At 34.6% G+C, this 288,358-nt stretch overlaps 18 protein-coding genes across 43 annotated transcripts in view; 10 read left to right on the top strand and 8 right to left on the bottom strand.

Moving 5' to 3' along the window:
* Window positions 1–1,128, bottom strand: part of LOC106064982 (peroxisomal biogenesis factor 3-like) — a 12,959-nt gene extending 11,831 nt beyond the window's left edge. Inside the window, exon 1 of the mRNA XM_056029258.1 lies at window positions 1,109–1,128. The gene's annotated coding sequence lies outside the window, so the exon portion shown is untranslated. The remainder of the gene's footprint in view (window positions 1–1,108) is intronic.
* LOC106059244 (regucalcin-like) overlaps window positions 1–9,005 on the top strand; it is a 10,524-nt gene extending 1,519 nt beyond the window's left edge. For 2 of the 4 annotated variants that reach the window (XM_056029270.1, XM_056029271.1), the window contains exons 2-7: window positions 3,171–3,350; window positions 3,513–3,705; window positions 6,253–6,432; window positions 6,696–6,911; window positions 7,285–7,428; window positions 7,609–9,005. In XM_056029270.1, coding sequence (XP_055885245.1) covers window positions 3,540–3,705; window positions 6,253–6,432; window positions 6,696–6,911; window positions 7,285–7,428; window positions 7,609–7,814 — 912 coding nt within the window. In that variant the 5' untranslated portion in view covers window positions 3,171–3,350; window positions 3,513–3,539 and the 3' untranslated portion in view covers window positions 7,815–9,005. Of the gene's footprint in view, window positions 12–3,170; window positions 3,351–3,512; window positions 3,706–6,252; window positions 6,433–6,695; window positions 6,912–7,284; window positions 7,429–7,608 lie in introns of all 4 variants that reach the window. The other 2 variants (XM_056029272.1, XM_056029269.1) reach the window with 2 other exon arrangements.
* On the bottom strand, window positions 8,243–18,679 carry LOC129926272 (uncharacterized). The gene is made up of 2 exons (XM_056029241.1): window positions 18,317–18,679; window positions 8,243–15,158 (listed from the first exon to the last, which is right to left on the bottom strand). The coding sequence occupies exons 1-2, from the start codon at window positions 18,320–18,322 to the stop codon at window positions 10,914–10,916; spliced, it is 4,251 nt and encodes a 1,416-aa protein (XP_055885216.1). The 5' UTR covers window positions 18,323–18,679; the 3' UTR covers window positions 8,243–10,913.
* On the top strand, window positions 17,763–35,984 carry LOC106064990 (uncharacterized). Of its 3 annotated transcripts, none has more exons than XM_013223702.2 (5): window positions 29,782–30,110; window positions 32,378–32,539; window positions 33,774–33,844; window positions 34,837–34,985; window positions 35,771–35,984. In XM_013223702.2, exons 1-5 carry the CDS (start codon window positions 30,056–30,058, stop codon window positions 35,787–35,789), a joined length of 456 nt encoding a protein of 151 aa, XP_013079156.2. In that variant the 5' UTR covers window positions 29,782–30,055; the 3' UTR covers window positions 35,790–35,984. The 3 variants fall into 3 exon arrangements, with proteins under 3 accessions (XP_055885256.1, XP_013079156.2, XP_013079155.2); XM_013223701.2 differs by having other exon boundaries at window positions 29,783–30,073; XM_056029281.1 differs by lacking the exons at window positions 29,782–30,110; window positions 32,378–32,539 and adding an exon at window positions 17,763–17,860.
* A 422-nt stretch (window positions 35,985–36,406) lies between these two features.
* LOC106064978 (uncharacterized) lies at window positions 36,407–49,028 on the top strand. Of its 3 annotated transcripts, none has more exons than XM_013223675.2 (7): window positions 36,407–36,654; window positions 37,900–38,128; window positions 38,573–38,734; window positions 44,131–44,207; window positions 46,327–46,464; window positions 46,548–46,690; window positions 48,400–49,028. In XM_013223675.2, exons 2-7 carry the CDS (start codon window positions 37,900–37,902, stop codon window positions 48,968–48,970), a joined length of 1,320 nt encoding a protein of 439 aa, XP_013079129.2. In that variant the 5' UTR covers window positions 36,407–36,654; the 3' UTR covers window positions 48,971–49,028. The 3 variants fall into 3 exon arrangements, with proteins under 3 accessions (XP_013079129.2, XP_013079128.2, XP_055887086.1); XM_013223674.2 differs by having other exon boundaries at window positions 37,886–38,128; XM_056031111.1 differs by lacking the exon at window positions 36,407–36,654 and having other exon boundaries at window positions 37,990–38,128; window positions 38,476–38,734.
* A 1,077-nt stretch (window positions 49,029–50,105) lies between these two features.
* LOC106064977 (glutaryl-CoA dehydrogenase, mitochondrial-like) lies at window positions 50,106–59,579 on the bottom strand. 2 transcript variants are annotated; one of them, XM_013223672.2, is made up of 12 exons: window positions 59,471–59,579; window positions 56,325–56,361; window positions 55,533–55,562; window positions 55,242–55,376; window positions 54,595–54,718; window positions 54,347–54,456; window positions 53,878–54,007; window positions 53,348–53,570; window positions 52,897–53,000; window positions 52,657–52,782; window positions 52,103–52,263; window positions 50,106–51,642 (listed from the first exon to the last, which is right to left on the bottom strand). In XM_013223672.2, exons 4-12 carry the CDS (start codon window positions 55,273–55,275, stop codon window positions 51,572–51,574), a joined length of 1,083 nt encoding a protein of 360 aa, XP_013079126.2. In that variant the 5' UTR covers window positions 55,276–55,376; window positions 55,533–55,562; window positions 56,325–56,361; window positions 59,471–59,579; the 3' UTR covers window positions 50,106–51,571. The 2 variants fall into 2 exon arrangements, with proteins under 2 accessions (XP_013079126.2, XP_013079127.2); XM_013223673.2 differs by lacking the exon at window positions 59,471–59,579 and having other exon boundaries at window positions 56,325–56,521.
* LOC106077445 (uncharacterized oxidoreductase YjmC-like) lies at window positions 59,291–72,329 on the top strand. Of its 2 annotated transcripts, none has more exons than XM_056029033.1 (13): window positions 59,291–59,449; window positions 65,489–65,701; window positions 66,514–66,621; window positions 66,736–66,816; window positions 67,046–67,107; window positions 67,500–67,553; window positions 68,354–68,452; window positions 68,786–68,851; window positions 69,003–69,063; window positions 69,489–69,607; window positions 71,534–71,629; window positions 71,746–71,856; window positions 71,934–72,329. In XM_056029033.1, exons 2-13 carry the CDS (start codon window positions 65,539–65,541, stop codon window positions 71,982–71,984), a joined length of 1,071 nt encoding a protein of 356 aa, XP_055885008.1. In that variant the 5' UTR covers window positions 59,291–59,449; window positions 65,489–65,538; the 3' UTR covers window positions 71,985–72,329. The 2 variants fall into 2 exon arrangements, with proteins under 2 accessions (XP_055885008.1, XP_055885007.1); XM_056029032.1 differs by lacking the exon at window positions 59,291–59,449 and adding an exon at window positions 64,448–64,640.
* Window positions 72,330–72,578: 249 nt separating this feature from the next.
* LOC106077444 (uncharacterized) lies at window positions 72,579–81,997 on the bottom strand. The gene is made up of 5 exons (XM_013238196.2): window positions 80,764–81,997; window positions 78,877–78,949; window positions 77,815–77,890; window positions 77,439–77,697; window positions 72,579–75,335 (listed from the first exon to the last, which is right to left on the bottom strand). The coding sequence occupies exons 1-5, from the start codon at window positions 81,862–81,864 to the stop codon at window positions 75,144–75,146; spliced, it is 1,701 nt and encodes a 566-aa protein (XP_013093650.2). The 5' UTR covers window positions 81,865–81,997; the 3' UTR covers window positions 72,579–75,143.
* A 7,271-nt stretch (window positions 81,998–89,268) lies between these two features.
* LOC106064983 (small glutamine-rich tetratricopeptide repeat-containing protein alpha-like) lies at window positions 89,269–102,270 on the top strand. 3 transcript variants are annotated; one of them, XM_013223685.2, is made up of 13 exons: window positions 89,269–89,397; window positions 90,705–90,812; window positions 91,598–91,713; window positions 92,548–92,629; window positions 92,758–92,857; window positions 94,815–94,919; window positions 95,073–95,211; window positions 97,672–97,770; window positions 98,092–98,129; window positions 98,405–98,434; window positions 99,928–99,993; window positions 100,587–100,708; window positions 101,595–102,270. In XM_013223685.2, the coding sequence occupies exons 2-13, from the start codon at window positions 90,713–90,715 to the stop codon at window positions 101,597–101,599; spliced, it is 1,002 nt and encodes a 333-aa protein (XP_013079139.1). In that variant the 5' UTR covers window positions 89,269–89,397; window positions 90,705–90,712; the 3' UTR covers window positions 101,600–102,270. The 3 variants fall into 3 exon arrangements, with proteins under 3 accessions (XP_013079139.1, XP_013079140.1, XP_055885282.1); XM_056029307.1 differs by lacking the exon at window positions 89,269–89,397 and adding an exon at window positions 89,429–89,447; XM_013223686.2 differs by lacking the exon at window positions 98,405–98,434.
* Window positions 102,271–106,743: 4,473 nt separating this feature from the next.
* Window positions 106,744–120,919, bottom strand: LOC106064984 (eukaryotic translation initiation factor 3 subunit H-like). The gene is made up of 6 exons (XM_013223687.2): window positions 120,787–120,919; window positions 110,680–110,836; window positions 110,394–110,567; window positions 109,944–110,193; window positions 109,372–109,507; window positions 106,744–107,111 (listed from the first exon to the last, which is right to left on the bottom strand). The coding sequence occupies exons 1-6, from the start codon at window positions 120,841–120,843 to the stop codon at window positions 106,893–106,895; spliced, it is 993 nt and encodes a 330-aa protein (XP_013079141.1). The 5' UTR covers window positions 120,844–120,919; the 3' UTR covers window positions 106,744–106,892.
* A 3,603-nt stretch (window positions 120,920–124,522) lies between these two features.
* LOC106064967 (patched domain-containing protein 3-like) lies at window positions 124,523–157,647 on the top strand. 5 transcript variants are annotated; one of them, XM_056028911.1, is made up of 18 exons: window positions 124,523–124,855; window positions 127,577–127,733; window positions 141,255–141,422; window positions 142,553–142,743; window positions 142,925–143,061; window positions 143,780–144,020; window positions 144,159–144,279; window positions 145,219–145,365; window positions 145,937–146,068; window positions 146,318–146,392; window positions 147,017–147,260; window positions 148,063–148,210; window positions 148,684–148,773; window positions 150,441–150,677; window positions 150,867–151,029; window positions 151,264–151,441; window positions 152,248–152,716; window positions 153,389–157,647. In XM_056028911.1, exons 2-18 carry the CDS (start codon window positions 127,586–127,588, stop codon window positions 153,401–153,403), a joined length of 2,904 nt encoding a protein of 967 aa, XP_055884886.1. In that variant the 5' UTR covers window positions 124,523–124,855; window positions 127,577–127,585; the 3' UTR covers window positions 153,404–157,647. The 5 variants fall into 5 exon arrangements, with proteins under 5 accessions (XP_055884886.1, XP_055884887.1, XP_055884884.1 ...); XM_056028912.1 differs by having other exon boundaries at window positions 153,077–157,647; XM_056028913.1 differs by adding an exon at window positions 131,289–131,662 and having other exon boundaries at window positions 124,525–124,855; window positions 152,248–157,647.
* A 2,153-nt stretch (window positions 157,648–159,800) lies between these two features.
* On the top strand, window positions 159,801–197,686 carry LOC106064991 (patched domain-containing protein 3-like). Of its 2 annotated transcripts, none has more exons than XM_056030602.1 (16): window positions 159,801–159,932; window positions 166,756–166,923; window positions 170,356–170,546; window positions 171,464–171,606; window positions 176,930–177,173; window positions 177,501–177,621; window positions 178,440–178,586; window positions 184,229–184,360; window positions 184,500–184,574; window positions 185,748–185,994; window positions 187,185–187,332; window positions 187,601–187,690; window positions 191,023–191,259; window positions 192,046–192,208; window positions 194,426–194,603; window positions 196,751–197,686. In XM_056030602.1, exons 2-16 carry the CDS (start codon window positions 166,764–166,766, stop codon window positions 197,196–197,198), a joined length of 2,724 nt encoding a protein of 907 aa, XP_055886577.1. In that variant the 5' UTR covers window positions 159,801–159,932; window positions 166,756–166,763; the 3' UTR covers window positions 197,199–197,686. The 2 variants fall into 2 exon arrangements, with proteins under 2 accessions (XP_055886577.1, XP_055886576.1); XM_056030601.1 differs by lacking the exon at window positions 159,801–159,932 and adding an exon at window positions 165,898–165,973.
* A 6,148-nt stretch (window positions 197,687–203,834) lies between these two features.
* On the top strand, window positions 203,835–229,426 carry LOC106064961 (phenolphthiocerol/phthiocerol polyketide synthase subunit C-like). The gene is made up of 7 exons (XM_056030761.1): window positions 203,835–203,970; window positions 205,731–205,995; window positions 217,044–217,204; window positions 218,951–219,154; window positions 219,586–219,767; window positions 220,866–221,040; window positions 221,419–229,426. The coding sequence occupies exons 2-7, from the start codon at window positions 205,784–205,786 to the stop codon at window positions 228,234–228,236; spliced, it is 7,752 nt and encodes a 2,583-aa protein (XP_055886736.1). The 5' UTR covers window positions 203,835–203,970; window positions 205,731–205,783; the 3' UTR covers window positions 228,237–229,426.
* A 257-nt stretch (window positions 229,427–229,683) lies between these two features.
* Window positions 229,684–237,669, bottom strand: LOC106064998 (poly(U)-specific endoribonuclease-A-like). Its single transcript, XM_013223708.2, has 6 exons — window positions 237,510–237,669; window positions 235,085–235,185; window positions 234,108–234,209; window positions 233,493–233,724; window positions 232,795–232,939; window positions 229,684–232,015 (listed from the first exon to the last, which is right to left on the bottom strand). Exons 1-6 carry the CDS (start codon window positions 237,518–237,520, stop codon window positions 231,734–231,736), a joined length of 873 nt encoding a protein of 290 aa, XP_013079162.1. The 5' UTR covers window positions 237,521–237,669; the 3' UTR covers window positions 229,684–231,733.
* Window positions 237,670–237,933: 264 nt separating this feature from the next.
* LOC106064999 (CXXC motif containing zinc binding protein-like) lies at window positions 237,934–247,585 on the top strand. Of its 3 annotated transcripts, XM_056030772.1 has the most exons (8): window positions 237,934–238,105; window positions 238,333–238,449; window positions 238,924–239,007; window positions 239,424–239,480; window positions 240,893–240,974; window positions 246,176–246,285; window positions 246,640–246,705; window positions 247,323–247,585. In XM_056030772.1, the coding sequence occupies exons 2-8, from the start codon at window positions 238,447–238,449 to the stop codon at window positions 247,401–247,403; spliced, it is 483 nt and encodes a 160-aa protein (XP_055886747.1). In that variant the 5' UTR covers window positions 237,934–238,105; window positions 238,333–238,446; the 3' UTR covers window positions 247,404–247,585. The 3 variants fall into 3 exon arrangements, with proteins under 3 accessions (XP_055886747.1, XP_055886749.1, XP_013079163.1); XM_056030774.1 differs by lacking the exon at window positions 237,934–238,105 and having other exon boundaries at window positions 238,141–238,449; window positions 247,307–247,585; XM_013223709.2 differs by lacking the exon at window positions 237,934–238,105 and having other exon boundaries at window positions 238,147–238,449.
* Window positions 247,586–248,220: 635 nt separating this feature from the next.
* Window positions 248,221–258,605, bottom strand: LOC106064997 (metalloendopeptidase OMA1, mitochondrial-like). Of its 5 annotated transcripts, none has more exons than XM_056030768.1 (9): window positions 258,456–258,605; window positions 255,948–256,332; window positions 255,431–255,659; window positions 253,462–253,629; window positions 252,984–253,091; window positions 252,690–252,818; window positions 251,686–251,760; window positions 249,898–250,056; window positions 248,221–249,439 (listed from the first exon to the last, which is right to left on the bottom strand). In XM_056030768.1, exons 2-9 carry the CDS (start codon window positions 256,259–256,261, stop codon window positions 249,275–249,277), a joined length of 1,347 nt encoding a protein of 448 aa, XP_055886743.1. In that variant the 5' UTR covers window positions 256,262–256,332; window positions 258,456–258,605; the 3' UTR covers window positions 248,221–249,274. The 5 variants fall into 5 exon arrangements, with proteins under 5 accessions (XP_055886743.1, XP_055886745.1, XP_055886742.1 ...); XM_056030770.1 differs by having other exon boundaries at window positions 253,462–253,622; window positions 255,427–255,659; window positions 258,436–258,572; XM_056030767.1 differs by having other exon boundaries at window positions 258,436–258,572.
* A 3,120-nt stretch (window positions 258,606–261,725) lies between these two features.
* LOC106065000 (metalloendopeptidase OMA1, mitochondrial-like) lies at window positions 261,726–272,528 on the bottom strand. 4 transcript variants are annotated; one of them, XM_056030763.1, is made up of 8 exons: window positions 272,037–272,524; window positions 268,936–269,170; window positions 267,017–267,193; window positions 264,893–265,000; window positions 263,923–264,042; window positions 263,703–263,759; window positions 262,591–262,743; window positions 261,726–262,002 (listed from the first exon to the last, which is right to left on the bottom strand). In XM_056030763.1, the coding sequence occupies exons 1-8, from the start codon at window positions 272,342–272,344 to the stop codon at window positions 261,811–261,813; spliced, it is 1,350 nt and encodes a 449-aa protein (XP_055886738.1). In that variant the 5' UTR covers window positions 272,345–272,524; the 3' UTR covers window positions 261,726–261,810. The 4 variants fall into 4 exon arrangements, with proteins under 4 accessions (XP_055886738.1, XP_055886737.1, XP_055886740.1 ...); XM_056030762.1 differs by having other exon boundaries at window positions 263,685–263,759; window positions 272,037–272,523; XM_056030765.1 differs by lacking the exon at window positions 262,591–262,743 and having other exon boundaries at window positions 272,037–272,528.
* Window positions 272,529–277,714: 5,186 nt separating this feature from the next.
* LOC106065001 (protein KRI1 homolog) overlaps window positions 277,715–288,358 on the top strand; it is a 14,464-nt gene continuing 3,820 nt past the window's right edge. Inside the window, exons 1-14 of the mRNA XM_013223713.2 lie at window positions 277,715–277,873; window positions 279,588–279,643; window positions 279,885–279,984; window positions 280,136–280,220; window positions 280,337–280,417; window positions 281,051–281,129; window positions 281,460–281,540; window positions 281,674–281,774; window positions 283,553–283,685; window positions 283,846–283,941; window positions 284,152–284,313; window positions 284,919–285,009; window positions 287,671–287,789; window positions 288,026–288,125. Coding sequence (XP_013079167.2) covers window positions 277,762–277,873; window positions 279,588–279,643; window positions 279,885–279,984; window positions 280,136–280,220; window positions 280,337–280,417; window positions 281,051–281,129; window positions 281,460–281,540; window positions 281,674–281,774; window positions 283,553–283,685; window positions 283,846–283,941; window positions 284,152–284,313; window positions 284,919–285,009; window positions 287,671–287,789; window positions 288,026–288,125 — 1,396 coding nt within the window. The 5' untranslated portion in view covers window positions 277,715–277,761. The remainder of the gene's footprint in view (window positions 277,874–279,587; window positions 279,644–279,884; window positions 279,985–280,135; window positions 280,221–280,336; window positions 280,418–281,050; window positions 281,130–281,459; window positions 281,541–281,673; window positions 281,775–283,552; window positions 283,686–283,845; window positions 283,942–284,151; window positions 284,314–284,918; window positions 285,010–287,670; window positions 287,790–288,025; window positions 288,126–288,358) is intronic.

Here is a 288,358-nt window from a genome sequence, read left to right as displayed (position 1 = left end):
CAAGAAATTAGGTCTGTTCTTTGCAGACTTATTAACAATTTAATAGCTATTGGACTGAAACAAAGGGCATGAAAGCACAGATATATTTGAGTTATGGAAGAAAAAAAATAAATCCACACAAATATCAGAGAACCCACTCAGTTTCAAAAACATTAATTAATTAAATATTTTTTTCAAACTTGTACTATCTCAACATCCCTCAAATGAGTTGGATTTAAAGCACCTAAATTTATCATAGAATAATGCTAATCCATATATCCACCATTAATGAAAAAAAAAATTAATTGTTTGGATCACAAGAGTTTTAAACCTCCACCATTTAATTGTATGCATGCAGGCGAATACAAAAATCAAAATCTCTAAGAAATAAATATATTCACTATGATGATGCATTTTTTTTTTACTATTCCACAATCCCTCTTAGAAGTTAAATTTAATGAACCTAAATTTTTCATAGAATAATGCAAATCCAAACATCCATCAGAGGGACGGTGGCTTTAGTGGTAAAGTGGTTCGAATCCTGGTGAAGGCTGGGATTTTAAATTTTGTAATCTTTAGGGCGCCTTTGAGTCCATCCAGGTCTAATGGGTACCTGACATTAGATGGGTGAAAAAAAGGCACTTTGTCGTTGTGCCCTTCTTAACTGTGGGACACAAAAAACAGATGACCTTTACATCATCTGCCCTATAGTCTGAAAGTTTTACTTTTTTTTCAATAGATATATATATATCCATCATTTAAGAAACAAATAAAATTAATTGTTTGGATCACAAGGGATTTAAACCTCCACCATTTACTTGAATGCATGCAGAATAGATAAAATCAAAATTATCAAATGGAATAAAAGCTGGTTCAGTATGAAAGTAAAGAGAATTTTTCGGGGAAAACATTATTATTAATAAATTACCAGAGATCAAAGCATGCAGTGAGAGGGCACAAAATGCATCTGAAGATAAAACTTTGTTCTCAAATGATCTAGCGTGAGTAAGTTTAGAGTCGACCCAGCTGGCAATAAAATCTAATGAAATATAGGAAAAAATACACAAAATGTCCATGAAGGGAAAAGAAAAGCATAACTCAGTAGAGAAATAAACTTATAAATACTTACTATCATCAATCTCAGGTTGACCATTCACAAACTTCAAAGTGGCTCTCTGACCATTTATATGAGCTTCACATTATTATTTTGATGAACTTGAGGTGGAAAGAGTCTTGTGTTATGGGTATTGATTTTCAATTCAGATAAAATATTTGAAACGTATCAAACATCATCTCAGGTTTTTAATTAATCAGACACATCATGCCATACTTGTTACAGTCAAACTATTTATACATGAATAATAGCCAGGCAGAAGGAAGGATGTAAACCAAACCTCCCACAGGATGACATGGGATGGCAGCATTCAGGGTATGAACCTGGGGCCATTGAGATGACCTAATGACAATTCAGCAGGCATACTGCACAACCAGGCAGCCAGCCAGTGTTGTCATACGCCAACCTGTATTTCATACTACATTTTGCCAATGACTCAGAGTTATACATTCTAAAAGTCCCTTGAGCCTACATTGTGTTTACTAATGGTCACATAATATGTGAACATTTTAAAACTAAAGTTAAAATTATTAATCAGTTTTTTTTATTTTATAAATAGACTTGCTTTTAAAAGGGAGATTTTTACATTTTGTACCTATCTTTGTTTTATTTTACTTAGAGAACAAAAAATGTGGCTTTATCTTTGTGTCTTGAGTATTATATTAGGTTAGGTTAATGTCTTCCAAGTCACGGTTTATTGTTTTATCTATACATATATAATTCTCTTCATGGCCCAACCATGCTGGACACCACGATGAAAAAGTCATGGAAAGATAACTCTTTTATTTCTGCAAGTCGGACTAACCCACGTAGCTTTCGCGGTGACAGAGAGCGAGACTCAGAGAAAAATAAGATGGGGGGGGGGCCTATGCTATGCCCGGGTCGGCTCATATTATATATTATAGCTACTTTATATTTAAATCCTCTGTTTTTGAATTCTTTAAAGGTGTCACTATAGTTAAATGTGAGCATTTATTTGTGATAAGCCTCATGCTGGTGTGTTTTAATTGTTTTTTTTTCTTGAGATAAAGATGCTAATATAGAGTAGGGTCTAACTTAAGTTAACTAGCACTATAGGTTGCTTAAAAAACTAACATATTTCAGCTTTAATGGTCCATTGCATCAGTGGATTAAAGATTTTCTGATAGGGAGAGAACAAACTGTAATAATAAATGGCTCTAAATCAACACCAATAACAGTAAACTCAGGTGTACCACAAGAAACAGTCTTATAGATCCATTACTATCTTTAATTTACATAAATGATTAACCAAATTGCATTAGTTCAGGAACAAAAGTCAGATTATTTGCAGACGATTGCATAATATATAGAACAATAAAAACAACACAAGACACAAAAATTTTACAAAGAGAATTAGATGAATTACAGAAATGGAATCAAATTGGAGCATGTCTTTCCACCCAGAAAAATGTCAGTTATTAAGAGTAACGAAAAAACTAAAACAAATTAATTCCACTTATCTTATTCATGGTAAACCAGTAACACAGACTAAAAACGCAAAATACCTAGGTGTTATAATAAATGAAAAACTGTCATAGAATCCCCATATTGATGAAACTATAAAAAAAATCAAACAAAGCATAAGGTTTATTAGAAGAAATTTCTATATAACATAATCATCTTCTTTTTTGAAGTAACGTCTGTATCATATAAGATAAGATATAGCTTAATTTGTTCTAATTGGATTTGAAAAAAAATATTTAAGTTAACCTCTACGTCTGGTTGAATTTATTAATTGATTTATTTTAGGCATTTTGAGTTTTTACTCTTGGTATGCATTTTAATAATACCATTCAATAGAAATGTAAATTTAATTTTTAGTTAGTTTTTTTTTCTTGGTGGAAAGGCATGCTCCAATATTAAATTATTACCATCTACAAGATATGTCAACTTTATATTTTTAAATGTAAAACAAAACATAATGACATTTGTTTCCTAGGCTATAGATTTATTTAAATATCTGTCATGTTAACAATTGTGTAGACTAACACTGATATAATTTTGATCAGCAAGTAAATGTACAAAAATCTCATAGTCCATTTTATTTTACTTTCAGATGATAAAGTCAGTCATTATCTCTACCAGGTAAACTTTATACCATTTCGTAGGCTAATGAGAGTCAAGTAAAGAAGTTGCCTTGACCTCATTGATAAAGATAACAATGTCTACAAAGACAGTAAAAGTTGTTCAACTTAGTTCATTCTAGGCTTGTGTTTCTGTAAAGGTTAAAAACTAGGTAGGTAGTCTGGAGTAATCATAAAATATATGTATTAAATTATTGTGTTTTTTGTTTTTGTTTGTTTGTTTTGTTGCTACTTCAGTTTCATTCATAAGAAAATATATTTACTTTTTATTTTTAAATATTTGTTATATTGTTGGTGTATTTTAATATTTACAGGGCCCTTTGAAAAAAGAAAAAAACAGTATGAGTTCGCCTAAGGTAGAGGTTGCTATAAAAAACTGCTGCCCAACAATTGGCGAAGGGCCTCATTGGGACGAGGTCACACAATCTCTACTCTATGTGGACATAGTCACAGGAGGCATACACAAATGGGACTCAAATACAGGGGTTGAGGAAAAGATAAATCTTGGTAGGCACAACATAACTTGAATGGTAAAATACATTTGTTATCATTAACAATTAGTAATACTTGAACTCATGTAGGAAACATTTATTGAAGACAAAAATGTTGTTGTTTTATAAAGTAGATTGAATAGTTAAATAATAAAATATTCACTCAGAATTCTACTGACTAGGAAGGACAAATGTTTTTTTTTAAAAGTCATGTTGAGCTTTCATCTTCAACTATGATAAGCCTGTAACAGTTCCACATGTTTTAAAAGGATTTATCTCGGAGATCTATTCAGCATTTATTATAAGCAATTTATATTTTGTAATATTTTTAGTCATCATGTCTGAAATTCTAAAATTAAAAATAGCTACAAACAATAATAATAATATGGCTTGTCTTCGAGTCTGAAGATTAGTGAGGAATGCAAAGTATTTCCTGTGGCTGCGCAGCCCCAGCTGTGACCTACATATTTTGCCACACCCAGGGCAAGCATAACCATTGTCCGCAGGTGGTTGATTTGGATTTTCTTTTTGCCGTCTGCGTTTTACCTCCACAGCAGATTTTCTCTTTAGGTCTCAAATGTATTCCTTGGCCTTCGTGACTGACATCCAGCTGTCTCGTTCTGAGGCCGCATGCAACCAGGTGCATACATGAAAACAATGAAGCCACTTCAAAATCACTGTATTAATAATTTCCGAATGTGCAAATATACTGATGTGCCTAATTTAGGGTAAAATGCAGCACAGCTTAAAAATAACATTTGAATTGTAGTCAATTTTCATAGATATTTCCATTCTCTCCCCACCCCCCTGTGTTTCTCTTGTGTTTATATGCATGTTTTAACATGAACAATTCTGAAAGTTCATAATGAAAATAGGAGCTGATGAGCCAATCTCCAACTGAGAAGCAAAGTAGATCTAGGCTTACCACAGTTTAACAGGCTATCAATACTGTTATGACTTGGAAGTGGACTAAAGAAAGTAACTCACTGATTCTCAGGTCACAATATCTTTCTGATTGCAGAAGCACAATCCAACTATGATCAGGCAATACTCCCAGTAAAAAGAAATAATTTCACAGTACTCCTAATGAAATTTACATATCCCGATTTACAAACACAAATCAAAGAAAAGCAATACTCCATTGAAAAATCAACAATCATAATTCCCGTTGCTTAACACATCAACACACTCGCTCAGGTCATTTTCGCCCCACAGTATAAATAAAATTCAAAATAGTTCTCACTTGGAAAAATGACTAGTCAGGGGAAACAGGTTTACAACAATACTTTCTTTGATTCACACTCTGGGAATAAGTATTTCATTAAGAATATATTTCCAGTTTAAATGACACACACACCAATAGTTCAAGTGATGAGGTTAATTCTGAACTGTGTAGATCTATGGTAGTTTAATAGTAAGTTCACATGTCCTCAAACAGTGGAAAATTAAATTATAGGCAGTGAAGAAGGTTGGATATGCAATATAGTATCACCGCAATATAGTACACCAAATACAGATCTGATTTACCCAGAGCATGGTGAAGGTCCATTGAACATTCCTGGATACGTCACAGAGGAGAGGAAACCTGCAACTTGTTTGTGCATAAAAGACATCAGTTCACTGGCACTCACCCTCAAAAAGAACCCTTCCCTTTATGGATCACCTCAGGCAATCATTTTCTTCTAGAGATTCCACTTGGGACATCATCTAATCCTCTGTGTCATGTGCATAGAAAGTGCTCAATGTACAATAAGCAAAATTACTTTAGAGGGACAAATCATATCAGAAGATGAAAAGCAACATTTGGTGCTGATTTCTCTGTGTGAAACTAGACTCTTCCAATGTTCAATTTTATTCTGACCACTTGTGATTTTCATTTTTCAAATAATGTTTTGTTCAAAGTTTATGTCAACTCACTCTGTCTGTCTGATAAAAAGTTTATACACATTATTTCTCCCACACACAATCTCAGATCAAGCTGAAATTCTGCACAATTATTTTTTTTGACTTGACAACACAAGAAGCAATTTAAAAAATTAAACAATTATTTAATTGATTATTGGTACTTAATTATTTTCTTTAGTATCTTGAACAAGGAAAAGAAATCATACTTGATGGTGGTATTAGTTGAATTAGTCCCCTTGGGGACTCTTGAGTGAAAATTTTTTTTATGCATTTAAAAAATGGTCATGTAAACATATACCCTTCTTCCCCCCCCCCCCCTTTCACAACTGGTCCAGACAAGTGAAAGGATAATAGCGCATTTAGAAAACTAAACAAAAACAATTAATAAAAATATTTCGAATCACACAGATTTATTATGTCTAGGCCAATCCTACATATAATTCCATGACTGATCCAAACTAATTGATACTATTACACTTACTATAAGTTTTGTTTGTTTTTTTAAGTATTTTTTATGTTTTTCTTGTTTACCGACTTATATTACAATAAGAAAGAAAGAAAAAGACTGTAGACTGTTTGTTTGTTAAAAATTATACTTTCCAAGAATGACTTTCCAAAAACAAGCATGCCTTATTTTTTAAGATAAAAATATTTTCAGATGGCTCTGTTGGATTCGCAGTTCCTTGTGACCGAGGTGGTTATGTTGTTGGCCTGAATCAAACTATTTCTCATGTTGATTGGACCACTAAAGCTGTCACAACTTTGGCAGAAGTTGAACAAGGAACTAAAAATAGATTCAATGATGCTAAATGTGATGCCTTGGGTCGTTTATGGGCAGGTAAAATTTAGCTTTGCTAAATTACTGCTTAGTAAGATGCCAAAACTTATATATCATATTAATAGAAAGCATATTTCTATATTCTATTGTCATTTAATAGTTTACACTCATTTTTTTTTCACGGAGATCTCCCCTTCACATCTGATGTCATTGAAATTCAATTTCATTTTAGAGATATATAAATTGTATATGTGCATATATATATATATATATATATATATATATATATATATATATAGTAAAGCTAAATTATATTTTTTTAGGTACAATGGGATTTGAATCAATACCAGGAATAGTCAGCGGTGGAGAGGGAAATCTGTATAGCCTTTCAGCCGACCATAAGATCACCAAGCATGTTGGATCCATTGATATTAGCAATGGCATGGACTGGACTGATGATAATTCTGTGATGTATTACATTGATTCTGTTCCAAGAAAAGTTTTTGCGTTTGATTTCAATTTACAAGAGGGAACTGTCAGTAAGTTTTAGTAATGTTTATTTGTTCATGTTATACATCTTTAGAAAGACCACTAAGGAAGAAAGTGGGAAATGTTGTAATGGAAAGGAAAGCATTACTCTCTGATTTTGATTACTAGATTTTTTTCACTTTACAGAAATGTATCTTTATATGATCTGCTAGGCTTTTATATGATCACCACATTTTATCTTTTTTTTTTCCAGTTCTGACAATAGACTACTTGTCATGTAAAAACATATCTTTGTTAATATTATTGCTTATCTAAAATTAAGCTATTGATAGTTGAAACTTGACATTTATTATGGGGAATTTTTTTGTCAGGTATCATCATCTACTCTTTAACTTTGAGTATAAATTGTTCTTGCCTTTAAAGGTAATCAAAGAACTGTTGTCGAGTTTCCAATTGGCACTGAGTCAACATATGGACTACCAGATGGTATGTGTATAGATGCAGAAGGCAAAATTTGGGTAGCATGCTTCAGTGCAAGCCGTGTTTATAGATTTGATCCAGAAACTGGTAAGATTGGCTTCTAAGTATTGTAAAGCTTATTTCTAATATGGTTGTGCTTTGATTTCAAAATAATTTTGCTAAGGTACAAATGGTAATGTACTGTACAATATAGAATGTCCCTTTAAAATATGTAACATTTTTAGTGGAAACAAAACGTCTGCTATTTCAATTCCTCTTTCTGTACAGGTAAAACTCTGCAGTCCATAGAATTTCCTGCTACCAATATAACTTCCGTCTGTTTTGGTGGAAAAAATTTGGATGAACTCTATGTGACAAGTAGCAGTTGGAAGCTTCCAGAAGACAGTAAAGATAAGCAGCCACTAGCAGGCTCTGTTTTTAGAGTGACAAATTTGACAGTAAAAGGGAGGGCACCCAATAATTTCAAAGGGTAAATGTTTACTAGGAAAACTTTTAGCCATTAATTACCTTCGTACTAGGAAAACTTTTAGCCATTAATTACCTTCCATGCTTTTCAGACTGTATCATTTCTAAACTATGACCACCTGGTCAACAAGGTAAAAATAACTATATATAGAAAAATGTTTTGAATATTCGTTTACCTTCTTTTAAAAATTTTAGAAAAAAGGAAATTCCAATTTGATAAGGGAAGGACAACTGATTAGTTTTGATTTTCTACCTTAACTATGTAACAGCTTTCAAAAGTTATCATTTTATAATGTTGGCCAAGAGAAGTCCCATTTAGTTTTCTTTGAAACAAGTCTTATGATAGAAACTAGCTAAAAGAAACTTTGGCGACCAATTCTTAAAATATTGTTTATTTAATAGGATACATTTTTCTTACAAAAATAGTTTTAAAAAAAAATCTCAGGGACAATAGCATTGAGTATTACACATTAATATCAGAATGCTAGAATGAATATATTTTTCCTATTTGTTTGTTGTTGTTTTTTTAATGGCCTGTTCATTGCTGTGTCACAGTATAGGTTATAGTAATATTCATAAGTTTTTCAGTTTTGTTAACATATTGTTTCAATATTGGTACAATGTGGAATTTGCATAAAAATTTTTATTTATTATATAATTTCTTTGTTTTATCAAAGAGCTCCAGTCTTTTCTCTTTGTTTCAAACAGTGATTGAATGCATGTTATATGTTATTTCTATGTAAAACTAATAATTGCCATGTGGAGATTCAGAATTTTACACTTGTGACCTATATATTTATTATTGATGATAAAGATTATTATTATAACATTAACTGAAAAACCTTTTGTGCATAATATTGTTTATTTAACAAAGTATATGTGTATATAGAGAAATAATTAGATAAATAAAATGTTTTTGTAAGCAATCTACCTTAAAATTATGTTAGCAAAGTGTATAAGTGAAATTCATACACAATATCACTATAGTCAGGGTTTGGTTCGGGTTTAATATGTGTGCATGTGTTGTTCATAAGAATGGCTGGCTAGGTTCTTTTATTTCTATTGCATAATTATTGACACAGTGGGGCCTAGAATATGTATTTAAGATATTGGTAGATAATAATCTAAATAATTTTTAAAAAATAAAAATGAACATTTTGACAACTAGAAGTTCTTTTTAATAAAGCTATTTTCTTAATTATCTTTCTTCAAAGGTGTCTTAATTAAATCTGACTTAATCACTCTACTACATAACTGCCTAGAATAATGCATATGAACTTGTAGCCAGTCAACTATCAAATTGACATTTGGTACTTTGGAAGTTTTGTTAACTTCACTCAAGTGTATAAATTATTGATGTAATGTGGAATATTACCAGGTTAATTAAAATTCCTAACCCAACAATTTTTTTCATGTAAAATATTGAGACACTTAATAAAGTGAATGGCTAGTACCTCCTTAGCACAACTAATTATTGTGTAGTTTTTTTTACAAAAAAAAAAAAAAAAAAAAAAATGAAATAAGCATCTTTAAATTTTATCAAAAGTTAAGTTTATTCAATCCGTCCATTTGAAACTGAAAAAATACTTTTTAAAAAAAATGGTTTAAACAAACACTTTTATTAGTATTTATTGCTTTTAAACTATATAATATATAATTTTCAATATTTAAGTTTTATTCTTAACAAAGACTAATAAATCAACAAAAAAAAATCAAAGATATACCAAGTATAAACGAAGACAGAAGGGGAAACATTTTTATTTTATACAATAACACTATAGGTTATTTACTAAATGTACAATCTAAAAGTAAAACTCACAACCTAAAAATGGTGAAAATACTTTCCTAACTACCAATTTGGTACTGCTTGCTACACATATAACACATAAAGATAGCTGGCTAGTTCATTTGCAATTGTATGAGAAAAAAAGAAGTTTCTTCATCACAAGGCAAAAAGGTGATGCTTTAGACCTCTAAACACCTACTCTTTGCTAAATATGAACACATCCATAAAGAGGAGGAGAACAAATATTTTCTTTTCTGGGAGGGGGAAGCTAAGTGACCAGACTTTTGAAGAATCAGGCAAAAGTAGAAAAGGGTTGAGGAGATAAACATGTATCTGATTTGTTTGAAGAGTTGTTTCAAAGGGGGGATAATACAAATGATAAGAAAAATGTGTTGAACAAATAATTTTGTTTTAAACAGACAACAAACAAATCACATTAAAGTACAATGCATTTTGTTTAAATACAGATTGTATTCTGAATGTACACTATATACTGGTGGATTTATATACACATATATAAATATTTTGTAAAGGATATACAAAAAAAATTTATGCACAATTAATTATCCATTTTGTTTGAGGTGCTCAAATCATGAGGCAGAAAAACAACTTTTTGAGCTGTACCAAACAAACCTCCTTTTTTTTTTAAATAACAGATACAACTGATAAATTACATTAATCTGTTAAAATATAAAGTACAATTTTTGAACCTTCAAAAAAATTTAAAAATATCACAAGCTCATTGAGGGCCATGTATCAATTGTTTTTGTTACTTATAAAATAAAAATTGAAAAACAACTTACCTCAAATAATATTGTATCAACAACAAGGTACAATACTAAGAAAACATTTGAAATACATGAGTTGCCATTTAAAATATTGAATGAGAAACTGGTTTAGTCTAGTTATGTGGTGCTCAGAACACACAGACAAATCAAAGAATGCCAAGCCAATAAAAATATAAATTAGTTCACAACTAAATTCACAATAAATGCAAATGAACATGCCAGTAAAATTATCCATTAAGGTTTTATCATGTATACAATAACATTACAACAATACCACGAAAGATCAATAACTTATGTAAGTTATCTTGTTAGATAATTATGAAATATAAAGCAAAGCAACAACCACCTTCACCAATACCATCAACTACAATAAAAATTACTCTGGCACATTGAACAAAAAAACATGTTTCCAATGTATACTACCCATACAGGATCTATTTACTTTCAGAGACAAAGAAGTGTTTTCTGTCATCATGTGAGTAGAGCAAATGTAGAATTGACTACAGCTTGTTGATGAATACTTCTTTAATTTTTTAAAAATCTGGATCATTCTGTGAGTTTGATGGTTTGGGATTGACTTTGCACAATAGTCCACGCAACAGATTTGAGTAAGGTGCATGAGAACTTTGGTTCTTGTCACACTGTGAGGGGGACAGAGGTGGAATCAATGGTAGTAGAGGAGGCCGTGAGATGATTGTGGGGGAAATCTGAGCAGCATCAATACGTAAATCCTGAGTGTGATCATTTAGAGCAAGCTGGTGTGTAGCAGCTCGCAGATTGGACACAATTTGCATGTCCGATTTTAATGACTGCATTTGTTTTGCTTTATGTAATGCATCAACATGCCTAGTATCACTATTTACCAGTGGTTGGGTATTTTTCTTCAGGTCATTAGTGTTTATAAACAATTGTGTGCTAGTTTGATGATTAGAATGAGAAGCTTGACGGGATAATGTTTCTAGCATGGAGGAGAACTTGGAATGAGCCGGTAAGGCAGGGCTTGAGTTCACAAAAGGTTTTGAAGTAGCTAAAGATGAAGTGGGCTGCTCTTTGATCATGTGTGGTGACTTTAGGAGATTTTGTAACAAACTGGTATTTTTTGGCATCACCTCTGCTTCAGTTGGAGCAGACAATAAATTCTGGAGAACTAAAGAGTGATTCAATTCTTTAGTCTCTTTGGTAGAGGGTTCAGTGAAAAACATTTCCTTTACTTTATTATTGTCATCTGTTTTGAAACTATTATGACCCCTACTGTTATCTGTTTCATAATCATTATTGAAATAAACTGGAACGTCATTGCTATCTTCCACATCTACCACTTCTTGCTTGACTATTAGTTCATCATTATGTCCCTTAACACAACCATTTAGATCACACTGGCCATTATTCATCTTTGGAGCTTTAGTGGTTGAATCAGAAAAGATTTTCCCTTTTCTCCCCGCACTGTGTTGCACAATCTCTCCTTTCTCTGCAGCCATCAACTCACATAACAAGCTGACTCTCCCTTGTTCACTGCCCGCCTGGTGAGCAGAGGAATCTTTTAATGCAGTAACAGATGAAGTCTGGATATTGTCATTACAACAAAGAGAACCAAACTTCCTACAAGGGTGTGTTTCCCACTGCTTGACTGGGACATGTGAAATGCATACAAGACATACCATCAGCACTCTTGTTTCTGGCTGCATTCTGTTTATAAACATGACACCAGCAACCTTGTCAGGATGATTCATTTTAGCATGATAGGCTAGGCTCTGCAAGTTACAGTTGGAGAAGCTGCACCTTAAACAGTAGAATACAGTCTGTGATGAATCTAACTTTTTAGCAGCCACTGCTAGAGAACGAAGTACCTGTGCATAATTATTTCTTTGATCATCTTTATTGTCTAAAAAGTTATCTAGATGGCCAGAGTAGCACAGCTTGATATGTTGAAATATTTCTGCTCCTTCTATAGAAAAAAAATTGCATGATGCATTAGGGCCGCAACAAAAATACATCAGAGATTCCTTCTGGTTTTGAAACGTGGCTTTGCAGAATGGCACATTGTTAGAATGCTTGGAAATCAAATGCTGTCTCATTTCTGTTTTGTTTCCCGTGGAATAAGTGCAATGTAAACAGGTTAAGAAAAAATGTGGCTGTTTTGCAACTGCAAGCTTGCACACCCTTCTAGGCATCTCTCGCTTTCTCTTACATCTGTCTTTTCCCAACTCTTTATTTCTCAGACCTTTGTTTGAGCTCATTTTATAATCTGAATCTGAAGAATGATCAGACTCTATATTTTGATCTGATTCATAAACATAATCAGCGTCATCATCATCATCATCATGTCTACGTTTTTGTGGAATTGATGTGGATGTATCTTTCTTCAAATTGACACCCTCATCATTTGGCAATAAACTTTGGATAGTTCTATAAAGGTTTGGACGTAAATTAGCATTAGTCATAGAGGGGCTCATCTCAAAACCAGTGAGAGCGCCAAACTTTTTTCCACATGGAAACTCCTCTGCTTTGTTTGAGTGATTGTCATAGAAAGGGGAACTAAGGGAATCAGTGTCACTACTGAGAAAATCTGTATCATGTCTTGCTGTTTTAAGATTCAACTCTAAGCACTGATCTTTCAGACTTTTAAGTAAACCTGATGCTGTAAGCTCTGCTGATGATACACTCTTTGATGTTCCAGTAAAGCAATGGTCAACTTCTTCTTGTTCTTGCTTTATTGCTCTGTCACATTCAACATATAAAGCCATGCTATTGTTATTTCTTTTATTGATTTTCTGCTTTTCTTTCTGGGTTTTTTCAAGTTTCTTACAAGTTTCCAAATGTTTATCAAAAAGGCCTTTGTTATGAAATTCATAATTGCATATTCCACATACAAGGTAGATGGGCATAGCTGGTGCACACACATCCTTATTAACCACAATGGCAGAGCCATTATTTGAATGAGGAACACTTCCAGTGAGAAGTTCTTTGAGAGTCATATCAGATGCTCTTGGCCAACATGTACTAGAGCTATTCAAATCCACTCTAGAAGGCTTAGAAGAATCATTTGGAACACAGTGAATGTCGTTTTTATCATTTTTAAATTTTAATTGGGACTCATTTCTGTTGCTACCAGATTGTATCCCTGCACCTGCAGTTTCTTTGGGTTTCTGAACTAATAAATTTCTCAGAAGTTCATAGTTATCGCTCTTCATTTTCAGCTTAGCTGATGACAGAGTTTGACCAATTCCAGTGTTACTTTTAGCAGTGGTGAAAGGTAAAACATCTTCATTTTCAAGACACCTTTGATCTTCATGATCTAGTAAAAAATTGTCCACTTTGCTTCCTGGTGGTGAGCTTACTGAGTCAGGACTTTTGGTTTTGAAAGTTAAATATTTTTCAGGAGCACATTTGTCTGTACTTATACTTTGGAGTGGCTCTGATAAATGTTCAGATGTGCCTGAGAAATCATTTTTAGTTTCTTTAAAGATAAAGCCTGCTGAATTAGAAACTGCCTCTTCCAATTGTTTTTGCAATCTTTCCACAGGAATTGAAGAAAGATTAGGACTCAAGCTTGCTTCTCTATCTTCAGGTTCTTTTTTCTCTGAAGCAGAAGTCAAACTTTGTGTACCAATGGAGGACAATGCACTTGGTAATGGAGATCTTTTGTCAGGAATAAAATCTTCAGCTGGTATTTCTTGAACATTTTTTGTTTCCTCTTTCCATTGTGATATTCTCTGAGTCATATTAGAGGATTTAACATTTTGACCCTCAGTTTTGACTAACTGCAGATCAGTTTTCTTAGATGATGAAGGCTCTGTCAAAAAAGATGGCATAAGTGCACAATCACCACTTAGATTTTTAGCTGAATATCTGATAGAATCTTGGGTCTGTTTGTAGGTGGATGAAGGTGACATACTAAACCTGCGATTGCTGGATGATGTCACAGATGAATCTGAATCATTTAAGAAGTGAGGCATGTCATGGGACTGCTTGAGAAGATTTCTAACATTACCCAATGTAGTTTTTGCTACAGTTTCATTGTTTTCATTTCTGGACTCCTCAAAAATGTTTTCAACTACAACTTTGTCAAACCCACTATCTTTTTCACTGCTTTTACACACTGTGATGGATGATGTATCTGGGTCTTTACTTTCCAAAGAGTTGATGTCATTGCTCGAAACAATGCTAGTCAAAAAATTAGTTGCTGAATGGATATTGAGATGTGTCTCTTTTGTTGAACTGTTCATTAAGGATGAATTGACTGAATCACTTGCCAGGCTGCTGAGTGACACAGAAAACTGATTTAAAAATTTTATATTTCTTAACAGTTCAGATGTACTTAGCTGAACAGTTTTGGCAGACAGAATAGGTTGCATCGCCTCTGCATCAACATGTTTCTGAAGCTGATGCTGTATGAGGCCACAGCGAGTGAAAGAGATGAAGTCATCGCATAAGTGACACTTAAAGACATGTTTCCCAGCAATGTGTTTTAGGAGATTAAGCTTGCTTGGGGTGTTGTGGTCACAAAAGTTACAGAAATAATAAGGCAGACTTACAGATGAATGAGACAAGCCATCACTGGATAACACTACGCTAGCCTGGGACAACAGAGCACACAGTGATGTTGAGTGAATTATTTTAGATCCTTCAATAGAAGACTCTGTAAAGAGAGCATCTAAACATGATGGTGGTAAACTCTGCCAGTTATCTAAGGCAACATTGTCCATTGGCATCTTTGGTGGACAAACTTTGCCAGTGACTAAATAGCTTTCATCTTTAGAAGCCATAGTTTTTTCCATCTGAAAAAGAAAGTTTATTTTCTCATTAATGTTGCATGGTTACTCAATGGTAAAGCATTCAGTTTTCAAACTGGAATTTTAACCTAGAAGAAGCTGAGTTTCAGGATTATTTTAGCCGCCCTGATACAACATGGCATTATAAGAATTAGGTTGGATGCTATCTGATTATATGGTAATGTGCTTTAGACTGTTATTAAATGGTCCAAGGTTTGAACCCTGCCCATTGGTATTCCCTGTTGTCCAGCTGGTGGTTTGAGCTTGGATGTAATTATCTTAAAATCTGAAGGAACATCCGAAACATGTAAAACATTTTAGTTTGTAAAAAGTTATAAAGTATTTCATCTTATGCTGATCTGATGATAAATTTTAGCCAAACAAATAGACTTTATCTCACTTACACACACCCCTCCAAAGGCCACTGTGTCTTCTAAATATAACTAAAAATGAACTCCATTCAAAAAGTAAATACACTACTTAATAGTTTTAAAATATAAAAATAAAATTGAAGCTTTGGGCTAAGGCAACTTTAAATAGTAGTAGTGTAAACTGTATTATTAGCTATGGTTTCAGCAGTTACATTTTTTTTTTATTTCCTTCTATTTTTTCTATTAAAGTTTGTTACTTTTTAAACAATGATATCATCTTCTTATGTAGCATCAATTAATGAAACAGAAAAACTCAAAAATGAAATTTAGAAAATGATAAAATCTACCACCTTTTTTCCACTGGCAGGTGTGAAATACACTTCTCTGTTACTAAGCTTTAGATTTATTCTGAGACATGGCTTAAGTTTAGTAGTGTTTTTAAAATAAAATGTGCTTATTTACAGCATCAAGCCTAGAATACTACCTTGATTCTACCAAGTGTTAAAATACTATTTTAAAATCAAAATAAGCCTATAATTTGCAAGAGAGAAAACGAAAAAAAAAAAATAATTTGCAAGAGAGCTATGATATAATTTTATGAATTAAAAAACAAGTAAAATATTTTTTAAAAAAAACTTTTTTAAAAAAGATAATTCCTCCTTTATACAGCTGACCAACCTTTGTTAAAGCAATTTGATAGGACTATGAATCCAGACATAAAGAGGGTGAGCAAAATATTCTTAAAGGTCTATTTATTTATAATTAAACTTTAATGAGTAGAGCCTACATGCGGAAAAACCTGCTGACGTGTCAGTTCAATTTCAGGACCAAATTTAATTTTAGAAGAAAATATTTCCCAAAATTATTTAAATCAAACTTGAGTTTTCCCTGTGTGGTCAATTAGCTGGTAATTCTTTTTCCCAAAGATATACTGGCCACATGATACCATTGTTTACCGTGGGCCACAGAAACAGATGATCTTTACATCATCTTCACCATAGATTGCAAGGTCTGAAAGGGGTACTTTACTTTTTTTTTTAAAGATATACATCAACCACCAGAAAATTATTAGAGCCATTTTCAGGAACTCTTTCCACCCAGATTCCAGGTTCCACCCATGATTTGGAAGCTGATTTTAAAAGAGAAATTTGTATATATATATATATATATAAAAGGGGGGGGGGAGATTAATTAAATGTATTAAAAGTGTAATGAAGCTTAACACATGCCTGGTGCCTGGCTTAGCACTGAAATAGCAATAACAAACATTTTTTTTAAAGCCTACTTAGGAAATTAAACCTGGACTCCAGAGTGCAAACAAATAGCATTTGATTTGATTAATTTAATTTTAAATCTATATTTAGTCAAATTTTAATGCAAATATAAGATGTACATAGTATCTATAAATAAAATATATATTTTTTTACAATTTTTATGAGAGTAGGCTAGTAGATTTAGTACTAATAATAGGAATATGTATTAGTATAGTAACCAATGCACCCCCTCCTCCCAAGATCTAGACTACATCTAGACTCTAGATCTAGGTTGCCACAATTCCAAATCATGCAAATGGGACTAGAGTGGTCTAAGAGTCTAGATCTAGACTCCGTCTCTAGGTAAGCCTAAGTCACTACACTGACTAGACCTACTAAGTCGTCTAAGTCACCAAGACCAAGTGCTGATTGGAAAAGTCTTTAAAAAGTCAAAGGCAAGAGTGAAGAGGGGGCCTACATGGCTGTCATGAGCCGAGTCTGTGACCTATTTCGACCAGTTTCTAGAAGCTCGAGGTCATGCCAGTGCTGTCCAGCGTTAACAAGTTAATTTTAGGTATCCAATCAAAGAAAGAGTTTAAGGGAAAAAATAGCATACGTCAGCTTCTAGAAGGTCAAAGTTACTAAAATAATTAGGGGAGAAGTTTCCATGATTCTGGAATGTACGATTAAGAAAGGTATAAATTAGGGGAAAGTCAGACGGGGTCCTCGCATAGTAGTGGTTTTTGTAGAGCGATGGTCCTCGCTTAGTAATGGTTTGATAGAGTTATAAGTTTTGTGATATTAGCGGTCCATTAATTAGAGTTTTATTAGTTGAAGTGATATTTGTTGAAGTGATATAAGTTGAAGTTACCTTAATTGAAGTTACAGTAGTTGAAGTATTACTATTATAAGTGAAGTTTTGTGTATCTTTAAGATTTGAATTGAGAAGTTATTTGTAAGAAAGTTGGAGAAGTATTATTAAAGAAGTTTTTGGAGAAAATACTGAGATGTTTCTTCATTTCATTTGAATTAAGAAGTTTGATAATATAATCCCCTGCAAGTGTGATCATCACAATGGCAACAAGTAAGTAAGTTACACAGCTTCAGTTATATTTAATAATAATTTATTTCCCACTAATACTTAGCACTACTAGTGACTATCATGTTAGTATGTAAAGTATGTATCCAATCAGTAGACGAAACATTAAAACAATCATATGATTTGAATGATTGACAAGATGTGACAAGTCGATTTGATGACCAAAAAAATAATAGATCTAGATTATTATAGATATCAAGAATCTATTCTAATTTTAAATTCTAATCTATCAATGAATAATGATAATCAACACAACACCTTACACCGTGATGATCGTTTGATAATGACAATAATAATTAATTATGATTTGATTATAGATTTTAGAATTAGATCTCTAGCAGTAGCAAATCTAGTTAAACAGTGAGTTATCTACTTCTACTTCTAGCTAATCATAATCTGTCATCTAGATTCTAGATCTAGATATAAAAAAAAATAACTTACATTCATGCCCAATTGAGAAAAAGTTCTAACATGTTATCTTAAAAAGTTGGGAGTTGAGTAACGGTAATTTCAGTAGAAATTAATGTCGTCAGAGCTGCAACACTAATATGTAAAATATGTTCGTTATACCAGATCTTAATTCTAGAATCTGAAAAATTGTAATAATGGCGGAGAATATCAAAATTATTGTAGTAACGTCCCTTGGGAAATTTCCAAATTTTTTCTTTTTTTCTTTTATTTGGCAATCAGTGACCCGTAACATTAAGATTTAGCTCAAATTTCATAATAGCTAAGCAAGTAGACCGAAGATTTTTTTTTCTCCTTTTCTTCACCGCAGAGCTGCATAACCCTACCAGCTCCCCAAGTGGCATTTTGACCTTTAAAAAGAAAACGAGGTCAAGTAGATTTGTAGGCTACAGCTTGTTTATCAGGGAATGACCCGCTCTGTGACCTTTCCAAGTTCATAGCATCTCGTTCTGTGCACGCACTTTTTATTTTTGCACTACACTGTTACAGCTTTTTATGCAAAAATTATAATGCATTGTTAGATACAATAGAGCTAATATATATATATATATATATATATATATATATATATATATATATATATATATTATATTATAACATCCTGAATAACTTCGTTTAACTAGTCAAACACACAGGCAGTGTGAAATGATAAAATAGGCCGACGAGAGTTGTGTATTCTGTTAAAATTAGACGATATGCTCATATAGGCCTATTAATAAAGAAATATCGGAATTGATGTTTTGTTTGAATATATCTAGATTTATATCATAATGTTTATGCTTTATTTCAAAAGTGCCCTCATTTTAGAGTCGTCTATTTGCTTCGAAGTTCGCCAGAGAAACTCAACGAAGCGTCAAAGGGAATCACCACTTTCGGTTTCGGCATAGTAGCCTAATACTCTCCAATATTTTACCCATCTTTTTGTGAACGGTTTTAGTGGGTCAATGTTAGATGCTTTTGAAAACCTAAGTTAAATTCACATTAATACCCAGGGAAACTAGATCTGTCTAGATTTAATTGGTCTGATCACAAAGAAAAAAACACAAAAATCCATAATAAATATGACGCGCGTTTCTATGACGACCACATGTGAATGATGGGCGTATTGGTTGATTGGGTTTATTGTACTGACCAGGAGCTAGTCAGCAAATCGAGTACCTCGGGGGGGGGGGGGAGGGGGAAGAGGACAATATGTATAAATGTGTGTGTGTGGTGATGACACGCTATGCAACGAACTGACACTATTTTCAAACAATAATAAATCAATAATAAAACAATAATAAATCACATAAAGGTCACTTTTAAAATTGATGGAATAAAAAGTACATATAAAAATGTCTCATTAAAAATGTATATTTTGTAAATGTTTACATTGCAGACTATTTTGAATATGAAAATTTTATAACCTGCAAAATAAAAAATAAATATGGGAGAAGAAAGGTCTAATAGGCCTATATATTTGTCGTCTTTTATGATGTTCGCCCCTCCCCCCGCCACACACACCTACTCCCATTTTTTCCTGTAAGACATCTAATACATTTTTTTTTTTTTTTTTTTTTTTGCGGTGCAGTGCAAAAAGAAAGGTGTCGGTCGTCTAGGGAAGAAACTAAAATCGATACCACCCACCCACCCTTGTTTTGATGATCCCTTTCTCTCTTGGATAGTGTTATCAGACGTCCAGCAAAAGAATATGGCTTGGCCACCCTTTGAAGACGTGTCCTCTGTCCGACAGACATGTGCCTGAAGTGTGGGAATGTCCGACTTTTGCTTTTTTTTTTTTTTTTTATTGTAAATTTTTCATCAATCAATCTTCTGGTTTAAATGTACAACAAACTTTTTTTTTCTTAGCAGAAAGATGACAAAAGAAAAATATAAAAAATACTTTAAAAAAAAAACAAAGCTTATACTAAGCGTATTTGTAGCAATTAGTCATGTAGGCTAATTAAATTTGTAAAAGACTAACAACAATAAATCAATAAATCTAGAAATATTTTTACCAATTGTTTTTGTTTAGCGCAATTTCAAACTTTTAGCTTTCTCAATACGCTATGATTTGAGGTTAAACCCCCCCCCCGGTCACTTGGCTCCATTAATAAATTATCTCAATTAATAAGGTGCAGTGAATAGCAGATTTTGTTTTGCCTAAAAAAATTAATAGAAGAGTAGCAGAATAGTGCACTGTAGATGCCCCAGAATATTTATCTTTTCTTTTAGGTTTCAATACCGGAAATAATGCTTGGCGCCGGGGCTCCACATAAGACCCCGCTGAGGAAGCTTACAGCGCAAGGTCGTTCATATAATCAAAGCTGTTCGAAAAAAATCTTTTGCATCTCTAACAGAGAACTCAATTCTCAATGGTCTCAGTGAGAAGCTTTTCAGAAAGAATAATGTAAAGAAAATGTGCATAGAATCCCACATGTTTATTTGCGCTACTGATGAGCTACTACTTAAAGTTAATTCATCTGAGAAATGTGATATAGAAGCTGGACAGCCTTGTTCTATCAATTACATTGCTAGCTTTTTTTTTTTTTTTTTTTTTTACCTTTTCTGTCAGGCTTTGTCCACCTCTAGGTGCGAATGTGTCTGGTAACCCTACCCTTGAAGGCCTGATCCACTTCGCTCAATTTTGGAAAAGAGATGGAAGCATACACATATCAATAATTAGTTTATTTATAACACAAATTATTTGTTTTTCACATTATGTAATTTCTTCGAAAAAGTACGTCCGCCCTCCCCCCTCCCTAGAGTCGAAGATGGTGGTATCGAATTGGGTTGGAAGATCGCCTTTACCGCAAGCAGATTTCCATTTTAAAGTGGTATGAGGATTTATTTGGCCTAAGCCTGTATATAATTCAAGCACTTTGACAAATACAAAGCTCTTCTTCAATTTCCAACTAAACAGATAAATAGATCTATGTAGATCTGGTTCTTAATGCTACAGCTGATGTCGCTCAGAATCATCCATCAATTTGTTGATTTTTTTTTAAAAGCTGAATCTTTACCACAACTCTAAAAATGCCATGTTTTTTTTTTTAGGTCAAGGTTACTTTTTTTTCTCGACAGATGACGTCAGCAAAACCATTTTGCATTCATAAAAATTCCAACTTAGAATTTAATGACGCAGGTTAACTCATGCTTTAAATACACCACCCTGAGACATGTACCCAGCTATAGGCCAAGCCTACTAGAGGCTATTCTAATAATATATGTATTATCATAGAGCTCATTTGTCCATTAGACTACACATAAAAAAAACAACAACATTATAACTAGAGCAAATAAATTAAAATATTTCGGCATTAATGGTCCACTGCATCAGTGGATTAAAGACTTTCTGATAGGGAGAGAACAAACTGTAATAATAAATGGCTCTAAATCAACACCGATAACAGTAAACTCAGGTGTACCTCAAGGTACAGTCTTGGGTCCACTACTATTTTTAATTTACATAAATGATTTACCAAATTGCATTAGTTCAGGAACAAAAGTCAGATTATTTGCAGACGATTGCATAATATATAGAACAATAAAAACAACACAAGACACAGATATTTTACAAAGAGAATTAGATGAATTACAGAAATGGGAATCAAATTGGAGCATGTCTTTCCACCCAGAAAAATGTCAGTTGTTAAGAGTAACAAAAAAACTAAAACAAATTAATTCCACTTATCTTATTCATGGCAAACCAGTATCACAGACTAAAAACGCAAAATACCTAGGTGTTATAATAAATGAAAAACTATCATGGAATCCACATATTGATGAAACTACAAAAAATCAAACAAAGCATTAGGATTTATTAAAAGAAATTTCTATAAATCAAATAAGAACATAAAACTAAAATGTTACTTAACCTTGGTTAGGCCAATAATAGAATATGCATCCTCCGTTTGGGACCCCTCAACTCAAGAAAACATTAAGAAACTGGAACAGACACAAAATAGAGCAGTGAGATTCATAACAAACGAATATTCACATTTGACTAGAGTAACACCTTTAGTAAAATCACTAAATTTAGAAAGCCTTCAGGACAGAAGGCTCAAAAGTAAAGTAGCAATCATACATAAAACACTGAACCATAATCTTCAAATACAAAAACAAAATTTAATAAAATACTCTGAAAGACACAAAGATAAAGGCACATTCCTCGTCCCATATGCTAGGACAAATTTGTACAAATACTCCTTCTTCCCTAGTGCTATTAGAGCATGGAATGGGTTGCCTGAGCTAGCCAGGAAAACCAGTGACTTGGCAGAATTTAAGTCATTGGTTAATATGCATGACTAAATGCATGACGCGTAGGACGTAATCATCTTCTTTTTTGAAGTAACGTCTGTATTATATAAGATAAGATAAATAAAATCTACGTTCACACTACTTTCACTCGAACATTACACGTGAAAGGCTTATATCAGAAAGTTGGATTATCTATTGAAAGATTTGTTTGCCATAAAACCAGGGGAGCAAAGGAGCTCTCCTGTCTGTTTTTGTTATCGGTGTCTTGTATCTTTTCTGTGATGGTAAAATGCTAAAATCGTGATCTAAAGGGTGTTTTTACAAAGCTTATATCAATTCACTCTGTCTAGTACAAAGTTTGAACATGTTATTTTTCTATATTATTGGGCCTATATATTATGTTATATTATTATTAGGCCCACTGGCGGATCCAGGGGGGTGGGCGGTAGGGGCGATCGCCCCCCCCCCCCCCCCCACTCGGCCGACCCGTATAGAATTCACACAACTTGTATACGAATTTATTACTTATGCTAGTAATATATACTAATTATTTATATTTCAACCTATTTTTAGATTATTTCACTCCCCCCTCTAGTATGTTGACCGATTTGGTGGGGTCGGGAGGGGGCGATGGTATCAACCCCCCCCCCCATACACTTTCGAGTGGGGGTGGCGGTCCTATTTATTTGTAGAAATCACAGCTTGCTAACAGCAGCAATTAAATATCTATATAATTAAAAATTGTTATTGATATTTTAACCGATCTTTATATTATGTCGTTCCTACTTTTATGAAGAAATCATAGTTTGTGAACAAAATTAATTCAATTAATATATTAATTTTATATTATGTCAATCCCCTTCTGGTATCTTGGCCGATTTGGTGGGGTTGGTTGGAGGGTGATCATAGTTTGTGAACAAAATTAGTTGAGTCGCCCCACCCCTATTCTTTAATGCCAAATGCAATCTTTTAGCAGAAATTATTAAAGGAGCGAGGACTAATCGTTTTCTCTCTACCACCCCTCTCATTTCCAGACATAGTTTATGTAATTTCACATGAATTTATCATAATTATTTTAAGAAAGTTAGAATTCAAACGAAATTTTTCAGTATAAGAGTCATGATTGAGATGAGTTCTAAATCCAAATAATCCCTTCATAGTCGCCTTTTTCCAACCTTTACTCAATCTGAAATTTTTCTAGTTAAATAAATTTGGGACTATAACTCACAATTTATACTTTAATTTTATTGAATATTATTTATCGAATAATTCTTTTTTCAAAAAATATTTTTTTTTACATTTGTATTGTTAAATTAGGTAAGTTCTGTTATATTAAGTACTACATTTACACACAAGAAATGTTTCCTATGTTTTGTAAAGAGAAAAAATCTATTTTGTATGTATATAAGTTAGACATAATTTAAAACAACAATTAATAAGTAGTTTTTCATATTATTGTGTGAAATTGTAGTGCAATGTGTATACAATTGAACACTAAACCAAAGGGGGAAAAAATGTTTTTATTTTTTGTTTTGAGGAATAAGAGATTGACCATTTACAAAAGAATTAGATCAATTAAATATTCATTATAAGTCATCAGTAAGGCCAGGTTCATGTCTAACTTCACATTCACTTTCACTTTCTTTGGTCAGCTGGACCACTGAAGCCCTACACAAGATCTGTTAACCTTTAGTCTCCATTCTTCTTGTCATTTGTCTTTAATAGAATTTCATTCTGATAATATTGAAACCTGCCTTTTTACCTGCCTGGGTGGACCACTTTGTGGGCCGATTTTGAGTTTGTGTTTCCACACAAACTGTCTTTGTAAACTTGTTTTTTTTTTTCATATTTTTTAAATCGTTAAATATTTTTTTTTTTAGATTTCTAATAAATGTTCTTCCAGAATAATTGTCCAAATAGGATTTGTTTGTTACCAATGACTTCACTGGAAACTGCTGTTTTTATTACGTTTTAAACTTTCATTTCTATTCAAAGTTTATATCAACGCACTTTGTCTATCTGTCGGATCAAGTGGACAATTTTGAACAAAAAAAATCTTGCACGGGACAAAAAAAAATAATCAATTAACTCATGATTAACTTTAACTTAATTAACTATTGGTAATTAACTATTTTGTTTGGTATCGAACAAGGGAACGAAATAGCCCTTGACAGTTGTGGTGGTATAAGTTGAATTAATCCCCTTTATACTTTGTGTAGAGCAGTGATGCCCAAAGTACGGCCCGCGGGCCAGAACCGGCCCGCATCGTGGTTGCATCCGGCCCGCCGAAAAGTCGGCACATAAAGTAATAAATTCTCTCCCCTTCAAAAAAAAGTTTAAAATATATCTTTACCTTTGTTAGGGCCCTCACTTGTTTCTCTGATGGATTGGCACCATGACCTTTAACGAGTATGAGTTTGTGCAATGGAACTCTGAATGTAGAATCTACCCGGATAAGTGAATGGATCTTTTTTGTGGAACATGATAATAAGCCAACATAGTTTGTTTTGAAAAGAAAGTCTGGATGTTTAAAAAAAACAACATATACAGTGGCATTATAAAACAAATATGAAGGCCTTCTTGGTTTGAGCTGCGTATAAAAGATTGGTTAAACTACGCCTAGAGATTTGACCAAAAAGAGACAAGAAAATAGTTGGTGGTAAAAGTAGCTACAATGCTGCTCTCATTTTAAGTAGAAATGAAGCAACATTTTTTAGACGCGTAAAAAATGATAGACTTTAACTATCCCATTAATTAATGTAAGAACTAGATCCAATAGTTTCAAATGGTTTCAAGTGAATTTTGATTTCATATTTTACCATTATGTTGATGTGGCCCGCAACACGCGTGTCGAAAGTTAAAATGGCCCGCAGGTCAAATTAGGTTGAGCATCACTGGTGTAGAGAATTAGGTCGTCATTTAACAATAGATAACTATAAAACCTTCTATTTTCATACCACACGCTGGCATAGTGATTAGAGTGTATTGGCTTCAGGCCCCCCCCCCCCCCCCCCCCCCCCGAGTTGGAATTGAAGTCGTACAACTTTTTTTTTTTATTTACCGATCACGGTAACCTTCACAGACAGCCCTTTCATTCCCCCAACCCCTTTCTTTCCCCCAACCCCTTTCTTTCCCCCAACCCCTTTCTTTCCCCCAACCCCTTTCTTTCCCCCAACCCCTTTCTTTCCCCCAACCCCTTTCTTTCCCCCAACCCCTTTCTTTCCCCCAACCCCTTTCTTTCCCCCAACCCCTTTCTTTCCCCCAACCCCTTTCTTTCCCCCAACCCCTTTCTTTCCCCCAACCCCTTTCTTTCCCCCAACCCCTTTCTTTCCCCCAACCCCTTTCTTTCCCCCAACCCCTTTCTTTCCCCCAACCCCTTTCTTTCCCCCAACCCCTTTCTTTCCCCCAACCCCTTTCTTTCCCCCAACCCCTTTCTTTCCCCCAACCCCTTTCTTTCCCCCAACCCCTTTCTTTCCCCCAACCCCTTTCTTTCCCCCAACCCCTTTCTTTCCCCCAACCCCTTTCTTTCCCCCAACCCCTTTCTTTCCCCCAACCCCTTTCTTTCCCCCAACCCCTTTCTTTCCCCCAACCCCTTTCTTTCCCCCAACCCCTTTCTTTCCCCCAACCCCTTTCTTTCCCCCAACCCCTTTCTTTCCCCCAACCCCTTTCTTTCCCCCAACCCCTTTCTTTCCCCCAACCCCTTTCTTTCCCCCAACCCCTTTCTTTCCCCCAACCCCTTTCTTTCCCCCAACCCCTTTCTTTCCCCCAACCCCTTTCTTTCCCCCAACCCCTTTCTTTCCCCCAACCCCTTTCTTTCCCCCAACCCCTTTCTTTCCCCCAACCCCTTTCTTTCCCCCAACCCCTTTCTTTCCCCCAACCCCTTTCTTTCCCCCAACCCCTTTCTTTCCCCCAACCCCTTTCTTTCCCCCAACCCCTTTCTTTCCCCCAACCCCTTTCTTTCCCCCAACCCCTTTCTTTCCCCCAACCCCTTTCTTTCCCCCAACCCCTTTCTTTCCCCCAACCCCTTTCTTCCCCCCAACCCCTTTCTTTCCCCCAACCCCTTTCTTTCCCCCAACCCCTTTCTTTCCCCCAACCCCTTTCTTTCCCCCAACCCCTTTCTTTCCCCCAACCCCTTTCTTTCCCCCAACCCCTTTCTTTCCCCCAACCCCTTTCTTTCCCCCAACCCCTTTCTTTCCCCCAACCCCTTTCTTTCCCCCAACCCCTTTCTTTCCCCCAACCCCTTTCTTTCCCCCAACCCCTTTCTTTCCCCCAACCCCTTTCTTTCCCCCAACCCCTTTCTTTCCCCCAACCCCTTTCTTTCCCCCAACCCCTTTCTTTCCCCCAACCCCTTTCTTTCCCCCAACCCCTTTCTTTCCCCCAACCCCTTTCTTTCCCCCAACCCCTTTCTTTCCCCCAACCCCTTTCTTTCCCCCAACCCCTTTCTTTCCCCCAACCCCTTTCTTTCCCCCAACCCCTTTCTTTCCCCCAACCCCTTTCTTTCCCCCAACCCCTTTCTTTCCCCCAACCCCTTTCTTTCCCCCAACCCCTTTCTTTCCCCCAACCCCTTTCTTTCCCCCAACCCCTTTCTTTCCCCCAACCCCTTTCTTTCCCCCAACCCCTTTCTTTCCCCCAACCCCTTTCTTTCCCCCAACCCCTTTCTTTCCCCCAACCCCTTTCTTTCCCCCAACCCCTTTCTTTCCCCCAACCCCTTTCTTTCCCCCAACCCCTTTCTTTCCCCCAACCCCTTTCTTTCCCCCAACCCCTTTCTTTCCCCCAACCCCTTTCTTTCCCCCAACCCCTTTCTTCCCCCCAACCCCTTTCTTTCCCCCAACCCCTTTCTTCCCCCCAACCCCTTTCTTTCCCCCAACCCCTTTCTTTCCCCCAACCCCTTTCTTCCCCCCAACCCCTTTCTTTCCCCCAACCCCTTTCTTTCCCCCAACCCCTTTCTTCCCCCCAACCCCTTTCTTTCCCCCAACCCCTTTCTTTCCCCCAACCCCTTTCTTCCCCCCAACCCCTTTCTTCCCCCCAACCCCTTTCTTTCCCCCAACCCCTTTTTTTCAAACTGGTCCAGACAAGTGATAGGATCATAATGCACAGAGAAGACTAAAAGCCAGAGATTTCGATAAACAAATCTTCAAATACAAAAACAAAATTTAATAAAAATACTCTGAAAGACACAAAGATAAAGGCACATTCCTCGTCCCATATGCTAGGACAAATTTGTACAAATACTCCTTCTTCCCTAGCGCTATTAGAGCATGGAATGGGTTGCCTGAGCTAGCCAGGAAAACCAGTGACTTGGCAGAATTTAAGTCATTGGTTAATATGCATGACTAAATGCATGACGCGTAGGACGTAATCATCTTCTTTTTTGAAGTAACGTCTGTATTATATAAGATAACAAAAACAATTGGTAAAAATATTTCTAATTGCACAGATTTATTATTGTTAAACCATATCTATTACAAATTTAATTACATGACTGATCCAAACTCACAGGTATAAGATAGGCTTATACACTTAATATAAGCTTTTGGTTTTTTTTTTAAGTATTTTATATTTTTCTTAATTAGTTATAATTTTTATTATGATTACAATTTTGATTTTTTTTTTATAGTTTTAGCTTCGGTGTCTGGCCGGTAAAGTGCTTGGCTTCCGAATCGGGGGTTCCAGGTTCGAATCCTGGTGAAGAGTTGGATTTTTAATTTCGAGATCTTTGGACGCTACGCAGCTCAATCGTTAGGGAAAAGTAAAGGCGGGTTGGTCGTTGTGTTGGCCACGTGACATCCTCGTTAAACGTGGGCCACAGAAACAGATGAACTTTATATCATCTGCCCTATATATCAAGGTCTGAAAGGAACTTAACTTTAGCTTCGTCAGTAATCATATTTGCACAAATATTCAAGTTACATCCAGTTGACGTCTACAAAATAGAATCATGAGTTACACATTTTTGATTCCTCCAATTCAGGGGTTCTCAACCTGTGGGTCGCGACCCCCTTGGGGGTCGATTGACGATTTGCCAGGGGTCGCCTAAGACCATCGAAACTATGGATTGTTATCGTCTATTCTTCTATTGCCGTATCTGTGTGTGGGAGGGGTGTCGCGTCAGAGTGGGGGATTGTAAAAAGGGGTCGACGAGCTTAAAAGGTTGAGAACCGCTGCTCCAATTTAATTATGGATTCAGTGGAAGATTTGTTTTTTAATTAATGCTTAAAATGTTCGCTTTTAATGAAGCATTGATGACAAGAGAACAGAGAAACCAATAACAATGCACTACTGTGACATTACGTGGTATTTTGGTTGTAGTTGTTACATCTTTTTGTTCTTGGAATTAAGGAATGATCATGAACTGCACATCTATGCAAAGAGAATAACCTATTTTGTCAACAGTTCCGAGGTCTCTGTAGCCAGTGCGTTGAATCGATTCGAAATGTCTAATTCATTACCGATTTCTTTTACGAAATAAGCGCCATTTATTGCTTCCTATTGAACTTCCGACAAAGGATTTTAGGAAACACTTCATCCTTATCATCAGTGTCGTAGCTAGGGTTGGGGGGAGGGGGATCCAAATTCGAAAATCCCCCCGGGCCCCCACTTGAAAAGGGGGGGGGGGCAAAATGAGTTTCCGTAATTTGTTTTTACATTAAATATTACACCAATTTCTCATGTCGAATGTCAAAATGCAGGGGCCCCTAAAGAGGTCAAGTCCCCCCACGGGCCCCCTCCCAAATCTCTAGCTAAGCCACTGCTTATCATATTAGGCTAAGTCATGTGATTATATGCTATGGCCTATATCCAAATTTAATAGTGTTTAGATTTTTTAGCATGGTTCATGTACTTGAAACCCGAGAGAATAGGCGCAGATGATGAAAACAGAACAGCAGATATGATAGATCTAGTTCCAGTTAGTTCTACCCATTGGTGTGATCTCGTAGTCTCGTCCGGATATTATTTCAAAAGTGACCACTCCAAATGCCAGGAAATCGTTCAGGATATGACTGACAAGAAGAAAAATGATTTCCTGAAGGCAAAATTATTATTAAAATTCTTTTTTTTTCTTTCTTTCTTTTAGCAGCTTAGCTTGTCACTATAATATGGAGCTTTTTTTAATATCACAACTAGATCTACATTTGCATTCCATTCACTAGTTCTAAAAATAATGAGGAAATATATTGAAAGCACACACTCTTTGAGATGATGAACAGGCTTTTCTTTATGAAAAAAGCATCTGATTGCAAACAAATAAATAGAAAACTCTAGATTCCTAGTTTATACAAATTAATTGTAAAAAATCATTCATGCAAAACTATGAAGGATCGAAATCTCTAGCCTTCATTTCAGACGACTATTGGTGCTACATTAATGTCACAGTTTCCACAGTTCTAAGTGTTTTGGCTGACATTTTACAACAATATATTGAGTGTACTAGCAGCTACCATGAGAGAGAACATTGGCATATAAATATTCACTATGACATTCATAGTCTTGGTTTGTTTTATACATCTTTCTATTTGTCAATCTCTAAGTACGCCCATCTCTAAGTACACCTTTCTATTTCTCATTTGTCCATCTCTAAGAACATCTTTCTCTTTGTTCATCTCTAACTCTAAGTAGTACACCCTTTTCTTTGTCCATCTCTAAGTACATCTTTCTATTTGTCCATCTCTAAGTACCTCTTTCTCTTTGTCCATCTCTAAGTAGTACACCCTTTTCTTTGTCCAATGTACATCTTTCTATTTGTCCATCTCTAAGTACCTCTTTCTCTTTGTCCATCTCTAAGTAGTACACCCTTTTCTTTGTCCAATGTACATCTTTCTATTTGTCCATCTCTAAGTACATCTTTCTCTTTGTCCATCTCTAAGTAGTACACCCTTCTCTTTGTTCATTTCTAAGTACACCCTTCTCTTCGTCCATCTCTAAGTAGTACACCCTTCTCTTCGTCCATCTCTAAGTACACCCTTCTCTTTGTCCATCTCTAAGTAGTACACCCTTCTCTTTGTCCATCTTATAGCATAATCTAATAGATTGTAAGATCTGAATGAAGTACCTTATACAAGCATTGAAACTAGATTCCTACACGCCAAATACAATTAGACGAAATCTCGCTACCACACATACGTAGAACAAACTTATATCTACTTCAAACATTGTTCAAGAGGGTGTCTTAAGCCATTTGTTGTATTACTAAGAATAGACCCCGAACGACATTGAAACAAAACCTGCTATCGAAGCTATCCCTACCTAGTATTGAAACTGATTCACTTCAGAAGCTAGGTTTCAGCGAAATCTTGCGAAGTTCCATTCGTTAACGCTGTAAGGACCATAAGACCACTAGACCAGTGAGCACATTTATCCTGTTATGCACTTACTTGGATCTTTCCGCGCCGTTCGGTGCATAGAGCAGCAAGATGTCTCCATATAAGTCGGTCTACAGCATTGTCTGTAGCCTCTTTTCAGCTGGTGTCAATGTCTCCAGGTGCTTCATGAAAGTGCAGCGCTTGTTGTTACAAGGAAGGCTCTTTTTTGCGTTGTCCTCGTATCGGCCTCCATACTTTGGCTACTTGTGGTACGTGTAATCCTCTCTGTTGGAGGACATGTCCTGAAAAAGTCATTTGATTGCAGCGACGCTTATTCACTCATGAAGTGGTTGAGTGCTAGTTCGACATAGGATTTCTTTGTGATCCAATCTCTGTCAAGCCTGAAACCCGTCATAGCCACTTCTGCTGAGCCACATTTAGCCTTCTCTTTTTGCAGCTGATGACTTTTTTGTCAGTAGAGTAATCTAATTGTTAAGCCATTGCCTCGCAACATGTAAAGTTAAAAAAAATGAATAAAATTAATTTAGTTAAAATAAAAATCAGTTATTTAAATTGTTGAAAACTCATGACAGAGTATTTTCTCAAACGTGTCTTGATCAACTTTATTCGGAGTAAAAAAAAAAAAGCCTTGTAGCAAAGTTCCATAAAATGAGAGAGATGTCATTTATTAGGCCTACATGTTTTTAAAGTTGGTCAAGAGAGCATAAAAGTATTGAGTTAAACTTATGAGCCTGTCATGTGGTACTCATTAGAAATGCCATTTTTGTAGTTGATGCCTTTAAAAATATATCTTCTTAATGGCATTTACATTTTTCTTCCAATCTCTTTATTGTAGGACTGTGTGAGATGAGCCTATGTATGAGTAGGTAGGTGTTGTGGACGGTTGTTGACCTGTAACACCAAACTGCTGGTAGACACTTAACCGCTGTAGGCTAATATATCTTAACTAGTAAAACTTGAAATAACTTTGATAACTTCCTGCGAACAACGCTAAATATAACTTTTATTATTAACTTTTATTATATTAAAGTCGAAATAAAGTTGATATGTGATAAAATAATGTAGCTTACTACATATTGTTTTTAAACAAAATCTAACTCACTACAATAACACAACCTTTCAGTTTCACGTTCTGGTGTCGTCTGTTATAACTAAGGCCGCTGACGACAATGCCACCTATCTTCTATCATTCACAGCCACTTCCTAACCTCTTCCCACCGTCACTATAGAAACACAAACACACACTCCAAAACAGTAGGCCTATTTGAGTAAGATAAGCGTGTGTGTGTGTAGGCCTAACTGAGTATGGGTGAGGGGACTGTTTCTATGAGTGTGTAGTTCAGTGTGAGTGAGATGAGCGTGTGTGAGTGTGTAGAGGCCAGTGTGAGAGAAGTGATCTTTATGCGTGTTTCTGTCAAATATATATGTCGAATATGTGACATCCCAATTAACTCGCACTAGATTTCTTCTCCAGTCAACGCATTCATTGTCGGCAACTTACTGGGTGTTCTACGACACTGGTGGTTTCAACAGTTGGACTACGTCATCTACGACACGAACATCACCAGCATTTTAATGAAAACAGCCTTAGAGCTTAGAGTGGCCGCCTATGTTTCAAGATATGTCCAATATGCTGGTAGAACACGTTGTTTGTTTGGGTTTGTTTGTTGTTTGTAGGAAAACAAAACTTGTAAAATAAAAAAATAAAAAAAACTTCAAACAAAAAAATTATATTGAGTGAAATTTCACGTTATTTTAAATCAATCATGTAATTAATTTTAGTAGATCTATTCTAGACTAACAGAAATAAATTTGTGCGATTGGGAATATTTGTATTCAATGTTTTTGTTGAGTGCAACTTTCATGCTTACAGAATGCTAAGTGCGCAATAGTCCAATCACTTATGTGGACCAGTTTGAAGAGAGAGAAGAGGGGGGGGGGTATCTGGGAGAAAGTTTCCGCGCTACTTTTTCAAAACCTTTTTTTTTTTTTTAAATGTTGCTGAGACTTCATTCGAACTTGGGGTCTCGAGCCTCAATGACGCATTAGCCACTGAGCTATACAAATACTTATGAAAGTAGAAGGTTTTATAGTCTTTAAAAAAAGACTATAATTTAAAATTTTTAGCGAACGACCTAATTCTTAAGTCTTATCTCCCATTAGCCATTACTATATTTCTATATGAAACAAAATGAATAAATTACGACTTATCGATTAACTAATTGGTTAATTTATTGATTCATGTGTTGTCGTTGACGATGAATAATTGTGCAGTTTCAACATTGTACCGAGTGTCAAAAATAACGCAAACAAGATTCCACTCAGACCCAGAAAGAATGAGTTGATAAAAGTTTTGAAATAAAAATCTACTTTCTACATAACCATAATTTGAATAAATGACAAAATTATCAATAGCAAAACTAGTTTGTAGCAGAGATCGCTACGACAATAAAATAATGTTCACATTTTGTACCTTTGATTTTGTGATATTCAATTAAATAGCCTTTATATAATTTCTTTTATTGTATCTAATCTATATTATGTTAAAACTATTATAATAAATTAAGTTATGCTTATAGGCTCTCTCAGAACTAATCCCTTATTCTTCAGTTAATATGCTACTTAATTCTAGGATGTATAAATATTTTTAGTAGGCCTAACTATAAACAATGCTTATACTTTTAACAACTTTAAACTATGTATAAAAAATAGCTGAAGTAAATGGTCTTTTCGACTCTTTTTTTATTTATTTGAAGCAATTAAATGCAGGAACTTCCTTCTTTTTTTTTTTTTTTATTGCAAGCCAATTTAAAGATGTTATATAAATTCTATAGCCTCATCTCTTTAAACCTTTTTGTTTTACTTTGCAGTGACCAGATTATTGGAAAGTTTGTCATTTGAGACAGTCTACATGGATTGGGAACCCAGAAGCCTACGAACGGCAAGTCAACTCAGTTTATACAGTCTCTCTCTCTCTCTCTGAATATATTGTTATGACATGATTACTAAGTTGGCGCGAAAAGTTATTTGTTTCGTAAAAAAGGGAAAGTTTTGCGTAGAGTTAGTGACGTGATTAGTCAAAACAAGACTAGGATTTAAAGCGTAAAAAGAAAACGGAAGATAATTGACAGCTTTAGTTTCTAAAGAAGATAATTGAGATAATACAACATTCGACGGTTCCTTTCATTACACATTAAACTTCTTGTTCGACCTAGTTTATCAGCGTAGAGCACCTTTATAGTGTTGGCCTTTCGCCTGTGTTATTTCGTTATTTGAGTGTTACCTTTGTTTAGACTTGTCTACATAAGACACAGCACCCGGGGGGGGGGGGCAAACAAAATTATATATATACAGTTTTCAGAATTTTTCAGACAACTAATGCGAAAAGAAGTTCTTGCTAACAGTGATAGAGAAAAATGTGAATTTGAAGACTTCAGTTAAAGTCGTCTGCCTTTCACAGCTACAACACGAGTCGAAAATAGGAGGAAGAATTTCTTTTCAAAACTAAGAGAAAAACAGGACGTTTAGGTGGCACGAGTGTCGGGCATTTGTTTGGCACCACAGAATAGGGTTGGGCATTACTGGTTGAAATAACATTGTGCAAAGCAGCCAACATACCCGTAAACGGACAATGGATTAGAGTATTCCGAGAAAGAGACATTTGGGTCGTATGTAAAACTTGTATTTGACTAACATGGATCTCACTGAAGTGAGCTTCCATACAAGTCCTATTCCCCGAGTTCACTGTGCCATTGTCAGCACAAAGGGAGCCGTCGTCCAAACCTCATGCGCTATGGCATGGGAACGGGAGGGGTCTAAGCTGACACCGGGGGTTGAACCCATATGATCACAAATTACATAAGCATTGCTTAAATTAGGCGGGGGTGTCATTGCTTCCAAATAAACAAACGTGGTCTGTATTTCTGCTTCTAGCCGGATCCGCCTCTGATGTATGTGGTCATCTTCCTTTTGTTTAACTATGTGCCAGAGGAGTGGCATGCATTTTTGGCGACCATCTTCGAATTTTTGCAAAAAGTTACTTACTCTTGTGCACCTTCAGAAATGTACAGTTACTCTACCAGGTAGGTTCAAGATTGTGGTAGCTCCAAACGTAACTGCATTCATTTCGATCTATAAGTAAACTAGAGTCACCAGTAAAGACAAAGAATGCAGGGCCTTATGTGGGGCTATTTGGATTATTGAGTTTACATTACTTGGCTTACTAATTACGACTATTAAAAAGCTCAAAGTCCTGCATCTTACTAGGACAGGCCCAGAACAATGTATCATAGTGTTAAATTATCTTCTATCACTTACAAGATAACAACACTAAATCTTCCATCCATTGCATGATGAAGTTGCATGATAACTACACTAAATGTTCCATCCCTTGCATGATAACTGCACTAAATCTTCCATCCCTTGCATGATAACTACACTAAATCTTCCATCCCTACACTATCTCCTCTTTTATGTCCAAAAGAACATTGTTTTGGTCCAATATTGACACACACACATTTTATTTCTCTGTATTTCTATTGACGCTGTCCTTAATCCGTAGTATAGCAGGCAAGCAGGGACTTACAGTGACCTCTCTCTTGCAGGAATAGACCACGAGAATCTCCACGAGATTGAAGCTTTAGGTTTAAAACTTAGATTTAATTTTTCACCTGTTAGACGTCGTTTCCCGCCCGGACTTAAAGGGAGAGTAGCGAAGACAAAGAGCTTAATCTCGAATATCTATTAGCGACAGCGGCTACTTGAGACACGCGATATAAAAAAGTAATATACAGTAGCGGATACAAGAAAACACATATTTAGGGACCTTAATATATAATGGATTTATTAAAAGAACATTTTATTTCAGCATGTACACACCCAGTTGAGATTGCGTCAAAAGGGAGATTACTGGTCTCTGGCGAAACATGTAATTGGGATCGAAAGGAAGCTACATCAAGAGATGCACTTTATTTTTTCATATTTTAATTTTTTTTTCTTTACATGCGCTTTCCAAATATAATCCTGGCTAACTTAGAAAACTGGTATTAATTACTTTGATGTCAATAAATTATTACATCGAATTTAAAGTGTCTTTTTTTTCTTTTTTTTTTTTTTTAAGCGTTTTCCGAAAGGGACAAATCGCTATAATTTGTACCGTCTGTCGCTCGATCAGACTGTTTCTTTTAGATAATAATAATAATATTAAAAACACTATTAACAGTGTCACTATCATTGTACAAATGCCAATTTGTGTTTTCTGATAACGAAATCTTTGTTTTAAAAGTAAAATGTGCAATATCTTTTTCAGACACAATCTTGGACACACTCCATTTAAATAACAAAATATGAAAATATCTTGTACTGTATATAGCAACAAAAATGCAGTTGATATTTAATCAACCCCCCTTCACGAAAAAAAAATCCTAGTATACATGATAAAATGAAAATTTAAGAAAATGTTGGTTGATGCGCATAGCAAAATAGATTTTCCCGATAAGGCACTGTGTGTGGTGATGTCAAAAAAACAAAACAGCTATAAGCATTGAATCTTCCATCGATTTACACTAATTTTTAAAAATCATTTGATCTTTTGACTAAAGAGAGCAATAATGAATTAAAATGCTTGGAAACATTTATAATCTCTAGATCAATTAGTTTGAGTGTTTCACTTCTAGATCTATATGAAACGGATTTATATCGCAATCTAATTGTAAATTCTATCTTAAGAATTTAGCTCAAACTTGTCTTGAGGTAGTGTAGTCTAGCAGTCTAGCAGTTTTACCAATGTATGATTAAGCTTCATGTTTTATCTTATCTTATATAATACAGACGTTTCTTCAAAAAAGAAGATGATTACGTCCTACGCATCATGCATCTAGTCATGCATGTTAACCAATGATTTAAATTATGGTTCTCCTGGCTAGCGCAGGCAGCCTATTCCATGCTCTAATAGCACTAGATTTAAATCTAAATCGTCTAACCACTAATCCAGAGTTAAAAAATAGGTCCTACATATATCACAAACAACTATGAATCTGTCGTGTGATGTAAGTAATATACAATATCTCGGTCTAGCAATGGATTCATACTATAATGAAAAAAAAAATAGAAATAATAATAAGATCATTCTGTGTAACAAAGTAACGTGCCAACAGTAGGCCTACTGGGTTAGGGTCAGAGCACCAATAGTGGTCAACAGACTACAATCTAGTCATGCGATACCGCCCTTGATTGTTGATTCGACGCCATTTTTTTTAAAATTATTTTTAGAACAGTGTGACTTCCATTTTGTTTTGTTTCAATCCTAAATTGTAAGTGACAGAAATCTCTGACAGATTCGAAACACATTTATATACAAATGTAATGCTCTATCTGGCCTATTGTTTGTAACCCCCACATCGAAAGAAATAAAATGCATTTAATCAACTCCTGCCTGGCCGTGTGATATATGCGCTGGACTCTCGTTCGTTTGTCTTGATGGTCCAGGGTTCATACTGCTGCCATCCCCAGGCGTCCTGCCAGAGATTTGGACTAGGATGTAGATTGTCTTCAACTCTGAAGGAGCATCCGAAACATGTAGAACATCTTACAAAACATTTGTGCTAATTGTCGCATAGTAAAGCGCCTCTATCTATCTATCTATCTATCTATCTATCTATCTATCTATCTATCTATCTATCTATCTATCTATCTATCTATCTATCTATCTATCTATCTCTATCTATCTATCTATCTATCTATCTATCTATCTATCTATCCATCTATCTATCTATCTATCTATCTATCTATCTATCTATCTATCTCTATCTCTCTCTATATATATATATATTTGTGTTACTTTTTTTTTTTGGGGGGGGGGGGAAATGAAGTGAATTTAATTTCCGCTATCACTCGTTACAATAAAAAGTGAGTCGAAATATGTGTCCTATCTGTCATTCACAATTTTCGAAACATTTCAATGTTCATGACTTTTATCACTAAGCACGGGTACACTAGATGAAGGATCACGAAAGTACAGAAGAACACATCGCGGCAACGAAACTCCTGCACTTCGTGGGTTTAGCCGGCACCTGGTTTGACTGGTTCTTTGATGAGCACCTTCTCCTGGCCAACGTTCTCAGCGCTGGGCTTCTGCTGGGGCTGGGCGACCTGACTGTGCAGACTATCGAGCAGACGATGGCTGGTCAACAAAGTCGTAGTCGGGGGTTTGACATGGTTAGAAATCGTAAGTATATTCAGTGTAATTTAACGTCTCTGTCATCTTTGATTGCTAAAAATACGTAAATAAATGAATTGATAATTTTGTTGGCTATTGATGAGTCTCATTAGCAATAATTTTCTTGAAAGAAAAAGCACTAGCGCTTTATGAAACTATATGCCCCTCCCCCCCCCCCCCCCAACCAAACAAAAATAAAGTTTTTTCCAAACAATAATGTTTTGTTTCTTTCTTCTTCTAAGATATTAATTCTTAAAGTAAACTATGTATAGGAATAACAATCTTAAATTAGTTTAAAAGTTGTCATGTATCATGAAGCTTGTTCATATGGTTAAATTATTTCTAAATTTAATTAGGTGACTTGCTAGAAAAGAAGCAATTTAACCAGTTTTAGTCCAATTCAACATAGACATATGCATTACAACTTGAAGAACTTTGAAAACTTTACACTAGGTCGCACTATGATCATTGGTGTTATACTTGGATTGTGTGACCACCTCTGGTACGAAGGTCTAGACCACTATCTGCGAGGAAACTCTTTGGATATCATTCTGAAGAAGGTTTTGCTAGACCAAATCATCGCCGGACCTTTTTTCTGCTCAGCATTTATAGTTGGTAAGTAATTCGATTTGGATGTTTACTTCTATTCAATTAGCCCCAAGGGTAGGTCTTGTAAGAAAAAAATATTGATATCGTCATCTGCCACTTGCAAATAGATGTGGGAATGCTGTAGTGAATTTCTTCTTTTTTTTTCTTGTCTGCCTGACTTGACTTTAGGTTGGCTAGTTAGAATGAACTCTTCCAACTATCAAGGCTTAAAGTTTTAATAATTTTTAAAAGTAATTAAAGGGGGCATGGTGGCCAAGTGGTAAAGTTTCTTTACAGAGAGGTCAGGGGTTTGAATCTCGGTGAAGGCTAGGATTCGAACTTCGTATCCAATTCAATAATGGCTACCTGAAATGCGCTGAAAGTAAAGACGAAAGTTCGCTGGCCACATGCAGTGGCGTAGCTACCAATGTGCGGGTGGTGCGGGCCGCACAGGGCACCAAGTGGAGAGGGGCACCGAAATTTCCCCAGTGTGTATTAATTTCCTATTTCTCTGAGCTTTTCAGTAAAAACGACTAATTGTATGGACACGAACAAACATAAACTACTGTATTTTAAACATGAACTAACGATTTATAAACTAATCATGTCGCTATTTTGTTTCATCTCCTTGACTATTTTTTTAATACAATGTAACTATAGAACAGTTTGAATCTAATTTACTAGATTTATTTCGGACACACGGTACATGTTGTTACTACACTGATCAATGCTCTGTAATATAAAAAGGAAGAAGAAGATAGGCCAACCTTTTTTTTACTTCATTGTTTAGTCCATTGGTTTAATCTAGATATTGAGTTTCTAAATATATTTCTAAACTCTAGCTCTAAACAATTGTCTTAGTTTATTCATTTCTTTATGATTTTTATAGTTTAATTTTGGAAATAATTCTATTGTAATGTCAATATTTTTTAAATAAGCTAACCTTTGTTTTCTACGAGTTTTTTTTTTTTAACTAACTAGTTAATTGTAATACTGTAACGTAAGCAAAATGATGAACAGTGCTCAAGACTGACTAGTCTGGCTGGCGCCTCAAAACCCTTTTAAGCTCAGACGGAGAAATCGGCATCTCTGGTTCTGTCCGGTCTGGGTAGACTATAAGGGCCCTATACCCAGATCTATCGGGTTCCCTCATTACCGACCCATCGGTATAGCAGAAAATGGCATCTGATGGGTAGGACTTTAGTGTAGCTGATGCCAAGTTTTGGAGTATGACAGGTGTTAATCGCCTCTTGGTGGCTCCCTCTTGCCCTATAAGGGACATGTTTATTTGTGGGTCCGGCAATCTCCTCCACGGCTTCTCTCTCTCTACTGTTGCACTAAGATTGAGGTGGGTAGCCTAGAGTCGCCCCTTTTGTAGCGCTCGTAGGCCGTAAGTACCGCCCTCTCCCTCCTTAAATGTAAATGGGCCACGTTTGTTAAGATTTTAGCAGCGTTTGTAGGGCTTTGGGCTTCTCCTAACCTTAGTGCCTGTGATTGTACTCGGTCGAGTGATTCGAGGACAGTTTTACTAGCATATACTTGAACCCTTGATGTACTCAATTAGTGATCTGACTGCCCCTAAGTACAATAATAATAATAATAATAATAATAATAATCTTTATTATCCGTAAGGAAATTTGTCTTACAATTTGTGCATTACACCAAACAAAAAACATTATAACTATAAGAAACCAAAGTGTACATTCACACCAGACTCACTCATAATTTACATGTGACAAAGTTTATACCAGATTGTTCTTATTTAATGATTTGATTGCCAGGGGAACAAAAGAGTGTTTGTGTCTGTTTGTCTTTGCTATCGGTGTCTTGTATCTCTTTTGTGATGGTAAAATCACAAAATCCTGACACAAAGGGTGATTCTTTATTTCGAGGATCTTGTTAGCTTTTTTATAGATGTTTGTCTCAAACAACTGCCCAAATGGGGTTTGTTTTTTGCCAATGATTTTGCCAGCAGCATTTAGGATTCTGTTAAGTTTATTTTTATTTTTAATGCTCAGATTGCCATACCAGGCAATGTGCGTAGCAGGTAAGCTTTGGCACCCCACTTTGTGCTGGCCAGCTTTCTTAGTAACGCTAACTTCTCCGAGGCTTCTCTTTCAACTTCCTGGACGTGCTGGAGCATTGACAGTTTTCTATCCAGGGTCACCCCTAGATATTTTGGCGTGTTTTCACGTTGGAGTCACAGCCCACCGAGTTGAAGCTCGAATGGAGCCTTAAGAATGTCGATCCCTAGGCTGAATAGGGATCAGGTCGTTTTGGCGACGTTTATCTGAATCTGTCATTTGTCGCAATACGAGGAGATGGTTTGGAGGTCTGCTATTACTGCCGCCTGTATTTGGTCGGCTTTCTTGCCGGTTGACCAGAGGACAATGTCATCCGCATAAAGCAGTTTCTTTGACTGCAGTGAGGTGCGTTTCTTAAATTTTTTTAAAGTCTAAAGAAGCATCTAGACAATTTCAAGTCACATCATTGCCAGAGTCCACCGACTATAGGCGAGCTGTTATTAGGTATGAATTAACTGAACAATTAAAAGCAACAAAGCAAGATAAGACGGTTATCATTGAATCCAGAAAAAAATGATGAGGCCGAAATCCTGAATGATGAAAAAGAAGAAAATACTTCAATACCGCAGGTTCTAGAGACTAAAGGACAGCACACAAGCATGTCTTTAGTACACTCCTCAAAAATGTATACCGAAGAAGCTGAACCATCAGACAGTGTAAACAATACAGAAAGCAGGATAATAAACTCTAGACTGAACAACATTGGAGATTGGCCTGATGTCATCACAGATTATATTCGTATACACCTTGTCACTCGAGGATCTGAAACAGTTCAGCGTATGGACAGTCAATTCAGAGAGGCGTATAGACATTAAGAATTAGCAAAAGGAAAGGCTAGAAAGCTTTCAAAGGCATGTTTTTTTTGTTTTGTTTTTTTTTTTGCAAATGTCAAACGGCGAGAAAGTTCTTAGAAAGTGGATGTGTTATTCGCCAAAAAAAAAAAAAGAATCCTTATTTTGCTTCCCCTGCATACTCATCTCAACAAGATCAAGTACCAAATCTTCATTTATATCCAAAGACGGATTCAATTAGTGGTTGAGGTTATCCGCGAAAATAGAAAAACATCAGACCAGCAGAGTTCACATTCAGTCATCGCTTGCTTGGAGGGAACTTGAAGTTCGCCTGAGAGTAGGGAACAATATTGACAACAAGGCCCAAGATTTGATTATACAAGAGACGAAAACCTGGAGAGTTAGTAAAATTACTATCAAAGTACGATCCACTCTGGGGGAGCATGTGCTTCGAACTAAGCTTTGTTTCTGACTGAATACATACATGTCTCCACAAATACAAAATGAATTTATTACAATATTGGTGGATCACGCTAAAAAACAAATCATACAGCAAGTAAAACAAGCCAAATATTTCTCTATTTTTTTTTACAGTACACCTGACATCTCAAAGCTGGGTCAAACGTCCCAAATTTTACGGTACGTTGTCATGGATAATGACGGGGTGCAGGTTCGTGAGTCTTTTGTTGACTTCATCGACACAAAGGACAAGCATGCTGCTGGAATCACTGAGATGATTCTAGAGAAACTGCGTTCGGATGGCTTAGACATAATGGACTGCAGGGGGTCAAGACTATGATAATGCTGCGGTCATGAAAGGTCAAAACTACGGTGTCCAAAAAACGTATTCTAGAAGTCACTATTCATTGCCTGCTCAAACCATTCTCTTAATTTAGCAGAAATTCGAGCTGCTGAAGCTGAAGTCAATTCGGTAACATTTTTTGGTACACTAGACCGTTTACACGCCTTTTTCTCAACTTCAACACACCGCTGGGATATCCTCATCAAAATAACCGGAACTAGTCTTAAACGTTTAGATGAGACCCGCTGGAGCGCCACAGGAGAAGCTGTCAAGGTGGTTAGGGATAAATTTTCTAAAATTATAGAAACTCTGGAGACAGGTGGATTATTAGTTGCTATTCAATCTTTTAATTTTCTCACCTATTTTGGATTTTGGGCTCCTGTATTAACTGAAATTAATGATGCGCAATTCTACCTTCAAAAACAAGGATTGTCTATTCGAGACTGCTCACTCAAACTAAAAACATTAGAGACATTTTTAAGTAGTAATCGAGAGGACATCGTTGAAGCCAGCATTACCTTTGCCAAAAGCGTGTGTTCAGATCTGAGAATCAGTACAGAACCTCAAAAACGTATTGGCCATAAGAAAAAGATGCCTGGTGAGAAAAGAAGAGCTTCGAAGGGAAATTTATTTTACCTTGGACAGGATTGTTCAAGAAATAATCACCCGATTCGAGCAACTTCATAATGTAGCAGATAGATATGAATTTTTGTCGCCTTCCCAGCTATTAAATCCTCAGGTCGAAATCAATCTCGATAGTACTCCTAGCGAAATTCTGCTGGAGCGAAAGAGGCTTCAACGGTTGGTCACAGTTTAATCAGAAGCCTCCGCATTTCCAAAACAAGGACCTGTTGAGCTCTTGAATTTCTGAAATATCAGCTAGATGATTTAGTCCAGAATATCGTCATCATGATTCGCATATTTTTGACTATTGTGGTAAGCGTCGCTACATGCGAGAGAAGTTTTTTTCAAACTTAAACTGATCAAAAATTACTTGCGATCAACGATGACAAATTTACGACTCACTAATTTTTATGTCCATTGAACAAGAGCTGGTGGAAAAAATTGATTTCGATAAAATTATTGATACTTTTGCCAGCAAGAAAGCGCGTAAAATTCATTTGTAGTATGTTTATGTAAAAGTGATTTTTTTGAATTAACAATATTTGATTAATGAATACATATTATTTTGAACAAAAAAGTAAGGTTTCGCTATGTTATTAATTAGTTAGTCTTTTTTTTGGGGGGGGGGCATCAAGATGAGGTACCGCACCAGGCATCATATAGTCTAGCTACGCCACTGGCCATATGACACCCTCGTTAACCGTAAACCATAGAAGCAGACTCTAGTAATTACCATTACATCTTTTACGTTGTAGATCGCAAGGTCTGATGGGATACTTTACGTCACTTCCGACAAAACTCAAAAACTCTCAATGGACAGCGCTACGATAAAGCAAAAGGTGAAGTGGACAAAGTAAAATAAGCTTTTTGAAAAAGAATTCGTCTTGGAGGCTAATAGGCCTACTGCAGAGAGACATCAACCCAAATGTGTGAAAGTGACTCAAACAGAATTAACTAAATAAACTGTAAAAGGTGTTTTTATGACTAAACGCGCCTCTAATAAAGTCCTATAACTCTTTTAGTATGTTTAAAACATAAAGGGTATATGATAATATATGAAAGATGTAGGTCTTTGCATTTATGATAGTACTTTGAAATGATGACTATTTTATTACTCACTAGGTATGTGTGTACTCGAAGGACTTTCCGGTTCTCTTGTGTACAAAGAATGGAAAGAAACATTTCCAATTATATACAAAGTAAGTTACCATGGCTACATAATTAAATAAATACTTGAATGAACCACTATTGATGCATGTAACTAATATAATGATAATGTGATAGTTTATGAAAAGAAACAAATAATTATACAGTCCCTAATGATGTGTTCATATCTTAAAGAGTAAAAGAATATATACAAAGGGTACATATTAAAAGAGAAGACTACGGTTACAAGACAGCTACACGCTCAGAGGAGGACAAAGAATTGGGCACAGCCTTAAGACGAGGACTAAAAGAGACAAGTAAATTAAAAGACAACAACTAGGCTCTGTTTGAGAAAGCAGTAGCTGAAGTGCGACATTCCAGATGCATTTTCTTCACCTTCTGCAAGAATGCCTCTCACTGGGCGTCCAACAGCGGAGACTTTCAACGTATGCATTCTGAGTAACAATTATCTATGTATCTATTTATATTTTGGCATTAGCCATACATGTACCAGCAGCTGTCACCTGGGAAATGTTCATTGGTGAGGTTGACAAACATTTGTCATCTTTCCGCTACTTATGAGCGAGTTTGTGTATTTGAACATGAAGACAACAAACTTCGATTGATTGGATAAAATGCAATTAGAAAAAAATAAACAGTAAAAGCCGGACATTTGTACACTTTAGACCAACGGCTGCTGGCCTGCTCTTTCAACGTTAGCACTCTGAGTAAGCGTGATTTTGTTTTTTTAACTTTGTCATAGCCATGAATGTAAAAAGTAAAACCAGCTGGGACCTGTGACGTGTTCATTGGGGAGGTGGACAAAAATGTGTCAGCTTTCAGTCGAGTCCTCCTTTCGCGGAACTTCTGGAAACCCTAAAAGAGAAAGAAATAATATAGGCTAGGCCTAAAAAATAATAATACATTCGTTCTGTGTATTGACGTCAGGCGTATTTTATTTATTTATGTTTTTAGTTCTAAACCTTAGGCTAAACACTGTTCTATAATAGGCCTAAATACACATTTATAATCATGTCATTTTTAGCGGCCCACGAAAGGGGAAAAGACGCTATTAGTTTTGTGTGAAATGTCTGTCTACCGTCTGTCCCGTTTGGATCTCGTAAACTAAAAAAAAATATTGGAAATCCGACTTCATAATATTTTAGTCCTTTCAAAGTTCTGATGCAACGGCTAAATTTTTCTTTTCTAAAAGCGAAATATCTCATTTTTTAAATCACTTATGCAAGTAGTTTTTTCATAAAAATACACCACTTTTACAAATATTCAATATTAATGGTAACAAACACGGGAAGCTCTTTAGTAGGAGAGATGATAATTTACCATATTTTTAACACATTTATGCAAATTGTTTGAGATTTTTGTCCATTTTTTTTTTTTTTACATTTGTATTGCTACGCTATGTAAGTTCTGTCCTACTAATTACTACATTACCCAAAATAATGTTTACTTTTTTTTAAATAGAAAAAATCTATTTAGTATGCATATAAGTTGGACATAATTTAAAACAGCAATTAATAAGTAGTTTTTCATATTATCGCATTTGAAGATATAAGCCACAGTACAGACCTTTACAAAACAATTAGATCAATTAGATATTCATTATAAGACATCAGTTAGGCAAGATTCACATTTAACTTTACAGTCACTTTCACCTATCCTTTGGTCTGCTGGACCGCTGGGGCCCCACACAACTTTTTTTCTCCATTCTTCTCTTTCATTTGTCTTTGCTAGAATTTAATTCTGATGCTCTTTCTGAAAATATTGATACCTGCCTTTTTACCCGCCTGGGTGGACCACTTCGGGGGCCGATTTTGAGTTTGTGTTTCCACACAAACTATCTTTGTAACCTTTTTTTTTTTTTTTTTTTTTTTTTTTAAATAAATAGACTTAATGTTTCGAATGTCCCTGTTGAAGACAATAAAATATAGAAAAGGCCAAACTGAAACTCAGTAGAGTCGTGATGAATGGAAGAACTCCCGCCAAAGTAATTCATTACTTGGGGATGGTAAATAGGCCTATTATAGAGAGTATGTCAACTAATGTCTAGCTTAGGCCTTGAAGACATTTAGAAAGCCACTGACCTTGACAGAACCTAAGTTTTGTGAACCAGTGCTTACTGTACGGATAATTTCATGTTATTTTCTCTCTAAGGCTGACTGGATGTTCTGGCCAGCGGCTCAAATGGTCAACTTTTATCTAGTGCCTCCTAAGTATAGAGTGTTCTATGTCAATGCCCTGACCTTTGTGTGGAACTCTTTTTTATCCTATAAGAAACACAACAATGTGCTGGTAAGTTGAGATTGTGTCTTTATGACTCGAACCTGTTTGTTTGTGTGCGCGATTTTAAACTTTCGTGTTTTTTCTTTGCCTAGAATGGTGCTAATACCTCAGTGAACAGCATATTAGGCTTTCGGACAGAAATAAAAAATGGGTTTATCTTCAACACTTCCAAGAAACCAAAGTGTTCACCACATGCTTCGTATTTCTCGGAACGTCAAAGAATCTTTAAAAACAGGTGAGACTTACACATCACTGAAAACAGGTGAGACTTACATACCTCTAAAAACAGGTGACTTACAACCTCTGAAAACAGGCGAGACTTACAAACCTCTGAAAACAGGTGAGACTTACAAACCTCTGAAAACAGGTGACTTACAACCTCTGAAAACAGGTGAGACTTACAAACCTCTGAAAACAGGTGACTTACAAACCTCTGAAAACAGGTGACTTACATACCTCTGAAAACAAGTGACGTACATAAGAAACAGGTGAATGACAAACCTCTGAAAATAATTGGGATATAGGCTTACTTCTAAAAACAGGCGAGATATAACTTTAAAAAAAAAAATTACATTCTATAAAAATTTATAGCAGGTGAGATCATTGCTATATAGGCCTATACCATTAAAAACGTGTATAGGCCTACCTCTAAGAACAGGTGAGACTTAGAAACTAAATACTTCCTATTAAAAACAGAAGGTCTGAAGGGAGATGTGAGGGTGGAAGTAGAAACTCGTGTGTGATGCAGAAGTGGTGGACAAAGTGAGGGGAGATGTGAGGGTGGAAGTAGAAACTCGTGTGTGCTGCAGAAGTGGTGGACAAAGTGAAGGGAGATGTGAGGGTGGAAGTAGAAACTCGTGTGTGATGCAGAAGTGGTGGACAAAGTGAGGGGAGATGTGAGGGTGGAAGTAGAAACTCGTGTGTGCTGCAGAAGTGGTGGACAAAGTGAAAGGAGATGTGAGGGTGGAAGTAGAAACTCGTGTGTGATGCAGAAGTGGTGGACAAAGTGAGGGGAGATGTGAGGGTGGAAGTAGAAACTCGTGTGTGATGCAGAAGTGGTGGACAAAGTGAGGGGAGATGTGAGGGTGGAAGTAGAAACTCGTGTGTGATGCAGAAGTGGTGGACAAAGTGAGGGGAGACGTGAGGGTGGAAGTAGAAACTCGTGTGTGATGCAGAAGTGGTGGACAAAGTGAGGGGAGATGTGAGGGTGGAAGTAGAAACTCGTGTGTGATGCAGAAGTGGTGGACAAAGTGAGGAGAGACGTGAGGGTGGAAGTAGAAACTCGTGTGTGATGCAGAAGTGGTGGACAAAGTGAGGAGAGACGTGAGGGTGGAAGTAGAAACTCGTGTGTGATGCAGAAGTGGTGGACAAAGTGAGGAGAGACGTGAGGGTGAAAGTAGAAACTCGTGTGTGATGCAGAAGTGGTGGACAAAATGAGGAGAGACGTGAGGGTGGAAGTAGAAACTCGTGTGTGATGCAGAAGTGGTGGACAAAGTGAGGAGAGACGTGAGGGTGGAAGTAGAAACTCGTGTGTGATGCAGAAGTGGTGGACAAAGTGAGGAGAGACGTGAGGGTGGAAGTAGAAACTCGTGTGTGATGCAGAAGTGGTGGACAAAGTGAGGAGAGACGTGAGGGTGAAAGTAGAAACTCGTGTGTGATGCAGAAGTGGTGGACAAAGTGAGGAGAGACGTGAGGGTGGAAGTAGAAACTCGTGTGTGATGCAGAAGTGGTGGACAAAGTGAGGGGAGATGTTTTAGGAAAGGCCCAAAACATTAGGATTTCTTATTGGCTGTAAACTTCATCTCCTTCTAATCATATTCAGTGTTTAATTTTTAGAAAAAAGGGTGGGGGCATGGCTTCCGTCCGGTTAGATCATTTCTTGGTTGCAAGAAATAAAACTGTGTTGCACACTATGAATTGTTTAAACATAAAATATTTCCCCAGAAGCCCTCAAAGTGTAACGAGAAAAGTCAGCAAAGATTCACCGACCAAAGCCTCTGTCAAATTTGCTACTCCCAAAACTATGAAGAAGAAAAAAGTGTCGATTCGTAAAAAACTTGGAAGCAATGCAAAGAAACAAACTCTAGGGCCAACACTTGTGCAAAACAATAGCAACAGCGATTTGAGATACTCAGCATTAGAAGACCAGCTGATGGAGTTGCACGAGCGGATCAATTACTTGACCGATGTGACCACTGACTCTCTGCAGTCATTGGACAGAGCAGTGGTAGAGACCAGAAACGATCTGAACAGGGTCGGCCTCATGATGGCTGATGCTCTTGTCGCCTTGGAGGAAACCAAGCTGGGTCTGGTCAACATCGCCAAACAGATCATCTCTGTTGTACATCTTGAAGGGAAAAAGGAATCAGAGACTATTGCCACATTAGTTCACAATATAATTGAAAAGTTTGAGACAAAGCTGCAGAGTATTCAATATTCAGTCGACAGTGGCGCACCTGAAACTGTTGGCAAAACCCAGGAGAGGGATACATCGAAACAATTCACTTATTTGTAGACAAAAAAAAAGTGAAAGAAAATTGAAATAAAAAACAATAAAAAAAAACAGAAATAGATCTACGGGTTTTTTTAAATACAAAATATTGTTAATTTAACAATGTGTGTGTGTGTGTTTGAAAAGAAAGATATTGGTTACATATCTTGAGACCAAAAAGAAGAATGCTGATTCAAACTAATAGAAACCAAAGAGAGAGATGAAAGTTTAATTAACCCAATAGAAAAATTACACTGACTGAGAATGCCTTTTAAAACCAGAGAAACAAAGATATAAATTAAATGCAATTAGAACCAGAGAGAAAGAGAGAGAGAGAATGAATTAAATGTATTAAAAATGAATAGAGAGAGAGAGAGAAGAGTTGAATTAATTATATTTAAAAGAGAAAAAGAGGCAAACGAATTCAAGCCGGGCAGTATTTACCTACAGGCAACATAAGATAGAGCAAGAAATATTTAGCACCGGCCCATATCTTAAGTCTAATTACGGCACTGAAGGGTAGCTTAAAAGGAGAGAAAGAGAAGAATTAAATGTTCAAAACGAAGAGACCTTAGATGATGCAAACATAAAATTTCTTTCTAAAGTATAATTTTACCGTGACCTTGACTGAGGTAGCAGACTTGACCTTGAATAACATTAATTATACCGCCGTTCGTGGTGTCAAGAGTAGCCAAGACTGTCTTTAAAAAGGCATGACATCATTTGCAGGCAGTGTACATTTAAACTCAACAGAGCGATGTAGTGTCAGAATTCTGGCACACGTGATAAGTTGCCGCGCCTTTTAAAAGTAGCACATTTGCAATAACCCAGCAGTACCCTATCATGAATACGTTGTTTTTTTTTTTAATGAATGCGGTATATATTTAAATTCTATTGGTAACAAAATCTGTGTGCGTATGTGTGTGTGTGGGGGGGTATAAATCTAATGTCGGCCAGTTAGTTGACTTTGTTACAAGCAAATCTCCTCCTTGACATTCTGTAAATGATGCCAACGATGTCAAGCCGTGGGAAGATGACAGGTCTGTGCAACGTGCCCTTTGACTTGATAAAAAAAAATCACCATCAAGCTCAAGGTCTCATTGTTGCTATGTACAGTTAAAATCATTTTTTTCGTGACAAATCCATAAAGACACAAAAAGAAGGTACAATAAGATTTATTATCACCGAGTTAGTGCTCAAAAAGTATTTCATGAACATTTCAATATATGTTTTCAAGCCCAAAACTGGCTGTTTATTAATAAGGTATTGTTTCCAATGGGTGCTGTACACTATAGATTACCTCAAACCAATGTCAATTCAACTAAATTCAGATATTTTTTTTACAAAGTTCTCAAATTGAAAATTTTGACCACAAGACCACAATATATCTCAAAATATTTGAACCAAAGTGTTACATTGATATAACGTACTAATAATAAACTGATAATAATAGCAAGAGAATGTGACTACAGATATTTTATGGTAACTACTTCACTGAAGTCCCAAGCCACAAAGGGGAGAAACAAACCTATAGAATTACAATGACATGAACATATTTTTTACAAACATAATAACAACTGTTTTTTTATGCACTCACAAACCATGATTGTACAATGGGACTAGAAGGCACATGTTAATTTCAGTTCCAGTAAACAAAATTTTACTTTTTTACAAAGCTTATGTGGATTCACTCTGTCTGGTAAAAAGTTTGTACATGTTATTTCTCACATACCCAATCTCAGATCAAGTTAAGATTTTGCACCATTATTTCTTGAACCTGACAAAACAAGATCAATGTTAACAAAAAAATAGTTAATTAACAATTGGTAATTAATTATGTTTTTATATCAAACAAGGGAAAGAAATCATACTTGACAGATGTGGTGGTAAGCTTGAGCCCTGAGTGAACAAGTTTTTTTTTATGTTTTTAAAAAGCGATCACAGTAAAATTCACCTAGATTACCCCCCCCCCCCCCCCTTTTTTTTCCTAACTGGTTGAGACAAGTGTCAGGATCATGAGCAGTGAGAAAGCTAAATGCTTGAAATTGTGCTAAACAATAACAATTGGAAAAAATATTTCTAATAGCACATATTTATTATTGTTAGCCTACATCTATTACAAATTTAATCATGTGACTGATTTAAACTAATTGATACAATTACCCTTAATATAAGGTAGTTTTTTGGTTGTTTTGCAAGTATTTTGTATGTTTTCTTGTTAATGTTTACTTTAATAAGTAAAAAAATGTGCCAAAGTTTTTTGGTTTGTAACTTTAATATGTGGATTACCAAATCCCAACACAGGACACATAATAACAGCTATACAATACTGCATGCCATTAGCCATTAACAAATAATAATAATAATAATTTGAATTACAGAATCAACTTATGCATAGCATAGTGACATTAGAACATAAACTACATGAAATATGACAAATTATACAAGTACATGGAATCAATTCAACTGATCCACCAACTTGAATAGTTCTCTAGTTTCTTCTGGAATAATGTACATTTCTATAAATTATTGAGTGTCATACAAGCTAACTGGATATTTTCAGATAGCAGGTGTTTCAATTTAAATTATTTCCAGAAATAAGCTCAATAAATCGTTGAAGCCCAACTAATCACTGGTAAATGCCTGAAGGCCTGTGATAGCTCGTCCCAAAATGAGAGCATGAATATCATGAGTTCCTGAAAATAACAAAAATTTAGAGCTATATGTTTATTGAAACATGATTTTCTGACTTAATTTAAAACAACTAACATAAAAAATAATTAATATCTACTTTTATGTTCAAATAATAAAGCAAACTGAACATTCATATTTTATTTTTCATTGAAATAATAAGAGATATAAAAAAAAATTGGCTCATCTGAGAATCAAACCCCTGCTATTCATGTTACTGGCACAATGCTCTATCAACTGAAATATCTATCCCCACTATGACTGAAATTTTAGCTTGAACTAGATTAATCCATTTAATTTTTACTTAAGTTTCTGACCAACTTCCTACATTTTTTTTGGTTACATTTCCATCCATGAAGAAAGTGTAGGCCGATAATAGGAATTCAACAAATAGATCAATTCTAACCAAAGTGTTGAGTTTTTAGTTCAACTTTGATATTGCCTAAAACTGGACAAGTCACTAACCTTCATAAGTGTTGACTGCCTCAAGGTTCATCACATGTCTAATGATGTGATACTCATCTGAGATTCCATTGCCACCTAACATGTCACGAGCTGTCCTGGCAATGTCCAAAGACTTACCACAATTGTTACGTTTAAGAAGTGAAATCATTTCTGGTGTGGCACTTAAAGAAAATGAAGAACAGAAAATTTTAAAATGGTGTTAAGAGTATACATTATTAACATATCACCAACTAGCCATTCTGAAAACTTTTAACAAATTCAAAACACAGAGCATGTTTTCTTTACAAAACTTATATCAACTCACTGTCTGTCAGTCTAGTAAAAACTGTAAACATAAAGTGCACACTATAAACTAATTTGATATTTGCACAATTTAAAACATATAGATATCTTCAAGTTCATCTTTTGGAAATGATTTTTCCTTTTAAGTGGTAATAATAATTCAGCTGTTACACACATTTTCTAAGAAAAGAAATTGCAGATTGAACATTTTCACATCTCTCTGTTCCCAGTTTAAAACTAAGACTTGAAAATCTCAAATCTCATTTACTTACAGATCTTGGTCTTTCAACCTGCCTACTTGTAAACATCCAAAGAGTCCAAGGGAAATCTCTGTTAGCATATCAGCAAGTTTTTTTTGTATTAACTGGTTCTTGGCTAATGGTTTACCAAACTGTATTCTGAAAGATTTTCATTTCATATTTAATCAATAATTTAATTTCCTTAGTTTATTACCAGAAATTAAAATATCTGAGAATTGGACTAATCCTTTTAAAATTAAGTGACCTGATTACCTGTCTAATGTATATTGTCGAGCAGTCTCCAAGCAAAATTCAGCTGCTCCCAGAGTACCCCAAGCAATTCCAAACCTGGCACTATTTAAGCAACCAAATGGTCCCTATAATCATTTAATAAAATATAAATGTATAGTTGAAAACCTAAAACTCAATTTATCAATACTCAACTCATAAAAAATCATTTATTAACAAGCACAGTTAAACATATGAAAGTAGAAAAATTAAGCTGGTTTTAAAACTAATTTAATCACCAAGGAAGCAATGGAGTTTTTGTTTTTGTAAATAGTCACTTGCAAATATTTTCAGAATAAGTTTAAAATGGACAACTTATAAAAATGTACCTCTGATATTGACTAATTCAATACATTTTGAAAAACTATTTTGAAAATGATATAAAACTTAAATTTCTTTAAAAAGTTCAAACCTAAGTCAGGAAAAAAAAACCTACAGCCAATCCTGAAGCATTTGGTAGTAAATTTGCTTCTGGCACTTCCACATCGTCCATGACAATCTGACCAGTGACACTTGCCCTGAGTGAGAATTTCCCTTGTATCTTGGGAGCACTCAAACCTTTCATGCCTTTCTCAAGGATAAATCCTCTGATCTGTTTGTTATGAACATCAGACTTTGCCCACACGATAAATACATCAGCAATAGGTGAGTTTGTGATCCTTTTAGAACAGAACATATTTGCATTCAATGAAATGGACAGTTTTCTCTTTTATTATCTTTTTATTAACATTTTTTTGTTTTGTTTTATTATAAAATAATTGTAACTAAAGTATTGCAATAAAAAATAATTGGTAAAACACATAAATCTGATGGTTAAAAATAATAATATATTATTTTTTTTATTTATCTCATTTTGTTATATTAATTGTATTTAAATTAAATGATAAAATCAATATTTTATTGATAAACATAACAAAAAAAAGAATGTTTAATTTTGTTTTTTAGACAAGGATATCAGAGTTATACCAAGTTTTTGATCCAGTGAGTTTGAATGCTTTTTTTTGTGAGTCGTATTTAGCATTTGTCTCCATGCCCCCAGGATTACTTCCATGATTAGGTTCTGTTAGTCCAAAACAACCAATCAATTCACCACGAGCTGTTGAAATATAAAAATATTCATCTTTTAAAGATCAACAAAATTAAATTCTATTTATTTATTTATAATTTAAAGCTAATTTCCTGTGTTACCCAACAGAAAGCTCACAATCCTATTTTTTTACATTCTTATAACAGGATCACAGTGCATAGAGACAACCTAACTATTGCCGAGAACAAAAAGTTAACAATCTGGCCATGCTGAAAGATTTTTAGGTCAGGCATATATTTTACAAGTGGTGTCAGTGGACACTTGTGTTGTCAGAAAAGTCAAGTAGTGGAAAGGAATGGGTTAATAATGTAGGTTCAATAACATGTTAATCTGTTTTAAATATTGTACCTAATTTTGGTAAGTATTTTTGTTTCTGTTCTTCTGTTCCATATGCATATATAGGCCACATCACAAGACTAGACTGAACGCTCATGGCTGATCTATAGCTACTGTCGACTCTGAAATCAAGACAGATACCACTTAATTGAGCTAATGCATTATACCACATACTTGCCAAATAATATTACACCCATCAGCATAATTGGATCATTGTAAAGACAAACAGAGCTGTTCATTACTCACTATCCACTGATTACCTTTCTAGTTCTCTGGCAAGCAGACCATAACCAACTGATGAAATACCAGCACAACCGTAACCTGAAATCATTGGACCCAGTACACCAAGTTCTCCCATTTCACGCATGATTGCTGGGTCAAAAACTGAAAATATTGGTTATAGAAATTTAAACAACAGCATAACTTTAAAGGTTAAGAAATAAATTTTTCAAAATTCTACAAAAAAAAAAAAAAAAAAAGTGAATAACACAAAACCAAGCTATTGTACCATGATATTATTGTAAATTTAGTAATGGTAGACTAGTAGATGGCAGCCTGGTCGTGCGGTTTGCACGCTGGACTGTCGTACAGATTTATCGATGGTCCCGGGTTCAAACCCTGCCCGCTCCCATCCCCCGTCGTCCTGCGGGAGGTTTGGACTAGGAAGTAATTATCTTCAACTCTGAAGGAACATCCGAAACATGTAAAACATTTTTATTTTTTTACATTAACAAACACGTTCTTGTCTGTGTAAATGCTCTTAAATTCATGTTAGATCATCCCTATATATAGGCCTTAAAGAAATTTAATTATGCCCCCTCTCTGTTAATTAACGCATTCTTTCAACATGGGTTACAATAATGAGACGGGCCCAACAAAACAATAACATTTGCTATCACAAACTTACTTTCATTTCTGTTAGCTTCTGTGATTCGGGGCATAAGTTTTTCCTGACAATATGCTCTGAACTGGTCTCTCACTATAATTTCTTCTTCGGTGAGATGACTTTCAAGATTCAGTGCATCTCTCCAGTTAAACTCAACTGAAAAATACAAATCATAATTTTCTAATTACAATTGTTAATACATAGAGCTACTAAAATACAAGCATTAGAATATGTTTATACAATACCACAATGAAATACAGGCATAATATTGTTATGTTTGCATTCTTTTGAAAGCAGAATAAATGGCAGTACCTTTTTCATGTTTTCCCTTTTTTGTCTGTGCTGTGTTAAAACTGGTCAAGGTATAACAACAACAACAATCTAATAATTAAACATTTAATATTTTCTAGTAAAGGACTAAATACGTCTCACTACCTTGGTCCCCTTAAAAACATTATAGAAGCCTATTTCCTTATTCACAAAATTTGTATTCTATCACAATTATTGTCCATTGAGGTTATCAAGAGGAACAATATAAATAAATCTAGATCTAGTTCGGAGTTTTTCAAAATTTTACAGTTAGTATCCTCCTAAATGAGAAAATTTTGTTTTGTCACTCCCCCCCCCCTCCTTTTTAGCAGCTGGGTCCTAGAGTAGCACTGTCAGAAGATCAAGGAAAGTTTTAAGAATGTTCAATGTACTGAAAAACAAAAGAAACCTTAAGACATACACAATTTAGAACTAAAGTTTTGGTTATGAGCTTTCACTTCAGTTATTACATTTTTTTCTCCCTACTAAATAGTGTTTCATACATAACTTTATTTTATTGCTTTATTTGTATACTAGAAAAAGTTCTTCCTGGAGATGCAGCAAATTTCCTCTCCTACTATTATATATAATTTTATATACATTATATAATAATAACTAAGTCTTAGAGTCAATAAGTTTTTACAAGAACTATAAAATTATTAAAATGATTGCTAATAAATTTAAAAGTAAAATAAAATAGAAAATGATTATCTTATAAAAAATAATTATTATATTGTAAGCTAGACAGAGTATTTTAGAGTCTATATTCAAATGCATAATTTGGAAAAAGGATACAGCCAACTGCCGCTGCAGTTGAAGTGTTTCTAAGTTGCTTTTGAACAAAATTAGGGTTATATTTAATAAAACGAAATAATGAGCTTCTGATAGATGCCATGTTTATGTTTCGTAAGGGTCAACTTCATATGTCAAGAACGTTCACTCTTAAATTTACGTATTTTCTAGTATGACTTGATTACCTCCCTGTCTGGTTGTGTGGTATGAGCTTGGGACTGTCGTTTCAATGGCCCTCAGTTCGAACCGAGACCAAGCGTTCGATCCCTGCCCATCTTCTGTTACAAAGGAACGTTTGTCAATTATAAAATATAAGGAAAAAAAAACATTAAACCACATAATTGGTTTTTGATGTATTGATAACAATCATGAGGTTTCAGGTTTTAAAAAAATCTAACCTGATCACTTATCTGTTGTGTTGTTTTTATATGAGAAAAGAGTCCTTGAAATCACAACAAATTTACATAAGGATCTTATCTTATCTTATATAATACAGACGTTACGTTAAAAAAAGAAGATTATTACGTCCTACGCGTCATGCATTCAGTCATGCATATTAACCAATGCTCAGGCACCCATTAATAGCACTAATAGGGAAGAAAGAGCATTTGTACAAATTAGTCCTAGCATATGGGACGAGGAATATGCCTTTATCTTTGTGTCTTTCTGAGTATTTTATTAAATTTTGTTTTTGTATTTGAAGAATATGGTTCAGTGTTTTATGTATAATTGCTACTTTACTTTTGCGTCTTCTGTCCTGAAGGCTTTCTAAATTTAGTGATTTAACTAATGGTGTTACTCTAGTCAAATGGGAATATTCGTTTGTTATGAATCTCACTGCTCTATTTTGTGTCAATAAAGCAGTCTTAGTCTTAGACTCTATGGGCACCATTTTAAATAGTTCAACTCCCCTGCCACCCCTAACCAAAAAAAAAAACAACGAAAGTTACCAGATTCCATGAGCTTAGCCATGTGAAGTTTTGAGTTCAACCCCTAGTCCCCCAATAAAATATTGTACTCATTGATCTGTTTTTCCTACCAGTGACTTGGCTCTTTAGTAAAATGCAGTGAATAGCAAATTTGAAATCTGACCTGCACTTTTTGTTTGAAGAATAGTAGGATATTGCGTTGTAGACACCTCAGAGAATGTATTTTTGAAGATCAGAAAACAAGAGAAAAAAATGCTTGACGAAGCTAAAAAGGTGAAATAACAGTGTTCCCCCATACACCCTTAGCTAGCAAGGGGAGAGTAGACCAGTAGACCTAACTATTCTACTGTCACTTCACTAACTCAAGAAAGAACATATTATCCTATTCTAGAGTAGGGCCTACTAATGAATTAGATCCGTAAAAATCTTAATGGACTAGCTGTAATAAACATAAATAAGACAACAAAAATGTAAACACCTCCCCCCCCCCCGCCTCCCGAAATAAATTCTTTCTACACCTATGATTAACAGACTTTGTTAAATAACAATTAGGAAATTTCTAGACACTCGTGGAAATCATACAGTTGTGGAAAATATTGATCCAGCAAAATTTTCAGAGACAATATTACGGGAACGCTTTGAAGGGAAAAAAAGTGTTTGTGGACTCACGTTCTTTTCTGCAAGAAAACGTTTAATGCCTTTCGCGAAAATTTATAGAAATCTCTTTATTTTATTATGTTTTCAAACTTTGGTAATAATTCTAATGTCGTTTTTTACTTGATACACATGAAAACGTAATGATAATAAGGTTCTTCTTCGAGTCCGAAGATTATTGAGGAGTAAAGTATTTCACTTGGCTACACAATCACAGCTGCATCCTATATATTTTTCCACATCCAGCGCAGACATAACTGTTGTTCTGCGGTGGTCGATTTAGGTTCTGTTTTCGCCGTCTAGGTCTGCCATCGGCAGTGAACTTTCTTTTGGTCTCAAATGGGTATCCTGCAACCAGGTGCCCTCTATAATGTCGACCATCGTAATTTTCATCTCTCCAAAATTAGACTGTCTTTGGCATACGGTCGTCCCTTATACGTTATAAGTGTCCTGCCTAGCGTAGCTGTCAAACTATACTGTCCATACTGGAATGCGCAAGAACATCGCTAGCCTATTTGTGATGCGGTCTTGCCATCGTCTGCTCATGATGGAGCGCAGACAATGGGGGAAAAAAGGCCGCCTCCCCACTTCCTTTTCCAGCACATAAAAGATTGCCCCACGTATTGGAAAACGGTGACATACAAGAAAAGACCTGTCATCAAACGAAACTTAAAGCTGAAGAAGCCCTGAAATGAGTCCACAAACGACAGCCTACCATTTTCAGGTGTGTTGGATATGGTAAAATGTGAAGGGCACAGCTTACATACCCCAATCTTTCTTGGTCTTGGTGATCCAAGATATTCGCCTTATTATTACAATATCTAAAATATAAATATGCTAGCTATTTGGATTAGGCAAGTTTATTCTATTTCAAGTCAAAATTGTATATGGGTAGACCTATATCCAACACGCTTTAAATGTAATTAAGCCCTGTTGTATAGTAGAACGTAACAATAATCCAAGACTCAATCGGCAGACTTGTTTTGCACATAACTCGCATTCCTAAGCGCTAGGACTTTAAGTTTTAATTCATCTTATACCACATTTTCGTTCCTTTCCCCTCCTGACAAAACTCTTTAAAACACGAGAGACATTCATTGCCCCGTAATTTTTAACCGTCACACCATTACGAAGTTGTATGTTATGTATACTTTAGTTTAATTTTTAACAATAGGCAATATTCGTTTTTAAATATACAATTAATAGATGTTTCCTCCCCCCCCCCTCCAACAGATAGCAAACTGCAAAGTAGAAAATCTATTATCATCATGCAAACCAAAGTGAATTTGAAATGTTGTAGATAAAAAAAAAGGACTATCTCTCACTCAACCGGTCAAACCCCTCTGTACTTTGTTGTGATAAGGGCACAGCTCTAGTTTTTCCCACTGAGATCACACACATTTCTCACTTGTCCAACACAGAGGAAATAGCTTGATCTAGCATTTGTAAGCGAGCCCAAGGTTACCGTGGTGGTCAGCCGACATAAAGATTGCATGAAAACTGTACTGCACACGATCTAAGTGAGATTCCTAAAATAACATCGAGGTGAGTAGAAATTACATTTACTTTAAAATGTGTTTGCTCCTTTTAAAAAAAAAAGTATTCTTTTGTACTAAATGAAAACGTTTCGATTCGATCTCGGGGTCAAATGGCATCAGTGCACAATAACACAAGCTTATCCGCCAAGTCAACCAAAAATGTCAAGTAGCAGTCTTAAACAGTGGAATGTGGTATAGTGAGTGTGTAGGCATAACCTAATTCTAGAGCAAACTGTGCGTGTGTTGTAATGATAGTTAATAGCTATTAAACATTGTTAAGAATATATTATCTTTCGCAAATCGATTTTTTTTACAAACTTCTATATCAAACGTTATGTAATTAAATCAATTGGTTTGATATAGCCAAGTTTTTTTTTAAAGTGTAGGTCATCTTGACTATTTACGAGATATAAATAGTGAATGTTGGTGAGCGTATATACTCTAGCAGCCTACGTGAATATTTTATACTGGTACATTCGATGATTCACAACTCTTTGTAGCATACATAACTACATGATACATACCTATCAAAGCCACGGTGAATGCAAGCCAAATCTCTACTGTAAACGTAAAATACCACTGAATGATTGATTGAGTCAAAACTGTATCAAGAGATCTCATCCATTGATTCGCATGAAATTGTGTACACAGGTTCCTTTTACCTCTTATGTGTTTTGCTAAGAATCGTATTCGACAGATTCGCAGCCTAAAGGAAGCAATTTAACCCGCTTTCTTTTAGACATGGTCGAAATAAAGAACAACCTTAGCATAATGGCATCAAAAAGATATTATTTTTTTGTTCGAGAGAACAAGGACTATAATGATTTCGCACGCGTGCGTGTGTAGATAAGATTACGTACTATACTTTGTTTTTTCTCTACATCATCATCTACAGTTCCTCTTATCTAGATCTAGAATTTAGAGACCACATAATTGCCAGTGTGAATGTGAAAGACTATATATATACAGACCTGTTTACTTATCAAATTGGTTTTCGGGGATGGTGTTTAAGTTGATGTTCTCTTAGGCATATATAACTCTATGTGTTATATAATTCAAATGTTAAAGTAAATGTGGTGCTGGAAAAGGAGGGGGGACTCAAAACGGGACAAATAAACGATTAGTATTAATAAAATTAAATTGATTTTTCTTTTTTTTTCTATAAAACAATGCCACAAAAATATAATAATAAGTGTGGTGAAAGGGTGGCATTTATTTGAGGCCTGAAACCATTGAAGGATTTACCTTGAGGCAACATAAGCTATTACTTAGGGTCTAGGGCCCCCATTAGCTCGGAGCCCCCCCCCCCCCCCAACAAGTAAAAGTAGCCTAAAGTTTCCCTTTAAGATCAATAGGGGGCAGATGATCTGTGACCCACGGTTACCGACCAACCACCTTTACTTTTCCCCAACTAATGTCAGGTAGGCCTACCCATTAGAGTTGGGAGCGGCGCCCTAAAGATCCCGAAATTGAAAATTCCATTCTTCAGCAGGATTCGATCCAGGACTCCTCGGTTCGGAAGCCAAGTGCTTCCTCCTAAACGTGGATCCAATGATATTTTCAATCATTTCAAGAAAGAGCAAAGAAAAAATTGCCTTATGTTGACTGAAAAGTGTAACAAGTGGCCCCATATCTTAAATAGCTTCGAGCCTTATCAAGGCTAAATCCGGCCCTGCCTGAAACTGATGGTCTAAAGAAAAGTGTGCGGTGTCATAGAGGTCTCCGTATAGTGCTTGCCATATGATTGAAAGATGAAAAAAAAAAAGTCAAACTAAACAAAAAGTGCTACATCTTGAATTCAGGAATTGAAAAGTGTGTGGGAGGGTCGATCCATTTGGAGGATGCCAAAAAAAAAAGTTAGTGGGTGTCATTATAGTAAAAGAAATTGTAAAAGCGGGGATGAGGAAAAGTTCTGTCGAAAGGCAAAATAGAGTAGGGCCTATAATAAAAAATGTCGATTTTAAATTGAGAAGCCGAACACTATACCATAATAAACTATTACAAACTTAAAACAAAAATACACCGCTTATTCTCACCCTTCACTAGTGGTCCAAACTTTCCAAAATTGTATTTATTTATTTTTTAATTTTATTTTTTGAAATTAAATATGCACAAGATAGGCTATTTGAATTTTTAATAGGCGCATACTCGAGTCCAACGATAAAGGAAGAATAAAGCATAATTGTTACAGTCTACATGAAAAATGGATAACTATGTTAATGCTAATTAAGGTAGGCCTACATAATTTGCCATCGTCATGTATCTAGACCAGTGGTTCTCAAACTGTGGATGCGGACCCATAGGGTCCACGAGACAATACCGTAGGGGTCCGCAGAAAGATGAAAATTTTATACAATTAATATAACTTCTTTACTAAAAGCCAATTTATCCTATCTGTAAATGTTAATAATAATCATTAACTCGCCCCTAACTACTGTTTAATATGTCTATTACGTACAATGTTGACATGAAGGTTTTGTGCCACAGGATCTGCGGGATGCAAAGATCATCACCCTGTACAAGAACAAAGGCGACAGAAGCGACTGCAACAACTACAGTTGAATCTCTCTCCTAAGCATTGTAGGCGAAGTCTTTGCTCAAGTGATACTCCCCAGGCTACAAAAACTTGCTGATCGAGTCTATCCAGAATCACTGTGCGGCTTTCGCTCAGGGAGATCCACAATTGACATGATTTTCTCCATCCGTCAACTTCAGGAAAGTGCAGAGAGCAAAGAATGCCTTTGTACATCGCATTCATTGACCTGACAAAGGCCTTTGATCTAGTCAGCAGAGAAGGCCTCTTTAAAATCTTACAGTTAATAGGCTGTCCACCTAAGCTACTAAACATTATTGTCTCTTTCCACCAAAATATGATGGGTACAGTGCAGTTCAATGGTGCCTGCTCCGAAAGTTTCAATGTAAACAGCGGAGTCAAACAAGGATGTGTCCTGACCCCAACCCTCTTTGGAATACTCCTCTCAATGCTAATCCACGACGTATTTGACAAATCCACCGAAGGCATATATCTACATTCCAGATTCGACGGCAAACTTCTAAATGTTACTAGACTGAGGGCCAAAACTAAAACCAGAACAACCCTCATAAGAGATATGCTCTTCGCAGGCGACGCAGCAGAGGAACTTCAGTTAGTAATGTCCCGCTTCTCTCAGGCCTGTAAGGAGTATGGCTTAACTATTAGCGGGACCACCTGCTACAGTACCACCCTCGATCCTCATAGACGATAACAAGCTGGATGCCGTGAATGAATTCTGCTATCTGGGATCCACAATTCAAGATGACCTGTCTCTAGAAGAGGAGATTAAAAAAACGCATAGGGAAGGCTGCTTCGACCTTCGCTAGACTCAGGTCAAGAGTTTGGGAAAACCAGAAGCTCACTACAGTGACCAAAATGGAAGTCTACAAGGCATGCGTTATGAGTACACTACTGTATGGTAGTGAATCATGGACCACCTACGCAAAGCAAGAGAGAAAACTTACATTCCTTTTGCGATGTCTCCGTAGGATCTTGAAAATCACTTGGAAAGAAAAAGTGTGCAATACTGAGATCCTTGCAGGAACAGGTATTCCCAGCATCTTTACAGCCCTCAGACAACGCCATTTGCGCTGGCTTGGACATGTTTGCCGGTTGGAGGACAAACGCATCCCGAAAGTCATCCTCTACGGACAACTCGCGTTACATAGATGTAATAAAACGGGACCTCAAATCAGTGAACATCAATACTGACCATTGAGAGGACATAGCTCTAGACCGCACCAGATGGAGAGAGACAGTGATCAAGAAAGCTATAGATAGCGAAAGAACATGGGCCTCAGCCCTGGAAGAAAAACGGACAGTGCGAAAAATGGCCAGCTACTCTACCACCGAAGCAAAAGCCACCTTTAACCTGCTATATTTGTGGACGGGAGTGTCTTTCCAAAATAGGGCTCCACAGCCACAAGAGGAAGTGTGCGAGATGAACCATAGTCGTTCTACGACTGAAGGAGGCCAATACTACGTACAATTCTATGGCGACCTAAACCAAATATTTGAAAACATTCCCGAGTGGGTATTGAACCTTTTTTGCGCGTGGACCAACTCAAATCCCAAGCACAGTCCATAATAATAGAGTAAGACCTTACTGAAATATCCACGATTGAGGAACTTAAAACAAAGTTTAAACAATAATAAACACAAATTTCGGTAACAAAAACAGATCCTATATAATTTTATGTTCTACATTATGAATTATTGTGCAGAAGTTGTAGAGTGTTTTCCTATCTACAAATATAATACAACCCTGATTAATTGCCGTAATGATCGAGCCTCAACAAATAAAAGAAACCGACTAGAAATTTGTGTTCGTTGAGATTAGCGGTTGCTACTTAACATCTCACTGATCACATCAGCATCACCCAAGTCATTAATGTTTTACAATTTTATTTTCAGCCGAAGTTAAGACTCTCAATAAACCATAGTCCTTCAATATAATGCTTTTTTTTTTATTTACGTTTGTAACTTATAGGCTACATATGCACTTAGGGGATCCGTTATTTTGACAAGTTTTGACTAAATAAAGGGGACCCTGGTCGGAAAAGTTGTTTTAACCACTGATTTAGACAACAGACGTCTTATTGTTGCTATTAACAAGGGATGGCAAGTAGCCTATAGAATTATAGTTTTTTTTTTTATAACCTACAATATAGGCCTAGGTACAGTGGTGTTCGTATATTCAATGTCGTTACTCAGAGCGTATCAAGATCCACGACTTGTTGTTTTCAAAAGCTTTTTCGTTGATTTAATGCACGGTGTCGCAATTCTAAACCTCGTTTTTTTGTTGTTGTTTTTTTTTAATTTACTATTTCTACATTGTCCTTCTTTATTGGGCGTGCAGGTGTCATGAAATGAGAATCACCGACTTGTTCATTAAATTGGTGAGAAAATGGCACAAAGGTCATCGCACATATATTGACCTTTCACTAAAGCACAACACAGCACAACCTTTCCTTTTTTAAAACTCTTATTTTAATTTAGACCTAGTCTAGGTCTAGTTCACCTAACTTTTTATCTCAAACCTAATAAACTCTATTAGTTTACATTATTTTGACTTTGAATAGACTAGTTTAACTTAAGGCACTTAAGGTTGATTAAATATCTATGTATCTGAAGCATTTCTGCAGCGTTTTATTTTCTCAAAATGGTATGTTAGCAAACTTTACAATGTAAATCTGTAAAACTGTACGCATATAAATCATTAAATGGTAGCCTATAGTATATATAATATATATATATATAGATCTATCGATCTAATTCTAGACCTAGATCTAGCTTGTAGTACTATACTAATAGAGTACATATATCTAGATCTCGACATTAAATTGGCTTCTAACTACGGCAGGAGTAGGGAGCCTTGATCATAAGACCTTGCACAATGGATGTAAATAAATTATCATATAATTGATGGGTTGAGGGAGACATTCGACTGTATGATACAGTGTATGTAGTGGTTGGTTTTCTGCAAATTAATAGATTTAGCAAGTAGGCCTATACCCCAAAACATATACCCCAAGCCAAGTTCAAGCCTACTATTAGCCTCTTGACTTGACCATGCTTCCCACCAACATATATAGACAACAGAAACATATATAGGCCTACACATAAATCCAAAAGACACAGTGCACATCCATTTAAACATTGGAGTAATAACAAATCATAAATAGATTTCAGGATCCAATATATATATAAATAATGTAACAAAAAAGAAAATTGAAATAGATATACAAAGCTAAAACAAAGCTTCTTTATAAACAGGAAAGGTTATTAATAGTTTTAATCAAGTGTATCATATATAATGGTGTTCCCTTATAAAAAAAAATGATAAGAAGAGTAGGACTGCCATGATTGTAACTTTTAACAAATTTCTCAAATTTTTAAAGGAACCCTTAAAATGTCATACATTATATATACACATATAAACAAATCTGAATCTTTTAAAATAATTTTTTTTATCTGTACTAAGCATTTTGTCTTTTTTTTTTTTACTTCCAGTTAGACAACATTGTTATCGTAAAGATACTCTTCGGCTTCTGTGCACCACAATGGCATCAGAGAGCTCTGTTGTCACTAGAGATGAAATGCATGATTTCATTATTAGGTGTATGGAGAAAGTGGGCACTAAGAGAGAGCATGCTCAAGCCCTAGCTGATCTTCTTGTTGCTGCTGACTATAGAGGTCACTATAGTCATGGGCTTAACCGGCTTGGTAATATTTCTGTTTTTTTAAAACATTGTTAGTTTCTTATCAACTTATCAAATAAAAATGGTTAACCTTTAACAAAGCATCCAGAATTAAGCTCTTGAGGCTAAACAATGAACCTTTAATAGGAGAAACCCTTATCATGTTTATTCAATTTCTTATATTCTCTATTTAATTTTTTTTCCCTCGACTCTTAGTATAAGGGGGCAAGGTGGCTGAGTGGTAACACCCTTAGCTTCTGAACTGAGGGGGGCAAGTTTACTTTTTACTTTACTTTGTATAATATAGTATTAGCTCATTTCTTTGCTAACCAAAGCAGAAATGAAAAAAAAATTGTTTAAATTTAATAAATTTTCAAGTTGTTTTTTGTTTTCATAGTCAACTTAAAAAAAAATCTTCTTCATTTATAACTTCTCAGAAAATTGTTTCAAATTGTTCATAAGAGCTTTGTAAGAATGTTCAGATATGTCCTCAAAAACCAACTGTAGAAAATGGTCTTTTTTATGCCAGATGTGTCAAATATGTTGGTGACAACTGGAGCTACATATCCACTTAGAAAAATGCAATCTTCCTTAATTTTCAAATTCAAAGTTTTATTTTTTATTATCATTATACATATATATAATAAAATTAGCCAACTAATTATTTGACTGCATGTCTATGTTATTTGCTTCCAGCTATTGACAAGATAATTTTTAAATTAGATTTCTGCTTGCTGTCATTCTCTGTAAGCCTAAAATTAGATTGTAATCATTTTCAGAAAAGCGAAGTCTGAATTTTATGCAAAACAATTCCCCGCCCCCTTCTTTTTTCCCCAGATATGTATGTGAAAGACATCAAGGCTAAAATGTGCGTGAGTGATAAGGAGCCAGAGATAGTTAAAGAAACTGCAGCCACTGCATTGGTAAATGGCAACAATCTCTTGGGTTTGTGTACTTTTCTATATCTCATGAATACCTTTGAATTACATTGTTTGTTGAATACATGTGTAGTGTCCTAGGCATGAGCATAGTTTAAAAGAAACATTCATTTTAATTCAGGTCCTGTTGTGGGTAAATTTTGCATTGATGTTGCAATAAAGAAAGCTAAAGAAGCTGGTATTGGATGGGTTTCTGCCTATGGTATGTTCTGAATTAAAAAGAAATAAACAGATCAACATGTATGTGTTTGATTTTTTGTGTGATTGTTAACAATTATGAACTCTTTTAGTATTGAATTTCATAAAAAGACTTTCAAGCAAATATTTATAGGGTTAAACTTTTTATTTCTTTTGTTTGTTTTTTTTAGTTTCATTATTTTCTTATTAAAAAAAATATTTACTAAAAAGACCTTTTTTTTTGGTTATTACAGGTTCTAACCATTTTGGTATTGCTGGTTGGTATGCCATTAGGGCTATGGAGCAAGGCTTAATTGTAAGTAGTCAGGATTTAGTAAAAAAAAAAATGTAAATTATCAAAACCTCTAATAGGAAACAAGTTTAACAAATTGTAATAATTGAATACAGAAAATGCATGACACGATTTTTTTTTTTTTTTTTTTTTTGGAAAGGCATAACATTATTATATTAAATAGGATTGAAGTTGTCTATAAGGAACTATGAACTATAGTTACATTATTTAATATTCATTGTGTTTTTGCTTTATCATTATTTCATTCTCCATAGACAAAACTTATGTCTTGATTCTTCTTTCCATTTTATCTACCTTTGTCTTGTAAGGAGAAACAGGTTAAGAATGAGAGATTTTATGCTTAGTAGATGTAGCGATTTTCATTTTATCTTTACTTTCATTTTATCTTACCTTAGGGAATGGCATTTACAAATACTTCGCCTTTGATGGTACCAACAAGAGCAAGAAAAGTATGTAATTATTTGAGAAATGATAATGCAAATTTTACTTGTGACATACAGTAGATAGTACATTATATTGTTTTATTTCTTTCTTAATTTTAATTGCAAACATTTCTACGGTTACTATTAAAAATAATAATATAAAATATTTTTTAGTTATGAAAATACCCAAAATTCTTCTTATGCACATCAATACTATAAAGAAATAAACTCAGAAAAACATATCACACTTACATATAAGGAGTAAAAATAAACCATTTTTTTGTAGGTTATGTACATGATAATGAAATAAATTCTGAGAAATCAATTTGAAACTTTTATAGATCTAAGTATAGTTAAGGTTTATGGGTTTCCCTAATGTTGAAGAAAAGTGAGACTCAATGACAAACTATAGCATCATTTGTTTTTTTTTTTTAGTTTTTTTTTTTCCTCCACTTGTGTCTTCAGGAAAGTGGAGAGTCAAGTTATAGATATGAGAAGGCTGAAAGAAGGAGCAAAGAGAAATTATCATTTAGAATTTTTCCTGCATTAGACCAAGATCAGTCATTATAGTAGGCCTTAACACTGACCTGTGACATCGCTACCTAAGGGCAGTGGAAACCAATAGCTCGTTGCCATATCACAAGTCTGTACAACGTGGCAACAATTCAAGCTGTTGGTCTTCACTGCCCACAGGTTGTGATGTTGCAGGTCAGTATTCAGGCCTTCTATGACAGTTGGTCTCGATTTGACTTTGTTTGTACTTGTATCAAAGATAAGGGAAAAAAGTAGTTTGAATTTGTTCTAAAATATTTGTCATATTTTCTTAGCCTATTCTAGGCACCAACCCGATTTCATGTGCAGCTCCTGCCAATAATGGGGATAGCTTTGTTCTTGACATGGCCACAACTGCTGTCGCTTTGGGAAAAGTAAGACATGGATTTGAATTAATATTCATTGCAAGCTAATTGTATTTTTCTTAAATGTTTTCAAAAGCACCATAAGCTCACAATATATTTCATAGCAGATCTAAGTAAATTAGATTATCATTATTATTATTTTAACTGATATATAAGTAGTTCCAAAAAAACCTTATGGAGTATTTAATGTTTTATTTGATAAGTGTACTCTACAAAAGAGAGCTAGAAATATTGCTTTTGTACAATACCTAGGCTAGTCCTACATATGGCTTAGCTACTAATGATGGCCAAGTAAATAATAAAATAAAAATTCGTTTATGTTTAGTTAAGTTTTATTCACAGCTGGAAATTAATGAAAGAAAAGGACTTGAAATACCTTTAGGCTGGGGTTGTGATGTCAATGGGAAGGTAAATTCTTGTGTTAATTTATGCCTTTGAATTTTAATAATAGTAGCATTAATTATGTCAGATCTAAATGATTGATACATTATAATTTGCTTTTTAAAAATATTTTTAATGCAAAAAAATGTATGACATATACAACTTTACATAAAAACAGGCTACAAAAAATCCTTCTGAAGCAACTGGATTGATGCCTCTGGGTGGTACAGAAGAATGTAGTATGTATCATTCTAGTTTTTTTATATATCTAATTGATAATTTAATGTCTGAAGCTTTAAGTTTTGATAAAATTACTAATATTTCTTTAAAAACCTGAGATTTCAGGCATATCTTTTTGAAATGTTGATATAAACCTATATGTGTTTCTGAATTTTAAAAATGTTTACAGTTATCACATTTTAATAAAACAAAGAAAATGTACTTGAATGATCTTGGAAAAAAAAAAAAAAAGCCAACAGCAGACAAAAAAAAATGATTTGTGTGATGTTGCAGTACCGGTACGGTAGTTAAATCTTTTGAAAAGCAAAAATTAGTCTTTGAAAATGTACATGCTTTAAATCAGATTTGAAAATATATTCACTTGGTCTTCTATTCCAATCAGTGCAGTTAAAGATTGTTTAATTATTGTATAAATTTATTTAAGGTGGCTACAAGGGTTATGGCTTATCTATGATGGTGGAAGTCTTTTGCGGAATCCTAGCTGGTGCTCAGTTTGGTAGTAACATTAGAAAATGGAAGACCACAGATAGGATAGCTGACCTGGTTGGTATATTTTGCTTTTGTAATTTACAGATTTAAATATACATATTTTGGAAGGAGTAAGAGTGAGTCAACTTTCCAATTGCGTATGAAAATGGCAAAGTAAATTTCCAATGTGTGGAATTTCATTTTTAATTTAAGAATAAAAAAAATATTTGAGATAAAAGCTGTGATAAAAATTTTGAAAAACTGTTGAATACTTTAGGAATACAGTATTACCAGAAATATTTTTTTGTTTTTTATATGAAGTTTGGTTTATATATTATCCTGTGTGTATGGTTAAATCTGCTAATTTTTAATTTTTTTCAAAAACTGCAAGCTGAATTAGAAGGTAATTTTTAGAAACAAATGTAACTCATCTAATCCAGATGTACAATAATTGGTATATGTCTGGTGCAGCCTACCAAATAGTGTATAGCAAAAACTCTTTCTTTCACTAACTGTTTTTATTCTTCTTCATTGTAAATTAAACTTATATCATATGAACCCTATATGAAAATTTCATCGCAGGACCCTTTGAGCTAACAGTTCAGATAAACCAAAATTGAAAACTCCGACCTAGTGAGACCTAATCAGACAACTGCAGATTAGCACAAGCTGCCTCTAAAAAGCTTGTTTAAAAAAAACTTCATATGTATGTGCATACATTATGCATTAAAAATGATTTATTTTTAAATTTTAAATGCTTATAGCATGCTCAGTGCGCTATGGTTCAATCTCTTTTGTGGGTCTGTTGGGAGGGAAAGTATCTGGAAGAAGGTTTCCATGCTGCATTAGGCTCTCAGCAAACATAGCTCAGCTTTAGTCTGGATTCAACCTCAAGCCCCTTTGTTAGATAGCTGAGCCTTAGACAAGCAGTTTTGTCCTCTCAGCCACATATACTTAGAAGTCCTCAAAGAAAAGACAGTTATTCTATATTCATTACATTTTTAGTAATTAAATTCTGTTAGGTTGTTTTTATCTCTAATTTTGGCAATTAAATTTATTTGATTTAATTGATAATAATATTTCCCATGTTAGCTAATAAATTCTATTTGGTTAATTATTTAGCTTAAAATAGATATGCTAGATGCAGTTAAACCCTGTGCCCATAATGCATTATTCAGGCCAGTTGCAAGGCATATGAGTGCACTGGCAAAATACCTTTATCCCTAATTAAATAGTGCACTGGCAAAGTAGCTTTATCCCTAATTAAATAGTTTTTCTCATTCATTTTGTAATGTTGCTGTTAAGGCTTTGACTTGAAGCACTAATTTCAACAAATAAATAAATATGCTTATTTATAAATAAATAAATATGCTTCTTTATAATGCTTGTTGATATTTTTTGACATGATCTTTTAGTATTTATAATATTCCCCTCTTCATTCTTGTTGAGATATCCAATAATATATCAAAATAAGCAGATATTTTATAAAGCTGGGTGTGTATTTAGTTTTATTGCATGTATTTGATGGTCCCTGGTCACTTCATCCCCTGACATTAATCCTTGACATTAAATTTTATTTCTTATTAGTTGTGTTACACTATTTGTCATGTAAAAATATATTTACAAATATTGCTGATTTCATCACTTTTACAATTATAATTTGTTGGATAAAAAGATCGGGGGATGAAATGACCAGGGACCATCTTTTTAATCCAAACCTATTGGACACACATCACAAAACTATAAGCAGCTTTTCCTTGTGTGAATGAATTAACTATATAATTACCAGTAATTTGACCTTGTTTGGTCTCATTGAAAGTATATATTTTGGCCTAAACAATGAAGAAATTTTCACTCAATGCATTGTGGAATGACATTGGTGAAATGAACTGCTGAATAGATTAAAGCAATGACGTAGGTGAAATGACATCAAAGCATTGTTTTTTCTTTGAATGCACTATTTAACACTGGGATTCAAATTTTTTCTATCCCTGTGTGCAGGGTCAATGTTTTGTAGCAATAGATCCAAATGCATTTGCCCCAGGATTTACAGACAGGATATCAGAGTTAAATGCCACTCTAAGAAATCAAGAACCAGTAAGAATTTTAAAAGCTTCATTTTTCTAAACTGTTAAATAAAGAAGATAATTAGAAATTTGATTCTAGGCAGTATAGAATATAGTATAAGCTATAAATAGTTTTTTTCTCTGTAGGCAGCAGGTGAAGAGGAAGTTCTAGTACCAGGTGATCCAGAGAGAAAACATATGGACAAGTGCAATGCATTGGGGGGAATACCTTATCATACAAACCAGATTACTTATGCTGTAAGTACATAGGTTCGAAATGATTTAATATTGAAAATTTAATTTCAGTTTATTAATTAGATTTTATTTTTCAACAGAATAATCTTGCATCTGAACTAGGCATCCAACCTTTGAAAACATTGAATTAGTCGAGCAGCTGCATTTAATTCAGTGAAAAGAATGTTTTCTATCACCCTTGTTTTGTGATGTAATCATCTTAACCAGTATAAACATGAGTTTATTTCAAGTTTATGTTATTAATGCTAAACACTTTTTGTAATTTTATTTGCAATATATACCTTTACATTGGATATGAATTTGCGAAAGCCATGAAATTGCCATGATTCCCTTATGTATATAAACAAAAAAATGTTTATCATGAACATTTTTTTAAGCTGTGATGTGAAGCATAAGGCATATTATAAATATATTTTGCTTTTACTTTGAGATTTACATTAAATGCAATATACAATAAAGATTATTTAGAACTATAAGCATGTCTCAGTAACAATGTACTTTAAGATTTACTTAACAAGTGGTTAATACTAATGTAGAATTCCAGGAGTCTTTACAAATGCATCATTTGAGATGACTTACAATTATCTTACAAGTGAGTTTCAAATATTAAGAACAAAGTTGATGGTATATATGGTATAAGAGGACAGTGAAATTAATAAAAGTCTTATTGATTAGTGATATTCTTAAAAGCAATTACAAGACCAAACAAACAAACCTCATTGCAATGTAGTTGTCTTCATTTTATTTCATGAAGTCTATTCAAACTAATGCAGTTAAAACATAACAAATCACATTTTCAAACAATTTAGCTGTTAATAGGTTAAACACTTTTAATAAGAGGTTGCAGACAGACAAATGAATGACAAGTTAAGTCAAAGACTAGAGTTTACAAACAATATGGAAGCCCAAAGTGGCACACATACACAAATTTTGATTTCAATTTTTTTTTAAATTGTAAAAGCATGTTCTGTGAAGAAGACAAAATTAGGAAGATAACATTCTAGGACTGATCACCTCCAAAAACTTCACTTCATTAACATCAAAAATATTTTTGTTAAAATCTAAAAACTTTAGATTATAATAAGAAAATAGTTGCAATAAAAATCTATATGACATCTATGCTACACATATGTCTAAATGTATGCAATGTAGATAAAAAATGCAAAGAAAGTATGGTAATACAATTTTTATAAGGTCTCTACCATAGTTTTTTTTTTCTTTACTATTAATTTGTAAAATATAAAGAATTTCACATTTGGAAACAAGTTCTCAGATCAATTTCCTAAACTGTTTAGTGGGCCATAATCGCTTGCAAATGTCTCGAATACAATTCACGTGTATATATATTGTGTAAAATGAGTTACAGAATATATTACCTAAACTGTTATCTAAAGTGTGAAATCATTATGACCGTTTTGAATTTTTTAATTCATGGAATGATTACATTAGTAAAAAGTTTGTTCATTGTAATAAGAAAAACAAATCTATATTTAATGACTATTTTAAAAGAAATAATATCAGCAAGATCAGAGCTTTTTTGCCAAAATGTTTTTCCTCCAGTCATGCCACATATAAAATATTAATTTTTTTACAAAAATTTAAAAAAAAATAATTCTTCAACCTGAAGAGAACTCACAATTTGTAAAAGCTTTCAGAAAAGTAACTGATCCTGTCTTAAACTGACTTCTTCAATAACATGTACCTTAGGTAACAGAAAAACATAATGCCAGCATGTAGTGATGGATATAGTTACCTTGTCTTTATGCATTTTAATGTGATTTGGTGGCTATGTGGCGCAATCTCAAATTCTTTCAAAAGTCATGATTTTTCTTTAATATAAATACATATATATAGGGCAACAGAAAGTGACAATAATATTACCCCTTTCTGTAACAAAATGCATCTTTCTAATCTATTTTACTTTAAGGGATTAACCCAACCAAAAAACAAAAAAAAAACTATAAGCATTCAAACACAAAAATAAAATTAAAAAACTTACACACAAAAAAAAAAGTTAATTAACAATGCAAAACTGGCCTTCATGTTGTGGTCAAGACACACATTCACACTTAAAAACTTATTGATCACAACCAATGCTTCTTAGAAGCTCTTTTTCTATATATGGGGCTGATGCAACGATGATTCAAAACCACATGATTCAAAAACAAAATTTAAAGTATGAAAATGTTTAACTTAAGATGCTAAAAAATGGCCTGAATATCAAAAGATGAAAAATAAAAGGTCATTTTGTTTAATTATACCAAAATTGATAATATATCAATTTTAATCAGCATGAAGTATTGAATATTCCTACGTTTTCTGAAATTCAATCAGAAATATTGTCATTCAAGCAGTAATATTTCTAGCAAGAAATTTACAATATAAAACATATTTATTGAATGGTCAATGTTAGCTTAGTCAAATATGTACAAAAATAAATGTAACATACTCCAAGCACACTATGATCACATTTGTGAACTAGTTTGGAGGGTGGGAAGTATCTAGAAAAAACTTTCTGTGCTGCTTTTTCAAAAGGTATTTTTTTTTTAAGTTGCTTGAGTCTGTATTTGAACTCAGGGTTCAAGCCTCCATGGTGGAAGACCAACATATTAGCCGCTGAGCTATACAGTATTTATAAAAATAGAAGGTTTATAATCTTTAAAAAAAAAGTTTATATTTTGAACATTTTTAGCAAATGACCTAATCCTCTAAACAAGGATACATAATTTATTCAATAAATAGTTAATTGATTGACTGATTAGTGTGTTCTCACAGACAATGAATAATTGTGCAAATTTTCAACTTGATCGGCAAATGACAAGTCAAAGTGAGAGAAATAACATGTACAAGATTCAACCCAAACAGACGGGGAAAGTTGATAAAGCTTTGTAAAAAAAAATAATTAACCCTTATGCTTTGATTTCTTAATTATTTCCTTAATATAGGGATTCTTGAATAGGTATTTTGAACTAATAATGTTTTTCAAATAGACAAATTACCAAGGGCACCAAACCTAGCACTGACAATCAAACTATAAAATATCAAACATGTATACAAACAAAAGCCTTTTGTATCAACTGGCAAGGAATGATGAAACATGAGAAAATGCACATTGAGCATTGGAACTTCAAACATGATCATAAAAAGATGGTGTTACAAAGTGACAGATCTTATCTTGGACACTAAAATAATTAAAATCTCTCAAATGATATTCAACAGCCATACAAAATAAATTAAGTACCGGTACCTGAGGACACTTTCAGTGCGATTGCTAAAACATTGTATTGTCATCAAGATCTCAGAAATGGCTTTTCTTCATATGGATCCAAATAGTTGTCAACATTACCTTGATATAAAAGGTTTCTGATATCCCGAAACAGCTTCAATGCCACTCCTAGTTTTTTAATTTTCAGTATACCACCTAAAGGAGGGCCCACAATATCTGATCGTCGTAACAAGCCCAGAGCTGTGCCATCCAAGTCCTGCAAACAAGCAATTTCTATATTTAACATTTCAACAATCAGTGTAAGACCAATTTTACTTGAATTTAAATGCATATTAAAGATATTTCAGGAAAAAGGGAGAAATTGGCCAATGAGCCTAAAGATTATATTATGTAAAGAAGTTTAGAGACACATGGCACTATTGATCCACCATAGAAAGAGATGAGATTTACATCATCTGCCGCATAAACCACAAGGTCTGCAAAGGGAAATTAGCTTACTTTTACTTAACTTTAACTTTATTTGATAAATAAGTGAAAATAATACAGAAAAAGAGGTGGAAGAGTTCTAGATGGGAGAAGGTGTGCCTAAATTGTTCAGCAGAAACCATTTAGGACAGTTAAAGAAATTGATAACAAATAAGCATCACCTAAAATGAGAAATACATAAGCTAAATAAACAAAATAAAGTTTACAAAAGATTCAACTGTACTGATAGACTAATTAAACATAAACATTGGAAAAAGAAAATCAAAGTAATAACTTAAATTAGCATTGGAAAAAAATGCAAACTACAGCCCCATGAAAACCTAGTTGTATTGAAGCCAAAATAAAATCATTGGAAGGCAAGAAGATGAATGTAAACATGTTATTGAAGAAAACAAAATGCTAGAATGACAAAGCAGCAGAGAGACCAAAAACGTGTGACAGCAATATAAGAGAAACATCCATATATATATTGTAAGAGAGAAAAACTGGAATGAAATAAGACCCAACTCAAAGTGGACCTATTGAGGGGAGGAAGGTGTACATGACAGTTACATATGAAAAGAAAGTATTTAAAGCTATTTCACTGAATATTTTAAGCATATTCTAAATGCATGGAAATGGATTATGACTAGCTGTTAGGGCACTCTTTCATCCCCACCAGTGCAATGAACTTAATTACATTTGGCAAGCTCAGGGGGGTTTTGTTTTGCTTCTCTATTGGCCTATTTGTCTCCTCTAGTATGAAGAACCCTTAAAATTTTATCAATACACTATTTCATTCTATCTATGTGGACTACAACTATATACCAACTATATCAGTGATGCTCAACCTAATTCAACCTGCGGGCCATTTTAACTTTCGAAACGCGTGTCGCGGGCCACATCAACAAAAAAGATACGAAAAATGAAATCAAAATTCACCTGAAACTATTTGAAACTATTGGATCTAGTACTTACATTAATTAATGGGATAGTTCAAGTCTATCATTTTTTACGCGTCTTAAAATGGTTTCATTTCTCTACTTAAAATGTGAGCAACATTTTAGCTAACTTTACTACCAACTTATTTTCATATTTTCGGTCCTCCAATCTCCAGGCGTAGTTTAACCAATCTTTTAGACTCCGCTCAAACCAAGAAGGCCTTCATATTTGTTTTACAATGTCGCTATAGCCTACATGTTGTTTTTTTTTTGTTGTTTTTTTTTTGAAACAGCCAGACTCTCTTTACAAAACAAATATGTTGGCTTATTATCATGTTCCACACAAAAAAAAGATCCATTCCCTTTTCCTGGTAGATTCTACAATCAGAGTTCCACTTCATAAACTCATAATCGCACACTCGTTAAAGGTCATGTATCAATCCATCACAGAAAAAGTGAGGGCCCTAGCGAAGGTAAAAATACATTTACAACTATTTTAAAGGGGGAGGATTATCTACTTTTGTGCTGATGCTTCGGCGGGCCGGATGGAACCACATCGTGGGCCGGTTATGGCCCGCGGGCCGTACTTTGGGCATCACTGAACTTTATGAACACCATTTTATCAAAAGTAATCTGCTTAACATAAGTACCCTCTTATTTATTCAATTTTTATATTTCTCCAGCTGGATGAATAATTGTGAATTCACTTTAAAATATAAATAAAATGAAACTTTTGATGTTTTAATTGACAAGTTTGCTGTATTGTTTTAGTAAGCCTTATGGATAAACACAAAGGTTATGTGTAGCCAGTGTGATTCATTTATAACATGACTAATATTATCTTAAGGTGGTCAGCAATGTATAAAACGGAGGTTTATCAACCTAAAAAAAAAGTCCAGCTTCATATCATGCATAAGAATTTAAATATTGTATTTATTAGTCTCTAGACTTACATGTTCCAGCATACTCTGTGCTTCTTCTTCATAACCTTTACTCAAGAAATATGAAGCCACTTGCTCAGCTGTCCAATGACTAATATCAGGGTGTGGAGAAGTTGAACATGCTCTCTCTCCATTATCAACACTTGAGCCATCACAAAGAGAAGCATGTTGGGAATCTTCTTCCAGTTGATCAACAACACTAGTGTTGCAGCTTGTTGATGGTGAAGGATATTTCTTTGGTCGACCTCTTCTCTTTTTGTCAAACTGAAAACTGTCCAATAGTTAGCAAAATTAATTTTATTTTTAAACTTAAAGAAGGTTCAAGCTTATGACAATGATTTCATTAACTTTGCAACCAAAAACAAAATATTTTTCAATGTTAATGTACCTGTGGTAAACATTAGTCTCAGATTTTTCAGAAGCTGGTGAATTTGTTGGAGTTGGATAAATAGACTCTTTAATATCTGAAATATAATACCAAAAGTGAAAAGCAGAAAAAAAAATATTGGGCAAGCATTCTGCACAGCACTGGCCACTGACTGACCAATGTGTTATTTTACACATTGATATTAACTTTGCTAGCACTGGGGAGTGTGGTTTTACTCTCAGGGAATAACTTGGTATATAAAATTTATTTCAGTAATTTTTAATGTTTAATTTTTTTTTATTTTTTTTTTTAAATTTAGGTATTTGAGAGTGATTGTTCTTTGTTTTGATTTTAAATTGTATACAGGACCAACACATTCTTTTTAAAAGACAACATTGTGTTAGTGGTTCTTCTTTTTCAGTTTATTTCACGGAATGCAATATAATGTAAATAATTAATACAATTTCAGAGTGTATTTGATAATTTTTAAAATGAAATTTGAATGGTAAGATGTGTTGTGCTTTTTTTTTTAATTTTCAATATTTATGGATTAAATGTATAATTATATTTTTATATATTATAAGTGTAAATCTTTCAGGATATCACTTATTTAAAATGAATTTTTAATAAATTTTCTTTTTCTCTAGAAGGTTTAAACTTTATAAAAAATATTTTCTTTATTTATTACACTTTTGTAGCCTATTCATTTTTATTTAAAATGAAATCAAATATATATGTTAGATTATATAATAATAATATAAAAAAAAATAGTTTTAGTAACCCTATCCCCATGCACATTTTTATTCCTCACAGAAAACAACATGTATGTAAAAAAACAGAATTAATGACAACAACATAATTTTTTTTTCCAAGATTTTCATCATTTTAGTAACAAAACACACAAAAAATAATTTGACTTTAAAATAATAACATTTTATTTATAAAACACTTAATATACATTATCTCCAACCACCCCCACTGATCCACAAAAAGCATACTGAGCCTGCTAAAAGCATGAAAGCTGGGCTATATAAAAGCAATCATAATAATTTTAATAGATAAAAATGTTAAATAAAAGTTTACCTGTTGTGATCTTGTTTTTAACTTTAGTGGGTAACTCTATTTCAAAATCTGGACCGTGATCTTTAATGATTCGCTGTGAAAAGTGGGATTTTGTTAGAATTTAAATAGTTTATTAAAAAATAAATATATTACTTTTTCAAGAAGGCCTCTAGAAAATTACTAATGTTATGGACCATAGATCGTTCACTTGGTTGATTAGCAAACAGTAATTTTATGTGGATAATTAGAATGCAAGACTTTTTTTGGTGGTTAATTGAAAGATCAAACAATTTAAAAACAACAACTAAGTCCTCTTGTGTGACTTTTTTACCAGTGAGTTGATATAAAAGCTTTGTAGAAAAGGAAATCTTAGAATCAGAGTTATTATAGATCATCTACGATCATCTACGAATGAAGTATTTTGTACAATTTAACTTTTGAAAATTCAACTTAATGAAAAGTGGTAAAAGTGTTATGTTGTTCTCTGTACATAGTAAAATAGTTTAATTTGAACTAATTTAATTTTCAATCACCCGTAGTGGAAATAGAGACATGGCAATCAAGCGACTATGGCTTTTTCTTAAATTATATCTCTTTGTAAAACCATTGCCTTAAAAATAAAATAAAGTCCAAAATCTACCTAATGGGACATCTTTTTAAAATGAACATGTTTCTGTGAATTCCCCTACTTTTAATGTGGTGGATCATTTTACACATCAAGCCAGCATAATTTCCAATCACTTTTTAATGGAGAAATCATCCTCTGGCTAAAGCTAGCAGTGCTTTTGGTCATCTTCAAACAAGAGTTAGGAAGAACAATTAATATTAGTCTCCAACTGCAGATCAATGTCTACAAAGTGATGATTATCACAACCATTCTGTAAATATGGCTCTGAGGCATGTGCTTTACAGAAAGGATAAAGCAGGTTAAGTCGATACAAATAATGATGTTCTGGTGAATGCCAATGTTGAAAGTAGCCATACAGGGATTACAGTTCATCAATTACACTAGGTGTAATATGATGATTATGAAGGTGTCCCTTAATTACATCAGTTTACTCTTACTGGCATAGAGAACACATAGCTGCAATATATAGTTTCTGAAACAGCTGGAGAACTCTTGTTACAGAGACTACTGCACACATACATTTTATACCCAAAGAAAATAGATCTACCATTTAAGAGAGGTTCAGATGATGAAAAAGAAGAGAATATTTATTTAATATAATTGCATCTTCCAATCTTTAAGCAAATGAATATGTCTATAAAAAGGGTCTATTCAAAGAAAAATGTCTAAATTACGCCCAAAAAAATGAATCAGCTTTGAGTGCAGACTTTTGTATCAGCTGTCTCACAATACTAGCAGTGTTGTATTTAGACTTGAAAAAGGTTAGGGTTAGACTTGAAAAACCCTTTAGAGGCTATGAGAGATATATGCCTATGATGGGGCTCTGTATAATTACAGATAGATATAAATGTCAGCACAAAAATTTGGGGGCCTTAAACTATATACATCTTGATTTGCCCTAACTACTACACTAAAGACCTGCAGGCTGAGACACCTTTAATTTTAATAAGGCCAGGTCTGGAAAGTTGTATTGAATCCCTATTGATGAGAAATCAGTCGAAGATTTATGGTTGGATAAGACAGACTTATTTAAAATTCTCATCATCTGAGAGACACTGAATTGTGTGTTTAAACAAAGATGTCAAAGACACTACTGCATGGCAATGGCGAATAAAGGACGAAACAAAAATAACTGAAAGGACAATGATGAGTGGACCTAAAATCTGGTGGGAGGCTGTATAGTATAGCATGAATTGTACAGAAAATGATTGCAGTTATACATTAAACAGCTAAAACAGCATTCATCTAAATTAGATCTCAAGTATCCTATTTTTAAATACCTTTCGTTTTGAAGGTGGTCGCAAAGGAGCATTTTGTGTTTGCATATCCCCAACAAGATTTTCTTTTTCCATTTTTACTTTCTTGACTTTTTCTACATGAGTAGATCTAATTCCTGTATTGATGTTAGTTTCCGAATGAAAAACACCTATATTAGATTTAGATCTACTACTATTTGCTTTTCCTTTGGGCTTTTTAATTTCAAATGTTTCAGTAGGTTCATTTACAATGTCTTCAGTCTTGCTGGAGTCATCTAGATCTAGATCTAATATTTGAACACAGTTCATATTAACAGAATAAAAGTATTTTGTGTCTTGTACACTCTTACTCAAATTACCTCTGGTCACTTCATTTTCTAAGAACTCATACAAAAATGCATCATCAGAAAAGTTAAAACCTTTTATTATTAGGAAGTCTTTTATGTCTCCCAAAGTGGAACCAACATCTTCTGACTTTTGTGTTTCATTTATAGCTTTGATTACATTCGATAATAAATATAAAATATCCGAGGAAGAGTTACAATCAAAGCTATGATCTGAAGACATCGTTGTCTGATCTAGATCTAATTCTGTTTTAACATCATTAATATCATCCTCACTTAACACATTGTCAGATGTGTCCTTGTTAACTGAATAGTGAACAAGTAATCCGTTACAGTGTTTCTTCAAATAACCATTTGTTATCTCATTTTCCAAGGCATCTCTTAAAGCAGCTCCAGACAGAAAACACTTTTCCTCTCCATGACTTTCTTTAAAATAATCTTCAATGTCCTGAGCCGTAACACCCGTGTCTTTTGTTTTTTCTATTGCTTCTATTGCACGAATAAAACGTTTCAGCATTCTGTTCGAATTCATAATCTGACCTCCTAATCGTCCTTTTTTCCACTTCGAAACATCCCTGTAACTTGTATTGTTTTTGTACACTGCTTTCACAACAATTCCACTTTCAATAAGTGATTCAAGAAGACTTTTGGTTTGCGCAAAACTCATGAAATATCTTTTTTTCATTCGTAGACTTATGCGTGATAAATCAGGCCGAGCTTTCCTGTGTTTCAAATGATTGATAGTTTCTAGAATCCATTCTTTTTCGTTTTCCTCGAACATCTTTTAATTTTCAGTAACAACGAATTGTAAAATGCATCACACAATCTAATTATTTAAACTAATACACATTTTATTATTTTTCATGAAAGCGACGGTAGGTCAACACACGCTCGTCTAGATCCAATTTCTTCCAGTGACGCATGCGCAATTTTAGTTTCAAAGTGACTTATGGGTAAAAAAAAAAAAAAGATCTAGATCTATATATTATATGTAATTATCTTCTCTTTTAAAAGTAATGGCTGTAATGTAAAAGATACATATATAAACAACAAAATCTATAATATATATATCGGTATTAAGGTTCCTAATGCATCTTGATGTATTATATAACTGAAACTCTAAGACAAAATAGATAAATCTAGATATCTTTTTTATTATCTTATTTATTACAGACTTTACTTCAAAAAAGAAGATAATCAGGCCTACGCTCGTACGTCCTAAGCATTTCATGTGTCAATCTAGAATCTAGATAATCTAGACATGCATGTTCAAAATAATTTTTTAAATATCTGAATAATTATATTTTTTTAAAATATAAATAGGGCCTATATATTATTTATAGGCATATGTAGATCAAATAATAAAAATAATAATAATTGGACAGGATATGGTTGTTGTTTTTTTTTTGGGGGGGGGGGGGGATCCGAGTGTGTGTAATTATTTTCACATAATGTATTTATATGTATATAACACTCTAAATTTACGTAATTTTCATTAAATTTAAAGGTAGTCCGTTTATTTTTTTTTTTCAGAGGTAGTCTTTTGTACTATATAGAATTTAGAATATTAATTTTCTTTCTGGAGCACAGACATATTATAGATACAAATATCATACAATTATAATACTGCTATTCACTTTCATTATGAAAAAAAAAGGAAAATTGTGATATAGAATCTAATTAAAGGCATATCATCCTGTGTCTCTTTTCTTATATATATATATATATATATATATATATATATATATATATATATATATATATATATATATATATATATATATATATATATTATAATTAACCCTCACCCTACTGTGCTAAAACTAAAAGCGATCCACTGACCCACTAGCTTTGTAATGTGGGCGAGAACGAATTATATATATATATATACTAGCCTGACATTACTGCGGGTTTTAGTTTGTGTTTACTAATCTAGTGGATTGGATTTAGATGTATTATGTTAAACTTATAAGTTATAAGTATAGCTAATGATTCTTTCAAGTTTTTCTCTTTCGATACGAAAATAAAATTGTCTTGCGAAAATGGGTTTACCCAAAGTCAATTTACCCAAAATTCATATCTATTAAAAACGTAATAAGAGATAGATGAATAGGATCTAAAGTACAATTAAAACGGGTTTACCCGATTTGTTAAATGAATGGTAATATAAGTAAGTCAGGATATTTTTAATTCTGAATTCGCAGATATATGGCACGAATTTATGTAAAAATGCTTTTGAAACACAAATTTGAAGGTTAATTTTATTAAATAATGAAATTAATAGACTATATTTTGTATTTTCATGTGTCAAAGTAAAAAAACTATATGTGCAAAGTGTAGTTCTTAAAATTAGATCTAGATTTAAATCCTTTCGATCTTTTCTCATGTCAACATTGTAAACAAAGTCTAAATCCATATGATACTATAGCTTTAATAGTGTCGGTCAACTTTTTTTTTAAGGGTCTTTATTTTAGGGCTACACATACACTACGGTCTAAGTTAGTACCCAAGGAACATTTCTGCCAAGTTTTTATCAAGATTGGTCAAGCGGTTTTTATTTATATTCCTAACATATATCACTGGCGGATCCAGAACTTTGGAGTGGGGGGGGGGGCGATTTTTTTTCAAACCCTAACCCTAACGCCCAGTAAACCCTAACCCTATGCATAAACGTGCGTAATTCATATATATATATATATGAGAATAAAATAACACTGTTTCTCAATGTTCGGCGAAAAAAAAAACAGAACAAAAACAGTCATGTTGAGGCCTTTCTCTTGCAAACTTGGGGGTCTGGGAGAGCGCTGTAAGCCCCGACGCCAAAAGCGTTTTCTTGCATTTTTCACGGCTGAAACGCATATTATTCCGACATCTACAGATCATTATTTATTAGTGGGGTTCGGGGCGAAGCCTCGACACAAAAGCGTTTTCTTGCATTTTTCACGGCTGAAACGCATTCTCCTGACATCTACAGCTCATTACTTATCAGTGGGATTCGGGGTGAAGCCCCGACTCTAAAAGCGTTTTCTTGCATTTTTCACGGCTGAAACGCATTCTCCTGACATCTACAGCTCATTATTTATTTAAATTTATTAGTTGGGTTCGGGGCGAAGCCTCGACGCAAAAAGCGTTTTCTTGCATTTGTCACGGCTGAAACGCATTCTCCTGACATCTATAGATCATTATTTATTAGTGGGGTTTGCAAAAAGCGTTGTCTTGCATTCTTCAATGCAGAAACGCATTCTCCGACATCTACAGCTTATTATTCATTAGTGAGGTTCGGGGCGAAGCCTCGACTCTAAAAGCGTTTTCTTGCATTTTTCACGGCTGAAAGGCATTCTCCTGACATCTACAGCTCATTATTTATTAGTGGGGTTCGGGGCGAAGCCTCGATGCTAAAAGCGTTTTCTGGCATTCTTCACTGCAGTAACGCATTCTCCTGACCTACAGCTCATTATTCATTCTATTATAAAAGACTTTTTGAATAATGTGGAAAAATATTTATATATGAATTTATAGTCCCTTATTACATTGCAAATACAAGCGTTTTGTTCTTTGAAAAGATAAGATACCCCACATATTTAGATTAAGGCTTTAAGGATCGCCGCCGAAAAAAAATTTCGATTATTAATATCCAATAAAATTCAGATATTAATTGTGAGTTATAGTCCTAAATTTATTTAACTAGAAAAATATGAGATAGAATAAAGGTTGGAAAAAGTCGACTAAGAAAAGATTATCTGGCTTTTGAACTCATCTCAATCGTGACTGTTATATTGAAACATTTCGTTTGAATTATAACTTTTCCAAAGCAAAGTCTTTCTTAAAATAATTATGATCAATTCATGTGAAATTACACAAACGATCTGGAAAGGGGAATGGCGGTAAAATGAAAACGATTAATCCTCGCTCCTTTTTATAATTTCTCCTAATGATTGCATTTTGCATTCAAGAATAGGGGTTGGGCGACTCAATATAAGAATTTACTTTATAGCATATATAAATTATATTAGTGTAATTTCTTACTATAATACAAAAAGAAAAAGTATTGGTTTGTCCGATGGAGGGAAGGTGATTGCATGTATCACACCTGTTTATATTATATAGATATTCGACTAATTTTGTTCACATACTATGATTTCTTCATAAAAGTAGGACCGCCCCCCCCCCACTCAAAGGGCTTAGATGGGAAGGGCAGTAGAGGTATTCTCTCCTCCCCTTCCAATTGGCCAACAGGTGAACGACATAATATAAAGACCGGTTAAAATACCAATAACAAGTTTTAATCATATAGATATTTAATTGATTCTGTTAGCAATATGTGATTTCTGTAAATAAATAGGACCGCCCCCCCACTCTAAAGTTTGTGGTGGGGGGGGGGCGGATTGATGCCATCGCCCCCTCCCGACCCTACCAAATCGGCCAAAATACTAGAAAGGGGGGGGGGGCGAAATAATCTAAAAATAGGTTGAAATATAAATAATTAGTATATATTATTAACATTAGTAATAAATTCGTATACAAATTGTGTAAATTCTATACTAAAATTCGTAGGGGGGGGGGGTCGGCCGCGTGGGGGGGGGGGCGATCGCCCCCACCGCCCCCCCCCCCCGGATCCGCCAGTGGGCATATCTCACTATCTTTTTTTTCTTTGCAACTTCTCATTTGACTAAAGCGGCCAATCTTTGATATAGGCTGCGTCCGTGGTCACAGGTAGTGTCAAACTGCTAAGGGCTTCCCGCCACCCTGATGCCGGAACGTTTGGTATCAAAACATCCAGAAAAATAAAATGTCAGTTATTAAGAGTAACAAAAAAGCTAAAACAAATTAATTCCACTTATCTTAGGCCCTATCCACGGTAAACCAGTAACACAAACTAAAAACGCAAAATACCTAGGTGTTATAATAAATGAAAAACTGTCATGGAATCCCCATATTGATGAAACTATAAAAAAAAAAAATCAAACAAAGCATTAGGGTTTATTAAAAGAAATTTCTATGAATCAAATAAGAACATAAAACTAAAATGTTATTTAACCTTGGTTAGGCCAATAATAGAATAAAATATGCATCCTCTGTTTGGGACCCCTCAACTCAAGAAAACATTAAGAAACTAAAACAGGCACAAAATAGATCAGTGAGATTCATAACAAACGAATATTCACATTTGACTAGAGTAACACCTTCAGTAAAATCACTAAATTTAGAAAGCCTTCAGGACAGAAGACGCAAAAGTAAAGTAGCAATTATACATAAAACACAACCATAATCTTCAAATACAAAAACAAGATTTAATAAAATACTCAGAAAGACACAAAGATAAAGGCACACTCCTCATCCCATATGCTAGGACAAATTTGTACAAATACCCATTCTTCCTTAGTGCTATTAGAGCATGGAATGGGTTGCCTGAGCTAGCCAGGAAAACCAGTGACTTGGCAGAATTTAAGTCATCGGTTAATATGCATGACTGAATGTATGACGCGTACATAGGACGTAATCATCTTCTTTTTTGAAGTAACGTCTGTATTATATTAGATAAGATAACACTTCATTCAATATTATCTAAATCTTATTTTAACTTGCATATTTACATATTAAATTTAAAGATTTTTTTTAATGAGATAGGATCGTTTGTCTGACTTTAGAAATTCTAAGCAAAGAGAAGGAGCCGGTCGAAACAATGAACTTTGACAACCTATCGAGTGCAAATCATGAAAAAGTAGGCCTACTTCTGTAAAGAGGTGCGACTGTCAGTGTCAATGTTGATTCGATAATTTCGTTTACATTATACGTCGGCTAAGTTTTGTTTACTGGTGACTGTTCTTATGCAAATATGGATTCTATACGTGGCCTACGTACCTAATGGTTAGTGGGGATGGGGTGGGGCTCCGACAAGCCTTAATTGTTTCCCCGGACGCCTTGTGCCCTCGATATAGGCTATACCACTGGTCATTTATAATCTTTTTCTTTGAAGGAACCTCATTTATGTTTAAAAAGAATATGTTGTAGATCATGCACTGAACAGTTCTTTGTCCTGGGAACCATCATCGAGCAAAGCCTGGTGATAAGTTTAGTAGACTTTTAAAAAGCTTTTGATAGCGCACAATCGCGATTCCCTGTAAAATAGCTAGAGAATATGTTATCCCGTAACAATTTGTCCAAAGTCTGAAAATCTCTACAGAAAATCAAATGTTAGAAGAGACGATGGAATAACGGAATTCTTCAACTTCAAGACGGTTGTGAGACTAGGGTGTATCTTACTTTAACTTACTTATCCCCCTTTCTGTCTGATTGTCATAGACTATGTTTTGAAAAAAACAAAACATGAATCAGACTGCATTTGGTATCCCATGGCATGAACCAAACCGACTTACGGACCTGGACTTTGCAGAAAATATAACATATTACTATGAAATAGAATTAAAAGTATAGCCTACTAGAAATGTCAGAGAGACTCGATAATGACGCACTCAAAATTAGCCCCCTGATAAATCTTGATAAAACCAAAGTAGAGCGTATATTGGCTACAGGTCAACTAGTACTCCTATCAACTGTGATGTTGCTTGTTCAGGCTGTCTTGAGGTCAACTATGGATGACTGATGAATTTCAACCAATTACTCTGCAAGCGTTTGGGTATTATTGTTCGGGTGTATTCCGTGTAGTTGATCAACAATCCAGACAAAACAAACACATCGGTTTTAACTAGTAAAGAGATGTAGTCAACGCTGAAGAACAATGTAACATGTATTTATTCCAAAAAAAGGCCACAGTAAAAGTCTCTGTCACTAAACACGTCGTTACCCTAGAGGATTATATCGCTAACTCATTTTCCGGTCCCTAACCCAACATATCCCAAACGTCACTAGTCCCGTTCAATATGCGTCTTCTATGGTGCGTCGCTAAATAACTAAACTATAAATAAGGTGTCTAACAGAACATTGGTCATACAGATCTTGAACAGATAGAACAGTTCAGCCTTATCACAAGCGATGAAGCAGCATATCACGATTTTGCATGTCGGGTAGGGAAAGCAGGAGCCGTCTTCCAAAAATCGCGGCTTATCTGGGCAAACAAATCAATCAGCCTGGAGTCCAAGATCCATCGCCTCATTACAATCATCGTCTTAACTGCCACGAGAGGTGGAAGTCATCCATAAAAATTCATAAACGTGGTTTAACAATGGTGGCTGAAAAGGATCTATAGTAATAACATTAGGCCTTAACAAATAACAAAAGTCCTTCCTCGAATGGGCACTCATCCCTTCGGTCAAATGGTGACCAAACGTCGTCTAAGATTCGCGGGACTTATCCTTAGGCAAGACAAAGCACGCTTACCAAAGTGGAACATGGAAGCCGTCAACGTATAACATTAGTCTCTTAGAAAAACCTAAAAATCCGTGGGAAGAGACTAGTGTGAAGAAAGCTTGCCGTTCAATGCAACGAACGCCGCGGGAAGACATATTATGGGCCTTAAGTCTAGGTAAGTCTTAATTTGTGGAAAAAAAGACCCCTTCCTTTAAGCTTGCCCTACTTGTAGGCTTGTTCTGTTGTTGTTTTTTTTTCTCTCTCGCAGCTTTTGGTCTCGATCTTGAAATGTAGGCCTAAATGGTCTATTTAAAAGTGCCAATAATATAAAATAGGCCTATATAATCGTATTTTATAAAAAAAAAAGATGATTGAATCATACACGTGTTCCTACGTCAATATATTCATGCATGTTAATCAATTACTTAATTCCTGCCAATTTAAGTCATTAGTTTTCCTGGCTGATTCAGGCAACCCATCCCATGCTCCAATAGCACAATGGACGGGAAGAAGGAGCAATTGTACACATTTTTCCTAGGATATGGAACAAGGAATGTGCCTTTATCTTTGTGCCTTTCAGAGTATTTTAAGTTTTCTATCCTGAAGGGTTTCTAAATTTAGAGATTTTACTAAAGGTGTTAGGCTACTTAATCACCATGCTCTAATCAAATGTGAATATAGGCATAATATCGAGATCTGTTTAATAATTTTCTTTTCATTGATATCTACCCTAAAGTTAGAGCTAACCGATTTTCTTTATCTTGAAATGCAAATGCTCTTTTAGAGGTGCCAAGAATATAGACAAAATATTAATATCTATTTAATAATTTTCTTTTTATTGGCAACTACCTTAATGAACTAACCGATACCGAAAAGTCGGAAGTATCTGTCATTTCCTCCAGAAAAGGGAAGCTACTAGCTAAGCAAACGGCAGTGCTGTGTTTATTAGATAAAGATTATTTGAAGATACAGTTCTAGATCTAGTGATCTACAGTCTAGATCTAAAGTAAATGGAATCTACAATTATTTCTTCAAATTAAAATATCTCGTCTCTAGGTTTATAACGATATGCAATAAATAATACACATGTAGACTAGATTACGTAGGAATTGGATCTAGAATAGATCTAAAAATCTAAATCTATCAAAATCTATGAAAAATTGAAATTATGAAATAATCATATTCATATCTATTTATAATTTTATAAATTAAATAAATATAGAATGATAAGAATCTAATGATTCTATTACATACAAATTACAATCAATGAATCATCATTCTGATTCTTATGATTCAATCATCTAATTAGACTATGATAATGTCAATAATGATCTATCATAATCTATGACAGTCTATGAATATGATTACTATGAACTGGATTTTTAAATTTTATTATTTTAATACTTAGGTCCTAAGTTAGGACTTTGACTTAAAAGCTAGATATGTGACAATATGTCTTATTCAACCTATTATTAATAATTATATTATTATTATTTATATAATAGAGTCTACCTCTAAGACCCGTCTAAGTCCTCTAACTAGAATGAGAAAAAACTAAGGTCCACTACTACTCTACTACTGTCTAAAGGCCTGGTTGTGGCTTGAGTTTTAAGTAGAGAAAGGAGCAATTTAGAATGGGGAAAAGTACCACTGACCTATCTGTCTTGAGTCGGTGTTATAAGAAATTGATATAAAAAAAAAGAAAATTGAAAGATGATTACATTTTTTAAATACAGTAATTATAAAGTCTTCCTTAGTGCACTGAGAGTGTTCTCTAACTTGCAAAGCGGGTAATGGTGACAGTGTTCATGAATGTCAGCGCTAGACCTTATTGACATGACCCTCTTTGACATCTTATTTTATTGTAACTAAGTGTAGTGAATTATAAAAACATATCTCTATTTTTATAGACAAATGGATGACAAGAATATTTATTAAATGTTTGCAATTTTTTTCCTAACCATTGTGGTGCTATAAAAATCAAACATAAAAATTGCAGTGGCAGGGCTTAACCTTTTCGTTACACGAAAATGACTATAATTGTCATATATTTTCATTCAGGGTACTTTCTAATTAATTTCACATGCATGAAGTGATTGAGTTGTGGATTGTTTTGAGCGTTACATTATTTTCAACATTTTTGGTGGACAAAAAAAACACATAATTTTTTTACCATAAAAGTACAGCTTCTTTTTTTTTCCATTTAATCACTTTAATATATATATATGTATCATTCTAGATATATATCTTTTAATGTTGAATTAGAATACAAAGATGTATCATTTTTATTGAACACCTCTTTCCTTATTTCAGCCACAAGAATGGCTGATGTTCACCAGTTGGTTTTCTCAATACTGAAGTTTTTGGAAGATCAGAAAAAATCAGGACAACTAGATGATGAAGCTTCAGAAAGTTTAGAAGGTAATATTTTCACCCATTAACTAATTGCTTAAGAAACATTTTTTTAAAAGTCCTGTATATTCATAACCACCTTCCCCTGCTGATCATAAAAATTGGTAGTGAGTAATCAGTCAGCATTTTAATTTTGTGATTTCCAGTGTCTCGTTGTTGTTTCCTGAAGCTTCTGTGTTCACCTAATCTCATCAGACACAACATTAGTACTATAATAATAAAGGCAATGTCTTTGATTCCGAGATTATGTATGAGTGCAGTATTTCACATGACTAAGTAAACCCAGTACTAGATGAGTTAAAAGATAGAACAAGAAGGAACTGTTACTTGAGTCAAAATGGGTGAACAACTTTCAGCACAATATACAGAGCTTTTCCTAATTAAAAACATCTTCTACATTTATTTGCAATTATATGTCCTTAGTGTAGTGAGAAAATTCTAGATAAAAATAATCTTATTTTAAAATAGTGTTCAATTCCCTTAAAGTCCTGATATATTTATATTATATGCTTTATTTAGACATCCAGAACTTAGGTTGTAGTATAATTTATTTTTCACTATGTTACTCTATGTCTGTAGCCATATTTGTTACAAAGTTGATTAGGGGCAACTTGGCTTTGGTATTAACCAATGATGATTTTAGGTGTATTTGCTTAAGTTGTTAGTTGAGTGGTTTTATCTAAAAGCAATTGTTTAGCTGTAAAATACTGCTGTTTTTATTATGTCATTTGTGAAATGTGAAATTCATTCTGTTGTATCACTCTTTGAATAACAAAACATTTTTTTCTCTACAGTTGCTGTTCAGTGTTTAGAACAAGTTTATAAGATTAACACTAGTGATGAAGAGCATGCTAGAAAATATGCAGTGCGGCAAAACTTGTTGGACATTTTTAATGCCCACTTAAATGAGGTTGGTCTATTGTAGTGGAAATGTTAGAAATATTTCTGATCTATCTCCAACTATTTTTTTTTTTTGCTGCACCTTTGGGCATTTCTTTATTTAAACTGTAGCTGGCCTCCTCCAATTTTAGGATGACTGTGGTTCCTCTTGTCATTATTAGAGCACTTTTTTCATCTGTCAGTAGAGCTCTATTCTGGAGATACTTTCTCATCCACATTTTAAGGTAGTATTGGTGATGAAGGACCCAGCTATTTTTCATTTTGCAAACTTTTCTTCAAGAGCTGTGGCCAATGCTTTTTACTGTCCATAGCTTTCTTAGTCACCATCTCTCTCCACTTTTATAATAGTGAATATATTATATGATTGACATCTTTAAATGTTCACACTGTCTTCTTTCTAATTACTAAGCTTTCTTTATCTAGCCCTAGCAATTCTACAGTGAAATTCCTTTCAAGGGAGCAATGAAAATGGTGAAAAACATTTCTTTATCATCTTTATTTCTGGCTTCAGTATATGTTTGAGTGAATTGCCATCTCAATAAAATAAATCCCACACAACTCCCCCTTTGTAAACACTGCACCCACCCTTTAAAACTGTAAACCATATCCTTTTTTAATGCCCCTTCCTAATCCACCTTAGGCAGACCCTACTACCACTCCAGCCCAACATAACCAAGATCCTGTACGGCAGTGCTGAACAATTGAAGAAAACAGCACACTATTTTTCTTTGGCACAGTCTGCATTAAAAAGCTGGCTAGAAGAAGAGTAAATTGTTATTATTCCTTTGCATTAGAAGTACCATACACAATAACATATTTATATAAGCAATGTTTATCATTCCAGACTGAATCAGATCTTGCATCACTATCATTACATGAAGCTACTCCAGAGCAGAAGGAGGAAGCTGAAAAGCTCAAGAATAAAGGTTGCACATACTTATCATTATGTTATATTATTTAGCCAGAATTGTGTATATTATTTAAAGTGTAGTTTTCTAATGGACTAAAAATCCCTCTACATGACATTCTTAAAACATTTTTTTTTCTTTTACAGGGAATGAATTTATGAAATCAGAAAAATATTCTGATGCATTGGAAAGTTACTCACAAGCTATCAGATTAGATGCAAGAAATGCTGTGTATTTTTGTAACAGGTTATTTTCTGTCTACCCATATTAGAATATAAAACGTAACACTGACTTGTATTGCTGTGTGTTTATGTAAAAGACAAACATTGATCTAGTAACGCCTAGGCTACACTATAGTTTTAATAGTATAATTATAATAGATCTAGTCCTATCCAGACATGCCTACAGTCCCGCATTATGCGGAACCGTCCCGCAAAAGCATCAAAAAAGCTCACATGTTCCGCCGTTCCGCATTCACGATTTTTTGTTCCGCCAAGACTGAATTCCGACACAAAAAAAAAAATCGCCGATTTTTCATTATTTATTAATAATGCGAAATGAAAATACTGAATGCAAAATAAAATATATCTAGGTCTGTGTTTATTGTTTACATTTCATCTCCTCCCGGACCCGGTGTGTCCTGCCTAAATGTACGAAGATATGGTTGAACTACTCTAGGTCTAGATACTAGATCTATTCTTAGAATCTATTAATGCTAATAAGCCTAATTTTCCATTCAAATCCCTTTCTTTTCCCGACAAAGGCGCTATTCTGAATTCTAACACTAACGTGACTAACATGACTAACTCAACTGGTTTCTAGATCTAAGACTAAGTTCTTAACTTCTTAGCCTTAAGTTTAGGTTTCTAAGTAATCTAAGAAAAGGATTTTTTTTTCAAATACTTGAAATAGGTTATTAGAGATCTAGATCTAGACCTAAATGTAATTAATTAACTTAGACACAGTAAGGCTAAGGCCTAGATCTAAATAAGGCTATAGTCTATATTTCTATATCTACTTATTACATACTAGATCTACATTAACTACATACATTGTTGATACATAGTATAAATTAGTATCTAGAGAGTCTAGATCTAGCACTAGATTACTAGAAACTAGATTTAACTATTTTAACTAGAGTCTAGATGATAATAAATCTAGATCTATCTTACTTAGTATCTAGAGAAATAGAATTAGAAGGTGATAGATCTCTAGATTTCTATGTATCATTATCATATGTAAAAAATTTAGTTCTCAATAAGTCCATAGATCTAGACATAAATATTTAGATTCGATCTATAATTAATATAATTATTATAATCTGTGTTCTTAGACTTAAAGGACTTATTACATGTAGGTCTAGTCCTAGACTAGTACTACTAGTAGACAGACTCTTAAATTATTTTAGATCTAGCACTAGAGACAACTTCTAGAGTGACTAGAGTAGAGCTCTAGAAAAGGATAGATAATCAAGTAGATCTAGAATAATCACATAGGAGTTAGAACTATTGATTTCAAACAAAGGACATAATTATGAATTAAAGGTTTTCTTACTTTTAATTATATTAAACTATTTACATCTAATTTATAGGAAGCAAACTAGTATTGTTATTAAAGTAATATCATTGAAGTTTTATTTATATTGCAAACAATATGGCTGACAAACATAAACGCGTTTATGTTCCACATTGGGGCCCAAAATTCCACATTTTCAATTTGAGTGTTCCACATTCTGGGTCTTGGGGGTAGGCATGTCTGCCTATCTATTAATCTATCTATAATTATATTAATTAAATAGTCTGCTCTATAATATATTTTGAAAAAGTAGAAGAGTTATCTTCAGGGTCATTTTGGTCCATCCCATCATAAGTATCATTTAAAATTGTTTGACAGCTAGATCTAGATATGTATATCATCTGAATCGCTATCAATAATGTATCCAGCCATGTCTATTTTTATTTACATATTCTCAGTCCATTACACTACGTCACTTCCGCTTTTGGCCATTGAAGCTGATTTTCAAATCTCATTATCTTTTACACTTTCAATATACTTTTTCTAATATAAATACGCTTTTCTAAAATCTCAACTTTTTAGGAATTAACTTTAATGCTATCTAATATCAAAATCAATCTCTATCTCAATTTAGAAAAAAACCTCTTCAGTTGGTCTTTAAATTATTTTTTTATCTACATCATCTCAGAGCTGCTGCTTATAGCAAGCTGAACAAACATCAACAAGCAATAGAGGACTGCAATAGAGCTCTAGCAATTGATCCTAGTTATAGTAAAGCTTATGGTAGAATGGGGTAAGTCACAACATCAAACATCGGCTGTTCTCTTTAAATGTCAACATTGATTTAACATTACAAAAAAAAAAGATTCATTTAAAAAAACATTAGACAAAAACTTGTCTTTATTAAAAACTATATATTATTGTATTTTTGTTTCCTTTCCAACAGTATTGCTTTCACTGCACTAGAAGATCATGAGAGTGCATTTGAATGTTATAGAAAAGCTCTAGAATTAGATCCAGACAATCAAAGTTATCAGAATAATTTAGAAATAGCAGAACAGAAATTAAAGGAATCTGCTGTTCAGGTAAGAACCAACAAACATTTTTAAGAAATTACTTATTTGTAAAAGTCAGGGGGACGACGACAATATGAGCCTAGGGCTTCACTTGCATCTTTGATTTAAATTTTATTTTTCTGTTTATTTGTTATTGTCCTATGTTATAATATACAAATTTAAAAAAAAGTGTCATAGGCACAATCCTGTGTTTATCGCAGATTTGTATTAGTAAGTTAGGCTTTTGAAAAGAAAGTTTTCACTTAACTTTATCTTAGCATATGAAGCAAAAAAATTATTTTTATATTTTTGATTTATCTATTCAACTTCCAAATTCATGGGAACTGGGTGGAAAAACCTAAACACTGATCTCAAAAATGACTCTAGCAATTTTCTTAGGAATTCAAAAGAATTACTAGCTAATTGACCACACAAGAGGGGGGGAGGAGAAATAGGGGCAGGGTAAAAAAAAAAGTTCCATTTTATACAAATCTTATCATTCATTAGTTATTAAGAGCAAAATTAAAGTGTCTCAAAAATCTGTTTAGTCTAACTACGTTGTTAGTTTCATTTCAGGAATATTTAATTTTGATAATCTTACTGCACTAATTTAGAAGTTAATAATCTGACTGCTCTTATTTAGAAGTTAATAGCCTGGCTTTTTATGTTGAAATTAATACTCACATTTGACTAGAGTTGCAACATTAGTAAAATCACTAAACTGACTTTTTAGGACAGAAGACTAAACAGTAGAGTATCAACATAGGTGTAGCTAGCAATGTGCGGGTGTTGTGGGCATCAAGTGGTGATCAAACGTCCCCCAGGATGTATTAAGTTCCTATTCCCTGAGCTTCTCAGTAAAAACTGAACATAGTACATACATGAACACATACAAACTACTGTATTTGAAATGTAAATAAAAAATTAATTTACTTTGCTACTTTGTTAGACTCCTATATTCTTTCTTAAGTTAAATGTATAATGTCTTAGGAACAAAAATGTTTTGCTCTTTTAATTATGAGCTACCACACCAGGCATCCTATAAGCTAGCTATGCCACTGAGTATCAATATTAATACTAAACCACAACTTAAAAATACAAAAACACAACCTAATAAAATACTCAGACAAAGATGAAGGCTCATTTCTTATACTAATTGTTACAAATTCATACAAGTGCTCCTTTTTATTTAGTGCCATTAGAGAATAGAATGGGTTGCCTAAATCAGCCAGAAAAACTAATGACAGATTTTAAGTCACTAATTAACATGCCTGACTAGATTAACATGTAGGATTTAATTAATACATAATGCAGTACTAACATTCTTTACCCTGTCCTTAGTTTTCTATTCCCCTTGGCTCCTGAGGAAAAAATTAGACTTTACACAAACATGCATAAAAACAAAGTACTGGTATTAAAACTTTTAAATGAACTATTTTATTTTGAGAGAAATACATTAGTATCTTTATCTCCTAAATTCTTTCTTGGTATGCCAGTCTTCTCAGCATGTAGACCCCTCATTCCTTCGATGGACCTGGTGCTGATACAGATGTAGATCTAGTATCTTCATTTACTGTCACTGTACCGATTTCGTCTAGATCTAGATGATCGTCGAGTCAATCTCCATTTCACTATCATTAGTATCATTGCTATCATTTTCTAGATCTAGTTTGTTTCTTAGAACATTGAGGATATAGTTCACTGCTTCATGCAAAGTTTATTTTTTGGATTAGCCTACGATCACCTGAATCAATAGAGTGTCTTTTCAATCAATTTACCATTTAAAAAAAAATATAAAACTCATGGGCTTGCTATTATTGTCTTTACCATAAGTCGAATATTTTTACGTGACATTTTTTTTCTTTTGTTAAAGCCTCCGCGCGGTGTTGATTCTTGACAATATGTAGATCTGACTGGAAGTAACGCTGAACTCAACTAATTCAGTAACACCGGCGAAAGGCCGAAACAATCAAATATGTAGTCAACGCTGATGTTGTTCTATAAAGATATTTAATAATCAAGAAGGGAATCGTCCGATGTCAGCTATGTCCGTAAATCCGTATCTATTCTATTGTACTCAAGTCTACTACTCTACAAGAAGCGTCTTCCTTTTTGCGTCGCCTAGAGCGTTCTTATTTTTTAAAGATCTGTCACGTCACTTGTCGCTAATTAAAACTTTCCCCTTATTCCCGAAACAAATAACTAATTCCTAATCATGTCATAATGCTTTACATTTTTAATTACGATCATTAGGTTTAAGGTAAGGTGCGCGAGACTGATATATCGGTCTGGCGGGGCATGGATTTTTTTTTTAAACAGACCGATAAATTGGGCTGGTGGGTTCAAAAGGTTAAAATTAGACAATTAACATTTGTTTATTAAATTAAAATTGTCACTTATAGTCTAGTTTGAAATCTTTTAAAGATAACTTTTTATACTGGATATACAATTTTTGTGACCAATAATCTCTATCATAATTTCATTTTACAGGCTGGTTTTAATTCTGGAAATTTAGGAAATATGTTACGTGGTGGTTTAGGAAATATGGATTTTGGTACATTGTTCAGCGATCCTAACATTATGAATATGGTGAGTTTTGTCATTTGCCTGCGATTCCACCATTATGTTTGTGTTAATGTACTTGTATTTTAAAAAAAGGGGTAATCCAGCTTAGAAATCAATAATATTTCACTTCTGATGATCATGATTTAACTGATTAAATCAGTCTTTTCTCCATGCCATGAAGCCATTTTCTTCTTTGTACCATAAGTAAAAAACAATGACATGCTGATACTTACTAAGATGAGAGTAAAGAAATTCTAGTGCTGTATCTCTGATTAGACTGCTGTTTCTAAAAAAAAATATTTTCTTTCCTGCATTTATTATAATTTAGTTTCATTCTTTTTTAAGGCTACAACAATGATGTCAAATCCTCAGGTTCAACAAATGTAAGTTCTTTCTCACTATTTAGTTTAATGATTTTTTTTTTTAAACAAACAAGCCTTTGGCATTTCATCTCATCATCTGTAATAATTGACGAAGCATTAAAAAAATGTCATTATTCAAAATTATTTAAATACCGGTAATAGCATTTTTGACTTTTTGAAAACCAAAAGCTAAAATATATTCTATAGAACAAAACTTTAATGAATCTGAAAATGTCTCCAGTGTTTTGGGAGTATTTAGAGCTGTATTTCACAAAGTACATATTTACTTTTTTCAGTCAGGAAAATTTATTTTTAAACTCTGACAGGTGTGTAGTATTGTCTTTTTTTTTTTTTTCGTTGAATGTTTTAATTTTTTTTTCATAAAGAAGATTGCTATTTCATAAGTCCTTGAGGCTAGACAAAAAATTGCTGATTACTGTTTAAGTAAAACACATTTCTTAGATATCTGTCAAACCCATTCTTTTTTTGTTTGTTTTTTAGAACAAGGTGCTATATATATATATTTATAGCACAAAAGTATACTTATTAGCTTGCCCTTTCCCTCAAAAAAAGCTTTGAAATTATTTCGCCATGTAAAAATTACATTTGCCTAATTTTGTTTTTACAAAACTGACAGCATATAAAATTTGGCTTTAAAAATAAATACATTTTCTTTTAAAAAACTGAAAAGTAGATCTGTTAGATAATTTGTTCACTCAGATTGTTGAGAAGAAAGTATGAATTGAAGAAAACTAATGGTAGAGCATAAAAATGCTATGGAGAAATACACTATTTTGAATCTTTCATTGATGAATGGTGGACATTGACATGGGTTTCTTAAGGAGTTACATTTTTTTATGTAGATATTCGTTGTAATTTTATAGTCAGGTGCTGGTTTTTCAAATTATTGAACAACTGTTTAGTTATTATAGTTTAGAGAATTGTTGATTTTTTTTTTATTATTATTTTCAAATATTTGAAGCATACTTTTTGTTTGAGCAGTGGTTTTTAAACTTTTTAGAACCACAAATATAACAAAGAAATTCAAATAATTTTTCTAGAAGTTATCAAGACATTAGTACAAAAAACTTTATAATCTTTTTATTTTGTTTGTTTTTTGTTTTAAATTGAGGAATTGTTTTTACATCCTGATGTTTATGCAACATGTAATAATTTCAGTCTAACCCTAATAAATTTAAACGCTTATTTAGAAGAGCATCTTTAGCCTATTTACTCTCAAGGGTCTACAGAAAATTATGGAACTGTAGTAGTACTTAACACCTCAAATTTTGTAGTAATATACTGCAAAAAGAATTCTGTTACATGTACTCTAAAGATAAGAGCTATAAATATTTAACCATAAATTTGTGATCATCACTGCCTTCAGAGCTCAAAGTTTCATTTGGTTTCTGTCATACTTAATAAAAGTTAAGAGGTTGTAGTTTTCATTACACATTTCTTTGCTACATTTTAAAAAAAAAAAAAAAAATCCATCATAGTTTTGGAACCACTGACATTTTAAGGATTTTTTTTTAACATGTTAAATTTTGAAATTATATTCAACAAAAAAAAAATATCAGAATATCTGCAGAATAAATACATCTATATTTGTATTTCTACATTTTTGAAAAGTTTTTAAAATATAGGCTGGTAATTATAAACTATTAAAAGATTTTCATACTTTTTACAATTTTAGCTTAATTAAAATAATCAACTATAGTAAAAAGATTTTGTAATAGCAGATTTGGAATTATCATTAGTTATAATTAGTTATTCATTTGTATAAATGATATATCAAGCAATGGCACTTCTCCTTCAGGTTGGCAAGTCTAGTAAGTGGGACTAACCCAGCAGAAGGAGGTGGCTTTTCCAGTTTATTGCAAGCGTAAGTTCTAACTTTGTCTGTCTAGGTTGCATTGTGCCATTAATATTTTGACCACATATACTCGCACAATCATCCAGAGAGGCCATGCATCTGTCTAGGCAAATTTTGTGTCAAAGAATAGATATACTGTGTTTTTTCCCTGATCTGAAGCACAAATTGTTTTTTTTATAGAATATTTGAAAAAGGGAGTATTTATCCTTCTTCTTAATCCTTTTAAAATCTAGTGGAACACAGAGCATCAAATTCTGTTCTGGGCAATGCCCCTCATTAGAAACCCTGTCCATCCTGCTGTCTTTGCTTCTTGTTCTACTGCTAGTCAGGGAAAGTCAACATCGATAGAACAACAGACTGTAGCCATGTTGGTTATTACAAGAAAAATAAGTTAGAAGTTGAAAAAAAACAACAGTGTCATCTTTTCTCTTCTTTCTCTTTTTGAGCATCCTTCCATTATTATTTTAATATGCAAATTCATGTAACTATAAGATGCTCATTGTATTATGATTCAATCTCTTCATGGACATTTTTGCTTTGGTAATTTTTATACTTTCAAAGCCTGTGAATATTCATAATTACAAAATATACTTTCTGTTTAGCTCACAGCAAATGGCAGCTCAGATGCAGCAAGCGAACCCTGAATTAGTCCAACATTTACGAGAACAAATGAGAACTCAGGGTGAGGGTCCAGATATTAACAAGGAACAGACAGATGGAAAAGGTATTATTTATACTTTATAAAATCTTTTGGCTTATATTTAATAGTAAATAAATTTGAAACATTCAGGGAAGTAACATTAATGTTGTTGTCTACACACATTTTAATTTTTGGTTTAGATTTTTAAATTTTGAATATTATTATGTACCCGGTACACTATTAAAAATAATTATTTAGTTTATGCATTGCTGTCAATAAACAATGTGGGATCATAAAATATAAAGTATGTAGATTTAATTATGAAAGTTTAGCTAATTCTAAAATAAGCTAGCGGTTTTATTGATTTTTTTTACTAAATCATATCAAGCATCCAGAGCAAAGCTTGGTTTGATTCACAAGGGTTATGCATATTACATCCAGAGCAAAGCTTGGTTTGATCCACAAGGGCTATGTAGATTACATCCAGAGCAAAGCTTGGTCTGATCCACAACGGCTATGTAGATTACATCCAGAGCAAAGCTTGGTCTGATCCACAACGGCTATGTAGATTACATCCAGAGCAAAGCTTGGTCTGATCCACAAGGGCTATGTAGATTACATCCAGAGCAAAGCTTGGTCTGATCCACAAGGGTTATGTAGATTACATCCACAGCAAAGCTTGGTTTGATCCACAAGGGCTATGTAGATTACATCCAGAGCAAAGCTTGGTCTGATCCACAAGGGCTATGTAGATTACATCCAGAGCAAAGCTTGGTCTGATCCACAAGGGTTATGTAGATTACATCCACAGCAAAGCTAGGTTTGATCCACAAGGGTTATGTAGAGTTACTAACAATGGCTGAGACACTTGTATGTTGGATATTAGATATCTACATTGTAAATAGACATTTTCTTGGTAAGATATTGAAAAGTCTCTTTAACTTTTCTAGTACTCTTTGTTTCTCCACAGATTGACCTAACTACTGAATTGTTATTCCAAGAGTCATCTGTTTATCAAACTTGAGAAGAAAAAAAATGCCCTGTTTTTGTTATCTTGAAATTGGATTATGCTTTTATATCATAACTGACTTGCCCATGCATGTTTCTGATGGAATATGAACTTATTGATACCATAAATTAACTGCTCATTTTATAAAATTATTATTGACCAGCGAAAACCTTTTCTTCACGAAATTATTAGAATAATAAGGTGAAGATTTTTATATTAAAAAGTATAATTGTATTGTATGTTGAAGCTAGGGAGTTACCAAATAGATTTAACTTGGACATTGAAATATGTCTTTCTACAAAAGTATTATATACCGTAAGGATGAGGATTCACAAGCTGTTTTTTTTTTTTAACACTTAAAATTTTTATTTGGTGGAAGCATTTTTTTAAAGAGCTTTTTCTTCATTTTCTCATCTAAAATAATTAAATTAAATTTCTGGTTAGTTGTATATTGAATATTGTGTTTCTGTCATTTTTTTTTTATCTCAACTTATTACCACATTTGTTTATTGTATTAAAAATCAATTTATGGTGCAACAAATTTTTTTCCTATGGAGCGTATTACATGTGAATTTTCATTAATTTTTTTTTTTACTAAAAATAAATAAATAAATAAACAAAAATTCAATACTACTTACTATTTCTTTGCTTTACTTTTGTTTAATGTTGCACTAAAATGTTAACATGTAAGTATATCTAAACAGTAAAAAATCAATTTTTCTAAACTTATCGTAATGGCCATTTTTTAATGTCATCAAATCAAAATCTTGGCATAATATTAGAAATCTTTGAAGATTTGAAAAACTTGATGATGCAATCAATATTTTATTACAAGCCAGATAGGGTAATTTTTTTATTCTGTGGTTGAGACTTTTTGTTTTCCTTCAGAGATGAAACGTAGTTGCTACATAGCTTCGGACTTGAAATTCTTTGCAACTTGGCCAAAATATTATGAATCAGTTATTACTTTTTTTAAAATATATATTATAAGAGAAAAGCTGATATTCATTCATTTATTCAATTTAGCTACTAAACACTAGAATTGTATTTCCATTTTGTATGAACTCTTGTAAAAAAGCTCAGCACTTTAAGGGTTAAGTTGCATTATCAACATTCAGTGATTAGTTCTGAGCTTTAGTGTGCTATTTCAAATCTTACAAGGTACTAAGAATCGTAAAATATACGTTTCAAATCATGTCATAAAATGATGTATCATGTTAGACTAAAGATGACCACTAGTTTATATAATCTTAGAACTTATGCACCTTGATTACCTGAATACCGGTACATATTTTTAAAAACATTTTTGGCTTGAATAACCAGAAAATACATTGCAGGGTTGCCACACTTAAGGCTTAAATATATTCCAAGGTAGGGTCTGAAATTCCTTGTTACTTGTGTGTACCAAAAATAATCTTTTACCAAGGTTTATAAATAGAATAACTTTAAAGCACACATTTTAGATTAAAATAAAAAACCCTAACAAAGCAATATTACTTGGTTTTGTAAACTTAAATTTTAAAAATATTTTCTTTACAGGTTATAAAACATTTGATTTCTTTATTTTTGTTACTTTGTTTTATGTTCAAAAGGAAAATAATATATCTTAATTTGATACATTTTATAATTCTTAATTTTTTTCCTGTATGATTTTCGCCACACTTTGAACTACATTTTTGTCTGCCTTTCTTCTTGGGACAATGTCCTTAGAAAACAGGTGTTACATTTTTCTTGACTAAAGCAGCAATAATGCTCTTTGACAGTTTCTCTTCTGTTTAACGACTGATTATTTCATCTTAGTAGATGTTTTTTTTTAGTACCTTCTTATTTAGAAAGTTTTTGTTTATTTCAAGACTCTAAAACCTCAGTCTTGTTTGTTGAGCTTCACTTAGAAGTTCTTTACCAATTATAAAATTATCCTAACCACTAATAGATTCTAAGTGGTTTAAGATCATTCTCTAGGCTACATATTTTTTTCTAAGTTAGTGACAGCACTCTTTGTTGGTGGAGGAACCTCTGTCTACAGTTGCTTGTCCTTGTCAAAGTAAAAGAATCTCTGTAAGAACTTTGCAAAGCCCCTTACATTCCACTTGTCACAACAGACTGTAAAAAATTGTATCCAACCTCTCCACTGTCATGCCAAAATGTTATCACATCAATAAGTTGAATGTCATTGCAGGTATGAAATTGAGCCAAAACTTGTTAAAAATCATAAATTGTTTTGTCAGTGTCTCTATTGACAATTTCAGATTGATCAAAGCAAGTAGTTTTCTAAACCAACTTGCATGTGATTGTCAATTCTTCTACCAATACTGAACAAGCACCTAAAGACATTTTTTGCATTCCATTTTTACTTGCAGAAGTTGCTATCTGCTGACAGGTTTTTCTGCCCTTAAAAAAATCAAAACTTTTCTTCATTTGATTTTGTAATCCAGGGCAGCATTCTCTTCAAAGTTGTAGCACTATGTATAACACTTCTTTTATGAACAACTTAATCTCTGTGGCATTTTATGTCTCCATAGACCATATTTTCCCTTTGCAACTTCTTGTGTGACTAAAGAGGCCAATACTTGATACACAGCTGTGGTCACAGGTTGGGCATATGTAATCACCAGGCACCGTTGCATTTTCACCCTTCTTTCTATTACCGTTGTATATGGCATCTGCAATCCGGGGCTCTTCCTTTATGCCCGCTCTCCATGTGGAACTATCCATTGCCACTTTTTCCCAGCTGCTAGTGTAGATTTTGAAGAGCTTCATGTCACGTTTGAATACATCAGTATGCCGTAAAAAGTGAGCGCCATACAGAATGTCTTGTGGAAGTCCACGTAATGGCATTCTTAATCAGCTGCAGATATTCTGGTAAACAAACTATAGACCAAACACAAGAATACAAATTCTTAAGCACAACTATATATTAGAAGCTGACAGAAAATGAACACTGAGAAAGTGTACAGCTAACAGCTATTGAATAACTGTTTCATGGAAACTGCATTTCCACAACAAGTCCTAAAAGACATTTTGTGTCACAGATCTGGACGAATTGGTCAGATCCTCACCATTAAGGCTAGAACAGAGAAATTTGAAAACTTAATTCAACTGTCAGTCAAAGTATTTCATGGTAATTAATCATCACATAGGAGCCCAGTTCGAGCTCTGGTTGTTATGTGTGTGTTTGCAAATATATTGTTCTTGTTATTTTAGCAATGCTGACGTTGACTAGCTTGAACCAATAAAATAATCTTATCTAAATCATTAACTAGGTTAGAAGTTCATCATCTATTATTTATTGAACACATTCCTTGACCTATCATAGGCAATCTAGAATTCATATTAGCTGGTCTATTTGAAAGGACTTCCTCCTACCTAAATCCAGTGCTTTTTTTTTGTGACGGGACGCACCGGTATGGCGTACTGGCACCTTTTTCAATGTGGGGAAAAAATTATTACTTTTCTTGTATTTTAACGTTTATTATTAATTTATTAGTAGTTAAAAGTTCAGCAATTCACCGAGTACCGGCACCTAATTTAAAAAATAAAAAAAAAGCACTACCTAAATCTATAGATATCACTATGTGCATTATATCTTATCTTTATCTCCTTGTTCTTTCTAAAGCGCATTAACTTCGTGCTTAGAAAATGATTATGTATTCACCTCTATTACCATATTCTTAACACAATGTTAAATGGGTCTACATTTATTATGTTTAGCTTTTATTCTATTGTTTAGGCCTACAGCCAATGGCCACATGTAAGCAATGGCGTTGTAGTAACTTAATTGGACACTGTTTTATGTCACCCGCTGTATTATTGTCATTCCCTTAGTAGTCTATATTATCAAGTGCACTGATCTATCACATTGACTTGCACTATTTGTATTTTAAAACAGTATGTGATTTTCTGTAAAGTCTGATTGACGACAAGGCTTAAAAGAAAACAGATTGTATTATTATTGTATTAAATGTGGTGTCTGATCGCAGTTACAGTGTCTGAGTTATAACCTCTACACCTGGAATCGATTCTTAGCACCCATTGCTGTTTCTCAACATTGCATCTCAATTTTACCCCCCCCCCCCCAAACCTCGAGGGTTCAGTTGGCCTACATTAGGCGGGCAATCTTCATCTCAACTAGAGATATCAGCCTACAACACTCACCTCTGAGAGGACAACTAGACATTGGTACACTAGAGCAAAGACAAAAAAATAGGTCACTGGTATCAACATACCAAGCAGTTCAAGTGATAATCTAAACTCTCTTAACTACATACATACTTCAATTGTATTATTTCTGTCCACCATCATTATCCTTTAACCAAATGCATTTTATTCATTAAATATTTGACCTTTATGTCATGTGTCCTAATAGCGCCATTACTAATTACCTAAAATTGAACTAAATTGCACCAGCTACACATGGACCATTGAATTCCTTTTTAATACTTTTCTGTTGGTACTATTTATTTTAGCTACAGGTTCAAGATTATACATAAAAAAAAAAAAATGAAATTATTTCATGTGGGGAGAAATAACATTTTTATTCTTTTATGTAAGTTATTGAGGATATTACAGCTTTTCTTACTTAAATTTACTTTAAAAAATATTTAATCTCTCTTATAATTTTGTATTTAAAATGGAACTTGTAGGAACTTAAGAATGTCTGCACACTTGTTATGGAGGTAGGGGGGAAACAAATTTAAGAATATCAGGAAAGTAATACAGAGAAAGCAAGGAGGGGTGAGATGGGGGAACACAGCCTGGTGAAGAAATGACGAGGGACTGATTCATTAAATGGTGATGTAGACTTTAAGAGAAAAAAATGCTTATAAAACCTCCATATAAATAAATAAATTTGGATACACGTCATTCAGACGATAGCTAATGCCCAGGCATTCATCTCATTTCTATGAGATAATCACTTCATGACTGAAGGAAGCCATAGAGATTTATTTTGTGTATTTCATCAATGATAGAATATTTTTTCCTTGGGTATCCTGGACGTTTTCAACCAGAACAAAATTGTTTGACCTTTCCCAGTCATAAATTAAACAGGAAAAAAAAAATGACCATTGTTGAATCATTTAAAAACAATATGAAGTGAACAGGAGACGAGTGATTTTTTCCCCTTCCCTTTACTTTTTATTGAACCACCAAAAATGTATTGAAACAAACTGCTTTCACATATATTGACTTTTCAATAACAATGACTAAATACCAATACCAGAAGGGAGTACAACCTAACACAATAGTCTAGAATAATTGTTAACTGCTTTGTCCAGTATGTAAAGTTTCTGCCATGAAAAGTTTGCCAATACTCTGAGATGCAAATTCACAGACTTGCTTGCAGTAGCTGTCCATCTGTCCTGCTACAAGTGTACAGTCAAGACGTTGGGGTGGTGGAAGGGGCTTGAAGAGTTTGTTGAGATCCTCTTCAGGCAGAGGTGGCTCACCTCTCTGTTTTCTTTGAAGATTTTCTTGATCCTAGTTAAATTGAAAAAAAAAAAAAAAGCATGTGTTACTTAGAGAAAGGTAGTACACCACAATATTGTTACGAATCTCACTATCCAGGCTCTCTGCAAACTGCACCATACACCACCAACTTAAAGAACTTGACAACTCAGGGCTCCAAAGTAACGTAACACTTTAATAGTTGAATAAATGACAGCCAATACTGTACAATTGGCAACACGTACACTGTACAAATATCTCTCCGATAACACCGTACTGCCATATCAACTCTTGCACTGGCCTCTCCATCTCGTTCTGGGCTTGCACTGGGTTCAACAGTTCAGGACTGACTTCACACACAAGGCTCGTTGTGTCGGACTTGATCGCAGACCAAGATCAAGACGCCAGTCGTCTCAACTGTGCTTAACAGTACTCCGCACTGAACCGTCGTAATGTTCCGTACAGAGCCACACCGTTGAACTGTGATGTGGTTGACAGTGTTCTGAGCCCCTGTCGTGAAGCGTCGGTCGTGGACTGTCTTGACTGCGACACCTCCGCTCTTTATATAGGGTCCCTGCTGGCCTTCTAGAACCGGACGGAACATCGCTCGATGCTTCTAGCTTCGTCATATGACTACATCCCTCGTGACGCTCCTGAGCTCTGTTCACGACGGCGATCCTTCCCGAACCGTCATGTTGACACTCGTCTCGGCCGACCAACATAGCTCGTCACGGTTGATCGCTCGTCTAGCGCTGGCCTGGGGCGATTTGCGTCGGCTGACTACACACACACCACTACCCCCATCTGTGCCACCACCAGGTTTATAACAATATTAAAGTATTGTTATAACTCTGGTGGTGGGGTGGATAGGGGGAGAAGTGTGTGAGTAGCGAGTCAACATGAATCGCCCAAGGCTAGTGGCTAGCACTAGATGAGCAGTCAACCGTGACGAGTTGTGACAGTTAGTTAGTCGGATGTGGCCACGAGATCAACCAGAATGATTGAATGATGTTCTGTCGGTTTCTGGAAGGTAAGCGGGGACACTATATAAGAAGCGATGGTATCACAGTCAAGACGATTCACTGCAGACGACTTCAGCGGTGTGGTTCTGTATGGTGCATTACGACGGTTTGGTGCAGAGTACTGTCAAGACACCTTGGGAGTATGAGACGTCTTGATCTGTGATTAAGTCTGATATGAGCTCAGTGCAAGTCCAAGACGAGGAAGAGAGGCCTGTGCAAGAGTGGATACAGTGGTATGGTTGTTAACAGAGAAATATTTGTACTGTCTGTGTTACCTGTTGTCAGTTATACAGCATTGACTGTGATTTATTGGACAGTAAAGTGTTATGTTATTTTGGATCCCTGAGGTCAAGTTCTTTGAATTGGTAGTGTCGTGTGGAGCAGTTGGCAAAGAGCCTGGATAGTGAGAGTCGTTACAGTACCACGCAACATACACCTCAAGGTCTCACAAGATATGTGAATAAGATGTTTACTTACACATTGATATAAAAAAAAAAAAAGGACCAGTATTAAAAATTGCCTGGAAAATTTAAAACTGAGCTCCAATTTTTTCGTCTATGTTTGACAAGGGAAGTTAAGAAGCGGATTCATTCAATAAGTTCAAGCTATTTTTGAGAATTTCTATCTGAAATTGAGGTTATGTGACAGAGCTACTAAAAATACCAAGACATAATAACCACACAATTCTACTGTGACATTAAGTTTACACCCAAATACAACAAGCATAAAGTAATCTGACCACACCAGGCACTAAAATTGCTTCAAAAGTGTAAATGTATATATATATATATAGGACGCATAGGTTAAGAGTTCAAATTTTAGAGCTGATTACCATTCTAGTTTTAGTAATTGATACTTGCTGATGTGGTTAGCGAACAAATATTTAAATGTATTTTTTTTTCCTCAGAAATATTTCTATAAATACTACACTAATTAATACTACACTACTACTACTAATGGACAGCAAAAATTAAAAGCTTCAAAATCGTTATTCTAGCCCACATATTTTTATGCTTAGCTCAAAGCAGGCTAAAGTGCATACATCAATAATGAATTTATATTATAGAAAACTACACTTGTTATGAATACTTTAACAAAGGGAATTTTTTAATAACATACAATCAAATTACAAAATTTGCAAATACCTTCTGGTATGGAACAATACTTAGGAGTTACAACAGAGAGCACATTCAAACAAGATTTTAGAGAAGAATGAAAAAAATTGAGTATCTTCTTGATCCAGGGAGAGAGCCATTCAAAAAACCACTCACCCTTTTCATAATATGCTGTTGCTTGGCTTGCTGCTGTCTAAAATTGTTACGCTGGTAATTAAGATATTTATTTGTATCCATGGCCACATCATCCACACATTCCATCAACTGACGTAAATTCTTTTCAAGCATAGAGCTGAAAATTGTAACATATAATTTTTTTAATCTAGGAAAAGGAGCAGCACTTTAAATAATTGCATTTTTAGTGATATTGTCTGCATATTGGTTTTAATTATTAAAATTGTCTAGATTTCTTGCAGCAGTACTTAAAGAGGAGAGACATTTTGAAAAAAAAATAAATTTTAAACTGTTTTACCATAAAAAATTTTTTTTACCAGTTTTAGTTACTATTTTATTGTTGTTGTTTTTTTAGTGTTCTGTCATTTTGTAAAATTATCAAGATAGTCTACTGGGCAAGTGTAACTGCAAAATATAATGCAGGAGAAACATTTCCCATGGGCCATGTTCAGAGAAATGCATTTTCTCAAAAAGATTAGCAAAGTGTATTATGGCATTGGCTTAGGGAGAATGGATTAAGTATATTAATACAATTCTTCTAAGCTTATTGTTACCTTGTTCCAAGATCAAGAGAAGCAAATTTCTGCTCTTTGCGAGTTTTATCAGAAAGTTCACAAAGTAAAGCATTGACAAGGTGAGAGTTTCTCAGTACAATGGGAATTTCCTCAAACATAGTTTCAAAGTTTATGTTATGCTTTGCCATATTCTCAGGGGTGAAGTCATTTTCTTTATAAAACTTCATCATTGCTGGTGTCAAACGATAAGCTTTTAGTGACAAAAAACCTTGTGCTGTACGCAGTGGGTCTGATGAAGTACAGATACAGATTACATTATTTTCTAATTTACAACAGATCAATTATCTGAAATCAATAATATTAGATTTATATAAATATAAAGAGGCTGATAAAGAAACACATTTACAAACTAGTAAAAACATTTTTTCCTAAACCTGATACCCAATGTGGGTGGAAAAGGTTTAGATGCCCAGCCTACACTATATTTACCATAGATCAACACAACTGATTCATCTATAGAATGCTGATAGTTAAACTGTGAATCCAGCAGAGCGCGATTAATGAAGGAGCCAAAGTAGGTGCTCTGATACCACCCCACATGCAGATGGTCAACATTCACATGGCGCAAGTTCCTCATCATTTCCATCTGATATTGTACAGACACTGTAAGATAATGACATAGTTTGAATCATCAAGACATTATGAATTGCAGGTATTATTTAAATCAGTTTAAGTAAAAGATTTCAAAATATTTACTAAATTAGTATTATCTTACCGGTATCAAAATCTTCATCCTCATTATGTTTAGGAAATGGAAAGCAATTAGTAATTTCAAGTCTGTTATCTACAACTAGTCCTAACAAAACACCCTGCACAAGGTCTGTGCCACCAGCTCCTTCTTCATGACTGTGTTTGATTAACTTGAGAACTACCTGCAATACAATAAAACTTTATTAAAATTACTAACATCCTCAATTTAATAGATTAATCAAAGATGTTACCCTAAAGATTATAACTGTATACAAAAATAAAATTTGGAAATCAATTCATAGAAGCCTATTCCTAACAAAGTTTCTTTGGGAAACTGCACTAACTACTTTAAGCTTTTCAAAGATAGGCATTGATTTTTATCTAGACATTTTTTTTAATCCTACAGACAATCTGTTCTACTTTTGCATCTATAGGTCTAAAACCAGTGTATTTTACAAAATAGTATTCCTTCCATGAAATGAGTAATTACAATACAAGTGTGTTAGCTTGTTTTATACTGAAATTAAATCATATGGATCTGTGCATTTTTGTGATTGTGAACTTTTTAATTTAGAACCAATACAAGCTATTACATTATGAGAATGATAAATAATAATTAAAGATAATGCATTAATAAAACCTCTATTGTTAAAAGAAAACTGAATAAGATTTCAAATCTTTTTTAAAATGTATACATACAAGTAAGACAACTAAAAGCGGAGATATTTAATTTTCTAATGTTGAAAAATTTACTATTGAAAAAAAAAAGAAATATATATACCAGTGTATATATATTTATGTGACCAAAAATAAAATCTTATCAGCTGAGCCCACAAGCTCATTTTAATGAGTTTATTTTTATTTGAAGTCACCACATATATGATCCCATGGGTCATATCAGTAATATGCCATCAACAAGACCAATATCAGTGTTTTTAATCAAAGAAACTTCCTTTCAGAATTAGATCTGGACTCAAGGCAGCACATGAGTAGATCATAGTAGATGTATTACATAAACCACTTGAGTGACACAGAACAGTTTGAAAACATTGGGCCACTTTAATTTAGGGATATTAGAGATCTAGGTGACACATGTATGTAGATCCAGGTCTAGATACATAAAGACGAAAATGACTAGATTCAGATCTAGCCCTAGAGATGATGATGATCTAGTCACACTAGTAATCTAGGCTAGTCATCTATTCTATAACGTACTATATTATCTTATATCATACAGACGTTACTTCAAAAAAAAAGAAGATGATTACGTCATAGGCCACTGGTTTTCCTGGCTAGCTCAGGCAACCCATTCCATGCACTAATAGCGCTAGGGAAGAAAGAGCATTTGTACAAATTTGTCCTAGCATATGGAATTATTATGGATCGAGGAATGTACCTTCATCTTTGTGTCTTTCTGAGTATTTTATTAATTTTTGTTTTTTTGTATTTTTGAAGATTATGGTTCAGTGTTTTATGTATAATTGCTACTTTACTTTTAAGTCTTCTATCCCGAAAGCTTTCTAAATTTAGTGATTTTACAAAAGACCTAGATTTATATAAAAGCAAATAAAAATAAAAAGTATGTATCCCTGTCACTACTGTCAGTTAAGTCAGTACTATCATCAGTCACCTGAGTCACTCAGTATTAAAATTGAGTCATTATAAATTAGAATTTAGATCTATAATAATAATAAAAATAATATTATTATTTATTATAATTATTAAATTAATAATTTAATATTTATAAAATAATAATTAATTTTAGATTATTTAGAATTAGATCTAGATCTAGAACTCAATAGACTCTAGTAGTGATGTTAACATTTTTTTCAGAAAAATTATTTTAAAGAGAAACTATGATGATTTTGTCAATTTTTTATATAATTATATGTTTTGATTTACAGATATAATGAATATATTATTATTATTATTTTTTTTATTTGCAATAATAACTTAGTAATTGATATTTTTCCAACATAATTTTCCTGCGCACCCAAAACAATCAGACTTTCACTGGGTTTCTATGTGACATAACAAATATGTTTAATTTAATCTACTGACTTCTGTATAACGGGAGACCATACAGCAAAGTTTACATTTTCGTAAAAGAAATATATCTTTGTCTATGTATTTAGATCTAGGATCTTGTATGCTAAGAAAAAAATGCGTATTAAAAGTAGATTTACAAGCTTGACTAACCACGGCAGTGTTTATTTTCTCGCCAGACCACTCAACACAAAACAAACACCATCGCTTGGTTGTCTTGTCATGACCAACTACACATAGTCTCGACTAGCCGTACACTGACCAGTTTGTTCGAATCAGTCAGACACACGATCTATTTTACTTCTTGGACAGGGAAAGGCTTCTAAAGATGAAAATGTTACTTTTTTTCTCGAGTTGTTTATCCAATGCTTTTAGATCTATTTAATTTTTATACAAGTATATATATATACATAAATTATACATAACTGTATCATAGATCTGGACTATGCCATCACTAAGCCTAACAGCTACTGTAAGAATGAAGCAATACGATTGGTTAAATGTAGTTTATCTTTCAGTATTGTTGAGGGAAGTGACATTTGAAATCTATATATCTTTTAAAAAACAAAATCTCAAAAGAGATGTCAAGAATTTAATGACCAATTTATTAAATATAAATGTTTCTAAGTATTCAAATACAAAATGGTAAAATATTTACTATTACAACTTTTCACGCAGAATTTAAATATATATATATGTCAATAACTCAAATTTGAAAAATCTTCGGAGTTTCCCTTTCCCTTTAAGAATCTTGTTCTTGTTTAATATGTTGACAATGTTGTAGATTTGAAAGAGCCTTCTAGATCTAGTAATCTAAGTTCTAGATTAATCTAGATTAAGATTTATTAAATTTTATATGAATTATCATTGTCATTATGATTATGTATTGTTATTGTATTTTTTGTATGATTCCTGGTTGAAAGAATATAATTTTTTTTATGTGTGCTTGTCCTTATCTGTGGAAGTGTGGTAGTTTGTCACCAGCTTCATGAGTTGAGTTAGATCATTGATGGTTTGTCACAGTTTGTGATTGTGCACTGGTCCTGGTAGATTCAGGTAGATCTAGTCTTGTTACTATATATGTAACTAAATCTAGTAAAGTAGTAAGTAAATTTGAAAAATCTTCGGAGTTTCCCTTTCCCTTTAAGAATCTTGTTCTTGTTTAATATGTTGACAATGTTGTAGATTTGAAAGAGCCTTCTAGATCTAGTAATCTAAGTTCTAGATTAATCTAGATTAAGATTTATTAAATTTTATATGAATTATCATTGTCATTATGATTATGTATTGTTATTGTATTTTTTGTATGATTCCTGGTTGAAAGAATATAATTTTTTTTATATGTGTGCTTGTCCTTATCTGTGGAAGTGTGGTAGTTTGTCACCAGCTTCATGAGTTGAGTTAGATCATTGATGGTTTGTCACAGTTTGTGATTGTGCACTGGTCCTGGTAGATTCAGGTAGATCTAGTCTTGTTACTATATATGTAACTAAATCTAGTAAAGTAGTAAGTATGTAATGTTACTCATAGATACATCTAATGAGGTAGTTTCGTATTCCCCCCAAGTCACGTGGTTGTGTGTATACAACGCGCACCATGCTTATGTTTTAGTTAGTTTGTAGTGGGAATCTGAAGCGTTTTAAGTCAATATTTAGTGGTTTCAATTTACTCATTAGCGCTAAACTATAATTTGTTAATAATAGGAGAATCTTGAGATAGATATTTTTAATAGTTTCAACTAAAACAAATAGTTATACCTTTGATAGAAGGTACCGAAGCGTTGGCCTATAATCTGCCATACTGAGATCAAGATTTCTTGATCTACAATGAATGACTACACTTACAGTTCTTAGCATTCGGGTAACCAGTCCTAGAAAAAAAAGTAACACTTTCACCCCCCCCCTCCCCTTTTCCTCTCTGCCCAAAAGTAAACAAGCTTGAACTTAAGTAGAACACTAAAAGTTGGACAGCAGACCAGTGTGTATTGGTCAGATAGCTCTAGGGCTAGTGTGTAGTCAATATGTCGACTAGTTGTTATAAAAGATAAAAAGACTGCCATGTGTTTTCCTTGTGCGTAATAGGCTTCAGTTGTTTAGCGAACAAATAACACATCTGATAGTCAAGGATAAATCTAGATCTACTCTTACAGTTACACAAGCCAAATGTGTCTTACCCCGCCCTATCATTGTTAAATTTGGTTTCTAAGTAATAAAATGGATCTAGATCTATTTCGTCGACGCATTTTTGAAACTTTAATGTAACATTTTGTGAATTTCTTAAAAATGATAGAACTTTTAACAACATAATAATACATCATGTATCCAACACAAAAAATAATTCTTAATTTAATCGATGTGCATGATGTATTCCAAATTAGCGGAATATGAAATACATAACGTTAAAAATAGCTGAAGTTTATGAAAATAACAATGTTTCAACTAATATGCATATTATCCCATATATAGGCCTATAAATAAATAAATGTATATATGTATATATATATATATATATATATATATATATATATATATATATATATATATATATATATATATATATATATATATATATATATATATATATATATATGTGTGTTTTGTGTAGTTTATACCAAGCTTTTTTTTTTAATCTTACAAGAATGTTTGTAAAAACGTCTTCTTCTGTATGTGAATGTAGATCTATCATCGGCAAAGTGTTGACGCTTGTCATGACTATAAAGGAAATATCATTGATAATTTAAACCTATCCTTACACAGTTCTTGGCCCTTTATGAAAACATTCGTATAATTATTTAAAAATGTTTGTAAATGTAAAATTTCGTAAAAATAGAGGAGCAACAGCAACGGAAATATATAATATAGGAAGAAAAGGTCATTTTTCTCTTTGTTGTCCAACAATCACGTGACTTTGGTTAAAGTAGGTCAGAAATAAGGAACTACCTCATTGTTAGATCTAGAATCTACTAAAAAAATAATCTAGAATAATAAGAATAAAAATAAGAATTCTTAAATTCTAGATTGACTAGAGGAGAGGAGAGTCTAGAGTAGATCATCATCTTCATCTTGGCACTTAAAAAGTACAGCAATTTAGGTATGATCATGTTTTGGCTGGCGGATTTACATACGGCCGCCATGTTTGAATGATGATAGCAACAGCTCCTAGGCAGCCAATTGTTGCCAGATGGATTTTGTTGGTTAAAATAAATATAATGAGTTATAATATGCTGCCAACTATTACATAAATAAAATCTTAATATATTAAGATAGAGTTAGGGAATGTAGACCTATTTAAATAGGAAATAGATGTACATTTCACTAGTGTGAATCTATATTATTTCTCAATATACTATTATATTTTATTTTTTGTGTGTGTTGGTGTAGATTGAGTTTGTTAAGGATTCATGTTTTTGTGTTCTATTGGATGTGACAAATTTTATTAAAATATTAAAAATCTGTTCTAGTGTTGTTGTTTTTCTTTTATATATATATATATGTGTGTGTGTGTGCGTGCGTGCTTGCGCGTGTGTTTTATATGAAATTATTGAGAGTTAAAAAATACTTAGCTTACCAGGTATCTTATTAATGGCAAAACAATTAATGAGACATATTAATTCCACCACCCCCTACTTTCTCATTCCAGACAGGTGACTAAACTAAGGTAGATTTACCAGTACCAGCATTTTAGTACATTTTAGTTTTGAAAACGATTTTAAGGCGGTAGAGGAGACAAGTGCACGCTGACACAGTACCGCTAAAGCTTAAAATCCATCAATGTGCACATTACTTAGCTAGTCTTTGGTTTGGGTTGGACATAGTTGGCGCATAAGCAAACATTAGAGTTGCATTAGAGAATAATCCATTTGGTTTATTGGCTTGACCACATAACAGACGTTGAACTCCTTGAGTTGTTACAGATAAACAGCAACAATTGCGTGGGAGGGTCAACACAAACGTTACAAAGACACCCTTAAGAGTTCTCTCAAGGAGTGTGAGGGAAACGCTATAGCTCTGGGTACTTTCTTATTGCCTGAGGCCGTGAGTGTCGTGTTTCATGATATAACGCAATGAGATTGGTAATCAACAAAGAACGTAGATCTAAGATTTAAAAAAAAGGAAGGTGAGAAAAGAAGCAGGCATATCTGCAGCAACCCATGCCATCTATGTGTTCGGCTTTTTAAAAGAAAAAATGGACTTTAAAGCCATCTTCAAAGTCATAGAAAATGGGAAATAATCTCATCTTCAGCTACGAAGGAGGAGCTATATATTTAAGCTAGCTAATCTGCTCATTAATTGATTATCTACCGGTTACGTTAATGTGCAAAATCGACATTTTCCCTCTAGATATAGGCCTAATGTTCATATTAACTGTTTAGGTACCGTTAAGGTTAGGGTTAGGATAGAGTTTGGTTTATCTAGGTATGCAAGCTCCTGCAAATAACTATAAAATAATAATTTAATTTATTAAGCGCTGTTAACACGCTTTAACACATTTCCCCTGGAGAGCCAACGAACGTTGGTGTGATACATGAGACATTTGTAGTCTGAATCCATTGCTTCACAAAGCTCTGAGAAAAGTCGGGATGCAAGCGGTCGAGATTTGATGAAGTTTACAACTTGAATAAGTCTGCGCGAGGTAGTATCATTGGACAAAGGAAATTTCTTTACTTTTTCGGCAGTATCGGGTCCAAGGATAGTTTCAACAACTATTGCTAAAGCTGGTGCAATGACAGATGCAGCCTCTTGCGTTTCGCTAATAACTGAGCAACCTTATGACTTGCAATCAGTCCCTTTTCTGTCAGCGTTAGGTAATTCATAAGTTTCTTAGCTTGTTTATTTTGTTGAGCCCTGATGTTTTCGAAGTATTCCTTCGGTTGCGCTTTTACAGCTGGATGTTTTGTTTCCAAGTGTCTCTTCAATTTGCTTGGAACAAGCGGCTCATTCGACAGGGTTGCATTGCAGATCAGACAGAATAGCAATGGAGCATCTTCAGGTCCCGAAGATATAAAACTATATCCGATGTAATCTTCTTCGTACCTTCGTTTGGTTCCTTGCTTTTCATTTAATGCTTTCGCAGTTTCATTTTTGCTAACGTATTTCTCCATGGGTAACTTTTTTTTTGTTTTGTTATTATTAGCTTACACCTAAACAATTTACACGAAACACATCGCTTATTATTATCGTTACCAATTCAAGAACTGCTTTGCGTCTGCTAAGGCGGCCTACATTTGAGTCATTATAATTATGTATAGTGGAAAATTTCATAACCTAAAGAGCTAACACCCCTTTCCGTCAATATGGAGCGACCCACTACTATTACTGGTCGTTGCAAGTGGGGATGTCATCGCAACGTAAAATAAAAATTTAATAGTAGGCAGAGCTGCGTAACGCTGCACGTGTGGCGTTCTGAAAACTCCCGCGGCACACCTGCAAATCTTCGGCGGCACACTAGTGTGCCGCGGCACACAGTTTGAGAAACACTGCCGCTAGCGGCTCATGGGTGTCCCTTTTTGCTTTAACAGTGATAAGGGGAGGGAAGCTAAACGACCTCTGTGACCCGAGGCTGAGTCTGCCTTGGTCCTATGAATGGAAAACGGTGTGTGTGTATGTACAGTAGATGGACTGGGTGACAAACTCAGTTCTGCTATTAACATAGGATTTTATTCTTCCTGACTCACAATCGACTGGTGTCTGGAAATATTTAAGCTCCCAGTAATTTAAGTACCCGGGACCGGGAAATCTGGCACTTTTTAACAAGGCAGAAAATTAGGCACTCTTCAATAGAGACTTAATTTAGAAGATAATTGATTTTTTTAGCGCATGTTTTATTCCGAAAATACCAACAATAACTAATTTTCAACAGAATGTTCATGAACCAAAAGAAAAGCTGACAAACGGAAAAAAAAAGTACAATCACAAGAATGCGGGGGAAAATTACATTATATAATTTAGGCCTGCACATCAAAGGATTCTGTGGAGGGGAGGTAGAGATGATTCCCCGCTTAATGCTTCACATCCACCACCAACCCTTTAGATTGATTGTTAATATTATTTCTTTAAATATATATTATGTCGCTACCTCTCTCTAATGTAAAATTCAGCAAATTCAGATAAATCTAACAAAAAAATTACTAACCCTAACCCTGAAGACATTAAACGTCGTATAAATCTAGCGCGTCAGACATTTACTGATTTACACAGCTAAAACCAACCTGACTGTAAATCTCCTCACATCTCAAACAATACTAAACTAATAATCTTTAACGCTATTGTCAAGGCTGTCCTATTGAATGGCTCGGAAACATGGAGAACAACTGAATCGAAGCGACAACAAAAATAGTACAGACCTTCATCAACAGATGCCTGAGAAATATCCTAAAAATACACTGGTACGACAAAGTAGAAAACACCAAACTGTCGGAGATGAGTGGGCAGAAAAATATAGAGGTGTAGATCTTAGAGAGGAAGTGGAGATGGATTGGTCACAAGAGAAAATGCCGATAGAGATCTAAAGACTGTTTTTGACAGTAGAAGTTCCCTGTAAGCAAGCACTGATAGTTACTTTCATTGGCCTACAACTACAGGATTGCGCAATGCATCTGGCCCTATTCGGCACCTTCGACACGCCCTATTACAGTAAGACCTGGACTTCATCATTCTCTGGTCAATCTGTTGTTTCCCGATCAAAGGATCCAGCTATACACACCTACCCCTCCCCTACCAGCCTTATGCCGCAGTTTCACTCCTCCCTGCCCGCTCCCGCATTTTCACCCCACCCCCTGACCACCCTCCCAGTCCGCTCCCGCTGTTTAACCCCACCCCTGACCCCTCCCAGCCCGCTCCCAAAGTTTCAAAATTTCTTGAGCCAGTCAGTCAGTTTCAGTGACCTTGGTTACCTAGCCACATTCCTTGACTCTTGAGGCTAGATTAGAGAAGACAGTCATTTTACCTGGGATATTTCTATTAAATGAATAAATATTTATATATGAAATTCTTTTCTATAAGGACATCAGTTGTTTATTGCATGTATCCTCAAGCACATTCTAGATACAATGCAACAAGTCTCATAACACACAACATTACACTAGACTAGTCCACTAGATTTAGGCTTAGATCTATTTAAATTCAACATTCATTTCAGCTTTATTGAAAAATGTTACAAGCTGTCAGCACCTTAAATCTTCATCAAATCATTTAAAATATAACTTCATAGATCTATACAATAATCCCATCATATATAGGGCAATATAGGCCTAAATCTATTTAAATTCAATTTCTATGAAAAAAAAAATAGGTACCTAAATTTACGCTTTATTAATGTCATTCCAATTTTAAATAATAATATTTTACTCCCCCCCCCCCTTAATTCCTTTTTTTGAAGTACTACTTCTACTGCAATAGTAAATATTCCTATTATTTCTGTTTGTTTTATTTTCTCTCTCTTGCAATCCGCTATAAGCTGGTGATATTTATATAGGTCTGTGAGACTGCTCTACATCGCTATTAATTCTATTATTTCTATATGTTTTTATTTCCTCTCTCTTCGAGTATGGTTTCAGCTGGCGATATTAAAAATCAACTAGGTTATCTCCCCCTGGAAATAAATTTTTTAGCATTGATTCAGCGCTGAGGCATCGCAAAAATCTGGCCAGTGGTTGCCAGGTGCTGCCTAGAGACGTAAATACGCCAGCTAAAAGCGGAAATTACCGCAATTTAAATGTATAACTATAAGCTCCTCCTTTCGGTCACAATTTTTTTTTTTATTTTAATAGGCTAATTTTCCGACACTAAAATGGTCATAACTTATGTTCTAATTAACCTAGAAGCATAAATGAGGTATCAATGAACTCCATTCAAAAAGATCTATCTAACTATACTTGTTTCATTTAGATTCATTAAAGTTGAAATTTTTATCAAAGTCAAAGTACCTAATCCGGCTAATCTTGGTCCTGACACATAAAAGTGACATATTGATAAGAATATAGATCTGGTAGCTCATAGATCTAAAAAAATAAAATTAAGTTAGCCGAACTTTAATTATAGCTAGATCTATTAAGTTATAAATTTATTAGAATTATTCTACTATTTACCAAGCCGTCAATTTGTACTAGTTGCACTTGTGTATCTATTCCACGTTTCGACGCCATTTTGTTACTTAGACCATGGATCTATACTTAGACCAAAGCCGTATGTAAAATTAAAAACTATAATCTTATTTTTATAATAAAACGAAACATGGGAAAGCATTCCATGGTAAAAGAACTTGATTTGTTATCTACACAAAGCTAGAGGTCTACGGGATAAACAAAAGTCGTTTACGACTGAAGATCGCCAATGATGAGAGATGATATATTTAAATCTATACGTTTCAAACGTCCCTCAGGAAATGAAGATTATTAGCCAAAACCTCCTGATTTGATCAAGACTTCAGGGGCAGGCAAGAGAAAAGGGTTCGCGCTCACGACCATCTCGATGACAGTCCGAAGAGCATTATACCACCATTTAGATTAGATTATAATTAAATTAGAACTGTAATATATAAGATAAGATACTGGTCATTTCATTTTTAGCCCGCATGCAATCCCATACACACCAGTGAGGTGTAAATCTAGCTAGCATTTTTTAGGGGTCGTACGGTCGGGGGGGGGGGGGGGGGCGATTGGCATATTCCGTTTTTTTTTTTTTTGCTCAACATGGACCAGGATCATATTTAGGTTTTAATGATGTGGGGGTCCTTAATTCGCAATTTTAAAATGCTGATTATATAATGGACGGCAAGCATCGCAAAATAATAAATAAAATCTTACTCATGTAGGCAACACTGACTAAAAACTCAAAATATCTAGGTCACCATCATGGGCGTAGTCAGGATTTTTTTCGAGGGGGTGGAGGTGGGTTCAGTGGGGGAGAGGCGGTCAGTCCCTCCCAAACCGCAAAATATATGTGTGTGCGTGTGTGTGTACATAATTAATCTTTATTACATCCTGACCCTTCATTCTTTCGGACGACGTTTATTGTACCCTAGAAGAGGTTCTTCCTGGAGATAGTGGAAAAATTATAGACTCCTCTCCATTGCCAGCAAGGGGGTCTGGGGCTCACAGCGCGGAGCGGAGCCCCGCCGCCAAGCACTATTTCGGTAGTGAAAGCCAACAAAATGCATATTCTGTTGTATCTACAGTGCATTATCCTGCTATTAAAAAGTTTTATTTCAAAAACCTTATGTATTATTCTTACTGACTTAGATCCTCCGCATCGTTCGGCGCATTGGTCGTCAAGCTGCTTCCACAAAATTCTGTCACTGGCAATGTTTGAAGCCTCTTCCCATCTGTTCTGAAGACCTCCATGAAAGTGTGGCGCCAAGTTGTACTAGGATGTCCCTGTTGTTCGGCAAGCTTCTTCCACAAAAATCTGTCACTGGCAATGTTTGAAGCCTCTTCCCACCTGTTCTGAAGACCTCCATGAAAGTGTGGCGCCAAGTTGTACTAGGATGTCCCTGTTTGCGCTTTTCTCGTAATGGCCTCCATGTCATCGCAACTCTTATTATGCGTAATTCATTTTGTCGGAGAACATGTCCCACAAACTTCATGCGACGCTCTGTCACAACCTTACTAAGGGGTCGACTCCCAGTTCGGCATAGGATTTCCTTGATTGAGACCCGATCTCTATAACTGACTTAGCCATCTTTGTTGAGCCACATTTAGACTTTTTCAATTTCGGCAGATGACTATTCACTGCAATTTATTAATGGGGCCCAGTCACTGGTAGAAATTTGTAACCTCTCTTGGCTACGCTCATAGAATTGGGTGACTGTAGTTTGCTTTAGAATGAAATTGAAGAGAGAAGTTTTCAACCTCAAAATTCTCTGTGTGGGTGTATTTAAACTCAAAACCATCAGGAATGGTTTTGAACTTTAAAAAAAAAGCTCTAAACCCCGCTGGAAGGGTGGGAGATTAAACAAAAAAAAACCTCTTGGCTACGCTCATAGAATCTGGTGACTGATGTATGGATAGTCTTATATAGAAGGGGGGAGGGTATCGTAAATTTCGGAGGGGGTTTTGAAATAAAAATTTTCCTTAGCTATGCTCTTGGAATTTGGGGATTGTCGTTTTTTTTTTTTTTTTTTTTTAATAGAAGAGGGGGATTTGACTGCAAAACCCCCTGGTAGGGCAGCGCTGGGGCAAGTGATGGTTTAGTATTAAAATGTCACCTAAAAAAAAATAAAAGCAAAAAATCAGTCACTAAATTCCGATCCGGGGGGGGGGAGATTTCTTTTCGGGCGTGGGGTGGGGGAGGGGGTTGAACCACACATCCCCTGGCTACGCCCATGGTCACCATATAGTCTTGAATGGAGTATATAATACTAGATGTTATAATCGAATAGATTTTTTCTTGCGTTTTTACTCTTTGTTCCTTGAATTTCTGATCCACGTTCAGCTGCAATCATAGTATCGGAGAATCTGCTTTCCCCGTACTTTCTCAAAAATAAAACACGGTATTTGTTTAGCCACATTGAGTTGAGTGTGAGCAGATTTCAGAGTTCTGCTGACAGTATTCACAAAAAAAAACAAACAATTAAAATGTCTTACAATATGACAAAGCTAGATTAAACTCGACGCGTCCTAGTTCATAAGACATTCAGCTTCACTTTTCACTTGTGGTTCATTTGCGGTATCAGCGACACCCCTAAGGCCTCGTCACGGTGTAACAGCTTTAAAGACCAACTCATGCACCATTTTTACCTCACTGACTTGACTTCACTTGTCTTTTTGACTCTCATTGGAGTGTAGGGCCGCAACAGCACTTCGCTATCGGTCTCTTGTTTTTTTTTTTTTGGTGTTTTTATTTTTTGCGTTTTGGGCAATTCCTACAGCTGAGTCAATGCCAGCTTCCCATGGGCTTTCACAAATGTGCGTCATGAACTCTTGTTGAAAATAGTCATCACGACCAAGGTCTTTTTGTCGAATTGTCGGTTAAACGAGTTATCGTGAATGATACGGTTGTTTGTGAACGATTTGTCGATCGAATCGTGTTCTCCCGGCTGTTGTGGTTTTAAGCGTTGGAGGCCTATTTTAAAGGGTGAGGTTGCTGCAATGGGCACACGCCTAACACCTCCTCCTTTTCCCGAGCTTAGTATTCGTCAGGTTGCTTCCCGAATGTTGATGAGATGTAAATAATTATTTAATGGAGATCTGTCACGAAATCTCTCTTAATCTTAATATATTTTTTATTACTTTTTTTTTTTTTTAAGTTTCGTTATCCCGCATTTACTCGTTTCTTCTAGATGGTTGCTGTATTTTTTAAAATTAGAAATTGAAATGCAAACAAAGAGGAAACCACAGTGTATTTTATTTATTGTGAAAATCCTTTAGTATATAAAATGCATTTCTTTTAAAATCCTTTTTTTTAAAGTGCGTCAATCATTAAAACACGTAGGCCTTACGTGTTATCTTCATTCCTCTCTAGGCCTTTATAAAATTAATAAATACGTTTAAAAAGTTTAGTTAAAAAAATAATGCCCTTGTTTTGGAGCTCCCTAGCTTGTGGCTACTCTAATTGCTGTACGAGCTTAGCTTAATTAAATCAAATATTTATAAATTATGCATTAAACGCGATCCAGAATAGATCTTTTAAATCTGTAGATTTTATTTTCTTTGTATCGTTGTTTTCGCATCCAAGGATGCAGGTCTTTTATTAGTCAGGTACGAATTCCCAATACTTAAAATAACTTTTTCTCCCTAAGAAAACTGAATCTCGGAGAAATTACTTAAACTTGGGAATTTCCGTTTAAAATGGGCCAATATTATCTCTAAAACGAAAGAGTGCTATAATATATCTAAATATTAAGCATAGACTATAATATATACCTAAGTTAATTAAGCCTATTAATATTAAGAATTAAGGAAAAAATGCTCGATCTCAAATCAGTTATCAAATATTAAATATAATCTAGATCTAATTTCTAAGACTATGGAATAATTTAAATTTTAACTTAGTGGCCAATTGTTAAAAGCTGGCTTTAAATTATTTTCTAGAATTCTAGATTGACTAGATTACTAGATATATCTAGATCTATATTTATAGTAATTTAAAGTAAAGTATTAAATCTAGAATGTATTAGTACTATTAGATAGATCTATTATTATAATTAGAACTAAAAAGGTAATTAAATAGTTAATTAATATAATTATTATAATATAATAATTAGATCTATAAAAATATATCATCATTAGTTTAAATCATTACTAGATCTATATGTTGATATTATTAATAAGTTATAAGATCCGAAAGATGTGAAGATGCTAGACCCGTCTCAATTATAAATTATTCCAAATTTAAATTATTATTATACTAAATTAAACTCTATAGCCCTATGATTTAGACTAAAGATATGCATCATATAATATTTACTATGATTTAATAAAAAATGATATTGATATATTTTCTATCATTATAATTATAGTTTATTATTGTTAGATGATTAGATCTATAAATCAATAGGCTCAATAGCCTACTCACTATTATGACTATACTGTCTATACTATACTGACTATAGTGACTTTACTGTCTTGTCTATTATTATCAAATCTACACTAATTAGGCCTATTATATATATTAATTAATGCTACTTTCTATAAAACTAGTAGCTTTGACTCCCTAACATTAGTATCAGTAGGCCTATAGTATAGTATGCCCAGTAGTCATTAGTGATTAGTGTGGCATTATTTGCTTGTATGGCTGTATCATACTGTATGATACTGTATCAGTGACCAGTGGCGTAACTATGGGGGGGGGGAATTTTAAAATCCCCCGGGCCCCCACCTGGGGGGGGGGCCCAAATGGGTGTCCGAAATTTATTTGTAAATACATAAATTAATATATTTGATTGACAAATAGTGTCAACGGGTATATTTTTTTTTCAACATTTATGGATTAAATTTATCACAAAGACTAAAACCTAGATCTAGGTCTATCAGTACGTTGACTTTGTTGACATTTTAAAAATATTTTTTACCACAGAGATCAAAGTTGTTTTTTTAAAGTTGGTTTTACATTTTAAACTTTGTTGCCACGAATAAAACTGCATGATATGCAGCCAATTCCAGGTATCTTGTTACCTTTACTAATAATAGATCTAAATGGCGAGTATTTTATGGCTACACTAATTAACCTTGAAGCAAAATTTACAGAATCTAGTATAACAGATCTAAAAGTTATTCTTTATAATGCTAGAATAGTCCATTATTCGGGTATGGCGTCTATAATTTCAGAATTAAACTTCACACTCGAGTTATTACCCCTCTATTCATCTTTCCTCAATCCAATGGAAACTCTCTTTTTATTTCCATCTAATCCTTTTGCTTTCGCACAAAACATAAACAAAAAAAAAAAAAAACAATGACGTAATATCATATAATATTAGCACATCCTTCCTTTTGAAGTTATTATCACACCCTTCCTTTTAAAGCTCTTAAGAGTAATATCTACTATCTATCTTTAGGTAGTCTTGCTTTTGCATCGTATTTCACTTTCCTTTTCATCTGTCGTTCGTTGAGTAATGTCTCTGCATTTTCAGCTACCGATGGTTTCAATAGTTTGGGATCAGTTGAAATGATTCCCTGAGTCTTCTACTCGTCAGCAGTTGTGATGGTGAATACGGCAGTCCACTTATCGGAGTATTTCTATACTCGAGCATAACGAGATATGGATCTTTCCCACTTTTGTATGCCCTGAATCCTTTTGCTTTCGCACAAAACATAAACAACCAACAATGACGTAATACCATTATAATATTAGCACAGAATCTTCTTCATGCAGTGGAAAATTAAGAATGTTTTGCCTATCTGGAATTCTGGTCAAAGCTCTTGCGCCCAATTAATATAGTTCAGAAGAAACTACAAAAGTCTGGACTGCATATACGGGAAGCTGCTAAAGAAATTAGTAGGCCTACCCTTTCATGCTTTCTGCAAAATGATGAGAAACTGACAAAAACCCAATCCATCGAAAAAGCAAAAGAAGGTAGTGAATACTATGGATTCCCTGTAATCAAAACAACTAGAAGAAAGAAAAGACTTGATGGGAAGTTGAGTTCTAATGTAGGACTGTCAATAAAACTGCCATTCAAACGTGTTGCGACAGAAGTGCTGGACAGATTTCATATGGAGATGAAGGGTAGATTCCAAAGGCTGGAAAGAAAATGGATACCTTTGGGTTTCTTCTTGAACCTGTTAGATGAAGACACGCTTATGATAAACTGTGCTATTTTTCCTGTTTGTATGATGAAATAAATGGAAAATCGCTTTTTCAATGATGTCATTGATGCACAAGCACTTTTCATCAACAAACTAGTAATACAATCACCAATAGACATATTGAGGAAACAGGCTTCATATGGAAATTACGTGTGCTCAAAGTATCGATGTAGTTAATGTTATAGATGTCTTTGCTGCACAGAATGCACGACGTGAAGCGATATCAATTGAGATTTGTCACTTGTGAATTATTTAACTAATAAACAACGGTATTATTCATTAAAAGAGTCTTGATGATTACCTTTTGTTAAGTTTACTGATATACTGAACCAATTTGATTTGGGGCTTATATATTTTTTGCGTACATTATCTCATGTCATGTCGAATGTCAAAATGCAAGGGGCCCCCAAAGAGGTCAATCCCCCCGGGCCCCCAAATCCCTAGTTACGCCCCTGTCAGTGACTGTATCAGTGACACAGATGGCCTTGAAATAATGTATAGTATGATCCTTATATATGTTTTCCTTAGTTGTTTAATTTACTATTGAAAGATGCAAATTAGAAATAAAGTGATAGTCACTGCATGCTGTAATAGAAAAGAACTAGAATGTTACAGTGTTTGTTGTTTTCAGGGAACAACAATGCCAATGACAATAAATAATGTAGAAATTTTGTCATATAAAGACTTAAATGACAAAGAAGCGGAAATGACTTACAGCCAGGAACCAGTACCCCTTCTGACAAAAGATGTTCCATTAGTTCAGTATAAATGTGAAGAAAGACGTGATGGTAAGTTTATACAAAATGGTTTATTCATATTTTTTTTAATCCTATAGGCTTTAGACAAATTAATTCATTCATTAAAATCTTTCATTGCTGATCTCTTTGCACATTCCATTGATTCATTCATCACTCCTTCATGTCATCCATTTCATTCATTCAATGGCACATTTTATCTACGCATCAATGATATTAATAATTGTATCGAGTATCACTACTAGTAATACTGTGACGAAATACGTCCTCCTCAATACTAAACTGACCAGTGTAGAATACCCCCTCCCTTTTTTTTTAACCACTAATTAGCATGGTACAAATGCCCTATTACACCAATGTTAGACCCGACACCAAATTATAGGCCATAAACACACATCCCAAGTTACGCCCCAAACGCCAAAACAAACGCACACAGCCATTAAGTACAGGGACATTAAAATTTTGTGTCCACATACTTCACTTTGGGTTGACACTCCTAACGCCCACTACCATTCAAATCGTTCCTGTCCACCATGGCATCGGACGATGGTCAAGCCTGATAATTGTTACGTGGTTCCACTTTCCTCCTCCTTTGTCCCCCCAAGGTCGGGAAATAACGAAGATCAGGTGGGCAAGTTTTAAGGAAACCATTGGTCCAAGTTAACCATCCTAATTCGGAAAACTTGATGCCCATTGGATCGGCACGACTCTAACACACCGCTTGTGTCTCGGGTACCTATAAAGGCTGGAGACGAAAGTCTATGGTTAATGCCACTCTACATCAGATTCACTGAGAAGTCAGAAGACTCTCAAGTCAACGACTTTGTTTGGGAACTTGTGTAAGGCAAAGCGGGTGAGTTGGAAAAACTTTATCATCATTATTTAGTGTGTCTTCAACTAGAACATTTACTTGTATATATCATTACCATGTTAGCACTTAGTTGCATCTAAGTATAACATTTGTAAATGTCTATAAGTATGTACTCCTCATTTATTTGTTAATGTTAACTGTACTCCCAACAGTGGACAGTCATCCTATAATTTAGTTAATTCTATTGTCTATTTATGTGTTTATTATTTATACATTTCCATATTCACTTGGACCTACAAGCGTCTAGATTATTTTCTTACCCGTGCATATATAGGCCTACCTATATGTGCACATAAGCACACATATTTATATATATATATATATATATATATATATATATAGTTGATGTTTGTTTAGCTATGCACATATTGTACTGTTAACATGCACCCTTAGGCCCGAGGATCAGTCTCGCGTGCCTACCCTATTATTTTCGGCCTGCATTGGTTATGTTCCCCATTCTACCCCCCCTTTTTTTTTCTCGTTGCGGTCCACTGGTCACAAGCGACCGTGGATTTGTTTACCTGTCGGTCAGTAAGGTCAAAGGGGCTACAACCCTGTAATATGGTTCCCCCCCTCCCTGTTTACCTCCTTGTTTCTGCCCCTGCCTTTTACATTTATTTATGTATATGTATTATGTTCCCATAAAGCAGTTATTAGATTTAGAAAAAGGTTGTTAACACGTATCTTAGTTAGTACGAGGGAGACGCTCCTATCAAGGATGCGCCCCTTGCCAACCAGCCTGTATGGTTTAATACTTCAGGCTTCTTTCACATCTCATCTCTTAGCCTCCTACACCCCAGGGCTGGCGTGTTTTGTTGCCTGAAGGGAGATCTCAGCAGCCCTCCACACACTCCCATTGAGGGTGAGTCACTCATCACCCTCGACTAGAACTGAAGGCATTCCAGGCTGAAGCCCCAGGACTGGTCTGCACCTACTACAGGAATAAGCCCACCGCGTGGCATGCTCATCCTCATCACACTAGTACCTGCCCACCCGCAGGACATCAACTGACTGGCTACCAGCACAGCCGAGCCCCAACTCGCCCGACCCCGAAGGAGAACCTTGTATACAGATAAGTGAAAGACAGCCGAATAAGCAAACCACATGTGAGCACTTGAGTACCATCCCAGTGATGATATTGTCCCATAAATCATCCTGAATTTATATGTACATCCCCCTCCCCACTTATTGATTGTATATCTTTTAATCATTTCTATTAAATATTTTTTCACAAAATCAATAAGATTTGGTTCTTGCTGATGTCCACGTGTCTATACAACTTTTACATAGTATTTATCGCGTTGTGGCCCTAAGACTTTACCCCTAGGTGTCACAGGCCCACCATCCCCATCGGGAAGTGCAAACTGACCTATCGGCGGACATATTTCACCACAAATACAAAGACTTACACTAATACATACGTTTTGATCTGGGCTATATCAAAGATCATGCATAAATAGTTATGAAAAAAAAATGAGTGCATAATGTAGAATTTTAATATCGTTGGATGTTCCTGAAAATTGTTTAAAAAGATATCCCATGATCTCGTCTTTCCAAACATTGCGGTGTGTCTTGGGCAATAATTTCTTGGTGGTTCTCAGATTTCTCAAAGCTTTCTTTACTTCAGTGAGTGCAGTTAGAGTCTTATTAAAATCAAAATTAAGAAATTGAAATCTCAGACTGGGATAGGAAGTTGTTTGTGAAGTCTAATGCTTCACCACATCCTCAGAATCGAAGCAGGACGTTTTGGCGCGAAGGTCGTTTTTGGCGCATGGGACTTTTTTGGCGCATGGGACGTTTTGGAGCGAAATGTTTTGGTCACATTATTTACGTTCATTGTATTATTTCTTTAAAAAGAATGAGACATATCTATGTTTTGTATGAGTGTTTGTGTTAAGACTTATTTATCATGTACAAAACAAGAGATATTTTTGGTATTTAAGTTTGTTATTTAATTATTGTTAGATCACTAATATTACACAAGACCAGACAGCAATCCATACTTCACAGTTAGTGTGCATGAAATAATCAAAGTTATTGAAACTTTTTTCGTGTGTGTCGCGGGGGGGGATATTGCAGTAGTACATAGAGGACAGGCAGTACATATAGGACAGGCAGTACATAGAGGACAGGCAGTACATAGAGGACAGGCAGTACAAAACCTCTTTCTCTTTCTTTTCAACCCTTACACCCAAGCAGTGGACTTGCTTTTCCCTACTCTGGATATTCCCCCTCCACCCGGCGTGTTTCTGTTTAATCTACTAAACTTACTAAATTAATTTCTTACTGCTGGATGCACTGGGCTTTTCCTCGTCCGCTTTTTTTTTCATTTTAAATCCTCGAACTCTGTCATGCCATTGGATGTGTGTATAACATGGCAAACATGCAACCTAGTGTAGTTCTTTATAAGCCTAGCTCACAATTATGTGTTGGCTCTATTAGTACATAAATCATTGTCTTTGTTGGACGCACAAAAAATACACACATTATTACTTCCTTTTCCAAGAAACTGAATTAAAGAGAGAGAGAGCCTAACATAAATAAAAAAATAACAACACTTCATCTTTTTTCAGAGTTGTCTTTCTAGGGTCGGCTTAGTCTACCTAAATAAAACATTACCAACCAACTTATTGAATGTATTTTTAATCATTTACTATCCAATGTCACGTCCATGGCGAAGTGTAACATATGTATTGTTGCTTATAATGAATTAACAGATATAAACTACTGCAGACAATATATACAGTAGGAATAGTAGGAAACAGGATGTAAACAGACAACAACCAATGGAACCTTGAAGGTGAAAGCGTTGTTAAGTCCTGTTATTCAAATCTCAACGTGTTGATACATAATGTATTACTAACATGTGCTTAGTTGTCGGGGCTTCCCCTCAAGGTGCTTTTTCTGAAGACTGATCAGCTAACCAGAAGACGTTTTATCTCCCAAGAGGGTAAAAAGAAAACGATTTTTAGATAGAAAAACAGCTGTGTGCGTGGTATCATTTTGTTTGAACTTCTCTGTCGATCGAGCAACTAGACCAGGTCTAGGCTACTCACGATTGTGTCGTGTAATTGATCTCATTAATTAGCACGTGAGTACACGTTGTTATAATTGACTTTGACGTTTTAAATAGCGCAACTTTTAGTGCTTAATAAAATCTTAATGAACTCATTTACACAAATGTAGAAATCAACATAAGTCTATCAGGTTTAAATTTAATAATCGTTTTATTAGAAAAGAAAATCAAATTAGTAACAACTAATATTGAAGATTGAAGTGACAATATATATATGTAAAATTTATATATTTAATTTTAATTCTACAACTTTTAGGTCCAAACAATAGTAGCCTTACCCAGTAGAGTATAGGTATTGTAATTTTGTTTCACTTTTTTTTTTATTAATGACAATAAAATGACACTAAAGACACGTAATACAATAATAATAAGGCTTGTTTTCGAGTCCGAAGATTAATGAGGAATGCATAATTGTGACCTACATAATTTGCTACATCCAGGGCAAGCATAACCATTGTCCGCCGGTGGTCGATTAAGATTTTCTTTTCGCCGTCTGCGTCTATCCTCGGTAGCGAATTTTCTTTTGGTCTCAAATGTGTATCCCGCGGCCTTCGTGAGTGACCTCCAGCTGTCTCGTTCTGAAGCCGCACGCAACTAGGTGCTCTGTTCTATGCCATTAAAACATTCAAAAGAAGATTCCATAGAAATTGAAATGTAGACTTAGGTCTAAGAGTAACGTCCATACACAGTTCGCTAGAATATTTTTTCCGCAAAGAATCAACTTCTAAGTAAGTACAAGTAGTATAAGAAATAACAAGGTTACAAAAACAGTTTGTGTGGAGACACAAACTCAAAATCGGCCCCCGAAGTGGTCCGCCCAGGCAGGTAAAAAGGCAGATTTCAATATTTTCAGAAAGAACATCAGAATGAAATTCTATCAAAGACAAATGACAGAGAAGACGCAGGTGGTCGAGACAGCTGGAGGTCACTCACGAAGGCCGCGGGATACACATTTGAGACCAAAAGAATATCTGCTGCCTTTCATTTCGCTAAAAATGAAATAAAATACTAAGAAAGACACAAAGATAGAGGCACATTTCTTATTCCATACGTTAGAACAAATTCGTTTAAGTGCTCCTTCTTCCCTAGTGTCATTAGAGAATGGAATGGGTTGCCTGAATCAGCCAGAAAAACCAACGTCTTAGCAGAGTTTAAGTAATTGATTAACATGTATGATTAGATAGACACATAAAATGTCAAGGATGTAATTATCTTCTTTATTGAAGTAACGTCTATTATATATAAGATGAAATAATGTTTATACCGGTAACAAAATATTTAGAAAAAAAAATAAGTAAAATAAATCTCCTAGAATTTTGAAATACTGTAATTATAAATTAATTAAAAATATAAAATTAGTGATGTCCGGGTCTAATAAACCCATCACTGAATACAAAATATTTAAAAAAAAAAAATGTTTACTGTAGTTACTCTTGTGATGTCCCTTATTTAATTTCTGGAGGCCAGGTGGCTGACTGACCCGCTTGACATCCGAAACAGCCGGTCCCTGGTGAAGTCTGGGATTTCTTTTTTTCGGGATCTTTAGGACGCCTCTGAGTTAACCCAACTCTAATGGATACCTGACATAAGTTAACGTGGGCCATAGAAACAGATGACCTTGACATCTTTTGTCCTATAGATTGCAAGCTCTAAAAGGGCAACTTTACAATTATTTAATTTCTATTTCTTCTGTTTGCCGCACAGATCGAGTGCCAATATTTCCTTGATGCAACCCTACGTATAAATATCTTTACTAATGAATGCCAAAGTGGTGTGCATAGAAGCAAAGGTGAAAGCTCTACAGCTGCAAGGGCCTGGCACCTTCTTCTTTGTAATTGTCTTAAGAGTTGAGTCGAAGAATCTTGGAACTCTAGGCCCATGGAAGCTCTCATCGTCGGCCTGTCTGAACTATATTTCTGTCTGGGAGGGATCTAAGCAGATGTAAATTTGTTACATCCCTCATACCGTATCCTAAAATACTCGGTATTGGTGTCATTGGGTAATACAGCTAAACGCCAACTGGCAACCCCGGCTTAAGAGGCCTGAAATGTAAAGCCTGCTATCGATGTGGTGATGATACAAGAAGCTGGTACATCCAAATGCAGTGCTCCCTTGCTCTTGCGACAAATTCCTAGTGTTAGGAATCCGACTCACTAACAATCGATGTTTAAAAAAATGGTTTAAAGTTTGTCTACACGAAAGTTTATAATCCTCTGAGGACGGAACTTCTGTTCGACCCAGAAGGCAATTCCTTTGTCGTGGCGGTAGCGCTCAATCTGGACGACTAACTTAGCATGTCTCGTCAGACAGAGAAGGGCTGCCCGAAGTGAAAATAGCCGAAATGTCGACCAACCGGTGGCTTTTGAGGCTCTCGGGTGATACCTACGTTCAGGCAGGGAAGAAATGCAATCGATCAAGCGATGGTGTTTATTTAGTCAAGCGATGGTGTTTATTTAGTCAAGTGATGGTGTTTATTTAGTCAAGCGATGGTGTTTATTTAGTCAAGCGATGGTGTTTATTTAGTCAAGTGATGGTGTTTATTTAGTCAAGCGATGGTGTTTATTTAGTCAAGCGATGGTGTTTATTTAGTCAAGTGATGGTGTTTATTTAGTGATGGTGTTTATTTAGTCAAGTGATGGTGTTTATTTAGTCAAGTGATGGTGTTTATTTAGTCAAGCGATGGTGTTTATTTAGTCAAGCGATGGTGTTTATTTAGTCAAGTGATGGTGTTTATTTAGTCAAGCGATGGTGTTTATTTAGTCAAGCGATGGTGTTTATTTAGTCAAGTGATGGTGTTTATTTAGTGATGGTGTTTATTTAGTCAAGTGATGGTGTTTATTTAGTCAAGTGATGGTGTTTATTTAGTCAAGCGATGGTGTTTATTTAGTCAAGCGATGGTGTTTATTTAGTCAAGTGATGGTGTTTATTTAGTCAAGCGATGGTGTTTATTTAGTCAAGCGATGGTGTTTATTTAGTCAAGTGATGGTGTTTATTTAGTGATGGTGTTTATTTAGTCAAGTGATGGTGTTTATTTAGTCAAGTGATGGTGTTTATTTAGTCAAGCGATGGTGTTTATTTAGTCAAGCGATGGTGTTTATTTAGTCAAGTGATGGTGTTTATTTAGTCAAGCGATGGTGTTTATTTAGTCAAGCGATGGTGTTTATTTAGTCAAGTGATGGTGTTTATTTAGTCAAGCGATGGTGTTTATTTAGTCAAGCGATGGTGTTTATTTAGTCAAGCGATGGTGTTTATTTAGTCAAGCGATGGTGTTTATTTAGTCAAGTGATGGTGTTTATTTAGTCAAGTGATGGTGTTTATTTAGTCAAGCGATGGTGTTTATTTAGTCAAGTGATGGTGTTTATTTAGTGATGGTGTTTATTTAGTCAAGTGATGGTGTTTATTTAGTCAAGCGATGGTGTTTATTTAGTCAAGCGATGGTGCTTATTCAGTCAGTAGTTGACGGTTTTCGAAGAGGAACGGTAAGACTCAAGGGCGAATCGACACTGGCAGTGTCTGGAGACAAGGATTGTTGAAACTCTCTAACCAGGAGTTTGCGCACCAGACGTCTACACAGTTGTTACTAAAATCGCTAATTGCATGGTTTGTGCACACACCTATTTATCTTCCTAGTCCAATGCCCTGTCTCAAAGACTATCCTTCGTAGTACACTTGTAAAATATTTCACAAATCACAAGCATTTTGAATTGAATGTTGTTTTCCTAGGTTAACGTTGATTTAGAACACCATCTTAGCTTGAACACAAAGATTATCATTTGACTATTGATTTGTATTAATGCATATGATTCCCATTCTTGTAAGTAGATTTATGTCTAGATTCTAGATTCTTATCTTATCTTATATAATACAGACGTTACTTCAAAAAAGAAGATGATTACGTCCTACGCGTCATGCATTTAGTCATGCATATTAACCAATGACTTAAATTCTGCCAAGTCACTGGTTTTCCTGGCTAGCTCAGGCAACCCATTCCATGCTCTAATAGCACTAGGGAAGAAGGAGTATTTGTACAAATTTGTCCTAGCATATGGGACGAGGAATGTGCCTTTATCTTTGTGTCTTTCAGAGTATTTTATTAAATTTTGTTTTTGTATTTGAAGATTATGGTTCAGTGTTTTATGTATGATTGCTACTTTACTTTTGAGCCTTCTGTCCTGAAGGCTTTCTAAATTTAGTGATTTTACTAAAGGTGTTACTCTAGTCAAATGTGAATATTCGTTTGTTATGAATCTCACTGCTCTATTTTGTGTCTGTTCCAGTTTCTTAATGTTTTCTTGAGTTGAGGGGTCCCAAACGGAGGATGCATATTCTATTATTGGCCTAACCAAGGTTAAGTAACATTTTAGTTTTATGTTCTTATTTGATTTATAGAAATTTCTTTTAATAAATCCTAATGCTTTGTTTGATTTTTTTGTAGTTTCATCAATATGTGGATTCCATGATAGTTTTTCATTTATTATAACACCTAGGTATTTTGCGTTTTTAGTCTGTGATACTGGTTTGCCATGAATAAGATAAGTGGAATTAATTTGTTTTAGTTTTTTTGTTACTCTTAACAACTGACATTTTTCTGGGTGGAAAGACATGCTCCAATTTGATTCCCATTTCTGTAATTCATCTAATTCTCTTTGTAAAATATCTGTGTCTTGTGTTGTTTTTATTGTTCTATATATTATGCAATCGTCTGCAAATAATCTGACTTTTGTTCCTGAACTAATGCAATTTGGTAAATCATTTATGTAAATTAAAAATAGTAGTGGACCCAAGACTGTACCTTGAGGTACACCTGAGTTTACTGTTATCGGTGTTGATTTAGAGCCATTTATTATTACAGTTTGTTCTCTCCCTATCAGAAAGTCTTTAATCCACTGATGCAGTGGACCATTAATGCCGAAATATTTTAATTTTTTAAGCAAACTATGGTGGTGAACTTTGTCAAAAGCCTTAGAAAAATCTAGTAAGATAGCATCTATTTGTTCACTATTATCTAAACCTTTTGAAAAATCATCAATTAGTCCTATTAGTTGTGTTTCACATGATCTATATTTCCTAAAGCCATGTTGGTATGGTGTGAGGACATTATGTTTGTCTAAGTGGTTTATGATGTTGCTACATATTATGTGTTCTAGGATTTTACATGTGATGCTGGTAAGTGATACTGGTCTGTAGTTCCCTGGGTCAGATTTTTCTCCTTTTTTAAATAGGGGGGTGACATTAGCTTCTTTCCAGTCCTTTGGTACTCTGCCCTGGTTAAGTGAAGCCTGAAAGAGTATTTTGAACACTGGGGCTAGCTCATTACTTAGTTCTTTGAGTAATCTAGCTGGAATACCATCAGGTCCAGAAGCTTTATTTGGTTTGGTGTTGGCTAATAGTTTTTGAATTCCATTTTCTTGTACTACTATATCTTCTATGTTGTCTACTTGGTTCAAATTCAGTAATATGTCTTTGTCTCCTGGGGCTGAGAATGCTGATGCAAAGTATTTGTTTAGAATGTTTGCTTTAGTTTCATTATCATTATGTATTATGTTATGTTCATCTTTTAATGGCGCTACGCCTGTTGTTTCCATTTTCTTAGACTTAATGTATGACCATAGGTTTTTGTTGTTATCTTTAGATATTACATTGTTTATGTATTCACTCTGCAGCTGTCTGCTTACTTTTTGTGTTAAGTGTTTAATTTTTATATACTTTTTGTAAACTCTTTCTGCATTAGTTTCTTTAAATTTTCTATATAGGTTTTCCTTCTGTTTACAAAGCTTCTTTAGTCTATTATTAAACCAGCATTTTAGCCTTTAATACATGAAATACAAAAATTATACATGTATTGTAATTGTTTAACTATAGTATTTCCTTGCATTTAAGTCCATCTTAGATCTATAAAGTCTGTGTGACTACGAGTAGGCTTCAAAACGTGAGATGTAGTATAACAAACGAATGTTGACATTTAAATAGAGCAGGGCTGGGCAACCCTTTTTTCATAGAGGGCCGAATTAAAAAAAAATTGTGAATGGGGTGCCGCATATATGTATATAAAATATGTAATAACAAATCAGAAAAATACGCTAGCTAACTGTGTATAATATCTTTTAATTCACATGTATACTGTTTTATACATTTACATTTAATTATTTTTACACTCCCAATTGAATTTAAACAAAAGCCATTTCTGAAACTAATTTTACGAAAGAAAATAATTTTGCTATAGTTTTCTTACATCGTAACATTTCACCACAAATGTGAAGTTGTACTTAATGGGAAGTATTGAACTGTTTAAACTCATGCATAATGTTCCGGAACTGTGGAACTAGCTTACTAGTTGTTATCCTCGTGACTGCTGTCAAATTACACTCAGTCTGCATCGGCCTGTGATTACACTGTTTATTTTCAAACAAGAAAAAAAGTATTTGTTCACAGATGTATGTGGACTCAAATAATGTGAAAGTTTAGCAGCAAAGTTTTTTTAAAATGTGGAAATGCAGCTTCTGGTACCCATAAAACTATCGCGTAAGAACTGACTGAAACTTCTCTATTAGGTCATATTTTGCTTGGAGGTATGTCCTTTGGAGCTGAATCAACTTCTGCACCAAAAGGTGAGCTGAGGGTATTGAAAACTGGTTCCAAGCTCTTGACGTCTTAAAATTTGCTTTCAAATTCCACAATCAAGGAATCCTTATGAATATTTCAGTTTTCAACATTATGTTTGATAGTCTATGCAGCTTTGTGCAAACTTTCCCGTTAAGAGTTTATGGTTGGGATATTATTTTTTTTCTCAGTCAAAGCACGGGCTCCATCAGTTGTTACACTTGCCATCTTGTTCCAAGCCAACCCAACACTTTCAACACATTTCTTCATAATATTAAATAAATACTGGCCTGAGTTTGTATCTTTGACTGTTTTGAAATATTGCCAATAAAAATAATCTTCGTTTAATTTAAACTTTTTAGAATGACATGCAGAGACAAAGTTTCTTTAGCCTCTTCCTCATAAGTGATAAGAATCATAACTTTCTAAAATTTATACAGATATTTAGAATTATTTATTTTTAAATATATTTGCATTTTTATATGTATAACTTGTAGGCCCACCTGATTTCTTTAGGTGACCGCGGGCTGCTTAAAATACTCTGGCGAGTCGCATGTGGCCCGCGTTACGTAATTTGCCCACCCCTGGACTAGAGCAATACCATTAGTAAAACCACTAAATTTAAATTTAGAGACCTTTCAGGACATAAGACTAAATAGTAAAAAAGCACTATTACATAAAATACTGAACCATAATTACAAAAAAAAAAATACAACCTAATAAAATACCAAGTAAGACAGAGGAAGTCACATTTCTTATTCCATATTCTAGGACAAATTTGTAATTCAAACAAGTACTCCTTCTTCCCTCGACCCTTAGTGTCTTTACAGCATGGAATGGGTTGCACGAGTCAGCCAGGAAAACCTATGACTTAGAAGAGTATAAGTCTCTATTTAACTTGCACGACCTCCTAACACATTGATACGTCTGGGACGTAATTAACTTCTCTTTTAATGAAACATCTGTAATTATAAGATAAGACGTTAAGAAACCCTCATTTGCTCATAAATCTAGATAACTTCTTTACAAACTAACTCTTTGATTTTATTAAGAAAGCTACACTTGTTACTAGAGAAACCCGAATCGCATGAATGCGTTAATGAAAGCTAATCACATAGTGCTTTACGTATACTAGGCAGATCTGTTTGTTTTTATAAAGGCTCATCCTAAATACACGATTCTAGTTAGATGTAATAAAAAATGTAACGATTACCTGTATACCAAATAAAAACAAGTCTTCTACAAATTAGTGTAATAGAATTCTACTATCAGCTAGTAGTGACGGGCCTTGGTGGGCAACACTTTTAGAAGCCTGCTTCAACAGATCCTTCTATTCAAATCTATTCAGATCTCAAGCTTTTCGTTTCCATCACAAACGATTCGATCCCCCCCCCCTCTCCAATAGTTTCCAGGTAAACATAATTAGCTAGGTCATCAGAGTTTGATGGATTCAAGATAGTCTCGAGCTCGGGACGCTCTCCTAGGTAGCCAAACGCTCTACTCAGCCTTGTTTTCCGCTATTCTGTATCTGCACTATGTTTACTTGAGTGACGTACAAAGTTTCTGTTACAATATCTGCCTCTTTGATGTTCTTCAAGATTAGAAAACATTAAAGGATAATGACAATGTCTTCGATTCCAAAGACTCTGCGCCCGTCTTCAACAAGGGCTTATCTGTGAGTCTCAAATGTGTGCCCGCGGCCTTTGTGAGAGCTCTTCAACCTGTCTCTGATACCCCGTGGTTTTTCAGAATTTTTAAAATCGATTATTCTAAAATTCCATCATGAATACATTGAATACATACGATTTAAAGCGAGTTGAAGTCTCTTATAGAATTTAAACAAGCATAACGAGAATAGGCCTATATAAGACATTTCAAGTCATGCAATAAGAAATTATTTCTATGGGAAAATGTTTGTTAGTTAAAATATTTTTTTTAAAACTCTAACATTTCTAGACAATCATATTGTTTGTTTGTTTTTTCGCCTCTTCGAGGGTGGCGCCTTGCCCTCCATCACTACGCCTTTGCATCCTCTAAGTTCTAGCCAACAGTTTTCTACTATAGCAATGAAATGTACTGTTAGGTCACGTGATAGTATCGATCGCCTACACCACGTCTGCTTAAAAAACATAAACATACTTCGTTTTGAATTTAGAAGTTTTCTAAGAATAGAAACGATTCTCTTTCAAGGACAAGAAGAAAATGTTGCTGTTAACGTCTGCTGAAGTTTAACCTCGCGCATTGAAAACTAATTAATGTAGCCTAATTGTTGGCACTAAAAATCTATAGAAGACAATTATAGTTTGAAATGTAGTTTGTGTGGGAAAACGAAGGTGATTGACATCACTGGTTTAATTCCTTGATTTTAAGTACGTTTCTTTTTAAATCATAGCATACACTTCTTTTATACCACAGCCTATACCTTTATTTTCAAAGATTTATCATGACATTAAAAAATAAGATTTTTTTTTCAAAGCTAGAGCTTTATATCTACGATGTAAATATCTTTTAAATATGGGAAAAAGAAACTTCATTCGCCCTGTGGTTGACTTTGTGTGAAAAGGAATGTGACTTAGTCTCCTTCTAGGACCATAACTAATACTTTCTTCACTGACATAGACTTGCGCCTTGACTTGGATTTGGCAGCTTCCTACAGCGGAGTGAGACGCAGACGACTTAATTGTTAATGAAGGCAGACGATCAAGTATTTGAAGAAGGCAGACGATTACATTTCATTCGAAATATAGGGCGTCAACAATTTCTGAAGACAGAGTAGGCGCCCCTACTTGTGCATGAAATGTCACTGAGAACTTCCTATTAAATCATATTTAGACGGCGGATAAAAATAAAACCCGATTTTTAAAAATTGTTGCTCATTAGGAGTTTTTTATTTTCAGATTCTGTTCTCGTTTTAACTTTGTGTTCTAGCATCACATAATCGAGACTTATTGACTAGATACTTCTTGGTGACATTAACTAAGTTGTATGTTTACTTATTATTGTCCAGAATTCACCATGAAATGTCTCTGGAATTGTCACCGGTTCTTCCTGAGGTGCTTCTACCACTATGGCTACTTCCTTGCCAGCCATCCAGCTTGGTTTTTGATCTTGCCAATCGTCATGTGCACCGTCCTAGCCGTGGGGTTTATAAAGTATAGCCCAGAACGAGATGTAGGTGAGTAGGAACAAGTCCAATCACTGCTAAATGGTTAGAAATGAGAGACAAAGTAGATGTTCTAGTTTTGTTTCATCTCTTGTTGTCTTGGAGGGCAACTCCACATCAAATAGTTTTGACATAAAAACACGTACAATTATGTGGAACTTTAATTGAAACACCATGCTATTTCTGTAGTCTCTGGAACTATCGAATCTGACAGTGTATAGTTGAAACAACACACAGCACAAAATCCTAAAACAAAGTTGGCACTCAGCCATAGCGCCTCCATATATATATAGTCTCTCTCTCTCTCTCTCTATATATATATATATATAATGGAGGCACCATGCTTGCATGAGTGGTAAAGTGCTTGCCTTTTGAACCGCTTTTTTCCATGTTCAAATCCTGACGAAGACTGGGATTTTTACTTTTGGGATATTCAGGGCGCCTGTGAGTATACCCAGCTCTAGTGGGTACCTTACAATAGTTGGGGAAAAGTAAAGGTGGTTGGTTGTTGTGCTGGCCACATGACACCCTCATTGACCGTGGGCCATAGAAACAGATGACCTCTATATCATTTGCCCCATAGATCACTAGGCCTGAAAGAGGAACTTTCCTATGCAGTTTACATTATTTAAACTATAAAATACAGTGATATAGAAAAAGAAGAGTAAGTGATATGGAAAAATGGGGGAGCCTATAAAGAAAAATGTAATAAACTAAAAATAGAAGAATGGGAGAGAATTTGAAATAACTAGATGTAAACAATGAGAAAGGAACTATGGAAATATCAGTGTAGCAAACTAAATGATACAAATTACTCTATGTTTGGAGCCAAAGGTCCTAGAGATTTGCTTAGGTGTTAAATAGTGCACACAACTTGTCATAGAGAACTACCCTTGAAACTACATAGTTCATCAACACTTCCTCTATTCATAGTTATCTGCAATACAAGCAATTCTTTACTATAAAATCCCTTTTATAACAAATAAAAAACTTTGAAGTGGGAATTGCAACATGATTTTGGTATTTTGTACAGTAGACAATATATATCTAAGTGTGCTATGTGAAAGAATTTTATATTTGTAATATGAGTTTAATGTGCAGCAAGTCACTTGAAACTCACATGTGTATATATTTTCACACAGAAGTTTTGTACGCACCAATCAACTCAAGGGCTGTACAAGATCGGCAAAAAGTAATGGACACATTCCCTGACCTCTCGGCTACCAACTATCAGGCATTCAGTCTTAACAAACTTTTGTCTCAAGGTGTCGTCATATTTAAAAGTAGAAATGATATGTCTATACTGACTCCAGAAGTACTGCAAGAACTTGAAGTAAGCTCATGCTGCTCACCTCCTTGATTTCTTGTCCTAATAATAGAGTAATAATAAAAATTATAAAAATAGAAAAATTAAAAACCTATGTGTAGACTTAACACAACTTAGATCATTAATTTTTATAACTTCTTTTTATTTCATGTGGCTAATTTCTTGCTCCAATTGTTATTTATTCCAGGCTTTCCGAGATGATGTCATGGCACTCAGAGTGCTCAATGATAAATATAATTTTACATTTGAAGAAGTTTGTTTACGCAGAGCCAATCAGGCAAACTGTGTGTTTGAAGGAGACATTTTGTTAGCTCCATATTTCAAGTAAGTGAATTTTATCAAGGATGACTGCCTGCGGTCATGTGGTATGTGTGCTGGAATTTGGTTCAAACTTCTCAATGGTTCCGGGTTAATACCCTGCCCACTGCCATCCCCTGTCATCCTGCAGGAGGTTTGAACTAGGAAGTAAATTATCTTCAACTCTGAAGGAACATCCAAAACATTTTACAAACATTTTTACAAATATCTCATGCAATCATGTTTTTACTCTGAGATGGAGAATCTTCTTTTTTCTTTATATCTCATTATTTAACAATTCTGTTTTTCTTTCTTATATTTGTTGTTTGTTTAAAATGTTTGTCATGTTCATTTTGCATAACATTCTTGCCCAAATCTCTCACACGATGACAGGGCATGGTGGTGGGTATGTTTTGAACCCATAATCATTAAGGGACAGTCCAGAGCTCATAACATACTAGAATGAGCTATGTAGGAGTAATATTAATTGTTATTTCCCCCATAATTAAATTAGTCTAAGACATAATTTGTTTAGCCTCTCCCTCTAAATATAAATTGGACATTAAAAAAAAATTTGAGTCTTTGATCTTTGACCCTCTACCATCTACATTCTACAGAAAGGATTTTAAAAAAAGTTTAAAATGTTTTAACAACTTTTAAAATCTGAATATACATAATTAAAGTCCTAATCCCTTAGTCTTTTTTTTCTTAATAATAACTTAAATAATTATATCTAAAACAACAGATTGTCATTGAGGGATGGCAATGTGACGTATCCATTGTGGAGGTTTGGCAATCAGGGCTTGGACTTAAGTTTGTACATCAGCAATGTCAACCTAACCCACAATGTTTTCCTGAAATCTGCTGGCAGTGTAAAGCTTACATTTCCCCTGAGGCAGGACACGCCAGAGATGAAAGCCATGTCATCAGCCTGGGAGGCCAAATTTTTAGAGTTCATGAAAGAGGCTAATTATTCCAGTCTAGAGGTAAAACTAAATAGCTTTTATTTAAATGATACTTTTTGTACATCTCTAGCTCATATACATTTGGAAATTGAGATTTATTTTTAATTCCTTCATTACCTAATTCATTGATCTCAATTTGCTTTTTGCTTTCCTTTGTAGGCTGCCTTCTCCACATCTCAATCTCTCAATATAGAGTTAGACAAAGGAACTAAAGGAGACATTTTATACTTTTCCTTGACCTTCACCTTGATGATAACTTATGCCTGTTTAGTCAGTGCAGGTCAGTGATATTTCATATTCAAATGGCCACAGAATTAAATGTGTTATGCATAAATGCTAATCTTCCTTGATAGGTTGTTAGGAAACAGTCATATGAAAATGAAACTTGTTAGCCTCTTTGCCTATAGTGGCAGTTGGTGTGAGATATTTTGCATAAAATGCATTGTGCACTAAATTTCTTAGTGAAATGTAATAAATGCAAATGACAGCAGCATCAAGAAACACCCTTATCTCATGTTATTTTGTTAATTAAAAGCTAATAGCAGCACTGAAGAATTATAATTATAAACCCTATAATACATTCAAATATATTATTGTTTGTAAATGTCAGCAATGAATATTGTGTCTCACAAATAAATGGCTTATTTCCATGATAAAAACATTTCTGATTTCATTCACATTAAGACTAAGTGCACCTTTATAAAATGTTATGAATAAAAGCTTAAATGTAATGTTCTCTGTGTTAAAACAAAACTTCTTTTTTCTTTTGGTTATAGAACTTTGCACAAATTTAACCTAGAACTTAGCATAAGCAAAATAAGAAAGATGCACACAGTTTATTTTCAAATATAATGGTTACATCGCTATGTGTTTTCCATTTTGAACTTTCTCTCACATTAAGCCTCAATCACTATCATCCAATAATAGCTTGCAGAATGTTTGGGGTTAAAACATCTGCTTTCTATTTAGCGGTTCCAGCTGATGTGTGGGTATTGTGAGGATTGAATCTTTGATTTGTATTGAAATTAAAAACATCAGTTATTCACCCTTGGGCAAGTAAATGACCCTTTAAGATATAGCAGTCAACTTGGCAGTTTATGTATGTCTTACATTTTACTTTGGTTAATGGTTGGGTGGTAAGGGTGTTGTAGCAGGCCGTAATAACTGTTGGTCTTAGTTTTGTCATTCTTTGTTTAGGTGGTTACTTTATTTTGTTTAGGTGGTGACTGTATTTCTACCAGAGCTTTTCTCGCTAGTGCAGGAGTTTTTGCTGCTGGTGTTGGAATTATGGGAGCTTTTGGTTTGATAACATACGCTGGTGTTAGTTTTGTCAATATAGTTGGAGTGATGCCATTTTTAACACTTGGTGAGTCTGCTTTTTGTTTTATTTTTAGTAACTATTTAAAAATCTTTCTATTTTTATGTGCAACTCTTTTAATGTTGTTCTGTTTATAAATTACAGATGTTACTCCTAAAGAAAAGAAAATCTCATCCTATGCATATCCATGTGTCAATCTAGTCATGCATGTTAATCAGAGAATTAAACTCTGCTAAGTTGGTTTTGCTGGCTGACTCAGGCAACCTATTCCATGCTCTAATGGCACTAGAGTAGAAGTAACACTTGTGTGAATCTCTCCTAGCATATAAAATAAGAAATGTGCCTGTATCTTTGTGTGTTCTGAGTATTTTATTGGGTTTTGTTTTTACATTATGGTAAATTATGGTTCATTGTTTTAATGTATTATTGCTACGTTACTTTTTAGTCCTCAAATGGTGTTAATCAAATGTGAATATTCCTTGGCTAGAGATCTAATAGCTCTATTTTGTGTCTGTTCCAGTTTCTTTTAAGTCTAATTCTGTTCAATATTTTATTTCATTTATTAAATTATAAGTTCAAGAATTAAAAAAACAAACAAATATCTCCATACATCTCCCAGGCATAGGTGTGGATGATATGTTTCTGTTAATGGGGACATGGAGTGAAACTACAGCAGTCAAAGGCTTAACAATCCCAGAGAGAATTGGACTTGTTTTCAAAAAGGCTGGTGTTGGAATTACCATAACATCATGTAGGTAGCATGTAGTTGACTTGCAGGATTGATGTTCTATGACTTCTCAAAGTTAAAATGATGGCCAAATTCTTAACCCCAATTAAGCCTTTACTTAAAACTTAGTACTCATCATTATGAACACAAAAAGACATTATGAAAATGATACAAGAAATGTTTTCAATGATAATTTTTGAATTAAATCAATACCAATGTTTACTGTATCTGTTTCGTAAAATGAAAAAAATCAAAGACAAATTATCATTTCAGTGACTGACTGTCTGGCATTTGCCGTTGGCTCCATGAGTGTCTTCAAGAGTGTGCAGAACTTTTGTATCTACACAGGTAGCTTTTTAAAGGCATTTTATAGATTTTGATTTTAATGCAAAGTCTATATGAAAAGAATTAATAATTACTTAATTTATCATTAATAAATAATTCTTGAGTATGAGAGAAAAAATTTCTATATAACAGTAGATTATATATATATGAATTATATATATATATATATATATATATATATATATATGCATATATATATATATAATTAAAAGCTTTATTTATTGATCAATAATTCTAAAACTAATTATTTTCATGTCCATTATTCATTTCAAAATTATTACATTTAATTTCATTTATGAATTTTAAAATCAACTTGAAAGTGTATACATAAACTACTTGTTTATTTTGAGAAGTCTAATTCAATGAAAGAAAAACTTTAAACAAAAAACAAAGTAGATCTTTTTTTTTTAAATCTTGAAAGAATAGTAAATTCTGAAAGAATTAATATACATATTCTAAAAATGTTTACATTGAGTAATTATAAGTCAAACACACCAAAGTCGTAGTAGCTTTGAATTGACCATTGAATCTAAGCAGAGACAAGTTTTTTATCTTTCTTAAATCAGCATTTGAAAAATTGTTACAAACATTTATTTGATGAGTTACACTTTTTATTCACTTCTGCAGGTGCTGGTGTGCTTCTTTGTTACATTTGTAATGCCACCTTTTTTGCTGCATGTCTGACATATCATGGGCGACGGGTCTATTCTGGCCTGCACACTGTAACCTGTAAGAAAGTGGAGTCAAGGGCTACGCTGAAAAATGAAGGTAATGGATGTGTCTATGCCTACATGTGTGGAGGGTCCATACCTGAGGGACCTAATGATGACCAAAGTGTATGTGAAAAAGCGCCAAAGTTTTTACTTACCAAGTAAGATTTTCTATTTAATTCTTCTGTTTTCAAGTATGTCAAGCTTTCAAATCAAAATCTTAACTCTTTAAAAACATCACAACAAGGTTATGGGAGTTGAGTTCAGGAGTTGAAGCATTTCTTTGAATCTGTACATGTTTCTTCTGTTGATATTTTTTTACTCCTACCAATGCTCTGCTAAAGCCCACAGAAGACTGATTGGAATAGAGCTATAATTTTTTTTTCTGATAGATCTTATTTGAAGTCTATCAGATTTGTTATAAAAATAACACTAATGATAATGTTTAAAAAACTGTATCATTAGTTTCTATTTATGCTTATTTCTTTGTATGGAATTCCAACATTTTTTTGATGTGGCATATTTTCACTTGAATGATTTTTCCAAGCTTTGTCATAAACTTTGCCTTAGTTCATGTATTTCAAATTTTTTTTTCTAAATATTCTAGATGCCTTACCTTAAACTATTTAATTAAATTCCATAGACTATTCAGTTTACTACTCAAAGTGTCCTGGCATTCTTTTTATGTTTTGCAAGTGAAAATATTGACTTTTTAAATTGCTTTTGTATAGTAAATCTTTCCTGCTGATAGCATGCCCAGTATGCTATGGTTCAATCTCTTTTCAGGACATGTGGGAGTTAGAGGGTATCTGTGCTGCCTTTATGTGCTCAGCAAACATAATGCAGTGCAAATCAGAATCAGGTTTTGAACTCAAGCCCCTTTGATTTTATGTCAGACTGTACTTAGTAGTGTACAAACAATAATGTTTAATAAACATTTCTGTTATTTATTTTTGTCAATAGTTTTGTCTTGTTCAAGCCAATTCGAATTATTATCCTGATTTTCTTTGCTATATACTTGGGTGTGTCAATTTGGGGCTGCACTAAGCTAGAGCAGGGCCTGGAACTCAAGCACCTTGTTTTGGAATCTTCCTATTTTCATAAGTTCCAGGTAGGATTTAGAATGCCAAGCATTAGTCATTCTGGTTTTTCAGTCTTACTTAAGTAATTTAATAGCAGTATTGTAAGCATATACAGTTAGTGACAATGTCAGTCAGTTGAAAAGGAATGAGAAGCATTATCTTGCCTGTTTTTTGACAACTACTTATACTTTTTGATGAGACTTGATTCTTTTAGTACATTTGTTCTCATTTTTATTGTAAACATTTTAACAATTTAAAATAAAAGGAAATATAGAATAAAATATTATCTTGTTTAAAAATAATTCAAGGTGTAAGATGAAGCAAATGTAGACTTTTTTGACCTAGCAGTGTTGAGTCTCTAATTGACATTCACAACTAGATTAACTTATGGATAAGCGTAAAACATAATTATCTTCTTTTATTTGAAGAAATATCTGTAAAATAAGATAATATATAATATCTATAATATAATATATAAATGATGTGTCTGGTAATATTGTAGGTATGGGATACAGAAGAATTTGGTTCAAAACTTCCCATTGCTTTTGTCACTATTGGAGAGAAAGATTACAAGGATCCTAGAACTCTAGAGGCAAGTACACTGCAGGGACATATATACATAACTTAAATCTCTAAATAAATATTTGTTACTGTATTAAAAGTAGGCCCATGCCTACATTCCTAGTAGTGGTAATTAGAAAAAAGGCTTAATTACTTTATTTTACATACTTACTTAGACATTCATCCTTACAGAGATTGGTAAATAAATTAGCTCTATTTTTGATGTTTACTGTTTCTGTAGCAATTGAGGTTTCACAGGGTGGGCTAGCTATCTCCACACTAAACCCTCCTCCTTTCTCATCTGGGCAAGGGACCGTCCACAGCAAAGTTGTCAAAGATCCTTCATGATATTATAATTATAATATTTTATAGAGCCCAATATTCTAACTTTAAGTCTATCAGCAACAATATCCATTGCAATTTATCTGAGATAATGATTTAAATACAGCCCACAGCAGAGCAATAGAGACTTTTAAAAGATAAATAAATCTAAGTTTATGCTCAAATTTACTATACTGAAGCATTATGTTAAACAGGCTGGCAAATAAAAATGGGAACTTATTAAAATCTAGTAAATTAGGACCTGCCCTGTCTGTTGCTTTTTGAGCAGATCTAATTTCTTCAAAGTTTCTCATTCACATTGATTTGAAGAATGTATATGTACAGCTTAAATATTAGTCAAAGCAAGACTAAGATACTAGTTCAGAACACAAATACTGCACCTCAAGTAAATATTAATTGCCAACCACAAGAAATTGTTGATCACTTTTGCTATCTTGGCTTCATCATCTCCAACAATGCTCTACTGGATAAAGACATCAACAATAGGATAGCCAAAGCAATGGGCATCATGTCACGGTTGCAGAAAAGAGTGTGGGACAACATATTGCTGACTAACAATACTAAAGCCTTAGTCTACCGGACCTGTGAGATGAGCTCTTTGCTGTACAGATGTGAAACATGGTCAACCTACTCATGGCAGGAAAAAAAGCTGAATGTCTTCCACCTCCGATGCATAAGGTAGATCTTTAAAATAAGGTGGCAAGATAAATAACCAATGAGGAAGTGCTACGAAGAGCAGGGTGCCTGGACATCCGCTCTGTTATCAGCAACAGACGCCTTGGCTGGCTTGGCCACATTCGTAGAATGCCAGTAGGTCAACTTCCACAAGACATTCTGTATGGCAATCTAATAGAAGGCAGAAGAGTCGCTGGTCGCCCACTTTTATGGTATACGGATGTATGCAAACGTGACATGAAGCTCTACAAAATTTGACACTAGCAGCTGGGAAAAAGTGGCACTGGATAGATCCACATGGAGAGAGAGCATAAAGGAAGGTTCTCGGATTGCAGATGCCATACACAACAGAAGCAGAAAGAAGAGTGAAAATGCAACAGCGCCTGGTGATTACATATGCCCAACCTGCGACCGCAGCTGTGTATCAAGGATTGGCCTCTTTTCAGAAAAAAGTTGCAAAGGGAAAAGATTATCTCTTGAGACGTCAAATGCCACAGTAAATATGTACATATGTAAGTTTAAAAAATTTATCATTAGATTTATTGTCTCTTCAAAGTGGAAGGCTTATTATTTGACATCGGAGTTCTTTTTTTATTGGATTTTTCAAAAGTTTAAATTTGTCTAGCAACCTGAAGATACCTAGTGTTTGCTATTCTTTTTTTCTATTTTGTCACAAATCAGAATATTGTGAACCTGCTTACTGAAACCAAGAAGGACAAGTTCATTGATAAATACATTGACAACTGTTGGTTGCAAGCATTGAAACAGACTCCATTTTACAACAATACTGATGATGATGTTTTCTTTGATGGCCTGAACCGATTTCTTTTCTATCGACCTGGTTTCAGAAATGACATTGTTTTTGGGGAGGACAATAAGTCTATTATAGCCTCACGCTGTCATGCTTATTCATTGAAGGTAATAATTGATGATGTAAACATAGAATATGGAGTTCGGCATGTTTTATTATCAGACCCTCTGCCTCACAATTTTAATTCTAGAAGAAACATCTGTTATACAATAGATAATACAATAGATAACAATATTTAAGTAGACAAATTATTTACATTTTTGATAGTGTAATCATTTTTTATTTACCCAAAAAAGATCACTGACTCCAATGATCAGGCCAGTTTGATGACTAGAATGAGAGATCTGGCTGATTCTTCCTCAGCAAATGTATTTGCCTATCACCCAGCCTTTGTCTACTTTGAGCAGTATCTGTCCATCATGTCCAGCACATTACAAACTGTTGGGGTGACTCTAGCAGGTTTAGTGGATTTATATATATTTATATTAGCTACAATTGGCCATCTACCTATTTCAAAAGCTTGCATAATAAGGAATGTCCCATTGATTTAAAACAAAATCTTACAAACAAAATACTTACTTTTATTAATTGTTATTCTATTTCTAAAAAAAGTATTGTTAGGTAGTTAGAAAATTGATCCACTTTTATCTTATCACAGTAAAAATACATTTAGATATGTTGTCTCCCCTACAGTGATGTTCGTGGTGACCTGCGTCTTCATTCCGCAACCAATGATTGTGGTCATTGTTATGGTCCAGGTGGTCATGATAGTCACTGGAATATTTGGCTTCATGGCCCACTGGGGTCTGACCCTCAGCTCTGTCACCATGATCCACCTCATCATGAGTGTTGGCTTCTCAGTGGACTTTTGGTTAGTGAAAATATAAATAAAGCATAAACAATAAAATGCAGGTACAAATATAAAATGAAAAGCAAATTCTTATTGTAATCAATTGACAAATAACATTAATTGTAGATTTGTTAGAGTGTAACTCAAAGAAATACAACTAAGCAGAAGTTGAGGTGATAACTGTTGTTGTTTTCTATGCAAGCTATAAACGTAAAAAAAAAAACAACTTCACTGTTGTAAAAAATAATGTTTTGATGTTCAGACCTCTAGCACACAGGTTTAATAAAAACTTAAAAAAAAAAAGTTTTAGTCTTGTTTATCAAATTAATTTTTCTGCTGGTATAAAAAAAAGTTAATAGTTGACACAACTGAAACCCTGGTCTCTAACTTTGCTGGTAATAGTGGATATTAGCTCAGAAGTGAGTATCTCATATGTTAACCATGGGCAGAAAGAGTGCTAAGCAGCCAATTACTGAAGAAAAAAAAATCTATGCACTTTTTCTCAATTGATGAATTGTAAAATAGAAATAAAATGAACAAACAATGAAGATATTAAGTTAAGTTCCAAAGTCCTACTGTAATAATCAGTATGGATTATGTGAAATCTGCAAGGCAGAGAGTTGTTCACTTACATGAAATTTCTAAAAGCATTTTCAGTATAATATATAAAAAAGAAAAAAACAACAACTTTGAATTGAAAAACAAGAATAACTACATTTTGTTTGACAATAGATTAAGTGATCAAAAAACAAAGAAAATAATATTTTTAGTGCCTATTACATTTTTGTTGTCTTTTAATGTTTTACTTTTATTATGTGTGTCTTCAGTGCTCACGTCTGCACAGCTTATATTGTATCAGAAGAGAAATCTCGAGAAGATCGTGCCAGGGATGCCATAGTTCATGCATCAGGCCCAATCTTCAATGGAGGTGTCTCATCCATACTTGGAGTTGTCATGCTCTACTTCACCGAGTCCTACATTTTCCAGTCTTTCTTTAAAATCATGGTGCTAGTCATTGGTTTTGGAGTCCTCCATGCTGTGTTCCTCATCCCTGTGGTCCTGGCCTACTTTGGGCCCAGCACTTATGTAGACCTTGAAGACAGAATGTCACAGTCACCTACCAGTAATTCAGTCAATCCACAGGATGCTCTTAATGATCACAATCAAGCATCAATTAAAGGAAGCGCTGCATCATCAGTAGTTTCTAATAAGAAAAAAAAAAATTCAACAGCTTCAAGTAAACTGAGTAATAAAGAAATTAATTTACAAGATTTCCTGCCTGATAATCACTCTGAGGTATCTTCATTTCATAGTAAATCACAAGATTAATATATTAAAGTTATATTCATGTTCTTGTATCAGTAATCTTTTCAATGCCCTTGAATTTGGAAGATAATCTATGTATAAATACATACCTAGGTTTTCAACTATAATTTTTTCCCGAATTTAGGTAGAGAACTTATTTGTTCAAATATTGAAACATAGGAAATAATATAAAAATGATTTAATTGGTTTTTATGGACCAGATACAGTGTAGATATGTATTTACATTTCATACTGGTTTGAAACACAAATACTGTATTCATATTTAGCCATTATTTCCTTTTTTTTATTCAATAGTTATTCTTCTGTTCACCTATGACTTTTTGTCGACAGATGATTTAAGATTAAAACTGATATATTAACAAGACAAAAATCAAAGTTAAGCCCAATGCACAAGATTCGAGTCTTTCTTCAATAACAGGCTGAATCATTGATGCTGTGATATCAGTGTGCACACTCAACAGGTGTTGGCACACTTGTCCAATGTGTTTGCATTCTAAAAATCTGTTCAGACATTTTGGACTCTCTCTCTCTCTATATATATATATTGGTCTAACACCAAATTTTGAGTTCAGAGTCATTCAAATACCAAGGAAGCACTGTATAAACTTTATTTTATTTTGTAAATATTCTTTTTTTTCAAAGAAATCTGGCTTATGAAATGTGCTGTACAGTTTGACAAGTAAGAGATCAATAAAGAATTATCTGTAAAAACTTAACTCCACAATTTGATACTGGATTTTTTTTTACATAAATACTTGATTACTTTCAAGAACAAGAAATGTGATTATTGTCAACTACATACAAGACATGTATATGCTACCACAACTATTGTTTTGTTTTTTTAGCACTTTTATTTGTATGCTTCAAATGAATCAAAATCTTTGTTTATTGTTTATGTTTTATTCTTGAAAGATCTGAGAATTTATAAATATATTTATATGAATAAAACATGTGACTGTAATGTAACAATGTAATTTATTTGATATTGTTACATATTAAAGCCTTTATGTTTTTTCATGTGGATTACAGAGCCACATAAAACTGATTTAAACTGTTTTTACTTATTTTAGATGGGCTTGAATACATTTGCATTTGAAACAATCCTTTATATATGTAAAAGTAACAAAAAACCGTTAGATTGAATAGAAATAAAACAAAAACACTTTGGTTTATTAGAGTAACTGCAAATACTGGTCACTGGTTCATTGTTCATATTGAACCAAAACACAAGGGATTGTAGGCTACCCTTATAATTTGCTGTACAATACCCAAATACATAATACAGTATTATATCATAAGGTACAATACCTATTAGCATAAACAATGTTGTGACCTACACTTAATATTTCCAATTTTTTTGGGCCACACAAAGTTTACTTTGTTATAAGCAACACATTTTTTTCAACATTATAGAAATGTTATGAGTTTGTCATGAAGAGAAATCATTGTGTCTGGACACAGTTTGAAAGCCTCAGACACATTGTATGTCACATATTATTTTTGCTCTGATATTATCTTTTGAAATTTTAGTATTTTATTTCATTATCCATGTCATGAAAGCTCAAAACTGATTTGATGTTTTGACAACACTTAACCAGCTAGAAAGGTTCAGAACCTGATAGCAACACCTTATTTAAATAACCTTTTGTAATGTTTTTGTAAAATTTAGTATAGCGTGCTATTTATTTTGTGTATGCAGACCTAAGAAGGTTTGTGATTATTTCTTATCTAACACTGAACTATAAATGACTAAATGTAAAGTGTTATGGCACAATTAGGATTTGTTTCATAGAAAGGGGAAGTTTTGACTTAGAGACAATGATGCAATTAGTAAAAACAAGGCTTGGTTTTGATAAAGAATAGCAAAATGTAAACAGACTACTTTTGACGGCTGTATGAATGTAGGTTGTAGATTTTGGTTGATGAAATGTTATGGTTCCCTTCGTTAGTATTAAACTTTTTGTTTGAAATTCGCTATCAGCGTCGACTAACTTCTAGTGTTGGCCTTTTGCCTGTGTTACGTTAATTATACGATTTCATTATTTGAGAGTTACCTCTCTTTGAATTATCTGCATAAGACAGCTTGGAAGCGCCTAAAAGTAGACAACTGTTTTATCAAAAATTGATTCAAGATTGTCATCACTGTTTGACATACATCTAGTAGCTACTTGGCTGGGTTCTACTGTAGACTATTTGATGACAGCTACCTGGCTGGGTTATACTTTAGACTATTTGATGACAATGTACTTCAGATGGGAATTATTGTTGATGTCTAGTCATTTTGACCTATTTTATAAATAACTAACCAGATGCTATACAATGAGTTGGGTAAATCTGTCTTTTTGCTTTCAAGGTGTCACATTGTTATTAAATTCTAATGACTAATATTCCTTCAGTTTAGCATGTTTTGATGGAGCCTATTACTTAGAATATGGATTTGAAAATCAGGTTTTTAAGCTGACAACATTCTAGATATACTATTTTTAAAAAATCAAGATCGATTACCCACCTTTTTTTGATCTAAATATTACTCAGTAACATATTCTGAACTAAAATAATAATTAATTGTTAGGTTTAAAATTCTTATTTTTAATTTTGAGTGGTGGTGGTGTAGGAATAAAAAATAAATGTGGACATTCATTTACTTCCCCAGTCTGTGCTTAATTAGTTCTACAAATACATAGTCAATGTATGGCTTGGGTTATTTTTTCATGTTTTAGATGTTTTGTAGTCACATGACTTGATGCTGTGATGTTTAGTAACTTGTTGAAGAGTTTTCAATATTAATGACTCTTAAAAACAAAACACTGAAAAAGAGAGAGAGAGAGAGAGCACTAGATAAAGATGAAGTGAGAAAGAATAAGTATGTATTTGTTTATTTGGAAACCAGCTTATATTTTAAGCTTGAAGCCATTTATGAAATGTTTCAATATACTGGTAAACAACTTCAAGAGATTTAGAACTGCAATAATTGTACATTGTCAATGGGCTTTAGTCTCGATGTTAACTGTGTCATGAACTGAGCATTTATTGTAGAGTACACTTGCACTTCTTCTACCAGCTGATCCTTAGAGTATAGATACAGTGTTAGCAATTAGAGTATAGATACAGTGTTAGCAATTAGAGTATAGATACAGTGTTAGCAATTAGAGTATAGATACAGTGTTAGCAATTAGAGTATAGATACAGTGTTAGCAATTAGAGTATAGATACAGTGTTAGCAATTAGAGTATAGATACAGTGTTAGCAATTAGAGTATAGATACAGTGTTAGCAATAATCTGTGGAGATGTTTGTAAATATTAAATGATCTTGTCAGTTTGGATCCTCCCTGAATGAATGTGCACATCCACTTTTTGTAGGTTGTTTGAAAGTTGCATGTTGTATGCTCAGATTTTACATGACAGACATCCAAGCCTTAGAGCGTCAAAGATGTTGAATGTTAAATGCTGAGATTTCTTAAGACCAATGCAAGCTTCTGAGATTCAAAGCTTTCAAATATGTTGAATGCAAGCCTCTGAGATTCAGAGCTTTAAGAGTTGGTTAAGTCTTCAGTATAGGAAAACAAACAAGCCTGTCTTGTTACAAATCTAAAGGAACAAAAAGCTCCTCAATACTGTGTAGCTAAACAAAAATGTATAAAGTTTGGAAAATAAGCACCAAATAAGCACTAGGTTAAGACAATCTTTCAGGAATAGAGGATTAGAAATAGCTCAGAAGTAGAGTGTTATATTTTTTACTTACAAGATTCTTTCACTCTGAACTTAGTTTTATTTAGCAGGTGTTCTTTAGAAAGTTGTTTTCATTGACAACTTAGTGAAATGAAGAAACTAAAGGGAAGGTCAAACTACTGACATGAGATGTACCAATGAATATATGACATAGTAATTGATTTATTCTGAAGCTTTTTCTAAAAACGAAACTCATTGTTAACATCAGATTTAGAGTAATTTGAGGTCAAAGTTAAGTTCCCCTTTCAGATCTATAGGGCAGATGATGTAAAGGTCATCTGTTTCTGTGACCTGTTAACGATGGTGTCATGTGGCCAGCACAACGACCAACCGCCTTTACATTTCCCCAAACAAATGTCAGGTACCCATTAGAGCTGGGTAGACTAGAGGCGCCCATGGATCCCGAAATAAAAAATCCCAGACTTCACCGGGATTCGAACCCGGGACCCCGGTTCAGCCACCGTGCCTCAATTTGAGGTCATGCATATTCATATTTATTCACTGAAGGAAAACATCCAGTAAATTAAATATTTAAAAAAGTGTCAAGGTTTTTGAAAATATCGCTAACAAAAGTACTGTAAAACATTTTATTTTTTATTGCAGATTGTGAAATCCATTAAAAATGCATAGAAAAGCAAGAATCTTGGTATAGACATCACTGCATTGTAAAAACTAAAACCAATTTAGCGATGTGTTGCGTATAAAGTAAAAAATTAGACTGAGCGTTCTATTTCTTCCATTAGTTAATATTTTTTAATGCTCTCTCCTCAGTGTATTCCGATTGTCTGAAGCTCAACCATGTCACATTCATAATGGTGGTATATTGTATATCTCTAATTAGGTCCATGGTGCATAAATTGTGTTATATCTGTAATTATGTTGCTCATATGGTGGTATATCTCTAACCACAGTGCTTGTATGATATTTGTTTGATGAAATTGCATATAGGCCTATACCTATTTTCCAATGTGTTTAATTATGTTGCTTGTTTATATGATGACATGGTGTCTTTAAGTATGTTCTTTGTAGGCCTGTAATGCTTTCAATATGCCTACTGATGTGTCTAATTAGGTTTAATTGAGTCGGGTATAGTCCTACTAGAGTGTGTCTAGTCCAGTGCACATACAGCTTAACGCAATAATTTCAGAAATAAAAGTAAAAAAAAATCACATTCAATACTGTATTATTTTTGTCATGTTTGTAATTAGTGAAATAAATGTCTTTTTACAAAACACGAGGAAAGTTGGCATGGAAAAGCAATTGAAGCGCTTCAGAAAGAAAACTCTTTACTACAACATCCATGAGAGGAGATAGCCTACCAGTTGATCCAACAAGGACACACTAAAGTGTCTCGACAGACAGATATAGCCTACCAGTTGATCCAACAAGGACACACTAAAGTGTCTCGACAGACAGATATAGCCTACCAGTTGATCCAACAAGGACACACTAAAGTGTCTCGAGATAGCCTACCAGTTGATCCAACAAGGACACACTAAAGTGTCTCGAGATAGCCTACCAGTTGATCCAACAAGGACACACTAAAGTGTCTCGACAGACAGATATAGCCTACCAGTTGATCCAACAAGGACACACTAAAGTGTCTCGACAGACAGATATAGCCTACCAGTTGATCCAACAAGGACACACTAAAGTGTCTCGAGATAGCCTACCAGTTGATCCAACAAGGACACACTAAAGTGTCTCGAGATAGCCTACCAGTTGATCCAACAAGGACACACTAAAGTGTCTCGACAGACAGATATAGCCTACCAGTTGATCCAACAAGGACACACTAAAGTGTCTCGAGATAGCCTACCAGTTGATCCAACAAGGACACACTAAAGTGTCTCGACAGACAGATATAGCCTACCAGTTGATCCAACAAGGACACACTAAAGTGCCTCGACAGACAGATATAGCCTACCAGCTGATCCAACAAGGCCATAAGAGGAAATAGCCTACCAGTTGATCCAACAAGGACACACTAAAGTGCCTCGACAGACAGATATAGCCTACCAGCTGATCCAACAAGGCCATAAGAGGAAATAGCCTACCAGTTGATCCAACAAGGACACACTAAAGTGTTTCGACAGACAGATATAGCCTACCAGCTGATCCAACAAGGACACACTAAAGGGTCTCGACAGACAGATATAGCCTACCAGCTGATCCAACAAGGCCATGAGAGGAGATAGTCTACCAGTTGATCCAACAAGGACACACTAAAGTGTCTCGACAGACAGAGATTCTAAAAATAAACACAAGATCATAAAGGGAGTTTTGTGTCCTACAAAAATTCTAATTCCGTCACAGTACGTTGTGACCTCTTCATTGCTGGAGGAAAGCCTGGGTGGTAAATTTGAGAGTGCTGGGCTGCCTACACGTCAACAATCGCCTCTCTTCCATACTGACCTGATTCAAAGGGATTGAGAGCCACCGCAATTTATGGTCAAGTTGATGAAGAGCTTACCGGAGAGCAGTGATCTTTCTACTGCACCCTGCCTTCGGGGCTCCGAAACCGGATTTTCTATTAGGGTTGTGAAGAAGACTCTCAGCACTGTGCACGATAAGCGTTCATCGCCAGCTTGTCCATCGCGACGAGAAGTTAAGTTATTCACATTTCGATAGCCAGAGTCAAAGTTTGCAGTTTATTTTTTTTGTTGTTTTTTTACCGTATGGAGGCACGGGCCGCATGGATAAATCAAAAACGTGTACAGTAAATAGTTTGTTCGGTGCTTTAGTTTTTTTTATCTTTTATTTCATGAAACATTTACAGTACTCTTAATATTAACCTTCATAGGGCAAAAAAAAAAAGACAAGGGGAGGGAGGCGCACTAGTTTTTTTTTTTAATAATCTGCGTAACTAGAAAGTAATAAGAAAGTTAAAGCAATGACTAAAGCCATAGGTCGCAACTTGCACCCCCTGCAAAAAATCCTGCGGGCGCCCCATGCATGTCATCTCACAGGACATCTCACAGGCCTCCGGCCTTCCATCAGTTAGGCCTAAAACGTCTACATTCCTGTTTCTGAAATGTTCCATTAATAACTTCAGTTACCATGGTGACACTTCCTTCTGCTTGACGCACTTCGGTCCGACCTTGCCGCTTGAACTTGAAGTCCAGCAAATAAACCATTCATCATCATCTTGATCTGTTTTGTAACAGAGCATTTATCACACACACACACATCTATTTCGCTTTTTTTCCACTTCTTGGTGCTCACAACATTCTTCCCTGCAGTCGACACCCTGATGATCCCGCCCACTCGTCCTTCTGTCGGTCACGCCCCCTTTTCCAAGAGGGACAGCCCACTGTCCAGCCCAACAAGTACAACCAGATCCACGTGCGGTGGGGGAAAAGAGTTCCAATCATAAAGAGAAAATTTCCCGCTGACTTTAAAAAAAACAACAACAAAACTTTTGTGACGATTTGTTTCTGTGTGCACAAGACAAAAGTAAGTGAACGAGTTTTTGTGTTTGTTTGCCATGTATCGCCTTTATCTCATCCCTATATATCAAAACAACGTTTATAGTTCACACTGGTATGTTGTCTGGACTGCCGTTCGATGGTCTCAGGCTCGAGCTCTGCCCGCTGTCATTCTCGGCCGGCCGTTAGGGCTAGGATGTAATTCTCTTCAAATCTGAAGAAACATCCGAAACATGTCAAACAAAACCAAAAAAAAAAAAAAAAATATGGGAAGTAGGCTTAATTGATATTAAATAAATTCATTGTTTTCTTTCATGGTCTAGTTTTCTACTATACTTATAATGTTTATTTTATTAAATATTTTTTTCACTGTATGGTGTAAGGACATTCACGCCATTCGCAATCCCCCCCCCCACACACACACACACTATTCAAAAATTCTTCGCCAATGTCAGATCGTGTTTGCTTGCATCGCCACATTTGTACCAAGCTTCTATCAACTCACTGTCTGTCTTGTACAATATTTGTACCAAGCTTCTATCAACTCTCTCTGTCTAGTACAACATTTGTACCAAGCTTCTATCAACTCACTGTCTGTCTTGTACAATATTTGTACCAAGCTTCTATCAACTCTCTCTGTCTAGTACAACATTTGTACCAAGCTTCTATCAACTCTCTCTGTCTTGTACAATATTTGTACCAAGCTTCTATCAACTCACTGTCTGTCGTGTACAATATTTGTACCAAGCTTCTATCAACTAACTGTCTGTCTTGTACAATATTTGTACCAAGCTTCTATCAACTCACTCTGTCTAGTACAACATTTGTACCAAGCTTCTATCAACTCACTCTGTCTTGTACAATATTTGTACCAAGTTTCTATCAACTCACTCTGTCTAGTACAACATTTGTATCAAGCTTCTATCAACTCACTCTGTCTAGTACAACATTTGTACCAAGCTTCTATCAACTCACTCTGTCTAGTACTACATTTGTACCAAGATTCTATCAACTCACTCTGTCTAGTACAACATTTGTACCAAGCTTCTATCAACTCACTCTGTCTTGTACAACATTTGTACCAAGCTTCTATCAACTCACTCTGTCTAGTACAACATTTGTACCAAGCTTCTATCAACTCACTCTGTCTTGTACAACATTTGTACCAAGCTTCTATCAACTCACTCTGTCTAGTACAACATTTGTACCAAGCTTCTATCAACTCACTCTGTCTAGTACAACATTTGTACCAAGTTTCTATCAACTCACTCTGTCTAGTACAACATTTGTACCAAGTTTCTATCAACTCACTCTGTCTAGTACAACATTTGTACCAAGCTTCTATCAACTCACTCTGTCTTGTACAATATTTGTACCAAGTTTCTATCAACTCACTCTGTCTAGTACAACATTTGTATCAAGCTTCTATCAACTCACTCTGTCTAGTACAACATTTGTATCAAGTTTCTATCAACTCACTCTGTCTAGTACAACATTTGTACCAAGCTTCTATCAACTCACTCTGTCTTGTACAACTTTGGAACACGTTATTTCTCCCACTCTTGAATCAATTTGAATCTTTGTACAATTATTAATTTACTCCTAGCAAAACACGAATCAATAAAAAAAAAATCAGTTAATTAATTGATTTTGGTTAATATCGAGAATAGAAATAAAACTTACAATATTGAGAGATGTGGCTGTAAATGTGGCATTCTTACCTTTAGGTAAACTTAAAAAAAAATATTTTTAATATAATGCTTTTTCTTTATTTGGTAATGAATGAGTGACCAAACAGTTTTTACAGAAGATCCAAGAGATTTGATCTATTTGTAGAGCTAATATTTTCCATAGTGTCAGTAGGCCTTCAGAGGTCTCTCTTCATTTATTAGATGTGCTATGGTGTGAATAAAAGTTGTGAGTTTACTCCAAATGCGTAGTGTCTCTAACCAAAATTAACTTAACTGTCCCTTTGATCAAACCGAATGTCCACAATCTTATAGTCCGTTGTATTCAGGTCTTGAAGGTTTAAAATGTTCCTATAAAGATAATAAAAGGAAGAATGCGCAGGAAGAAAACAAGATAAAGACGTTTCTATGGATGAAATGTATACAACAAATGAGAAAAAAATTCTAATATAAAGTTTGAAACATGTCAGAAGAAATGAAATCGGAGAGTGGAAGAGACAGCTCCCGTCTCAAGAAATAGAAATAGATCATAAAGTTTGAGAATAACATGTTGAAACAGCGTTATGTAAATATTTTGTAACTTGGCGCTACACTTTCATGGAGGACTTCAGAGCAGTGGACATCAGGTGGGAATAGGCTTCAGACATTTCCAGTGACAGATCTTTATGGAGACAGCTTGCCGCCCAATGCGTCGAAGGATCTAAGTAGTTCGAATTGTTTTCCAAGTAAAAATAGCATATTATATAACATTAAAAAATGTTAAAAAGTCACTAATTAGAGAAAGATTGAATGGTCTGTTAGCTTTATTATTATTATTATTATTATTATTATTTGTCGATTGAGCCAGTCAAAGCGCGCTATATAACATTGAAATATGATTATTTTAAAAAGTTAACAAACAAGTATCGGAGACTATGACATGGGTTTTATAAACTCTCCAATTAGTTTAATTAAGTGACCAAATTATGTTTATATAGTATAAACAGGTCAATCATTTAAAAACACAGTTTTGTCTTTCTTTTTTCGCTATCCATAAATTATGATCCACTTTGTAATAAACCATCTTTGTCTCATAATTGATATAAGCTGACATGTCAGTATAAATAGCAGTGTTTCCAATATATAAATCCATTCATGATATCGCGCGCTTCTTACATTAGACATTACCGAAGGATCACGCATGCGCAGGTCATAACTTTATTACATTCACGCATTAGCTTTAATTGCTCCTAGTGCACTATATCAGTGGCAAACTTAGCGGGTAATATATGGCTATTTAAAATGTTATTTAACCTTGGTTAGGTCAATAATAGAATATGCATCCTCAGTTTGGGACCCCTCAAGTGAAGAAAACATTAAGAAACTGGAGCAGACACAAAATAGAGCAGTGAGATTCATAACAAACATTCACATTTGACTAGTGTAACATCTTTAGTTCCATCACTAAATTTAGAAAGCCTTCAGGAGTGAAGACTTAAAAGTAAAGTAGCAATAATACGCAAAACACTGAACCATAATCTTCAAATACAAAAACAAAATTTAATAAAATACTCAGAAAGACACAAAGATAAAGGCACATTCCTCGTTCCATATAAAAAAAAAGAGTATAGTTCCCTTTCAGACCTTGTGGTCTATAGGGGAGATGATGTAAAGGTCATCTGTTTCTGTAGCCTACGGTTAACGAGGTTGTCATGTGGCCAACACAACGATCAACCGCCTTTACTTTTCCCCAACTAATGTCAGGTACCCATTACAGCTGGGTGGACTCAGAGGCGCCCAAGGATCCCGAAATTAAAAATCCCAGTCTTCACCAGGATACGAACCCGGGACCCCCGAATCAGAAGTCAAGCCTTTACCGTTCAGCCACTGCGCCTCCTGCTCGTTCCATATGCTAGGACAAATTTGTACAAATGCTCTTTCTTCCCTAGTGCTATTAGAGCATGGAATGGGTTGCCTGAGCTAGCCAGGAAAACCAGTGACTTGGCGGAATTTAAGTCATTGGTTAATATGCATGACTAGATGCATGACGCGTAGGACGTAATCACCTTCTTTTTTGAAGTGTCTGTATTATATAAGATATGGGATTCAACCTCCCCTCCCAAAATGAGGGGGGGGGGATCGGAATTTAGTGACTGATTTTTTGCTTTGATTTTGTTTCTTTTAGGTGAGATTTTAATACTAATCCATCACTTGCACCAGCACAGCCAAGGGGGTTTTGAGTTTAAAACCCCCTACCACGGGGTTTTACGGGATTTTGAGTTTAGAAGAAAAAAAAATGCAAACGACAATCCCCAAATTCCAAGAGTACAGTTAAGGAAGATTTTGATTTTAAAACCCCCTCCAAAATTTACGATAAACACCCTCTTCAATACACTCAAAATGTTATGAGCGTAGCTAAATGGGTTTTGACTCAGTTTTGAGTTTAAACCCCCCTTCAGCGGGGTTTGAAACTAAAAATACCTCTTCAATATGAAAAAAAAGCAAATTATGCACTCAAAATGTTATGAGCGTAGATAAATAGGTTTTGAATCAGTTTTGAGTTTAAACCCTTCGCCAGCGGGGTTTGAAGCTAAAAAATACATCTTCATTGTAAAAACAAAAAAAGCAAATTACGCACTCAAAATGCTATGAGCGTAGCCAAAGGGGTTTTGCGTTAAAACCCCCCTTCAGATGGGTTTGATGGTAAAAAATACCTCAATATAAAAAAAGAAAATTTCACACTAAAATTATTTGAGCGTAGCCAATCCAATTGGGGGTTTTGAGTTAAAACCCCTCTACTCCAGATGGTTTTGAGTTTAAAATCCCCCTACAGAGCGTTTTGAGGTGGAAAACCTCTATCTTCAATATTATTCTAAGGCAAACAACAGTTACCAAATTCTATGACCGTAGCTAAATGGGGTTTTGAATTACAAAAGAGAAATAACTCCAGAGTTTTTTTTTTAGTTAAAAACCTCCAACAGATGATTTTGACGATAAAACTTCCCTTTTCGATATAAAATCTAAAGCAAACTACAGTCACCTAATTCCAAGAGCGTATTCAAGAGAGGTTACACATTTCTACCAGTGGCTGGGCTCCATTGATAAAGTGCAGTGAATAGTCATCTGCCGAAATTGAAAAACACTAAATGTGGCTCAACAAAGATGGCTAAGACAGATTTTAGGAGTCAGTTATAGAGATCGGGTCTAAATCTTAGAAATCAAATGCCGAACTGGGAGTCGACGCCTTAGTAAGATTGTGACAGAGCGTCGTATGGGGTTCGCGGGTCATGTTCTTCGACAAAATGAATTACGCATAATAAGAGTTGCGATGACATCCTAGTACAACTTGGCGCCACACATTTATGGAGGTCCTTAGAGCAGGTGGGAAGAGGCTTCAGACATTACCAGTGAGTCAGTGACAGACTTTTGTGGAAACAGCTTGACAGCAAATGCGTTGAACGGCTCTGGAGGGTCTAAGTCAGTAAGAATAACACTTTAGGTCTTTGAAATGCACTGTAGATACCCCAGAATATGCATTTGTTGGCTTTCAATACCAGAAATAGTGCTTGGCTCCTAGCGTTCCTTCAGGCCCCTGCTGGCAGTGGCGGGGAGTCAACAATGTTTCCACTAACTCCAGGAAGAGCCTATTCTAGGGCACAATAAACGTCTTTCGAAAGAATGAAGGGTCAGAATGTAATAAAGATTATGTACACATACACACACACATACACACACACATACATACATACATACAAAAATATTTTTTCGAGCCGGGGGGGGGGGGGAGAGGGCGGGGAGGGGGGAGAAAAAAATCCTCGAAATAAAGAATCACCCTTTGTGTCAGGATTTTGTGATTTTACCATCACAAAAGAGATACAAGACACCGATAGCAAAGACAAACAGACACAAACACTCTTTTGTTCCCCTGGCAATGAAATCATTAAATAAGAACAATCTGGTATAAACTTTGTCACATGTAAATTATGAGTGAGTCTGGTGTAAATGTAGCCTACACTTTGGTTTCTTATAGTTATAATGTTTTTTGTTTGGTGTAATGCACACATTGTAAGACAAATTTCCTTACGGATAATAAAGATCATATATATATGAGTGTTTCCAATGACAAATCACGAGATCACAAAAATGGACATTAGAGTTGCGTAACTTGTCTAGATTTTGGACAGGGACAGCTGAAGTGAACTACTAAGTTTCACGTGAATGGCAGGTCAAGGGTCATACAGTTCCTGAACGACTAGTTAATGGACGCCTGACAGGTTCGTCTGACCCAGTGGGGTAGTGTCTGAAAACATTATGTCGTAGACAGTATTAGAATCCTTTGATATTTGGCAGGCAGTTAGATTTTATTTACACATGTTATGCGATTTGGTTATGAGAAATACAGGTGAAAAGAAGATATTTTACTATCTTTGAGAGAGACAGAGACAGGGAGAGAGAGAGAAAGAGAGGAGATTGACACCACAACTTATTAGAAATAATTATTTCCGTGAAAGTAATCTTGTTCATCTAGGGCGTTGCACTTGATGGGAATGCAAAAAAATAAAAGTCCAGCAGTATAGATTTAAGGATCTGATGAAAGATATTGGGGATAGCACGTGCTTCTCTTGTACTCCTTAGAGGATCATCGGCTCAACATATTTTATAGTTCAGATCTCAGAGTGTGCAGATAAAGAGAGGTACAGACAGCAACATTCATGATTGCAGTTATCTTGTAGTAAATGTTGTTTGTATTTAAAAATTTTTTTTTTGTATTACACGTTTCGGATGTAACTTCAGAATTTGAAAATGATTACATCCTAGGCCCCGCAGGAGCTCATAGAGACGACAGTCCGGAGATATACCACAGTACCAGTAGGCATAGTATAGGTTGTGATAAGTTGTTTTGTTCATGACATAAAACTGGTATTCTTTACGTTAAGCTATAATAAACTGACGTCAAACTGCATGAAGTATTTAAACTCCATTGAAACAGAATTGTAAATTAGGTCGAATGCTATGTTTGGAAGGACATTTTGTACAGCTTAACATAATTGTAGTTCCAATAAGTATGTGATCATCAGACGGGTTGGACAAAAACTTGTATTTTGCCAGTGAAATTCAAATCAAGATAGTATAATTTTTTTTTGTACTAATATAGAGCACCTTGTCTCTATGTATTTACGAAAGATTCAAGAATGAAATCTCTATGGGACTGTCACCGGTCACTCCTGAGAGGCTTCTTTCATTATGGCTACTTCCTAGCCAGTCACCCAGCCTGGTTCTTGACCATTCCCATCGGACTCTGCTTACTGTCCGCTGTAGGTTTCATGAATTATAATCCAGAAACGGACATCGGTAAGTAAACTTTAAATTGATAAATGAAATGCACTTTATTTAGGCTCATTTTTATACAGGAATCAGTATTATATTATATAACGTCGTGAAAGTTGTCAAAAAGCAAAAACACTATAAATATTTCCAATAATCACATATATCAGCATGTACCACCATAGGTAAACACATGGACATAATTAACCTCAACATAAGCAAGAACATGCCCCCATGTTTCACTATATATCATCACAGTATCTACCACCACCTGAGGCACCACATAGAACATCAGATCCCACCACAAACAGGTACACGTCACCACACTGGAATGTGTGGCCAAGAGGCAAAGTACGATTGAACTTGACTTAGCTACTTATCAAGTGGGCTCTAGGTTCGACACCCGACTCGAGCACAGTTGTGTTTACTTAGGCAGCACGGAAAACCCTCTCCGGATACCCCCTGTCTCTACTGGTCCACAAATGAGATTGGACTATAGCGCTCTGAGCAGGCTATAAGCAGGAAAGTTGTGCTATTTAAAAGCTATTAAACAACAACAACAACAACAGCAGTCACCCATTTCTATCAAGTTACGCAAAAATTATGGTCGCATTTTATATTTTAAGTTATCTATAATTAAGTAATCCTTTAATATAAAATGCAGTCTCCATATGTAGATAATACATAATCCAACGTCCGAAATTTATAAAATATAACATGATGATGTTAATTAGCAGCTAATATTTAGGTAAAGTGAACGAAGAATGCTGATTTAGTGAAGAAGTAAAAGTATCATAATTCTCAATGTCATTATCGGTTCGTCACATTGGGAATTCGCCATAGAAACAAAACGCGACACTCCAGTTTTCAGTCTTTAAACATTACAATTCTCAATAGGGTTTGTTGGACTAGTCCGTTTCGTTTCTTTGATTTAAAAGTATTGGGCCGGAAGTCGCTTTATTTATTTATTTATTTTATGAGTGTTTTACCCAAGATCTGTGTTGTTTTTTTAGGACTAGCTTATTTCATGTACCCGGCATTTTCCGATACACAATTTAATACAGAAAGTAATTATTGAAAAAAATTGTAGTGATTTTAAACTTTAAATGATTACTTAAAAAGGTGTTACTCTAATCAATTTGAATATTATTTTGTTATGAATGTCACTGTTTATTTTGTGTCTGTTCTAGTTTCTTAAATTTTTCTTGAGTAAAGGGGTCGTTTTTCTCCTAATGTGTATACCTGATTTCTCCAAGCAGCCTTTGTAAAATATTGGTCCTAAATAATGCTATGTTTATAAACGAAACATCGCATGGCTGCATTATGATGAATGTACGTGTTAGTTCAATATATTTTATATTACTAGGTAACTAAAAATAACTGTATAAATTGACGTAGGGGCCTAAGTTTCATTTTTTTCTGTTAGATAAAGTCATATGGCAAATTTTCCTTTATATCCTAATTCTAAAAAGGAATAATAATAGAATTATACAGTAAAAATAATCACTAAGTTTTTCTTTTAATAGTTTTGAAAGTCTAACTGAGTTTGTGTTTTTGCAGATGTACACAAGCTACACTATGAGTCAGTCCATCTCTTCTGACTATTTAGAAATGAGAGTAAAAATGTAGGCTTCGATATTTTTAGCCTGAATTTAAGAAGTTACAATCTTCAAACAACTAATATATTGCCTCTTCCATTAAACTTTGTACTTTAAAAATAAATTTATCCAATGCTCGAAATCCTGCTTGTATACTTAGGCCCTATTTAAATCGATCCGGTATCTATGTATTAAGTAGCAATAACCCCGCAAAAAAATTAAATGAAAGAAGATTGAGATATACATATATTTTTGTGACGGTACGCACCGGTACAGGGTACCGGCACCTTTTTTTCAATGTCGGGAAAAATGATTACTTTTCTTGTAATTCAACGTTAATTGTTAATTTATTATTAGTTGAAAGTTAGGCAATCTATCACTGAGTACAGGAGCCTCTTTTTTTATTTTTACAAAATAAAAAGAACTTTATATACTTTCAGCCGACATGCCGTATTATTAAAAACACCTCTATGTGAACTTCTCAATCATCTAGAGTCTTAGACAGTCATTATTTTAGACTAGATTTAAGTAGAGTCTAGACCTAGCTTTCATAGGCCTATTATTATAAAAAAAATAAATAATAATCTGTCATTATAGACATCATTCGCAATTTTATTTTTAGGTCTAGGCATTGAAAAGTAAATCTATTAATAAACTAAAATCGATCTAAGTCTAAGTACTAACTTATTAAATAAGTCATTATAAGTAGAAGTATTATAATGAATATTGTATAGATCTAGATTGACTATATTATAGATAGATCTATAGACAGATCTCTAGTTTAGTAGATTAAGTATATAGTAAACGTATTACAGTATTATTAGATCTATGTCTTATGTCTATATCTAATTAATTCTAATAATCTAATAATTAAAAAACTTTAGTCTTTATTAATATCTAGACTTTTTTCTTATAAAAACTGACTATAGGCATAGCATAGGCTAGACTCGGCAATCTAGTCTCAAGATAGAATCTATACTATTACTAGATCTATTCGATTTTTATATATAGATCTAGACTAGAATTAGATTATAGATCTAAATATACTAATGGAGAGATGATATGAGGTGTTAGCTAATAGTGTTGCTCAAGAAACAAACCTGGGTTTTTCTAAACTCTAATACTTGGTATGTAATAGTAAAACAGCACCTACCTAAATAAATCGTAACTAGCAATCAAAAACCTATATTTATTGTAGTATATATAGGTCTGTGGTTGTATTTTATATAGCCTTCGTAACTTCTTCTATAGAGAAATGACTTTTTGTAATTTCTTTTACTGAAAATTGGACTATTCGCGTCTGACACATATATACATTTTATGTTCAGCAACAAACCCTATTCTTTCCGATTTTATTTTATTTAAGTTTGAGGTGGCAATAGTTACTTTTTTTAAAACTCTTAGTCTACTACTGCTCTTAGTTATAAAATTAAGGACAACTTACTCTTGTCTGTCTGTCTGTCTGTCTGGTACCAATGTTAAACACGTTATTTGCTCCCTCACTCATTTTCGAATCAAGTTGAAAAATGGCACGCATATTTATTACTCATAAGAAAAAATGAATCAATTAAAAATTAACAAATTAGTAAATTAATTATTTTGTTTGATATAAAGAAGGGTAATAATTTCTACAGTATTGAGAGATATGGTTATAAATATAAATGTCGAATTCGTCGCCTTTTTTTGTTGCTTGTTTCATAATTTGATTGGAGAAAAAGTGATTATAGATGTATAAACTCAATATATGTACTAATTACAGATGAAAAGCAATAATTAATAAGTTTTTCTTTATCTTGTAATGATATTTGTTCTAGTTTTTTTTAGATCATACTCTTTGAAGCCAGTTTTATTATATCGCCAGAAACCCTTTACGCACCAACCGATAGCAGAGCAGTCAAAGACAGAGATACAGTGGTCAAGACCTTCCCAGACCTGTTTGCCACCAACTACCATCCGTTCAGCGCCAACAAACTGATGGCTCAGGGAATTGCGATATTCAGGAGCAAAGCTAAAAGAGCCATACTGACACCAGAAGTGTTGCACGAGCTAGAGGTAAGCTGAAATGTGTATGCTACGATAGAAAATCTAGTCAGTTGGGGGGGGGTGAAGTTTGTCCCACGTTCCATTCCATGGCACAAATTTTGCATGTAAACTGACACAACTGTTGATTATTTACCATGATACTACATAGTGTGAGAGACTGGGCTAAAAAATAATCACAAAACAGTTTTTATTTCACATCCATTGGAAAAGTCAAGGTAAAACTTATTTTTCAGACTTTGTGGTTCATTCATCAAATAACGTAATGCTCAAATGGACTAGTTTGTAAGGTCAACGAAGATGTCCTTTGGCCAGGAAAAGATAACTTTCTCCGAATTCCTAAAAATTGGTCAATCATGGATTCAAACTAGAGACCCTCTTGTCGGAAGCCCAGCCGAGCAAAACGTCCTGACCATTCCTCACACGAAGTGAAACTCTACTCTACTCTACTGTATAAAGCAGTTAAAATACTGTAACCTCGGTGGAGGGGGGGGGGGTAGAGGGAATTAAAATTATAATAAAAAATGTGGAATTCTCTTCAATATCAGCCATCTGGAAATGTGTGACTCAATTCCAATGTTTTAATTCTTCCAATTAACTCCCCTATTTCGTCATAATAAAAAAAAATTGAATTATTTATTGCGACAACTTTTCATTTTCCTCTCCAGAAGACATTTAGCACATCAACTCGCGCTGCGTGACAACATTTTATTCAAATTTCAGAAAGATCACTTCATTACATAATCAATGAATCCAAAAAAAAAATTCCCGTGAGAGTCACTGTGTTGCATAATTGTGTCGTTGTTTTCGTAACATTTGTATGTGACCTACCCGTGAAAAGTTTAGACATGTTCTTGAACTGAACATGAACTAGACATTTATTAAAATATTTTTTTTTCATAATCGTTTTTTCCCCTCTAATCTTGTAGACGTTCAGAAACAACGTTCTATCTCTGAGAGTTCAAGTCGATGGTCAAAATATCACTTTTGAAGACGTGTGTGTTCGGAGCCAGACATTTGGTGGAACAGACTGTGTGGTGGATGGGGACTTTCTCTTTGATCCTTTCTTTAAGTAAGATTCTTTTGATACAATATCAATTAGGGATTAGTAGAATAACAGAATAGATATTTTTTAAACTCACCGTTTATATACTATTTTCTCCAAAGTAGTACCTAGTTTTTTTTGATATTCTGTGATAAATTTTGATTTTTGTTTATTCTTCTTGCATCTATTTTTGTTGTTTCCTTTTTTTTGTTTCTATTTCTTGCTGTCATTCATTCTTTATCTCCTATTTCTTGCTGCCATCCATTCTTTATCTCCAATTTCTTGCTGCCATCCATTCTTTATCTCCAATTTCTTGCTGCCATCCATTTTTTTTTCCAATTTCTTGCTGCTATCCATTCTTTATTTCCTATTTCTTGCTGCTATCAGTTCCTTATTTCCAATTTCCTGCTGCCATCCATTCTTTATTTCCAATTTCTTGCTGCTATCCATTCCTTATTTCCTATTTCTTGCTGCTATCAGTTCCTTCTTTCCTATTTCTTGCTGCTATCAGTTCCTTATTTCCTATCTCTTGCTGCTATCCATTCTTTATTTCCTATTTCTTGCTGCTATCAGTTCCTTCTTTCCTATTTCTTGCTGCTATCAGTTCCTTATTTCCTATCTCTTGCTGCTATCCATTTTTTATTTCCTATTTCTTGCTGCTATCAGTTTCTTCTTTCCAATTTCTTGCTGCCATCCATTCTTTATTTCCTATTTCTTGCTGCCATCCATTCTTTATTTCCTATTTCTTGCTGCCATCCATTCTTTATTTCCTATTTCTTGCTGCCATCCATTCTTTATTTCCTATTTCTTGCTGCCATCCATTCTTTATTTCCTATTTATTGCTGCTATCCATTCTTTATTTCCTATTTCTTGCTGCCATCCATTCTTTATTTCCAATTTCTTGCTGCCATCCATTCTTTATTTCCTATTTCTTGCTGCTATCCATTCTTTATTTCCAATTTCTTGCTGCCATCCATTCTTTATTTCCTATTTCTTGATGCTATCAGTTCCTTATTTCCTATTTCTTGCTGCCATCAGTTCTTTATTTCCAATTTTTTGCTGCCATCCATTCTTTATTTCCTATTTCTTGCTGCTATCCATTCTTTATTTCCTATTTCTTGCTGCCATCAATTCTTTATTTCCAATTTCTTGCTGCCATCCATTCTTTATTTCCAATTTCTTGCTGCCATCCATTCTTTATTTCCAATTTCTTGCTGCCATCCATTCTTTATTTCCTATTTCTTGCTGCCATCCATTCCTTATTTCCTATTTCTTTCTGCCATCCATTCTTTATTTCCTATTTCTTGCTGCCATCCATTCTTTATTTCCAATTTCTTGCTGCCATCCATTCTTTATTTCCTATTTCTTGCTGCCATCCATTCTTTATTTCCTATTTCTTGATGCTATCAGTTCCTTATTTCCTATTTCTTGCTGCTATCCATTCTTGTTTTCCAATTTCTTGATGCTATCAGTTCCTTATTTCCTATTTCTTGCTGCCATCCATTCTTTATTTCCAATTTTTTGCTGCCATCCATTCCTTATTTCCTATTTCTTGCTGCCATCCATTCTTTATTTCCTATTTCTTGCTGCCATCCATTCTTTATTTCCAATTTCTTGCTGCCATCCATTCTTTATTTCCTATTTCTTGATGCTATCAGTTCCTTATTTCCTATTTCTTGCTGCCATCCATTCTTTATTTCCAATTTTTTTGCTGCCATCCATTCCTTATTTCCTATTTCTTGCTGCTATCCATTCTTTATTTCCTATTTCTTGATGCTATCAGTTCCTTATTTCCTATTTCTTGATGCTATCAGTTCCTTATTTCCTATTTCTTGCTGCTATCCATTCTTTATTTCCTATTTCTTGATGCTATCAGTTCCTTATTTCCTATTTCTTGCTGCTATCCATTTTTTTTTCCAATTTCTTGATGCTATCAGTTCCTTATTTCCTATTTCTTGCTGCCATCCATTCTTTATTTCCTATTTCTTGATGCTATCAGTTCCTTATTTCCTATTTCTTGCTGCTATCCATTCTTTTTTTCCAATTTCTTGCTGCTATCCATTCCTTATTTCCTATTTCTTGCTGCTATCCATTCTTTATTTCCAATTTCTTGCAGATATCCATTCTTTTTTTCCAATTTCTTGCTGCTATCCATTCTTTTTTTCCAATTTCTTGCTGCTATCCATTCTTTATTTCCAATTTCTTGCTGCTATCCATTCTTTATTTCCAATTTCTTGCTGCCATCCATTCTTTATTTCCAATTTCTTGCTGCCATCAATTCTTTATTTCCAATTTCTTGCTGCCATCCATTCTTTATCTCCAATTTCTTGCTGCCATCCATTCTTTATCTCCAATTTCTTGCTGCCATCCATTCTTTATTTCCAATTTCTTGCTGCCATCAATTCTTTATTTCCAATTTCTTGCTGCCATCCATTCTTTATCTCCAATTTCTTGCTGCCATCCATTCCTTATTTCCAATTTCTTGCTGCCATCCATTCCTTATTTCCAATTTCTTGCTGCTATCCATTCTTTTTTTCCAATTTCTTGCTGCTATCCATTCCTTATTTCATATTTCTTGCTGCCATCCATTCCTTATTTCCAATTTCTTGCTGCCATCCATTCCTTATTTCCAATTTCTTGCTGCTATCCATTCTTTATTTCCAATTTCTTGCTGCCATCCATTCCTTATTTCATATTTCATGCTGCAATCCATTCCTTATTTCCTATTTCTTGCTGCTATCCATTCTTTTTTTCCAATTTCTTGCTGCTATCCATTCTTTATTTCCAATTTCTTGCTGCTACCAGTTCCTTATTTCCTATTTCTTGCTGCCATCCATTATTTATTTCCAATTTCTTGCTGCTATCCATTCCTTATTTCATATTTCTTGCTGCCATCCATTCCTTATTTCCAATTTCTTGCTGCTATCCATTCTTTTTTTCCAATTTCTTGCTGCTATCCATTCTTTATTTCATATTTCTTGCTGCCATCCATTATTTATTTCCAATTTCTTGCTGCTATCCATTCTTTATTTCATATTTCTTGCTGCTATCCATTCTTTATTTCATATTTCTTGCTGCTATCCATTCTTTTTTTCCAATTTCTTGCTGCCATCCATTATTTATTTCCAATTTCTTGCTGCTATCCATTCCTTATTTCATATTTCTTGCTGCCATCCATTCCTTCTTTCCAATTTCTTGCTGCTATCCATTCTTTATTTCCAATTTCTTGCTGCTATCCATTCCTTATTTCATATTTCTTGCTGCTATCCATTCCTTATTTCCTATTTCTTGCTGCCATCCATTCTTTATTTCCAATTTCTTGCTGCCATCAATTCTTTATTTCCAATTTCTTGCTGCCATCAATTCTTTATTTCCAATTTCTTGCTGCTATCCATTCCTTATTTCATATTTCTTGCTGCTATCCATTCTTTATTTCCTATTTCTTGCTGCCATCCATTTTTTATTTCCTATTTCTTGCTGCTATCCATTCCTTATTTCCTATTTCTTGCTGCCATCCATTCTTTATTTCCAATTTCTTGCTGCCATCAATTCTTTATTTCCAATTTCTTGCTGCCATCCATTCTTTATCTCCAATTTCTTGCTGCCATCCATTCTTTATCTCCAATTTCTTGCTGCCATCCATTCTTTATTTCCAATTTCTTGCTGCTATCCATTCTTTATTTCCTATTTCTTGCTGCCATCCATTCTTTATTTCCAATTTCTTGCTGCCATCAATTCTTTATTTCATATTTCTTGCTGCTATCCATTCCTTATTTCATATTTCTTGCTGCCATCCATTCCTTATTTCATATTTCTTGCTGCCATCCATTCCTTATTTCCTATTTCTTGCTGCTATCCATTCTTTATTTCCTATTTCTTGCTGCTATCCATTCTTTATTTCCAATTTTTTGCTGCCATCCATTCTTTATTTCCAATTTCTTGCTGCCATCCATTCCTTATTTCATATTTCTTGCTGCTATCAGTTCCTTTTTTCCAATTTCTTGCTGACATCCATTATTTATTTCCAATTTCTTGCTGCTATCAGTTCCTTATTTCCTATTTCTTGCTGCTATCCATTCTTTTTTTCCAATTTCTTGCTGCTATCCATTCTTTATTTCCAATTTCTTGCTGCTATCCATTCCTTATTTCATATTTCTTGCTGCTATCCATTCTTTATTTCCAATTTCTTGCTGCTATCTGTTCTTTTTTTCCAATTTCTTGCTGCTATCCGTTCTTTATTTCCAATTTCTTGCTGCCATCCATTCCTTATTTCCTATTTCTTGCTGCTATCCATTCTTTATTTCCAATTTCTTGCAGATATCCATTCTTTTTTTTCCAATTTCTTGCTGCTAACCATTCTTTATTTCCAATTTCTTGCTGCTATCCATTCCTTATTTCCTATTTCTTGCTGCTATCCATTCTTTATTTCCATTTTCTTGCTGATATCCATTCTTTTTTTCCAATTTCTTGCTGCTATCCATTCTTTATTTCCAATTTCTTGCTGCTATCCATTCTTTATTTCCAATTTCTTGCTGCCATCCATTCCTTATTTCCTATTTCTTGCTGCCATCCATTATTTATTTCCAATTTCTTGCTGCTATCCATTCCTTATTTCATATTTCTTGCTGCTATCCATTCTTTATTTCCAATTTCTTGCTGCTATCCGTTCTTTTTTTCCAATTTCTTGCTGCTATCCGTTCTTTATTTCCAATTTCTTGCTGCTATCCATTCTTTTTTTCCAATTTCTTGCTGCTATCCGTTCTTTATTTCCTATTTCTTGCTGCTATCCATTCTTTATTTCCAATTTCTTGCTGCTATCCATTCTTTATTTCCAATTTCTTGCTGCTATCCATTCTTTATTTCCAATTTCTTGCTGCTATCCATTCTTTATTTTCAATTTCTTGCTGCCATCCATTCCTTATTTTCAATTTCTTGCTGCTATCCATTCTTTATTTCCAATTTCTTGCTGCTATCCATTCTTTATTTTCAATTTCTTGCTGCCATCCATTCCTTATTTTCAATGTCTTGCTGCTATCCATTCTTTTTTTAAAAAATTTCTTGTCTTTTTTTTTATTCTATCTACTTCTTGTTTCTTTTTCTTGCTGCTACCCATTTCCTGCTTTATTTCTTGTTTTTTGTTTCTTGATTCAATGTTTCTTTTTTCTGTTTTTTTTTTACAGGTTTCTTCTTTCTATCTGTTTCTTGGTTCTAGCTAATTCTCGTTTCATTCTGTTTATTGTTCATATTTATTGCTTCTATTTCTTTCTGTGCTTCTATGTATTCATTGTTTCTGGTTTCAATCGATAGTTGCTTCTACTTATTTTTTTTCATATTCTTTTTCTTGTTTAAGCGAGTCGATGAGCCGAGGAGAAGTGAACTATCCCTTCTGGTTCTCTATTGGTGGAGGCATAGATTTGAACCTGTTCATCAGCGATGTAGTCATGAGCGACAACGAGGAGTATCTGAAGGCAGCAGGAGCCGTTAAGATGGCCTTTCCCCTCAGGCAAGACACAAAGGAAGTTGAGAAGATGTCTCTAGCCTGGGAACTTGAGTTCGCAGATTTGATGAAGAATGCGAATTTTTCTACGGTTGATGTAATCAGCTTTGTTGTGGATTATCATTGCATTATTATTTGTTGTGTAACACTTGTCTTCTGTAACATGTACGTTTGGTTTTGTTGACTTAAGTTTGAGATCATAAACTAGCTGTAGGACTACAATTTATTTCAAAGACACATTGGACTTCGCTCTATTCATCCCTAAAAAAGCCTTTTACTCTAGTAGATGAGTCTAATCATATAGATCTACAGATAGGAACAATTGTTTATTTCGAGATTAAATGGTTCTAAATATGGGTGAAGAAATCTGTTTTATAGATGTTTGCAGTCCAGAGCCTTATGGTCAATATAATTTAATTCCCAGTATGCCTACGCAATATCGCAGTCTTTGAGCTTGGAACTGGATAGAGGAACTAAAGGAGATATATTCTACTTTTCATTGACCTTCATAATGATGATCACTTACGCCTCGGTGGTTAGTGCAGGTCAGTTCCATTGGATTTCTGTCTCAAACACACGTTTTATTGACTAACTTTTTTTAAAGCCAAAAGAATTTTAAAAAAAGGTTTGTAGAAAATGTATAAACTTTAATATTTAAATTTATGCGCCAAGAATTTTGTTTAAAAATAAGATATCCTGACATCTTAGTTAATGTTTGTATATCAAAGCCATAGAGACTATTTTGTAAAGATAAAATGAAACAATGTTGTCAATGCTGTGTTAATCCTTTTGACTCCCAGTGGACTGAGTGGAGCATAAGGTCGCAACAGTACTTCGCCATTGGACTCAGTTCTGAGCAATCTTTCAGCTGGGTCCATGTCCTTCTTTGTTTCTTGGTCGACTGATCTCTTCCATGTTCTGGTTTAAGCTTTGGTCTCAGTAAATGTGTCAAGATGCCCGATTGCCATTGGCTTTTCATTGGTTATGAGCTCTTCTTGAGAAGAATCACCAAGACCAATGTCTTTTTGGCTTTCTGTAGCATTTTAAATTTTTTTAACAGCCTCAGGACCCATTCTCCTCCTTACCCGGGCTTGAGGTCGTCGAGATGTTTCCCGAAGGTTGCCTCTTGGCAGAGTTAAATGAACCAAAAAGATTACATAATATTGCTTGATTGGTCATGAAGGAAACATGGTTTGAATATAATCGTTTTATACTCATTTGTAATTAAATATCAAAAACTTAAAAAAAAAACAGCAACTAATGTGTTCAGGTAGAAACATGGTAAATAAAGTACTACAAATCACTTTCAGAACATTTTCATTGAATTTGTTAAGCCTTCATTTCACTTTTGTATGTTGACCAGGAGGAGACTGTGTGTCAACCAGGGCACTTCTGGCTAACGCTGGGGTCGTAGCTGCTGCAGTCGGCATCATGGGGGCGTTTGGCTTGGTGACGCTGACAGGTGTTCGCTTCGTGAATATGGTGGGCATCATGCCATTTTTAACATTGGGTGAGCCATAGTTTTATGGAAACTGTTAATGATGCATCTTTAAAAACTTTAGTGAGGCTCAGAATTTAATGCTTTTTAACTCTTGCGAGTCACAGATTAATATTTCCTTCTTGCTTTTTCTAGTTGTGTGAGTACTAAACCTCAAAAGAAAAAAAGCCACATAATAATTTTACTTAAAACTGTATGCATTATCCCTCTTATTCAAACGTAATTAAAACAATAAAAATGAACAACCTCTGCCCCCCCCCACCCCCTGCCATACTTGGTAGTAATAGTGGATTGCCAATCAACTGTTTAAAAATAGAGCCCACTTATGTCATCAAGGATTGTTAAAACGGTCTCCAAAATTCAGATGTGGTACCGTCATTTACACTATTGTCTTTACGATTTGTAATCACAAAGTACATTATTAAATTATGTTTTTGGAATACAATATTGGAATAAAGGATATAATTTTAAATGGTTTAATATAAAATAAATGAAAATGTCGGCATCCGTCGCCGCTTAAGTAGTATGCCATATTGATTGATCGTAGGATGGTGTTGCACGTGATAAAACTAACTTCTAACCTCTGACCCTAACTATGAAACATATATCAAGAGAAGAATAGTGAATCTTTCGTTTCCAATGACATGTTCATGTTCAGACGAGCTGAACAAAACACTCTAGAGGAAGTGTTGCTAATCTAGGTTATTATTACACTTTGTATCACTGCAACATCAATTCCGTTCGTTACATAAAATAATTTCAAAATGGAGGAACTGATAGACTTTACCTTTACGAATTAAAAATTTTTGTAAAACAAATGGGCAACTAACTAGCAGAAATAAAGAAGCTTTGACCCGAACATAACCTACTAAGCATTGAGATATTGTTACAATTAGAGCCCAATTCTTTATCCTTTAGTTGACAACAGTTAAGTTCAAGTTCGAGTTCTAGACATTGTTTAGTTGACCAGAAAATCGCCAATAGACCTATTCTACGTCGCCAATAGACCTATTCTACGTCGCCAATAGACCTATTCTACGTCGCCAATAGACCTATTCTACGTCGCCAATAGACCTATTCTACGTCGCCAATAGACCTATTCTACGTAGCCAATATATTGCCAGCAAAGTTCGAAATCCTAGGCCTTCTATAGAATGCCTGCATTTCACACTTTGACGGTAACATATATTAATTTAAGTTTACGTATGTTAGCTACTATAAAATATTGTTAAGACTAAGGAATTAAAAACAAAATTCAGGTATTTATCAATAGCCTACCTGCCTCAGGAAGATTATTTTGATCCACTTACCTAGACAAGAGCTCGAATGAGGAACTGTGGCAAAGAACAAACCAGTAACACATTGAAGTAGATATCCTTTAGAGACGCTGGAGATGGATGGGTTACATTGTTCCCACCCTTTGCAAGCCTGCATCGAACATTACAAGACACATGAAACCCCAAAGAAAGAGTAACAGGGGACGGCCCAGGAATACATGGTGCCGCGATTTGGAAGCAGATACCAAGCTGATGGGCAAGACTTGTGGACAGTTGGAGAGACTCGCCCAGCACCGAGACAAGACGAGACCACAGGCAGAGAAGAGATGAGACAAAGGAATAATAAACATAAGACAAGACACCAACAAATTACACACACACACGAACGGTACACACTGCCAATAGGCCGAACATAGGTTCGTGACAACTGCTCTACTTATTGATTGGTGTATGGCAGTGTTTCTCAAACTTTTACCGATGGAGCCATCCCCCCCCCCCTCTCCTTTAAAAGAAGAATTTTGTTCGCACCCACCTTAGCTAGCTGAGGACTTAGGCAGCGCTGTAGGTTTTCACAATGAGGTGCGAAAGGCTTTTGGAATGTAATGAAAAAGAATGAGTAAAAAAAGTAAAAAAAAAAATATAGCAGAGAAATTTATGTCTAATAAAGAAGGAGCTAGCACTTGCCAATAGTATTATGTGGGAACAGTCGAGTTACAATAGTCGGGAGAATTGCCAATCTAAGTTAGAGTCTCTAACAAAAAAGTCAAGAAAGGTAACGTTATAGAAGATATTGTGAAATGCCTTCTTCAAAACGTTCTGAGTTTATATTGTTACAGACGCCTCTCGCGAAAACGTTATACTGTAATAACTTAAGGGAGGCAACCCAACGAGGCAACGATGTTTTTTTTACAGGACATCACAAATACATTATAACAACCATGGGCGTAGCCAGGGGGGGGGGTTGGGGTTGGGCTCCTAGCGCTCCCCCAGACCCCCTTGCTATTGATGGCGGGGAATCTACAATTTTATGAAAACAGCTTAACAGCAAATGCTCCGAACGGCGCGGGAGGATCTAAGTCAGTAAGAATAGCACATTAGGTTTTTGAAATAAAACTTTTTAATAGCAGGAAAATGCAGTGTAGATACCTCAGAATAGGCATTTTGTTGGCTTTAAATACCAGAAATAGTGCTTGGTGGCGGGGCTTCGCCCTGCGCTGGGGGAGCTCCTAGCGCTCTCCCAGACCTTCTTGCTGTCAATGTTGGGGAATCTACAATTTTCCCACTAACTCATGAAAGAACCTATTCTAGGGCACAATAAACGTCTTCCGAAAGAATGAAGGGTCAGAATGTAATAAAAATTATGTACACACACACACATAAATACTTATAATTTTTTTTTCGCGGGGGGGGGGGGTCAACCTCCCCTCCCCCCCCCGAAACAAAATCCTTGCTACGCCCATGATAACAACTGTCTTTAGCACAGTCTTTTCATCTCGGCTCTAGACTTGGGCGGAAATTGTTCTCTCTCTTCTAATGTCAACATCCTTCCTAGTCTAGTCACTAATAGTGCGCACCTTCTTCACTATCTTGGATGGTGGTGTGCATGGTGGGGTTATAACAATACATTATGAAAGGTCCTTATTAGAAGACAAAATGACTTTTAGAATATTTCAATCTGTTAAACATTGCTAATAATGTCACTTTACTTGGTTAACAAATTAACGTCGAATAATAATTACAATGAAAATGCAACTCTTTTCCCCTTTTGTCAGGCCGGGACGTCGCTCCCCCTCCAGAGGTCAACGTACAATGAGAGCCCAAGTCAGTAATGTCACATACACAGCATCACATCGTAGACATCACTTAGCTCAGGCCTATTTCCAACAAACTTGTTTTATTTTAAAGTTAACTCTTAAGTGTGCCATCTACCTCCTCGACTCCAGGCCCTTCCCCTTGTCCCAAGTGATAGTTGACGTAATTAGGTGTCCAGTTCGGTCCACGGTCTCCTCTTGTCATGCGCGTGTTTGGTGTATCATGGAAATTCCCCGCTTCATCTGGAAACAAACCCAGTCCCCTAGCGCGTGACACTGTTCTGGCTGCTTAAGATCATAATGTTGACTTGTGTAATCTTTTTTCTCGAGGTTTATTCTAAAATAAGGATTAAATGAATCCCGAAGTGTCGCATTTGAGGGAAAAAAAAACATAACATTAACTATCCAAAAAATCTGGGGCAATCCAAGACAAGTTTTTATATACACATACGTTTACCTGGTCCACGCTTGATGTCGCATTAATCACTTCTATTTAATACACCGGCAACTGTTTCACATTTAAATAATCCAGTTCTTTTTTCAACCAGGTAATGGCTTTAAATAAAACAGCAAGGAGAGACAAAAAAAAATGTAGGTCTGTACTTTTATTTTTAATGAGCCATTTGACCTGACTGCCAGATAGTACACAAAGGTCTTAGTATAATTTTTTTTTTTCGTTAGGAATAAAGAAAACAATCACCAGGGCACAAAGCTAAAACAAAAGGATAAGTAAAAGGTAAAAAAAAAATAGCATACCGTTGGCTTCGAAAGGGGGAAAGCCGGTAGTTTTTTGGTTGTCTGTTTGTTCATCTGTCTGTCCATCTGACATTCATGTTTAGATCTCAAAAACTAAAAGCGCTATTTCACAATATGTTAATTATTTCTAATGCTACTAATTTATGAAAATTCTACTTAATTAAAATTGATTTGCTTCTATCTTTATCTTATCTTATACATTACTGACGTTGCATCAAAAGAGGAGATAATTACGTCCTACGCGTATCCATGTGTCGAGCTAGTCATGCGTGTTAAACTCTGCTAAATCATTTATTTTCCTGGCTGATTTAGGCAACCCGTACCATACTCTAATGGCACTAGGAACGAAGAAGAACTTTTAAGAATTTGTGCTAGCATGGGGAATAAGAAATGTGTTTTTATCTTTGCGTCTCTTTGTGTATTTTACTAGGTTGAGTTTTGTGTACTTTATACTGCAAAGTGTGATTCAAAGTTGCCACTTTGCTTTTTAGTCTTCTGCCTTAAAACCTAGGTATTAGTAATTGTGTTACTCTAATCTAACGTGAATATTTGTAAAAAATAACAAATGATCTCTTGTGACCAAGGTGCTAATGACATACATGTATTTTGAATACCAACCTACAGTTTTTATTAGCGGCCCCCGAAGGGGGAAAAGACGCTATTAGATTTGTGTGGAATGTCTGTCCGTCCGTCCTATTTAGATCTCATAAAGTAGAAAGATAGTGAAAATCGGACATCATAGTATTTTAGACCATTCAAAGTTCTGATGCAACGGCTACTTTTTTCTTTTCTGAAAGCGAAAAATCTGATTTTAAAATCACTTATGCAAGCAGTTTTTTTTTTAAATAAAAATACACCACTTTTACAACTATTTCCTATTAATAGTAACAAACACGGAAGGCTTTTTATTAGGTGGGCTGACTACGTATCATGTTCTAACAAATTTATGCAAACGGTTTTAGATTTTTTGTCAAAAAAAATTTTTTTTTACATTTGTATTGTTATGTACGTTCTGTTCTACTAACTACTACAGTTACACATAAAAATGTTTACTTTTTTTAAAGAGAAAAAATCTATTTAGTATGCATATAAGTTGGACATAATTTAAAACAACAATTAATAACTAGTTTTTCATATTATCGCGTGAACTGCCGTGCTGCTATCAAACCATAGAGCACTTAACTCAAGAATTTAAAAAAAAAATAAAAAAATTAAGGAAATATTTTTTCTTGAGGAATAAGAGATTGACCCTTAACAAAACAATTAGATAAATTCGTAATTCATTATAAGACACCAGTTAGGCCAGTTTCACATCCAACTTCACATTCACTTTCACCTATCATTTGGTCTGCTGGACCGCTGGGGGCACCTCACAAGATCTGTCAACCTTCTTTCTCCATTCTTCTCTGTCATTTGTCTTTGATAGAATTTCATTCTGATGTTCTTTCTGAAAATATTGAAATCTGCCTGGGTGGACCACTTCGGGGGCCGATTTTGAGTTTGTGTTTCCACACAAACTCTCTTTGTAACCTTGTTTTATTAATTTTTTTTTTCAATTAGATTATGTACTATAATGTATTAATAATCACTGAATGAACAAATACACATGCATTATTATGTGTATTATTATTGAAGACAGGCACAGAAAACGAAAAGAAAAATTAAATAGACCGCCGGCGGACAACAGCTTTGTCTGTACGAGATGAGGAAAAATATGCAGGTCGCATCGGGGTCATGTGAGACACTACATTTGCCTTTAATCTTCGGAATCGAAGACATTGCCATTAATATTGTTCAACGTATTTTTTAGGTATTGGTGTTGACGATATGTTTCTTTTAATGGGCACCTGGAGTGAAATCACTGCAATAAAAGATATTAGCATCGAGGAGAGAATTGGTCTAGTTTTCAAAAAGGCTGGAGTTGGCATCACTATCACATCATGTAAGTAGCTGATGACGTGGTATAGTGCTGTGTAATCATATCAGGAAATAAACACATTAGTCCATTTGTTATTTCCCTTTAAATGATATTTTAACAAATATATCTATTGAAATGACATGTACTCTCTATTTGCTTCCAGTGACTGATTTCCTGGCATTTGTTGTTGGCTCTTTGAGTGTCTTCAAGAGTGTGAAGAACTTTTGTATTTATACAGGTGACTTTACTCTTCATAGCATAAAAAGCATCTATGTAATTGTGAGTTTATTGTTTCAAATTGTGTTACTCGAGTGGCCAACAACTAGCGAATTAATACATTTTAAATGGAAGGAAAAGAGAAGGACAAAGTACAAGTAGATGGTCCTTCCATATATCAGACAGTCAAACATCCATCCATCCCAGTGGCGCTACAGCTCATGGAGGGCTCTGGCCTTCTTCAACACATCACTCCATTCAGATCTCTCCTGGGCCTTTCGTCTCCACGCCATAACCCCAAGCTGTTGTAGGTCTAAGACAATCAAACAGTTCTGCATAATTCTGCCAGCCGTAATTAATGTTTCTGTTTGGCCTGTTAGCAAATATTAAAGTAATGAAAAAATGGATGAGTGTAAATTAAAAACGTTAATTGCACACATATAAAAGACGAATGTTTCATTGTAAAAATACTACGTTTTTACTTCATATTTTGATTGTAATATTTCACAAACCATGTAGATCTCTAATACTCTAACACTATTATCTTATTTTATCTTATATAATACAGACATAACTTCAAAAAAAAAAAAAAAAAAAAAAAAAAAAACAACAGTTAATTACATCCTACGCGTCATGCATTTAGTCATGCATATTAACCAATGACCTAAGCTCCTCCAAGTCATTGGTTTTCCTGACTAGCTCAGGCAACCCATTCCTTGGTCTAATAGCGCTAGGGAAGAAGGAGCTTTTGTACAAATTTGTCCCAGCATATGGAACAAGGAATGTGCCTTTATCTTTGTGTCTTTCTGAGTATTTTATTAGGTTATGTTTTTGTATATTGTCGCGTGAACGATTTGTCGTGAACCAACTGTCGGTGAACAAGTTGTCGGTGAACAAGTTGTCTGTGAGCGAATAGTCCGTGAGCGAATAGTTGCGTGAATGAATTGTCTGGTGAACGAAATGTCTGGTGAACGAATAGTCGCGTGAACGAAAAGTCGTGAACGATTTGTCGGTGAACGAAATGTCAGTGAACGAATTGTCGTGGAACCGTTAAATATTTGGTTGTACTATTCCGCATATGTTCTTTAGCTATTTTGTGTGCACTTTAACAGGTATGTTTATATTTTAGTTGTATTCTAAGCACAGATGTACAGTGAAAGCGTTCAGATATATTCTCCCAATGTCTTACCTTAAGGTGTTGGCGTCTTATTGTGTTACGTCTGCAATGCGACCTTCTTCGCGGCCTGCCTCACTTACCACGGCCGGCGGGTCTACTCTGGTCGGCACACGATCACGTGTAAGAAAGTGGGCAAGTCCAGGGCCGAGCTGAGCAGAGAGGGGCACTGTTGCTGCCATGTTTGCTTGTTTGGGGGTGCAGTGCCCAGCGGTCCTAATGATGACCAAAGCTTGTGCGAGAAAGCACCAAAGTATTTTCTTACAAAGTAAGCATGCATTTTTTATTTTTTTATTACAAAGTTTACATCAACTCCCTCTGTCTGTCTGGTAAAAAGTTGGAAACGTTATTTCTCCTACAACCAATCTCGGATTAAACAGACATTTTGCACAATTATTTCTTTTACCTGACAACACAAGAATCGATTTTAAAAAATCAATCAGTTTTTTAATTAACTACTGGTAATTATTTATTTTGTTTAATATCTCGAACAAGGGAAAGAAATAGTGCTTGACTGAAGTGGTGGTATAAGCTAAATTAGTCCCCTTTATAGGTCTCGGCTCTAAATTGAAATAAACAATACATAACTATATAATCTTTCTTTCTCGTTTCATTCTCCCCCCACCCCCACGTCAAGACAAGTGATAGGATCCTAGGGTAGTGAGAAGGCTAAAAGCATGAAATAGCACTGAAACAAAAACAATTGGTAAAAATATTATTATTTGCACAGATTTATTGTTGTTGGTCTAGATCTATTACAAATTTAATTACATGACTGATCCAAACTAATTGATATATTTGCAATTCGTATAAGTTTTTAAAAAGTTTTTTTATTTTAAAGTTTTTCTTGTTTTGAATCACTTTTCTAAATGAAAGCTTTATTTAGTCAAATGTATTTAGTTCCACCTCTTGTGCTTATTTATATCGTTAGAAAACCACCACGGTACAAAGTACTACAAAGGTCTGCGTCAAAGTGCTGTTGCCTGTAATTGAATTCTTTTTCTCAAACGGAGCCAATGGAAAGAGGTTCTACTACACAGAAATAATGCCACGCTTTAAAATGGTGGGAAATTTCGTTTTATTTTCTTACACGTTTCGGATGTTCCTACAGATGTGAAGGTCATTACATCCTAGTTTAAACCTCCTGCAGGACAACCAGAAGGGGTGCTGGGCAGGGTTCGAATCCGGGACCACTGAAACGACACTACATAGCGCACGACCATGCAGCCATTAGAAATCATGTTAAAAAATTGGGTCGAGGAATCTATATAATTTTACGAATTAAAGAAGATAGGTCGGTAAAAAGAATAAATAACGCCGTCTGCACGCCTCCTTTTTTTTTCAGTTTACGCCGTTGAAAAGAGGATCCTCACTATCCCCAGTTGGACCTGCCATAGAGTCGCTAATTTAACAGCTTAATTAACCATGTATGTTACAAATCTTATTCTTGATCTGCAGCTTTATTCTGTACAAACCAGTTCGTTTTGTCATCCTCCTTGTGTTTGCTGGTTACCTGGGCGTCTCCTTATGGGGGTGCACAAAACTGAAGCAGGGACTGGACCTTAAGAATCTTGTGCTGGAGTCCTCCTATTTCCACAAGTACCAGGTAGGTAACAAACGGGCATTCACCCTATTACATATATCTACCACTGCGTTTAGACCCGTCAATGTCTACATCGATAGTCTAGAAAGCGTTGGATGGCCCCACACAAAGGTGTTAAGAAAAGTGAATAGTCTGGGAAAAGTAAAAAGAATACGTACTTTTACATATGTCTGGAGAAGTGATGAAACAAATACACTCCTGAGAATAGTTCAGTACTAAATGTGTTAATATGTTTCAATGACTTTTAAATAGTTTACATTTTATTTAACAGGTGTGGGATACAGAGAATTTTGGAGTCAAAGTTCCGATTGCCTTTGTTACAACCAGTGAGAAAGATTATAAAAATATTTCAACGTTAATGGTCAGTGCACGTACAATTACTAATTTTTTTTCTTCTTACCAGGTTACTAGATGTCCGTTATTTTTAAAAAACGAAGAAATGGTTTATCTTGTGACTGAAGAAAATAAATAATTAATAAAATATTAAACCTACTACCTATCATAGCTCATACAAAACTGTCGCAGATTTAGAAATGTAGTATCATTTGATGCATTAAGTTTGATTGAAATTAGATCATAATAAGAACACAATTATTGTTCCTAATACTATACGTTACAATACACAAATCGAAACGTTTTCCAGCTGTATTTAAAGTTTTACATTTTGTATCCCATAGAATGTTGATTACGGCACAATGATAACATTGTTATAATAAATGAAATGTTAGCATGGAATCCCAGCATGGGCGTAGCCAGGGGGGGATTCTTGGGGTTCAACCCCCCCCCCCCCCCCCCGAAATGAAATCCCCCCCCCCAGTGACTGATTTTTTGCTTTGATTTTGTTTATTTTAGGTGAGATTTTATTACTAAACCATCACTTGCCCCAGCACAACCAAAGGGGTTTTGAGTTTAAAACCCCCTACCAGGGGGTTCGAGTTTAAAAACCCCTACTAGGGGTTTTGAGTTTAAAACCCCCTACCAGGGTTTTGAGTTTTTTGCAGTTAACTCCCCCTCTTCTATAAAACAAAACAAACAAAAAGCAAACGAAAATCCCCTAGTTCCAAGAGCACAGTTAAGGAAGATTTTGATTTTAAAACCCCCTCTAAAATTTACGATAAACCCCCTCTTTAATATAAAAAAAAGCTAATTAAGCACTCAAAATGTTATGAGCGTAGCTAAATGGGTTTTGACTCAGTTTTGAGTTTAAACCCCACTCCAGTGGAGTTTGAAGCTAAAAAGTACCTCTTGAATATAAATAAAAGAAAATTACTCACTCTAAAATCCAAGAGCTTAGTCAAAGGGGTTTTGAGTTTAAACCCCCCGCCAGGGGGGTTTGAGGATAAAAAATACATCTTCAGTGTAAAAGGAAAAGCAAATTATGCACTCAAAATGCTATGAGCGTTGCCGAAAGGGGTTTTGAGTTTAAACTCCCATTCAGATGGGTTTGGTGCTAAAAATACATCTTCAATATAAAAAAAAAGCAAATTACACACTAAAATTATTTGAGCGTAGCCAAGCCAATCGGGGGTTTTGAGTTTAAACCCTTCTTCTACAGATGGCTTTTTTTAAAGTTTTAAACCCCTTCAGATGGTTTTGAGTTTAAGATCCCCCTACAGAGCATTTTGAGGGGGAAAACCCCTAACAGAAGATTTTGACGATAAAACTTTCGATATAAAATCTAAAGCAAACTACAGTCACTTAATTCCAAGAGCGTATTCAAGAGAGCTTACACAATTTTACCAGTAGCAGGGCTCCATTAATAAACTGCAGTGAATAGTCATCTACCGAAATCGAAAAAACACTAAATGTGGCTCAACAAAGATGGCTAAGACAGATTTTAGGAGTCAGTTATAGAGATCGGGTCTAATTCAAGGAAATCCTAAGCCGAACTGGGAGTCGACCCCTTAGATTGTGAGAGAACGACGCATGAGGTTTGCGGGACATGTTCTCGACAAAATGAATTACGCATAAGATGAGTTGCAATGATATCCTAGTACAACTTGACGCCACTCATTCATGGAGGTCCTCATGGTAGGTGGGAAGAGGCCTCAGACATTACCAGTGACAGATTTTTATGGAAACAGATTGACGTCAAATGCTCCGAACGGCGTGGGAGGGTCTAAGTCAGTAAGAATAGCACATTAGGTTTTTGAAATAGAACTTTTTAATAGCAGGAAAATGCAGTGTAGATACCTCAGAATATGCATTTTGTTGGCTTTCAATACCAGAAATAGTGCTTGGCGGAGGGGCTTCGTCCCCGCTGGGGAGCTTCTAGCGCTCCCCCAGACCCCTTTGCTAGTAATGGCGGGAAGTCTACAATTTTATGGAAACAGCTTGATGGCAAATGCGCCAAAAGGCGCGGGAGGGTCTAAGTCAGTAAGAATAGCACATTAGGTTTTTGAAATAGAATTTTTTAATAGCAGGAAAATGCACTGTAGATACCTCAGAATATGCATTTTGTTGGCTTTCAATACCAGAAATAGTGCTTGGCGGAGGGGCTTCGCCCCGCGCTGGGGAGCTTCTAGCGCTCCCCCAGACCCCTTGCTAGTAATGGCGGGAAGTCTACAATTTTATGGAAACAGCTTGATGGCAAATGCGCCAAACGGCGCGGGAGGGTCTAAGTCAGTAAAAATAGCACATTAGGTTTTTGAAATAAAACTTTTTAATAGCAGGAAAATGCACTGTAGATACCTCAGAATATGCATTTTGTTTGCTTTCAATACCAGAAATAGTGCTTGGCGGCGGGGCTTCGCCCGCGCTGGGGGAGCTCCTAGCGCTCCCCCAGACCCCTTTGCTAGTGATGTCGGGGAATGTACAATTTTTCCACTAATCATGGAAGAACCTATTCTAGGGCACAATAAACGTCTTCCGAAAGAATGAAGGGTCAGAATGTAATAAAGATTATGTACACACACACACACACACATAAATACATATAATTTTTTTCGCGGGGGGGGGGGGGAGAAAAAAATTCACTCCCCCAAAACCCCCCCCCCGAAAAAAAATCCTGGCTACGCCCATGAATCCCAGATTGATGAAATTATTACAAAAATAAATAAAAATGAGGGTTTATTAAAAGAAATTTAAAAAAACAACAGAAAACTAAAATGCTACTATACTTTATTTAGGCCAATATTAGAATATGCATCCTCTGTTTGGGATCCCTCAACTCAAGAAAACATAAAGAAACTGGAACCTACACAAAATATAACAGTGAGATTTATAACACACGAATATTCCAATTTGATTAGAGTAACACCATTAGTAAAATCACTAAGACACTTCAGGACAGAAAAATAAAAAGTAAAGTTATGATACATAAAACTCTAAACCACAATTTACAAATAGAAAAACAAAACCTAATGAAATATTGAGAAAGACACAAAGATAGACATATTTTTTTTATTCCATACGCTAGAACAAATTCGTACAAATACTACTTCTTCCCTTGTGCCATTAGAGAATGGAATGGGTTGTCCGAATCAACCAGAAAAACAAACGACTTAGCAGAGTTTAAGTCATTGATTAATATGTATGACTAGATTGACACATGAAATTCGTAGGACGTAAATATCTTCTTTATTGAAGTAACGTCTGTATTATATAAGATATGATACATCAATCCAGTGAAGTGCGAATGAAATAAAGTGCAAATGAAATAAAGTGCTACTTAGGTTTCCTTTTTCCTTGAAGAACGTGTACGAGCTTTTGACCAAGTCCAAGGACGATCCATACATTGACAAAACTGTTGACAACTGCTGGTTGACGTCATTGTACAAGACTTCCTACTACAACAGCACGGATGATGACGCGTTCTTCGATGGTCTCAAAACATTTCTTGCCTTGCGCCCGAGCTTCCAGAATGACCTTGTTCTTGGAGAGGACAACAAATCCATAGTAGCGTCCAGATGTCATGCTTACTCTATTAAAGTAAGTCTATCCTCAGTAACAATACATAGGCCTACAAATAGTGTTTCAGTGTAAACTCCAATTTTTATTACAAAGTAATCATTGCAAAGAGTGAATTATCATGCTATGATTTTAACGTGTAAATAAGTGTTCAATAATCAATGATACTTTCTAATCGTCACAAAGAGTCTAAAGTTTTATTTTTATTTATTCTTTATATACTTTAAGTAAACTTAAGGTCTGCTATGTCGTAAAAGCGTCATATGCTTGCAGTGTACATGTAAAAAGTGCTAGATTAATTAATATGATTGTTTTTTTTTTTTTTTTTTTTTTGCAAGACTTGGTGTTCAATTGTGTGTTGTAATTTTCCATCTAATAACCTGAAAGTCAGATTAGATTTAACAATGGCAAACATGGCTGCCTGGTCGTGCGGTTTGCGCGCTGGACTGTCGTTCGGACTTATCGATAGTCCCGGGTTCAAACCCTGCCCGCTCCCATCCCCCGTCGTGCTATCGGGAGGTTTGGACTAGGAAGTAATTATCTTCAACTCTGAAGGAACATCCGAAACATGTAAAACATTTTACAAGCATTCTTTTAGATTTTAGATTTAGACCTAGTAGATTTAGGCGGCCCCGTTAGGGATCTAACGGGGGCCGCCTAAATCTATTTGTGTGATAACACAAACTCTCATTGTAATCTTGTTTTTTCTATAAATGTTTACTTCATGTATTATACGTTTGTCTTATAGTCTCAAAGCTACATCAACATTAAGCCTGTGTTGTTCAGATCCTGTTTTATTGTATCCAGGTTGTAGACTCCAATGATCAGGCCAACTTAATGACACGGATGAGGGACCTGGCAGACGCTTCGCCGGCTGACGTCTTTGCTTATCATCCAGCATTTGTCTATTTTGAACAGTACCTTTCTATCCTGTCCGGTACTCTACAGACGGTTGGGGTCACTCTAGCCGGTATTTATCTTGTCTCTTTATATCAAAGAAGGCTAGTTGCATGAGCATTTGATTCACAATTTGAGATCTCACTTTTAAACATCAACCGTCCAGCACATCCCTTATTCACCATGAACTTTGACCTTTCAAACTTTTAACGATATGAATAGTTAAAGTTTTAATTTGAGTTTTTTAGTCTTGAGCAGTGATGAGCACATTTTTTGAGGAGCGGAGTAAAACTGAAAGCAACCGTTTTTGGCGGGTCGAAATATTTTTCTGCTTGAAAAATACAGAAATTTAGTATTTTAACCTATTGGTATCGAAATTTAGCTAAAGCGATGCATGAAGATGCAATAACAGTTGTCATAGTTTGTTTCAAATGGGGACGTAGTTATTCTTAAGAGTGTATTGAGCTGTCCATCTGTTAATCTATTTCTGACACAGCCTTTTGTAAGTATGTGAAAGCTAGAAATACGAAAAACAAGCAAAAAAAGGCAAAGATATCTGATCCAACTTATCAAGACATAAAACTTGGCAAACTTGATTCATACATTCTAAACAATTCTCCATAAAGAAGTTTTTTAGCAACATATTAAATATTATACGCTACAATAGAACATCCTTATGTAGCAGTTTAATGAGAACTATATATCGCGATGCGCACCGCCATCTAGGCTAGTGCAGTAGGTGCGCACTATTATAGACTGGACTGAAAAGGATGTCAACATTAGGCAGAAGAGAACAAGTTCCGCCCAAGTCGAGAGCCGATGTGAAGAGACTGTGCTAAAGACAGATGATGTTTTATGTACTTGTGATGGTTTGTGAATAAACATCGTTGCCTCGTAGAGTTGCCTCCCTTAAGTTATTACAATATTATACGCTACAATAGAACTTCCTTATGTAGCAGTTTATTGAGAACTAAATATTTTTGGAAAAGACTTTGCTGGCCCAATAATTCTTTTCGGCTTTTTGTTTTCTTTTGTCATCGGTCAAGGATGAAGAAATGAGACACAGCGATTTGCCTTTAATATTTATACAAAACTACTTCTACATGTAGGCCTACTATTCTTTTAAAAACAAACACGACTTTCTAAATCAACTTAATGTTTTATAGTTGACATTGTAGAATTTCACAGTGAAATAAAGAAACAATAGACATCAGATGAACAGTCGTTTGTTTGAAGATCAATCAAGGTTAACTAAAATTGGTTTACTGCTTGCGCGAATTAGAAATCAGCAGACGCATTGTTAGAATACATATTTAATAGTAATTTGTGAAGTAATCTCGGGGCAAAAGTGTGGATAGAAATATGAAATAGGGCCTACGCCATGTTTAGAATGACAATAGAGACGCTTAGAGTATAAAAACTCGACAACCATTCTCTCCGGGAAATAAATGTTTTAATGGTGTACTAAAGCGTTATCCAGTTTGAAAAGCCGATCTGCTGTGCGGGCTCGCATGTGTGTAGCATCAAGTGTTTAATAATACAAATTAAAATTAATATCGCACTTAAATTTCAAACCGTATTAAAAGCTTTAATTTTTACATTCTGGGGGGAAAAGTTCATGTTAATCATTTTTACAAAACTTTTGGCAAGACGGTTTTTGGTCTAGATCAGCGGTTCTCAACCTTTTAAGCTCGGCGACCCCTTTTTACAATTTCCCCACTTTGCCGCGACCCTCCCCCCTTGCAAACATACACAGCAATAGAAGAAGGACATAACAATCCATTTTTCGATGGTCATTGGCGACCCCTGGCAAATCGTCAATCGACCCCCAAGGGGGTCGCGACCCACAGGTTGAGAACCCCTGGTCTAGATGGTGGCCTGATCGCGTGGTTTGCGCTGCAACTGTTGTGGCTATTATACCGAGCTTGAACCTCACCCGCTACCTTCCCTTGCAAACTGGCAGAGGTCTGGATTGGAATGTAAAAATGTTCTTTTCTGAAACACACAAAACAAAACACAGCATATGAGATTATTAATTGTGGATTTTCATTTCAGAACTAATAGGTTTTGTCTCAAAAACTATCGCTTATGTAAGCTTTTTTTTGTTTGAATTCATTCAGATAAAACCTTAGCTTTTTAGTTTCTACATAGGGAAAAATGCAAACCTAATAAAAATCACTTATTGTGATAGGCCTACATATGGAACATAATTGAAAAAGAAAAAACACTGGCCAATCTGTTATGAACATTAAATCTTTCAGTCTGTACTTTGATTTTGTCTCCCCTACAGTGATGTTCGTGGTGACCTGCATTTTCATCCCGCAACCAATGATTGTGGTCATTGTTATGGTCCAGGTGGTCATGATAGTCACTGGAATATTTGGCTTCATGGCCCACTGGGGTCTGACCCTCAGCTCTGTCACAATGATCCACCTCATCATGAGTGTTGGCTTCTCAGTGGACTTTTGGTCAGTTGAAACATTTAGAGAAAAACTATCTAGAGATTTATTGTAACGTTATATGTACTCTTTATACTAGTGTGAAACTACGCATAACAACACAGCAATACTTTGTGTCCGAAGAAGATTTCATGACATATGTCAGGCGAATTAGTTTAATGTGAAGTGTACATGAGATTGTGGCGTTCATTGTTTTGTTTGCTATATTAAACAAGATAATACAATAGAATACACTAAACATTGTAATCCATATATTCACACACTAACGTTACACATATAACAGATAACAAAACAGTGTTACCTCCCTTTCCAAGGGGAATAACTTAAAAATGTGACAACATACACGTTTACGCAATATTAACTTTCTACAGCCACACTATTACTTTGACCTGTAGTTATTGCCATTCTTTAGTTTGTGTGTATTAGTGTGCGCCACGGGTAGTCACCAGTTTACTTTCATAGTCCTATTCTAATAGCGTGGTCGAGAGGCTAAGTACGCTTGAACTTGGCTTGGCTTCCTATGAGTGGGGCCCGAGGTTCGACACCCGACTCGAGCAGAGTTATGTTTACTGAGCGCCTAAAGGCAGCACGGAAAATCTTCACCCATTTCCCCCTCCCCGCACTGGTCCACGGATGAGATTGGACCTTAGCGCTCTGATCATGCCATAAGCATGAAAGTAGCGCTTTATAAAAGCTATCATTTATTTGTGTATTCCAAAGCTTCTCTCAACTGACTATCTGTCTGGTAACAATTTGGAACACTTTATTTCCCCCACTTCCAAGGCTCGGATCAAGTTGAAACTTTGCATACAATTATTCACTGCCCCTAACAAGACCATGAACCAATCTAAAAACTAACCAATTAGCTAATTAACCATGGATAAGTTATTAGTGTACTTCAACAATAATATTGGGGACTGGTTCAAAACCACAGTTGGAGTAAGACAAGGCTGCCTACTGTCACCAACACTCTTCAATATCTTCCTTGAAAGGATAATGGAAGATGCCCTCGAGGGCTATGAAGGTACTGTTAGCATTGGAGGAAGAAGAATTACTAACTTGCGCTTCGCAGATGACATTGACGGCCTAGCAGGGACAGAAGAAGAACTAGCTGACCTGGTGATGCGCATTGACAAGACTTCCGCAGCATATGGCATGCAAATAAATGCCGAAAAAACTCAAATTATGACCAATAGCCATCAGGGCTTTAAAAGAGGCATCAGTATTGGAGGTGAAAAGCTAACTAGTGTTAACAGCTTCAAATACCTCGGAGCTATTGTCTCAGATGAGGGAACAAAACCCGAATTATTGGCCCGAATAGCACAGTCCACAGCAGCCCTTTCAAAACTTAAAATAATATGGAAAGATAAGGGCTTAGCCCTCGGCACCAAAATTAGACTGATGCGCTCTCTGGTCATGGCCACATTTTTATATGCTTGTGAGTCGTGGACGTTGAATGCAGAGCTTGAGAGGAGGATCCTAGCAATGGAATTGAGATGCTACAGAAGGATCCTAGGCATCACATTCAAAGACCGCATCACAAACCAAGAAATCAGAGACAGGGTTACTGTAGCGATCGGAGCTCATGACGACCTGCTTACTATTGTGAAAAAACGAAAGCTAAAAACCTTTGGCCACATTACGAGATCTACGGGGCTCGCAAAGACCTTTCTTCAGGGAACAGTGCCAGGGAAAAGAAGAAGAGGCAGACAGAAAAAGCGATGGGAGGACAACATTAAAGAATGGACAGGCCTGCCATTGAGAGAGGTTCTGAACAAGGCAAAAAAAAGGGAGGAATGGAGAAAGACGGTCGACAAATCTTGCCTGGTGCCCCAACGGTCCAACAGACTAAGGGATAGGTAAAAAAAAAAAAAAAAGTTATTAGTATTGTTTGATATAAAAAGGAAATATATCTTACAGTACTGAGATACATTTGCTGTACATGTTGAGTTCTTCTCATTAGATAAGTTTTTTCTTAAATTATTATGTATGTTTTGCTTGTTTCTTTATACATGTGTGTCTTACTGTTGCTTTAAATGTGGAGTTCTTCCCATTAGATACGTGTTGTTTTTTTTTAAATCATTGTGTATGTTTTGCTTATTTCTTTATACATTTGTCTTGTTCGAAGTAGTAATTTCTAATGTTTTTATTTCTAGCGCCCATGTCTGTACAGCTTACATTGTATCAGAGAAACAGTCAAGGGAAGACCGCGCCAAGGACGCTATTGTTCACGCCTCAGGCCCGATTTTCAACGGGGGATTGTCCTCCATTATCGGCGTGGTTGTGCTGCTCTTTACCGAGTCCTACATTTTCCAGTCTTTCTTCAAAATCATGGTGCTGGTTATCGGCTTCGGAGTCCTGCACGCTGTGTTCCTCATTCCCGTAGTTCTGTCTTTCATAGGCCCCGCCACCTACGTGGACCTGGAGGATGATTCCACCACTCCCCACTTTGCGAGCAAGGCGTCGGGCGGATCAAAGCAGAAGAACGGAGATGCCTCCTTGACGAAGATCTCTAGTATAAATACCGCGACTCTAACGAATGAGAGACCGCTGAGCGATCACGACTTGCAGCTAGGTTACCTCCCTCGCGAAAAGTCACGGTAGATCTTGAAAGCTCGTATATACACTACATTCACTTCATGTTAATTGCCGCTAGGAATTGTAGCTTAAACCTAGTGAAGTAAGCCTTTATCTATTTTATTAGCTTTTGACAGTAAAAAAAATAATTATTTCCCCTTTGTTTTAAGTTGTTTATTTACGATTGCGATCTTAAAGTTAGCAATATAATTTTTATTAAGATTTTCTCCATACATTTTAAATACATGTGCAGTTATCTGCTCTTTGTTAGCATCTCGATTTGTAAGATCATGTTAAGATTTTCAACAATAAAATACAGGAAGGGAGAACAAAGAATAGAAAGCGCTAAAGAGAAATGCGGAGGCGATATATTGAAACCTACAGAAACACTTAATAAAAAAAAAAAGTTGAAAATTGAGAGAGATTTCGAAACACACAAAGTAGACAATGTCAAGGACGCTCTAGGGAAAGAGCTTGGAAGTTTAATTTTACAGCGCTACAAAAAAAAAAAAGAATGCAAATTATCGTAAACCATTTAAAATACATAGATTAGCACACATCCTATAATATGCTCACCGGATAATTATTCTCTTAAAATCGAAATCACTTTGAAATTATTTGAATGTCAAGGCAAACTCTCTTTGAACTGATTAAGAAAGTGTTTATGACTTTACTTCATTATTTATGTCATTGAATGCATATGTTAATGTTTTTAGTATCACCAACAAGTACATATTGATGGCTGCTGTGTAGTCTAGTAAGTGCACTAAAAAGTTGAATTAATTACTAAAAGTGTGGACAACTAAGTCCTGTTTAGCAATAAAAAAATTTAATTTTATTAGTTTTAAACATTCATTTTCTCCTTGTAGTGCACTTAAATAAATTCTTTTTATAAGTTCCTGTATTTCTATAATGTTTTTGTTAAAGTTCAAACTGTTTATTCTGATTTATCGTGATTTTATTTTTTTGGGTAAGATTTATATTTTCCTTTAATTCCCTTAATGTAGCCCACTTGATACTAACGGTAAGCCATGTCCCCAAAGTCGACTCTCACTTATATCGCACGCTCACCCAGCCCCATAATCGTTCAGACAACTTTTCACTAGATTAATACGTCATGCAATCTAGTTGTTGCTGCATCTTATCTTATAAAATACAGACGTTACTTCAAAAAAGAAGATGATTACGTCTTACGCGTTTTGCATCTAGTCATGCATGTTAACCAATAACTTAAATTCTGCCAAGTCACTGGTTTTCCTGGCTGACTCAGGCAACCCCCTCCATGCTCTAATAGCACTGTCCTAGCATATGGAACAAGGACTGTAGAAAGTATTACGTTTTGTTTATTATTTTGAGTTTATTATGTAGCAATCACTGTGTTTATAGTCTACGTTACGTTAGAGCCATGTTGTTTGTTGTACAAAAGAATAATGAATTTATATCAAAGATATTTAATGCCGATTAGAAAAACTCAGGAGTGCATGGCTAGTATATTTTTTTTTCATGTAAAAATAAATATTTCTCGTCATATCGATTTCCACACTACAATATTCCAGACAATTGGACATTAGTATCACGAACTAAAGATAGCTACTTTGTATTCTCTCTTGCTACATCGTTGCTAGATTATATTTGTCTAGTAATAAAAAGTGTGCAGCTGGCTAGATTTGTATGCCTTCAAGTACCTGGTCCAAATAAAAGTAAAATGATCTATTCACATCGTTGTATTGTTTTTTGTTTGTTTGTTTTTTTACAATACATCTATTCAAGTCACTCAGTCATGGAGAAACCTGGAGGGTGGGTGGGCGGACGCTGATCTCAAAAACAGCTCTAAAGATTTCCTAGAAATTTAACAGTTTGACACATTTGAAATCAAAAGAAAATTCGCTGCGAGGACAGACGTAGAAAGTGAAAAGAAAATCTAAATAGACCACTGGTGGACAACGGTTATGCCTGTGTTAAATATGGTAAAATATGTAGGTCACAGCTGGGGCTGCGTAGCCAAGGGATATACTGCATTTCTCATTAATCTTCAGACTTTAAGACAAGCCTCATTATTATTATTATTATTATCACTATGCTTTAAAACCTAAGCCAAAAAAATAATAAAAAATGAATGAATACTAACTTTTATGCTCTAAATTCCATATTGTAAACAAACATAATCTAACAAAAATATTTTTAATGCATCACTTATTTCAATTTTCATTTGGTTTGCCAAAAGAACTGTTTTCAAAAGAGGCCTTCACCATAATTTAGTTAATGACTTTTAAAAATAGGTGCATAAAGTATCTTATATGGAGTTCACTTAGGCAATGTGGTAATAATCTGCCATCACCATCATGATTACCAATATCATGTCTGCTTATGACACCCAGCCAAGCATTACAGTCATCCTAGTGGTGAAATCTTCTAATGCTATAAACTTTTGCCACTATGCTTAACACTACTTAGTTTTTGTATTACAAGTGAAGTACTACAATCTGCTTTAGTCTTCACATATAAAGACGATGGCTTACTTCAAAATATTTATTGAAGTGCTTTACATTTTAAGCAAAATAAGACCAAAAAAACACCCACAAGTCTTTGGAAAACAAGATATAAACATATTTATTGGTCATATTGTTATTACTTTTTATGCTTTATTTTACTTTGAAATATTTTATTAGGATGGACTGGTCAAAAGTAACATGGAGAAACTGACTTTCTATGCATTGTCATCAAGACCTGAAAAGTTGGATAGAATAGGGCAATATTTAGATGTATATCGCTTAAAAAAAATTGCTAGTTCATCAGCCACACTGACAAAACTCTAGTTTGACCCTTATAATTTTTCAAAAATAAATAAATGTTAATTTAGCTAGAGACTAAATCTAGGTCTAGAGCCTGTCGTGCGCGCGTGAAGTTTTCTTATTGTGTTTAATATTAGTGTTTTAGGGTATAGGAAGTAGTTGGTATTAGGCGCGTTTTGTTGTCTAGAATATTGTGTATGTGTGTGTTTACGTTATCCTTAGTTTCCGCAGTGGAGAGAGCTACTTTTGTTAGCTGGTTTTAAGGGTACGTAAGTACATTGTTTTAGTAAGTAGGCTAATCTTTCGGTACGGGTGTCGTTAATGAAAAGTTCTTTATTGTAGCGGCATCACTAGATCTAGGTTTTCTTTCGCTTCACGGTGTTAGGCTTGGGGCTGTGGGAAAGAGTGTCGCCTTTCCGCCCTTGAAGCCGTACTGCTGTTGGAGGTGTATGAAGTTCATGTTCTGTAGGGCGCCGAGATGGAGTGTTTGTGTGGAAGGTGTGTTATTGTTATTTGAACAATTAGGTTATTAATGTCCTGTTCATTACCATGAAATTGTTACTTAGGGAAATACCTTGCTAAGTTATAATGATGTATTATTAAATATTGTTCGTTGTGAACAATTGTTGGCTAATCGATGATGTTTTAATTTTATCTTGTCTTCGATGACCTTTATTTGTTGTTCAAGTTACTTTGCTGTTCATATGCGAGCATTCTTTGTTTTGGTTTACACTGATCAGGAAAGGAAGCCCAAGCAACTACATCATACCCTAGATGAGCCCGAAAACAGCCCCACTTGACAGTGCCAACATGGCGTAGTCAGCCATATTACAGTAATTTTGCGATAATTGAGTGAAATACAGTTGCTTCAATTTTTATTGATGTTTATAAGCGTTGCTTAAATTTTTAGGTAAATCTTATGTAGATTACAACTAGATTCTAAATCTAGAAGTAGGCTTAGATCTAGGCTAGATCTTAGATCTAGATGTCCATATAATGAACAATAAATAAAAAACTGCCATGGAATCCACATATTGATGAAACTATAAAAAAATCAAACAAAGCATTAGGGTTTATTAAAAGAAATTTCTATTTCAGTTAAGTGCACTTTCTTTCCCTTGTTTGATACCTAACGAACTAATTAATGACCAATATTTATAATGAACTAATTGGTTAATTGTTTTTTTTATTGATTCTTTTTTTGTCAGGTAAAAAAAAATATTTGTGCCAAAATTCAGCTTGATCCAAGTGGGTGTGGGAGAAATAACGTGAACAGACTTTTTACCAAACAGCAGTTTAAAAAACGCAATATACATAGTCCGGGCCGCATCGACACACTCAATGATCGTCTTGTGGCCCGCGAGCAGATTAATTGCCATACCTGTTGTATAACAATAGCACACATACACATGCACACACTCAAAAAAACAAAGACACATATAGCAGGAAAGTCTCATGGTTGACCTTGACCCACAAATCCCAAGACGAGACTAATGTTATGAAAACTTAATTGGGTTAAGGAAAATTTAGGAAGATTAGTCGAGTACAGGACATGATGTACAGCTAGCACTTAAGATGAACTGTCGGCCAAAACCAGTCAAGGTTACAGCTGCGAACTTTGAAGGGCATTCTTCGCATGTAGTACTAGCACGGGAAGTGACTTGAAGGGGGTGTCGCGGATTTGAAAAAAAAAAGGGGAGAGGAGTGTATATGTTAATATTTCAGGAAAGTATAATTAAAAATTAGTCTTTTTCAACGTATTAGCTTGACGGTAGATTTGGATCACCATTTCTGGGGAGTTAATTCTCTTAGCATTAGAGATGGTTCAGACATTAATTTGTTAAAACTTGAGGTTAATGGCGCATGCGCGGGTGTGAATTTCTTCAATAAGAAAATGCAACCATGTAAACATTTCGCCGACCGTAGAACTACTTGTTTGTCGGGGTGGAACTGTCCGTGACTAATAATACATGACTAATGGTATTTACCGGCTGTGCTTGTTCGATTTAATTATATCATATCGTTTCAAAATCACGTATAAAAGTAATCTAGTCAAACTAATCCATATTGCAATTTTACAATTGCTGGTACCAATTGAGATTTCCTCTAGTCTATCCAGACTAGATGTTAAAATATAATACGTTTAATAAGGCCTAACCCACGTTTCCATGAGTCCAGGTTTCGTGTTATTACGACTAAAAATGATGTAACGTATATCCTGAGACTCGATGCTGTTGACGAATGCCGAAACCGGATATGCGGTTGAGTCAATTGTACACCTAATGGCGGCAAGGTCAGCTTTATGAGAATCTACCTAAGTGGTCGCCATAACCAAGTTGGAAAATTAATACATCAGCACTTGGCCTTGATACATAATCTGATTAAGTAAGATACGCCTCCTTATTACAAATACTCACCACAAGAGGTTCTTGAGTCAGCCTAATATTACCTATTATTCTGGTATAGTCCTATTTGGACGAATAAAACGGGGAATTTCAATAGCCTTGATTTTCTATTTATAGATTTAATAAAATCATCTATCATCATTGCCATCGCCATACCAGATCCAATAATATAAAGAAAAAATTGAAATGGAAAAACAAAGAAACTATGGGAACCTAAGCTTTGAGATTAAGTTGTTGTGGAAGTTGTCTTCAATAACAAAATACCTTACCTTGTTATTTTAAACCGAGGCCTCACAGACGCTTTCAAGGCCTGTCAGAGGGGAACTATTGCTGCAGACCTGCCACAAAAACCTGAAAATTTCTCAGTGTTAAAGGAACTACAATGAATTTTGTTTCTCTCTAAGGAAGCCTGACCCTGGCAGTGCAGGAGAATAAATATAAGTTCGTTTCTAACATAATAGTAATCATCGTCTTTATCATTCATTTTCTGACAAGGTGGCTTTTGCAAGTTCTATTTGGGGATGATGTAATTAAACCGGGTTCCACACCGACAGTTTAATGTAATAAGGAATGACCGCAACTTAAAATAACTTTTAAATAAGCAAATGCAAACATTAAACAAATGATCAACGCTGGTCATACCAACAAACATTTAATAAACAGATAAATACGTACATACATTTTTAGGTAGCAGCAGGGCAGACTGCTTTTTTCTGTAAAAATGTTTTGTTTGTTTTATATGTTTCGGATGTTCCTTCAGAGTTGAAGATAATTCAAATCCTAGTTCAAACCTCCTGCAGGAGGACGAGGGATGGCAGCAGGCAGGGAATGAACCTGGGACTATCAAGAAGACCGAACGACAGTCCAATGGGCATACAGTACGACTAGGCAGTGTAGTTGGATTGTAGAATTCTGGATTAACCTAGCAGCACAATTAAAAAACACCATCTAAAATTATTATATTATATTATATTATATTATATTATATTATATTATATTATATTATATTATATTATATTATATTATATTATATTATATTATATTATATTATTGGAATCCTTCTCATTATTACTTTTACTATTAGGCCGTTTGATCAGTAGATATAATGATTGTACATAGCAGGGCCGGATTTAAGTATTTAGAGGCCTCGGGGCTGTAGCCTCGCCTGTCATCCCATAAATCCGGCCCTGTACATAGTAGAGACTCCAGCATGCTACCCCCCCCCCACTCCAAATTCTTCCTTCATGAAAGACGTTTCCAGGACACTGACACCTCTGACAATTTTATTACCTTTGTTTTTTTTTTCCTTACTTACATTTTAGTCGAGTTCATTTTTAACATTAAAAAAAAAAAAGCAACTAAGCCAATAGAAGTCTCCGCCTTCTCGGTGATAGACAGTCAGCCACTCAAGGTTGACGTTGGTCTGTCAAATAATTTCGGTTCACGTTGAAAAAAGCTGCAATATTTAAAGAAGAGTTTTGGCCCTGAAAAGTCTTGAAGAGACATCGCTATATCTGACTACATTGTATCTCTCTCTCTCTCTCTGTTCCTCTGGCATCAGAACCAATAAAAAGAGTTCTGTTTTTTTACAAACCTCTGGAGGTAATTATATAGAATTTGTTGATACATAGAGATCTTTACAGTATATTGGTATACATTACTTTTTGACATTTGGATATTGTTAATATTGGTTGGAACTATCGCTAAAACCTATACTTAATGTCACCCTAAATGATTTTTTTTTATCCCTTACAAAGGCTTTTTAATTAAATGGGGGCCTTCAGTCATAGTGGCAGATTGTTTTTAATCCAGTTAGCCAGAGGTCCAGGGTCACTCTGCTATATTGCAATATTTTATTGCTGCTTTTATATATTGAGTCTTTCATGTAGAAGCCTGTTCATTGCGCTCCGGTGCATCTTTTTTGTGGACATGTGTGGACATGTGTGGACATGTGTGGAATATCTGGTAAGGATTTTCGTGTTGCCTTAAAGCGCTCAATAATCAGTCGGGTGGGACTCGAGTCGGTAGCCAAGCGGTTTAGGCTTCTCCTTCACGCATTCAGAAAAGAAAACAAAATGTTTACAGTTTTGGGTAAACAATGTAAACGGTAAAAGTGTACAGTTATTGTTAAAAATGTGTACAGCACTCTTTATTTGTGACGGTACGCACCGGTACGGCGTATAGGCACCATTTTCAGTGTGGGGGAAAAATTATGACTTTTCTTGTATTTTAACTTTTAACGTTTATTATTAATTTATTAGTAGTTAAAAGTTAGGCAATCCATCACTGAGTACCAGCACCTATTTCCTTTAAAAAAAAACAAACACCGGTGTATAGTAAAACTGTACAGTAATTGGTAAACAATGTGTACAGTAAAAGAAACAGGAAACTATTACATTTATATGAATGTACATACAACGACTCTATCTAATGATCTAACTGTTGACAAAATCTTTCACTCAAAAAAAACAACGACATTGCTAACAGAAACAAATATTTGTGTACATGTAGCCTACTTTAGAACGGACAGAACCTTCCATAAGTCTATAAATATAAATATTTACAATGTGTAATTAAATTAAAACTTTTGTAGTTTTGATTATATATGCCATATATGTCAGGCTGAATAATTGTCAGCTAATTTGAAAAGATAAGTCATATCGCTTTAATCTTTTCACTATAACAAAATTCAAACATTGAATGCTTCTACCACCCATTAAAATGTCAATGGCTATTTCATTTTTCGTATTTCAGAAATTAGGCGTTTCTCTTTTATATAAAAAAAAAAAAAATAATTAAAATCAAAATTGAGCAAAAAAAAAAACATTAAAAAAACTAACAAGTCTTATCTAATGGGAAGAACTGTGCATTTATATCCACATGTATTAATACTGTAAGATTTATTTCCCTTAATCAATATAAAACTTAATAAATTAATTATTTCTTTTTTTTTTGATGGATTCATATCTTGCTAGGAACAATGATTGTGCAAATATTTCACTCGATCTGAGAATAGGAGATGAATGAATTAAGGTGTACACAAATGTTACCAGACAGACAGACAGACAGAGTGAGTTGACATAAGCTTTTATAATAAAGTGTCCGCCTTTTTAAATATATTTTAAACTTTTTTGGCTTCTGTAAGTAGAAATTGCAATATTGTGTTGTTTCTCTCTTACAGCAATATTTTTACTGTACAATCAACTAGAGTACTAGTGTTTGGGCAATAGCTTTGAGTTAAAGTCGATAGGCTCATTATTCAGCTTGTGCTCTTCTATAAGAACACATGAATAATTACCTTAAAATATTACAACCCTTTCGTGTGGTATGCGCCATTTATGTACTGACTTTGTTCTGCACAGCGCCCTGAAGCTTTTGTTGGCTGACGCTCCTAGAGTAGTCTCCCAACCGAAGAATGAGCTTCCAGAGAGAACAGATCGCCATTGTGGGCATCAGCTGCAAAGTGCCAGGGGCGGACAATGTTGAGCAGTACTGGAAGCTGTTGGAGAATGGGGAGAACCACGTCATAGACATCCCGAAAGAGCGTTGGAACAACGATGCCTTCTATGACCCAGACCCTCACGCTATTGGCAAATCGTACGTTCGTCGTGCTGGACTGCTTAAGGAGTAAGTACCTAAAACAATGACAACTAGGACTGCAGCGGCCCACATCAATACACAAACACTTAACAAGACATAGTTTCAGTGCATTTCTACATTCAGCATCGTATCAGTGCAGCATCATTTGATCTTTACCTTTCATCGTTCTGAAGATAGCGAAAAAGAAAAAAACCTGAAAGGAGCTTTAAAAGCTATCGCTGATGGGATGCCACTTAACAATGTCTCCGAAAAAATTACATTTATAATTATTAAATATTTCACTTATACTTCTTAAATTTGTTTGTCAATATTTATGATTTATGTTTGTGTATACCAAATATCGCAAGCTAAAATTATTTAAAAACAAAATTCATGTGTTTATATAATTACATACTGATACACTAATACATATATACAACTAAGAGCTGAAAAACATAAAAATAATTTTTGAAGTTCTTAGTTTTCATTAATTTTGCTTCTGCATAATTTTTTAATCAATTTTCTTTTTTATCTTGTTTACAGACTAAAATTGAAAACAAAATTACCAGCCTAAATTTATACACAAAAACAAACATCTACGAAGAAAAGAAAATCCTTATTTGCTAGAACATAATTAATAATCAATTATCATTATTATTCTTGTGTGCAAGGATAAAAAAAATATTTGAAAACAAAATTACACATACAAATATATATAAACAATAATATATACACCTAAGAGATTTAAAAAACAAATTAAATTCTTTATTTACCACAATTTTTGCTTTGGGGGTAAGTGGCCCTTGGAAGGGCTTTTTGCCCCAAGTGTGGGGTAAAATGTCCCATAAAATTTTTTTTTAATTTCATGCAATAATTTTTAGATACATTGAAATAAATTTATTTTAAAAACTAATTTGTAAATTAGACATGTAACACTAAATGAAAACCAAATTTAAGATAAAATTATATTAATAAGCTAGCTTGTTTAGGCCATAGAAGCTTCGGGGGGGGGGGGGCTTTTTGCCCCATGTTACCCTGATTGTTAGAATATATATAGTTCAGTGTAAGAAAAGCAGAGAATAAGCGTGGAGTAATTCAAGATGTATTTGTATTAACGAAGTGTCCTAAGTTTAGATCATTAATTATAGATGGATTCAAATCAAGATATCAAAAACTAAGATTCCAAAGTTTCATTAATAATAGATTAAAATTAAGATATCAAAAACATTGATTCTTAAATTTAAATCAAAACACTAAAACTATGAAAAGACTAGAAGAGAATAAGAAAGTAGAATGCCAATAATTTCTTTTTCAAGTTTAAAAGAGTATAACAAAACAAGGATTTTCTAGATCAAAAGAGACTAACAAACTGAAGACTAAAATAGAATAACAAAATCTCTCGAGATTAAAAGAGTATAATATATATATATATTTATATATATATATATATATATATATATATATATATATATTAGTGCATGTGACTTGACGTCATCAGTCACATTTCCAAAGCCTTAAGTGGTGACATTTTTGACGTTGAGACGACTGTATTTAGTCAGCGATCCAAGGATCAGGAAATCTCCATTCGGACAGACGGAAAAGAATGGCATATCTTCACTGCCCATTCCTGCCTGGTGACAAAAAGCTAATGCAGACATTGGTTCCACCTAATTACACGAGCTGCCATCATTAGTGAAGATTTTAATGACTTTCTCAGCCCACACATGTCCTTAAGTGACAAGTTGCATCCCCCACTGCATAATAAATATGATATCGTGTGCAGAACTATAGATGTCATTTGCCTGTACAAAAGAACAAAATTCTGCTACGTGGAGGTCAGGGCTGTCTATTTTAAGCTATGTACTTTATTCTAGACAGGGGTTTCACGTTCATTTCTCTAAGTATGAACGTAGGCTGAACCACTAGCGGATCCAGAACACACACACACACACACACATCACTGGCGAATCCAGAACTTTGGAGTGGGGGGGGGGGCGATTTTTTTCCAAACCCTAACCCTAACGCCCAGTAAACCCTAACCCTTTGCATAAACGTGCGTACAGCATATATATATATATATATATATTCGATATATGAGAATAAAATAAGACTGTTTCTCAATCTTCGGCGAAAAAAAACCTGAAAAAAAGTCATGTTGAGGCCTTTCTCTTGGAAGCTTGGGGGTCTGGGAGAGCGCTGTAAGCATTCTCAGTGGGGTTCGGCCGACGCCAAAAGCGTTTTCCTGCATTTTTCACTGCAGAAACGCATTCTCCTGACATTTACAGCTCATTATTTATTAGTGGGGTTCGGGGCAAAGCCCCGACGCCAAAAGCGTTTTCTTTTATTTTTCACGGCTGAAACGCATTCTCCTGACATCTAAAGCTCATTATTTATCAGTGGGGTTCGGGGTTTCGCCCCGACGCCAAAAGCGTTTTCCTGCATTTTTCACTGCAGAAACGCATTCTCCTGACATTTACAGCTCATTATTTATTAGTGGGGTTCGGGGCGAAGCCCCGACGCCAAAAGCGTTTTCTTTTATTTTTCACTGCAGAAGCGCATTCTCCTGACATCTACAGCTCATTATTTATCAGTGAAGTTCGGGGCGAAGCCTCGACGCTAAAAGCGTTTTCTGGCATTCTTCACTGCAATAACGCCACAAACCGTCTAGGTGAGCTATTGTTTATCTGGAGTGAAAGATTGGAGATAGAAGCACAAGAGAAGATGTTCAACAAAGATAGGCCAAACCAAAACAAACCTCGGTGCAGGGGAACAGGGAGCAAAGAGGGAACGAAGGAGTCAGTGAAACTCAAGTGAGGAAGTGAGAGAGAAGGAAAAAAGAAAGCTGTTGAGTAAGAGTTAGATCCACATGGACCTAGTAACAGAGGTGTACAATGGAAAATCTCGATTCTTTGTCAGCAAAAAAAAAGGGTGGGACTCTTTCCTTATCTGACTGCAACTGATTTGAACAAAGCCTAATATTCTTAACCTTGATCTCTGGAACTGAATGATTCGTGACGTCCTGTGTGGCCACCCCTTTACTGATCGAGATTATTTACACTTACAGTTAGGGAGTGGACAAAAAATGAAACATATTTAAGAAAGTCTATGAAACCAAAACTTCTCGACCTGTATGGTGACATGTATGCACTACGCAAGACAGCAGGGTTTCTGTCCAGGGCTTTTGCAAGAGAGGATTTAAGCCTCTCAAGTCCTCACTCAAATGAAGTTTGATGATGATGATGATGATGAAGAATAAAGAAAAGCGTCGAAATATAGAATGTTAAAAGATGCAGATATTGGAAAATGGGATGCCTTTAGGAATCCACCTGAAAGTCTGAATAGTTCAGACTAAGGTTTCTCAACATATTTGTGGTCAGAGTTAACCATATTTAGATATATTATTCTTATCTAAAAGACAATGTCGATGCATACGAAGAGCAGAATCGTATAAGAGAAACAATAAAAAAATCTAAGTAAGTTTATATCACTTATTTGTTTCTTTCATTGCACTACATTTCTTTAGTATTGCACTTCAACCATTGAATGGTACACTTCGTCTTGTTCTGTTTAAATTCACACTAGAAATAGGCAATAGCCAGTAAATTGTGATATAGACATATAGTGTACTTGCATTAGAGAAGTGTTTACAGTACACGATTAGCGTGCTTGCTATTAATGAATCGAAATGTTTAGAAATAAAAACAAACTTTTTCAGTCTCAAGTGTAATAAACTGTACGGCTAAATTCTCTCTTGTGCTACCTTTAATTGATCAGTAAAGTTTACTTTAAGAGATTCTGTATTAAAAACTAAACTAGTGTCCAGCTAAATGGAATAATCGTGTCGCTTCTTCAAACATCTTCGCAGCAGGTCAATGTCACCATTAGTTTTACGACCTGACGTGTCATTCACGTCAAACTGACATGATGTGGTAAAGCGGAAGGGGAGTTAAAGGAAGAAGCAGGGGAGATAATGAATTGTGCAATGTATCAATTTATTATAGTGACCTACAGCTCATTATTCATTCTATTATAAAGGACCTTTTGAATAATGTGGAAAAATATTCTAATATGAATTTATAGTCCCTTAATACATTGCAAATACAACCGATTTGTTCTTTGAAAAGATAAGATACCCCACATATTTAGATTAAGGCTTTGAGGATCGCCGCCGAAAAAAAAATTATTCGATAAATAGTATTCAATAAAATTCGAGCATAAATAGTGAGTTATAGTCCTAAATTTATTTAAAGAAAAATATGAGATAGAGTAAAGGTTGGAAAAGTTGACTAGGAAAAGATTATCTGGCTTTTGAACTCATCTCAACCGTGACTGTTATATTGAAAAATTTCGTTTAAATTATAACTTTTCCAAAGCAAAGTCTTTCTTAAAATAGTTATGATAAATTCATGTGAAATTACACAAACTCTGTCTGGAAAAGGGAAGGTCGATAAAATGAAAACGATTAATCCTCGCTCCTTTTTATAATTTCTGCTAATGATTGCATTTTGCATTAAAGAATAGAGGTTGGGAGACTCGATATAAGAATTTACTTTATAGCATATATAAATTATATTAGTGACAGATTTTTTAAATTTTGTAATTTCTTACTATAATACAAAAAGAAAAAGTATTGGTTTGTCCGATGGGGGGAAGGTGATTGCATGTATCGCACTTCCTTCTGTTTATAGTATATAGATATTCGACTAATTTTGTTCACATACTATGATTTCTCCATAAAAGTAGGACCGCCCCCCCCGCCCACACACAAAGGGTTTAGATGGGAAGGGCAGTAGAGGTATTCTCTCCTCCCCTTCCAATCGGCCAACAGGTGAACGACATAATATAAAGACCGGTTAAAATACCAATAACAAGCTTTAATCATATAGATATTTAATTGGTTCTGTTAGCAAGTTGTGATTTCTACAAATAAATAGGACCGCCCCAACCCACTCGAAAGTTTATGGTGGGGGGGGGGGCGGATTGATGCCATCGCCCCCTCCCAACCCTACCAAATCGGCCAATATACTAGAAGGGGGGGGGCGAAATAATCTAAAAATAGGTTGAAATATAAATAATTAGTATATATCATTAACATAAGTAATAAATTCGTATACAAATTGTGTGAATTCTATACTAAAATTCGTCCTTCCCCCCCCCCGGGAGGGGGTCGGCCGAGTGGGAGGGGGGCGATCGCACCTACCGCCCCCCCCCCTGGATCCGCCAGTGACACACACATATACATATATATATATATATATATATATATATATATATATATAAATATAAATATATATATATATAAATTTTATTAAAAGCAGTGTTTCTCAACCTTCTGCGAAAAAAACAAACAAAAAAAAACCCTGTCATGCTGAGGCTTTCTCTTGATAGCTTAGTGGTCTGGGGGAGAGCTGTAAGTCTCCCCATTGGGGTTCGGGGCGAATCCCCGACACCAAAAGCGTTTTCTTGCATTTTTCACTGCAGAAACGCATTCTCCTGAAATCTACAGCTCATTATTCATCTGAGTGGTTCGGGTTCGCCACGACGCCAAAAGCGCTTTCTCGCATTTTTCACTGCAGAAACGCATTCTCCTGACATCTACATACTATTAAACAAGATTACAAAGAGAGTTTGTGTTACACAAACTCAGAGGCGGCCCCCGTCGAAGTCGGATCCCTGTCGGATCTGCATATTCGCAAATAATATTCAAGAGGTGATTTAATTTTGATGTAAAATGTTTTGCATGTTTCGGATGTTCCTTCAGAGTTGAAGATAATTACTTCCTAGTCCAAACCTCCCGCAGGACGACGGGGGATGGGAGCGGGCAGGGTTTGAACCCTGGACCATCCATAAATCTGAACGACAGTCCAGCGCGAAAACCGCACGACCAGGCAGCCATCCGATGGTCAAAAGTAATAATGTTTCAAAGATTCATTTGCCGTAAATTTAAATTAAATAAAAAATAGTAGATTAGTTTTAGTATATTAAAACATTACAATATTGATCAAAACGTTTGGAAATGAAAATCTACACTTTTTTTTACACTTTAAGTTTAGAAATTGAAATTCTACATCTTAATCTAATCTATTTTAGTCTAAACTAGATCTAGAAATTCTAGATCAAGACTCTAAAATAATTTTAACTAGAATATAAATCCAGATCTAGATATACTGTAATAAAAATCTAGATCTAGTTTAAAAAATCTAGATTAGATCTAAATCAAGATATCATTCCTTTTTAAACGCGAGTCACATAACGAGGCTTAATAAACATTACTATACCGAGTTCTTTTTTCATTTCATTTGAAGAATTAATTCCATATAACGTCAGAGGAAAAAAAAACACTACGTCACACGGCCTAGCTAGACTAAAAATCGCCTTCATCGATACGAGCCATTTATCGAGTGTTCATTGATTTTGGTGCACCGAGTGCATTCTTTAAGCATTTCATTTAAAGAATTCATTCCATATGACGTCAAAGGAAAAAAAAAACACTACGTCACACGGCCTAGCTGGAATAAAAATCGCCTTCATCATTACGAGACATTTATCGAGTGTTCATAGACATTGGTGCACCGAGTGCGTTCTTTTAGCATTTCTTTTAAAGAATTCATTCCATATGACGTCAAAGGAAAAAAAAAACACTACGTCACACGGCTTAGTTAGACTAAAATATGTTTTCATTAATACAAGCAATTTTTCGAGTGTTCATATACATTGGTGCACCGAGTGCGTTCTTTTAACATTACATTTAAAGAGTCCATTCATATGACGTCAAAGAAAAAAAATTCCATTACCTCACAATAGGCTAGTACCGGTACCATAAAAAAAATGTTTTTATTTACACGAGATATTTAACGAGGGTTCATAGACATTGGTGCACTGAGTTCTAATAGAATTTATTTAAAAAGGATCAAAGCCGCATTGTTTTTGCGTTTTGTCTGTCAGTCGGTCTGTCCGTCATCTTGATATAAAAAAAAACAACAACTAAAAGTTATTAAAAATTGATTAACCTTCATTCTACGTTTCAAAACATCGCAATAATTTTTAGTTATGAACACAATTGAAAAGTTTATATAATAGATTGTTCCGGATGTTTGTATAAATAGTAAAAGAAAAAGAGAATTTCAGATAAATGAAATACCGTTAATTAAATTTTTTGGATGGTCTCGTATAAAAATTAGATGTACTACAGCCATGTGGAGAGATTTTCATACCTTACTTTGGTGTTTGGATTCTGTTTTCCTTAAAAATCGGAACATAATATTAACGATAATTAGATTTTTTAATGTTTTAGGTAGAAAGTTAAATGTATTGTAAGAGAGTAGTGAGTTAAAATATTTTTCATAAAAATCCGTAAAAACATTATTTCGTAAATGAGAAGATTATTTGTTTATTAATTAGAAGAGGGAGTTCAAACAATTATTTGGCGTTGGTAGATTTTTAAATAAATTCCGAAATTTCTGGCGACGATTTGTAAGAAACAAAATCCGAAACTTTCTTTATCGATTACAAAACTTCTATGTTATGTTTTAGCAAAAAAATTAAATGTCTAAAAAGTAATTTTTAGTAATCAATTCTAGTAAATTACTTTTTTTAAAGCCCTGAACAACCTATTGTCGATATTTTTAAAATTTGTTTAAAGATGAAAATACGGAACAATTTGATATTGATAACCAAATTATAGTGACGCATTGTCAAATAATATAAGTGTAATATTAGTAAATTATGCGATTTCAAACAATCATTAGGCATAATTCATGTTTTATACAACAATATCCGGAACATTTTTACAATTAATGAAATATAAGTCAGTATAGAGATTTTGATTTAGCATTAATATGCTATTTACATAAAAAACGGAACAACGTATTATTGATAATGTGTTTTTGCAACATTTAAGCATGGAAATTGAATTTAATATAAATTAGAAGAGCAAACAAACATTTGTTGGGGTTGATTAGTTTTGCACAAAAAAATCCGGAACAATCAATTTGTAGATACTTAAAACTATTGAGATGTTATGGGAGGAACATTAAAGTGTAAATCAGATTTTCAATAGCTTTTACAGTTCTAGTTTTTTTAATCTAATCGTGACGGACAGACCGACCAACAGACAAAACGCACAAAAATAATCTTCTTTTATTCGGATGGGGGCACTAAACAAAAAATAAATAAAATCTGATTTTTTAAAAAAGTTTAAGAAATTGGTTTAGCACCTGGTCATGTAGCGACGTTACGCTACTGCACGAAAATCGCTGCATAAAAAGTCCATTAAAAAAATGTGCGTGATATTTACATATAAAATGCATTATTAGCCTTTATAAACAAACAGAAATGTTTTCTTTTAATTTTAGCAGCTAGTTGACCAGAAAAAACATCTTTAACTATTATTTATATTTGTTGTAAACATTTCCTGTACATTTTAAAAATATATTTGACTTAGTGATTCTGAAAATACACAAAAATTGCCCGTCTTTGTTAGCATATTGTAACATTGCCTCCCTTACATTTACGTAATTGTTTTAGAATTGGTGTATTTTGATGAAAAAATCGCTTGCATAATTAATTTTATAAATTAAACGGTTTGCTTTTAGAAAACCAAAAGTAGCCGTTGCACCTAAACTTTTGAAGCCGCATTTAATGATGAAATAATATTTTTCATATCTCTTCTAGTTTTCGAGATCTGAGTGTGACAGACGGACAGACGGACAGACGGACATTTTGCACAAACCTAATAGCGGATTTTTCCCCTTACGGGGGCCGCTAAAAAGGACCTTTCCAATAATGTTTTACTTGAAAACTATTCTAATATGAATGTATAGGCCCTTACTACATTGCAAATAAAACGATTAGAAAATACCCCACATATTTAGATTAAGGCTTTGAGGATCGCTGCCGAAAATGCAAATTTAGTGAACCAATTAGATTCTACTTTAACTTTTTTTTTGTGTGCATTTTTAGGATTTAAGAATAAATTGTGAGCTATGATCCTAAATTTATTTAACTAGAAAAATATCAGATTGAGTAAATAGTGGAAAATGGCGACTAGGAAAAGAACTCATCTCAATATTTACTCTTATATTGAAAAATTTCGTATGAATTCTAAATTTTCGAAGCAAAGTCTTTCTTAAAAATATTATGATAAATTCATGTGACATTATATAAACCCTGTCGCCTTATTTGACTTATAAGAATTTAATTTATAGCAAAGATAAATTATATTAGTGACAGATTTTTTAAAATTTATTTTGTACTTTCTTAACTATAATACAGAAAAAAAAAGTATTGGTTTGTCGGATGGACGGAGGGCGATTGCATGTATCGCCCCTCCCACATGGTACAACCCTTTTTCATTTTATATTTACTAGTGATAAAATTAAATTGTGGAGCGACATAATATATAAATAGGTTCATATATAAATACGTAGCTTATATTATATAGATATTCAATTAATTTTGTTCACAAAGTATTATTTCCCAATAAAAGTAGGACCGCCCCCCCCTATACTCAAAGGGTTTTGTGGGGAGGGCAGCAGAGGTATTCGCCCCGCCCCCACCCAATCGGTCAACAGGGGAACGACATATTATAAAGATTGGTTAAAACATCAATAACAAGTTTTAATCATATAGATATTCAATTGATTCTGTTAGCAAGCTGTGATTTCTACAAATAAATTGGTCCGCCCCCTACTCGAAAGTAAATGGGGGGGGCGAGATTGATGCCATCGCCCCCTCCGGACCCCACCAAATCGGCCAACATACTAGAGGGGGGGGGGGTCGAAATAATTTAAAAATAGGTTGAAATAAAACTAATTAGTACATATTATTAATATAAGTAACAAATTCGTATACAAGTTGAGGGAATTCTATGCTAAAATTTGTCCGCCCCCCACCTTGGGGGGGGGGGGGGCCGAGGGGCGAACGCCCCTACTGCCCCCCCCCCCCCCCTGGATCCGCCAGTGGGCTGAACAGATGTGTGCAAAGTTTAATATCGCCAGCAGAAGGCGCTGATGTTGAGAGCTGTGAAGAGAGACGGACAAGTTGGAGAGAACATTCCATCAGTGTGATCTAGCATTGTTTCTTATCAACAACCAAAGAAATTATTTTCTTTTTAACAAACACAATGTTAGCCAATAGAGTTGAGCTTGGCTCTGGGACAAACTTTATGTGGATAAAATTACAACATGATGAAATGTAAATGTATAAAACTCAAACTGCAGCCAGTTTATTAGTCTAAAAGCTACATCTGTCCTAGACAAGTAATGTCGCATGATTTAATTAGAGAACGATTGAAAAAAGTGTATTGTCAACTCTGTGTCAAGCTGTTCACTTTTTTTTTTTGCTACAATTACTAGACCTAACATTTGTAGCAATCTTTTAATTGCTCATCTTTAGAAGAACGTCTGTAATTTATAATAATAAGGCTAGTCTTCGAGTCCGAAGATTAGTGAGGAATGCAGTCCCAGCTTTGACCTACATATTTTGCCAGTACCAGGGGATAGGTGTAGGTTAGGCTAAGGCTAATATTAGAATATACAAAAATAGTGAAGTGGCGAAATTGAGAACGAAGAAAAATCTAACCGGCAGTTTATCTAGAACTGACAAGTTGTTCATAAGATCTACATGGTGGAAGTTTAGGGCATTAGTCGGTATCATCATTGTTTTCATTTGAGACTCTAATAATAAAAAAAAATATTTATTAAAAATTCTGTGCAGTACTTGATGAATGAGATTATGATATGAGTTGTTCTTTCTGTTAATTGTGTTTGGAACTGGTCAGTGAGAATGTATTTTAACATGCTAGAGATGTGTACTTAGTAGACCTACAGGCCTAGTTATTCAGTGCATTGAAGGAATACAAGACGAAATTTAAAAAAAAATCGTTTATATTATTGTAGTACTTTTTTTTAAAACACAGTTAATTTTAGTCTGTAAAAAATAAGCGGGAGGGGAAGGAGAGGAGTTCCGTGAGCCAGGGGGATGGATATAGGCCTATTTAGGGTCCAGGCATATCAGCTCGACTAACAATCTGTGGTGGGGGTGCTATGGATCCTCTTGTTTCAAATATTAAAATAACATTGTGTTTCTTTCTACAGTCCTATAGCTTTTGACAACAAACTGTTTAACATCAATGATTTCGAGGCCGATCAAATGGATCCACAACAGAGATACGTTTTGGAGTGTACATTCCGAGCACTGGAGGATGCTGGGATAGCACGAGAGAAGCTGGCAGGCTCTAATACTGGAGTTTATGTTGGTACGTTTTCTTATACTGCAGTACAAGTTCATCGAGTATTGTTCCCCTTTTCAGACCTTGCGATCTATAGGGCAGATTATGTAAAGATCATGTTTCTGCGGTGCACGGTTAACGAGGGTGTCATGTGGCCAGCACAACGACCAACCGCCTTTGCTTTTTCCCAACTAATGTAAGACACTAATTAGAGCTGGGTGGTCTCACGGGCGCCCTAAAGATAACAAAATTAGTAGGATTCGAACCCGCACTATATTAACTACAAGGCTTGCCTGATTATTGACATAGTGGTATCTTATTGAAAGCACAATTAGATAAGAACGAACAAGACTTTTTTCTTTCCTTTTGTTTGTATAAATTAGAATCCAAGGCCTAAACTAAAATAAGATAAGATAACTTTTATTGATCCCATCAAATGGAAATTCGTTTTGACTACAATTGACAACCTCAGCGTAACTACTGTACAATAACAATATAGATGCACAATATAGAAACCCCATTTGCGAACGACATTCATACACGAAAAACACATACACACTCATAACCAGCGCACTATATGTAAACCTCTCTGTACATCTTGATGACGACAGAATGTTAATTTTTAATGGTGGTCATCCAGAGTCTATTATTACTGAATGTTTTAATTTTCTTCTTTGGTACAATCATGTTTTCACAGAACTGGATGTACGAATTAACAGTTGTGATAGGTTTATCTGTCTGGGCAGTTGTTTACAAACATGTCCCAATCTGTTTGCTCCCGACAACTTTGTAGCTGTAAAACAGCGTCATCAGACCGTGACTGGATGGACTGTTCTTCGGGTTTTTGTTGTTTTTAAAACCGGTTTGTACGTGGGTGTAAGATGGATCATTGTGTGGTCCGACTCTCCGAGGGAAATAACGATCGAGATGTGTAGGCCATTTTTATGTTGCTATAACAAATGTCCAAGGTTTTATCGTGCCGTGTGGGACAATTAACAAATTGAGTATATGTTAGCAAGTGTTGAGCTAACGAAAGATGATTGAAATCTCCCATAACTAGTCGGGCAGCAGTAGAACATGTAGCTGCCAATACTCAGGCAATGTCTAGTATATGTTTTGTTGCTTTCTCTGTGTTGGCTGTGGGCGGTATATGCACAAGTATGACGTAAAATTGTGTTAAACTCTCTCGGCAGGTACCATAGCCTTAGATTGTTACATAGTAGTTCAATATCGGTCGTAGGTTTCATATTGGAAAAAATGTATTTACTTGAAGTCTAGATCTTTATGTTGAACTGTTGGCTTACAGGCTTACACAGGCTTATATGTATTTTTTTAAAATCTCTTATGTAGCGGCAAAAAAAATACTTTTTGTTGTAAAACTTGAGCTTTCTTGTAATCACAAAAGCACACGTTAAAGCGTATTTTTCTTTTTCATCAGTGTCATATATAATTGTTAGACTCGGTTTGTTTGTTTCTTTGGCAAGAGATAACAAAGATTTTACCTCGCCAAGTTGCCCACTGAAATCAACCCATAGTTTTAGTAGTCTATTCGGTACATATAGAAATAGTATGTTTTTTTTTATTTTTGATAGCATGCTGGTCATCGAGGCTATGGTTTCATTTTGCTATCGATTTATTTAGAAAGTGAGGGGGGCAAAATGCGAGCTGGAGAGAGACAACTATTTGGCTAATTCTTCACTATGTGTATATTTAGGACAGTTAACAGAAATGTCCAGTTTTCTAGAACATACTGATGCTATTCTTTTAATTCAGGGGCCATGAATGGAGACTACAGGGGTCTGTTTACAGCCAAGTCTCCAATCGTAGGAAACTACACTGTAACAGGCATCTCCAACAGCATTATAGCTGCTAGAATCTCCTTTGTCTTTGACTTGCGAGGTCCCTCAATGACTCTGGACACAGCCTGCTCGTCTGCTCTGCTGGCCATACACATTGGGGCCCAGGCCTTAAGAACAGGTTAGTTCACATCAGGCTTATTTTTTATTTGTCTTATAGTGAAACTCTTCCCCCCTTTTATGCGTGACTTACAAGACAAACTCATAAATAAACCGTAAACGTCTTCTACCTATAATTGTCTTTTAATTTGACCTATATAAGACTTTAAAAAGCCTTCAGAAACAAAACATTCAACATTTGAAATTGTCTGAGTAAAGTGATTAGATCAGATCAAACGACTGTTTATACTCCCAAAGTATTGAATTTAAATTAAATTAAATTAATTATTTTTGACTTTTTGTTTGTCTCCCTTATTCTCAATCTAAAATTGAGCCAATATTTAGACAATACTTTGTACTTTTCTAGTCCAAATCATTAGTTAGATTGTCACACTTGATACAATATGATAATTGATCAATTTAAAAATTTCTTTCCCCTATATCCAATGCCAGGTGATTGTGACATGGCTCTGTGTGGCGGCACTAACTTCCTCATGTCACCAGACGTCTTTGTCCACTTAAGTAAAGCTCATATGGTCTCTCCCACTGGTCAGTGTTTTGCCTTCTCCGACAGCGCAGATGGTTACACCAGGGGAGAAGGGTGTGGAATGGTCATTCTCAAAAGATTAAAAGATGTAAGATTTTAACGAATAATAAGTATCGAATGTTTGACATGGTGGTAAAAAGATCATTGTTTATACACTTAAATTTTTGTGAATATTATTAACTTCATCAAATTAATATGTTCTCAAGTACTTAATATTAATAATGATAATAATTATAAAATAACGTATGTTAAATGCATTCAACAATCAAATTTCCTCAACTATTTATACATTTTGGTAGAATGTATCAGGCGTTAGAAGGGCGACTCCAAACTATAAAGCAAAAAAAAAAGTTCTTTGATGACAAGGTCAAAATCTAATAAGGTGTTACTCTCTTTGCCTATCCCTTTGTTTATTGGACCGTTGGGGCACCACACAAGATCTGTTGACCGTCTTTCTCCTTTCCTCTCAGTATTTTGCCTTACAATGGCAGGCCCGTCCATTCTTTTATAATTTCTTCCCATCACTTTCTCTTCTTTTTCCTGGTACTGTTTCCTGAAGGAAGGTCTTTGCAAGTCCAGAATACCTTGTAATATGGCCGTAGCAGGTCATCGTGAGGTCCAAACGCTGTTATAACCCTGTCTCTAATCTCTTCGTTAGTGATGCGGTCTTTAAATGTGATACTTAGGGTCTTTCTGTAGCATTTCAATTCCATTGCTAGGATCCTCCTCTCTAGCTCTGCAGTCAGCGTACAAGACTCGCAATGTGACCATCACCATGGAGCGTATCAGTCTGATTTTAATGTCGAGGGCTATGTCTTTGTCATTCTATAATGTTTTTATATGGAAAGACAAACAATATGTTTATAATAATAATTTACAATATCTTTCTTTTTTTTTTAAATTAAATTGTAAACGCTTGTAAACATTGTTTGATTAGGCTTAAAAACTGCAGTAAATAATGTGACAATGACCAATAAGTTATAGAATGTTCAGATAATCTGATTAATTGTTGATAATACATTAATACGATAACATTCCAAGGATAGCTTTGGTCTTTGGTCTATTTTGATTGAAACACAAATACTTTTACATTGAAAAAAAACTATGTATACTTTTTTTTTGTTTAAGTTTACTTTGCTTCATTTTCTAAAAACATTTTTTTTTCTAATTTAATATATTATCACAGGCCCTTCGAGATGGAGACAGAATCTGGGCAACCATTGAAACAGGCTCCAATCAAGACGGGCACACAGTGACACCGATATCGGCGCCATCTGGCGACCAACAAATTAAACTTCTTGATCAAGTCTACAAGAATTCAGGAGTTGATGTTGGAAAAATTGACTACATCGAAGCTCATGGTAATGATTGCAATGAATCATATAATTGCATCTATAATTTTTAATGAAAGTAAAATAATTATATTTAGCTCAGAAAGCAATTTACATATAATATACTTCTTCAAATTATAGAAAGGAGAATGTGTAAAAAAAAAAAAAACTATTTTCGTAGACCTTATTTTTCCTTTCTAACCAGACTAGTGGCTTATAAAATCTATTTGTGTTTCTGTGTCGTATAACCTAGAATTACATATTGATTGGCATTTTTTAATATAATGACTATTTTTAAAATTAAGATTAAACATAATATCCACATGTAAAAAAGAGATTGAGACAGTAATAAATTACTAGTGAAATGTTATAATGTTATGATGTATGTTATGTTCATCTTCTCTCTAGGTACTGGAACATCAGCAGGAGACCCCGTGGAAGCCAATGCACTTGGAAAGTTTTTTCAAGAGTGTGGAGCTGTGCGCCATAGATATATAGGATCTGTGAAGACCAATCTAGGTCATCTGGAATCAGCGGCAGGTACTGCTGGACTTATCAAAGTACTGCTTATGATGAAACATTCCAAAATTGTACCGTCACTTTTTTTCGACAGGCCGAATCCCAAAATTAACTTTCCAGATATGAACCTGAGTGTTCCGACTCAGGTGGTCAACTGGCAGAGCCAGAACAAGGTGGCTTGCGTCAACTCATTTGGTTTTGGGGGCACGAACTGCCACGCGGTGGTGATGGAGTATGAAGATCACATGTCTAGACAAAACAGTATGGTGGAACAGAAGAACATCCCATGTGTTGTCTGCTTCTCAGCCAAGCACGAGAAATCTCTAAAAGGAAGCATCGAAGACTTTGTGAACCATCCGGATGTTAGCACGCTAGATGTCCATGACGTATCGTACACATCAACTGTTCGAAGGGACCACTACAACGTTCGTTTCTCCACCGTCGTTGAAGACATGGCAGAGTTGATCTCCAAGCTGAACGATCACCTGCACAAAGGTGCCAAGGGAGCAAACATTGTGCGCAAGGCAAGAGTAATATTTGTCTTTGGTGGCATGGGGACATCTTGGAAAGGAATGTGCAAAGACATGTTGGAAATGAGCAACGACTTTCGAAACACCATTCAAGAAATTGACAGCTATCTTTCAGAGTATGTTGCCTGGTCACTCATAAGTATGTTCGAAAAGGAAGATGACTTAGACGATCCTGAAGTTTCACCGATAGCTATTTTCGCTTGCCAAGTTGCTCTCGCTAGATTATGGAGCAGCCTTGGCGTTGCTCCAGCCTGTGTGGTTGGGCAGTCAGTTGGAGAGGTAGCTGGGGCCCACTTTGCAGGGGTGCTAACTTTGAAAGATGCAGTTAAGATCATTTTCTATCGTACATCTTTAATGGCTCGCGTTAAAGGTGGTAAAATGTTTGTAGTGAGGAACTTGCCCGTAGACAGGGTGAAGGATATTGTCAAGAATTATTCTGGACTAGCCAACGTTTCATTGGAGTACAGCCCCATTGCTTGTTCTGTTAGTGGGAATGCAGACACAATCACAAAAATCAAGCAAGATATTCAGACCAAAGCAAGAGCCCTTAATACTCAAGTACAAATGATAGATTTACAGGTTCCCGTCGCATATCATACCCACCACGTTGAAAGCTGCAAAATACCTCTTCGAGAGGCTATTGTGGACATCAAACCCAAATCTCCAGAGGTAGACATGTACTCCAGTGTAACTAGTGATCTGGTTAATGGACCACTGGGACCTGATTACTGGGTGAACAACATGAGAGAGCCTGTCAGATTTTATGAGGCCGTGCAGAAAAGCTTTGCCAAAGGTTACAAAAATGTGTACATTGAGATAGGCCCAAAGCCAGTGATGAGAGCTCATGCTAATGACATATTCCCAAAGGACGAAGTCGCAACAGTGGTCTCCATGTCAAAACCACCAGCATGGAAAATCTTTTTGCAAGCACTGTGCAGTGCGTACGATCTGGGCTGTAAAGTAGAATGGGCAAACATTCCACACGAGGGAAATATTGTAACGCCTATCCCTCGCTACAGCTTTAATCTGAGAAGAAACCTTCAGCTGTGTGAGTCTGCACACATGGTGCTTGCAGGGGTTCACTACATGAGAAAAGAACACCCATTTCTAAACAAAGTGGACACAACAGATGACTACAAAATCATGGTGACACAGATGACATTCCCTTCCGTTTATGACCATATCGTGTCAGGAATGTTGATCATCCCTGGTGCATTCTATGCAGAAACTGGTTTTGCTGTGGCTTTGCACAGCAGCACAATGGATGCTCCGTTGTACTCAGTAGCAGTCAGGTTTGAACAGCCATGTTCATTTACACGGGACGCCGCGGTTGAGCTTGATCTTCTGATTTCGAAAGCACCTCCCAAAGGTTATGGCGTGGACAAGTTTGAAAGCTACAACATCGCCGTTGTAAAAGGAAACAAAACTTTTGCCAACATTCACCTGCAGGCTCACAACATGAGAGGTCATCCATCCATCATCAATATTCGACACATTCAAGGTCGATGCCAACAGATAGTAGACAGAGAAGAAATTTACGGCACTCTGAAGAGTTTTGGATTCACTTATGGACCTGGGTATTCTCTTCTCATGTACGCGCAGAGAAGCTCCCAGGAGTGTCTCGCTAAAATATTTGTCCCCAAAGCCATGTTTATTGAAATAGCAGGCACTACTATCCACCCTTCTATCTTGGATGGAATGATTCAGACATCGGTTATTTTGATGGACGGCGTGGACGACGCAAGAGATTTGCTCCCAAGATCAATTGGCAAGCTGACATCTTACAGGAAAACCGAGGATGAGATGTACATCTACACCACACTCAAAAGCACTGACCGAAAGGTGACTCTTTATGACATAAAACTGACCACTCTGTGTGGTGAGATTATTGCTGACCTGGAAGACCTGGCCATCAAGTCCTTAACAGATAAATCTGGTGGTGTCGAGAATATGTACACATGTATATGGAAACCAGTCGGCACCAAATTTCCACATCACGAAACAAAGAAACCCAACGTGCTATTCATAACTGATAATATCCCAGAGAACACACCAGCGTCCCTTCTGAAGAAATGCATCCTATACGAAGTAATGGGTGATCCTGGGGCAACTGTAGTCAAAGACATGGAACTGCTACTGAAGAACAAAATGAAGGAATTTGAGTTTATTGTACTAACCAGCAACACCACTATCAGTGACTCTCAAGACGCATTTAATGTCCAGACAAAAACTTTAAACCTATGCATGCTTCTGAAAGATATTTATACATACGCCGTGGAAAAGACACTGACGCTTCCAATTTACTTTTTCACAAAAAGGGCTTTTCCATTTGAAAATGGGCCCCCTGAGCCTGAAAGCGTAAACCCAATAATGACAGCTTTATGGGGAATGACTAGGTGCGCCCTCAGGGAGCAGGTGTACACGGACGTTGTAACAATCGACCTTCACCTCCCAGAGGAAACAAGTACACAATTGATATATCTCTCCTCTATAGCCGAAATCATCAACAGTGACCAGACTCTAAGGAACTATCCGGAATGGATGGTAACGTCAGACACAATGTATGTTAATCAGTTTGTTCAAGTGGAGTCGGAAACACCAGTGCCAACTTTTAGACACAACTTTGCTGACAAGTCTCAGAATGTGATATTGTTAAGCAAGGAGCCGATGGTTTTAACGGATACTTTTCCAGTCTACCATGAAACTCAGATAAAAGACGAGACACATCCACATGTACAGATTGACGTCTCAGCCACAGCTTTTCAAAACCCTCTTCTCTACAACATGTCCATGCTCTACAGCGTGATGGAGAAACGCAGAACTATGAAAGGCAATGGTTATCCTCTGTTCGCTCTGGAAAATATAGGACCAGCTCAAGGAAAGGCATTAAGCAAAAAACTAAAAAGGTACAGCATCCCTGCAATATCTTGTTACCCTGCCCCAGTTGGTTCTAAAATTAAAGTGCCCATTGGCGCAACTATTCCTGCCAACTTGATTGCAGATTATGTACCTGGAGACCTAACTAGATTCGTTTTGTTGTGGTCTCTTAAAGATTTGGTTGTCACAAAAAGCGCTACTATTCTCGCATCATCTGCTACTGCTAGACTAGGAGAGGTCTTGGTGTGCTTGCTCATGAGTAGAAAAAAGCCGAAGCCTTTGAACATAAATATTGTTGTGGTTGAAGAGTTGAACAACGTCGAGTCTTTAAATGAAACAGTTCTCTCTCTTGTCTTAATGGACGAGACTATAGTCTCGTTAGTTGCAAGAAGGTGGATGCAGCCTAAATACTACATTTCCTTGGTATCTCTTCTCCAGCCAGTAGCAAGGGCTCCCCTATCGTTCTTCCTACCAACGGTGGAAATTCAACTTCTGGACACCGCGGACGTCTTCCACCCTCAGAATTTGACAAAAATTGTTCCAAAAATAAAAAAATGGATGAGACACCACTCAGCATTGATGCCTAGGGTGTCAGAATGTCTTCACAAAAATCCAATCACTACAGGTGTGTTCAAAGACGCTGCAGCTGACTTGGACGAACTTTTAGAAGTTCAAATAACAAAGATGAACAGCTCTGTAGTGAGAGTGGAGAAATCTGAACTTTTCAGAAAGGATGCGGTTTACATAGTTGTTGGAGGTCTCACAGGACTTGGTTGGCTTTTTGTGAAGTTCTTGACCCAAAATGGAGCCGGAAACATTGCAATACTTAACAGACGACAGGCTACAGTTGAGAAAATGAGTGAAATATCTCAACTGGCTGCATCACAGAACTGCACTATAAAAGCATTTCAAGCTGACGTAACACATATGGAGTCTCTTAAAAGCTTCATGTCTTTGTTACAACAAGCGTTTCAAGATTTAGTAATTAAAGGCGTTTTCTTTGGGGCAGCAGTTGTTGATGATCAATTATTGGTGCAAGTTGACCCGAATAGTTTTGCCAAAGTGATGTCTCCAAAAGTAATGGGTGCTTGGAATTTTCACCAACTAACAAAAGAGCTTCCTCTGGATTATTTTGTTTTGCATTCCTCCGTTACTTCAGTTATTGGCAATGCTGGGCAGGCTAGTTACGGGGTTGGAAATGCTTTTATGGACGGCCTCTCTCATTACCGTAGACACTTGAAGCTTTCGGGTCAAAGCATTAACTGGGGAGCTCTAGATCTAGGAATGCTCAACGATTATAGTGAAGCTAAAAAGATCTTAGAATCTCAGGGATTCATTCTTCTCAGTGAAGAGGACATTGCGTCTGTCATATTTATCATACTTCTTCTTGACTGGGGTCAGATACTGCCTTGCAAGTTCGATAACGAAGTACTTCTCAAAAGGTTGAAAAGAGACATGCTGGTACCATTTCAATATCGCCTCAAGACCATGCTTGGCTCTGCGGCCGAGGAAGTCAAGATAGAACAGGATATTCTTCTGGCATTGCAAACAGCACGCGACCTCCCTCCTGAACAGAGAGTTGAAATTTATGAACGTTACGTGATAGCCCTAGCCAGCCAGGTTCTAAGCGCTGAAGACGGATCATTCAAATCTGACACAAACCTCGTGGACCAGGGGATGGATTCCATAGTAGCCATGACAATGATCAATCAGATATACAAAGAGGTTCACTGTCGTCTACCTGCTATAGTCTTTATCAGTGGAGACCCAACAGTTAGGACCATTGCTCAAGCAATCGATGATGTTCTCTCAGGCAAGCTTGCTGAAGGTTCAGAATTTGGTCCAGATTATGATCAACCGGCAATAGAAAATGGTTCAAATGAAGAAAAGAAAGATTTAAAAATTATGGAAACGCAACCACCAAAGAAAAAAATCAGCTTTACCGCATCAATAATAGAATCAAGCCAGCTGGCCATATACAAGAGACACCCTAGAAAACAAAGTCTGCACGGGGTGGTGGATGTAGACATTCCAGCAGATAAAAAAGACCCTGAAACTGTTAAAAACGTTATTCTCAAAGTTTTGTTAATGCACCCTACAGCGTGTACAGTGTTCAAAGAAGCTCTATCAAAACGAAGCAGTCTGATGAATTTTGAGAAGCAGATCTTAGCAGCAGAGGAAGTCATTGATTTCAGAATCGCCAAGATAGAGGCTGACGAGCTGCAAACATTTTCTGAGGAGGCTTTTGATGTAAAAGAGAAAGGCCCGCTTCGATTTGTTCTTCATTTAGGACAAAAATTGTTTTTAAGAATCGTATATCATAAGGCAAGTTTTGATTTTAAAGCTATGATGCTGTTCCTTCAGGACCTTGTCGCAGCATTCGATCTTAAAATGAAACCACCAATAATCGAGAATGAGAAACTCGATAAAATATTGATGCAATCGGAAAAGTTGAATATTGAATTGGACAAAGTGTATAAATCAAAATCAGAGACATTCGCCCAGTTCTGGTCCAAAGCTCTCAGTCAGGACGTGGCCAACACGTCTCTTCATGGACCACGGAGCCAGTTCCCGCCAAAACCAATGGTAGCTACAAACGCAGTCTTGAGAGCCGTCTTAACTTCAGAGCTAACACAGAAAATAACCAACTTCATCCGTTTCCATCATGTTTCTCTTCTCGGTTTAGTCACTGGTGCTTACCAGGCTTTATTGCACATAGTAACTGGCAAGTCAACAGTCAGCCTTATGTTTCCCGTTGACCTCCGCAGATTCATCTCAGACCTGGACAGTGACGTGGCAAACTTTTGCAACGAGATTCCTTTAATTGCCAAGTTTGACGAAGACAGCAAGATGACCACTCAAGAATTTATCATCGAGAACAACAAACGCGTACAACAGAGCATCGATAATGGCGTTCTTCCATTCACTTCTTTCCAAGGCCTGGCTGAAAGAACAATGGAGATGTTTGATCTTAGTCCGCACGGGATAAGCATTGATATGATTTCCGACTCGGACATGGCAAGGGATGGTCCGGTCAGATCAATTCCTGCCATGTTGCCAATGGGGCTAGAGACCAACCTACTAGTTCAGCACAACCTCTTTCAAGGTGTCATCATCTTGAACCTGGGCTATAAAGAGTGTGTTATGAGCGGAGCAAGAGCAGATGTCTTACTCAAAAACATGATCAGTTTGCTCACAAGTATATTGACCAATCCAGGACTTCAGTTGCGGCAAATAAAAAAGTATACCAAAGGCATCAGCTTTAAAGCAGAGAAAAGGTCTCCATGTGCTGTACAGTAAAAGGGAGTCTGTCAAGAGGGAGTCTGTCAAGCCTTTCACCTTTTGTTTACTAAAACATCAACGTCGTAATATTTTCAACACGAAAAGATTGCATTGGTCTCCCTTGTCTGTAGGACTTGCACTATGTATACCAGTGAGATATTTGTTAATTGTTGCTTAAAAAAAAAAAGGTGTATAAACACAACTTTTATATTTGAATGTAAAATTCATGCAAAGATTTTTAAAACATAAAATCACTTCATTTGTATGTGGCTTTTTACGTCTCGAGAACAATATCCCGCTCTTCGCCACTTCACGTGTGACTAAAGAGGTCAATTCTTGATACACAACTGCGGTCACAGGTCGAGCATTGGACGCCGCAGCCTTTTCACTTTTGTTTCTACTTCTCTGATGTGTCCACAAATTCAGGACACTTCAATGACACACTTCTGTTATTAGCTTCATTGTATCCACCTCAATATATGTATTCACTATATAATATACAGACTGCCAGCTCTAAAGTTTGGGCAAGGAGTTGTACGAAGTAGTTGTCTAACTTCATACAATTATACAGACCTTACCTGCGCTAGTTCTAATGATCAGTACACTCATTCTTGTTATAGCTCATGATTGCTTTGTAGCAATTAAATGTGAACACACTTTCGAAGACGGCTGGAACTGTCGAATGATACATACCTACAACTGTATAATGAGACTTTGATACAAACACCTGTATGAGACTGATATAAACACCTACAACTGTATCGATATAGATCTAGAAAGAACTTAATATACAAACCTTAATTTCCTGACTATCGGATCATTTGTAACAAACAAAAATAAACCAGGGAGGTTAGTTCAGCCATTCCTGAAGCCAGTGGTTTGAACGATTGTAATTCTTTCTACTTATATTCATATTGTATACATTTATATAAATGCTAATGTTACAATGTAATACTTTTGATAAATGGTTGTTAGAAACAAAATATGATTTATGTATGCATTTTTTATGTTTCTATTTCTGTATTACTATTGAAATTGTATTCATATTATTTTATAAAATGTTTAAAATTACATTACTATTTATAGAAAAATAACTCAACCATTACATTCAGAATATAGTATTGTGTGATGTATTTCATTTACTATCACACAAACAGATATTGTAGTCAGATATTGTAGTCGCTAATAAATAATTATGTTATAATCAACATTTAATTTCTTACTTTCTTTACATTATTGTATTTTGTTCTAATTGAGTGGGGAATCTAAGACAAAAAATGTAAAAGTATGAAAAATAAAAAAAAACTTTTTGTTTAAAATTTTTTTTAAGGCTTTCGAAAAAATTATTCAACTATTTAGGTAGAATATTCTAGAAATATCAAACATAAATTAATATATTTTAATAATCTTTAGGACTATTTTAAAAATGTAAATTTTGTATCAAAAATTGAAACAAACATTCTGACAGGTGAAAATATAGTTTTATTCTGAAACATAAGTGAAAAAGAAAAAACAACTAATAATTACCCTTCCAATAAAGTATAAATGCACAACTTTTAACATACTACTAGAAACAAAAATTCTAAGTAAAAAGAATGTTTATTCTGTTGGACTGATTTAAAGGTAAATAATGGAAATGAGATCAGATATAGTAAAAAAAAATATTATTAGTTGTAAATGCAAATAACATTCTAGACCCTAAACAATTTTCATAAAGGATTTTAATTATCTTCGTTTCATAAAAACAAATGAACTATGAAGTAATAACTAGGGTTACCTTAGGACAATTATGAAGAAGATGTGTTTTTATCTGAAAGAATATGAATTTATTTACCTAAGAAGTATTTATATTTAATAAACATCTGGACTCTATTTTCTTGAGGTGTTGACAATGGATGCAAAACTTTGCATTGAAAGATAGAGCTTTTTAAAATGTTTCTGTTAAACAATTGTTGTGAAACTAAATCAAGACCATTTTCATAAACTTTCATTTCCTAGATAACTAGTGACATAAAATAACTGAACTAAGTTGAAACAGTCATATCTCATTTGCAACCAACTGTCAAATGCTCAAAAACATGCATAGACTTTGTTCACAGGCAATTATGAGATCTGGATGCTTGAGTAAAAAACATATAACAGTCATAAAACAAACAAAAATTTATATTAGTAAATGTAGATAAAATATTCCATAAAATTTAGTTAGATTAATCATTACATTTAAAATTTATGAATTTTAAATAATATTAAAAAAAAATAACACAATAAACAAAGATTATCTCAGCATAACTGAAAGATCACAGTATGTATATTTATAGAAAGATAAAAAAATGTTAACAATAGTTATACATTAAAAAACTACATTAAAGAAACAAGCAAATTTCCCCCAAAAATATCCATTCCCATTTAGAAATTTGAGAATATTGAAATAAATAGTTACACAAAAGATTACAGAGTTTTGAACTAGAAGTCCAAGAGACAAAAGAGGTAGAATAAAATCTCAAATTAAGCACCTTAAAAAAGAAAAAAAAAAAAGGCATTAATGCAGCAATTTCAAACAATTTTTTAGTAATGATTTTATATTACAAAGGAAGGAGAAGATTGCAGCAGCTGATCAAAATATTTTCCAGCAATATAAATGTCATTATTGAAATAAACTAAACATACAGTCTATCTAATCAAAGAAGATTTTTTTTTTAAATAGTGAATTTTGTTTTCATGGTGGCAATGACCATACAAATACAAGATTTTTATCTTTCAGAACAAAAAATTGACATTTGAATTTGGCTACAACAATCTCATGAAGCCAAACAGAATATTCTATGAGTATTGTATATGAAATCACAAGATGAAATTGAGCAAGACCCAAATTTAAAGATATATCTATCTATCTACATGGAAGTATTTCATCCATAAATCTTTTATTTATAATAAAAAATTCAACAAAATGAAATATTATTACACAAAAATCCCATAATTTTGTTTATACAAGGGTAAAAAAAAAAAAGAGTTAAATTGGACGTCTTATATTTTAGACTTCCATATTATATTATACTTCAATAAAAAAAAAAAAGAAGAAAGTAAACTCTATTTCACACTAAAAACAAAACCACTGAAATTAACCTAAGTGTAAATATATAATGATTAAGTACTCTAAAACAATTTTAAATCTTTGAGGCTCAAATGTAACGAGGAGTTTATAAATGTTACTTTTTACATGGATTGTTTATTCTAAATATAACACTAAATTTGTATCAATGGAAATGGCAAGAGTGAAAGTAAAAACTGAGATACCAAAAACCACATGCAGGTGTCCAGAAACAATGACCTCTGCACTAGATCTTTCCTGAATTCCAGATAACAAAATGATTGCCAGTCATGTTTTGGGAACCATTGCATTACTTAAGATTTTCATTGCACTGAATGTTAACCTCAAAATAAAAAAAAAAAAAATTACAGAAATGATCAGAATATAACAAGAAGTTTAAACATAACTGCCTAAATGCTATTATTTATTACCAATTTCTTTTTTTAGCGTAAGTCTCCATGCGAGCTGCAGCAATGTATGCTGTGCCGAGCTTTCGCTGCCTGCCAAAACTATGGACGGTCAGTTCTACCTCATACTCGCCTATCTTTATATCTGCCTTCCCATCTCTGTCCAGAAGGAGACAAATAGTGTATGCTGCTACTTCAAACTCAGGACTTGATCCTATAAAGACACTGCAAAAAGGTTTTGCTTTGATACCTTTCCAGGTAAACTGCACAGCCAGAAGGCGAATTACTGAGTCATCTTTAACCTGAAAAAAAAAAACAACAAAAAACAATAATTAGCAAGTAACATAAAAGAAGTTAAACAAAGATTCCTCCTTTACAACACTGATAACTTTTGTGTAAGAGTGATTACTCTACTCTTAACAACTTATGAATGTTAGATAAATAAAAAGAAATATTTTTACCCTATCCCAATGCCCGAATAAAGTCCTGGTCAAGTGCCTGTATAAATCTACTAAGAGTATAGACAATTCTAGTTTGTTGATACAGATCCAGCCATAGCAACATTAAAAGACAGTAGTCTAGACTAAAATTCTAGATCTAGATATATGGTATAGAAGATTCTAGTTTGGTGATAGGCCTACAGATCTTGACTAAAAGACAGTGCACAAAATGTTCTTGAACGTCTATTTATTTATTTTTAACTCTTTATTGTGAAGATGCACGAATACCTGCTGACATGTCTGTTCAAGATAAAGATTGCTTAGACAAAATTTAATTTTAGAAGATATTTCGAAACATTATAAGCATCAAACTAGAGTTTCCCTAGTGTGGCCAATTATCTAGTAATTCTTTTCCCAAAGATATACATCAACTGTCAAATTTTTAGGGAAATAGAGACATTCTCGAGAACTGTGTCCAATGTCTACCCACCCAAGGAGAATTTTCAAGCAGAAAAGAGGAATTGTAAAACAGCAATAAAATAGCTTTCCCAAAATAGCTAATTTTTTTCAAGAACAAAATGCCCTTTGACAAGATAAAGTATTAAAAAATACCTTTATATTCTCTAACAGAGCATGCTTACCGTCTCTTTACGGAAATGACCATTGTAATTAATATTGCCTGCTTTTTCCTGAAGATAAAATTGTATCCAGTTATGAAGACCTATCATTTCTGTATCACGACCTTCACCAACAAAAACATGCTCAAAACTGCAAGAGTCAGCTCCTCTGGAAAAAAAAGGTTTAAAACTGAAAGCAGATATTCTTATTACAATAGTGATAATTTCTTTTTAAAACCAACAGCATCTGATGGTTACAATAACTAGGAAATATCAATATTTTAAAAAATAATATACATTATTATTATTCCTTTTTATCTAGCACATCATCCATGAATCTCTTGCATGCTGAGTGCACTCTAATTCAATCTCTTTTTTGTGTCTTTAGAAAACACAGCTCGAGTCAAATATTGAATCATAAATTCTTTGACTACGTCAGGATTCAATATTGAGCCTCCTTAGATAGCAAAGCAGTTTAAGCTATACAGCCACATATTGCAAACAAATTTAGTTACAATTACAAATTCAGTAAATATTACTATACATCCAAGATCAGAACTTTGTCAAATTAATTACAATGGCAATATTTTTAATTAATTCTTTAAATATATGCCATTTACTTGTAAAAAGCCCAACTAAAATATATGTCAAATTTGGTTCAATGCTTATTTACAAACATATAATTCTAAAGATGACAAGAACTATTATTATCAAGTACAAACCTTGATGCCTGGCGCCTGAACATTTTAAACCAGATATCATTGAGCATTGCTTTGAACTGCTGCTTGTCCTCAGGAGCAACTCTTTTGGAAACTAAATATTTGTGAGCTTCCTTCATGACTTTGGTGGCCAGAATGGCATTCAGAAAATCTTGATTCTCTTTCAGCTCTTCTCTGGTAACCACTTCCTCTTGACCCAGTTCCATTTCATAATTGTCTAAGAGTGCTCTAAAAGCTGACAAAAAGCAAAAAAAAAAAACTTGTGATTCTTAAACAATAGAAGTATTAAGTTTTTATACAAGTATCATGTGCATTAAACTTGATAAGCAAAAATATACATAAAAACAGTTTTACAATTAACATTAAAAAATGTAAGCATAAACACGAAAATGTAAATAATTTTTGCAAAATGAATGAAAAAAAATCTTATAAATAACTTAAATATTACCTTTGCAATTATTGTGAAAATAAATGGAATTAATATGTTTAAAATAAAAGTCGGATGCATCTTTGTAACCTGTTAAACATTTTCTACAAAATTGATAAGCAAATGTAAACTAAAGATAAAAGGCAACAAAAAATACAATGCTTTCTTATCGAAGTTAATCTCAATACTACCTTTATATGTTGGTCTGCTGAATACTTTATCTTCATTGACCCATTTAAAGAGGGAATTTTTGGCATGATCTTCACTCACATCTCTGGTGCTGTACACAGAACCTAGTGCATGAAAATCGTATTCAAATACACTTAGTATAAGATTTGTTTTTTAAATAAAGTATTTTCAATGTTTTTCTTGTTATTCATGATTTCCAATAGCCCGGTGAATTTTTGGACAGGAAGTTTTTAGTTACATGTGTGAAAACCTGTTTGGACAAGTTGTTTTAGAAAACCTTTTCTAATTGGTTGTCTTCCCCTTTTAGAGGGTCACTTTGATCAGAGAAGTAGGCCTACGTAGGAGCCTAAGTAATAAAGTGCTGGTTGTGTGTGTGTGTGTGTGCTAGTTTATTGCTACTGTTACTGCTACTAGTAGTAATGCGGTAGTAAAGTTCCCCTTTCAGACCTTGTGATCTATACGGCAGATAATGTAAAGGTCATCTGTTTCTGTGGCCCATGGTTTACTAGAGTGTCATGTGGCCAGCACAAAGACCAACAGCACTTACTTTTTCCCAACTAATGCCAGGTACCCATTAGAGCTGGGTGGACTCAGAGGCTCCCAAGGATCCCAAAATTTAAAGTCCCAGTTTTCACCAGGATTTGAACCAGGATACCCCGGTTCGGAAGCTAAGCACTTTACCGCCCAGCCAACACGCCTCCGTAGTAATGCGGTAGTGAAAACAAGTTTCCATTTCTTTAGACCAATATATTTATCTTATAAATCATTTATAAATAGTTGCAGTGTTCTTAGGTCCCTAAATTGTACTGTTATTTTATTTTATTAATTATTATATCTATATCATTAAATATTAATTATTTAACCCTTATACTTATACCTGTGTAAACTGTTGAAGAGAATAAAATTTTCAAGTTGAGTATAAATATAATTCTTATTATTAATTTATAGTGATTATCAATAAATGTTATAACAAACTCACCTTGTAAATCTATTTCATAATCCACATCAGGAAAACATTTATTGTCATCTAATTCCCAAAGCTTATTGATTATCTGTGACAGCTCCGCATCTTCTGCAAAACTGAACACATTATTTTATTAAATAGCAAAATTTGTTAGAAGTTTGTTTATAAATTTCTTCGATGTGTAGCCTTCAAATAGATAATTCTAACTTTTTTATCATTTGGCAAGAAAACCTAGACTATAACCTAGGCCTAGATTGCCCTAGTCTAGCCTAGATTGGCTAGATCTATGAAGAATATTGTTCTGACTCTGCCTAACTCTGGTTAAGAATGCCACTACATTATCATTACGGTCATTATGCTATAATAGTTAATAGCTGCTATATTATAGTAATTATTCTAGATCTATTATTATTATACTTTTATAGGCCTGCCTATAGTCTATACTTGTCTAGTAACTAGTTACGTAGTAATTATTAGTAGTATAACTAAGTTACTAAGTCGTCTAAGTATACTGTATAGATCTACTAACTATGGAGTATGTCTATGCCGTCTATGGTCTAGATATCTATAAGATTTTTTGATCTAGATCTATATATGGGAAAGGACCAACAGCGAACGCTTTTGTGCCAGTTTTTAGTTTAGAATTTATAACTCCGCAATGGTTAAACTAATTTAAAAAATGAAAACATCTGCGGACTCCTCAGTTATTGGGCGATGAAACTAAATTTGACTCTTTTTTCCATATCAGCTATTAATTTTATAATTCAAGTCAACTTGCGGTAGGGGTCTGACCTAATCAGCGAACGCAATTTTCGCGGGAGTCATAATGAGCGAAAGGCCGTAAAAAATAGCGAAATAGCATGTTAAAATATAGGAAATTATGCTTCAATTAGTTCTATCATCTAACTTCTTCCATGAAGCAGTATAACTATTGTTCTCCTTGTGGCAATAGGCCTAAATTTGTTTTCACTTTTCTTGTGCTCCACATCTTTCTCTGCTTGTAACTGATGTCTATATATAGCCTACGAAACTTGCGATCAATTTTTTTTTTAAAGAAAGAAAGAAACTACAAAATTCTATATCGCCACCTTCCTATAGGCTAGTCCACGTCGTACTACTCTCCATTTCATAAACTCTCGTTACTGCAACTATTTTTTTTTAAAGAACTTATGTTCAGTGCACTTAATCACCATCAGCTCGATCTCCCCCCCCCCCACACACACACACATACGCTGATTGACCCAAAGGCAGATCCCGAATGCGATGGATTGATGATGTACGGAGACAGATCTACAACAGCTTGGGTTTCGGGCATGGAGACGAAAGGCTCAGGAGAGATCTTGTAATTTTATACATGTAGCCTATAGTATATGGTAATTCTCATATTTATTACTAAATATATAGTTCGCGTTTTTTCCCATCCTGAAATTGAATATTTTCTCCTGGAAAACTCTTGGAAATCTCCCGAAATCCTAATCTCAGAATGGTGGGGGAACCCTATGAAAATGAATTCTGCACTTCTTTTAAACATTTATACACATATTAATATCATTAATCAAGAGGTTAACCAGCTAGTTAAAAAAAGGCAAAACAGAGGTCCCCCCCCCTCATACCCCCCGGTATAAGCCGTATAGGCCTAAGCGCTGTTAAGATCAACTGAAGCGTCATTTCACCCTCACTGGCACAGAGGAAAGTAACTGCCAGCATATGACCTCTGAGAGACTGTTGGAGAGCTGCGAGTCAAACATTTTAGACGGAAAGAAAATGCGGGAAAATATGCTGGTCGTAACTGGGCGTAGTCATGTGAAACACGTAGTGATGCACTCATCCTTAATCTTCGAAATTGAAGACATGGGTTAAGGTTAAAAGTATGCCTATTATTTTAATATTTCAGTTTACAAACAATAACAATAGATAAGACAAAAAGAAAAACAGATTAAATCAGTCACTAAGTTATCATTAAATGGCCTTTTAAGCTTATTATAGGGGCTTTCGCTGAATAGGTTTTCAGTTAAAAAGGTAATTTTGAGCGAACACCCCATAATATATATTTTTCAACGGAATTAATAGCCTTAGCTATTATAGCTAACTATTTCCACATCTATTTAGAAGTACAATATGCAATTTTTTTTCGGCCGATGTCCATTGGTGCTTTAAAATCGCCTTAAGTTCGGACCTATTCTCGTTTATCCGGAAACGTTTTGAGAATGAAATTTCCATACATGTCAACTTTGACCTTCAGCTATGCTTTATTTTATGAGGGAAAACGAAAGTGAATATGTGGGAAATGTAGAAAAATGGAGTCTTTGTTATACCATTCTATTAGTTCTGCAGTTACTTTTGAAATAAATAAGAATGGTTAAACATTACGGGGAGGTGTTCGCTTTATATGCCATTTCGCTGATGGGCCTCTAAAGATCTTAGTAGAAGATCTACCTACTTGCTTGCCATTTTTTGCTGCCTAAATCGTGCAATGTGCAGCCTGCAAAAGTTGACTTTTTTTTTTATTAGTATTAGATCTAGATTGTAGATCTATTTAGTATTACAAATATACGGTCTACGGTGTTACGCTCCGATAGATCTATCTAGATTTCTAGGTACAGAGTGAACCTCAGAATAATTTTTTTTAGCCTACCTTGTACGAACGAATACGGTGTTCAGGTAAAATAAGTGCTCATTATTATTATTATATTTATATACTTCATATCTAGAGAGTCTATGTATCGCTTAGTCCTACCATTATCTAGGATTCCCAAATCTAGGCTAGATCTAGATTATTCTAGATATGTTCTAGTCTTTCAGTTGGTAATTTTATTTAAAAAGTGTAATTTCTGCTCCATTAGTCTGAGTTTATTTGCAAATTAGATCTACATATACCCTTATCTCAGTTAAAATAATAAACCTAGGCCATTTATACTATCTTTTACTCTTTGGCCCGGGCATGCAAAACGTAAACAAGAGCAAGTTGAAAACGAAAGTAAAAGTTGGCAAAATGTAAAAGTCAGGACACTCAGGATTAAGACAAAAGAAATTTAAGTCGGGCCTAGAGTAGATTGTAGATCTCTAGATTCTATATTAATCTATAATCTATATAGATATCTAAGTCTAGATTCTAGATCTATATTCTATAATAGATTTAGATTAGATTAGATATGGGAATATAGACTGACTTACTTTAGAACTCTAGGACTAGATCTGTCGTTATGATTATAAATTACTATTCAACTACTACTAGATCTATACTAGGTTACTAGTATAACTAGATTCTATATAAAAAAGTATATTTGTAGTACTATTCACACTTCACTATACTAATTATTTGACTAATAATTTACTAATTTGAGTCAATTTGACTATCATCATCATTCATCATAAACATGGTAAGCAAAAAAAAAAAAAAAAAAAAAATTTTTTACTAGGCTAGTCACTAGACTCTAGACTCTAGTCTAGACGACAGTCTAGAGTCTAGCTATAGACTATAGTAAATAGTAGATGATGATTAGATCTAGGCTACTAGTACTACTACTCTAGCTAGATTTAGATCTACATATATTTTTATAGATTCTATTATAAAATCTAGTTAGGTCTAGGTACATAATCAAACCATGATAATAATCATAATCATGATAATAGATATATTCTAATGTACAAAAGTTAATTAGACTTTATATTTTATATATTTTTATCTATGTATGAAATGTATGATCTAGATTCTACTTGTACATTAATAAATATAAGACAAATTCTAGATCTTGATCGATAATACTTATTGAATCCAGATTAGGTACAGTGACAAAATGTTTAAATTTAATCATTTAATGATTCTAAATCTTTTTCTTTTTTTCTATATTAAGAAAACAGCCCTTCAAATCAGTGCACAATTGGAAAATCTAAATGAGTTTTATACGATTGGAGAAGACTTTCGATGGTACATCAAGGTAATGGAATAGGATATCAATCTATATTATAATACCATTGACTGACTCATTCATCAATCAAGAAATCTCCTAATCTGTCATATGGGTCTGTATGAAATTTTGTACACAGGTTCTGTTTACCTCCTAGACACTTGCAAAGAACTGGTTTTGACATTCATTATCTGTAAATCAAAACACACCAAATCCAAGAGAGTTTCCATTAAAGCAGTTGGTTTCTGTCTTTTGGACATTTGGACTGAAGGTTACTCTGTGACCTAAAACCAAAACTTGCTAATTGATTGAGGCACCACAGGGGATAACTTTAATTTAATGTAATGGAGATTAGTTGTGCTTGTAATTCAAAAGAAAAGTAAACTTGTTTACTAATAAACATTTATACAAATTTAACATAAATTGCATACACATTCTATTTTCAGTTAAAATGCTGTAACTGTGGTGAAGAGACTCCAGAGTTTGTGTACTGTTCACTTGGTGTAAGAGTTTAACTAATCAAACTACTAACCAAATAGCAAATAGAAACTACTTACTTTATTCATGGTAAACTAGTCACACAGACTAAAAACTCAAAATATCTAGGTGTAATAATGATTGAAAAGTTATCATGGTTTATTTAAAGATATTTTTACAAATCAAACAAGAACATAAATCTAAAATGTTATTTAACTTTAGTTAGCCCAATATTAGTGTCATGAGTCGAGTCTGTGACCTATTTCGACCAAGTTCTAGACGCGAGGTCAAACCAGTGCTAGTGTCCAGTGTAAACAAGTTTATTTTAGGTATCCAATCAAAGAAAGAGTTTAAGGGAAAAAATAGCATATGTCAGCTTCTAGGAGGTCAAAGTTACTAAAATAATTATCTGAGAAGTTTCCATGATTCTGGAACGTACAATTTAAAAAAAGTATAAATTAGTGGAAAGTCAGTTAGACAGGGTCCTCGCCATAGTAGTGGTTCTTGTAGAGCAATGGTCCCCGCTTAGAATGGTTTGATAGAGTGGTAGGTCCTCAGAAATGGTTTGGTAGAGTTATAAGTTTTGTGATATTAGCGGGTCCATTAATTAGAGTTTTATTTGTTGAAGTGATATGAGTTGAAGTATTATAAGTGAAGTTTTGTATATCTTTAAGATTTGAATTGAGAAGTTATTTGTATAAGAAAGTTTGAGAAGTATTATTGAAGAAGCTTTGGAGATAATACAGAGATGTTTCTTTCTTCATTTCATTTGAATTAAGAAGTTTGATAATATAATCCCCGTCAAGTGTAAACGTCACAATTAGAATATGCATCCTCTGTTTGGGATCCCCCAACTCAAGAAAACATAAAGAAATTAGAAGAAATACAAAATAGAGCAGTAAGATTTATAACAAACGAATATTCCAATTCGATAAGAGTAACACCAATTGTAAAATCACTAAACTTAGAAAGCCTTTAGGATAGAAGACTTAAAACTTAGTGACACTACAGGACAGAAGATTGCAAAGTAAAGTAGCTATATAATACATAAAACACTAAACCATAATTTACAAATAGAAAAATAAAACTATTGAAATACTCAAAAAGACACAAAGCTAGAGGCACATTTCTTATTCCTTATGCTAGAACTTATTTGTACAAGTGTTCCTTCTTCCCTAGTGCTATTTGAGAATGGAATGGGTTGCCTGAATCAGCCAGGAAAACCAACGACTTAGCAGAGTTTAACTTGCATGACTAGTTTGACATATGAAATTCATAGGATGTAGTTATTTTCTTTTTTTGATGTAAAAAATGTAATATATAAAATAAGATACTTAATGACAGTCTTCATGAGCAGTAACTTAATCATTTTTAATTAATTTTATTTCTTTTTTTAGCTTAACTCTCTTAATTTAAGTTTAATTTATTTTGTTCACAGGACACTTATCCTGCTCCTCATGGGAAAAGTAGTTGCAGTTTGATTCTGAAGTGTAAATTATGCAAAAGGGAAAACTCTCTAGGTATAAAATAAAAATGCTTGAATTATTATTATTATTTTATTTTTTGGCATGAGATATATTCTGAATACCCAATAATTGAAAGCAATAAATGCTCTTAACATTCAGATGACCACATTTGATTCAAAGTGTAAATTATACAAAAGGGAAAACTCTCTAGATATAAATGCTTTAATTATTATTATTTAATTTTTTATTTTGCATGAGATGTATTCTGAATAACCAATAATTGATAGCAATCAATGCTCCAAACATTCAGATGACCACATTTGATCAGTATTATAGAGTTGTTTACTTTGTTTATATGGCTAAGAAAAGACACACACAGATTGCTTTGTTAATCAAGATATCACTTCCTTGACTTAATTTTTTTGATACACAGTAGAGCATAGGGGCTACAGCAGTACTTGGTCCATGTGCATCCTGCCACCTTTGCTTCTTGGTCTGCTGATCTCCTCTTTGGCCTCCCAACCTTTCTATTTCCCTGTGGGTTCCAGTATAGTGCCTATCTTACAATGTTTTTGCTGTTCTTTCCAGTGTGTGTCCAATCCAGCCTCATTTGCATCATTTGATTTCTTGTTTATTAGTGTTTGCTGAGTTATTTCCCTTTTGCTGTGGTTTGAGATTTTAGGACCAATGACAAGGTCATTAAAGACACTTAAGTCCACAAAGAAAACTCCATTATCATTGCAGGTGCCTTCTCCTTCTTTTCCCATAACCAGTTCTCTGTTCCTTTTTCGTATTCTACTTTGACGTTTAAGTCGCCCATTACATTTTTTTGTCTCTTGTAATGTGATGCTAATATCAGCAAATGTCAACCTAGATGATGAGGTAGACTTCCGTGTTACATGCGCCAGTGCTGCTTTTGGCAGACTTCAAGAACCAAAATGGCAATGGAGTGGACCCAGCATACCTACAAAACAGAACTTCTATTGTGCTGTAGTCCTCCCTTCACTCTTATATGCATGAGTTATGGACTTTATATTCCCTCCACATCAAAAAGCTTAACTCCTTCCATCTACTCTTTCTAAGAAAAATTCATCAGGTGAACTGGTTTGACCACATATCAGACATTGAAATCCTAGTGTTGACACATATGAGCATTATTCATACCACAGCAAAAAAAAAAAAGTCCAGATTTCGAAGGGTGGGACATGTAGTCCAAATGCCAGAAAATTACTTTGCCAAATGACTTCTTATGGGGAGCTGTGTGTAGGAAGGCGTTCTCATGGCGGTAAACACAAGCATTACATAGACACACTTAAGAGGTCCCTCAAGGAGTGTGATATTGACATTCACGGCTGGGAAACACTAGCTCTCGGTTCTCCACATGGGATGAAGCCATGTCAGAGTCTTAAGATAGAAACAATGAGAGCTACCAGCATGAAAGAATGCAGAGCCAACAAAAGGCTGAGAGAAAAAGCAGGCTTATCTGCAGTAGAGCCAACTTACCTGTATAGTCAGCTTTTTAAAGCAAGGATTGGACTTTATAGCTTCTTTGAGTTCATAGGAAATGAGAAATGTGCTCACCTTCTACCAAAGGAGGAGCTATATAATGCTAATTTTGTTACTCTTGTAAAGAACTGTAAAGTTCATCTTTCTATTATTTTGTAGTTGCTTTTGTCAGTGCAGATTATTGAATGATAGTAGTTTTCCTTCCTTTTCTATTACATCTGTCTGACTTGAGGTGTGGTGAGGCTGGTTCCTACTCATCATTGCACTTGTTGTTTCTGATGCTATCATTAGGGCAGGACCTTGTGTATGTTTGTGTCAAAGGTCTCTATGACCATAGTAGATAAAGATCTTTCCTGTTGCCAGTCTTGTATGTCTGCTAACATTCCATTTTGTTTCTGCTAGTCCAAGAACCTTAATATTGTTATGACTCTACATTGCGCACTGTCATTTGGCGCGACATTGTGTACCAGAGGACATGATAGAGAACAGAGGAAGGAAGATGGCCGATGATTAGCGATGTAAACAAGAAGGCCTGAGCTGTGATTCTAAGTTTGACTCTAGTTGTAGTTTATAATTGATTATTAAACGTTCTGTTTTATATCACTTTCGTTGAGGTTAATTGCTAGGTTATAGCAATTGGTGTCAGAAGTGGGATCCTCAACGAAAGTGGAGAAGAAGGTCTAGATCTAGGTATAAGACATTGAACGATTCCATGTTCGGGTAGATCAACATAAGTTTTGGTTTTAGTTGATCAACGTTTTGATACGGGATGGCGTCTAAGAAAACACTTAGTCAACTGTCATTACAGGAACTTAGACAGGAACTGAGAGGGAGGGAGCTGAAAGTAAGCGGCAACAAGAAGGCACTCATATAACGTATTAGGCAAAGCATCATAGATGAAGAGCAGGATCCGGACACCTATTTGTTTGAAAAAGAACCGGATATGAGGGAGCGAAAAATGACATAGACAGTTTCAAACAACAATTAAGAAATGAGGTCGCTGAATTAAGGTCCCAAATGGTGGGAGATGTTGATTCTAAAATTCAACAATTACGAAATGAAATGAAGGCGGAGCTGCAAAAGAAACAAGATGCGGGTGCCACTGTGACTGAAATGACGGGGAAGATTAAACCACCTGTGTTTGACGGCTCTGTGTCTTGGTCGGTGTATCGATTACAATTCGAGGCGGCGGCGCAAATCAACAGATGGGATACCCAGGCAGAGAAAGCAACTGGTCTTATGTTGGCACTCAGAGGCAAGGCAGCCGAATTGTTACAGACTATGACGGATCGGACAGACTACGATGCCATGGTCAAAACAATGGAACTACGATACGGCAATGAACACCTGCAGGAAGTTTTCAGGATGCAATTAAAGAATCGACAACAGAAAAACGGAGAGACATTACAGGAATTGGCAGCAGACGTAGAACGTCTCGCCCGTCTTGCCTACCCATCGGCAACACAGGAACTTCTGGATGTTCTGGTCACAGATGCTTTCATAGATGGAGTGCGAGATTCGGAACTTAAGAAAGCCATCCGAATAAGCGGAAAACGGAAAATCAACGAAGCCCTCATCTATGCCCTGTCCTACGAGGCGGCCGAAGTTTCAGCGAGGAGCATACACTATTGTCGGACGTTAAATGTGGCGGAAGAGGAGGACCTGCCGCGGCTGATTCGAAGAATGGTGGAAAAGGCTTTAAGTGAACGGGAACATTATCAGACCCAAGGCGTAGTAAAAAGACTTTTCGTTGTTGGAATTGTAACACTCCAGGTCATTTACGGAGGAATTGTAACATGTTGTTCCAAGGCCAAGGCTGTGCATCGGAATGTCAACCGCTACGATTCCACGGGCTTAGGGAGCAAGAACTGGCAACCCAGAAAATCGAAACTCCGAGGATAAAGACTCCTTTCAGAGTGTTAGAACAAAGCAGAACCTTGAGAGTGCAGGGAAAGATTGGCGCTGGTTATTATAGGTTCCTCTTGGACACAGGGGCTACGCGGTCGATAATTGGACCCAGTCTGATTGGTGATCGGGAAATAATACGAGTGAATGGCTACACTCTTAAAACGGCAGGTGGCGAACTGTTACCTATATTAGGACAGGTACGGCTTAATTTTGAAATAGGAAGTCAACCATTTAGTCATGATTTTCTGATCGCCAATGTTGTCGATGATTGCATCCTGGGTCTGGATTTTATGCAGGAATTCGGTTTATCTCTAAACATTGGAAGTGGAACTGTACAATATGGACACATAGAGTTCCCATTGCTTGATGATGGTGTGGAAGGCATTCAGGTGAAACGAATCGAACATACGACCATACCAAAATGGTCTAATCTGTCAGTAAACAAGTATCATAAAAGGGACAAACTGAAGTGGAACAAACTGGAAGGCCAGCGACATCCTAGAAGAGCGGAGATTGAAACATCAACCAATCATTGTTGTGGCTATACGGGTAGTTACAAGGAAAGTGTTGGTGGTGGCAGCGCCGTCGATGATCATAATGACAAATCAGATGCGTCTAGCTTTCAAGATAAAGAAAGTGGCAACCTTTTTAACGATAAGCGCAGACCCGAAAAGAAAACGCTAGATGAAGAAACTAGAGGATTGACCTACAGGCAGAGTGAAACTATTGCTTTCGATGTCCGTGATATGAGTGCTTCAATGGGCATGATCAAATCAGACAACGTTGGGTCTGCGTCCAATACTCCTGTTTGGCTACCAGTACTAACTGCAGACAGAAATTTAATAAGAACTGTACGGGCGGCACCTCGAATGAACAATACAAATACCAGAAAAACCATCAACAGGTCTGTACTTGACAAATGTGTGTACGTCTGCCTTCACAAAGCAGAGTAAAAGATGAATCAATTTCAGCGGAAACTGGACACTGATAATGTGGTTAATGGACATGTGTAGCAAGGCCTACCTTCTGGAGATAGCAGGAAATGACTCTGTGTTTTATGGCCTGGCCTCCCGTGGGACTATAACTTTTTTGCCAGAACTTCATCTTCACTGACAATTCTTCAGCCCTGTCGAAAATCTGGTCATGTTCGGGACGAACATAACTAAGGAGGGGGCCGTGTTATGACTCTACATTACGCACTGTCATTCGGCGCGACATTGTGTACCAGAGGACACGATAGAGAACAGAGGAAGGAAGATGGCTGATGATTAGAGATGTAAACAAGAAGGCCTGATCTGTGATTCTAAGTGTGGCTCTAGTTGTAGTTTATAATTGATTATTAAACGTTCTGTTTTATATCACTTTCGTTGAGGTTAATTGCTAAGTTATAGCAATATTATATCTCATCATCTCCTTTGTGACTTAATGAACTTTTTTGCATTCAAGTTGGGTTCTAATAGTCCAGGTCCCTATTCTGGCTTCTGTGCCAATGTCACACCGACTGAGTCAAAAACTAAAATGCAACAACTACTGTTCAGTTTTTAACTTTTTCAGACTGCACCAACAAAGCTTCTTATTCATTGTTGAGCATAGACTTAACAAGTTGACATATAAAAAAAAAAATATATGTTTGTGTGTTGTCATTGTTCTTGTAAATGAATTTTTTAATGAAACTTTTTTGTTTTTCATTGAATTCAATTATTCTATTTGATTATTATTATTTTTTTTTTAAATACATGAAGAGAGAGAAAGATTTTATTTTTTTGCTTTCTAAATCTGTGATGTAAAATGAAACACTTCATAAGACTTTTAATTTTCTGTATATTTGATTGTCTTCTCAGATATTATTAAGGACTCATTGTGCAGTTACACCAGTGAGGATTCTGGGAAATTTAAAACTATTTTGGTATTTGATTGCAGGGGTGTCACTCCCATAGATTTTTCACCCAGAGTAAGCTAATTGCAGTTATCCTTTTTTCTATACAGAATCAAGATCAATATAAATATATAGAGTACAATTTTTTAATTATACATAGTTCTAAATTTAAAAAAAAAATAGAACTTGTTTATTTCACAGTATTTGCAAAGCTTAATAAATATTTCTTACGAACCTGTAAAACTTTTTTGTGCACCACATTTTAAACTTCAATGTATTGTTCTACCACATTTACTTTTAACCACTTCATCTCCACACTATTGTTCATCAGCACTTTTAATAGTATTAACAGTATTATTATCTTATCTTATAATGATCATTTATGTATTTTACAATGACATGTAGATTTTGTCTTACTTTATAACATAGGTTGGTTGGGAAGCTGTTGGTTTGGAATCAGACACTAGCTTCGCTGACATAGACCTAAGTAGTAGTGTAAGTAGTTAGCTTTCTCACTTTTCTTGATATTTATTTACTTTAAAGTACATGTCATCAAAACTAGAAGAATTAATCTAAATATTATAATGTTTCAAATATTACTTTGTCTACTTATTCAATAACTTCTTAAAATTCAATAGAATACCAATGAAGGGAACAGCTCAGGCTTAGAAAACAATTTTCAAATTAGAGAGATGTGGGCACAGAAAACACACATAAAAAACACACATAGTGCTTGTCATGCTAGTATAAAGCATTAATTCTCATTTCTCAACAAAAAAAAATTATTAACATAATGTTTGGATTGAATTTCTTATTTCACTGTCTTTATTGAAAGCAGCTAGCTAATGAACTGATATAAGTAGATGTTGTTTCCTTTCTGGTTATATTATTTATCTATCAAACAAAAGTTCTATAGAACAATTTGTAATAACTAGAATTTTTATTCACATTAACTTTCATTTTTATTATATATGTGAATACTTATTTACCTGTCAAAATATAGCTTTAAACAGGTTTACTTATTGTGAAAAGCAGAGAGAGAGAGAGATAAATACACACATATGACTAATAATCATAAAACGATTGGTCCAAACAGACTTTTTTTTCTTCAGGAATGGTATGACTATGATGAAAAGGCTGGTAACTCAGTCAGCATAACAGAACTCAAATTTCAATTTGTAACAGTTAAATGAGTTTCATGTCTAAATATTTGCACAAAGTCACATTGATGGAAATGTTTTATTAGCTATAAATGAAATATTTTGTTTATGCTATTAAAAATATCTAACTTTATTTGATAGTAATAGTGATACTGTCAGCAGAGAAATATTAATTTTTGGTCACTTGAGAAATAAAAATGGTTGTATTATGCAAAGTTTTGATAATTTTCTTTAATTATTGTTAAGAGTAATTATTATTTATGTTGCTTGTTTCATTTCACATATGACATCATTGTAAAATTTATCTGATAAATGACCAATTAAGAAATTGTTGCAAAAGCACTGAGCAAACTAGACAGCATGGGAAAATTACTTAAACCTTTGTCGCAATGCAATTATGCATTCATCATTAATGCTTCTTCCTAAACGCTCTTAAAAATAGAAGCTTTGCATGTTGCCTTTTCAAAAGCAATTAAAAAAAAAGTTGCTTGAGTCTGAATATGAACTTGAGTCTCCCAGATGGAAGGCCAACTTGTTTGCCACTGAGCTAACAAAGTAGTTATAAAAATAGGTTTTATAGTCTATTGTTAGTTTGAAAATTTTGGCAAACTTTATCTCCCCTTAGCTTAGTAAACTTTCTAGATAAAAACAAAAATGATTAATCTATGACTAAATGTTTAAATAATTGTTTGATTTTTTTTTTTGATTCATGTGTTGTCATTTTGAGCATGAGCTTGTATGCAAAATTTGATGAAGATTGAATGAGTAGAGTGGTTGAAAATCCAAACAACATGCAAGAAAGATACAGAGTGCTTAATATAAGCGATGTAAAATTAAAAAAAAAGCGATATGAAGTTCTTAGAAATGTATTCTTCAAGTTATATCACATAAAAAATAATCTAAACCTATAGAATAGTTTCAAAACAAAAGTTTACACACAAATGTTTGGCAAAACACAATTTCAGATTTCCTAAAATAATCTAATAACATCTCTAACTAGTCATACACAAGTTCTGCTCTTGTAACATATTTTATAATCATTAATGCCTTTTTCAAGAATGAAAGATAAACAGCGAAAAATTTCAGAATTATAGAAATCATTGTTTTTTATGATATGCATTAGTAACATTTGATTCTTGCAATGAATTTGCTTTTCAAGTAGATCTAATCTTAAGAATTAATTCATTAACATTAATATGCCTGTATATTTAAACACTGTTGTATGTGACCTATTAGAAATAAGCCAAGGCACTTAAAGCAACAATAAAAAAGATTTTACAATAATCTTTAAGAAATTGTGAGCCTAATAACAAAATTTAATTCATTTATTTAGTCATTAAATTCTGCTAGAAATTAAAAATATATGATTGATAAAGTAAATGGTTGAAAACATGTTTGGTTCAAAGATTTAAAAAATATCACATTAAATTTGTATAGGGAAATCAATGAACTGAGATAATAATTTAGTCAAACTAATATATACAGAGTTACAGCAATGAAATCTAGCATTCCTTCTATAGAGATCCAAAATTCATTAAAGTAACAATGTGCAAGGTAAAGTTCACTTGTTTCTATAAGCAATATTACACAAAAACAATTCACCTTTTAAAAAAAAATATTATCACAAAATTAATATAAAAAAGATTGATTCCTTAGTCTATGAGCTTTTAAATCCAATTATAATATAACATGAACCATTTTTTAGTTCAGATTCTGTAAAAAAAAATAATAACACATTCAATTTGCAAAAAAATTGTTTTTCTTAACTATAAAAATAGTTCAAGCAATTTAATTGCTGAGCAAACATATTAGGATATAGCCATGAATTTTTACAAAATAGTTCTTTTTTTTTTTTTTTTTTTTTTAAATTAAATGACTTTTATTATCATTTGGTAGTAATAAATTTACTTATGAAAAATTGAGGATTTTTGTGGAACTTTATTGAGATTTTGTCCAGTTTTAGAAGCTAACAATGCATTTTCGATGTCTTGTGATATTATTTTAAAACAATCTCTTGGGTCTTTATCTGGCAATGCTGGGCATTTCATTTCCTTTCTCCATTCTTCAGCCTTTTGAAAATATAAACAAGAGAGTTATAGCTAAAACAAATTTTTAACAAAATTTAAAACTAAGATTTCATTGTTTAAAAAAAAGTTCTTTTCCTTTTGAATGAGAGATTAACACACATTAAAGAAAATGTTGGAATATCTTTGATGTAATCACAAAAAATTTTTCCCTTAAAGCAATAAGATAATGAACAAAATCCAGATAAATATTTCACTTTTAATAACATCCAAACTGACAAATATGTTGAACAATAAGGCATTTGCAGATCAACAGAAAGTTTTCAGACTAAACTTTTATCAGACTTAGGTAAATAGTTTTTTTTTTTTTCAAACATGAAAAAATGCAATCATTATCTTATGTATAGTTATGATTGTTTTGACAAAGAGATTTCTGGTAGCGTCACAACTTCATGATGAAGAAATGAATGCATTTAGGAATGAAACAGTTATAATCAAATTACCTGGGGAAGAAGGAAGTCTAAATGTCTTGCTCTTTTTAAACTGTCAGGATGAGTCTGGATCCATTCAGGTAGTTTACCTTCAAGATTGTTTTCCAGAAGTTTCTGATTATAGTCCATCTTCTGCCACAGTACAGAGCCTTCACGAACATCATAGCAAGCCTAAAAAAGGAAAGAAATACAAAGTGAAAACATTAAAAATTGACCAATATTTCTAAAACTGTCAAAGAAAAATAAACAGTTTGCAAATTTGCAATTATTTTTACAAGCTGCCATTTATTTGTGCATGAAAATTAGGCTATGCCAATTTTCATACTGTAAAATGGACGGGATTAAACAGATTTATCTGGATGTGCACAAAAGCAATGATTATAATTTTATGCTAGTAAATCTTAGACCAAGGCTAGTGTTGATAGGATAAATAGTTTAAAAAAATGCCCCTTTCAGACCATGTGATCTTTGGGGAAGATGATGCATCTGTTTCTATGGCCTATGGTTCAAATAGGCTTCATGTGGCCAGCACAACAACAAATCACCTTTGCTTTCCCCAACTAATGTCAGGTACCCATTAGAGATGGGTGGACTAAGGAGTGTCCTAAAAATCCCTAAATTCAAAATCCCAAGATATGAGCCCAAGACCCCTTGGTTTGGAAGCCAAGAGCTTTATCACTCATCCACGCCTATGATTTGATAAATACTTCATCCTTAATCATTTGACACAAGTTAATTAGAGTTAGAATTTCTCAGGCTAACTAGTAACCAAAGTAAACCAATGATGATAGATGGAATGGCATTTAAGATTGCAATACATCATAATTAATTAATGCATGTGCTCTTATGCTATTTCAGCTACCAAAATATTGATGTAAACTAATTTAATTTAACACTAAGTAATTAGGTCAAAGGTTGACAGTAATTAATGAGGAAATTCAGAATAAGAGCATGTTTTTAGTTGTTTTTCTTCTTAAAAATCTACATTAAAATTTGTCAAAGTGTATAAATATTGTTAATAGCTATAGATCAATATTACAATTTAATATTACATGTCATGATTTTTTTCTTCACATTATTTAACTAGAATTCCAAAGGTTATAAGACACAAATAGCTTGCTAATGTTTCTAGAACCTGCTTTGGATAACCTTTCTACTGCTAACTAACGGTTTTTAAATCCAGATGAAATAAACAAAATATAAACAAAGTAACAGGAAAAAAAGTTCCTAAATAATTTCAAATAGCTTCTCCTGTGCTCAAAGTGCCAAAACTCTTGAGAAAACTTTACAACATGGCAAGGGCATCTTTCTATATTTATTATGAAAGAATAACATCAGCTATCAAATAAAATTAAAAACTATATTCTGTGTTAAAAATTACCAAAAGACATATGGTTATGAATGTTGGACACTGAATGCTGAGGCTGAAAGAGGAATTAAATGAAATGCTACAGAAAACTGCTGGGTATCAGATACCAGGTAGGGAAAACAAATGAGTTTATACTTTTACAAGTCAACACTCTGGCTGGCAAAAAAGAGGAATTCAACAATACTGTGAAGTGACAAAAGCTGAGCTGGTTTGGCCATATTGTAAGACATGAATCAATGTAAATAGACATTCATTAAGGTACATTGACGGGAGCAAGAAGAAAGGATTGTTACAAGACAAGCTAGCGGGACAACATGAAAGGATGGATCAGCTTTCTCTTGATTTATAAGGACCATTACAGCACCCCTACGACAAAAGTCAAGAAAATACATACATTAATACAAATGAACAGGATTTAGTTAGCTACTTACTCTGGATGCAAATTTCAAACCCACTTTGTCTGCTTCTTTCTCCATCTGTCGACTGTGTGGTAGTTTTGTGGTTATCTAGTATGGGTGAAAGAAGAATAAATGTCTAGGCTAGCCCTATACTTGTATCTCTATTAAATGTTTCTATTTCTTGAGTTTAGTATGTCTCTATAAAGATTATAACAAGTTCTGCATTAATTTTGTTTTTATTAAATACTCAAAAAAAATCTATATAAAACAATAGATTTGTGTTGTATCTTTCAACCAAGTGCAGAAATTTAAGTAGGCTGAATCTTATTATAATGACTAATCCATGTGTGATGTGTGGCTGAGTAGTATAAATTGCTTGATTAATGAACTGAAATGGGCTCAAGTTGGAGGGATTTTTATGAATTTTTATTTCACATGACTTTACCTGAGATGCGTAGGGATTGAATCAGATCAGCATGTTGTTAGTACATCTAGATGCATTATTAAAAAACAATAATCTTTCAAAATCTATTCATGTTCCCAACAATCTTTAAAATTTACTTGTAAAAAGGTTCAATTAGATAACAAAATAGATTTTTCAAGAGCTGCAGTCAATAGTTATAGTCAATGTTAACATGAAATGAATTTTAAATTCTATTAATGCCAAGGTAGGCAAGGTGGCAGTGTGGTAAAGCTCTTGCCTTACAAACCCAGAGGTCTCTGGCTCAAGTCTTGGGTTTTGAATTTCTGGATTTTTAGGAAGCCCCCCGGTCCCCACCCAATCTGACAAGTGTTGGGGAAAGTAAAGTCACTTGGTTGTGGTGCTGGCCACATAACACCTTCATTAACTGCTGGCCAAAGAAACAGATGACCTTTACATCATCTGTCCTTCATCTGCCCTATAGATTGCAAGGTGTGAAAAAGGTAGTATAAAGGTACTTTCAATTTATGCCAATATTCTAAATATATATATTTGTACTTGTAAGGGATCAAATCAATTCTGAAAGAGTAACAGGAATATTATCAGAACAACTCACTTGGATAACTTTACCCGAAAGCCAGTGTGATATAACAGCTATAGAGTCAATTGGTATAACAAACCACAATGCAGCTATGCAGGAAATTATAAACACATCTAAAATTCTACCATAGCTCAGCTCTTCAATCTTAAGAAATAAAAAAGTATAAGAATCAAATTTTAACAAATAAAATAAAAGGAGAACACATTGACATCAACTAGTTATAATCTAGTTCAGCAAATGTACACTGAATCTAAAAGAATTTAAAACAAGTGTACCAAAGCAGACTAAGGTTTTATAGTGGTTACTTACTCCATGACCCAAAACATTGTGAGCCATCTCATGTCCTAAAATAATAGCTAATTGATCTTGTGTGTTTGCCAGCTGTAATATACCATCAAATACAAACATATGACCATTCTGAAACCAGAAAGTGTAATTCCAAGTTAGATTTTAAAAAAGCAATGTTTTAGAAACTAGAAATACATTACTCTGATACAATTTTTAAAAAGTCTTTTTTGTGCTGTCAACATTCTGTTCACAGTAGCATATTAAGATATTTACATCATAATGATTTAAATAACAATAATGATTGGCATTTAGCCATTTGCTTGACTTTCTCACTAATGTTACTTTTTTTTAACTTGGAAATTAAAACAATTAAAACTTTCTATTTGTATTATTATATCAAAGTATCTTTAAATTTAACACAAAAAAAACCCAAACATTTGGGCCTATTGGCATACCTAGTTGAACAGAAAATAATTTAAGAGTGTAAGAATGAACTTACTGGCAATACAAAGGCATTTACAAGTGGGTCCTTAACAACATTTATGGTCCATTTATCAAATGGCTGAAGTTCTGGATTGGCTTCTACTAGTCTTTTAGCCACATGCAGAACACGCAGGTATGGAGCATCTGTTTTTGTATAGTATTTTTCCTGATAAACTTCTTCTATCTGAAGCAAAAAAAATAAAAGTGAAATTAGCTATCAATTAATAATAATTAATTAATAGTCCAGTAAATGCAGCTGAAATAATGGCTAATATAGGTCCACTAAACCTTAGGAGGGAAAGGTCAGTACTGACCTGCTATGAGCGGTATAAAAGGCTGGATGAATACCTCCCAGCTAGAAAACTAGTGGATGGTTGGAGATGCAGAAGACGTATCCAGATGCAGTCTTTTATGCATCATGCCACTAGACTATCTGATGAAGCTGGCCTCTCCACCAACCAACAAAACATTCAACGCTTTCATCCCCTTCCCCCTTGGTGCCGCCCCAACGACCCCAGACATACGCTTGAAATTAGTAGATCCTAATGCCACTAAGCAAAGTCGTTCATCTAACGACCTTCAAATCCTAGCTCTGGAGACCATTAATACCTTCAAGCCCAGTGCTATTTTTGCATACACTGATGGGTCGGCATCAATAGATTCTGGAAGAGCAGGCTATGGAGCCTACATCGACTTTCTTGGCTCTTACACAGTCAAAATGGACCATGTGGTAGTGTTTGCAGTTTTGATGCGGAGACCATGGCAGTCTGTGAAGCCTTAAAAGTCATTGACTCTCAACTCGGCGAGGGACATTTGAGGGCAACACAGAATATTGTGGTCACTGACTCAAAATCTGTACTACAGGCTTTGCCAAGCCCCGGACCATGGCCCCCCAATATCAACACTGTCATCATGGCTTCACATAACATCAAACAACTCTATGGCACCCCTGTAATAATGCAGTGGGTACCGAGTCACATAGGTGTGACTGGCAACACAATCGCAGACTTTTTGGCCCACCAGGGAGGGCAAATTCCACCCACTGATCAGGCTGTAAGCTTTCATTCAAGCCCTGGCTATAATACAAAAAACAGAAATGGAAAAGTGGTTTGAGTGCTGGGACAAGTCCCAAAAAGCCTGTGGAGTCTGGGAGCGCATGAGGCGCCCTGACCGCACTTCCCCGTGGTGGAGGCTGTCCAGGCCTGAGCAAGCTATTATAGCACAGTGCAGGACAGGCCACTGTCCTGTTGGCTCATATTTCTCATGGCTATGGCCAAATTTTGATTCACGGTGCCCCCGCTGCAGGGAAGAAGAGGAAACCGTGCCTCATATTCTGTTTGACTGCCCCAGACTTGCTGATCTCCGTCTCGACAGGTCTGGGAAACCCAAAATTCTCGACCTGTATGGCGACATTTATGCACTACGCAAGACAGCAGGGTTTCTGTCCAGGGCTTTTGCAAGAGAGGATTTGAGCCTCTCAAGCCCTCACTCTAATGGAGTTTGATGATGATGATGATGATCAATTAATAAAATGTATAATGGTACAACCAACCACAAAGTGGCTATGCAGGGATTTATAAAACAAATAAAATTATTCCATAACTTAGCTATTGACAGCATGCACAAGATAAGTTGGCCAAAGTAGATCTGTATGGTTGTAAATTAATATTCTATAATTTAATGGTTGCAAATTAATATTCTATAATTCAATGTAAGTTGAACACTGGTTTTAGATGGTATGTTGTAAATTGTAAGCAAATGTTTCCTCTTTTATTTTTTTTCCTTAAAGCTAGGAGAAAAGAAAACACAATAACTACATTCTTTTAACATTAATTTTTCATGCCATTATATTTTTCTTACTTCTTATCACTGATATATTCTTCATGAGAAAGATCGACGGGGAAATGATATTTTGTATACTTATTGCATAGATTAAAAAAAATAAAGCTCAAGATAAAAATAACGAAGTCTTGTTTTCAACCTACCATTTTAGCTTCGGAATCAGAAATTTTGTTGATCTGCTCTTGAGTAAAGATTATAAATCTCTGACGTCCTGTGACAGGTGTTTCTTCTAAATGACTCACATAGAAAAGTATAGATCCTCCAACCAACGCAGCTCCACATCCTGCAAAAATATACCACCTGCGTTTTATATTTGATGTTATTCTACTCTTTTGTTCAGGGCTGAGCCGTCGGAACCAAAGTCTAACAGATCTGTTGTAAATAAAGAAAAGATATATTTTAAACATTAAAAAAAATTAATACTGCAGGTAATTAGGTAGTAATTTATAAAACAATTAATAGAAATATGAGTACTCTAAACCAAAAAATACAATAAAAAATTTAATGATTCATTTCAAGTTTAATGTAAAAAATAAGAAGAAAAAAATAAGGTATTTTTAGTGCATTATTCACACTCATCACTATTGATATTTAAAAAGAATTCTTAATAAGAATGGAATTTGAACTTGATTGGGAAGTAGGCCAACATGTAACACTTACCTTCCAGTAACAGCTGCTCCAATTTTAGCAAGAGGTTTAATAAGCAGTACTAAAACAGGTGGGAGAGGCATGCGTTGTCTGCTGCTGCTATGAAACCAATTCTGGAAGATGTGGCCATTTCTCTTGCATTTGAGATCCAGGAAGTCAGTGAAGTTTGCATTATGAAAAGATTTGGTTGTTAATGATTTAAAATTGCCGACCTCTTTAAGGCATGGCTGACATATATGCTTGAATATCTGAGTACATTCAATACTTGCATGCTTGGTGGAGAATTTTGTGAAATTTGAGGTTGAAATGAAAATTCGTCTGATCATTTTATCATTCAGAGCATTAAAAAATAGTATTTGATGTCAAGAGTATATGGTATATGTTAGAATAATGAAACCTGCAATAGAAATGTTTTAATACATTAATAAAAAATATGAGTGCCCTATTGAGATGGACCAAAATTAAACATATTTGAAAACAAAAAAAAAGTATTGTACTGGTATCAGTGATGTGTAGCAGAATTCCTAACTTAAAATAAGCAAACTTGTCAACCAAAAGAGACAAATTTAAAAAATTACAGGAATGATGATTCAAAGAGCCATTTGTAAAACTTTAGCTTTGCTTTAATAGAGACATTTTTAAAGAAATACTTAGGATAAAAATTACAATCTCTAGATTATTTTTGCTAAATCTGCCTTAGTTTAACTAACAGTATATCAAATATAACTTAGTACCATACTTATAAGTATAAATATATTTATTTTGAAAATATATAACAAGTCAAATAGCATAAAATATATCTTTAAAAAAGAACTTCAAATTGTTTACTAATGTGAACACTAGCCTTGTGTTTGCTTGGAAAGTAAGTCAGTTTTTTTTATTCTAACAGGGAGGGGTGTTGGAGGCAAGCGTCTTTTTTGGGCATTCAGTATATGCAACTTTGTAGGACATGGTTGGCATTCTCTTGTGATGCTCCACAAAGGCAAATCTCACTAGACCCTATTTTAAGCTTTGGTTCCAGATATTACAAATTAACATATTTTCCCTCTTCAGATCTTTCAGACCAACCTTGCTGTAAATTTAATTCACATTTTTTCTCCAATATCTTTTAGTCGGCACAAAGATGCTCAAATTTCGAATCCACAATTCTTTATTGAGCAACTCATTTTTAAATCTGCTCTGCCAATATCATTATTAAAAGGCCCAAAATTTAATTCTTTTACAATGGCATTTAAAATTTTTTAACAAAGGCTAACGCCACCTTGCTGCTTCTTTGGACCTGCTGAGAAAGGATTTCTACATATTTAACTGTGATGTTCTGAGATAGCGAATGTTAATATAAGAACTATTTTCTCAACAATATTTCATTAGGAAAGAAAGAGAATTAGAGTTTCTCTTTCAAAATCTTAGGAATAAAGTGATAATTTGTTTTCAAATGAAATCACTTCAACAATAGAAAAAAAAATGTTATAACTCTGGTGGTGGTGCCGATAGGAGAAGGAGTAGTAGTAGTGTGTGTGTGTGTTTGTGTGTAGTCAGCCAATGCAAATTAACCCAGGCCAGCACTAGATGAGCGGTCAACCGTGATGAGTTTTATCGGCCCACAGCAATGACAGGCAAAGTTTCAAGAAACATCCGTGTTGTAAATAGTACTCAGGACAGTCAGTATGGTTGAGCGATGTTCCGTTAGTTTCTGTAAGTGTAAGGCCTGCAGGGACCCTATAATTATTATTATATACAGAGTGGAAGTGTCACAGTCAAGACGGTTCACTTCAGTCCGGTCTACAAGACAAGAGACAATTGTTTCAGTGTGGTTCTGTGCAGGGTGTTATGACGGTTCTTTCAAGACACCTCAAGAGACGACATCTTGATTTTGATCATCAGTGATGATCTGCATTCAAACTCAAGAGAGGAAGAATCAAGTCCGACACAACAAGCCATTTTATTAGACTCTATATTTTATAATTTATAGATTAGTTGTCTTATATTAACTTTTAGTAGATCTATTATTATAATTATTCTATATAAAAAATATATAATAATTATATACTTATATTAGTTATATAGATTATAATATTTAATATACTTAGATCTAGCATCTAGAATCTAGATATATATAGAGTCCAGATTCCAGATCTATACTAATAGTACTGTCTAGACTCTATAGAATATAGATCTAATCTAGTCACCGGTCATCTAGTCAATCATCTAGTACTACTATATTAGTATATATATAGATCTAGATCTAGTTACTAGTAGTGTAGTACTAGTAGTAAAGATCGGTAAATACTAAGAATTTAAAAATAGATCTAGATATAATATTATAATCTAGATAAAGATTTAGTTCTAAACTCTAACTCTAGAATCTAGATCTAGTTTCGGTAAGGCATTCATGATGATTCAACAATAGACCTGTCCTAGACTTTATCTAGATCTATAAGACTATATTGTCACTGTATTATGATGTGTCCAGAGTCTAGATCTGTCTTGATTTGTTTACATTTCAGAATGCTCTCTAACCTTGCTCTTTCAGAAATCTCTCGCTCACTCTCTCCTTCACTCTTTATGCCATTCGCTAAACTATAATCTTAAATTATTATTCATTTGTAAAGAGAAAAAAAAACGCTCAATGCAAAAACGTCTCTTATCTTATCTTATACAATACAGACGTTACTTCAAAAAAAGAAGATGATTACGTCCTACGCGTCATGCATTTAGTCATGCATATTAACCAATGACTTTGGTCCATGGAAGTCGCTGGTTACATATTATTGTAGTGTTTTATACGAGCAGAAACCTTAAATCAATTATGGTGTTTGCATAGATGTTTTTTTTTAATGGAAATTAACATCGATAGATCAATCTTTCTGATCTACATAAATATTCAGGAACAAAAGTTAGCTTATTTGTGGATCTAGATTTTAGATGATTGCATGGACCCCATAGGCCTATTAATAATAATAATAATAATAATAATAACAATAATGCTGATGTTAATGTCGGTTTGGTCGACGTAGGGCATGAGATTCGCCAATGGGGAAGAGAAAACACTCCACGGAAAATTCCGGGCTTTATTAGATGTGGGACAACATTGACAAGGCTGCTTCTTTAGCATGGCTCAAAGCAGGTCATCTCTACCCTGAAACTCAAGGCTTTGTTACAGCAATACAGGACAGAGTAATTAGGACAAAAATTACGAGAAGCATATCCTAAAACTCAATATTGTTGACAAATGCAGGAAATGTGGGTGAGTCAATTGAACACATAATGGCAGGATGTTCAGCCCTATCAGAATCTGCATACCTAGGTCGCCATAACCAAGTTGCAAAGTTAATACTCCAGCACTTGGCATTGACACATAATTTGATCGGTAAGAATACTCCTTCTTATTACAAATGCTCATCACAAGACGTTCTCGAGTCTACTGATCATCTGCTGTACTGGGATAGGCCTATTTTGACCGACAAAACGGTAGATTTTAATTGCTCTAATCTGATGCTCATCGATAAAAAATGAAAAAGCCGCTACCTTTATTGACATCGCCGTACCACTGTCTCATAATTTAAGAAAAACTGAGTTTAAAAAACGACGAAAATATGGGAACCTAGGCTTGGAGATTCAGCGTTTATGGAAGTTATCTAAAACAACTATATACCGCATTGTTATATCAACAGAGTAACCGAGTAATAATAACAACTGACCTCACAGATGCCTTCACGGCCCTTAACATTCCTATGAACATCCTCGTTGCCTGTCAGAGGGCGGTACTTATGCAGACCTGCCACATCACCAGAAAATTCCTCAGTGGAAACTGATAAAGGGACTACGATGAATTTTGTTTCCCTTTAGCGAAACTCGACCCTGGCAGCGCCAGAGAATGACTACTCGTTCGTTTCTAACATATTAATAATAATAATAATAATAATGATAAGGGAACAATGGCTTGGAGATCAAGCGTTTATGAAAGTAATCCAAAATAACAATTTACGTAGACCTACCCCATTGTTATATCAAACGAGGGGATAATGACAACTGGTCGTGCGGTTTGCGCGCTGGACTTATCGATGGTCCCGGGTTCAAACCCTGTCCGCTCCCATCCCCCGTCGTCCTGCGGGAGGTTTGGACTAGGAAGTGATTAACTCTGAAGAAACATACGAAACATGTCAAAATTTTTACAAACAAACTGACCTCACAGCCTACCTTCAAGGCTTTAACATTCATAGGAAGATTCTCGTTGCCTGTCAGAGCAGGACGGTACTGCTTCAGACTTTCCACATCACCGAAAAATTTCTCAGTGGAAACTGATAAAAGGACTACAATGAATTTTGTTTCTCTTTAATTAACGAAACACGACCCCGGAGAATGAATACATAATAGTAGCCTGTACATACATATTAGTAATAATTTGATTTTATCAATAATTACTCCTTCTTATTTTAAATACTCGCCACAAGAGGTTCTCTAGTCTACTGATCACTTATATACTGGGATAGGCCTATTGAGACTGACAAAACGGTAGATTAAGTTAAGTAATCATACATATTCTTACATAAAACAATTAGCATAATTTACAAATACAAAAAGAAAACGTAATGAAATACTCAGACACAAAGATAAAGGCACATTTCTTATTCGACATGCTAGGACAAACGTATACACGTGCTTCTTCTTCCCTAGTCCTACTGCTACTACTAGAGCATGCAATGGGTTGCCTGAGTCAGCCAGGAAAACCAACGACTTAAATTGGCAGATTTTAAGCCACTGGTTATCATGCATAACTAGATTGACACGAAACGTGTAGGACATAATTATATTCTCTTTTAAAGCGAAGACTGTAATTTATAAGATACGTATCATTATGAAAATTGGCATGAATGTTCTTTACATCAATGCGACTCCTCCTCCCCACTAGCACGGGCAAAACCTAGTATCCGTCAGGTTTACAATTTAAGTTAAAAACTTCTTCCTAATACTAAGCAATGTTTGCTGCATTCTGGTTGCAATTTTTCCTACTTGTAGAATAGCTATATTCTAACATTGTTTCAGATTATTTAATGGCAGAAATTTTATGCATTAAAAAGGAACGACAAGTAGATCTAAGTGTTTTTGTATTTGAGTCTAGAACACTCTAGAGGTTGAACGCTTTAAAGCTCACTGTCATCATGTCTAGGGTTACCAGAAAACCGGACGTCGGCATAATAGAGATATGTCCTCCTTTTTAAGCCCCCCGCCTTGCAAGTATCGAGCAAATATGTCAAAATGTTCGTTGTTCATGCCTAAATATTTGGTGTACAAAAAGTTTGTATGCCTGTAATGTTGTGTGATTGAATGTAGTAGACTGTATACTTATCATTACACCATTTTTAGTAATTGATATTTATAACATGTGTAAAAGGCTGTACTAGTATATTGATTATGCATATTAATTTCATTTAATATTTTTGATGCGCTAGTTATCAATTGGTCAGACAGGTTTGTGTTCTTTTCATTTTCTTTTATTTCTTCTTTAGAATCCTACCTTCAGAGAGAATTGTTCCTGATAGCATGAAACATATTTGTGCTCTTATGCAGTATTTCCAACCAATAAGTATTCACGAAATTTACTCTCAAAAGTTTGGTTTCGTCTTCCAAATTACTGTAATTAATACATTGGACTACCAGTTTTTGTGTTCATATTATAGCATTAATTAAAAGGGATAAAAATCGTGTTACAAAAGAATGAAGCTAAAGGAGAGTTAGTTAAATAATATCATTAGTAAAAGGATAGGTTCAGTGAAATCAAAACAAGCATTAAATGTTTGGCATTGAATTTTATGATCCATTGATGGAAGGGATTGGACAAATGTATACAACTGACACTTTAGCGTAAAGTTCATCACTCCTCGGTTGGAGGTTTGGAATGATCGTGTGTATCCTTAGAATCCTTAACAGCGCCAACAGAGAGATCCTTCTTTGAACTGCTCTTATACCAGCCATACTTCTCTGCGGAGGGTAGTCTGATCTTCTTATTTCTTGGGTCTGCCTCTGGAAGGGCTGGACAATTTTTTTCTTTTCTCCACTGCTCAGCCTATAAACAGATGAGATAAAATCGTAATTCTAAGCACCTGACAACGCTCTATGATGTTCTTATTTTGACAATCTAAATGTAAAAAATGTTTGAGCGAAAATAACAGAACATTTGTAACCTATACACCCACACCAACTTAAAATATCACTTTTTAGTGTCTATTTGAGCACATAAGCGCCACAAGAGGATACAAAATTTATATGGTGACACTCATAAAGTAAAAAATATTAGAAGCAACTAATTTTTGAAAAGTCGATGTACAATTAAAAATGGCATATACCATCCTATGAATCATGTAGGTAATGAGCTCTTTCTAAAGGAACATTATTACTGAAACCGAATACACCAAAGAAAGATTGTATAGAGAAACTATTACTATTTTGGTAGTGGGTGATTAGGCGGAGATGACACCAATCGCACTGGGTGACACCCATCTTAGCAACGCTTCTGCTTGAACATAGCCGTTATAATTGATTGATTAGCTAGCACTATATAGTGATTAAATGGCGGGACAATGTAGTCTGCATGAACTTAGAAATGATCAAAGTTTTTGATTTAGAGAAAACAAAGAAAGTTTAAATAGTTAACCTCTTCTAGAACATTCTCAATATGAGCAGCTCTTTCTGGGCTATCAGGATGTGTCCAGGTCCACTCTGCATTTACTTCCGATGGCTCGGATGTTTTCTGATACTTTGCCATTTTGCGCCAAAACACCACACCTTCTCGGATGTCGTAGCAAGCCTGTTATGTACCGGAATTTTGGTTTGTTATACACACGATTTAACACGAGTAAGCGTTATCAGAAACAGAAATCTATTTTCTAAAAAGAAATAGTATTAACCTCGAAAGCTTCAACATGAGAAGAAGAAGAATATATGTGGGTACATTCCATGTAACAGATACGATTCCACGAAATTATTTATGATATATTATTTAATGTTTCTTAGTTTGTCGAATGGCTTAGGCATATTCAGCGATTGTCACAGACTTTATAAATAATTGTCTTTTTTTTAACACTAAAAAAAAAAACAATAACAGGAAAATTAAATTTTGACAGGCTTTTAGATCTACTTATTAATACTAAGTGCATTTGTATCAAAGCATTCATCGGAGGGTAGAGGCCTCCACAAAAAGTCAAGCCAAGGGCCACAACTTGCTACCACTTTTTACGAAGTTTACTTTGTCTGTCTGTATGGTAAAAACTTCGTACATGTTATTTCTCCCACACCCAATTTCTGATTAACCTGAAATTTCGCACAATTATTTTTTTTTACTTGGCAACACAATAATCAATAAAAAAATATTAACAAATTAGTTAATTATTTTGTTTGGTATCTTGAACAAGGGAAAGAAATCGTACTTGACAGATGTGGTTGTATAAGTTAGAGGACTCTGAGTCCTGAGTGAACAGTTTTTGTCCAGACAAATGATAGGATCATAGCGCATTGAGAAAGATAAAAGCTAACAAAAACAAATGGTAAAAATATTTCTAATTACGTAGATTTATTTTGTCTAGGTTAATTGCAAGTATAATTTCACGACTGATCCAAACTAATTTATACAATTACACTTAATGTAAACTTTTTTTTTTTTTAAACTACTTTTTATGGTTTTTTTTTCTAAATGGACTCGTAGCCTACAAGATTGTCAGATTGATCTAGGTATTAAGTACAAGTATTTACATTAGCTGCAAACCGTACACCAATTATATCTGCCTCTTCCTCCATTTCATGCGTGTAGGGCCTTTGAAGTTGCATCTAAAAAAACAAAAACATTCTCTATATATTCTTATGTAGGCAGGCGTACATTATTTATTTCATTATCATTTCCTATGTTTTTAGAAGTGAACGCTCAATATAAAGTATTACTAAGAGAAACACATTTAACTTAGGAACAGAAACATTAGTTAGGCATACATACTCTGACAACTCTGCCTCGTAAATATTTTGATATTTCTCCTTTTGGTAAAATGTAGCCGAGCAGACCCAACACTGATATGATCACGTCCTCTACAATAGTTCCGTGGTTTAGCTTTTCGATCTAAAATACATTTTAAACATCCTTTTAGAAGCACTTCATGAAATCTATTATCTGAAAGACAAAGTTTATTGGCAAGGCATATAATGAACTCATTTTTGGAATGAAAATTTTGTAGGTACCGCTACATCTATAAGAATTTAATGGATGCGCTCTGGACTGTTGTCTCGATGGACTCGAGTAGGAACCGTGCCCAGTACCATCCCCTCCCCCACCCACCGTCCTGAGAAATGTTTGGATTAGAACGTAAAAATTAATTCTAAAGGAACAAAATATGTAAAAAAAATATACACAACAAAAAATAAATAAATAAACAAATAGGCAGATAAACTAAGCGTCATCTGGTGTAGACGTCAAAGAATCAACTTATTTTTATTATTAAATTCACTTAATAGGAACATTTATTAACATTGGTAAATTTTCCCTTTGACAAATTAAACTTGTAGGAAGAAAAAAATAAAAGAAGTGGTGCCCTGATAAAATAAAAGAATGGACCGGACTCTCTCTTAATATCCTGCTAAGAACAGCTGCTGGCCCGGAAAAATGGAGGGAGTTGGTTACGCGAACTGTCACAGCGCCCCCTACGTCAGAAGTCAAGGGCTTCATCCTCTCTTCTCGGTTCTTTTGATCTCGCTTCATTTTTCTTCCTACCACCTCACAGCTTGTTCATGTCCGTTACTTCACCTTGACTAATACATTATAAACAAGATTTAGGAGGGAGGTGGTAGTGAAAAGTCTGGTACCATCATGACATTACGTGGCTAGCAAGGACTGCTCTAGTGCCAATATGCTACCGGACTAAGCTTCCAATCAAGGGCTAGCATTAAGAGAAAAAAAAACGTGCAAGTCTTACTCCATGATCCAGCAATGCGTGCGCTAATTCATGTCCAAGCAACATTGCTATCTGATCTGAATTGCTGGCGAGTTTGAGAATAGAAGCACTGACAAAGACATGCCCATCCTGTAATGACAACGTGGTACAATGTATTAAACTAAAGTAGTCTAAGCCGCCGACTAAAAGTCAACTTGACAACCGCCTCAACCCCGCCTCTCAAAGACATGACCATCCTGTAATGACAACGTGGTATTAAACTAAAGTAGTCTAAGCCGCCGACTAAAAGTCAACTTGAAAACCACCTCAACCCCGCCTCTCAAAGAGCAGAAATAGAACAAACTTTTCTGTTCAGTCAATAAGAAAATTTGAGATTAAATCAATTAGGGTTTCCTTTACAGTGACAGTGTGACACTGTCTTTCTGTTATTGTCGAATAGGCAAACTAATTGTATTTTATAAAAATCCTTTTTTTTTTTAAAAAAAATAGCGCTCCAGATATATTTACAATATTGTTAGAAGTTGTTCCTGTGGAGCTGTTTGTATAAAGCTTTTTAAGAAATTGTTCCCGTGAGGCTGTGTAGAAGCTGTTCTTGAAGCTGCATAAAAGCTGTTCCTCTGAAGTTGTATAAAAGCTGTTCATGTGAAGCTGTTTAAAAGCTATTTGTGTGAGGCTGTATAGAGGCTGTTCATATGAAGCTGTTCACGTGAGGTTGTTTGTGGAAAGCTGTTCATGTGAAGTTATTCTATAGAAGTTTTAAAAATATTTTGCAAATGTGTGAGTTTTATAATTCTTTCATTTCTATGATTTCCATTAGGATTTCTTTTCGTTTTTTTTTTTTAACATATTCTAATACTCTATGGAGTCTCTGGACCTAACAGTCAGAAATACAGATAATAAGCACTATCCAACATCAGCGCCACAATAGATACTTTTAGGGTGTATCTGGAGTAGCCTACACAATAGGTATAGATATCTATGTAGGTCTCTTTATAAGTTGTTCTATTTTTTTGCACTTTTAGCCCTGAAAATCAAAGTTCCAAACTCTTTCGTTTGAAGCAGAAATATGACTACTATGGAAGAAGTATTAGGGGCATGCTAAACAATATGCTCTATAACGTAGATATAACAAATGGACAATCATTGAGCACTGCAATGTAAGCCTAACAGTGTGATTCACTGCTACTCTTTAGATGTTTAGTTGGCAACATTTACCTTTCACTTTAACGTGCCTGACATTGTATCTATAAAGCTTATATCAACTCACTCTGTCTGTCAGTCTGTGTATCTGTCTGTCTGGCCATCAGTTTGTACACGTTATTTCTCCGAAACCCAATCACGTATCAAGCTGAAAATTTCCACAATTATTTCTTTTCCTTGACAACACAAGAATCAATAAAAAAAAATACCTATCAGTTTATTAACCTTTGGTAATAAATTATTATCTTTGGTATCTCAAACCACGGAAAGAAATAGTACTTGACTGAAGTGGTGGTATAAGCTGAATTAGTCCCCTTTATTTTAGACTGCAGTCTGAAGCTTAGTGAACATACAACATGAAATAGAAACAATAGATAACTATATATATATATATACCATCTTCAATGTTTATAGACTCTTGGCTAGCAGAGTGGTTACCGCGTTGGCTTGAGAAGCCTAAGAAGGCTTTAGCTCATAAGTTCCAATTCAGGTGGTTCCCTTTTTTTTTTTCAAAAAAAATTTTAAAAAATTGCATCTAAAAGATCAACCAGATAGCCCGTTCATTCTCCCCCTTTTCCAACTGGTCCAGACAAGTGATAGGATCATAGCGTATTGAGATCTAGATCTATTACAAATATAATTACATGACTGATACTAATTGATACACATTAATATAAGCTTTTTTTTAAAAAAAAAGTAATTTAAAAACTATATATATATCAAAATTTCGCCCCAATCCTCATCATTTCATTTGTTTACATTTTCCCGTAAGATCGCCAATCATACACCGCCCTTACTCCAATATTTCCCTACATCGCTTTCTTTTCCCTCCTCCCCCCCCCCCCATTTTGTTGTAGACCTGATTTTCAAACTTAAAGTGTAACCAAAGAGCAGATGACTACAATTAACCCCACAAGTTCAACCTTCTTATAACATTTGACTTACATGCAAAACGTGAGCGTTGAGTATTGGATCCTTAATAACAAAAACTCTGAACTGCTCAATGTGCTTGAGCTCGGGGTTGGCAGCAAGAAGTTTGTCCGCCACGTCCTGGACCATCCTATGCTTGCTGTGTGTGCTGGGGTAGATGCTCTGAGGGTTCAGTTTGAAGTGCTTTCTCAGCTGCAATGTGGAAAGGTTAGAGCTACCCTTTAAAATAACACTATTCAAAGCTAGAAAACACTCAAGGATTCCAGGTTTGTCTAACAAAATGGAACATTAAAATCATTCATTACAAAGCGTATATCAACTCATTCCATCTGTCTGTCTGGTGCAAATTTACGTAAACATTATTTCTCCCACTTCCCAGTCTCGGATCAAGTTGAAACTTTGCACAATTTTTAATTTTCCACAATAAAAATGGATCAATAAAAAAATTAATCAATTAAATAATTAATTAGTTACTATTAATTATTTTTTATATAGAAAAGAGAAACATATGGCTGTAAATGTGCCGTTCTTTCCGTCATTTTCTCCCAATTTTTAAAAAAGTAGTTTTTATATTTTGCTTTTTTAAAATTGTATCTAGAATCTAAAAGGCTTGTTGTAATGGGGGTGTTCAGAACTCTTATACAAAATGACACGCATACTTGAGATCAATCAAAATAACTTTAATAAGGCCTAATGCATTGTCATCAAGTCCAAAGATAGAGTGCTACAACGCTTTCTATCAGTTGTTTTTTTTTTTTCAACGATAGATTTTTAAAAAATTTTACCGATCAGTGTCGAGCTCAATAATCCACGGCTAAAAATAACAATTCCTTTTCTAAACACTTGTATAAAATAGTTGGTAACAAATCAAGACACGTTTGGCCAGGTATGCCAACGTGCTCTCTAGAAAGGAGTAAAACGCTTTAAATACAAGCTCGATTCTAGCCCTTCGTCCATGCAGGACCAGATGTACTTCTAGGCAACCCATGCTGTAGTTTAGGGCCACCAAGAAATATTGAACACTGACATATAGATCGATCTTAACATATGAAGGGCCCCATATCTCAAATAGCTTAGCACCTTTTCAAGTCTAAATATGGCTTTGGGTCTAGGTAGGCTTCCTGGGAAATGCTTTCTAGCCGTATTAAAAGAAAACCGGGGAAAAACAAATTGCGATGATTCTAGGTTTATTTTATTTAGTGCAGGTTTGTTTGTTTTTTTGTTGCGAAATATGATGCTATCAGAATTTTTATTATAGTTTTATCGTTTTATTTAAGCATTGAATATGAAACGTTGCCAGCTTAATTAAATAGTATAACGTGACGGACTACGATCTTCGGAAATCTCTTGAGCTACGTGATTTTGCAAGATATACGGCGTGCGATGGAATCTAATTATCTTGGTCCTTAGACATGTAGTCGGATGTGATATATTTTTAGGAAATGTTTTGCCTATCTGTATTTCTCAGCATGGCTGAGCTAGATGTCTGTTAGACCGACAGGGCATCAGGACCGTTTTTCGGGGCGTTTTCTCCGTCTCTTCTAAGATAAGATAATTTTTATTAATCCCATCAAATGGATCATCCCTTCCTTAATGCTATCCTCCCATGGCTTCCTTTGCCTGCCTCTTCTTCTTTACCTTGGTACTGTTCCCTGCGTCTTTGTGTGCTCTAAGGTTACCTGACATAGTTAGTCGTAACTCTGGTAAAACTAACAGATGAACGTAGCCTTTTGGCCATCAAGATCTCACAAGAAAACCCAAGCTGGACCTATACTAAACTTGATTAGTCAACTTGTACTAATCATCACAACTTTCTTACTTTCTGTATATCAATACCGCCTTTTAATTCTTGTATCAGTCAAACAAATTAACAAGAAACTATAGAAAGGTTTAAAATATCATACATTTACCATAGTAAATATAGCCAGACTTACCATTTCCGATTGTGTTTTGGCCATATCTGCTCTTTGTTGTTTATTGAAGATCATAAAACGCTTTCGCCCAGTAATGGGCGTCTTCTCTGTACAATAATTATAGTAGGATGTCCCTGATATCACTGAGCTGCCCCCTAGAAGTAAGTACCAGTACTTTTTGGCAGCCTCAAAAAACTTCATTCTGTTGCTCTCATTCAAGCGTGTGTAGACAATTGTGTAGACAATTCTGAAGAATCTGTTGGAATAAAACAATTTTGAACAATTTGTTGGAATAAAACAGTTCTGAACAATCTGTTGGAATAAAACAGTTCTGAACAATCTGTTGGAATAAAACAATTCTGAACAATCTGTTGGAATAAAACAATTCTGAACAATCTGTTGGAATAAAACAGTACTGAACAATCTGTTGAAATAAAACAGTTCTGAACAATCTGTTGGAATAAAACAGTTCTGAACAATCTGTTGGAATAAAACAGTTCTGAACAATCTGTTGGAATAAAACAATTCTGAACAATCTGTTGGAATAAAACAATTCTGAACAATCTGTTGGAATAAAACAGTACTGAACAATCTGTTGGAATAAAACAGTTCTGAACAATCTGTTGGAATAAAACAGTACTGAACAATCTGTTGGAATAAAACAGTTCTGAACAATCTGTTGGAATAAAACAGTTCTGAACAATCTGTTGGAATAAAACAGTTCTGAACAATCTGTTGGAATAAAACAGTTCTGAACAATCTGTTGGAATAAAACAGTTCTGAACAATCTGTTGGAATAAAACAATTCTGAACAATCTGTTGGAATAAAACAGTTCTGAACAATCTGTTGGAATAAAACAGTTCTGAACAATCTGTTGGAATAAAACAATTCTGAACAATCTGTTGGAATAAAACAATTCTGAACAATCTGTTGGAATAAAACAGTTCTGAACAATCTGTTGGAATAAAACAGTTCTGAACAATCTGTTGGAATAAAACAGTTCTGAACAATCTGTTGGAATAAAACAGTTCTGAACAATCTGTTGGAATAAAACAGTTCTGAACAATCTGTTGGAATAAAACAGTTCTGAACAATCTGTTGGAATAAAACAGTTCTGAACAATCTGTTGGAATAAAACAGTTCTGAACAATCTGTTGGAATAAAACAGTTCTGAACAATCTGTTGGAATAAAACAGTTCTGAACAATCTGTTGGAATAAAACAGTTCTGAACAATCTGTTGGAATAAAACAATTCTGAACAATCTGTTGGAATAAAACAGTTCTGAACAATCTGTTGGAATAAAACAGTTCTGAACAATCTGTTGGAATAAAACAATTCTGAACAATCTGTTGGAATAAAACAATTCTGAACAATCTGTTGGAATAAAACAGTTCTGAACAATCTGTTGGAATAAAACAGTTCTGAGCAATCTGATGAAGATGAAAACAATGCTGGCAAGTTAATAATATATTTTTATTATATTTATATCTAATATTAAACACTCTCCCTCTTTATAGTTATATTTCATTCAGAATAAAGGGAATGATATTGATCCATTGATCAGTGTTATTGATGACTCTACACCCATCCTTCCCCTCCCCACCACCCCAGTCCCCCTTAAGTTGTGAAACAAATGAACATTTATGTACACTATGTGTAAACAAACCTCTTGGAACAGGTTGGCCATAAACATTTGTTTTAAAGTTCAAATGAAATTAAAACTGTAAGCTCCACACATTTGATCTGCCAAAGTCCCATTGACGAGCTCCCCATCAGAATTACAAAACTTCCTAATTCTCCAGTAAACTTACTTGTCTATATGGCCTAAACAAGTAATTACAAAATTGTTGCTTTTCAAAAATTAATTCCTTCTTCCTAAAGCTAATGGTGATCTAAAAAGACATAAGGCAGATTCAATTTTAAAATGATTTAGGTAGGCTAGTTATTTTTTCCCTTTAAATAGGGGCCTATAAATCTGAAAGAAAATTATTAGAGCCTTTTTCAAAATACCCGTGCAGTGTCCACCCATACAGGAAGAGTTTTCAAGCTAATAGAAAGAATTGAACATAAAAAAAAGGGAAAAAAAAAATTTAAATACTTTTAAAAACAACAACACAAAGCTTATACGAACTTTAACTGTATCAATTAGTTTGGTTCAGTCATGTAATTATATTTTAATAGATCTAGACTATTCTAGACTATCAATAATTAATCTGTGTGATTAATAATATATTTTACCAATTGATTTTGTTTAGCGCTTTTAGCTTTCTCAATAGTAACTCAATACGCTATGATTCTATCACTTATCTAGACCAGATTTGGGTGGGGGAGAGATTTTTTTTTACCGTAAATGGTTTTTAAAAGCATTTACAAAAAAAAAAAAAGTGTGGGAACGACCTGAATTAAAACTTGTGAATTACGCCTCCTCGGGTTGACATGCTAACCACTTTGTTAGTGAGGTAGTAATGATAGAAAAGATTTGAAGATTTTATAGTAATATATTGTTTATTACAATTTAGAGAGGCGACCTATATAGGGGACTTATATACCTTCAATGCCCTTAACATTCCAAAGAAGATTTACATTGCCTGTCAGAGGTCGGTACTGCTGTTAGACCTGCCACATCACCAGAAAATGCTTCAGTGGTAGCGGAAACTGATAAAGGGACTGGCAGTGCCGGCGAATAACAATAATACCCAGGTAGTAATAATAATAATAAAAATAAAATAATATTAATATCTCTCTAATAAAGAGGGTACATTTAGTGCAAAATATATTGAGTAAAAAAAAACAAGCCCTTTTTTTTTTGCTGATCACTAGACAGAGTAAAACTTCATTTTTAAACATCACTTGAGAATCGTGCAAAACTTAATCTTTGGATTATATCTGTTGCTAGACTTTTGAAATCAATTAAAAAGTTCTTAAAGCATAAAAATGTAAATGATCTCTACATTATGGCACTTAAAAAAATATCTTTAAAGACGCCACAGCCCTGGGATGCGTAGTGATCATTCAAAACTGTAGAAGATATAGCCTACATAAGTCATACAACTGTTGGCGAGGTCTTTGTAAAATCAACCATCTCAAATAAAATAGACTATTTACTCCAACGCTACTCACCCTAACGAAAGTGCGGCACCTACTTTTGTCACAGAGCCTAAAATTATCAGTAGAAAAGGGGGGACCAATCTCCTGGTGCTAGTATGGAAAGACAGCCAGGTAAGTCTATATGAGGTGCTGTGGGGCCCCCGAGCGCCAGGCATGTGTTTAGTACATAATGGTTGCATTAAAGTGCTGCTAATGTGCAAGTCCATCCTACAGCTGTGTTCCTTGACAGAATTCTTGTGGTGATGAACTATTAGGCTTTGAAATTTGTTCCAATTTCTGCTTAGCATCCGAGAGAATTCGGAATGCACAAGTCTACTCATTTCTATCTAAGTATTCAGCTCTAAAACAATTTTGGAATAGGTGATACAAAGTTTATACATTTACTAGCTGAAACGAATAGAGTAGATCTATCTATCTATCTATCTATCTATCTATCTATCTATCTATCTATCTATCTATCTATCTATCTATCTATCTATCTATCTATCTATCTATCTATCTATCTATCTATCTATCTATCTATCTATCTATCTATCTATCTATCTATCTATCTATCTATCTATCTATCTATCTATCTATCTATCTATCTATCTATCTATCTATCTATCTATCTATCTATCTATCTATCTATCTATCTATCTATCTATCTATCTATCTATCTATCTATCTATCTATCTATCTATCTATCTATCTATCTATCTATCTATCTATCTATCTATCTATCTATCTATCTATCTATCTATCTATCTATCTATCTATCTATCTATCTATCTATCTATCTATCTATCTATCTATCTATCTATCTATCTATCTATCTATCTATCTATCTATCTATCTATCTATCTATCTATCTATCTATCTATCTATCTATCTATCTATCTATCTATCTATCTATCTATCTATCTATCTATCTATCTATCTATCTATCTATCTATCTATCTATCTATCTATCTATCTATCTATCTATCTATCTATCTATCTATCTATCTATCTATCTATCTATCTATCTATCTATCTATCTATCTATCTATCTATCTATCTATCTATCTATCTATCTATCTATCTATCTATCTATCTATCTATCTATCTATCTATCTATCTATCTATCTAATCTATAGAATTGTTCACGCTTCTAAAAGTCTTATTTATTTATTTTTATGAACTTTTTTATCTTTTTCTAAGAATAATTAGAAACAGGTTTATTTTAGTGCAACTTTAGACGTCTCGGGAAATGCCATGTGAATTGCATCACTGTTTTAAATTTAGATTTTTCTATCGATTTCCATTCGGTCTACTTGTTGTTTAGTGAACCCAATAGAAGTAATGACCAATCAGGTTATCTGCGTGTAGCCTAGAGATACACATTGGAGACCAAAAGAAAATCCGCTGCCGAGGACAGACGTAGACGGCGAAAAGAACATCTAAATCGACCACCGGCGGACAATGCGGTAGTTGTGGCAAAATATGTAGGTCGCAGCTGGGGTTGCGTAGCCACGGGAAATACTGCATTCCTCAATAATCTTTGGACTGAAAGACAAGCCTTATTTTTATCAACTCACTCTGTCTGTCTAGTAAAAAGTGTGTACACGCAGTGGCGTAGCAAGGTACCCGAGGGCCCGGGTTCATGAACATCTTGGTGGGCCCCTCTCCAGCCAATAAGATAAATTTAGTGTGTAACTAAAAATGAGTAATCTAAATGTAAAGACACTCCAATTCAAAGATGGCACCTTTTTTTAAAAAAAAAAATACGTAATTAGAATGGATAGTTTTATGGTCATACGATATGAATGTGTGGGCATTGCATCGTATTGGTTTCAAAATCAACCACCGTTAGAAAAGAAAAAAAAACAAACTTCGAATGGATGGTTTTGAGGTTTTTTTTTTTAAAGGAAACCTCAGAATTTGCGCTATTCAGTTTTAGCTTTATCATCATAGGAATCCTTGGGCTTTATGCCTCTTTTCTTTGCCTCTTTTTTGGGCTTTATATGCCTCTTTTATGGGCCATCTTGCCTCTTTTGTGGGCTTTTTTTTTTTTTTTTTTTTTTCAATATGTTTTTATTTGTAAGTTATCATAATTCCCAAGTATTAAATCATAAACAATTGAAAAGTAATTAACCTAAAAATATAATAACAGTAATAGAAATATTATTTAATATCAAAGACATACTACCTAACCAATGAACCCCCTAAAGACAGAAAAATGATACAAGTATCAAACCCTTTTGAGGTTATACGATGTGAATGTGTGGGCATTGCACCGTATTGGTTTCAAAATCAACCACCACTTGAATCCGCTGTCAGAATAATTTAAATCGGCACTCGCTGAACCTCCAAGAAAACATTTAACATGTATATTTCATTTGTCCTTGATAAAAAACTGTTTATTATGGGGATCGAACCCAGGACTTGCGTGTCATTAGCGAGACGCTCAACAACCAGTCATTCTATTATCATTCTAATATGTGCAGCATTTTGTTTTTAAATGAATGATTCAGTCTTTTACAATACCTAGATCTGCGTGTGTCTAACATGTTGGTTCTAGAATCTATTTTATTTCTTTTCTGTTCTGAAACAAATATTGTTAAATCTGAGTTAGTGCTTTTGGAGATTTTGAAGATTATGGCCTTGCATGACCAATCTACCCGCTGTCTCGCGTCCCCATCCCTCTCCCCACCTCCAAGGTGCTGTCGGTGATAACGTTTAGAAGCTTAACGTGTAGGACAAAAGGTTGGTTGCCACCTAAAGTTATCGAGTTACTCCTGCCCGAGGGAGAAGGAAAACTCAGAATTCAAACCTCTGCTGCCTCCAGATAAATATGATTTTTAGATCAAGGCATATTTGATATTAAATACAGTCCGCACTATTTTTTTCCTCGGCGCTATTTTAAAGACACCATTTTGTCAGCGCTACTTTGTTGTACGAAATTTTGGCATGTAACCCAATATCAGTTATGTGTGCTTCTTAAAACGAGATTAATTCTAGGCAGTTCTATTTGTTATTTAGGTCTATCTTTGTTCGTCCATCCTCGGTATGAGCGGGAAAATAACACGTAATGTTGCTGTCTCTTTGTTTAAAGTCTAAAACTATAAAATCATATAGGTCATGTTCACGTCGGATCTGTTCAGACTAGGTTAGCAGGCAGGACCTTTTGCTTTGATTGTAAGCTATCGCAGCAGTGCCGGATTTAAGGGAGGGCAGAATAGAGACGATTTGAGAAGAAGACTCGACGACCATTTTCTCTGTAATTAAACGTTTTAACTGTTTACTAAAGCGATATCCAGTTCTTTCAAGGGCGTCTGAAAAGCTATGCGGACTCGCAAGTGTGTTATAACTTGTTTGGATCATGACAATTTATCTAATGTGATAGCAGTCTGGGTGAAAGCACAAACATTAGAGACTGAATTAGACATAGATGAAGGAACTATAATATAAAGACAGGCTCGAGCTAAATGGGAGATGGCATAAACACGGCTTGGTGTTGGACCGAATTGATGTTGGAAATCAAGGACCAATGCTTCTTGTGACTGAATTAGAGACAGTATTATAAGCGCACATTCTTAAAAGCACGGGATTAAACGATATTATTATTTAATATCTATTCGTTTTAAGACACATTAGGAAGTAAGATGTAAGCATGTAATTTAAATATTGGACTATTAGTGTTACGTTAAATTTTAATTTAGGTGAAGGCCAGACACGGCAGATCTATACGGCGTAACCACTGCCTGCTACACAACTAAATATCGGTATCACACTAGTAGCAGTGGTGTAGCAAGGTACCCGTGGGTCCGGGTTGAGGAACATCTTGGTGGGCCCCCCTCTAGCCAATAAGACAAATTTAGTGTGTGACAATAAATGAGTAATCTAAATGTAAAGATCGTACCTTTTTTTAAAAAATAAGTAATTATGTCATAACGTTTGATTCGGTTAGGACTGCATATACGTAATAGTACGGTAATAGTGTCTTAAAAGTCAATGTTTTTACAACTTCTTAATTAACAGAGTTAAACTATGTTGTCTATGTTCTCATCAAATAGTGCATCTTTATATTTCGCCAATTTATTTCCAGACACGTCTTTTTTCTTTCCATTACCTACATCTTTAGCTTTTTCTATTGACAACTTTTCCTTCTCTATTGCTAACCTTTCTTTCTCCATAGCTAGATTCTCTTTCTCTATTTCCTTATCCGTAGCTAATTTCTCTTTATGTATAGGTATAACTTCTCTTTCTCTAATTCTTTACCCATGGCTAGCTTCTCTTTCTCTCTTTCCATTTCCATGGCTAGCTTCTCTTTCTCTCCTTTTTCATGGTTAGCTTCTCTTTTTCTCTTTCTTTTTCTATTGCTAGCTTCTCTTTCTCTCTCTTTCCTTTTCCATGGCTATCTTCTCTTTCTCTTTTTCCTTTTCCATGGCTAGCTTCTCTTTCTCTCCTTTTCCATGGCTAGCTTGTCTTTCTCTCTTTCCTTTTCCATGGCTATCTTCTCTTTCTCTCTTTCATTTTCCATGGCTATCTTCTCTTTCTCTCTTTTCTTTTCCATGGCTAACTTCTCTTTCTCTCCTTTTCCATGGCTAACTTCTCTTTCTCTCCTTTTCCATGGCTAACTTCTCTTTCTCTCTTTCCTTTTCCATGGCTAGCTTCTCTTTCTCTCTTACCTTTTCAACGGCTATCTTCTCTTTCTCTCCTTTTCCATGGCTATCTTCTCTCTCTCTCTTTCCTTTTCCATGGCTAGCTTCTCTTTCTTTCTTTCCTTTTACATGGCTAGCTTCGCTTTCTCTCTTTCCTTTTCCATGGCTATCTTCTCTTTCTTTCCATTTCCATGGCTAACTTCTCTTTCTCTCTTTCTTATCTAAGATTAGTAGAAACCAATGACTTGGAGGAAATTAAGTCATAGTTAACATGCATGACTAGATTGACCTAGGAACACGCGCTGGTCGTAATCATATTCTTTTTGAAGTAACGTCTGTATATAAGATAAGATATTTCACCGAACTAGAGTTATACAGATTAGGCCTATAGGCCTACATTGGCGTAACCAGGATTTTTTTTTCGAGAGGGAATGGAATAGGGGCGGGGTAAAAAATGTTTCTTTTTTATTTATTTATCTTTCGTTTGGTATTAAGAGCGAAGCAATCGCTTTTAGTAGAGCATAAAAGTCACCGTCTTCATAATAGAGAAATAATCTTTTAAAAAAGTTTTTATTTTTATTTTTACTTGTTGATTATTATTTTGTTCCTCGCACGAGCGCACAAGATCTAAACTTGCAAATTCCAGACTCTCTAGATAAATATAGATCTATATAAATAAAATGCCTATGGCGTAATTATCTTCTTTTTTTAAATAACGTCTGTAATCTTTAAGATAAGATGAAGAAGATAATGTGTACGATTATCGACAAAGGTGATTAAATTATGAAAAAGGCGAAAGAAAAGGAAAATTATCTTTGCCAGGTAACACGGTTGTGTATGATTAATACTGCAATAATAAACATAATATTTTAAAATATATTTTTAATCTTACAAAACATTTTACATTGCTTTAAAATTTAAAAGAAAACTGAAATATAGTTATCATATAAGTTAAGAAGAAGATCTATTTCTAGATATAGATCTAGATCTAGCTTTCAAGTCTAGGTTTTAACCATTATATAAAATATTATTCTTTCTTGTAACTGCGCTGTCTTAAACCGGATGTACATGATATAAATAGAGTAGTAAACATTGACTTTTTACAGTAAAGCATGGATTTATTAGCTGGAGACTCTGACGAAGAAGATCAAGTTGAATTTAAGATAAATGAAAACTATGCAAAAAATTATGAAAAGTGGCGTAAAAAAGAAGAAAAACAAAAACGTAAGATAATGAAATGTTCCCTTTTTAATGTCCTTTATGTGTAAGCATTCATTCACAATTTTTTTTTTGAGTGACAAGTCAACTGACAGAAACTGAGAAGTCTACACAAGTGACAAGTCACTCAAGTCTCTCGCCGTCTGGCGACACTGGCGTGTTGGTTCTGACAGTTCTGTCACATCAATATGATCAATCACTGAATCAGACATCTGATTCTGACTCAAGACTCAACTTCTTAAGTCCAACTCAAAGTGTAACTTAGATCTCAGTCTAGATATCTGTAATCATTACGACATAAGAAGTGTGTCTTAGAGTCTTACACTACTTACAGTCTGTGTCACTGTGACTGTTAAATCTTGTCTTATAAAAATACTTTTACTTTTAAATTACAGTCATTACTGTCTGAGATTAATCATTATTACTACTACTTCAAAAGAGAATAAAACTACTTAATTTATAAATTAGATCTAGTCTTTCGCATTTCATGTGTCATTCATGTTACTCAGTTCTTCACTTCTTGTCTTTAAGAGGATAATTTCTTGATATTAGCATGGAAAGTGGAATTCTAACATAGATTATCTAAATCTAGATAGTTCTAGTTCTGTTGTTGCATCAAGCCTGTTTCTATACTTTAACCTTGTTGCAACACATAAGAAAATCCTGCTTTGCACTAATGCTTCAAATAGATTAAAGAAACTGAAATAAAATAGCGATGGCTTATTTTGAAATAATGTGGTACTCTTCAGATAAACTTAACGAAAAATCATTTTTAACTTTAGAATTATCCTCTTGATGACAAGATGCAGAGGAAGACCAAAAAGAATGTGGTGATGCAGTATACTAGATGAAGGCAAGAAGACAGGAAAAATCATGGCAGGCACTGAAACCTAATAAGAGTCTCTCACATCAATGCGTCTTTTAGCTCTTTATTTTTATCAAGTACTAAAATTTATAGTGGTAATTAGGATGTCATAGTCGAGGGAAAAAAAGAAATTGATGGCTTCAAAGTTCAGATGATTTAATCTCAGGGCTAACTAACTAATTAACCAAAACAAAGATACTAAAAAAAATCAAGTTTATTAGCTATTCTCTGTAATAGAAAAAAAAAATTACAGCATCACAATGAACTTTGAACCCATCAATTTCTTACACCTGACTTGGGGAAAAAGTAAAGGCAAATGGTCATTGTGCTGGCAACATGATACCCTTGTTAACTGTGGGCCACAGAAACATTTGACCTTTTTTTACATCATCTTCCCCAGAGAGTGGCAAGGTCTGAAAGGGGTACTTCAATTTTTGTTGACAAATAGCAAAAAAATAAAGTAATAAAAATATTTTTTTTATCTCCCTTGCCTATTATGCTCTCCCCTGCCTTTACTAAATCTGTTATTAGCATTCAACAGGCCCAAATAGAAATATCCAGTGTCTATGCGTTAGGAGAAATAGTCCTTCTTTCCTTGTCTCTAGTTCATCTGGTGTCTGAAAAGAAAATGACTTTCATGAAGGAATTAGTTAATTTAAAAAATACAGAACATTCAATTTAAATTAAAAGTTTTCAGTCTGGTTGTCAAGGAAAAAAAACTTGTGGTAGTAGACCATATCCACTCCACGTCTCTTTGACATCAGATTTTATTTTAACTAGATGTGTAGGGATACTTTACAAAATATCTCTGTATCTCTTTAAGAAATTTGAATGCTATTTTTCTTTTATTTTCAGTTTTAGACAGGTATGGAGATGCAGATTTTTCTGATTCATCTTCAGAGGATGAAATTGTGAGTATTGTATAATAAAATATCAGACAAATTCTTCTATATAAATATATTTACATTTTATTTTTAGAAGTATATTGAATGTGATTAACATGTTATCTGGAGAATAGCAGAGATTTAATACTATCAATTTTGGTGGTGATCTTTTTGGACAATAAAATATTACTCAATAATGGCATTCTTTTTTCTCTAGATTCTATATATCTACAATTTAATATTCCATAAATTACTTCTTCTTTTCCAGCGCTCCACTCCTCAGATGGATAAAGACTGGCTTCGAGCTTATGCTGTTGTTAGATTCCAGCAATCTAGATTATACAAAGAAGGAGAAAAATTCTTTAAAGGTAAGTGTTTGATGAAAAGTCTGTCTAGTTTTTTTTTTTTTTTTTTTTCTGTTGTTGTTAGGATAAAAATAGTGACAAAATCTCATTCATGGAAGTCTCAATTTTTAATTTTTAGCCTCAAAATTCAATAATTATTACATTGTAATTACAGAGGAGGCCAAGCCAGTTAGTAAAAAAAAAGAAAAAGCTACAACACTGAAAGATCATGAAAGAAAATTCTTGCTTGAAAAGGCAGGGTTAGTTATTTATCACTTATCCTCTGAATGCCTCATTGATCTAATAAAGCATATAATTACATCTTTTGTTTTTGTTATATCAATTCACTCAAAGATATTATTTTATAAAATAACAGAATTGAAAGTGATGAAGAATCAAAACCTAAGCAGCCAGCAGGGAAGAGTTACTTTGAAGAACAAGAGGAAATAAAACAAAGGTAATAAAAGTGACTACTAAATACCATTACTAAGTTACAAACATTTGATTGCATGCACTTCATTTCATGGCTCATAATGTCAGTCTTGGAACTGAGATCCCACAATGGTGTAAAGTAATTGGTTTTTATACAAGCTCTTTTGATTAGTCAATAATTTGTTATCTACAGATCTTTTCACCAAAATAAAACAAATACAACATATAGCACAAAAATATTTTAAGGAATTGCAGACACTAGACTAATCCAAATTTTGTTTTTTAAATTTATGCTTTTATTATTGAAGATAAATGTGCTTATCACCTTTATATTTCTGTTTACATTTATCCTACATTGTTTTTTTATTCTATTTAATACGTTTTCTTGCTAGCAGGTAAAGGTGTACCTGTACAAATTGATTTTTAAAAAAAAATAATTTTATGCTGTGTCACAAAAGTTGTTTAAATAAAGTTTATTTGAATGATAGCGTAAATTAAAATTGAATATTTCATAAATATTCTGTTGACCATGTCTATCAAAAGTTGAATCTTTAATATAATTTGTGCTGTTGATGCTTGGTTTTATTTTAGCCTGTCCTTCTAACGTATAAAGTAAACTAAGTTTTACAATTATTATATCAAACTGTTCTGTTTTCAGTTTCAAAGAAGTTCTCAATGATTCTAGTGACGAGGAAGAAGGTCTTCTTGTGAGGAAAGAAAAAACGTTAGAAGAGAAGGTACCAAACGTACAAAATATCTATTGAAGCATTTTGCAATTTCCCTTAATTTCTTTTATGTCTGTTGAGTTTGCTTGTTAAATTGTCATTCTCCTGCATACAACAGTCCATTTCAGTCAATGATGTCTTCGGCTCATTTTCATTTTATCTGCTTTTGTATTTATTTCTATATTGAGCAAAATTATTACCATACCAGATATTTTGTTTGTGTAGTTTGTGATGTAATGTATCAATTTATTCAAACTATTGTTTTGTTCTTTTCTGTGAATATTTGAGCAGTTTTGTTTAAAATTTTGTGGATATTTGTATGTGTACTACTTATTTTCTTAGAAAAAAGAAGAAAATGATTACCTTGAATGGATTAAAGGAATGAAGGATGAACTTGATGATAAAGAAGCAGCATCTGAACTTGTAAGTAATATTTCTGTCCACAATTTTTGACTACTGTGATTTTGAAACATTTTATAGAGCTTTATTTATTGCTAGTTCATATTCAGAAATCAGATTAATTATTCTGTACATCTTAAACATTTCTTAAATTTAGGCTCCATTAAAAGCTTACTGGAATGATCCTAACTTAAGTGAAAAAGAAAAAGTCTTGAGAGATTATATCTTAAATAATGGCTACATTGACCAGGAAGACAGGTAGGTAAAAGGCTACTTGTGCCATCAAAGTACTAACAACAGGGTTCATAGTGTTCCTAAAATCTCCAAAAAATGAAAAGTATCCTAAAATTCTCTTAAAAATTACCAGAACTCTCCTAAAATTTTGTCCACTCTCCTAAAATTTTTACCCAATATTTTTTAAATATAATTTTGCTTATTTCTTGCTAAAAATGTGTGGGGGACAAAAAAAACAGCATAACTAGGCATTCTGATCACATGACCTTATGGGCTGGCTGTGTTAATGAGCTGACCAGTGACTCATCTACATCGCATTTCACCTACTTGTGAAGGACCTTGTGATTGAAGATGGCCTTTGGTTCAAGCTAGCATTTCACCTGGCATTATTTTTCTGAAGGCAGCGCAGAAATGGTTGTTTCTTTTCAATGTGCGCTAGATCTAGTCTGTAGTAACTATTGTCTATAATTATATCAATTACCAGCCTAATGTGTAGGCTACACCCCTCCTGCTCTCCCTTACCTAAAATCTTCTTGTAACAGTAAGAGTGACTTCGCGTGTAAAATCCGTAAGACATCTAGCTAGTAACAGTATCTAGATTTATATCTAAGTAGATCTAGTGAAGATAATTTGCACCTAACCTGAAAACACTGTGAATTTTAGTCAATTTAATGATCTCGTGTGATGATGCCTATTTGTCTTGTAGTTAATTGATGCCTGTCTGATTCCGACAGATTACTCTGATTAACCTACAAGCAAACATACACATCTAGTTTTAACAAGTGGAGAGATCAATCCAAACAAAAGGACACAGTCGATGTCTCTGTCGCTAAAATGCGTCCTCCCCTTATGAAATCCTATCACCAACTCCTTTTCTGTCTCTAGGTAGCCTCTAATCCAACTAAGTCCTAAAGTCACTATCGCGTTCAAAGTCCGTCATTTATGGTGCGTCTTTATACAAAATAAAAATGCAAATACTAACGTAGTGTCTAACACTCGATACATCTAATGTCTAGATTACTCTAGAAATACGCTAAATCACTAGAATCTAGTCAAAAATAATTCGTACAGAGCCGTGAAAAGTCCATTTCAGTGACTTAGATCTAAACTTTAGATTTACGGTAGATTTAACGAAAATATTTTGCACAAAGCCATGAATAGTCCACGATTTTTAGTGACTTAGTTTTAGTTACAATCTATCAAATAAGCCTATATTGTCCTATATATTACAGGCTCTGTTTATGAGAAGGATTTAAGTTAGCTAATGAAAGAATAAAACATTACCTCAAATGCACACCATGACTCTAGTATCTATAAGATACACATAGGAACTAAAAATGTAAATTTCCATCACAGAGAATACACATTATGAAGGCATCTCTAAGAATGTTTCTTATTTTAAAAAATGGAAAGCAAACATTTGTAATGTTCTTTACTAAATCTTTGAAAAAAATGGTTGTTTGAGGTTTTGGGATGACAGTCAAGTTGATTAAAAGATAACTTTCATTACATTTTCTGTGGGCATACCACAGCTGATAACATTGTTTCTGTGGCATATTGGCAAGGTATTTATTATTTTTAAAATCAAATAACAATAATTGATTTGATAAATGCTTAGTTTTGATGTTTTACTATGTATCACACAAACGGATGGGAAACACACACTTATCATACATTTCATCCTTAAAAAACCTCATAAAATCTCCTAAAATTTTGTCATGGAAAAGTGCTACTAACCCTGTAACAAGTGTTTTGCTCATTAGCTCACATTTTGACTAATCATAATCACTTGCTATTTACAGTAGTGAAGAAAGTGATGAAGAGGACAGGGTAGCTAACCTACCAAACTTTGAAGCAGAAGAAGACTTTCTTGAAAAGGCGGAAGAGTATGAGCATAAATATAATTTTCGTCATGAAGAGCCTGGTGGTGATGAGGTTTTCACACTTTTTTTTTTAATGCATATGTTTTCCTTTAATTTATATATCTACACTTGGAAGACATATCTGATAAGTTATATATCTACAGTAGAGAGACATATCTGATATTTTTAAAAGTTATTTGAAGCTTTAATATGTTTTATAACTTTGTTGGCAGATTAAAAGTTACCCTCGTGTTATTGAAACTTCAGTGCGGACAAAGGATACACGAAGAGCAGATAAGCGTCAGAGAAAGCTGGACAAAAAGAGATTGGTAAACAAATTTTTTTTATAAAACAGTTAATTGGTTCTGTAAAGTTTTTAGTTCATCTGATTTTCATACAGGATAAGTTGTCTACTTCAACCTCAGCCAAATACTTGACGAATATTTTAATTTTATTTCAGTCCAACATAGGCATCAAAAATAAAATCTAATTTTTGGTTTTATGTTTGTAATTACATGCAAACTATTTGTTTTGTCAAGCTTAAAGAGCAGAGAAAGGAAGAGATTCGTCTATTACAAAAGATTCAAATAGAAGAAAGGAAAGAAAAACTTGAGAAACTCAGACAGATTGCTGATAGACCTGACCTGGATTATGATCTGGAGGCAGATTTTGATCCTGATGAACACAATAAACTAATGCAGGTTAGCAGAGATTTTAAAATAAATCTGTCAGCTTTTCTAATCTTATAAACCTTGTGTTGTGTACTTTTGTCTTTTCATGCCCAAAAATGGTGCCCAGGCACCATCTGGTGAAATTCTTGTAGTAGTATAGAAACCAGATTTAGAACCATACAGAATTGTGCAAATTACTTGGTATAATAGCTGGACTAGATATTTTCCTATCTTGCCAAACTCAATTTGTTTCTGTGAACTTAAAGAAGGATGACATAAGAGAAGCTTAAACATTGAAAAATAAAAGCACCAAGGATGTAAAGAAAACTATCAGACAATAACTTAACATTTATTATATTGTGACCAAATATGTAGAGGACATCTATTGGAAGTTATGTAGAATACTGCACTTAATATTCCACTGTAAGGCAAAGGTATAAACTGAAATTATGATGAAATATTTAATTTTGAGCTATTACAGAAAATGGAAAGTTGTTTTTGTATATAAAAAAAAAACAACAACTTAAAATGAGTATTTCATTTTTTTTTTAAATGTTATACTTGACAAAACAAAGTATTAAGGCATATCTCACATTTCTTAAAAAATTTTTCATTTCTTAAAAAATTTTTTCAAGAAATATTTTGATGAAGATTATTATGGTGAAGATGGTGCTGAAGCCAAGAAACCTGAGTTTGAATATGATGCTGCTGTGGATGATGAACCAGGTGGGTGTCTTGCACTTACATTTATTTGTGTAAAAGTTTTGATTTTATTTATAGTTTCACATCATATGGTCCAAGAGGATCCCATTTGAAAAAAGGATCTTGCTAGCATATTGATGTTCCCACCTTCAAACTGAATTTCTTTATATAAAAGCTCTTTCTACAGACTTGTCTTCTTTGCAAAATTTTTTAAAGAAATAGTTTTAGATCTATAGATCTTTCTATAGATGTGTCTACATAAAATGTCTCTAAAGAGACTTTTTGAAAAAAAAAGTATACTTTCTCTAATATTGTTTGCTTGTTTTTGTTAACATGTTTCGAATGTTCCTTCAGAATAGAACATTATGATATTCTAGCCCAAACCTCTAGCATGACAGTGTTGAACCATGGACCATTGAGGTAACAGTCCAGTGCGCATACCACACAACCAGTATAAATAGTACTTAAATATGCACATTTTAACATAAAACATTAAAATACTCATACAGATTCTAAAATACACATTCTTATTGATTGGTGAATGTAGGAATCTCTCCATGATGTCTATCAGACCATGAGATCATAAAAATACACAGTCAGATAAAAGCAGTAGCCAGTACAAAACCCAAAAGAAAAATCTTACTCTGGAATAAATGTAATCTAACACAACTACACCAAGCTGCATTAAACTTTCAACAAACATTCTTATTAGAAAAAGACATTAACCAACCTCTGGAATTGTAAACAGAAGGAAAACCTAAATAGAAAATTTAAAGAAACTAATGCAGAAAGAGTTTACAAAAAGTATATAAAAATTAAACACTTAACCCAAAATGTAAGCAGACAGCTGCAGAGTGAATACATAAACAATGTAATATCTAAAGATAACAACAAAACAAAAACCTATGGTCATACATTAAGTCTAAGAAAATGGAAACAACAGGCATAGCGCCATTAAAAGATGAACATAACATAATACATAATGATAATGAAACTAAAGCAAACATCCTAAACAAATACTTTGCATCAGCATTCTCAGCCCCAGGAGACAAAGACATATTACTGAATTTGAACCAAGTAGACAACATAGAAGATATAGTAGTACAAGAAAATGGAATTCAAAAACTATTAGCCAACACCAAACCAAATAAAGCGTCTGGACCTGATGGTATTCCAGCTAGATTACTCAAAGAACTAAGCAATGAGCTAGCCCCAGTGTTCAAAATACTCTTTCAGGCTTCACTTAACCAGGGCAGAGTACCAAAGGACTGGAAAGAAGCTAATGTCACCCTCCTATTTAAAAAAATAATAAAGATTATTATTATTATTAAAATCCTAGAACACATAATATGTAGCAACATCATAAACGACTTAGACAAACATAATGTCCTCACACCATACCAACATGGCTTTAGGAAATATAGATCATATGAAACAACTAATAGGACTAATTGATGATTTTTCAAAAGGTTTAGATAATAGTGAACAAATAGATGCTATCTTACTAGATTTTTCTAAGGCTTTTGACAAAGTTCACCACCATAGTTTGCTTAAAAAATTAAAATATTTCAGCATTAATGGTCCACTGCATCAGTGGATTAAAGATTTTCTGATAGGGAGAGAACAAACTGTAATAATAAATGGCTCTAAATCAACACCGATAACAGTAAACTCAGGTGTACCCCAAGGAACAGTCTTGGGTCCACTACTATTTTTAATTTACATAAATGATTTACCACATTGCATTACTTCAGGAACAAAAGTCAGATTATTTGCAGACAATTGCATAATATATAGAACAATAAAAACAACACAAGACACAGATATTTTACAAAGAGAATTAGATGAATTACAGAAATGGGAATCAAATTGGAGCATGTCTTTCCACCCAGAAAAATGTCAGTTGTTAAGAGTAACAAAAAAACTAAAACAAATTAATTCCACTTATCTTATTCACGGCAAACCAGTAACACAGACTAAAAACGCAAAATACCTAGGTTTTATAATAAATGAAAAACTGTCATGGAATCCACATATTGATGAAACTACAAAAAAATCAAACAAAGCATTAGGATTTATTAAAAGAAATTTCTATAAATCAAATAAGAACATAAACCTAAAATGTTATTTAACCTTGGTTAGGCCAATAATAGAATATGCATCCTCCGTTTGGGACCCCTCAACTCAAGAAAACATTAAGAAACTGGAACAGACACAAAATAGAGCAGTGAGATCCATAACAAATGAATATTCATATTTGACTAGAGTAACACCTTTAGTAAAATCACTAAATTTAGAAAGCCTTCAGGACAGAAGGCTCAAAAGTAAAGTAGCAATCATACATAAAACACTGAACCATAATCTTCAAATACAAAAACAAAATTTAATAAAATACTCTGAAAGACACAAAGATAAAGGCACATTCCTCGTCCCATATGCTAGGACAAATTTGTACAAATACTCATTCTTCCCTAGTGCTATTAGAGCATGGAATGGGTTGCCTGGGCTAGCCAGGAAAACCAATGACTTGGCAGAATTTAAGTCATTGGTTAATATGCATGACTAAATGCATGACGCGTAGGACGTAATCATCTTCTTTTTTGAAGAAACGTCTGTATTATATAAGATAAGATGATGTAAAATTACATTGACAATAATTATTCATTCTAAATTTTTGGTTTGTAGATGACTGGTGGAAGGAAAGAATAAATGAGGAACAACAAGGTGATGGAGAGAATGAAGAAGCCTTTCAAGAAGGTTATGAAGAAGACTATGAACCAGGAGTTGATGATCCTGATTTTGTTGTACGTTTTTCTTTTGTTTGTTTGCTTAGTTATTCATTGGCATTTTCTATTCCTAAAGTAAATTTTCAAGAGCTTAAAATAATTTGCTCTTTTTTTCAGGTTTTGGTACAATTCTAAAACAATATAGAAAAAATTAAAATGCTGGAACTACTATTTTACTATTGATAGCCACTTATAATTAAAATTCATTTATGATCTTTTACCCACATGTGATTTATCTTTTGTATTGACTGCAGATGGATGCTGATTATGACCCCACACATGATTACAAAGCTGAAAAGAAAAAAAATAAAAAGAAGAAAGGATTGGTTGAAAAGCTACCTGTTTTTGATCCAAGTAAGTCTTTCTATTTATTATAGAGGCCTAATGCAATTTCTTTATTTCATTTTGATATTCAACACTTAACATTTTTTTTTGTGGAATAAATATTACAGTTAAATCAAGCTAATCTGATCACATCTGGATATGGTCTTTTTATCCTAATAACCAACTTGTCTGATTAAACCAATCTTCCTTATCCTACAAGACAGTTTGTGTTATAATTTATGTACTATATCAAATGTTTATTA

The sequence above is a fragment of the Biomphalaria glabrata genome, chromosome 5 (assembly GCF_947242115.1).
Source record: "Biomphalaria glabrata chromosome 5, xgBioGlab47.1, whole genome shotgun sequence".
Classification (NCBI taxonomy): Eukaryota; Metazoa; Mollusca; class Gastropoda; family Planorbidae; genus Biomphalaria; species Biomphalaria glabrata.
Note: the sequence above shows the minus strand (reverse complement) of the source record. Positions and strands in the feature narration are given on the sequence as shown.

Bases quoted from the DNA above. Each gene is read 5' to 3' on its own strand.
- LOC106064990 (XM_013223701.2), top strand. From the start codon at position 29,884: ATGCAAAACTATGAAGGATCGAAATCTCTAGCCTTCATTTCAGACGAC. The intron at 30,074-32,377 runs GTTTGTTTTATA...TTTCTTCTCCAG, and splicing joins CTATGACATTCATAGTCTTG to TCAACGCATTCATTGTCGGC. The intron at 32,540-33,773 runs GTAGAACACGTT...TTTACTTTGCAG, and splicing joins AAGATATGTCCAATATGCTG to TGACCAGATTATTGGAAAGT.
- LOC106064978 (XM_013223675.2), top strand. From the start codon at position 37,900: ATGAAGGATCACGAAAGTACAGAAGAACACATCGCGGCAACGAAACTC. The intron at 38,129-38,572 runs GTAAGTATATTC...ACTTTACACTAG, and splicing joins GTTTGACATGGTTAGAAATC to GTCGCACTATGATCATTGGT. The intron at 46,465-46,547 runs GTAAGTTGAGAT...TTCTTTGCCTAG, and splicing joins AGAAACACAACAATGTGCTG to AATGGTGCTAATACCTCAGT.
- LOC106064977 (XM_013223673.2), bottom strand. From the start codon at position 56,424: ATGGCATCTATCAGAAGCTCATTATTTCGTTTTATTAAATATAACCCT. The intron at 54,457-54,594 runs GTAATCAGTGGA...TCTTGATTTCAG, and splicing joins CTTGCCAGAGAACTAGAAAG to AGTCGACAGTAGCTATAGAT. The intron at 53,571-53,877 runs GTATAACTCTGA...CTGTTCTAAAAG, and splicing joins CTCACTGGATCAAAAACTTG to GATCACAAACTCACCTATTG.
- LOC106077445 (XM_056029032.1), top strand. From the start codon at position 64,598: ATGTATCTGAAGCATTTCTGCAGCGTTTTATTTTCTCAAAATG. The intron at 66,622-66,735 runs GTTTGTGTACTT...ATTTTAATTCAG, and splicing joins AAATGGCAACAATCTCTTGG to GTCCTGTTGTGGGTAAATTT. The intron at 69,608-71,533 runs GTTGGTATATTT...CCCTGTGTGCAG, and splicing joins CAGATAGGATAGCTGACCTG to GGTCAATGTTTTGTAGCAAT.
- LOC106077444 (XM_013238196.2), bottom strand. From the start codon at position 81,864: ATGTTCGAGGAAAACGAAAAAGAATGGATTCTAGAAACTATCAATCAT. The intron at 77,698-77,814 runs GTACATTAACAT...ACTATTGGACAG, and splicing joins GAGACTAATGTTTACCACAG to TTTTCAGTTTGACAAAAAGA. The intron at 75,336-77,438 runs GTAAGTCTAGAG...GCTTGTTTGCAG, and splicing joins CACAGAGTATGCTGGAACAT to GACTTGGATGGCACAGCTCT.
- LOC106064983 (XM_013223685.2), top strand. From the start codon at position 90,713: ATGGCTGATGTTCACCAGTTGGTTTTCTCAATACTGAAGTTTTTGGAA. The intron at 91,714-92,547 runs GTTGGTCTATTG...TTATCATTCCAG, and splicing joins TTAATGCCCACTTAAATGAG to ACTGAATCAGATCTTGCATC. The intron at 92,630-92,757 runs GTTGCACATACT...TTTCTTTTACAG, and splicing joins TGAAAAGCTCAAGAATAAAG to GGAATGAATTTATGAAATCA.
- LOC106064984 (XM_013223687.2), bottom strand. From the start codon at position 120,843: ATGGCGTCGAAACGTGGAATAGATACACAAGTGCAACTAGTACAAATT. The intron at 110,194-110,393 runs GTAAATATAGTG...GTACTTCATCAG, and splicing joins ATCAGTTGTGTTGATCTATG to ACCCACTGCGTACAGCACAA. The intron at 109,508-109,943 runs GTAACAATAAGC...TACAATTTTCAG, and splicing joins TCTCTTGATCTTGGAACAAG to CTCTATGCTTGAAAAGAATT.
- LOC106064967 (XM_056028909.1), top strand. From the start codon at position 127,586: ATGCCAATGACAATAAATAATGTAGAAATTTTGTCATATAAAGACTTA. The intron at 146,069-146,317 runs GTAGGTAGCATG...TTATCATTTCAG, and splicing joins TGGAATTACCATAACATCAT to TGACTGACTGTCTGGCATTT. The intron at 146,393-147,016 runs GTAGCTTTTTAA...TCACTTCTGCAG, and splicing joins GAACTTTTGTATCTACACAG to GTGCTGGTGTGCTTCTTTGT.
- LOC106064991 (XM_056030601.1), top strand. From the start codon at position 165,943: ATGTTATGCGATTTGGTTATGAGAAATACAG. The intron at 165,974-166,755 runs GTGAAAAGAAGA...TATTTACGAAAG, and splicing joins TTTGGTTATGAGAAATACAG to ATTCAAGAATGAAATCTCTA. The intron at 192,209-194,425 runs GTATTTATCTTG...TCTCCCCTACAG, and splicing joins GGTTGGGGTCACTCTAGCCG to TGATGTTCGTGGTGACCTGC.
- LOC106064961 (XM_056030761.1), top strand. From the start codon at position 205,784: ATGAGCTTCCAGAGAGAACAGATCGCCATTGTGGGCATCAGCTGCAAA. The intron at 205,996-217,043 runs GTAAGTACCTAA...TTCTTTCTACAG, and splicing joins CGTGCTGGACTGCTTAAGGA to TCCTATAGCTTTTGACAACA. The intron at 219,768-220,865 runs GTAAGATTTTAA...ATATTATCACAG, and splicing joins TTCTCAAAAGATTAAAAGAT to GCCCTTCGAGATGGAGACAG.
- LOC106064998 (XM_013223708.2), bottom strand. The intron at 233,725-234,107 runs GTAGTATTGAGA...GCTTTTTGTCAG, and splicing joins CAGCAGACCAACATATAAAG to CTTTTAGAGCACTCTTAGAC. The intron at 232,940-233,492 runs GTTTGTACTTGA...TTTTTTTTCCAG, and splicing joins TTCAGGCGCCAGGCATCAAG to AGGAGCTGACTCTTGCAGTT.
- LOC106064999 (XM_056030772.1), top strand. The intron at 246,286-246,639 runs GTAAGCTAATTG...TTTATAACATAG, and splicing joins CCATAGATTTTTCACCCAGA to GTTGGTTGGGAAGCTGTTGG. The intron at 246,706-247,322 runs GTAAGTAGTTAG...TTTTTTCTTCAG, and splicing joins ACATAGACCTAAGTAGTAGT to GAATGGTATGACTATGATGA.
- LOC106064997 (XM_056030768.1), bottom strand. From the start codon at position 256,261: ATGATCAGACGAATTTTCATTTCAACCTCAAATTTCACAAAATTCTCC. The intron at 252,819-252,983 runs GTAAGTAACCAC...TTATTTCTTAAG, and splicing joins ACAATGTTTTGGGTCATGGA to ATTGAAGAGCTGAGCTATGG. The intron at 250,057-251,685 runs GTAAGTAGCTAA...TTCCTTTTTTAG, and splicing joins GTTTGAAATTTGCATCCAGA to GCTTGCTATGATGTTCGTGA.
- LOC106065000 (XM_056030762.1), bottom strand. From the start codon at position 272,344: ATGAGTAGACTTGTGCATTCCGAATTCTCTCGGATGCTAAGCAGAAAT. The intron at 267,194-268,935 runs GTAAGTCTGGCT...TCCACATTGCAG, and splicing joins CCAAAACACAATCGGAAATG to CTGAGAAAGCACTTCAAACT. The intron at 263,760-263,922 runs GTATGTATGCCT...TTGTTTTTTTAG, and splicing joins TACGAGGCAGAGTTGTCAGA to ATGCAACTTCAAAGGCCCTA.